This window comes from Pseudonaja textilis, chromosome 1 (genome assembly GCF_049901715.1).
Source record: "Pseudonaja textilis isolate UNSWEBS1 chromosome 1, rPseTex1.2, whole genome shotgun sequence".
NCBI classification, from domain to species: Eukaryota; Metazoa; Chordata; class Lepidosauria; order Squamata; family Elapidae; genus Pseudonaja; species Pseudonaja textilis.
In genome coordinates this window covers 133,287,791-133,548,469 of record NC_141990.1, presented here as the reverse complement: position 1 = coordinate 133,548,469, position 260,679 = coordinate 133,287,791, and the positions used below count along the sequence as shown (strand labels likewise).

The following is a 260,679-nucleotide window of genomic DNA, read 5'->3' as shown; positions in this document are numbered from 1 at the left end:
ATTTCTTTCAGTTCAGCTGTAGCAGTTCTAGTAACTCATTTAGGAGAATTATTTTTTGTATTCATTACACATGTTTAGATCCAAATGCTTCCCCCCACCCAAAAGAAAAAGAAAAAAAAAGAAATAGCAGACTAAAAACTACATCATGCAAACCTATCACTTCAAGAAGTGACAGCCATCTTCCTGGAGCTGTTAAATGAGTTCAATGAAATTAAAGTGAATTTCTGGAAAAACTGCTTCGATGAGGAGGCGTTTGTCTATGTCGTTGTTTTTCAGTATCTATGGGCGTTAATCCACTTGGTTTTGACTTCGGATAAGATCTTGTATCTCTGGGCTAGTTCTGTCATGCAGCCGAGTGAGTTGATGGCACAGGGCAGAGGACGGGGGAAGTTAGAAAAAGACAAGAAGTGGCAACAGTGGAGCATTTTAAGTTTTGGTCCTCGCTATGAATGCTGCAAAACTTCAAGAAGTCCTACTTTGCCTTCAGTTTTGTTCCTTGCTATGAATGGTACAGAGAGCTAGTTTGGTGTAGTGGTTAAGGTTAAACCAGAAGACTAAGTTAAACACTGAGGTACACAGCCTGCTGAGTGACTTTAGGCCAGTCACTTTCAGCCCTAGGAAGTGGACTACGGCAAACCATTTCTGAAAAATGTCACCAAGAAAAAATTGGAATCACTTAACCAGGCAATTATCCAGGAGTGAAGAGGGAGAGGCAAAGGGAGGGAAGGAGGAGGAAGAGAAAGGAAGGAAGGAAGGAAAGGAAGGGAAGGAAGGAAGGAAGGAAGGAAGGAAGGAAGGAAGAAAGAAAGAAAGAAAGAAAGAAAGAAAGAAAGAAAGAAAGAAAGAAAGAAAGAAAGAAGAGAGATATTTTGGTGGTGATGTTTAGATTCTACTTCTAGGAGCAAAATGCCCAATCAGACAATAAGTCAAATGAAAAGAGACTTCTCAAATAGTCTTAGTGGGCACTGGCTCCAACTAGGTTAGATTATTCTACTATGAGCACAGCCAATTCCAAAATATGCTAATCAGCTGTTAGCTGTCTTGAGACTACTTTCCAAAGGAAGAAGTCATGGAAGGAGTAAGAGGCATGGCAGAAGTCAGGAAGCCAAATGGGAGGGAAAAAATAAAATTAATGACTGATGACATGATTATTTATGATTCTTTGAAGGGCGTTTTTTTCTCAACCTGACCATTTAAGAAAAAGCAGCATTGCTGGAGAAGATCAGGAGGTAAGAAAGCTGAAATAATGAGACTGACTGAAGATGTACATTTGGGGTCTCACCTTGTTTCTGTATTGCAACTCCTTTATTAGGGCTTCCCTTAAGTTGTAGAAGGGTTAGGGTTACGGTTTGAGACAACAAACTGGAGATGTTATCTCCTATAACATTGCCAGGGTAGCATATGTAGAAGGAAGTTTTTGTTCTTTAAAAGTACAACTTGATGCACCATCAAATACCAATCCTACAGCTTTGGCTCCTTCATAATCCTAATTGAAGATAGACTTCTCTGGGCACCAGTGGCAAATACACATGCAAATGCTCTCAGTGACTTGTGAGGACAGGAGTTGCCCAGTATTTCTACAATGATGGCTTCAGGTACAGATAACTATGAAGAGAAAACAACAGCTACATTTTTTGCCAATTGGACCCCAGAGCAGAGGAAGCCTTTTTGAGTCCCCGGCCCTATCATTTGTAATCAGCTGCTTTGCTGCACAATGAGCAGGACCTGGTTGCCCCGTGATAACAGCCCTGCACTACATCTAGTGTACATAACTTGGAAACTGACAGCCTTGACACAATCTCCGGTTTGAACCCTGGTAGGGATTTGACTGTGGTCTCCCTCCTATTGGCAGGCTCAGACTCAGCCAACTATATGAGATGATGAGGGCGATAATGTTGTGTCCTATTTTCTCCCCCTCACTCTCTCTCTCCCTCCCTCCCTCCCTCCCTTTCTCTCTCTCACACACACATCTATCATCCATCCATCCACCCATACATCTCCATCTATATCTATCTATCTATCTATCTATCTATCTATCTATCTATCTATCTATCTATCTATCTATCTATCATCTATCATCTATCTATCTATCTAGATTAGGAGGGAAACAGTGACTGACTCAAAGTCACCCAGTGGCTTTCATGCTAAGACAAGACCTAGAATTCATTGTCTCCTGGTTTCTGGGTCAGCAGTTTCCCACTACAGTATATTAAACTGGCCTCAGGCATGGGTTTCATGCTTTCAGCCCAGAATCCCGTCAATAAACTTATTCCATATAGAGTGAAATCAACGTGGTTATCTGGTGATGGGCTACTTCAAGGGTAACTGTCCTAAATGTTGGGTGCTTTGCTTTCAAGTTGTGAAACTAATCCCCCCTGCCTTATCTCCAAGACTTTAAACTTGATGAATATTTTTGTTTCCATGAATATAGCTTTTCTTCTTGTCTGCTCTGCGAGGTAATTGTTTTATTGAAGTTGTGATGCTTATCAGTTTAGGCCAACATATAATTCCACACAAACTACCATGAAATCTTTTTCTTTTTAAAGATGAGCAATGTGACCATCAACAATAATTGCTAATGAGTGGCATTAATAAAGCTATTTTAGGTTCCAATATTTAGTTCTTCTGAGTGACCCTCGTATAACATTTTAACGGAGTGATCGTGAATCACAACATTACTTTTTTAATCCAAGATATCCTGAAAATTGTTCTGACATCAGTGCTGTTAGTCACCTAGCCCAACCTCATTCCTCAAACCAGCTTTTTGAATGTTTAGAATGGCAAATATTTTTAATTATAAATGAATCTGTAAAGAATGCTATAAATCATGAAAGATCAGAGCAATCAAAAGGGAATAAAATGATGTCCCACCTATTTCATACGATACGGCACTGAGCGCTAGCCAACCACCAAAAGTGCTGAGTATCTTTACATGCACTAAGGGAGGTGCATGTACTCTGTTGGTCATTAGGTGTTTCCCTTCCTGAACATGTCAGCAATGATACAGTCCAACCGCAGATGAGAATTAGATCAATAACAGAGAAAATACGGAAAACATTGCCTATGGTGGTATAATCATGTTCTATGAGTAGCCCCTTACAACCTCACCTGCACTTTCTATCACTTTAACCTTGATGACAAATACCCATATGGAAGACTAAAGACAAGGTGGCAGGGCACAATTAACAGACGTAAAAATCACCGGAAAACTGATCCAGAAGACAGATCCTGTACCTGTAGGAGAACAGGGAATAGGTGATGAAAAAGAACAAAAGGTCACTTGTGGAGTACTTGAGCAGTCAGAACTAATATGACAATCTCATAATCTTTGGTTTCCCTCATTAGAGTGAAGGTCTGACCACACGAATTGTAAAGGCACAATATACCCTCCTCCAAACAACTTTCTGAAGACCCCTGGTCAAAAATTGTGGTTGAAGCTTACCAGCCTGGAAAAATGTTACAAAGCCATTTCTAAAACTTTGGCATTTTATTGTCAGACGCACAGCCTTGAGACAGAGATTTGGAAGAGTCCCTTCCTTCCTTCCTTCCTTCCTTCCTTCCTTCCTTCCTTCCTTCCTTCCTTCCTTCCTTCCTTCTCCTTTCTTCTTCTTTCCCCTATTTCCGTCTTTTTCCTTCCTTGCTCTCTTCCCATATTTCTTTCTTTTTCTTTGTCTTTCCTCTTTCCCTTCCTCCTTGCCTGTTCCTTCTTGCACACTCAAATGCAAAAAAGGAAACATTTCTCCCTTTGTTTTGTTTTTAGTTTGTTTTGATCGCCCTCTGCCAGAGAAAATTGAGCCTGGGGGGCCCAGGAACAGCCCTCCATGCCTTGTTTTCACTGGCAGGGGGCTACAGGAGGCCATTGTGGCCCAAAATGGGGCACGGGGGCCATGTGCACCCCTCTCCAAGCTCCATTTTCACTGGCAGAGGCATCAGGAGCCGGACCTTTGCTGTTTATAGGCCGGCCCCCATGGGCTGGATCAAAGCACCCCATGGGCTAGATCTGGCCCCTGGGCCTTGAGTTTGACATCCCTACTCGACCTGACATCTTTTAACTTTAATTCTGGCTCTGGGCGAATGGTGACCCTGAGCTTTTGAACAAGAATGGACTGTATAGTAGGCCTTGTATTAATTCCCATATAGTGAACAAGGAGTTTTTCCAGTGCTTCATTCAAATCAATCACATGGATGTCTGTGCATGTGGTGGAAACTATAGAATATTTCCTTTTCCATTCAAGCATATGTTTATAATAAAAATAAATCGCGTGAACCTATTTTTATTCATTTGCCTTTATGAATGGGTATATCCACTGAATAATCCCAAAGATCTGGCAACTGAGATGGGTTTTTCTTTGAAGCCACTATGTTTCCAAAACATTCGTTTTCTCTCTACTCCTATCACACAGGAGTCCTGATGTAATGTTATGGTTTGTCGTTTTGTGTGCATTGATGGATAGTTAGTGCTTTGTGAAGATACGTCTTCCCCATAACCCCCAGGTCATGTGTTTCAGATCTTGATTCAAGGAGACACACAATTTTGCTTTCCCTGTAATTTGCAAACTTGCTTCAAGCTTTTTTCCCTTCTCCAATTATTTCAGTGGCATGGATTCGCACCCATTACATGCTTTAATCTGAGTTCTGACAAATTGGTCACAGAGAGTCTGCAACCCAGAGGAAGATCTTGGGGCTGCGAGCATGTGATGCTTCAAGGACCATGTGAGACAGCTATCAATAGGCACACTGACCATTAGTTTACCTTTCAGCCAAGATCTTCTCCAATCCAGTATGATTCTAGGCAACGAAAGGTGACTGTAATCAAAGCCTGGGTATCAGCAGGGCCCTATTTGTTTCCTATGGGTATCAGCTCCATGACCAGATGAATCAGGAACACTGTCAAAATGTCATTTGGAGAGGATCCACACTGTTGTGCTTTCTTGCTTTCCACCAAATGTGGAATTTGGGTTTATAGCCTTCTAGAGGTGCCTTTGTCAGGGCAACACTATCCATCCACATTTTGGATTATTTTGGGTCAGGAAATATCTCTTCTTAGACCTCATCTAATTTGCCATGAACCTCAGGATCTCCAGAACTTTTTGAAGTGAGAGGGGAAAAAAAGAGAGATTTCCTAATCGGATGTTTCAAAAATAGATGTTACACTGTATGAAAGCAAAAACCCTGTAGGGTTTTATGCAGGGGTGGGCTTCAAAAAATTTAACAACCAGTTCTCTGCCTGGTTGCTGGGTGGGTGTGGCCTAATCAGCCTCCTGCACCATTGAGGGGGAGGCATTTTCCACCCTCCCCGGGTTTCGGAGACTTTCCTCAAGCCTCTAGGAGGGTAAAAATACTCTCTTCATACTCTCTTCATACTCTCCATAAATGACCTCTGTGATCATATCAAGAGCAACTGCGTTCTCTTTGCTGATGATGTAAAGCTATTCAACACCACAGACAATACTGCTACCCTTCAAAAAGACCTTGACTATGTATCAGAATGGTCAATCAAATGGCAACTTCAAATCTCAACCAATAAATGCTCTGTCCTACATATTGGCAAAAAAAGTCAGAAAATAAAATACAGGCTGAATAGTCAAGACCTTGTTGAGGATCCAAGTACTCACCTCTAATGAGCTAAGTGCTAGAGCCCACTGTAACTACATAGCCAAAAAGGCATTAAGAGTTGTTAACCTAATCCTATGTAGCTTTTTCTCTGGTAATATTACACTACTAACTAGAGCATACAAAACATTTGCTAGACCAATACTCGAATACAGCTCATCAGTCTGGGACCCATATAACGTATCTGATATTAACACAGTTGAGAAAGTCCAGAAATATTTCACAAGAAGAGTTCTCCACTCCTCTACTCATTGCAGAATACCTTATGCCACCAGACTCGAAATTCTAGACGTAGAAAACCTAGAACTACGCCTATACTTAGATCGGTCTGATCTAAGTAGAGTATATAAAATCATGCATTGCAATGTCCTACCTGTCAATGAATACTTCAGCTTCAACCATAACAATACAAGAGCAAACAATAGATACAAACTCAAGGTTAACCACACCAAATTTGACTGCAGGAAATACGACTTCAGCAACAAGATGTCTCAATGTCTGGAATACTCTACCTGACTCTGTGGTTTCTTCACCAAACCGCAAAAACTTTAACCTTAGACTGTCTACTATTGACCTCACCACTTTCCTAAGAGGTCTGTAGGGGGCGTGCATAAGCGCACCAACGTGCCTACCGTCCCTGTCCTATTGTTTCTTTTTATTTTCCTTATATGTACCCATTTCATGTATTCATAACTATGTTTATACTTATACCTATTATCTTGTAAGTGATTGACAAATCAAATAAATAAATAAATAAACAAACAAACAAACAAACAAACAAACAAAAACCCAGCCTCCCCGGGCTCCGGAGGCTCATTTGCAGCCTTCCGGAACTTCTGGGAGGCCTGTTTTTTGCCCTTCCTGGGCTCCGGAGGCTTTTCCCGAACCTTTGGGAGGGCAAAAACTGCCTCCCCAGGCTCCGGAGGCTCTTCCAAAACTTCAGGAGGCCCATTTTTTGCCCTCCCCAAGCCGCTGCACAGATCCTGCACTTATTCTTTTGCCTCACTTTCCTCAACCCTAATAGACATTGCAAATGCAGAAGCAATTGTAAAATACAATATCCTGTAAGGGTCCCTGTGGGGCTGTATATTTTACAATCAAGATAAAAGCAATTGCAATAGATCATGGTCGCTGGTGTTTTCAATGGTGCCAGTGTCAACTATAAACCGTCTATACAAATGTTTTATGAGTTGACATTAGTGCAATATCCCAATTTGCTTTCTTGGAGCATCAGTATAAAGTAATTGTGAAAATACAGGACTTTTGCACCATAATAAGGTTCAGAGTTTATGGGCATTCTACTTGTTATTACCTATTATGTTTTCATCTAGTTCAGTGTTTTTCAAATTTAGTGACTTTCAGAGGTGTGCAAAAGGTGCTTTTTTGAGAAGCAACTGGATTTTGTTTTTCCTTGAAGACATTTCTCTTCTTATCCAGGAAGCTTCTTCAGTTGTGAACTGAAGAAGCTTCTTGGATGAGAAGCAAAACGTCTTCAAGGAAAACCAAAGTCCAGTTGTCTTTTGAAAAGGCACCTTTGGGACAACTATGATCTGGATGACTGAGAATCTCCATAGACATTCAAGAGGTGTGTACTTCAACTCCCAGAATTCCCTGGCTGGGGAATTCTGGGATATGAAGTTAACACCTCTTAAAGGTGCCTGGTTTGAAAAACAATATTATAATTTGTGCTCATGGACCAGATGCATGACATGCTGGCCACCCCCACCCCCCCAGTTTAGCAAAGGGGGAAAAGTTGTGATGACGTGTCATTGCAATTTCGACACCCCTATTCTAATTCCTCCCTGGCAGCTGTGTGATTAATGTAGTTCTAGCTCAATGAAGCTAGCCATGGTTACAAAACGCCTCTGACAAACCGATGGAAATCAAAAGATGGCAGGCAAGCTAGTTATCTTCCTGGGGCCCTTCCAAACATCTTGAAACAGGGCAGGAAGTGCAGTCTCTGCCGAACTGATAAGTAGCTCTTCATTCAAAATAAATGCACTTGCACACCCTCTATAGCCATCCTTTCCGAGAAGTGTGCCAAATGTTAAGTGTCTTCCCTGATTCATACTTCCTGCAGATGTGTCTCCTTGAGTTTCCCTTCCACGTTGGGCCTTATTTTAAAGAAAATAGATGGTCCAAAGAGAAGACTCTTTCTACGTCAATGAAAATGGACAGAGATATAGCATTCATTAGAGAAGCTGTGAGCCTGTGGGCAGAAATTAGACATCCCAACTCCTATGAGGAACTTGCCTATGATCAAATGCACTGCTGAACCTTCTAAAGTACTGCACAAGCAAAAACTACGCTAGGACTGGTGTTGTGTTTGTTTTTCAATTCTAAAGTAACTCCAGGACTCTTTGTTGGAAGGCATGCAAGTACCCTCCGGATCACCTTAGGCATACCTATTGTAATGTCACCATGCAAACTCTACACCTGTATTTATGATGGAGCCATTTGCAGGTAAGTTAACACAGGACAAAGCTTGCCCTATGGCATCCCAACCCATGCTTTTATCCCTTTGATAAATACATGGCTTGCTACAGATGTCCCTGAAACAAAGTCTTGGCCAAATGATAGATAGATAGATAGATAGATAGATAGATAGATAGATAGATAGATAGATAGATAGATAGATGTGTGTGTGTATGTGAGAGAGAGAGAGAGAGAGGGAGGGAGAATAGGACATGTTATCACCCAATTATAGATAAATGATAGACAGATAGATAGAAGAAAGAAAAGGTATTTTATTTTATTATAGGACTGATAAACAGGGCTATGCAATGCCTTGGAAGCAATGTCAAAAAGCTCTTTGAACCACGCAGGAGTAAAAACATGACACCTGTGGGCAGCTCATTAACACAGCCGCATTTTTTTTCAGCTCACACAACTGATCTGAAATGAGATATGATAATTGAAAAAAATGGTGACTGAATGCTACATATGTGCTCTTCGTCAGTGAATTAGAATGACTAAATATTTTTAAGTTTGTTGAAGATACGGAAGGTAAGGGTCAGCAAGGAAAACTTTTTGTGTTGTTCTTTTGTTCAAAGATTCACTGGGTTCCACATAGCAAGGTTATTTTATTTTGTTATCAAAAACACACATAGAATTTTATAGGTAAAGCTAAACCCATAATCAGACATTGGAGAATAAAGTTGTGCTGTACAGGGACTCCTCAACTTATGACAGTAATGGGGCCTGCCCATCACAGTTATAAGTTGTTATAATTACAAAGCCACATGATCAACCTGATTTTTACCACTTTTTTTGTGGCAGTGATTAAGCAGATACTGCAGCTGTCAACCAAACCAATGTTTCCCTCTGGACAGATTTTATCCAAAACTAAAGGTAAATTTTAGTTTTAGCTTTCTGTAAAAAATATCCTAAAATGCAGCCATGTGACTGTGGGATGCTTGAAATGGCTATAAATGAGAGCCAGTTGCCAAGCACCCAAAATGCAGTCACGTACCAGGGAAGAAAGCAGTATCTGACAGAACTTCAGAATTGAGTAGTAAGTATCCCTAGGGAGGTTTTCTGTGATTTTGAAATCTTGCTAAACTCAGCATGCTTTATTTTTAAAATAAGCATTGCCTTGCAATGCTAATTTACTAAATTAAAGATATGATTTTTTTTTTTAGGATTGAAACTAAATTAATACAATTGTAAAAAAAAAAAAAAAACCTTCCAAGGGCACGCCAATCAACATGCAATGATAATAATCTGTTCTTTTAATACAACAGTTGAACATTTCAGGAAGTTTCCTGAGCTTTGTTTCTAAGTCTGTCTTGAATTTAGGAATCACTGAATCTTAAGAGTTGGTAGTGTTGCAGGAAATTACGAGACTCAGACCTTGGAATCCAAAAATAAGTTGGTCTTATTTGCGCAAACAGGTTCAGAGTATTTTAGTGAGAGTCACTTCTGAAGAAATTTCTTATAGAACAGCACATGCCTATATACTTCTTCAGAAGGGGCAAAACACAGAAATATAACTTTCAGTCATTCATTGGTTACTTGAAACACAGCTTTTCCCCCTCGCCTGTTGCTAGGCTAGGATGGCTGGATGTCACAAACCCATCTTACTAAACTCCCCAGCTTGTGGTTTTGTTACAAGCAAGACTAGGTTTGTTGGCAAATGTGACCGATAGATGATCCTTGTGGTTTGACTTTTCACACTTCCTGGTTCTTTCTTGCTAATACCACATATTTCACTATTTATAAAACTTGTATCATTATTTCTCTAAAATTAGTATATTTTTATGTCCTTCCTTAGTAGGGCTTGTTTAGGCCACTTAGCCCCATCCCTGCCTCAATGCAAGAATCCAAATGAAAGCGCTCTGGAGGGATGGCTATTTAGTTTCTGTTACTAAAAATCCAGTGAAAAGAAAGGCCCGGCCTCTTTGATCAGCCAACCTGAAATAAAAGCATGCGCCAACAGAAGATAATACAAGTAAGCCCCATGAAAAGTAAACTTACCATTTCTTTAGTCGGTGAAGCTTAAAGAAAATAAAGAGGAACTAAAAGGGAGCAGTTTTATCACATTATTTTCAAAACTGAGACATCAATATAGTCAGAACACCATTGTCACTAAACAAGACAAGAAAACACACGGGCACAAATATACAACTGATTGATGGATTATTTACTCTTTATTTAATGCTTATTTAAATGTTAAAGCTTTTCGGTCTCTCAATTGTATGGTTCTCCAAACAGCTGAGACTGAGAGACCAATGAAAATGACAAACTTGTCCTTATACCTTTGCCCTGAGGCCTCTCCCAAGATTGCTGAACTACAATTCCCAGTACCCTATGCCTTTCATTTCTGATTGGGAGGCTGCTGGGAACTGTATCTAAGGGGTTGCCCTTTCCTTCTTCCATCTAAAAAGATGCCAAGATGCCAACAAAAGCCCAGGTTGTGAGTGAAGGAAAGCAAGAATATTAAAGGCCCTTTTACAGTATTATGTTGTCCTTAACTATGATGAGCAGGGACAGCTGTATTTTCTATATACATATTTCATTTCATTCATTCCAGCTTTTATTTCTAAAATCTGTCAGGAATTCCTTCCCCCAATGAAACATCAGGTTAGGCAAAGGAAGCATCTATACAACATGCCAAAAACAAGAAGATTCTGGCATCCAAGACAATGGAAGATTGTGTGTGTGTGTGTGTGTAAGAGAGAGGGAGAGAGTTCAGGCATTGGATTACAGGCAAAAAAAAAACAAGATGAAAACAAAAAGCAAAATATGTATCTACTTTGAAAAAATGCAAATACATGCACAATGAAAGTTCAGGGAAAAGTAAAAAAAGAAAGTATTTGTCAGTACCATCATGTAGATCACGGGTGTCAAACTAGTGACATCGTGTTGCCATCATGTGACATTTCATGACATTTTCCCCCTTCATGGAGCTGGGATGGGCGTGATCTGTGCATGACGCACATCCAGCCCACAGGCCGCCAGCTTGACATCCCTGATGTTGACCAAACCAAGAAACCAACTCTACAAGGAAGCGCAAACTATTTTTATTATAGTAACAAAATCTTGCAAATCTTTACTTCCCTCCCTAGAAACCCTTATACTGGTCTGAGGGAGGTTTCTGCCTGAATCACTAGCATATACCACCCCTTCTTATTTTAGACTTAATAATCTATGTTTCTCCCTTTATGCTTTGGCAATAGATCTGGTCCAGAGGCAGAGGAAACTATGACCCCTTTATGACTCAGGGACTTTAACTCCCAGAATTCCTGAATGGCTGGCTCAGGAATTCTGGGAGTGGAAGTCCACAGGTCATAAAAGAGCCATAGTTTCTCACCCCTGATCTGGCCTATTTCTGGCCAATGTCTTTTTTAAAGCATTTATGTGTTGCAAAAGTGTTACATTCAGTGGTGGGCTGCAACCAGTTTAACAATTGGCTCTGTGAGTGCACGCAGTATTCAAAATACAGCAATTTAAAGCTCAGCTGCTTATCTTCTAGGGCAGACCTGGTAAGTAGAACAGTTGAGGCACGGAAATCAGCTGTGCCCTGTGACACACACAGAAGAAGGAAATATAGGACAGGATAGGGTGGGGGCAGGTGGGCGGGGCCAGCTGATGGTCAGAACTACTGGTTGGCTAGAACCAGTCGGAACTGGCAGCAGCTCCACCACTGGTTCCATTCCCCAGTTTCCAGAAACCATTTTATTCTGAATGTGGCCTTTTTGAGGTTGGGGTATAAACAGTAGAGATGTGCTTACTAGGCTCTTTAACTTTTATAAAATATGTTATTGTTTTTTGAGAAAATTTATATTATTTAAAAAATAATATTTTTAAATAAGTAATAAGTAACAGGCTCTTTGTTTTTCTATTTTGGGAAATGTGTCCAAAAACAGAGTGAGATACAGAAATCTCACTAGTGTGTGTTGGCTTAAGTGGGATTCTGGGATGGGTAACCAATGTTTCTCAGCCTGACCCACTGTGATGACCCAGGGTGGGAAACAAAATAAACCCAGTCACAAAAAACAGGTGAAGCCCCTTTTAGTCCTTCACTTTGCTTCCAAGGTCCAAATATCCTTGACTGGAGACAAAAAACTCCCACACAAGCAGTCACAAGAAGGAGGAAATGCCATTTAAATTATAAAGAGTAAAAAACAACACAAACCAGGCAAGATAAGGGTTGAAGACACCCACTGATATCAGAACACACACTGGGAAGGACGCCAAACTCAGAGAGAAACAATAAACTAGAGATATTTCCATGCTTTGTTTCCAGCACTCGCCCGTATTCATGTCTGTCCTCTTATCCAGTTGTCACAGCTACAGCCCATGAAGAGGATCAAGGCGCTCTCCTCCCCAGTAGACCATGTCTCTCCCTTATCCTCTCCTCCCTGCATGCCCTAGGATAGAGAGGGGATGGGCCTGGATCCTCCTCTGACTACCCAGCTGGACTTCCCCAGCCTCCTCCCCAGCCTCCGGAGCCACACTTCCACTCCCTGTCAGCTGTTCCTCCTCTCCCTCAGAGTCAGTTTCCACCAGAGGCACGACACCCACTTTAAGATGAATAAACTGCAGAAATTCCCACCCAGCATGCTGGCTGAGGAATTCTGGGAGTTGAAGTCCACATACCGTAAAATTCCTCAGGTTAAGAAACACCAAATTAGACCCACATGCCTACAATATAGCCCACAAACCATATAGCTTATCCCTTATAGGGGTGGGATCCTACCAGCATAACAATTGGATTGGTGAGCTGTGCGCGTGTGTGCAGTACTTGCAAAACAACTTCTCCTGCAAGCAATCACCATCTCCTGCTGATGTGCAGCATTCAGCTGTGACGTGCAAAGCAACTAAGGTAAGAATAAAGGACAGCCTAGAGCCCATGCGGGTGGGTGGGCCCAACCAAAGAAAAGAAGATCTTTGGAGAGAACCGATTTGGTGTCAGCTGCTCTTCAGAACTACCGGTTCTATAGAACCAGGCCGAACCGGTAGAATCCCACCCCTGGCTTACATTCAGTGTTTCTGATACTAGAGGGGGCACTGAAATGGAAGAACTGCCCTAACAGAAATACAGCAATTTTGCATCTGACATGCTTTGTAGACATGTCTCAAACAACTATACATTTGTACAGATTTTTTAAAACCCAGTTGTTACTTTGCACAAGAATCTAAAGAGCCAATCAAACTTGTGAGGTACTAGGTGTCTCCTGCAAGGGATTGGATCAGCTGCTTCATATCATTTCAGTTATCCTTTTATATTTAACATGGTTTATGCTTTAGGACAAAGATACAATGGCGCCTTCTGTCTGGCTGCCTTCATGCTACTAAAAACAAGAATCACATTGGGTCCACCTAAAATTCAGTCTCGGTAAAAAGTCCCTTGAAAAATATAGAGTAGTTGCTGTCCACTTCTGATTAATGTTTGATTTACGCTAGTGTGACTAAGCCCCATGAAAAGAACTTTCTTTGTCACAGCATTTCTAGATACATAAACAATCCCCGATTCACTTGTTCAAAGGTTCCTTGTGCTTGGGACCCAAAGTGTTTTTTTTTTAACTCTTTGATCTCATGCTTGGAAAAATATTTTCCTTGAAATGAGCAATCATGATAGTTGTATTAAAGTGCAGCAAAGCCAGCACAGAATGTAGTGGAGCCAAATCTTAGGATCTCTTAGGGGGTTTAATTTATCGTTTTCTCTTCAAACAGAGGTTTGGCTTTCCTTTGAAGCTCATGAAAGCAAGAAGTTAGGACTTCAGAAGCAGGTAGTCATCTTGACCTGAAGAGTTTGTGAATGTCTCCTAAGTATAGACCAATTCTCCTTTGTGAATTATGGCTCAATCACCCAGTTACTGGAGCTCGAGGAAATAATCTTGGAACAAACTGTACTGTAGCCATATCTCTTCTAAACGGTACTGTAAATCTACTACGTGGTATTTTTTCATGGCTGAAATTTGAATGTCATTAACTAAGAAAAAACTCAGCACCAATCATCATACAGAATATGTGCCAATGTGATGCTTGTAGGTCCAGGTGCTCTTCTGTCAATATTTTTGTGTATTCAGTCCAAAAAAAATCTTGTTCCATCTCCTGTAGCCCCTTGTCCAATATGTTCATTCAGGCCCACTCTGAACACCTGTTTTTCTCACTTCCACTTGCAAATCCTAATATAACAGCAAATGGGAATACTGTGTATAAGGCCATTTGAGGCCATTTAGTTGACCCTCAAACTTTTAAACAATTTTTTGGGCTCTATTTTGCCACCTAAAATTCTTGACTTAGGCACAAGTAAAACCGATATAGTTCCATTTGCACTCAGCCACTGATGGAGATAAGAATTTTGCATATCTTCACAAGGTTTTAAAGGAGCTTCCACAACGGCTTCTGAAGAATATTTTAAAGGTGGTCTCTGCAGGAATGGTGATATTTTGAGAAACAAACACTGCTTAATAAGGGAAGGCCTGCTCTGCTTTTTACTTTGTTGAGTGTGCTTCTCTGCCAAAGATCACTTCCCACTCATTGAAGGTTTGACACAAATGTATAGGGCAGGGGTGTCCAACCTTGGCAACTTTAAGACTTGTGGACTTCAACTCCCAGAATTCCTCAGCCAGCAAAGCTGGACACCCCTGGTATAGGGCATGATATGGATGAAGAAAATGTGTATGTGAATAGTCTCTCTTTCTATAAATATCTCTGTAATGGGGGCTGTATGTTGGCAAGGGGATGTCTCTAATCACTGTGGCCATACCCATTGCTGGCATGCAGTCAACAACCTGCTTGTCCAGAGCCCATTCGTTTGTTAAGCTAATAACAAAGTTCCTCACCCTTCCATTTCGGACACCTGACTCTGTATACCTGTGCTTTGGTCATCTCCTCATCATTTCTGTGTTTGGGGGAAAAGATAATCACAGTTCTTTGAAGTTAAGGAATTCATTTTTGCTTTGACCATGAGCTGAAGAGCACAGGATGAATATCATATCACCACCACCATCACCCAGAAGAAAGAAAGAGAAGACCAGCCATCTGTTTATCTGGAAGAAATAAAAGATTGGGAGAAACCTTGTTTATCTCCTGCCTTGTCTTTCAAAAATGCGATCCTCTGCAAACCTATTTCTTTATTAACTGAACTGCAGTTTTGGAATACTTTCCTGTAATACTTGCCATGAAAATAAATGGTCTTTTAACTGAACTAAAACATCCTCTCCACGCTGCAATTTTCACAAAAAAATACATGAGTGATAGCATCAGATGCATCTTGAATGTTACTGGCAAAATAAATCAGAACAAGAAGGCAAATACGTTTTTTTTTTAATGTGGAGAAAGCTTTCGAGAAGTTGGAATGGCCTTTTTGGTTATGATTCTGAAGAAATTGAATTGTGGCTCTAATTTTTTTAAAGGGTAAATCACAAGAAAATGGTTGTCTCTTTTATCTTAGCATATTCTTAATAGGCTTAGAGCTCTTGGCAGAGAAGATATATAAAAAAAACCCCAAACTCAGGAATTAAATTAGCAACTCAAGAGTATAAAATGAAATTAATGGTATATGTTGAGGATACAGCATTTACAGTTAGTTAAAATCTGAAATACTTTTTAGAGTTGTTAATAATATAAACAGTTTCCGGATATTAGATTAATATGGATAAAATTCAATTGTTGACATGAAACTTAACTGAAGAAGCAACATTTATATCAAATTACTGTTAAAAAGTTAAATACTCGCAGACTTATTTGACAAGAATCAATAAAGACTATTTAAATATAATTTTTCATAGGTTGAGAAAAATATGAGGTATTTTTTAAATGGTGAAAGTTAAAAATGTCTTGGTAAGAAAGAATCGCAGGCATTAAAATGAACATTCTATCAAGGCTTACTTTTCTGTTCCAAATAATTGTAATAAAAATTTAAAAGGTGTGAAATGGCTGGTAAAGACAAGTAATATATTTTATATCATCTAATAAAAAAAAGTTTATGAGTAAAATGTTACAGGATTTGAAAGAACAAGGAATCAGTGAACCCCAAACTTTAAACTATTGTATAGCTATTTTATGGATTACTGATTAGATCCTAGCATCTTATAGGTAGGTTCTCTCCATTGAAGAAACACACCTTCTACATGGACTTCATAAATATGTATCTGATGCAAACCAAAATAGTGAGTTATAGGATTATCCAACAATTAACATTACCCAGACAGTAATTCTCTTAGTGACCAAAATCGGGATGAGGAACTCTAAGCACTATGGTCTCTAAGGAAAAAAAACAGGTGATCTCACTTTCATGTTTGGTTGGAAAGCAAATCATTGTTAAGCTAAACTTCCCCTGACCACAACTTATGACTTTGTTACTGTGTTCTTCATTAAATCCACTTGTCACAAACCAGTTGCGAATCATACAAATGGTGATCAGAGATGCTGCAATGGTAATAAATGTGCACCAGTTGCAAAGCACACAAATAGTGATTGTGTGACTGCAGATGGTTATTAAGGCAAGGATAGGATGGCAAAACTATTTTTTTTTACCCTGTCCTAATTTCAGTCAATAACTAAATGAGGTAAACAGTAAGAGAAGTCTACCTTGATGACTTGGATTTTAGCAATGATGTGCAGTTTTTAAAATGATATTGTTATTAAAACCTAAACTAAAAACCAATATTTAGTTCCCCTTGTTCCAGTTCTTCTTCTGGCACTGATATGGCAGGGATAGGGTTATCAGATAGCTGAAAAGGAAAAGGAGGATATGAATTATTGGAATGTAGGACAAATGGGGAGGAAAAAAGAGGACATACTGTTCAAGTTGTTGGCATTTGCAACAAAAATATAGTGAAAAACTTCAAAAATATCTGTTTAGGCCTACATATATATGAAATTACTTCTTCGGGAGATCTTCCAAAACTAGCATCCTGACTGGCTAGAAGGTTTTTTTTTTTTTTCCTGTCAGCTGATTTCACTGTCAAAACGGAACTTGCTTTTCTTGGAAGAATTATCCTTCTGGGTTCAGTTCCAAGTGGGGAAAAAAGACACTGGAAACCTGGAAGCTGTTTGGAAAGATGGCGAACAGGACCACATGGCTTGGAGCTCCAAAGAAGGAAGGGCTGAGATGCTGAAAGTGCCTGGGTTTTATACCCTCTGTTGGGATTTGAATTGGAGCTTGTATTCTGATTGGTTGTCCGACTCCCATGGGGCCATGCAGGGGCAACTCTGTAGGCTGTCCTGAATCCCAGGCTTGGTTGAGCCTTGCTGGGTGATGATGTAACAACGGCCCGTTAGCAAAGGTGGAGGGGGGGTGAGTTTCCGCTTTTGAGATGAGTTTCTGCTTCTAAGTTTCTACTCTTTTTAGGGAAAATATTCTGCCTTTTTAATATTTCCTAGGATGATTCAATTTTCTAGGAGAGGAGTGGGTTGTAACTTCCAACACTTCCTAGATTGGAATGGGAGCACCTAGGAACGACTGCAGATGACTCTCAGATGACAGTATTATTTACCTGTGAAGAGGAACCTGAATGGTTGCAATTCATGGTAAGAGAGTTGGGTCTCCATCTTTTCCTATCAGCTGCTTAGCTTTTTGAAGGAGTCTTTGTCTTATCATCACTTTGGGAATTTGTTTTTGACTTACATGCCAAATGTTAAACATCTGATTGAATGCTGAACTAACCTTTAGCCCCCTGCTGGATTACAATGTAATGCAAAAAACATAACAATATGATGGTTCTTTTTTAAAAAAATTCTTAATGTTTTTTTTTTCTGAATTACTTCTCTTTTCACCGCACTGAAGATGATGGCATGAAGGTTTCTTCTTTGGCAGTAAGAGTGCTTTGATTTATGTGGGACTATTACAGTAAGGAATCTGCATTTCACTTGTTTTTAGAAGAACTTGCTCTTTTACTATATTTTATTTCTGAATAGTTCTCTCTCTTTTCCCCCCCTTAAAGAGACAAGAACTTTTCCCTTTGTCTCATCTATTCATTTTCTACTGTGGGAAAAATTATCTCAATCTCTCCTGCGGTCAGGTTGTTGTGGAACAGGCTGCCCTTGAGAGGAATTCCCTACGGTTTTTGGACTACATTAAAAATGAAAATATTAAGATATTAAAAGCTTTCTTGGAAGCCCTTGAAAAAAAAAGCTTTTTAACCTATTAGCTTTCTTTGAACATTTGGAAAAAGGGTTTAATGAAGCAATAACAATTATATATCAACGTAAAGAGGCCATTTTCCTGGCAATCGCAGAATCAGATTTCCATTTGGATTTGTTGATGACAGAGTTGGAGGAGAAGGAATTTTGCAGGAAAGTTACCTGGAGAAAGCTGAAAGACCTGTGAATCAAAAAGAAGAAGATACAATGGAGTGATGAATTGGACTTGCTTAATAAAATGTATGGACTTTTTAAAAAAATAGCAATAGCACTTAGACTTTATACTGCTTCACAGTGCTTTACAGCCCTCTCTAAGCAGTTTACAATGTCAGCCTATTGCCCCCAACAATCAGGGTTCTCATGGGTTCTCGGAAGGATGGAAGGCTGAGTCAACCTGGAGTTGGTGAGAATTAAGGGAATCAAATTCTTGGCAATGTCAGCAAATGCAATACTGTATTCTAACTACTATGCCATGACCGTTAGAAGGATAGGAGGTAGCAAATGCTGTGGAGATATTTACAACCGAGATCTATGACTTTGGGGAATAGAGACCTTAATTATAATTTTAAGGGAAAGTCTTACTATTAAGAATCATTCAAGGATATTTGATCCTGGATGGACCAGAGACAATGACTGTAATGGTTAAGGTTGAAAGCCACTGCAAACTTTCTGTGAGTAAAACACAATTATGGATTGTTCACAGAATGACCTTTGCAATCCCCTTATAAGCAACTGTGTCCTCTTTGCAGATGACGTAAAACTATTCAACACCACTGACAATGCTTCTATCCTTCAAAGCAACCTTGATTTTGTGTCTGAATGGTCAAACATCTGGCAACTCCAAATCTCGACCAACAAATGCTCTGTCCTACACATTGATAAAAAAAATCAGTACACCAAATACAAACTCGGCGGATATGACCTCGTTGATGATCCTCACTCTGTCAAGGACCTTGGAGTTCTCATATCAAATGACCTAAGTGCCAGAGCTCACTGTAACAGCATTGCCAAAAAGGCATTAAGAGTTGTAAATCTAATCTTACGAAGCTTCTCCTCCGGAAATATCAAATTGCTAACTAAAGCATACAAAACTTTTGCCAGACCAATACTCGAATACAGCTCATCAGTCTGGAATTCTCACTGCATATCAGACATTAATACAATCGAGCGAGTCCAGAAGTATTTCACGAGAAGAGTACTACACTCCTCTGCTCGCAACAGAATACCTTATATCACCAGGCTTGAGATTTTGGGCTTGAACAACTTTGAACTACGCCACCTATGGTTGGACTTAAGCATAGCACACAAAATTATCTGCTACAATGTCCTACCAGTCAATGACTACTTCAGCCTCAACCACAACAACACAAGAGCACGCAACATATACAAACTCAATGTAATCCACTCCAAACTTGATTGCAGAAAGTACGACTTCAGCAACAGAGTGGTCAATGCCTGGAATGCACTATCTGACTCTGTTGTTACATCCTCTAACCCACGCTCCTTTAACCTCAAACTAACCACTATTGACCTCATCTCATTCCTAAGAGGCCTGTAAGGGGCGGGCATAAGTGCACCATCGTGCTTCCCGTCCCTGTCCTTTTGTCCCCATTTATTCGTACCTATTTCCTGTATTCTTACTCATGTTTATACTTATATCTATTATCTTGTAAGCGATTGACAAATCAAATCAAATCAATAAATAAAGTTTCTGTTGTTGGACTGTACCTGTTAATTGTTGTTGTTTTTTACAGTAGATCACTGATAGTTCAAATTGTGTGGCTAATTATAGTTGTAGAGGCTTATATAGTTAGACCATTTTTGTAAAGGGAACTTTGCAATCAATCAGAATAGAGCTGGAAGGGACCTTGGAGATCTGCTCTAACCCCCTGCTCAAGCCAGGAGACCCTATACCATTTCTGTCTGGTCTTTTCTTTAAAAAACCCCAGTGATGAAGTCCTTACAACTTATGAAGACAAAGCTGTTCCACTGGTTGATTGTCCTCACTGTTAGGCAGTTCCTCCTTAATTCCAGGTTGCTTGCCACCCATTGTTTCTTGTCTTGCCTTCTGGTGCTTTGGAAAATAAGTTGACTCCCCTCTTCTTGTGGCAGCCTCTCAAATACTGGAATACTGTTATTGTGTCACCCCTAGTCCTTTTTTTCTCTAGACTGAACATACCCAGTTTCTGCAACCGTTCTTCATATGTTTTTGCCTCCAGGCCTTTAATCATCTTAGTTGCTCTTCTTTGCACTTTTCCCAAAGTCTCAACATCCCTTTTGTAATATGCTGACCAAAATTGGATGGAGTATTCCAGGTGTGGCTTTATTAAGGCTATATAAAGTGGTACTAATACTTCATGTGATTTGGATTCTGTGCCTCTGTTTATAGGACCATGGATTGTATTAGCTTTTTTGGCTATTTCCACACACTGCTGGCTCCTGTTTAAGTTTGAACTCACATTTGAGTTCAATACTCAACTAGTGCGGGGTGGGGGGGGAGACAATATATGTGTATTTTTAATGCATTTATTTTATTTTGTTCTTGTTTTGACCTGTTTAGTTTTGTTCTTTCTCGGTTGCTCTTTAGTGACTTTGTATTTTAACTCTTGAATAAAAAATAAAACATTTTGAGGGGAAAAGTCTTCATCGGAGACTGATTTTTCAATAGCAGTATTTTTGCAATAAATCTTTATTTTCCAGAACATACATTAGCAATAATGTAAAATTGATGATACGTGTTTTCCAAATTTCAAACAGAAATACATTGTTTTCTGAAATTCTTATGTTGCTAGCTAATCCACAATTTGCAGAATGAATACTAAAGAACATTAAAGGAGATGCCAGGAATGAATCAACAATATCATGTAATTTGCCCCATTAATTACTCACAGCATCAAGGGCCACTCCATCTCCAGAATTTGACTCACAAAGGGATTTGCTTTCATTATTCATGCTTTATAGCCGTGCAACCTCTTTTTCCCTCTCCACCTCCAGTCTTGCTTAATCTAAGCATCCGCAAAGGAAGATCCAATATTATTGAGGATTACACACCTAACAGACATTGGGAACCTGCTAGAACAAAAGAGGGAACTAATTACCTGATGGGGTTAGAGCTGGAAGTTTGTTATTTCACAGCTTGCAAGAATAAATAGGAAGAGCTACTTTGTCTAAGCAGCCTCTCATCCAAGTCTTCACTGAAAAATGCAGGTTGTTCAAAGGGTAGACATGAGGATTCCTGTGAACTACAGAAATCTTAGCTATGGCGGTGCTTGATTTGAAGCCAGTTGCTGGAATCAAGAAATATATTAATGTAAATCTAGGCTAGGGGTTCTGAAACTGTGGTCTGGGGATGCTTGGGGGTTCCTGAGACCTTTTCAAGGGGGGGCACAAGTTAAATAAATAAATATTTTAAAATTTCCCAGATTTGATTTCTAAATATCTATAACCCATATAAACCAAAGCTCTTTGGAATCCTCAGTCATTTTGAAGAATGTTAAAGGCATCCTGGGACCTAAATTTTTGAGAATCACTGATCAAAGCCATCAAATCTGTTGACGGATGAAGGAAAGAAAGAATCAAACCATTTACAAGATCACCGTGTACAAAAGGTTTGAATGATTACTGTTATAAAAATAGTTCAATTTTTTAAAAAAAACCAAGATACTTAAAAAGCTGGATAATATTTGATTTTAAAAAGCTATGCCTGGAGGATGGACATAAGGAAAAATGGACAATGTCCTCCTCCTTTCATCCTATGTCTGATAAGCCTAAGAGGGGTGAAGTCTTACAGTTCAGTGCGCTAGGCCTGGTATTTGGCTTCACAATTTTCCAGACCAATTGCTAATTTTTAATCTCAACATGATATGGAAGTGCAAATATTCTAAGAATGGAACATTCCGTGCTCAAAACAACTGTTTTGACCTTAGAACAACAACAACAACAAAACCCTTTTGAGATTAGCAACAATTGTCTAGCATAATGATCTAAGTGCTTAGACTGACTTTGACATTGTGGCTGGCTTGGTTCCAAAAACAAATGTTGAAAGTAAGGCAGTAAAACAACAGCCACTAATCCATCTGAACCAGGGCTAAAATGTGGAGGAAAGGATAGAAGGTAGCAACAATTGTACAATATGCATAAGCTAAGAGGAAATTTGTCTATTTACTAAAACTCTCATTGAAAACTCCCACGAAGACCTTCAGTTCCTCATCAATAGAGTCACAGAAATATCTGAAAAATACGGCTTCAAACTTAACACCTCAAAAACCAAGATCATGGTCGTCAGCAAACAACCCATTAATTTACCACCGATAAATTTGGAAGAAATACCACTAGAAAAAGTCAAAAGGATCATGTACCTCAGTTCTAATTTACATGAAAGCTGGAACATGACCACTAAAGTAAAAACAAGGCTAGAAAAATCTCAAACAGCATTCTTCAAAATGAAAACAGTCTTCTGCAGTCACAACATAAGCCTAAGATTGAAAATCAGGCTTGTCAGATGCTACATCTTTTCTGTCCTGCTCTACAGAGTGGAGAGTTGGTCTCTGACAGAAAGCCACTTGAAGAGACTAGAAGCATTTGAAATGTGGATTTACATGTGGCTGTTACGTATAACTTGGGTTGACAAAATCAGAAATGAGGAGTGTTATGTCCTAAGAACTCTAGGAGTTGTCACTCAGGTCCATTCACTTGTGTGGGCGTTCTTCCCCCTTTTCCTCATTGGTTGGTTCTCCCCAGCAGCCAGCTATAAAAGCAGGCTGCGGGGTCCAACCAGTTGCTGATTGCTGCGAGCCAGTTCCAGGCGTGGCAAGCACGGTCAGCCCTTTATTGTTATAATAAAGTATTGTTGCACTCATGCTCTGGTTCAGCCTCTCATTGCTCAAACTTAACACTGGCGACGAGGGTGGGATGGCTACCAGAAGCACCATGCAACCGCTGAGTCACTAGCCGCCGATCCGCAGCCCAGAGAGAGCGATCGGCGGCGATAAGAGAAACGCTGATCCGCAGCCAGAGAGAGCGGTCAGCAAACAAAAAGAGCAAACAAAAAGAGCAAACGCTGATCCGCTGACAGAGAAAGCGGCCAGCAAGCGATAAGAAGCAAACGCTGATCCGCAGCCAGAGAGAGCGGTCAGAATCGAAAGTTAGAAGCGTCTGTAGCCGCTTGTTAGCCCAGCTACAGGGAAAGTGAAGCGCTGCGAGCCGCAGCCGCTCAGTATCAGGCGCGAAATTCAAACGGTTGTCATTTGAATTTCAAACCTAAAAGGTACAGCACAGCGCTGTAGCAGTCACTGACGCCCACACAGGCGCGAATCCAAACGCCATCAACGGCTAACAGCCAAACGTGGTTAACCCAGAGAGAAAGAGAGGATTGCAAACAGCCTCTCCTGAGCTGAAATCACTTGCCCACCACGGGCACTAAAACATTGTCTGCTGCCCCAGAGAGATTTTTTCCACAGGTTGTTCAACCGGTCCCAGCACCATGAGTTCCAATCCAGTCTTCCCGGCGTTCAAACCAGACGAGGAGAAGTGGGAATCGATAAGAACCGCTTTAATCATTATATCGATGCAGTTGGCCTGGCGGATGCGGAGAGCATCGGAAAAATCGTATTTCCTAATCTACTGTGGAGCCACCGTCTACGATACTGCCACAGCACTCGTGGCTCCTCGTGAGTTGAAAAACGTTACGTGGTCTGAGTTACTTGAAATTCTCACTAACCACTATTCCCCCAGGCCCTCACAGATTGCCAGGAGATTCACCTTCCGTATGAGGAAGCAATCGAGCAAGGAGACCATCAATCAATATATGGCCGCCCTCAGAACAGCAGCACTGCATTGTGGGTTTGGAACCTACCTGGAGGACATGCTCCTCGATCAATTAGTCTGCGGGGTCAAGGACCTCCACCTGCAAAGGCACCTTCTCGCCAAAAAAGACCTCAACCTCGCACAAGCAGTCGAGGAGGCCTTGGCAGCTGAGCTGGCAACAAACTCAGCCACCGAAATCCAGGGTCCAAGTGCCAAGCTGACATCACTTCCAGTCCACTCCGAGGAGGTGGTAGCAGAGGAAACCACCAGTGATGAAAACGAAGTCCACCGCCTCTCCAACGACAGACGGCCGCAGGTAGGAGCCAGACAAGAAAACATCGGTCCACCCAGGCACATCACCCTGTGCCTAGCCTGTGGGGGATCTCATCAGAGGGCCACCTGCAAGTTTAAAGGAGCCACCTGCAATAACTGCCATAAAAGGGGACACATTGCGAGAGTCTGCCAAGCCCCCCAAAGCGCAGCACAAAGACACCCCCCCTCGCACTCGGGGCCACAGAGGCAAGTATTGAACTGTCGCACGCACCACCTTGCCAAGCACACTTGCCACACTGTTAGTAAAATTTCTCTCTCCGTCTCCCTAGAAGGTAAACCGTGCCGCATGGAGGTTGACACAGGGTCAGCGCTCTCAATTATCTCGTGGAACACCCTCAAGAGGCTCCAACCAAGCCTATCCACTAGCCGGCTCCAGAGATGCCAGTTTGGCCTGAAGGACTACCAGGGGAAGACCATTCCTGTAATCGGCAGAGGCAAGTTTCTTGTCAGTTTTAAAGCTTTTAAAGGTCACCTACCTCTAGTGGTAGTTAACGGCAATCTACCCACCTTATTGGGGCTCGATTGGTTTCCCCATCTCGGCCTAGGGCTAACAGGAGTCCATGCTGTCTCAACCTCAGACACTGACTCCTTATTCGCTGATTACTCAGATGTATTCAGCGAAGAGCTGGGGTGTTATAACGGTACCCCATCTCATTCTCAGTTGACCCCCAAGCAGTCCCAATCAGGCTAAAACCGCGTAGGGTCCCATTTGCTATTCGGCCAAAACTAGATGCGGAATTGGATAAACTCTTAAAACAAGGGGTCATTGAACCAACAGATTTCGCCAAGTGGGAGACGCCCATTGTCACACCCCTCAAAAAAGACGGTAGCCTGAGAATTTGCTCGGACTACAAGACGACAATCAATAAATTTCTACAAGTTAGCGCTTATCCTGTGCCCGTCATTCAGCACTTATTACACACATTCGAACCAGGCAGCATTTTTGCTAAATTGGACATGTCTCAAGCATATCAGCAGTTCCCTGTAGATAACCAAACAGCGGAACTCCAGACAATTGTCACTCACAGGGGTGCCTTCCGATGCAAGCGTCTCCAATTTGGCGTAAGTGTTGCCCCTGGTATTTTTCAATCCCTCATGGAGCGGATTTTGCAGGGCCTCCCTGGTGTAGTACCCTACTTCGATGACATCTTAGTCTTGGCCAGGGACAGACCCCAACTCTTCCAGAGAGTTCGAGCTGTGTTAGAGAGGTTCAGACAGCATGGCCTCAAGTTGAAAAAAGAAAAATGTGCCATTGCCACTAGACAGGTGGACTTTCTGGGTTATAAAATTGACGCCTCTGGCATTCACCCCCTGGAGTCCAAGGTTAAGGCAATCCACGAGGCACCCACTCCAACCTCCAAAACTGAACTACAGGCGTTCTTGGGCCTATTGAACTTTTACGCATCCTTTTTGCCCCATAAAGCATCAGTAGCTGAACCCCTACACAGATTACTGGATAAAAAGTCACCGTGGCACTGGGGGCACAAAGAAGACCATGCTTTTCACGCCGTCAAATCACTACTCACGTCAGAGGCGGTACTTATTCAATTCGACCCTAACCTCCCTTTAGTGCTGGCAGCAGACGCCTCCCCTTTTGGAATTGGGGCGGTACTAAGTCACAGGCTTCCCAATGGTGCCGAGGCTCCCATCGCCTTTTTCTCAAGGACGCTCTCTGCAACGGAGCGCAATTACAGCCAGATCGATAAGGAAGCCCTAGCAGCTGTTGCAGCCGTGAAAAAATTTCACGAATTCCTCTTTGGCCATTTTTTCGAGCTGGTCACGGACCACAAACCCCTCCTGGGCCTACTAGCCGGGACAAGCAGACCCCTCAAGTCCTCTCCCCTAGGATGACAAGGTGGACTCTCTTCCTGGCAGCCTACTCCTACAGACTTATACACCGCCTGGGTAAAACACTGTCCCACGCTGACGCACTCAGTCGCTGCCCCTTGCCGGCCCCGGCTGAAGACCCTGCTCCTGTCCACGCTATTTTCGAGATCACCCAGTTGGACCTACCCATCACTGCCCTGGACATTGCTGCTAAAACCAAGGCAGACCAAACGCCGCCCAGGTGCTCGACTGGGTGAGGAGGGGTGGCCGGGTGGCAATGTTGATAACAAATTCACACCTTTTAAGACTCGCATGCAGGAGTTGTCCAGTTTGCAGGGCTGTCTACTATGGGGCACTCGAGTGGTCATCCCAGCCTCACTGCGTACCCGAGTTCTGGAAGCGTTGCACGAGGGACATCCTGGCATCGTGAGAATGAAGGCATTAGCACGCAGCTACATGTGGTGGCCAGGTCTCGACGAGGACATTGTCAATTGGGTAAGTTCCTGCAGCATTTGCCAGGAATCCCGTCCTGCTCCCCCCATTGCCACCCCTACTAGATGGGATAGCGCCAGCGCTCCTTGGTCCAGAATTCACATCGACCTGGCCGGCCCTCTGCATGGGAAGATGTTCCTAGTGGTCGTGGATGCCTATTCCAAATGGATTGACGTAGCACAGCTATCCACAACCACCACGCTAGCAATCACCAACGTGTTAACACGCCTGTTCGTAACGCACGGGCTACCCGACTCCATTGTCTCCGACAATGGCCCACAGTTCGCATCGACTGAGTTCAGCCGTTTCGCTGCCAACCTGGGTATCCGCCACATTTTCACAGCCCCATTTCATCCTGCCAGTAACGGATTGGCTGAAAGGGCCGTCAGGACCACTAAAGAAGCCCTGGCAAGGTTCAACAAGGATGACTGGCACCACAAACTCTCGCGATTCCTGATGAGCCAGCACTCAACTCCTTGTTCAGTCACCAATAAGTCCCCAGCTGAGCTCCTGATGGGCAGGCGTCTGAGGACTGTATTGGACAGACTACACCCACAATACTGCCCTGACTCTCCCTCGCTTCCACATCGGGGGTTAGACATTTTATCTTACAGGAGCCAGTTTTCGCGAGGAACTTCTCTGGAGACCCCCTGCGGATCCCGGGCGAGATCGTAGCTATCACCGGACCGCGGTCGTATCGGGTCAGACTGGAGGATGGCCGCGTCTGGAGAAGGCACATAGACCAACTGTGTAGATGCCTCAGCACCATCGCCAGCAGGGACCCAGAGGCACAAGACGAGGGGAGGCTTCATCCTCAGCCTCACATCCACATCACGCCCGGCGATCAGTTCACACCTACAGTCGTTCCTGAAAGCCCGAACACAGACAGCGGCGCCCAGACAGTTGACCAGCCCGATCCAGTCCACGGGAGCACATCCCCAGTGATCAACCCTACGAGCCCCGGGCAGGCCCGAACCGAGGGGCACACTGGTGACACTTTGCCGACCCTGCCTTCCCAGGCAGACCCTGGACGGTCAGACGACGTTCCAGAGCTACGCCGTTCCGGGCGCCAGCATAAACCTCCTGCCTACCTCAAAGACTATGCATGTTCGCATCTGGGGGGAAGGGGTGTTATGTCCTAAGAACTCTAGGAGTTCTCACTCAGGTCCATTCACTTGTGTGGGCGTTCTTCCCCCTTTTCCTCATTGGTTGGTTCTCCCCAGCAGCCAGCTATAAAAGCAGGCTGCGGGGTCCAACCAGTTGCTGATTGCTGCGAGCCAGTTCTAGGTGTGGCAAGCACGGTCAGCCCTTTATTGTTATAATAAAGTATTGTTGCACTCATGCTCTGGTTCAGCCTCTCTTTTCCCAAACTTAACAAGGAGGTAATAAGCCACCTGGGAAAGCCAAGGAAATTATCAAAACCATAAAAAAGCGAAAGTTAGAATATTTTGTACATGTGATGCGACACTCCTAAAAATATGGCGTACTTCACTTAATCCTCCAAGGAAAGATTGAAGGTCCAGGCAGAAGAAGAACATAATGGCCTCCAAATCTAAGGGACTGGTTTGAAGAAGGAGAAGGAGAAGGAGAAGGAGAAGGAGAAGGAGAAGGAGAAGGAGAAGGAGAAGAGGAGGACGAGGATGAGGACGAGGATGAGGAGGAGGAAGAAAACTCTCATTCCCACAAACTTTAACTGGACAAAATAGTGCATCATTGGGCAAAATTGTCAACCAAGGTACCTCAAATGGGCTAACTTACAGAATGTGTCCTTTCTAGGGCCCATGATTCCCATGGATTGAAATTTGGTAAATTTTATAAGCACTCATGTATTTTAGGAAAAAGACTCACAAAATTATAGTAAAGAAAAGTGTTTATTATTGATCATCGGTGAATCTCTTCTTGCATGGCTTCATGCTGCAGCTAATGATCCAAAAAGCATAGAGTGGAACCTTGGGTCTCAAACACTTCTGTTTGCGACCATATCGGGTTCTGACCCAAAAAATCCACCTGATGCTTTCTCATTTCATGAATATACCTTTAAATTTAGCATTGTTCTGAGTTTGGTTTAAATCCCTAGTGTACAAGGACATCAAGAAAATTAATTAGATATTTTAATAAATAATCATAACTTTGTTTCTCCTATAAACAAATCAGCTGCATCGTAACATTACAAGCGTGAAGATTAATTTATCATATGCACAGGCTGCACACGTAAGGCAAATTTTTATTATAATTAATAAATGGATAACTCAGATCACTTTCCAAACTGGACTTGTTCTCTAGTTAGGCAAGGAATTAAAATATACAATCCATGCAATAATCCATGCATACTGCAATAAGCTTTCAATTATATATTTTGAGGAGATTGTGCAACATTATAAACATAACCTAATGCAACTCTTGCTAACATGGTACTCTCTATGAACTTCAGTTCCTGTTAACGTGTATGGAATTTAGTTATTTCACCTGAGACAGAGGATCAGAAGGAGTTGAAATCACCTGAGACAGATGATCAGAAGGAGTTGAATACATATATTTCCCCCTGGACAGGTGGTTCTCATTGATTTAAAGTATTGAATCACAGATTGCTAACTAGATCATACTATGTTGGCTATATCCAAAGGAATCTGTATGAAATTTCCTCTATTTAAATGTGTAATTGGACTTAAATCTCATTCAGTTAATGTTTTAACTTTCTCTGCTTGAAACCCATGCTTTCCAGAGGTAGTAAACGAGCCACTATGGCTTATGTGTTAATGTTTTGGCCTAGGACTGAGCCTCTAGCAGGAATTAAATTAAAATTTAAAAAAACAGAACAGAATATATGTTTCCTTCCTTCTTTCGGTTGCATTTCAAGGCAGAAAAAAACCTGAATCTTGAATATAATAAATAGAACTCTGATGCTGCTAGTCTTCATTTTCAGTTTTCGGTTTGCCATAATACTATGGTAGTAGCTTTTGGTGCCTATTTTCTAATATAAATTGCAGCACATCAAAGAGGTGCCTAGAATACACACAAAAAAGCAACTTTTATGATCCAAACTATAGAGATGTCAGCGGATAGGTTGGCAAGGAAGCCCGCAGTGTCAGCCTTTTTATTCTGTTAAATTCTGTTGTTATAGTAATCTCTCTGTTCATGTTCCAACTTTATTTTAGAAGCCCCCACTACTGCCTTTTAACTTGTTCTGTATGACTTGCAGAACTTAACTTTTCTAGGAATTAAAGACTGAATTAAGTCCAGGTTAAAGCAAGAAGTCCATTTAAATGTTCTGAAAACCAGGGATTTCACATGCTAGCCTTCCAAAGGAGCCTCATCTTCAACAACAATGTTCAAAGCACATGCTTGCCGGATAACAAAACCCCCATGTGGATATAATTTTAGTTTCATTGGCACTCCTGTGAATCAGACTTTTCCTTTATCATCAATGCATATTCAGCTGTATGCAGAAAGACATATTTTTTAAAACAAAAGGCCTGGTGAAGAACCAGAAATTTAAGAGACGTAAGTGCAAAGATTTTCACAAAAATCAAAAGCAATTATAAGATAGCAGCAGTGACATATCCAGAAGGGCAAAATGACAAAAGCAGTATCACAGTGCAAGCCCCATCCTTCTGTATCTATGTCATATCATCTCACATGTGCATGAAAGGTATGGAGGCTGTGGTGCCACTGGTTTTTTCCATTCTGACTTGACGGCAACTTACAGATGGTTATGGATGGAATACATCTGACTTGGTAATGGTGCTTGCGAAGAAGATCTTCAAGAAGTCCTTGACTGAAACCTGAACATGAGCTGACTGTGTGATACAGCTGTTTAAAAGGTAACTACAGTTTAGACTGGATCAACAGAAGTATCATTTCTAAATCACAGGAAGAAATTATTTGATTGTATTTTGCTTCGGTCAGACCCCATCTCAAGTATCGTAACATTCTGGGCTTCACATGTTAAGAAAGATTCAAAGAAACAGAAACATGTTCAGAAAAGGGTAAAAGGAAGATCAGATGACTCAAAACTAAAGCTTATGAGGATAGATTAAAAGCGTTAGATATGTTTTACCTTGAGGAAAGTTGGCCAATGGGAGATATGACAGCTCTCTTCCAATATTTGAAAGAGTTACACATACAGCAGTGGAAAGACAAAATCTGTTATTTCTCATTCCAGAGTGTAGAACATTTATTAGAAAACCAGCATCAAAGAAAAATCTCATTTTATCTGTAATTGAAAGAGTTATTTTAGTTGTGGAATATCCCATAATGTTGCTAAATATTCTCATGTAGCCAGAATACACTCCTGGTGATTACCCAGGTCGACTATACAACAGAGTGAGTCACAATAAAAATGATGGAAATGTTTTCAGTCTAAAACTAGGTCACAACCATGATTTATCACTCCTCCCTGAGGAAAAAGAAAGATGCTGCTTCAGTCAGGTGCTGACATTGTCTTAGTATTTTACAGTTTTGGTCAAACCACATTTAATTCCTTTCACAAGAAGCTTATGTCCTGTACTATAATTAACTAAAGATTTGTGTTCTTGTTCTTCCAGTACTGGATGATTCTCCATTCGTTCCTTTATTTATTTCACAGAGTTCTATTCTGCAGGAAACTGCAGGGTTCACAGGTCTTAAGCCAAGGCAAACTGTGGCAAAAAAATTTTTTTTAAAAAATGGCACATTTAAAGAGCTTTAAATGGCATCTTTAAATGATACTGATCAGCAGCATTAAAATACCCATCAGAGTGTGGTCAACATTCATTCAGCAAATTCTTCATAACTGAGGGCTTTTCTCAATAAAGAATGAAGGATGGGGATAGTTAGTCCCAATGGCAGCTCCCTAGAGGGACATGGAAAAAGTGGTTTGAACCCTCGGGTTTTTAAAAGTCCTTTATATGAAAGCACCACCTCTCCATTCCAAAGCTTCCAGTAATGGGTGTAAAATGGTACAGCACTTTTAGCAATGTTGGCCATTGGAATGGCGTGGGAAAAAATAGATAAGATCTAGTTCAAATCCTCAGGATAAACCAAGAAAATTTGGTACTTATCTCCTCATATTGATTTTACTGAATAAAGGTTGACTCATCCTTCCATCCTTCCAAGGTGGGTAAAATGAGGACTCAAATTGTTGGGGGCAATATGCTGACTCTGTAAAACCACTTAGAGAGGGCTGGAAAGCACTATAAAGCAGTATATAAGTCTTGGTGTTATTGCTATTGTTATTACTCTAAAAAGGACCAATTCATGCGATTTCACGGAAATGTAAGAGTGTCAATCGAATCAAAGTTGTATTAAACCAGCATTCTGCAGCCAACCAGATGCTGATGTGGACACCAGTACAATAGCACCCTCCTGTGCATGTTCCCCAGCAATTGTTATGGAGAGACATCCTGGATACATGTACAGCAACCATTGTGACTAATTGCCATGACTTTATATCTAATTGCCCTTGAAAACTAGCCAGGGCTATTGCTGCATCTGATGGTAATAAATTCCACAGTTTAAAATATGATGGGAGAAGTTTGGAATTTCTCATCATTATGAGGCCTCAGGGTGGGCAGAGTGGAGACTTCCCTTCTTATGCCAATTTATAAGTCCGATGTCTCCTGGAAGAAGGAGTAGAAAATATCACAGTGTCATTTTCTAAAACCTTCTTCCAGCTCTATCATAGCATTTTCAGGTGTAGTGGAGCAATTCTCACAACTATAGTATAACATAAAACCATTTTGACAGGGGCAATTGTTTCTGTCCTGTGGCTATAATTTTGGCCAAACTGTCCAGTTATTTACACTTGCTCTGCATTGAGCAATCAGGAAAATCTATCTCTGCAAACTTTACAAGGACTGTTGGACTTGGTCACAGTACTAGATTATTGCTTCAGTCTTTAATTAGGAGATTAAACTCTTCATATTTGGTTTTAGATATCTGGAAGTATCTGGCTGACCAAGGTAAGACACATGGTGGTGGATAAGAAAGACCATTAGTCACATAAAAGGGCTCTCTTTCAGTTATGTGAGTGCATGTAATACTTATGTAAGAGTGAAAAAAGCACAATTAGAAAGAGAAGCAATGTAGTTCTCTGTGTTTAAGATGATATTTTTGCCTATCTCATTTTTATTCATGAGTTCATTTGAATAGAATACCTTTATTGTCATTGCATTCTACAAATACAATGAAATTTGAAAGCTACTCCAGCACAGTGTCCCAAACACCACATCACAATCACAGAGTATTTAAAAATTAAAATAATAATTAAAAACCTAGTCTAAAACCTATCTAAAACATACAGTTAAGTTAGATAGTTTAAAAAAATGCCACTATATACATAGGGCTAAATCACATATGCATTGTTTGATTCAAGACAATTATTGGAAAAGAAACTGTTTCTTAGTCTATTAGTCCTCATTTTAAGACACCTATAACGCCTCCCTGATGGTAACAGTTCAAAATATGAATGTCCAGGATGAGAATGGTTTGTGGAGATTTTTAGTGCTCTTGAGAGGAGTCTGGTCTTCGCAATCTGTTCCAAAGAAGAAAGAGAGCAACCGGTGATTTTTTGTGCTGTGTTTATAATTCTCTGGAGCATCTTCTTATCCACTACAAAGCATCCAGCATACCACACCATTACACAGTATGCCAAAATGCTCTCGATGGTAGAATGGTAAAAAGTAACCAGCAAGCACTCTTTTTCAGCAGCCTCAGAAAGTGCAGGCACTGTTGGGCCTTCTTTGCAGTGGCCATAGTGTGGACTGACCAAGTAAGGTTGTCAGAAATATGAGTTCCTAGAAATTTAAAACTATGAACTCTTTTCACACAGTCTCCATTGATATATAGTGGCAGAGGTTCTGCTTTGCATCTTCTGAAGTCTATAATCAATTCTTTGGTCTTTTTGATGTTCAGGGTGAAGTTATGACTCTTGCACCACAAGACCAGTCTGAGAAACTCTGATCTATAGGCCATCTCATCTTCTCCTGATATGAGTCCCACCAACGTGGTGTCATCTGCCAATTTTATTATAGAGTTGGTGGGACAAGAGGGAGTGCAGTCGTAGGTGTAGAGTGAATACAAAAGGGGCTCAGCACACAACCCTGTGGAGAGCCAGTGCTGAGAGCAAGAGTGGAGGAAAAATAGCTGCCAATCCTAACAGTTTGGGGTTTGTTAGTAAGAAAGTCCTTCATCCAACAGCAGATGTGAGAGGAGAGGCCCATTTCTAGCAACTTCTTAATCAGTATATCTGGAATGATGGTATTAAAAGCTGAGCTGTAATCAATGAAAAGCATCCTTACATAGCTCCCACTATGCTCCAGATGTTTCAGTGCAACGTGAGAGCCATGGCAATAGCATCCTCTGTGGATCTATTATTCCGATAGGCAAACTGGTATGGGTCAAGGTTTGATAGGAGGCAATCCTGTATATATTTTAAGATCAGTCTTTCAAAACACTTCATAATTATGGGTGAGAGAGCTATAGTCTATATGAGTCTATGTGAGGTCTATAGTCATTTAAAGTATCAGGAGAGGGCTTTTGGGGAACTGGAATAATAATGGAAGTTTCGAGACAAGATGTAACAATGGCTTGTGTACGAGAAAGGTTAAAAATATTTGTAAACACACCTGCGAGCTGGTCAGCACATGCTCTGAGTACCTTCCCAGGTATCCCATCAGGGCCAGCAGCCTTTTTCACATTCACTGCTTGAAGCACCTGCTTCACATCATACTCTTGTCCTGTGAACAGTTGAGTACCAGTGGTTTGTGGAGGCAGTGTGTTTGAAGACCTATTCAGTTCAAATCGGGCAAAGAAGCAGTTCAATTCTTTTGCCAGTGATGCATCCTTATTGATCGCTATGGGGTTGCTGCCCCTGTAATTAGTGATGTGTTTAATTCCCTGCCAAGCCTGTCGTGGATCATTATTTGTGAAGTATCCTCAATCTTCCTTTTATAGTCCTTTTTTGCCTCCTTGATGCCCCGCCTCAGTTCTGCTCTTGCCTTGTTATAGTTCCGCTCTTGCCTTGTTATACCAAAACCTGTCCTCAGACCTGGATGCCATATCACGTGTCTTGAGAAGTAATTGCACGTCCTTGTTCATCCAGGGCTTCTGGTTTGGAAAAATCCAGATGCGCTTATTCACAGTAACCGTTTCCACACAGGTCAAGATACAAAACAGTACAGTTTTTGTATATTCTTCCAAATCCTCTTGTTCAAATAAATTCCAATTAGTATTTGAGAAACAATCCTGCAGCTGATCAAGTGCTCCCTCCGGCCAGATCTTGATGAGTTTGATTTCAGGCTTAGTTTTCTTCTGAGCGGGGTGTATGCTGGTATAAGGAACAGTGATAAATGATCTGAAAGTCCCAGATGTGGAAGGGACACTGCTTTATATGCATGCTTTACATTAGAATACACATGATCAAGTGTAACATTTCCCCTGGTGGCACATGTCACATACTGAGTAAATTCGGGAAATACAGTCTTTAAGCATGCCTTATTAAAATCACCAGTTATTATATGAGCCCCATCAGGATAATCCTTAAGTTGTTTATTTATTGTAATATGCAAATATGCAAGTGAAGTACTAATATTTGCATCAGGAGGTATGTAAACAGCTGTAAAAATAACCACTGTCAGTTCTCTAGGTAGATAGAAGGGTCTGCACATCACCTCTAAATCAGGAGAGCAGTATCTGTTTATAACACGGCTGTTGGTGCACCAGTTATTATGAACGTATAAACAAAGTCCACCTCCTTTAGTTTTACCAGAGTCCTTATTACGGTCTTGTCAGTGGATTGTACGACATGCCAGTTGTAGTGAGGCATCGGGAATAGCTGAATGAAGCCAGCTCTCTGTAATAACTATCAAACAGCAATCTTTTATCATGTGATTACTTGCTGCCATCAGATTAATCTCATCCATTTTATTGAGGAGTGACCGAGCATTTGAGAGAAAGGTACTTGGCAATGATGGTTTGTGTGGCTGTCTTTTTAAGCGAGTTAGAACTCCTGCTCTGCATCCCCTCCTCCACCTTCTCTCTCTGCGCCACCTGCACCATTTAAATGACCCCATTACAATCCATGGAGATCCTGGTGTTCTTGCTATCTCCTCTGGAATACTGTGAGTCCTCTGAAAATCCGACACAATAGCTCTAGCACAGGGGTCGCCAACCTTTTGGACCTCAGAGACCACCAAACTCATAATTTTAGATCCCAGGGACCACTAACGGGTTCTGTGGGTGTGGCCTAATTTGTGGGTGTGGCTTGGTGGTCATGTGACTGGCTGGGCATGGATTGTATGTAAATATTATAAATATTTATATAAATATTGAATTTTTATAAAAAAGAGCAACTTTTATCCAAAATCAGGCAAAGCAGGCAGGCAGATTGAGTTGCTCACAGAATCACAGATTCATTCAGAAATCTATCTGCCATTGACTAGCTCAGTCTGTCACATAAAATTTGCTTGCAAGCAAACTCACAAAATTAACTCACAACACACTATGCATGTAAATATTGAACTTTTTATTTTTAAAAAAGAGCAACTTTTATCCAAAATCAGGCAAAGCAGGCAGATTGAGTTACTCACAGAATCATTCAGTGATCTATCTATCTGCCATCGGCTAGCTCAGTCTCTCAAATTTGCTTGCCGTGAGTCTGCACTGAATTTGCTTGCAAGCAAACCTTCAGTCCTAAGGGAGGTTCAGCTGTGCTTAGCTAGAAAGCAAGAAATCCAACCATTTCCTGCTTCCTACCTAATCTAAATCTCCCGGCAGAGCAGAACAGATGACGGTCGGAAAAAGGAAAAATAGCAACTTAGCAGGCAAGTTTGCTGGGTAAGGAGTGAGTGGGCGGGGAGGGTTCCCGCGGGCCATGTGGGCGGTGCAGCCTTGTGTTTCTGCACAACCTGGATTAATTGCTTTAGGGGGGTGCTCTGGGGGTGAGATTTCTCTGTGGCCTACCCAAATTTTCTCACGGCCCACCAGTGGGCCGCGGGCCACCAACTGGCGACCGCTGCTCTAGCAGACTGTAGTCCATAGCATATTAGTTCTTGTCGGCTGTAAACCTCCCCCATGTAACAAGACTCAGACACATATATCACCAAACACACACACCGAACCAGAGAGTGAAAAGCTGCAGCAACTGAGTGCGCCACCATTTGCATTTCATAACAGTCTGCTACACTGATATTCTCTTTCATTTAATATTAATTTGTTTGGATGAATTAGTTGTCTGTTAACATCTTACCTTTTAAAGCAATTGTTCAACCTATTTCACAAGTTAATAACTCAAATGTGATACTCTGAAGAATGCATCATGATTCATGCAAGCCAGTTTTATGTACACTTTGGGTGTGTTACAATTCAGATGAGTGCATGCTGGCAGGATACCTTTCCAGATTAGGCTTGCTTTGGTTTATTTAACTGGGGAGGGGAACCTAAAATTATTTTCAGGCCACCAGTCCCTGGAACTGAGGCTAGTTTAATCAGATGGCTATAATAACCATTTAGCGATCTCTTTTCTTTTCTTGTTTCCTTTCTCCCTAGCAAAGGAAAATTCTGATTCTGGGCCAGAAGCTTGCCTTACATTTGACCATCCTCAAAGTATGTAATGATAGCAACCTTTTTCCAATTTCCAAATTATAATGTCAGTGAGAGTTGTTTCTCAATAGTCAAATGTCTTCTGAACACCAAGCAAAGCATTCATGTATGACTAAAGCTTTGCTTCCCTATCCATTATGTGTGGACCAGACTCTATAAGACATTTTTTTCTACTTGGAGACTTTATATTTAGGGCATAATCACTCTCTAGGACAGGGGTCTCAAACTCAATTTACCTGGGGGCCGCTGGAGGCAGAGTCTGGGTGAGGCTGGGCCGCATAAGGGATTCCACAAAAAACGTTAAAAAATATCCTCAAATGTCATCAACAGTTAATGATTTCTCCAATACATGAACTGTTCTGAACACATGAATGGAACATTGAATGAAGATCATGAACAGTTCCTCAGAACATGGCTTCTCCAGCTTACTCCTTTGCTGCCAGAGACTTGACAATGCTTCTTCTCACATATCTGAGCCACATTTGGCTTGAGAGAGGAGGGACTTGAGACCCTCGGTATGGCTTGAAGATAATCATCAGTAAGTCTGGACCTGTACTTGGACTTGTTAAAGTTCAGGGTGGAGAAGAAGCCACGACGAGGAACAGCGGGCGGGACTTCCTTCAGAGGTCCATTCCACCTGCAGGCCGCACTAATATTATACTTTCATATCACGGTGGGGACCACAGGATATCGTCCTGCGGGCCGCAATTGGCCCACGGGCCGAGAGTTTGAGGCCCCTGCTCTAGGATATAATCATAGAACTCCGCTGAGGTTTCACTGCCAGCTCTTTGTGCTGCAGGGTCCCCAGTGAAAAAGGTTTTTGTAAACCAATGTTTTTCAGATTCAGCAACTTTAATATGTGTGGACTTCAAATCCTAGAATTCCCCAGCCCAACAGAGGAACTCTAGGCTGCTAGCTGAAGTTCATTAAACCTGAAAATATGTAGGACTTAAACAGGGGTGGGATTCAAATTTTTAACAACCGGTTCTGTGGGCGTGGTTTAGGTAGTGGCCGTGGCTTGGTGGTCATGTGGCTGGGTGAACATGGCTTGGTGGACATGTTATTGGCTGGATGTGGCCAACTCAATATCACTCACATCGAGGCACGCATCTCCTCGCCTGGCCTCTCATGACTGTGGGGATGCTGCAACAGTCATAAATGTGAAAAATTGTCATAAGTCACTTTTTTCAATGGTCACTCCACACAAGCAAAGTACCAGCAAAGGAGTGGGAAAAAAACTCCAGAGAAGTTCTTGAGGCAGGAAGTCTAGTCCTGCCAAGAATGTAATAAGGGTTAATGGAGAGGCAGTTTCCGTAAGCAACACCAGAATGTTTCCTTCCTGCCTTCCTTACAGGATAAGGCCAGTAATTTCTTCTAACAACCGTTTCTCCGAACTGCTTAGAATGTTAACAACCAGTTCTAGTGAACAGGTGTGAACTGGTAGAATCCCACCCCTGGATTTAAACATACATAGGCAGCTGATTTTAAAATATATTTGCATGACAACTGCCAACAAAGGTTTCTTTAATTATGTAGAACGAAATTGTAATGAAATTGTAATAAAAACTATTTATTAGTTCAAGCCACCATGATAGTAGGCATATGTGATCCGACATTCATTGCAACATAGTTAAACTAGGATTTGTCCAATACTAACAGCCATGGTCAATGGCCCTGATCCAAAGTCCACTCCAACGTGTGCACATGAGTGACATTTTGTCATTCTCTTCATCTAGTTTTAAAAATGGTATGAATGGATAGAGGGACATTTTGGGGAATATTTAAGAGTAACTAAAAAGAGGAAATTAAAAATTGGTGAAAAAACTTACTCGCCTTTTCAGACTGGGTTCAGCAGGAAAAAAAACTGAAATCCTTTGTAGTTTAGTCTAACTCTTCAGCTTGAGTTGCCCAAAAATATTCAGATGTGGTTTGGCTGGGTTAGAGGATTTATTGCAGATGACAATGAAGCCACCCTATAGAATTAATTGCCAACAATAGTGCAACAATGTAAAAGGTGTTTACACTGTCAAGGTGTCTCCCTCCCAGAGAAAATAGATAGATGCCTGTAAATCAGGTGTAGCTACTACATGTGCCCACAGATCCCACATTCCTAACTCTCAACAGGGAATCTTGCATGGTATGATTTCTTCCTCATTTTCTGGCAGGCAGCAAACACACCAAGAACGAAAAACTAGTCTACTGAGAAAAAACTGGTACTTTAAGTCAAAATCCCATCTCCACCACCCTCTTAAGTGATGTTTTGAGGGCACTGTCCTCACCTTCCTTTGCCTCCTATTCCCTTTCTTTAAAATGCAGCCTCCACCTTAAAAAGTTGCCCATCCATGATATACTGTATAAAGCCATTACTGTGGTAGTTTAATAAGATCATTGTTTCAAAGTAAGTACACAAGACTATTACATGGAAAATATGGAAACTTGGGCTGGGATGGAATATATTAGAAATGTTAACATCACAGGGAAATGTACTTTGTGAAGCAGAAATTTATTAAAGTACAGAGGTTTTGGAGGAAGATGATTAAAACAATGAAAGAAGTGTTTCAAAGGCTTTTGTTAATTACCAAGCAGATTGGCCTTGCAGCCTGAAATGGAGAGCAAGATGAACTGTATCTCTTTTGTGATTCTGATTGGACTTCCTATTGAATTTTATTTCAACCCTAGCCACAGGAGAACAATTTGCGGAGCACAATGCCCTATGGGAAGGATGCCATCTTCTAAATGTTGCTTTAAATGGCAGCTTTACTCTACCAAATGACAGAGCCAATTATATTGTCATGTATCGGTTTTTAGTTTTATACGTGTATATTGCTATTTTATATCAAAAAGATGGAAAATGTGAATCAGTCTATTCATATTGTATATTTAACTCATTTTTACATCCATTATGGCCATATTCTTGGGTTATATTGCTTTATTTTGTCTATTAAACATTTTTTCCCCAGTGAGATCGGTCTATCAGGGCAACCTGGTCTACCCAAATATGGGGTGGAGCATACTGCTTCCACTTTTGCCTTTCAGCCCCAATCCAGGAGCCTTCCCAGGCAGTCGCTTTTGTGATAAACTATTTTGTCTGGTAAATATGGTAAATATAAATTCAACATATCCATTAAAGAGATATTTCCTGGAAATGAAAGCAGATGTATGTTTTCTTACTTGTAATTCACACCTTAGGTCATTAAATTAATATTTTGTTCTATGTGGAAAAGTATAATTATATCTACACCAACCTACCCCTCCTTTAAAATGGAAGGCATGATTTTTCTTGCTGAGAGCTACAATGGAACTAAATTTCCTCCTTATCCCTGATTAGGATAAAATGGTTTATGCTTGTCTTCTTTATAAATCCAGTTTTTTGCTCTAAGTTAATCATACAGTCTATGTGTGACTATCGGAATGTAATTAACATTCTTGTTAAGTTTGAGCAATGAGAGGCTGAACCAGAGCATGAGTGCAACAGTACTTTATTTACAAATAAAGGGCTGACCGTGCTTGCCAAGCCTGGAACTGGCTCGCAGCAATCAGCAGCCAGTTGGACCCCGCAGCCTGCTTTTATAGCTGGCTGCTGGGGAGAACTGACCAATGGGAATGGGGGAAATAACGCCCACACAAGTGAGTGGACCTGAGTGAGAACTCCTTGAGTCCTCAGGACATAACACCCTTCCCCCAGATGCGAACACGCATAGTCCTTGAGGTAGATGGGGGTTTGTGTTGGCGCCCGGAGCGGCGCAACTCGGGAACATTGTCTGACTGTTCGGTATCAGTCTGTGACGGTTGAGCTGGCATAGTGTCGCCAACACTCTCTCTGGACTGGCATCCTCGGAAACCACCGGGTTGGTTTCTGGAGTCAAACTCTCGTGGGTTGGATCCGGTTGATCAACTCTCTGGGCGCTGTTGTCCGGTTTGGGCTGACGAACGACGCTGGCGCAGACTGGTCACTGGGTGCGGTGTGGCTGGGTGGCGGATGGGACGGTTCCCTTCGACTGGAGACTCTGGATTCTTGTTTGCGAGGTTGCTGAGGCGCCTTCTGAGTTGGTCTATGTGTCTCCTCCAGACGCGACCATCCTCCAGCCTGACTCTATATGATCTCGGCCCGGTGACGGCGATGACTTCGCCGGAATCCAAAGTGGGTCCCCAGCGAAATTCCTTGCGAATATCGGCTCCTGTAACATAAAATGTCTAACCCCGAAGTGGAAGCGAGGGGAGAGTCAGGGCAGTATTGTGGGTGCAGTCTATCTAATACAGTCCTCAGGCGCCGGCCCATCAGGAGTTCCGCTGGGGACTTATTGGTGACTGCACAGGGGTTGAGTGCTGGCTCATCAGGAACCGTGAGAGTTTGTGGTGCCAGTCATCTCTGCCAAACCTAGCGAGGGCCTCTTTAGTGGTCCTGACGGCCCTTTCAGCCAACCCATTACTCGCAGGGTGGAATGGGGCTGTTAAAATGTGGCGAATGCCTAGGTTGGCTGCAAAACGGCTGAATTCTACTGATGCGAACTGTGGGCCATTATCGGAGACCAAGGAGTCGGGTAGTCCATGGGTAACGAACAGGCGCGTTAACACGCTGGTGATTGCCAGTGTGGTGGTCGTGGATAGCTGCGCCCACGCCTATCCACTTGGAATAAGCGCCCACGACCACTAGGAACATCTTTCCATGCACGGGCCGGCCAGATCGATATGGATTCTAGACCAAGGGGCGCTGGCGCTCTCCCATCTGGTAGGGGTGGCGATGGGGGAGCAGGACGGGATTCCTGGCAAATGCTGCAGGAACTTACCCAATTGACAATGTCCTCGCTCTAGACCCGGCCACCACACGTAGCTGCGTGCCAACGCCTTCATTCTCACAATGCCGGGTGTCCTCGTGCAACGCTCCAGGACTCGGGCACGCAGCGAGGTCGGAATGATCACTCGAGTGCCCCACAGTAGACAACCCTGCAAACTGGACAGCTCCTGCATGCGAGTCTTAAAGGGTGCGAATTTGTTATCAACATCGCCGCCACCCCCTCCTCACCCAGTCGAGCACCTGGGCGAGCGTTTGGTCTGCCTTGGTTTTGGCGGCGATGTCAAGGGCGGTGATGGGCAGGTCCAACTGGGTGATTTCAAAAATGGCATTGACAGGAGCTGGGTCTTCAGCCGGAGCGGGTAAGGGGCAGCGACTGAGTGCGTCAGCGTGGGATAGAGTTTTGCCCGGGCGGTGGATAAGTTTATATGAGTAGGCCGCTAGAAAAAGTGTCCACCGTGTCATCCGAGGGGAGAGGACTTGAGGTGTCTGTTTGTCGCCGGCCAGTAGGCCCAGGAGGGGCTTATGGTCGGTGACCAGTTCAAGAAGTGGCCAAAAGGAATTCGTGAAACTTTTTCACGGCTGCAACAGCTGCTAGGGCTTCCTTGTCTATTTGGCTGTAATTTCGCTCCGTGGCCGAGAGCGTCCTGGAGAAAAAGGCGATGGGGGCCTCGGCACCATTGGCGAGTCGGTGACTAAGGACCGCCCCAATTCCAAAAGGGGATGCGTCTGCTGCCAGTACTAAAGGAAGGTTGGGGTCAATTGGATGAGCACTGCCTCTGACGTAAGTAGTGATTTGATGGCGTTAAACGCCTGGTCTTCTTTGTGCCCCCAGTGCCACGGTGACTTTTTGTCTAGTAATCTGTGTAGGGTTCGGCTACTGAGGCTTTATGGGGCAAAAAGGATGCATAAAAGTTTAGGAGTCCCAAGAAAGCTTGTAGCTCCGTTTTGGAGGTCGGTGTGGGAGCTTCGTGGATTGCCCTGACCTTGACTCCAGGGGGTGAATGCCAGAGGCGTCAATTTTATAACCCAGAAAGTCCACCTGTCTAGTGGCAATGGCGCATTTTTCTTTTTTAACTTGAGGCCATGCTGTCTGAACCTCTCTAACACTGCTCGCACTCTCTGGAAGAGTTGGGGTCTGTCCCTGGCCGAGACCAAGATGTCGTCAAGTAGGGTACTACACCAGGGAGGCCCTGTAAAATCCGCTCCATGAGGGATTGAAAAATACCCGGGCAACACTTACGCCAAATTGGAGACGCTTGCATCGGAAGGCACCCTGTGAGTGACGATGGTCTGAAGTTCCGCTGTTTGGTTATCAACAGGGAACTGTTGATATGCTTGAGACATGTCCAATTTAGCAAAAATACTGCCCGGTTCGAATGTATGCAATAAGTGCTGAATGACGGGCACGGGATAGGCGCTAACTTGTAAATATTTATTGATTGTTGTCTTGTAGTCCGAGCAAATTCTCAGGCTACCATCTTTTTGAGGGTGTGACAATGGGCGCCTCCCACTTGGCGAAATCTGTTGGCTCAATGACCCCTTGTTTTAGTAGTTTATCCAATTCAGCGTCTAGTTTTGGTCGAATAGCAAATGGAACTCTACGTGGTTTTAATCTGATTGGGACTGCCTGGGGTCAACGGTGAACGAGATGGGGGTTCCATTATAACACCCCAGCTCCTCGCTGAACACATCTGCGTAGTCAGCGAATAAGGAGTCAGTGTCTGAGGTTGAGACAGCATGGACTCCTGTTAACCCTAGGCCGAGGTGGGGAAACCAATCGAGCCCCAATAAGGTGGGTAGATTGCCGTTAACTACCACTAGAGGTAGGTGGCCTTTAAAAGCTCTAAAACTGACAAAGAACTTGCCTCTGCCGATCACGGGAATGGCCTTCCCTGGTAGTCCTTCAGACCGAACTGGCATCTCTGAAGCCGGGTAGTAGATAGGCTGGGGTGGAGTCTCTTGAGGGTGTTCCACGAGATTATTGAGAGCGCTGACCCTGTGTCAACCTCCATGTGGCACGGTTTACCTTCTAGGGAAACGGAGAGAGAAATTTTACTAACAGAGTGGCAAGTACGCCTGGCAAGGCGGTGCGTGCGACAGTTTAATACTTGCCTCTGTGGTCCCGAGTGCGAGGACGGGGTCTTTGTGCAGCGCTTTGGGGGCTTGGCAGACTCTCGCAATGTGCCCCTCTTATGGCAGTTGTTGCAAATGGCTCCTTTAAACTTGCAGGTGGCCCTTTGATGTGATCCCCCACAGGCTAGGCACAGGGTGATGTGCTTGGGTGGACCGGTGTATTCTTGTTTGGCCCCTACCTGCGACCGTCTGTCATTGGTGAGGCGATGGACATCGTTCTCATAGTTGTGGTCTTCCTCCGCTTCCACCTCTTCGGAATGGACTGGGAACGCTGCTAGCTTGGCGCTTGGGCCCTGAATTTCGGTGGCTGAGTTCGTAGCTAGCTCGGCTGCTAGGGCCTCCTCTACCGCTTCGCGAGGTTGAGGTCTTTTTAGCTAGCAGTCGCCTCTGTAGGTTGAGATCCTTGACCCCACAAACCAATTGATCGAGGAGCATGTCCTCCAGGTATGTTCCAAACCCGCAGTGCAGGGCTGCTGTTCTGAGGGCGGCCATATATTGGTTGATGGTCTCCTTACTTGATTGCTTCCTCATTCGGAACGTGAACCTCCTGGCGATTTGTGAAGGTCTGGGAGCATAGTGGTTTGTGAGGATCTCAAGCAACTCGGACCATGGAACGTTTTTAATTCTCTCGGCGCCACGAGTGCTGCAGCGGTATAAACGGTGGCTCCGCAGTAGATTAGGAAATAGGATTTTTTCCAATGCTCTCCCGCATCCGACAGGCCGACCGCATCGATGTAATGATTGAAACGGTTCTTATACGATTCCCACTTCTCTTCGTCTGGTTTAAACGCCGGGAATACTGGATTGGAACTCATGGTGCTGGAACGGCTGGGCTACCTGCGGGAGAAATCTCTCTGGGACTACAAACGCCGTGAGTTACAAGTGATATCAGCTCTGGAGAGGTTTTTTTGCTACCCTCTCTTTCTCTCTCTCTGGGTTACCACGTTGGCTGCTAGCCGTTGGAGGTGTCTTGATTCGCGCCAAAAAGGTGGGCGTTAGTGACTCTCACAGCGCTGTGCTGTGATTTCCTACTGGCCCGAAATTCAAATGACACCCGCTTGAATTTCGCGCCAATGCAGAGTGGCTGCGGCTCGCAGCGCTTCACTTTCCCGTAGCGAGGCTAACAAGCGGCTACAGACGCTTTCTAACTATTTGACTCAGACCGCTTTCTCTGGCTGCGGATCTGCGTTTGCTCTTTTTGATCGCTGTTTCGCTAGCTGACCGCTCTCTGGCTGCGGATCAGCGTTTCCCTTGTTGCCAGCCGATCGCTCTCTCTGGGCTGTAGATCGGTGGCTAGTGACTCAGCGGTTGCAAGGTGCTTCTGGTAGCCATCCCATCCTCGTCGCCAGTGTTAAGTTTGAGCAATGAGAGGCTGAACCAGAGCATGAGTGCAACAGTACTTTATTTACAAATAAAGGGCTGACCGTGCTTGCCAAGCCTGGAACTGGCTCGCAGCAATCAGCAGCCAGTTGGACCCCGCAGCCTGCTTTTATAGCTGGCTGCTGGGGAGAACTGACCAATGGGAATGGGGGGAAATAACGCCCACACAAGTGAGTGGACCTGAGTGAGAACTCCTTGAGTCCTCAGGACATAACAATTCTGCTTTTTATAATTACTGTATAGCAGTGATTCTCATCCTGTAGTCTACGAAGCCCTGTGGGGGGTGGGCTGCAATGTTATCACAGGAGGTCTGCAAAGTCTTGAAGAAATGTTATGATTGAAGTCTTTGGTTAAGATTTGGAGGTCCGTGCAGAGGCGGCATTCAGCAGGTTCTGACCAGTTCTGGAGAAATGGTAGCGGAAATTTTGAGTAGTTTGGAGAACCGGCAAATACCACCTCTGGCTGGAAATTTTACAGTATCCTTCCCCTGCCATGCCCACTGGGTTTGTGGCCATGCTCCATGGCCACAAAAGGTATTTAAAAGAAGTCAGTGGTTGAGAAAGCACGGCTGTAATGTATACCATATACATTTTATTTTATGTGTTCAGTATTTTTGATCTGGAATCGTTTCCTTTTTTTTTTTTTTGTCTTATGACATTTAGAAGCTCTGAGCTAAATTCATATTGGCCTCATATCTTAACACTATTTTAAAACACCTTTGGACAATTGCTTCTCAGCCGACCATCCACTCCTTTGCTCTTGAGGGCAACTATATTTTTTCACATCTTAATCTAGACATTTAATCCATTTCTGGAGTATTGTATAACATGATTAATACAGCACCCTCAGGACCTTTATTGGAAGACAATATTATAAGACAAACCAGCCTTCTAGACTGGTTTTAGCCTTGTTAACTCAAGAAGGGATATGGTTCATTTTAAGAGTGCTTTCCACTGAACTAGGCCAAGAGCCCTCTCACTTCTAGTGCTTCACTTCTTGTGAAGTAAGAAGATAATTAAATGGTCTTACAATAATTAAAGAGTTGGTTTTTAATCTTACAGGAGATCAATTCAATAAAAAGATGGTCCTTTTCTTCCATTGGGACACTACATGTGAATGCATTCAAAGCGAGCAGAGATGATAAGTTGGGCGGCAACATGTCAAAGTTCCTCAGAGTATATTCACCCTTGTACCCAAGTAAGTCTACACCACAAAAATCAGAAAGAAGATAATTGAATATACAACACTTTTAGACAAATGGTGCCCTTGTTCACTAGTACAGATAGCTCTCGACTTACAACCATTTGTTTGAACTTACAATGGCAGTAAAAAAAAGTAACTGTTTTTCACACCTATGACTGTTGCAGCATGTCTATGGTTACGTGATTATAATTTGGATGCTTGGCAATTGGCAATGTATTTTATGATAGTTGCAATGTCCCAGGTTTTGGCAATCATGTAACAAGCCAAACCAATGGGGAAGCAAGATTCATTTAACAATCATGTTACTAACTTAACAACTTCAGGAATTCACCGAACAAACTCTGACAAGAAATGTTGTAAAATGGGTCAAAACTCAATAACTGTTTTGCTTAGCACTGGAAATTTTGGGCTCAATTGTGGTCATATGTCAATGATTACTTATATATCCACGAATAACTTGGGACACAAATCATATTAAATATACAATGTACTTGTATCTTTTATAAACTCCTTCTAAATAACTACTTTAACCACTCCCTAATGTTTCATATCAAGACAGGGAGGTTTTGCAAAAATCCGAAACCACTTTGTTGTATGAAAAGCTAATTTATGTATATAAAGATCTAATTGCCTAAAACTGCTGACATAAGTAGGACAAAATTACCTCAATGGCTTTAATATTATATATACATAAGAAGCTACCGCATCACAACGAGAAAGTCATGCTCCAGTAATAATGTGATGATACAAATTTAGTCAGAATTAGCAAACCCTTAAATGACCCATTTTAACAAAACTAACTTTCATGTGATAATCTGAAGAGAGACTGGCCTGTTTCCCACTGCCTGATAACTCCACCCAACACTCAGATTTTTGGTTAGACTATATAAAGTGCATTTTTGGTCATGTGATCCAGCCCAAGCAGGTTGTGCTGGAGTGAACATTTGCACTAACATACATGTCCATATTCCAGAGAAACTTGCTGTGGGAACAAAAGAACTTCATGTGCTAACTTACTACTTTCCCTTTAATTGTTACCTCAGGTGCTCCACTGCTGAACCACTGACCTACTTTTTAAAGTAAAAGCAATCTGGCCTGTCAGCACTGGGTGGATGTTCGTGCAGGGAAATTAAATTGTACACCTTGGATGTACTATCGAGATTTGAGACATATGCAGACAAGGGCTTTGTAACCTATTTACATTTGTGCTCACTTCCTAGGGTCATAAAAACTAACCAGCACATTTTATTTACTTTCATTTTGTAGCCAGAAAAAGAGCTGTGTAATTAATTAAATTATTAAATTTAAATTAAAAAAATAATTTAAAAATAAACGGGGCCAAAATATGTTCATATTAAATTGTTTAAGAAATCAGACTTTAAAAAAAAAAGATTTGGCTCATCTAAATAATACAATATATGTTTGCATTTGTAGTTAATCCCTCTTTGGAAAGCAATTTAAGCTTTCTAATTTAGGGGTAAAACTTTACTAAATGCATTGTGAAAAAAAAGTTATGACAAAAAAGTTCATCTTCTCCTGGGTGGAAAGAAAATTCTGTTTAGTATGTAGTGATAAAATGAAAGCTGGTGGGAAAATTCTACATGAACATGTATTTAATCAATAAAAGAAATGCATGTATAAGAGAGAGAGCTAAGCACTGCATTTTTTGTACATGTATCCAAAAGAGAAGGGGAGCAGGGCCATTTATTGGGAGACAAATCCGAGTTATGTTGGGACATGCACCAAGGATGTGATCACCTAGCCATGGTGTTCAGGGTCATGTCCTTTGGGAAGCAGATGCTGCTCTTCCTGCATAGCATAAAGCAAATTGCTTCTGGACAATGGAAAGTGTCCCTTCCCAAAGATCACCATGAAGGTTTGCCTTGGCATGAGGTTAAGGATCATTGGTACTCTATATATAACTTGGCCACGGGCTGTCTGGGTTGTTTTCTGCCCTGATTCTTTTCTGGTGTCAGGAGGCTGTGAGAATCTGGATGGTTAAGAACAGGCTCTGTTCCAACCAAGCAAGGCTAAGGGGCTATGATTTTAAAGAGCTCCACAGATCCTGGGGTCTTACATTCCTAACTTTGGATAGGATACCACTCCCCCAGACTGAGTTGGTAAAAAAAAAAAATCAGGGGTGATCCTAGACTATTGGAGGAACAGGCGGCATAAATCCATCTGTGAGCCAGTTGCACTTGTTCCTGGGTTGAGAGACTGTGTTCTTAATTACGCATGCCTTAGTCACTTCCCTGTTTGACTATTTCAAGGTGCTTTAGTTGCATGGGGCTGTCCTTGAAAAGGATTTGGAAGCTGCAGCTGGTATGCTATCTCAGCTACACTATAGATTCCAGAAGATTTCTAGGTCCAATTCAAGGTCCTGGTTATAATCTGCAAAGTCCTTCATGGCATGGGCCCAGAATATTTAAAGAGGCTGCCTTTTTTCAGGGATTTCTGCTTTTCTCATAATAGTGTGGACATGAGGCAAATTCATTCTGTAAAATAATGTCATCTTGTGGGACCTAGGAGATACCTCTTCTCTGCCACCTGACCTGTGGAAAAGTCTCCCCCCTGAAGTCCATGTGACCCCACTTTGTTGGCTTTCTGGAAGGCCTTATAGCAATCTAGCTCTTCCCTCAGACTCGAAGGGCAGAAGCTAGTATTATTTTCTGTGTTGATGGATTTAGTGAGAAGTTATTTTTACTTGGCATCTTTTACTGGCTCCTTTTTACTGTTTAAATGTACATTTCTATTTTTTGAAATCTATTATTTCAGGTTTTCACAGTATTCAGTAGAAGCAGAGATCGTAAGTTGAATAATGGGCTACCACAAGAATCAGTGCTGCTAACCTCTGCTCTTTTTAACTTGTATACCCATGACCTGCCTGAAACTTCCTCGGAACTTTCTTTATGCCAATGATATCAATCTCACAGTCCAAAGGACTAACTTCAGTGATGCAGAAAGGATGTTCTCTCAAGAACTCCAGAAGATGGATGACTACTTCAAAAACTGGCGCCTTCAACCAAGCCTAACAAAAACAGAAGTAGTCACATTCCACCTCAGCAATAGGTATGCAAATTACCAGCCTTCAGTGAAGTTCCGCAACTATATTACTATGTAATAACTCTATAAAGTACCTGGGAATGACACCGGACAGATCACTAACTTTCCGGCAACTCCTGAAAAATGGAAAAACTGCAACAATTTACTGAACAGACTGACTGGAACATCTTGACGGGGCGCTGATGCTAACATCCTAACAACAGCCTTGATTTTAGTTTATTCCACAGCTGAATATTGTGCCAGTGTGTGGCTGGCAATGTCAACACCAAAATGGTCAATGTCCAACTCTCTGCGTATAATCTCTGGCACATTGCATTCCATTCCTGTGCCTTCTCCTTCCCTCATGCCGGCCGCTCCATTACCATTTTCTCCACTGTAGTATAGCGCAGCATCCAGGATCCACTTTGAAAGTGGGGTGGGTGGCTAATTTAAGGTGCAAACTGGCTGAATCCCACCATTGGACCTAATACATATGTAAAATAAATACAATTAGCTGGGTATTTGGACTCAAGGGAGCAGAGAAAGCAGCCTGGTCCTTCTAACTGCAGGAAGATCTCTGGTGTATTTCAATCATACTGTAATGGGCTATGAGAAGAACCTTGAGAGACAGGAGGATGAACTGCAACCAGGGCAATAGTCAGATAAGAGATATCTCAGCCCACAGAAGGAACAGGAATAGAGAAAGCATCACAGAAGAGACCCTCCCTAGTTCTCTGGAGCATAAAGGCAGAGGGAGGGAGGGAGGAAATGCTTTCAGACTTGCAAGATGCTGTTACCATAAAGGTTGTATTAGTGCTCAAGGTTTGGGTTTCCTGTCTCAGCTACAGTATCTTAAAGGACTGACACAATGGGAGATGGCAGGGAATGTTCAGATCAAAAGAAAAAAATCCAAGGGATAGATAGTGAGAAGGATGCCCTGTTTGAGATCCAGTTTTGCAGAGCAATAGTTGTAAGTGGGATTCTTTATATCCATGACCTAGTCCAGATCTTTTCTTATGCTGCCTTGAAAGAAATAGAAGCACTTCATGACATTGGGGAGAGATCTATGGTGCCTCTAGCCTACTTGACTTTAAACCATTTCCAGGTATCCGCTGGGTTTTTTGGAACTCTTATACACCACCATGGCCAAACAGCAGTACTAGGTTGAGGCACTCATGTAGAGGAAAGGATGGCCAGAGAGAATAAAGCAAATGTTCACAGATCATAGCTCTCTCAGTAGTGGTATATTGCCTTTGCATTGCTTGCTTTACATCACATTTCTTACCTCTTCTCTAAGCCTAGCCTCCATCCTGCACTACCAAGGGCTATTGGTGGAGGTTATTCCATTAGCTGATAATATTTTGGTGGGAGTGGAAATAAAGCCAAAGAAATCAACCAGTTGCTTCCCTTAGCTTGTCCTTCTGTGAATCTGTAATAGCAGCAGCTATTTGTTTGGCCTTGTGTATGAGGCCGTAAAAGGATTAGCAATCAGGGTAGCACAATCTATGCCAGTAGTTTTCTGCTCCCCTGCAGAAGACACTTGAACTTGTGAAGAAGAATCTTAAGATGCAAAGGATAGGCAGTGAATGGTATCATTTAAATCAGGGGTGTCCAACCTTGGCCACTAAGACTTGAATTCAAACTCCCAGAATTGCTGGTTTGGGAATTCTAGGGATTGAAGTCAACAGATTTTAATGTTACAGTACTAAGTTTGAACACCCATAATTTAATGAGAGGTTGGAAGTTACACTGTAATTCCTCTTTAAGGTTCAAATAGGTAGATGATTCTCACCTCTTCTGATTTAGGATATACTCTTCTGCCATCTTTAAGAGAATAAAGATAAATGTTTCCCATGTGACATAGAAAACTTTTGATTTGATCCCAGTTTATCAAGAGAAAAACTACTAATACACAAGAAAATAGATAAAATCATAGTCATGTGATTTTGGTTTGCTTGGATTCTATAATCAGAAAGCCAGGAGATGTGCATCAGATGGCTTTCCTGCAAAGATTAGGTGGATCTGTACCTCCATCCTGGAGTTTTTTCATAACTGACAATGACAAGAACTATTTACTTTGGTGACTACTTTACTATTTAAGAAATTCTATCGCAATAATTTCCTGAAAGCTGATTGGCCTAAAGAAAGTCATAGCAGGCAAAACAGTGTCTAAACCAGATTCTGGTCCATTTTGTTAATATTTTAAGATCATTAAAATCAGATTAGAGAGCTGTTTCCAGATTCCACATTTGAAAGGCATGATCAAAGTTTAGATGTCCATAGAATATTTTCTTCCAATCAAAATTATGATTGTTATTCCTGTATTACATACTGTAATGTACTTAGACACCATACAAATCCTGGTAAGTAAATAAATAAAATATCAATCCAACAATACAAGGGGACTGTGTACTTAAAGGTGACTTCTTATGTGCTTCAGAGTCTTTTTCTTTAAGAATGCTTAGTCCAAAGTAATGATTCAAGCAGGCTAGTACCTATCAAAAGAGAATTCAACAAGCATCAATCAAACCTTGATTTCCTCGAAGACCAGCATAGAGTACAAGATTGCTGAAGGTCCATCAGTTTTGGCATCTGCTCTAGCCTGTGGCCCGATTTTAAATTCAGAACTACCCTGCTTGTCTGACCTTGGGACGTTTGAGTATTAATTTACACGTTTACTTCCTCCTGCCTTTTTAAATGTTGAGGTTCAATAGGTAAAATCACTGACTTAAGAAATGCGTGGCTGAAAGATTCAACTGGAGGGGAAAGAGGAAATTGATCCCAAGAGATCCAGCCTTGAGGATTTTTGGCTCAGACTTCCGATTCTCGACTGTAAGTGACAGAAACATCCACGTGGAGGCAAAGGCAGGGAAATATGAATTGGGGACGGACGGAGGGAGATGGGTTTAAATCCTGTTTTCTCTATTTTCTCTCCAAAGATAGCCGCCTATAAGCTTTATATTTGAAAGAGTGAAATGTCGTCTGTGCCTTCATCAGAATTCATTTAAACGCCGGCCACTACTCTCCGTCCAGGCGGACTTGTTGCGTAATTTAGGCTGAACAAAAGTAGGTTTGACCAAATGTGTCAAACCGGCCGGCATTTTAGCGTGTTGCATCCGTCGAATGGCTGTTTTGAGGGGTTGGGGTTGGCATGGTTTATGCTTTAATTGGAAGCAGCCCAGAATCGCGAATGTATAAATCGGAATAAATAATAATTAGCTGAGGAAAAGACGGATACTATTGTGTGTCAATAAAAAAGAAACAACCCAGAAGCTCTAACTGCCTTTCTCGGGGTTTGTAAGCTTTACGTGGTGTATAACCTTTCCTGTCACTAACGCCGCACGTGTGGACGTTTTAATCTGGGCCGGAAGCAAAATTCTCCCTTCTTTACGTTGTCTCGGGAGAAGAAGAAAAAAGTGTGCGTGTGTGTGTGTGAGAGAGAGAGAGGGGGGGAGAATCTCCTTTCGGCCACACGACACATTCGCCACCTCTGCCCCGACGTCATAATAGCAGTTGGCGAACGCGGCGGCCCGGTCGCAGCCGATCGGGGCTGGTTTGAGCTGGTGTGTTGTCATAGTAACCAGGCCGGGCCTATAAATAGAGGCTCTGCGGCGCTTGCCGGGCTTTGTCAGGCGGAGACGTTGGGAGGTTCTCAGCGGCAATAGCCGCTCACCTGCGCGGCAGCACCAACAGCGGCGCCGGGCTCGTTCTCGCCGGTTTTATTCAGGGCCCAGCCCGCGAGGCGTTGAGGGGGGCGCTGTAAGGTTCGCCCGTTTGGCCTCTCAGCAGCTGCCGCGCAGGGTGAAATAGGCTGCCGCCGCCGCCGCCATCGAAAAGGGACCGCTGTTGCCTGAGGTGAGGGGAAGAGGCCGGGCAGAGAAGGCGGCCACGTGGATGGGGTGGCGGAAGGGAAAAGCAGAGGCCGGGCTGGTGGAGGGACGGGGGTAACGAGACGGCACGGAAAGGAGCCACAGGGGAAATAATTTACACGTTTTTTGGGGGGGGGGGGTTCTGCCGCAATGGTGTCCTTGAATTCTCCATTCCCGTCCCCTACATTCATTTCAGGGTCCAATGGTAAAATAATAATAATCAGGACCAAAGCCTGCCTCTCTATCTCTCTCTTTTTTTTTTTTTGGCTAGCTTTTTACTTAGACCCATTTTTTAAAAAACATGCAGCCTTTCCCCAGCGGGTCAGGCCCTTTACCCCATTGCGGTGGTTTGGCTGTACGGCCGACAGGGGTGGGGTGGGGTGGGGTGGGGAACGGGACAAGGTTTCGGACGGTGGGGGAGAGATGTGCCTGACTCTCTCGTAGGGGCGTGCTGGCTCAGCCTCGTTTCCCCGCTAGGTTCGGAGGGGCGGGAAAAGAGGAAAAGGGAATGAAGGAGAGGGGGAAAAAAAAGACTGCGGCGGCGGCTCCTTTGCGGTTTCGCTGCAGCGATTCATTATATATGTATGTATGTGTATATGTGTGTGTGTGTGTGTGTGTGTATATATATATATATGTATATGTATATGTATGTATATGTATATGTATATATTACACACACACACACACACACACACATATATATAATATATAATAGCATAATATAAAGCTCTGGAAAGTATTGAAATGGTGGGGAGAAAATGTTGAGAAACGTCACTAGAACACCTAGTTTGTCTGCGTAAGCTGTTGGTAAAGGGGCATCGTCTTGGAAAAGGCAACGGAAAACGATGTTATTGATTTCTGCTTCCCAAACACAGAATGGCTTCAGAAGCCGCTTAGAACCGGATGTTGTTGGCTGCCAGACTTGTCTGTTTGTTTGTTTACTGTCGTCCTAAAAAAATGCATATTGCAGCTGTGGCACCGTTTTTCTTGACCTCCTGCTCCATCCTCCGCTTCGGAGTTGTCCCTTGCCACGTAAGGAGAAGCTGGGGTGGAGTTGGGATTGCTTGGTCATCCTAAGGTTCTTTAAACTACCATATGGTTGGTGAGAGGCAGACATGGCCCTAAGGCAGGAGAGGACTAGCCTAGTTTTTGCAGCCTTATGAGGATAGTTATTCCTGGAAAATGATGACATACCTGAATGTTAGTTTAGGAAACTAACTAACAGCTGCTTTTATTTAGAGCGTTTGAGCAAACAAGTTATCAAGGAAAGACAGTTTGATCTAGTAGTGGTTAAGGTTGCTGGGCTTAGAAACCAGGAGAATCAGCTGGGTGATTTTGGGGACCATGAGACTTCTACTTCCACCTTAGGAATGAAAGCCAGCTGGTAACTTTGAGCGAGTTTCAACCCACTACATGAGCTTGGGCAACAAGTTGGTCAGTTCCTGTTGCAACCATGGACCAACGCTCAGTTGAAAAAAGTCGACCCTGCAGTTGCAGGACAGTGTCACAAAAAAAATAATAATAATCACATAAATATAAGATACTATTTGGCATTCTAAAGAAATTCTGGGACATAAATGTATTTTATGATTACAAGAAGAATTTGCTTACAATAAAGATAGTGCTACTATGAAGAATTAGAGTAGCATATTTTCTTAAACATTCATGTTAATGTACTGTGGTAAAAGCTCAGCTGAATTTGCTTGCTATTTATGAGGTTCTGTAATGAACAATAATACACTCAGTGTATTCTAGGTCTTGTGAAAATTTTACGGTTACAGTATGGATTTTGAAACCATAATGGTGCACTTGCTCCCAGGATTATTAAGGATTGCAGCCTTGTAGAATTTAAGGGAGAGGCATTATTACTTATGAAGAAATAATAAAACATTAAATACAGTCTCTGTCTGTGTGTGTGTGTGTGTGTGTGTGTGTGTGTGTGTGTAAAAATACACACACACACACAGTTTCAAGATGTAGGTGAAGGGTTGGAAAATTACAATGCATTTTTAAAAAATAGCTGCTTTAGTTCAGTGCAAAGAAGACAGCAAAAATACATTTTGAAAATTTTCTAACATACTTTCTCAGTAAGTTTTTGGGATTTCAAGAATTCTGCATTTGACAAGTAGTTTTATAAGACTGAGTTTTGTTCAGAACATATCTATATTCTGAATAGTTCACACTCATTTAGTTTCAAGTATGGAGATAATTTATCACATTCCACCTGGTTTTCACTGATATAAAAACATCCACATTCTCCCAGTTACCTTAATTTTTTAAAATTATCTATAGAAAATTTCTGCAATCCTGTTAAGGGGCCAGGAGATGGCAAAACTAGGCATTTGTAACAGTTTCAGAATTTTCATGATGCAACTATTTCACAGGTCACTTCAATTCCATGTTATGATTTTGTTTTTGGCTATTGTGTATTGTTAGTAATTTGGCATGTTACTAAAACTAATTGTACCAAGACTTTCCCCTTAATGCTTATCAGACTATATACATGGTGTTTCAGAGTAATGAGCACAAATAAATAGACTGTGATTAGCATTCTATTTTTACATCTACTTGTTCTGATGTTGAGTCAAAGTGCATCATAGTTGAACTATAAAAAAATGTATCACCAAGTTCATGTAGTTCTTATTTCACTTGGCTGACTCAGATAATGAATTTAAAAAAAATATTTTTTTGTTTACAGTTTGTTCCATTGAAAATCAATTTGGTGGTGTAATTGAATATTGAACAAGATGAACAGCTTTAGTGCTGAAGAATTCAATTTTAGTTTTCTTGATGAAGGCTTTACTGCAAAGGATATTGTAGACCAAAAAATAAATGAAGTTTCTTCTTCAGTGAGTATATTAGTTAATTAACATTTTTTTAAAAAATGCCTGGAGCTATTCATAATGTCAACAGTTGGCAATTGTATGTTCGATTATGAATCTTGTCTTTGTCCTTAGGATGATAAAGATGCTTTTTATATTGCTGACCTGGGAGATGTGCTGAAAAAACACTTACGGTGGTACAAAGCCCTTCCTAGAATTTTTCCATTCTATGCTGTCAAATGCAATGACAGCATTGCTATAGTGAAGACTCTGGCTAGTCTTGGGGCAGGATTTGATTGTGCCAGTAAGGTAAGTGGCTAATTTTAAATGATTAATCTTTGGTTTATTGAATCTGAGGTTTTATGTATGAGCATGTAAAATTATTTATTCTCTTCTAGACTGAAATACAACTGGTCCAAAGTGCTGGAGTGCCCCCGGAACGTATAATATATGCAAATCCATGCAAGCAAGTCTCTCAAATTAAGCATGCTGCAAATAACGGTGTACAAATGATGACTTTTGATAGTGAAGTTGAACTTATGAAAATTGCAAGAGCCCACCCCAAAGCAAAGTAAGATAACTTGCAAGCAAATAGTTTTCTGTTTGTTGGTCTATATAGGTAATTAAAGAGCTGAGATAAAATTACTAGTTTGTGAATTGGACTGTTTTATGCAACATTTTAGGGAAAAGAAAAATATATGGTATAACTTGTTTCGCAAAAAGGCTTTGCTATTTTCCTTAAAATGCTTGAGAGATTTTTTTTTTCTTTAAAAAGTTTTCTTAAACGTACAAATGCCTATGCTTACTTTTTCAGAGTTCTTTTTCTTTGTGAATTTTAAACTTATTTAGGCTGGTCCTGCGAATTGCAACAGATGACTCAAAAGCAGTTTGTCGCCTGAGTGTTAAATTTGGAGCCACACTAAAAAACAGCAGGTTGTTGCTTGAGCGAGCAAAAGAACTTGACTTGCATATTATTGGAGTCAGGTGAGTGAATAACATTGGAAAAATATTTCTCTCCATTATCTTCATTTTAAAAATTGGCTAAACTCTACCAATTCTTTCTCTCTCTCCTCCCCACCCCCCAAGTTTCCATGTTGGAAGTGGCTGTACAGATCCTGAGACTTTTGTGCAAGCTATTTCTGATGCACGATGTGTTTTTGATATGGGGGTAAGTAGAATCTAATTTATTTGAGCATTAACAAAATTCTTAGAAAGTTTCTATCTCAATTGTTGAATGCAAAATATTAAAATGTAATTAGCATTCTTTATGAATTGGTTAGATTAATAACTTGAATCAGCTAAATTTCTTGTTTAAAGCAACTCTTGCTTAGTTAACAACTTCTGGTATTTATAGAACCATTAGTATACAAGGGTAGTAAAATTGACTGGTATTGTAGGAATCTTATTAAATCAATACTTCTGTATTTTAGGCTGAACTTGGTTTCAACATGTATTTGCTTGATATTGGCGGTGGCTTTCCTGGCTCTGAAGATGTAAAGCTTAAGTTTGAAGAGGTATGACTATTTTAAACCACACAGCATGTACACATAGTTATTACTTTTGATTCATAAGAAACTTTCATAATTCTGTTCCATAGCCATCTTGATTCTGCTTCTCTTTTCAAGCATATCTAGTGTTAATAGCATAGCTTTAAAACTAAAACCAAGTTGATGTATGATAAAATCAAATACTAGGCTTTTATTGTATAATCTTGAATTCCTGTATTTTAAAGCAGTGGTATAGCCAGTTATGAAAAAATGTGTTCTCAGGAATGGTCTACATGTATTACAGTAACATTTTTGTTATTAAATATCAAACTGGAAGCCTTGAATTGGTTAGATTAAGACAGATATTTTAATGTGGAAATCTGAGTTTTAATGTATCTGAGGAAAAGGATGATAAAACCATTTTTGCCATTTAAGTTTATCTGAGCAATCAAACATGAAAGAACATGTATAGCTGAAACAGATGCATAAAAACATATTACAAACGTAACGATCTGGAAATTTACTGAATATGAGAAAGCTTTAAAACAAAGTCATGAACAAATGGATATGTGACCTATTATTGTTTCAACCTCTGTTCTAAACACATAAGTATTTTCCTAGTCTACATTTTCCCTAAAAAAGAACATAAAACTTCTTTCAACGTATACAAGTTTTCCATATATCCTATCATTTGGTCCTTATTTTCCAATCTTTTGGAATAAAAGTTCAATGGAAAAGGCTAGCTAAAATGTAAAGATACAGAAAAAATATATTTTAATGTAAGAACTGATTATAATTTATTTTTCTCTCTGATTCACTTTTAAGATAACCAATGTAATTAATCCAGCTTTGGACAAGTATTTTCCTCCTGATTCTGGGGTGAAAATTATTGCTGAACCTGGCAGATACTATGTTGCATCAGCTTTTACACTAGCTGTTAACATAATAGCAAAGAAGATTGTAATAAAGGAACAGACTGGATCTGATGGTATGTAATGATCTAGAATTTTTTATAGCTGGAAGAATAAATTCCAGTTAAAACTTCAAATTCTGTGATTAGAAATTTTATAGTTAAGGCAGAAAGAAATAAAAACTTCTCTGAAACCTGGGAGCCAGGAGGAGAGAAAAATAATCAGTTATATTAAAGACCTGGTATTAGTATTCTCTCAATTCATTCTTTGCTGCATTGGAATTAGGAGGGCCCAGTGTCATTTAAAGCCTAGCTGGTGCATTCCAGCACAATGTATGTTTCCTGATTTTTGGTTTAATATGAAAGAGGTTGAATTATGTTTGCTGTGGAATTCACATTAACAAGAATATATTAACTTTCACCACTTTAAGAAACTTTTCTTTTTGCTATTATTTAGGATTATTTTTCCCAGAAGTATACAAAAACATAACTCTGTAAAAATGTTGGTATTGCTATCCCTCTTTCCCTATAAAGACCTCTTGTTCACCCTGCAGAGTGAATCAAGAAATGAGCTATCAAGATACCTTTTTCCTATCTACCCTTTACCTGTTTTCAGACCCACCCACCCCATTTTAATGATTGTGGTATTTTGCAATTGCTCTTAATGCAGGCCTACCATCTTTTTTTTCCTGTGTGATTGATAAAACTTTGCATATGTGAAAAAGTACAGGTTGTCACAGTTCATGCAGTTGCTATTCAAAGTTACAGTGGCACTGAAAAAAGTAACTTATGCCCATTTTTCACATTTATAATCCTTGCAACACCCCCATGGTTTTGTGATCAAAATTTGGGTGCTTGGCAAGTAGTTCATATTTATTGATGGACATAGTGTCCCAGAATCATAGTGTCCCAGAATCATTTGGACCTTCTGACAAGCAAAGTCAACGGGGAAGCCAGATTCACTTTTAAGTTAGTATAGCTGAAACTAACTTAAACAACTGTGGCAAGAAAGGTTGTAAAATGGGTCAAAATTCATTTAACTGTCTTGCTTGGCAACATAAATTGTTAGCTCAATTGTGGCCGTAATTCAAGGACTACCTGTATGCAAAGGCTTAACAATATTGATTTAGTACTATCCTTGATTTTTTTTTAAATAAATGAAAATATGGCAGAATGTTCAGAATTGGAATTTCTATCTGTAATAAAAATGTTCACTTTTTCTCCAAATAGATGAAGACGAACTGAATGAAAAAACTCTTATGTATTATGTTAACGATGGAGTATATGGATCATTTAATTGCATCTTGTATGATCATGCTCATGTTAAGCCAGTTTTGCAAAAGGTACATAATACATATTTATATAACATGTCTATTGGAATATAGCTTTAGGCAACAGGTGTTGAACAGACAGCTTAGTAACTCCAGATTCTGTTCAGTAATGTATCTCCTTTCCAGGAAAAGAAAATGAGAAATCACTCAGGAAAACTGTAATTACTGTATACATTTCTTATTTTAGCATGATGCAGTGGACGAAAGCAAAGTTCAAAATCTATACTAAGCTGATTTTTTTATGTTTTGTCTTAGAAGGGGGAAAATAATAGATGACTTACTTTTTTCCCCTCGGGGTTTTTATCCCTGGGATAATTACCAGGGATAATTACTGGATCTCAACAATGCTGTAGAACAATTTGAAAAGTATATTGAATCAAAACCTAAATTAGTTGTTACATTAACAAAGTCCAAGACAACTAATTAGAGATACACATTGGTAATCAACATGACATTCCAACTAAAGCTAGCAAAGAGGTTTATATCAAAATTAATAATTATACAGTTAGCCAAAGTTGTGTTGTAGTTCCTTGATTCCTAAAATATTTCCTAGTATAGAAAAGACAGGTAGTGAAATAGGCAAAAGGTGACAAATTATTCAGCTGTAGGATGGAGAAGCTTCTACAATATACTCAGTTATGAACACCACATAGTCTACACACTTCCCCTAATTAGCTTATAACCTAACAAAAAATGGGTTCTGACCAGCTGGTTTTCCTTAATCTTACTTTGAAATCATCTTACCATTTAGAAGACAGCTTGAGGAGAAAGCCTGGCTGTTGTTGGGCATGTCTTGATTATTAAAATTAATATCCATCTTGTTATCTGCCATGAGGGCTATAAAATGTTTTCTGAGTAAGTCTGCAAAGATACTACATTCCATTTGCATATAAATGGTTTGATTATTTCTTGATTTCTGTTCCTCTGTATATCAAAGTAGTCTTTCAATATTTTATCCTGTATTGATCTTTATACAACTTGATTTTGTGTTTAATTTCTTTCAGAGATCTAAGTTGGATGAGAGAATCTATTCTTCTAGTATATGGGGACCAACTTGTGATGGCCTTGATCGTATTGTTGAGCGTTGTGGTCTACCAGAACTTCAGGTTGGAGATTGGATGTTGTTTGAAAACATGGGAGCCTATACTGTGGCAGCCGCTTCTACCTTCAATGGATTTCAGAGGCCAACAATACACTATGTAATGTCAAGGACAGCATGGTTAGTACTCTTGCTATTTATGCTTTTCATTCTCTAGAAAGTGCAATGGAGTCTCTTTAATTTTATTTGAATGAGCTGTGAATAAACCTGCTTTGAAAAATGCTGGAGGACAGATAGTTTGGGTTTTTTATAAGGTATAGTGCCTTTGTTTAGAACTGATTTCTCACAAGCCTTCCTCCCTCTGTGTAGCAAAATTGTATAAGACACACACACTCACAAAAACTTTAGAAAACCAAGATTTTGCAAAATAAAGCTCCTTGTGACTGCAGAGAATCTGATGTCTTGGAAGAATTGAATGACATGGGCAAAGCAGTACTTAACTCAAGATTCACTATTTTGTGGAGCAACTGAAATGATGTTACCAAAATAGGCATCTGTGCCATCTTTTCATTCTTTAAATAGCTACTGAGGGTTAATTTGTGTATTTAGAAAATTATTGTAGCTTATTTGATGTTGATTTTTAGATTTGTACTGATCTCTTGTTTTTCTCCCTCCCGTCCCCCACATGTTAGGCAGTTGATGGAGCGGATAAAGAAGCAAGGATTTCAAGCAGAAGTAGAGGACCAGGATGTCCCTTTGCCACTCTCTTGTGCCTGGGAAAGTGGAATTGAACACCATCCAGCAGCTTGTACTTCAACAAGCATTAACGTATAGATACTGTTAGCTAATGTGCAAGTTTAGGGATGAATTTTTATAGGACACTGGGGACCATTAACTTAATTCTTCCTAGAATTTTTAAATGTTTGAAAAGCTTAGGGTATGTGTAAATGTAACAAGATAGGTAAGTAGAAGGGGAGGTCACATTTATCTGTGTGTTCCTATGGAAACTGAATATTGTTTTATATGGATTTCTATTCATTTCTCAAGTATGCTACTAAAACTGAACTTTGACTGTCAAGCAAGCATTTGTAGCTTGTATATTTGGCAGAATGGTCTGCATATATTATTGTGACCTAATTGTTTTTCAATAAAGTCTATTATTAGAAAAGTAATTCCTTTTTGGTTGTGAACTGGACTGAGTAGATGTCAAGATCCTCCGTTGTCATGCCTTTGTTGGATTTATATAGAAAGTACTGCATACTGACTTTAAACTTGCATTAAGCTGAAAACTACAATATACATAAATCAGCATCTTTTCAGGATGTGAATCAGAAGGCCTCTGGGAAAGGAACTTGTTTCCACTCTTCAACTTCCACCCTGCCCAACACAGCCTGGTTGCACACATTGGACCATGCAGCTTTAGCACCTTAGATGATCAGTGTTAAGTGATATTACTCTTAGATTACTTTCCAAAACCGTTTTTAAAGGCCCCTATTTAAAAACAGAATGTTAATATTTTGAATGGTGTGTTTGAGTTTTGCTACTGTTATTTTAAATTTGAAAACTGAAATAAGTAGGACTCTCCTAGACCAGTTCCAATTGTCTTGCCCATTTCTATAATTACTAGAGGATTACTAGAAATAGGAGAGGCCTTGCGGGGTCTCCTCTTAGCCAGACATGGTAATTAGCTCAAGATCTGAAACTAATGCAAACTCATTAATCCATGGGCGGTCCTTGGTGCTCTCTGAGCTTGGTTGGTTTCTTGCTGACAGTTCATTACCCGAACTAGGTAATATCAGTGCTAACCCATTAGTCATTAGTCCATAGGATAAAAATGCTTCTAATTCAGTGAAAGCTCTTGTTTTAATATTGGGATTTATTTAAAAGGGAGAAGAACAAAACAACAAGACAAAGTGACTTGCACTGCATTCTCAACTGAAATGTGATTGACTAACTTGTGACATAACACGTTGGGTAGTTAGCTTATACAGTTGTGCTCATAAGTTTACATACCCTGGCAGAATTTATGATTTCTTGGTCATTTTTCAGAGAATATGAATGATAACACAAAAACTTTTCTTTCACTCATGGTTAGTGGTTGGTTGAAGCCATTTATTATGAATCAACTGTGTTTACTCTTTTTAAATCATAATGACAACAGAAACTACCCAAATGACCCTGATCAAAAGTTTACATACCCCAGTTCTTAATATGGTGTAACCATAACCCCTAACTCCTTTAACATCAACGCCAGCTTGAAGCCTTTTGTGGTATGTGTGGATGAGGCTCTATCTTCTCAGATGGTAAAGCTGCCCATTCTTCCTGGCAAAAAGCTTCCACTTCCTGTAAATTCTCGGGTTGTCTTGCATGAACTGCATGTTTGAGATCTCCCCAGAGTGGCTCGATATTGAGGTCAGGAGACTGAAATGGCCACTCCAGAACCTTCACATTATTCTGCTGTAGCGGAATAAGGTCGGCTTGGCCTTGTATTTAGGATCATTGTCATGTTGGAATGTCCAAGTATGTCCCAGGCGCAACTTCCGGGCTGATGAATGCAAACTTTCCTCTTTTGGTATGTTATCTTTTGATAACATACTGCATCTTGCCATCAATTCTAACCAAATTTCTTGTGCCTTTGTAGCTCACACATACCCAAAACAGCGATCTACCTCCGTGTTTCACAGTAGGGATTGTGTACTTTTTATTATAGGCCTTGTTGACTCCTCCAAATGTAGTGTTAATGGTTGTGGCCCAAAAGCTCAATTTTGGTCTCATCACTTCAAATGACTGTGCCAGAAGGTTTGCGGCTTGTCCCTGTGCTGTTTGGTGTATTGTAAGCAGGATACTTTGTGGCATTTGTGTAGTAATGGTTTTCTTCTGGTGACTCGACCATGCAGCCCATCTTTCTTCCAGTGCCTCCTTATTGTGCATCTTGAAACAGCCACACCACATGTTTTCAGAGAGTCCTTTATTTCACCTGGAGTTATTTGTGGGCTTTTCTTTGCATCCTGAACAATTTTCCTGGCAGTTGTGGCTGAAATTTTAGTTGGCCTACCTGACCGTGGTTTGGTTTCAACAGAATCCCTCATTTTCCACTTCTTGATTAGTGTTTGAACACTGCTGATTGGCATTCCTAATTCCTTGGATATCTTTTTATATCCCTTTCCTGTTTTATACAGTTCAACTACCTTTTCCTGCAGATCCTTTGACAATTCTTTTGCTTTCCCCATGACTCAAGCCAGAAACATCAGTGCAGCACTGGATGAAAGATGCAAGGATCTGTCAGGAGTCCAGGAACTCAGTGACCTTTTATACACAAACACTAATTACAAACAAACAGATCACGGGTGAGGATGGTTACCTTTAATAGCTATTCAAAACCCTTTGTGTCAACCTGTGTGCATGTTATCAGGCCAAAATCACCAGGGTATGTAAATTTGATCTGGGTCATTTGGGTAGTTTCTGTTGTCATTATGATATAAAACAAGTAAACACAGTTGACTGATAATAAATGGCTTCAGCCAACCATCAACCATGAGTGAAAGAAAAGTTTTGTGTTATCATTCATATTCTCTGAAAAATGGCCAACCATAAATTCTGCCAGGGTATGTAAACTTATGAGCACAGCTGTAGTTCAGCACATTTTCCTGTTCCAGTTGATTGGGTTAATTAACCTGGGTTAAGCTTGCTGTGTGAATAGTGCTCATATATGCAAAATTCAGGATAATAAGTAATACACATTGAATAATTAATATTAATCACTATTGGATTTGAAGTGCAAAAAACTAAATGACCAGTATGTGGCAGTAGAAAACTACTTTTTGTGTCTGGTGGTTATCCGGAGTTTAGCAGCCCAGATCCATGGACATTCCATCCACTTCAACAGTTTCTTTTTTTAAAAAAGGGGGGGTGGAGTTCAAATCCAATAATTATGCACAGGTGACTAATCGACATCTCAATTATTTCACAGTGCTCCTGACAAGGTCACTAATAACCCTATATTTCTTAAGCACAATTTGCTTTGACAGGCCTTAAATCCTAACTTATGGGTGTTCCAATTTAGAAGGTGTGTCTGTAAATTGCTGCTGTTAAAAAATGCTGCTGCCAATTCTTTAGTTGGTGTGTATTTTAAAAGCCACAGTGTGCATCAATTGCATTGAATTCCACATTTTTTTTCTGGGCCTAATCTAAAGTGCTAATGTGAGAAATCTGTAATGCTGGAAATAGTAGAAGGAAGGAGACAAGGACAACCAGCTGTAAGGAGGATGGACTTACTTGCAGTGTTGATAGGTGCACCGTTGGAAGCTCTTGAAGGACCAGGCTGGGGAAAGATCCTCTTGGAGAATATATATGTGGTTGCTAAGAGTCCACAACAACTTCATGACACAATATGTCAATCAAATCAAAGCCCTTAAGATTTAGAGCTGGCCTAGCCTCAGGCAACCCAAGAGGAATCAAGAAAATTAAAGATGAAAGCCAAGCCCAGGTAATGAGATCTGATATATAAGTAGAGATCAGGAGAAAAGAGGATTCAAAAGAGATAACATGAAGCAAAAGAAAAGAAAAATCATAAAGTTTCTTCACAAAATAGCTGTATGCATGGCCAATTATAATCATTAGTTTCACATCAGGGCAAACTAGCCAATGCTTCTAAAGAATTTATATCTTTGACACAGCAATTTTCTGATTCATCCTATGTCCTTTTTTCAGCAAAATGCCCTGGCCATGCCAAGGCCCAGGTATAACTTGGCCATTGAGACAGAGATAGATTCTGAAACCCGATATATACTGCTCAAAAAAATAAAGTGAACACTTAAACAACACAATGTAACTCCAAGTCAATCATACTTCTGTGAAATCAAACTGTCCACTTAGGTAGCAACACTGATTGACAATCAATTTCACATGCTGTTGTGCAAATGGAATAGACAACAGGTGGAAAGCATAGGCAGTTAACAAGACATCCCCCCAAAAGGAGTGGTTCTGCAGGTGGTGACCACAGACCACTTCTCAGTTCCTATGCTTTCTGGCTGATGGTTTGGTCACCTTTGAATGCTGGCAGTGCTTTCACTCTAGTGGTAGCATGAGATGGAGTCTACAACCCACACAAGTGGCTCAGGTAGTGCAGCTCATCCAGGATGGCACATCAATGCTAGCTGTGGCAAGAAGGTTTGCTGTGTCTGTCAGCGTAGTGTCCAGAGCATGGAGGTGCTACCAGGAGACAGGCCGGTATATCAGGAGACGTGGAGGAGGCCATAGGAGGGCAACAATCCAGCATCAGGACCGCTACCTCCACCTTTGTGCAAGGAGGGACAGGAGGAGCACTGCCAGAGCCCTGCAAAATGACCTCCAGCTGGCCACAAATGTGTATGTGGCTGCTCAAATGGTCAGAAACAGACTCCATGAGGGTGGTATGAGGGCCCAATGTCCACAGGTGTGGGTTTGCTTACAGCCCAACACCGTGCAGGATGTTTGGCATTTGCCAGAGAACACCAAGATTGGCAAATTCGCCACTTGCACCCTGTGCTCTTCACAGATGAAAGCAGGTTCACACTGAGCACATGTGACAGACATGACAGGGTCTGGAGACACCGTGGAGAACGTTCTGCTGCCTGCAACATCCTCCAGCATGACCAGTTTGGCAGTAGGTCAGTAATGGTGTGGAGTGGCATTTCTTTAGGGGGCCGCACAGCCCTCCATGTGCTCACCAAAGGTAGCCTGACTGCCATTAGGTACTGAGATGAGATCCTCAGATCCCTTGTGAGACCGTATGCTGGTGCGGTTGGCCCTGGGTTCCTTCTAATGCACGACAATGCTAGACCTCATGTGGCTGGAGTGTGTCAGCAGTTCCTGCAAGACGAAGGCATTGATGCTATGGACCGGCCCACCCATTCCCCAGACCTGAATCCAATTGAGCACATCTGGGACATCATGTCTCGCTCCATCCACCAATGCCACGTTGCACCATAGACTGTCCAGGAGTTGGGGGATGCTTTAGTCCAAGTGTGGGAGGAGATCCCTCAGGAGACCATCCGCCACCTCATCAGGACCATGCCCATGCGTTGTAGGGAGGGCATACAGGTACATGGAGGCCACACACACTACTGAACCTCATTTTGACTTGTTTTAAGGACATTACATCAAAGTTGGATCAACCTGTAGTGTTTCTTTTCACTTTAATTTTGAATGTAACTCCAAATCCAGACCTCCATGGGTTGCTAAATTTGATTTCTGTTGATCATTTTTGTGTGATTTTGTTGTCAGCACATTCAACTATGTAATGAACAAAGTATTTAATAAGAATATTTCATTCATTCAGATTATTCATTACCACCTTACAAAATTATATCTAACTGAAAATGCCATTAAAAAACCAAGAACCACACTGCTGGCAATTATTTTGTCTTCCCTTGTACCATTCCCTTCTCTCTCTCTCTGAGTCACTTATAATGTCCTTAGTCTGACCTAATGTTGTTTGTACTACTCCTGTTAGATCCAGTTTCCCCAATCTTCACCTTTCTGTTATTTTTCCTGACTTTCTCCTGGTTCCTTTCACTTTACAAGCAATTTTCTCACTCAAATATCTCGTTAAATGCCTACATAAACTAGACATACCTTACATAATGTACAAGCACAGCCCATTTACTCAGATCATTGTGTAGGTTTATCATGTGACACCCACTGGATTAACTAAGCCATGTTTTAAATAGGTGATTCACTATTCTGATTCCACCTTGGGACAAACTTTTCCTGGGGGAATTGGAAATAAGCAATATGCATCTGAAAGGAGAAACAGCTATTTGGGATGAATGTCTCAGTAACCTTAAACAACTCTAGGAGGGTGTCACTTCATCTTACCTTAAAAAAACCATTTGAAAACAATAACAATAAACTGCAGTAGTCCAATTGGGGTTGTGAGCCTGCTTCATCCCACAATATACCAACAGCAATGTGTTTGAGAAATGAAAGAAAGGAGACGCTCTGTTTTTAGAAAGCCAGTCTAGGAATTCATCTTTGTATGACTGTAGGAGGAGATAATTACAGCACTAGCACTGATGATGTTCCATAGTGTGGGTAATGAAACATCTGAAAGAAAACAATCAAGCTTAGAGAGCACCAAGGACCCCTCATTTTAACCCTGAGCTACAAATATTTTCCTTTATTGGAGATAGTTCTGGATGATGTTCTAATGAAAGCGAACATATGTGTCCTAGGATACTGTTGCAGGATCCAATCTGGGTCAGTCACGGGGACCAGAGGTTTAATTTTCCAAACTTTCATACTCATGTTGGACCTCACCTCAGAGAACTTCTCTCTAGCAAGGTGTAACAATCTTACTCCCCATGATTGACTAGGGAAGTTATATTTAGCCCAAGTAAACCATTTAAGTATGTTGTAGAAATCAACAACCACTGAATTATCCCCATATCTTCCCCCAGGCTACCCATAAGTCTTCTCTGGATCATCTCTACTCCCTCCTCCCACCCTTCCATTTCCCCATTGCAAGAAATTTTCTCCCATTGGACATTGGTAGCAGACTATCTTTTATTCTCCATTTTGAGGGTGTCCAAGAAGATTATATAGAGGAGAGCTGACTTCCAGCTGCCCGCCTTTCTTATTTCCAAAGAAGTTCTCCAGATCCAGGTGGCAGGAAGCACTTTCATATTTGAAAAACAAATCACAGGACAATGACTAACTCAATAGAACATTTCAAGTGTTGTGATTGGAAGGATCGGTCCTGTTAAGAGTTTTGAATCTGATGACTGTTAGATCGTGGATTGACGTCAGAACCAGGAAACGTTAATCTGAAGGGCAAGCCAGTTAATTAGCACGTTGCCTTAATGGGTATAAAAGGACACAGCTGAGCTGGTGCCTTTTGCCAGAAACAAAATGACTAATTTGAATGAGGACGTTACTGCAAAGAGATCTCTGTTTGTTTGAATTTTGAAGGGGAGTTCTAACCGTTTCTGGCAGCCGTTATCTTGTTATTTTCCTTCAGTTTGATTTGATTGTGAAACGGCTGCTTTGTGTTTGTTCGTTTGAATTTCCAAGAGGAGACATAACATCATGGGGATGGAGAGAAAGATCTTCAAACTAAGGAAGCCTCTAAAAGGAGAAGATGAGAGAAGGAAAAGCAGGACAAATTATCTGGCCATAGCAAAGTCTGAGTGACTGTTTACTCTAGGCTTTGTTTCAAGAATTCTGAATACTGAATTATTTAAAAGCTCAATAGGCCGGAAATAGCTTTGTTCTACAACTGTTATGTCTGAGTAATGACAGAAGGGACCCAGTTAGCTCGGAAACAGTTGCGTTTCCAATGGCGTTTAAATACCCCATTCACTTAAAACCTGCCTCTATGACACAAGAAGTTTACAAAGAAGGGATGCAACAAAATGTGTGTGTGTGTGCATGCACACGTGGATATCTATATGTGTGTGTATGCATATATCAAGAGAGTAAAAGAATTGAAATGGAAAAGGGCTTGGTCGCATAGCAAGAATTGATGGCAGTCATGGAACGAATCCACTTAATAAAAAGCACCCACAAAAGAGACCTAAAATAAGACAATGTCAGCAAGTATTGTGGGTCCAATTGGCAAAAGAAAGCTCAGGACCGTTGTAGGAAGTTAGCACCCACCCCTCTCCTATAAAATTGAAATAGCCTAGCAAATATTAAAAAGGCAGAATATTTCCTCTAAAAAGAGTAGAAACCCAGAAGCAGAATCTCACCCCCACCTTTGTTAATGAGTGGGTCATTAAGGCCTGGGCCAGAATACTTTACATAAGAAAGATCTCCAGGTAAAGCTTTAACAATTGCCAAAAGCCCTTTTAAGGGCATAAATCATCCAGCAAGGCTAGACCAAGCCTGGAATTTAGGTCAGCCTACAGAGTTGCCCATGGGAGTCTGACAACCAATCAGAATACAAACTCAAATTCAAATCCCAACAGAGGGTATAAAACCAAGGGACTCTCAGCACCTCAGTTCCCCCCGCTTTTTAATTGATCTCTTCCCTTTCATTCTGGAGCTCCAGGCCATGTGGTCCTGTCCACCATTAAACCTTCCAAGCAGCCTCCATGTTTCCAGTGTCTTTTTCCCCACTTGGAACTGAACCCAGAAGGACATTTCTTTCAACACTGTATTGGTTGGAATTTTGATACATGCTGGAGAGGCCTTCATCTTGAATGGATAGATAATGGTTGGAATAGTAATAATATACACAGTACACACATATAGAGAGGTGGTATTCAGCAGGTTCTGACCAGTTCTGGAGAACCCTTAGCAGAAATTTTGAGTAGTTTGGAGAACCGGCAAATACCACCTCTGACTGGAGATTTTACAGTATCCTTCCCCTGCCACGCCCACCAAGCCACGCCCACAGAATCCATAGTAAAAAAAATTTAATCCCACCACTGACATATAGATATGCATAGACACAGATTAAAAATATATTGTATATGTATATGCACGACATTTAGAATTATAATTTCATTCAGCACTGAAAACAAGGGAATAATTACTGTAAAACTGCAAAGTCATACCACAGCAGCCAGTTAAAATGGCTGCTGTGCTATGACTTTGCAGTTTTACAGTATTCATTCTAGAGGGAAAAAAATATTTTCTAAGATCTCAAAAGGTGTAACAGGAAAACCAAAACTGTTTCTTGAAGAAGGGAAGGGATAGTGAAATGGGAGTGCTATTCCAGGGAAGACATGTTTTCCATGACTATCGAGATCACAGATTTCAGTTCATCTTAAGATCCCCTCAGAACTGAGCATCTTAAAATACATGGACTAATTTTTATAGAGCAGCCGTTCCTGAGAGAGCTTAGGCTTGAAACTATGTAAGGTTGGAAAAAGAAACATAGCCCAGTCCCTCAGACTGTCTTTGGAAACACAAGGGAAACCAATACTGCTAAAATGTATCCCTCTCTCTTTCCCTTCCTATATAAAACTTTCCTCAGAATTTCAACTTGGGAAGTATTAGAAGGTAAGGTTCTATTTTTCAGAAAATAGTAACAGTATTAGGTTCAGGTTAGTCCTTAATTTTATCACAGGATCAACTTTAACCACTCCTTAAATGCTACACTTCTCAGGGTCTGTGAAGAAAACTTGTTAAGTCAACTTAATACAATTTTAGGACAGAAAAAAATATATGTAAAAGAAAAAAATCCAGTAAGGTAGCTATCCTGTGTTTAGTTTATCTGTCACTAGGTGGTAGTATTTCCTTTTGATATTATTTTGTGACTGTTAGAAATAAATACTGTAAGAGTTTTGGTACTGAAGTGTAGTATGGTTGTTTTCGGTTTCTTGTAATTTAATGGTAAATTAAAGCAATCTTCCCCAAACAGATGCTTTCCACATTAAATAGTTATTTTTATAATTCTTACCAGCATGGCTAAAGGTAGGGAAATAATTGAATTCGTCAAATATTTAATAAAGGATTGGAAGATCAAAGTTTCCCAGGATATGCTCAAACAAAGCAGAAATAATATTAAAGGAAAGAACAAATGTAAATACTGGTAAATCCCTAAGTTATTACTGTAATTGAACCTAGCAGGTTCAGCACCACCCTAAAAAGGGTGAAATTCAAAAATTTTCCCTACCAGGTCTGTGGGTGTCGCTGTGGGTGTGGCTTGGTATACTTGGTATAATAGTAATAGCAACCAGGGGGGATTTTTTACCAATTCAAATCATCCCTACCACCTCTCCCGAGGTGGGCCGAGGTGGTTGAATTTCACCCCTGGTTGTAAAGCAGGTCACCCACATCATTAAGCAAACACAGTCTTTGTTAAGCATATACCAGTTGTTAAGCAAATACTTTGTTAAGCAAATACAACAGGGAGTTTTTAGTTAGAAACTAGAAGTAAACAGTGGTTTCTGTCAAAACATTTGTAAATCATGGTCACATGACCACAGGGCACCGCAAACAGCCATAAATGCAGGCTGGTTCCCAAGTACCCCAAATGTGGTCATGTGACCATGTGTGTGTGTGTGTGTGTGTGTGTGTGTGTCAACATCAGGACTTCAAAACAGGATTGTAGATAGTTTTTTGTTGGTCCATTGTAACTTTGAATGGTCGCCAAGCAACCAGTCATAAATTGAGGACTACCTGTGCACAAAGCAATTACAAAGATTAGCAATCCTGGATCTTTCTTACAACAGAGCACATCTCTAGCTAAACTAGCTTACTATTATGTGATTCAGTCAAGCCTCCTAGAGACTTGACCCCATAGGGGTACAAACGTACCACTTGTCCGTAGTTCCTTGTTGGCAACCACATCTGTTCTTCCATCTCTTTCCCAATTAACAGGGAAGCTTAATCTATACAGGTGCAATTCATGCACTGTGCTAATTTGGGAAGCTGACTGACTGCAGGTGGATGGGTTCCTGCCTTAACCCCTCACATCGGACCCTTTAACCTCGTCTGGAGCCTTGTTTGATGCTGAATTGTAGAGCTTCGTGGAGCAGCCGCCATGGCTCGTTTCCAGCAACCCCACACTGAGAAACCAGGTATTAGCAACTGAAGGAGTATTAGGATTACTGTAATCTTTACTGCACTCCTGACAAGGATGCCCTTAAGGGCTGTTGGTGGAGTCCTTAGTGCTCTCTGAGTTTGGTTATTTGCTTGACAATGTTTTATTACCCTGTTAGGCAAAATCATAATCACTTGCTTCAACAGGGATGCAGATTTTTGAGGTGAAAGTAGGACTTTTCGGCAGGAAGAGAGGAAGCCTGGTCTCTGTGGATGATGATGATCACCACATTAACACCAAGATCAACAACATATCCTGCACAAGCAGAACCTTCTTCTGCTTCAGTAAACAGATTATTTAGAAGATCTCTGATCCCCCAAAGCAGATGCTGCCTTATAGGGCTATTGAAGCAGCAGAAGGTAGGCGCAGAAGCTCACTTGAAAACGAAAGATTGCAGGGAGCAAAGAGAAGGTAAATCATATGGTCTCACTGACCACCCTGTGACAATCATGCCAGATTATTTGGATCCTGAAACAATATTTATTTTATTTATTATATTCTTTTTTATCCTGCCGTTCTTTTTACTTTAGAAGTAACTCGAGATGGCAAACATACATGATACTCCTTCCTATTTGCCCCACAACAGCAACAACTCACCCTGTGAGGCGAGTTGGGCTGAGAGAGAGGGATTGGCCCAAAGCCACACAGCCTGCTTTCATGCCTAAGGTGGGACTCTTAAACTCACAATCTCCTGGTTTCTGGGGCAGCACCTTAACCACTACACTAACACTCTCTCTCTCTCTCTCTCTCTCTCTGTGAGAAAGAGAGAGAGAATGTATGTATAAGGAATAGGGCATTCCAGGGGTGGGATTCAATTTTTTTAACAACCGGTTATGTGGGCGTGGCTTGGGTGGTGGGTGTGGCTTGGTGGTAATGTGACTGGCTGGGTGTGGCCAACTCAGTATCACTCACATCGAGGCACACATCTCCTCGCCTGGCCTCTCATGACTGTGGGGATGCTGCAACAGTCGTAAGTGTGAAAAATGGTCATAAGTCACTTTTTTCAGTGCCATTGTAACTTTGAATGGTCACTCCACACAAGAAAGTACGAGCAAAGGAGGGGAAAAAAACTCCAGAGAAGTTCCAGAGACAGGAAGTCTAGTCCTGCCAAGAATGTAATAAGGGTTAATGGAGAGGCAGTTTCTGTAAGCAACACCAGAATGTTTCCTTCCTGCCTTCCTTACAGGATTAGGCCAGTAATTTCTTCTAACAACCGATTCTCCGAACTGCTTAGAAACTTTGCTAGAACTTCTAGCAAATAGGTGCGAACCTGTAGAATCCCACCCCTGGGACATTCATAGATTCCCTATTAGTATATGTGAATTCTGATGTTAAACAGCATTCCTTTTCTTTCACAGCAAGCAATGTAGCTCCTCCTGAAACTCATAGGGACCTAATGATTGAAACTCAATGTTCATTGCATGTGATGTGGTAAATAATAACACAACACCTGTACATGAAAGACAAATGTGAGTTTCTAGATTTCAGTCTAGACTCAGGTCTAGCCCATAATGAGGGCCCTAGAAATATTTTAAAAGCACTGAGAAACAGATTACAACTCTAAAACATTTCATTTTAATGATAATGCTGTTTGCCTACTGCCCACTTAAGATTGGTTTTAATCATCTATAAAACTTTAATTCCATGGATTTTTTTTTAATAGTGTGATTTTTTTAAAAAAAAAATCTTGTCTGATTCTCGGAGACTGCTGGGACAAGTCACTGCAGTTTCCATGTCAAGGTTTTTCAGGAATGGTTTGCTATTGCTTCCTTCCTAGGGCTGAAAAAAGAAGCATTGGCCCAAGGATACAAAGTCAGCTTTGGAGCCAAGGCGGGACTAGAACTCATGGTCTCCAAGTTTATAGCCTGTTGCCTTAACTACCACACCATACTGGCTGTTGGTGAAGAAATTACATTCTTGCAAAGATACAGTTGATATAATACAGTTATGCAGAAATCTAGTCAATAAGCAACATACCATCCTATGTTTGGTAACAGGTAAACGCTGTTTGCTGTGAGTTCTTAATGTTAAAAATGTAAATGAAACCAACAATGAAAATAAATAAATAAATAAAAATAACACACACACCCTGTCAACTGCATTTTTCTGCCAGAAATGCCCGTAGCCTCACGAGACAGCTTTGTTAAGCCCAGGAGAACATTGAGAAGACCATATTTTGTTTTGTCTGCGTCACATCCAATGGATAATTCTCAGAGATTTATATTTAGCTTGTTATTATTGCAGCTTTTAAAGATGTACATCAATCACTCTGCAAGATGGATAAAGCAGCCAAAGTTACCAACTTGTTCCTATTTTTATTTGGAGAATGGAAGGCAAGTGGTTCAAATATGACCAAAACATTTGAGGAAGTGGGCCCGAAATAGATAAAGAGGAAGATGGGCTACCAGGTTATGGCTGAAAAATCCAGATGGCAGCAAAGAGATATGGATTTTTTTTTAGATTATTTGTCCGCCTTTATTATTTTTATAAATAACTCAAGATGATAAACATATCTAATCCTCCTTCCTTCCTGCTATTTTCCTCACCACAACAACCCTGTGTGGTGAGTTGGCCTGAGAGATAGTGACTGACCTAAGGTGACTCAACCAGCTTTCATGTCTATGGGGGGACTAGAATTTACACTCTCCTGATTTCTACCCAAGTGCCTTAAGCTCTTCTAACACATTATTCACATCTACTTCATTGACTTGCTTTCTGCAGCTCAGAGCTAGATAACATAGCATCATACAGACAGACAGGGGTAGGATTTCTTTCCCCCTTACCCAGTATTTTATCTGAGGGGAATGCACTTGCTTCTTTCTAACTATGTAAATCTGGTGTAGTACTTAAATTACCGTTCCACTCAATATGCTGTTGATTTTCAGTCATCCTGGTTGCAAGTCAACTGCCAGCATCTCGACTATGTATCAGAATGGTCAAACAAATGGCAACTTGAAATCTCAACAAATAAATGCTCTGTCTTACATATTGGCAAAAAATAATCAAAAAAATAAAATACAAGCTGAATAGTCAAGACCTTGTTGAGGATCCAAATTCTGTCAAGGACCTTGGAGTACTCATCTCTAATGATCTAAGTGCTAGAGCCCACTGTAACTACATCGCCAAAAAGGCATTAAGAGTTGTTAACCTAATCCTATGTAGCTTTTTCTCTGGTAATATCACACTATTAACTAGAGCATACAAAACATTTGCTAGACCAATCCTTGAATACAGCTCATCAGTCTGGAACCCGCATTACATATCTGATATTAGCACAGTTGAGAAAGTCCAGAAATATTTCACAAGAAGAGTTCTCCACTCCTCTACTCATTGCAGAATACTTTATGCCACCAGACTTGAAATTCTAGACCTAGAAAACCTAGAACTATGCCGCCTTCAGTATGATTTAAGTATAGTACATAAAATTATGTATTGCAATGTTCTGTCAATGAATACTTCAGCTTCAGCCATAACAATACAAGAGCACACAATAGATACAAACTCAAGGTAAACCACACCAAACTTGATTGCAGGAAATACAACTTCAGCAACAGAGTGGTCAATGTCTGGAATACTCTACCAGACTCTGTGGTTTCTTCCCCAAACCCCAAAAACTTTAACCTTAGACTGTCTACTATTGACCTCACCCCTTTCCTAAGAGGTCTGTAGGGGGTGTGCATAAGCACACCAACGTGCCTACCATCTCCGTCCTATTGTTTCTTTTTTCTTTTTATATGTATCCATTTCATGTATTTATACCTGTGTTATACCTGTTATCTTATAATCGTTTCACAAAATAAATAAATGATAAATAAATAAATAATAAAAATAAATAATAAATAAATAAACAAATAAACAAAATTTCTTCCCTTCCACGCCAGGAAAGTATGACTCACTTGTTTGGGTCTCTTTCTGCATTTTGGGAAGTGCTAAAGAGCAAAAAGAATATGCCTTGCAGCGTTTACCACACACACAGAGCCCGGTATGGTCTTCAGGCTGATGGGAGTTATGTACCCTCTGAGGAGGAATGGAGAACCATGGCCCTTGCTGGCTTAGGAATTCTGGGAGTTGAAGTCCACACGTCATAAAAGGGCCATGGTTTCCCATTCCTGTTCTAAGGCATCATTTTTGAGCATCAGCAATTTTAAGATCTGTGGATTTTAACTCCCAGAATTCCCCAGCCAGCCTTCTGGGACTTGATCCACATAGCTTAAAGGTGCTAAGGATGAGTAATGCTGCTCTAATTAAATCTCTTCTTATTTTATTTGTGTCTCCTGTCAGCGCTCTTTTGAAACATGGTCTCTGCAACTTCAGTGATATTGGCAAGAACTGATTAAGGCTAAAATGAATGAGACTTGCTCAAGTACAAAGCTGGTGTTGCTGGTTCAGAATGAGCACTACGGGCATATGTAAGCCCATATGCAACTGTGGGCATATGCAAGCATAGGCTGGATATTGGGAAACTCAAAATATGTTATTGATGATACGATATCACTGCATAAGACACCTAGAAAATAAACTTCTCTCTCTCTTAGATAGCTGATAGATAGCAATAGCACATAGACTTATATACCACTTCAGAGTGCTTTCCAGCCCTCTCTAAGCTGTTTACAGAGTCAGCATATTGCCCCCAATGATCTGGGTCCTCATTTTACTGACCTCGGAAGGATGGAAGGCTGAGTTAACCTTGAGTTGGTATGATTGAACTGCTGGCAGTGGGCAGAGTCAGCCTGCAATACTGCATTCTGACCACTGTGCCACCGCAGCTTTAGATGATGTGTGATCTGCATGATTTATCTATTACTTATCTCAGTCTATCTCATCCATCCATCCATCTCTATCTCATGTTCTGCCTATATTGTATATTTATCTAACAGTAGTTATGCTTGCATAGCACTATTACCCATGATTAGCATAAGCATAATATTCTGAATTTCCTGGTATTTTATGACATGGTATTTCCAGACTGCAAATCTCTGGTAGTAGGTGCAGAAAAGTCTATTACTATTTATTAATATTGGGGTGTTTACATTCCTGATTATGATATGTGTAGCAGATGACCAGGCTGAGCCTAAGGGAGGGGTCAAACACCTCATTAGTCATGAGTCCCTTCATGACCACAAAGGATCTAAGTCTAGCCTACCATGAATTCCTTATTTACCACCAAACTGCTTTAATATTTAGTAGTTCAGATTCTTGTAGAGAGCTTAAGCATGCAATAGATCTTTATACTCATTTGAACTGCCTGAATCTCCTGATTTCCCTGATGCTTGACGTTGCATACACAACTCAAATTGTCTGTATAAATTAGCCACACAATCTGAGTTTACAAAAGGCAATGCACTAACTTGTGATTGACTAACTGTGGGTCAGTGTGTCCTGCCAACATTGCAACTGGCTTAGAAAACATACTGTATCGTTTTAACTGTGGTCTGCTTCACCATTACTGAAACAAAGGCTGGGTCCTCTACTTGCCTTTGTTATAATCTGAGCAAATTTATTTCAACATCTGCATTTCTAATGAAGGCAGCAGCATGTTTTCTCTCTCATTAGATTCAGCCTCATAAATATTAACTTAGAAGAGCTGCTGTAGCATTATAAGCCAAAACAGTTACTGAATAAGCTTCTGACTGGAAGAACACTGAAAAAATATATATAAATGATATACTAGGTGCTTCGTATTTTAAAGAGAGGTAATAAAATTTACAATCCATGTTCTCCAGTCATAAAAGAGATGGAACAAAAGGGGCAGGGTGGTGGTAATAGGAAATTATCATTGACTTACTCATTTTGCCAAACCCAAATATCTCTAAAGATTCCTCTGTGTGGATGGAGCAAGAGAGTTCAGAGCTCTTTTCATACCATTACATTATTACTACATCATCTAACAGATTAATGGAGTTGGAAGGAACCTTGGAGGTCTTCTAGTCCAATCTCCTGTTTAAGCAGGAGATCCTATACCAGAGGTCCCCAACACTCCATCTGGAGACAAGTCGTTCCACTGATAAATTATTCTGTCGGGAAATTTCTCCTTAGTTCTAAGTTGCTTCTCTCCTTGATTAGTTTCTACCCATGGCTTCTTGTCCTGCTTTCTTGTGCTTTGAAGAATAGGTTGACCCCTGCACCTTCATATAATAAAATATGTCTATTTAGTAGCTTTAGGAGGATGGCATTTTATTTTATTTTATTGCTTTGTTTGAATGGGAGCTGGCTGCTGCAATGTGTCAGCTTCTAGTGTTGCTATTATTTCCAAGAATGTCTCTGGCCTCCACTCTGGCCTCTAAGCAGAACAAGGACTGGATATGATTGATCCTAGATATGAGACCTTTGTGCTTAGACTTTGGCAATAAGATTGGTGAATCAGATGCATTTCTCTTGTCTGGCAACTACTTAGAATCACAGTGCTGGGTAGAAGCATTAAAGTCACTGGCTGCTGTGACACTTTCATTAGATCCTTCAAAGACAAAATTTATTATCTTTCTCCTGAGTTTTATTTTGTCAAATTTGCACTTGCCACAATTGTCAGGTTCTAGCCATCTACTGAAGGTGGTGATCAGAAGGACCATATTATGGGTACTCTGCTTGGTGATGGAATCTGCAGGTAGTGTGTGTGCGTGTATGGTGGGTGGAGATAAGCAACTGGCTTGTTTGAAATCCCGGCAACAACCGAGGAAATAACCAAGACCACAGACCAGTCCCAAAGTCCCTGGTGCCCTTTCTCTGGTTGCTCCTGAGAGAATGCAGTCAGTCTGATGAGATTCTTGTAAATAGGCAAGTAGCAACAAAGAAAGCTCACTCTGTTGTTCTGGTTCCTTGCACCTGGATAGCTCCTACCTTGTTGGGCAATTCCAGTTCATGGGGATGCATGAAACAGTGGAGTTGGTATGTATTCTTAACATGTGATGTCTTGAGGCTTGGTTCTGTCAATGCTACTTTTTAATATCAATATGAATTCACTGTCAGGGTTCCAAGTAACATACCCATAGCAAACAAACTCTGAGGCAGGCAGTTTCCTCACGGAATAAGTTTATTGGTTATGTCATATTGGCACAGGCTGGTGAAAACCAACTCTGAATATTCCTGTGGTTTTTACCTAATTAAAAGTGAAAGTTTATCACTTTCTCAAAACGATCAGTCACATGGTCCAACCAGGATACTGTCCAGTTGCTAGGTGTTTCCAATCCCATCCTTCCGAGCACCTGCAGGAATGTCCTTGATTCCCAAGGGAAAATATTTTGTTTTGACTACAACACCCCAACTACCTCTATTTCCTCCTCCCTAGCCCTCTTCTCCAGTGTGTCAGCCCTGAAGTCTCAAAATGGCCTCAGTTAGGCCAGTTTCAGGGTTGACACTCACCACAAGAAGGGTTCAGGTGTTCATTTGACATGAGCTATCATTAGTAAGCTGACAGTACTCAATTGTACATCATCCAGGCCTAGCTGGAGATGCCCTAGCCCCATGATGGCAAACCTAGGGCATGCATGCCAGAGGTGGCGTGCAGAGCCATTTGTGCTGGCGCGCGAGCTGCAGGCAAACTTACCTCACTGTGCATGTGCACGCCTCACAGCTAATTTTTGGCTGGTTTGAGGCCTTTTTCGGCCTCCCAAAGGCTTGAGGAAGGCTTCTGCAGGCTTCTACAAGCTTTGTAGGCCAAGATCTAGCCCCGTTTCATCACTTCTGGTATTTTTGGTAAAACAGGAAGTGATGAAACTGGGCTAGATTTCAGCCTACAAAGCTTGTAGAAGCCTGCAGAAGCCTTCCTCAAGCCTTTGGGAGACTGAAAAAGGCCTCAAACTGGCTGAAAATCAGCTGTAAGGCACAGTGTGGGGTGGGGATGGGGATTGCGCGTGCATGCGTAGGGGATGTGGGGGACGCACATTGTCTTCTGGGTGCTGGAGCGCGAGCATGCAAGCATGCATACAATTTTTGGCACAGGAGCCCAAAAAGATTAGCCACCACTGCCCTAACCCAATGTCTGGAGTTACTGAGGTTCTGAGTGGATAGGGACCCTCTGTTTCCATGACAGTTCCATTGTGCCAAACTTTGCAGGTAAACCAGGTGAAAAACACCACGGGGATGCTAGTTTATTGTATAGGATATATTAACAGAATCTTGAAAGTTCCCTTTTAAAAGGCAATAAAGGAAAGGTAGAGTTTTTTCTTTCTCAGGCTTACACATTTCCCAGGGGTGAGTCACAATTTTACTTTCCCCACTGCCTTCTCAAGGTCTGAGCTAAATTTCTCTGCATGTTGTGGGTTCTGGATGGGTTCTTCTTTCCAAAGAATTTGGTGGCTCTCCTGGATTTATAACTTTTCTAGACAAGGAAGCCTTGGCATCAGGACCTCATGCCCTTATCACCACATGCCAGCATTATAGTAATTCTCTTTAAAGGGAAATTGAAAATGATTCAGAATTTCCAGTGGGTATAGAATGGGTATTTTGTGAAATTATTTATGACATGTTCTCCCAATCTGAAAGGCGTCTGTTAGCTTAAAGACAGTGGCTTCCTCTGTCTTAAAGAGAGTTTCCCAGGCAGTAAAAATCCCTAGTTCCAAGAAACATACATTCTAAAATAATGGGAAACTCTTCAAAAATGAAAGGAGGAAGGAAAGGAGAGAAGACTATGACCAAGTGTAACTAAAGCTGAAAAGCTCAGCTACAATTATTATGAGTTGAAAGGAATAAACCCAAACTACCAAAATACTAATATTAGAAGGTGGTAATTGAAAGAGACAAAACCATGTGCATAGAGTATTCAGAGAGGTGGTTTCAAATGCAGTGTTTCACATTACTCTCTTGTAAGGTTGAGAGTTGTGGGTTTTTTGGTTTAAATCGATCTGGATTTAAGTTATGCAGTCAGTAATTTTAGACTCCAAGCAGTGGTTTTATTCACTACCTATCTAACTCTCCCTTTGGATGGCCATCAGGTTCCCACTTAAAGTCAGCCAGCCAAAATGTTCTAGAGTTAGTCACAGAAACAACATCTTATTATGGCCAACAAACTGCCCTGAATGAATTGATGTTGGTGTGAACACATTAAGTAAGGGGGAACAAGTTTGTGGCCTTAAGTTACCCCACGGAAACACTATTTTGAAAGATGTTTGGTCAATTTTAACAATACTGCCATTTTTATTGGAAACAATTATTGAATCACATCATTTGCTGCGTATGTATTGATGGTTTTAGTATTTTAAATAACCTCATCATTTCATCAGAATATTACTGCTGGATGATTTAGAAATACAATGTATTCAAATTGTACATTTATAAGAAGCCCTCCCTTTGTACAAATAATTCAAATTACATTGGAAAGTTGTTTTTTGAAAAACCTGCTGGGCCTCCTGGACTAGTCTGCGTCAGGATGATCTATATAGCTATGACTGTAGGTTGTCTCACCCTTGATGATTTGCAACTGAATGTGTGACTTCCCAAGAGAAAATATCAATTTCAAGGCAGTTTTTTTTTCTGGTGTGTTTTTTTAGGATGACTCATTCCTCATATCATAATCACTGATTATGAGTATGCAAGAGTGCATTAGTCTGTAGTGGTTTGCTTGGCTGTAGTGTATGCACTGATGTCTTCCATTACTGAAGTATTTTGCAAACATAGTGCCTACATAGTTTGATAGCTGGGAAAAATGAAAGGCATTAAGAAAAAGATTCCAATCCACTGACTTTCTGTCTTCATTTTTCTCTCTCCACGAAATACATTCTTAACAGGAAAGAATTTAATAATCCACAATGTCCAGGGAATTAAATCGAAAAGAGATGGATGGTGGAAAAGGTGGTTATAAAATCTTAAAGGTCTATTGGGACACTAGTGGTAGTGGCTTTGGTGTGAGATCTTAAAGCTGAACAGATTAATTTTCCATTAAAATATATTAGGATGTTTCTTGGCTAAGCCATCACTATCAGTACATAGCATGGGAGAATTATTTTACCAGTTAAACTTTGAGCTTAGTTCCAGTCTCAGAACAGTTAACAGGCAATATTTATTGTTTTCATTAAAGGTTTTATTAAACACCCAGGGTGGTATCATACCATGTTGTGATTGGAAGGATCGGTCCTGTTAGGAATTTTGAATCTGATGACTGTTAGATCGTGGATTGACGTCAGAACCAGGAAACGTTAATCTGAAGGGCAAGCCAGTTAATTAGCACGTTGCCTTAATGGGTATAAAAGGACACAGCTGAGCTGGTGCCTTTTGCCAGAAACAAAATGACTATTTTGAATGAGGACGTTACTGCAAAGAGATCTCTGTTTGTTTGAATTTTGAAGGGGAGTCCTAACAGTTTCTGGCAGCCGTTATCTTGTTATTTTCCTACAGTTTGATTTGTTTGTGAAACGGCTGCTTGTGTTTGTTCGTTTGAATTTCCAAGAGGAGACATAACAATACCATGTACCATCTGGCTCAATACCTAATAACTGCAAAGAAAAGGCACACAGTTTTGACCTGTGATAACAGAGGATATGATAGCATACTATTTCAAATACATGAACTGAAGAAATACAGGTCTGAAGAAGTTTGCATCCAAACTCTCCAGAGAGTTGGGGAAATCTTTACATCAGATTCAGAAATGTCTCCATCTAAACTTCTTGCTTATCACTCATCTAAACTTCTAGCTTCTCACTCATGACCCATAATCTCTGAATTACATTGCCACCATGAGGGTTGTGTGGTATCATTTTCAGATGGTGCTCGCTGAACCTGAAGGCTGCTAGTTCTCTGAAAATGTTATTGGGAGGCTGTTGCTTCAATTTGTGATTTTCATATTATGTGGTATTTTGTATATGAGAGAGCGAGAGAGCAAGAGGGAGGCAGAGAGAGAGAGAGATATCTATAAATGACTTTTCCTGTATCCCATAGAAAAGCATTGTGTTCTGGGTTAGCATCGTCTGTATTAAACTACTTCAATGTGCTTTAATTGAAGATGCCTTTGAAATATGAATCGAAGGTTGGTTCCCGTAGTATCACCAGTACATTTACTACTATTGATTTTAAAGGGCATAAAATACAATTTTTTCCATTTTAACTGGCTTTCATTTTCTGGATCCAGTTCAAAATGATAGCGGTATCAGTACATTATTAAAGCTTTAGCTGATTTTTCTTGTTCATTCAATCTTACTAATGGCTAATTGATGCCAAGAGATTCAGATACCTTTTGAACTTTTTGTTAGCTATTTGCTTGATCTGTGAATTGAAAAAAGAACACTTTGCTATAACGGAGATATTTGTCTGCTTTACACTTAAAATAATAATCATCATCTTCTCATTAATTCTCTATTCTCCAGACTAGCATCACCAGTCTGAATGGCAAGGAATCCAGATAGGCAGCTCTAGTTCCATTTATCTAGAAGACATACCAGGGTTGAGTCTTAGTGTCTGTGAAACAGTAATGAAGAAACTGTGTGTGCTTTGCAAACGCAGGTCCTTTAATTCTTCCACATATAATTTTTATGTGTTGCAAAGCACCTTTCTTATGCCTTGTAGATCCTTGCATCTTTTACAGTTTGAAACATTATATATACTTGGGTGGTGTTTTTTTTTCTGTCTCAGGGACTAGAATTGGGCAGGGCTCTTATTGCTTAGAGCCCTGGGGAGGGTTTTCCACAATTCAGATCTACTAGAATGAGAATCCATTGTTCACAGAACAAGATGAGGTTGCCCTTTGCCACGTGCATAGTTAACTATCATTACGCACCTCATCATATTCCTTTACTTAATTAACTGGATTTCAGGCAATGTTCTGCACTTATAAAAATGCCATAAGTTTTTCTAGGAATCCAACATATTTGCTATTGGTGATTGCCTTCCAAGCGTGATTTTGCCCTAAAGGTCTGAACAGCAACAGAAGGCCCATGCGAAATAAGGATGTGCCAGAAACAGACATTGCAAATGTTCCAGGAATGATATGTCATTGTTGTCGGGTATAATAACAGAAACTTGAAAGCCTGCCACAACTTCCTTCTGCTCCATTCCCCCCTTATACCAGACAAGATCAAGGGGCATTATTTTGAGTCTCATTTCTCCTTCTTTTTCCCAGGACTGATTTCTCTTTTAATTTCCCATATCTTTTCCTGCATACTTTTCAGGGTTATCTTTGCTCTACAATGGGCTCCACATTATAGGATATGTTACCCTAGAGCTGCTTCTAGTCTTTGAATATTCCCTGTATTCTGATAGTCCCTTAAAACAATTTTATTACAGTGAGTATTCAGCTTCTACGGTCATTGTGGACTGGCACCTGATTTAATATCGTTTAGTACAGATTATTTCCGGATGAGATTCTGTTACTATTTTTTTCTTTATTGTGCATTGTCCATCCCTGTTTTAGTGAACATGAATGACGGAATGAGTGATATTATGTCCATTATTTGCACTGCATCTTGTCCAATACTGAATATACATCTTCTCCAGGATAGAATACAATGGGATAGATAATTTCCTGTTATATTAGGTGGCCATTTTTTCTATGACAGTTACTGTCTCTCTCCGTCTGTACCGCACTCTAACCACTGCGCCACTGCAGCTCATGCTAATCACATGCTAATATATATTCTTGTCTCCAATTTTGTCTTGATTAAATAGGAGGAAATACAATTATTTACTTCATTCAAAAGCCAAAAGTTCCCAGTTCTAAGGAAGCCTATTCAAAGAACTTACTGTATTAAGTTTTAAACAAGTATACAGAATATTGCATACTACAAAATAAATTATCAGTTTTATATAAGCTGTGCAGGTACTCTTTCCTTTTTTTCTTACATACTCTCATATTAAACAGTTTTGTTATTTTGATGGCTCTGGATCTCCTAACAGAAGTTCCTTCTGTTAAACTGTGGGCGCTAAATGTCAACTATTGACCAGTAGTGGGCACTATGCTAGTTTCATCTTTATTGGAATTTTCTGCCTGTAGGTTTCTGCCACATAAATGCTCCATATTCAACTCTTTAACAAGATTTGAATCTGGAGGCCCAGCCAGCATGTAATATGTACGACAGTGTCTCCTACAGGTCAGTGGCCAGTATAACATCTAAATGACATGTTTCATAAACTCACAGCTGACCTCAAGAGAATGCTTTCAAGTCTGGTTGCAAAACACAAGGATTTACATAAGTGCGCCTGTACACGGGCGGACACACACACACACTTCTGTGATTCTAAGTGCTAATTCTTCAGAAAATACTGCTTTTGGCAGGCAGCAGAAAGCTGTCTCTTTATGAGAAGGGGGAGCACCAGTTTTCTTCCCTTTCCAGCCTCCTCCTCCTCCTCTCAGGCTTTCCAGAACAGATTTGGGAACTATAGAATTGAATGCATGACTGAAGGAATGAAGGGTTCAACACGTGAAAAAGTTCACTCAGTCTAAATCTTCTGCAGATGAATAAGGCCTCTCTCATCCATGCAAGCTTGGGCTGATTCCCATTCAACTGCTATAGATTAGCATGACGGAATTTCATGTTGCATGTTGTATACTCTACACCAGGGATATCAAACTCACATTGTCATAACAATATCATGTGACATATTGGGACTTCCACCCTTCATTAAACTGGGTGTGGGCATGGCCAGCGTGTCATCCGGGAGTTTGACAGCCCTGCTCTACACAAAACTCAAAGTTTGAATTTGCTGAAAGACAGGGTACCTCAAAGCAGCATGGAAATGACATCAACAGCCAATAACCCGTTTCAGATAATACAGGCACAAGTTTAAACAGGTTTACCTGGAAGAAAGCTCATGTATTTTTACATCACTCTTGGCTGACCTTGATCTCATGGCACAGCCATTTTGTTTTCTTGGCAATGCTATGGAAACAGTTCTTGTTCTTCTATCAGTGTTTTAGGCTGCATGGAAAATGCATTTGATTTTTTTTTTTTAAATCACCTTTATAATTTTTAAAAATAACTCAATGCGATGAGTATGCCTAACTCTCCTCCCTCCTCCTATCTTCCCCACAACAACTCTGTGAAGTGGGTTGAGCTGAGAGAGGAGGACTGGCCCAAAGTCACCCAGCTGGTTTTTATGTCACATAAAAAATGAAGCTGGAAAAAGGCAATGGCAAATCACTTCCATATTATACTGCCAAAATAAAAATATATCACTGTGTCCATTTTAATCCCCAGCAGTTGAACTCTACCCAATGAAACCTTTATATTTATTTTTAAGTGAGGTACTACAACCTTTGGACCACAGCCATAACATTTTTCAGGCTGAATGAAAGAAGGGCATTTTTAGGGATGAGATCTGGATTATTAGAAGGTGGCTTTACTATCTTCGTGCTGTTCATTCTCACTTGATAGGTTTTACTGTCCAGCCAGAGTCCAGAGCTCCACTGCCGGTACTATCTTTCACCTTATTACAATTGTTATAACATATCTATGTCAGGATATGTGATGTTGTTTTATATATATTAAAAAATCTGTTTCAAAACAAGAAAAAGAACAGAACTTCTAGCTATATTTCTGAATAAAAATAATATTGCTGAGCTAGGCTGATATTCATTTAAAATCCTTTATGATCACAAAACCAAGATACTCCTATGGTTTATATATGCATGGCAGTTGTGGCCAGTCAGTGAACAATGTTTTTGTTGGAAAAATCTGTGGAAGAATGGAGTGATATCCACTCACATGCAACTTGTGTGAACACTTCTTTTTAAACTGATTCTTGAAATATCCTTTCATTGTTTTCTAGAAAGAAATCATGCTGCGTGCAAAATTCCAAGCATCCAATAATTAAAATATAACATCGATCAACAAGAAAATTCACCTTTATTTCAATCAGCATTTCTTGGCATTAGGCAGATATTAAATAACACTGGAATGCACAAGACTATTAACAGAGATGGACAGCCATAAATTGGTAGGAGGATCATAGTAAATGCTTGTCAAATTATCTCACCTCACTCAAAAGCCTGTTAAAATGTTGTAGCCATTGTGAGTGGCGCTTCACTGTGAAACACGGAAGCAGAATGATTCCTCTTTAGTCTTCATTAAACACAGTAAATGCTGGAACAATGCACAGTAAAAATGGACAAAGTGTTGTAACCAGTAATTAAAACAGTGATATACCCACAAACAGCTAATCATGCAGTGCCTTAATGGCAACTTGACTATGTATAAATATCATAATCCTTTTCTTAAAAAAATAATAACAATGGACAACTAGAAGAAATGAAGGATGAAGTCTACTTCATATATTAAATATGACCTAAATAAATGTAAAATGTGTGCGTATACACACACACACACAAACATACACAGACATAACTATGTATGTGTATGTTTTATATGTGCGTATCTGTTTCTTTAAAACTGCATGACTCCAGTTTTCTTCCCAATGAGAATTGCTTGCACTACTATGCAAGCGCAAGCAATTTTCCTCACTGAGAAGAAAACTGGAGACATGCCATTTTTTAAAAAAAAACAAAACCTGCTTAATTTATTCCACATTTCATAGTGATTTTCTGGGATATAAACTGCCTGTCATTCGCTGATGTCACAGCAGACCAAAATTACATAGAGTATCTTTTCGGAGTTACTAAAGTCATCCATTTCGATTAACCGAGAGGAATATCATTTCCCCCTCTTCTAACTTGCATGTAAACACACCCTTTGGTTACACTCAATGTGTACAGGGAGTCCTAACAATAATGTGCAGTGAAAAACAGAACTGGGATATTGGAAAGAAAAGACGTATCACAGCTGATGAGAAGAGTGAGGCTCTTTTTTTTTTTTTCACTTGGATACAGAGACAATCCAGCCACGGAGTTTCATCCACTAACCAATGAGGAATGGTTGAAGGCATCCATTACGAGCAAAGCTTGAACAAGCCAGTAATTTTCTTTGCAAACTGTCCAGAGTTTCATTAAAACTGACTTGCACTACTTGGATCACACTGTAACAACCGCACAATCGAGGGATCACTCTTGGCACCTTTTATAAACTCTTCAAGAGATAGTTTACCTTGAAAGGAAGAGAGAGAGAGAGAGAGAGACAAAAATTATACATCTGATCTGCCACATAAAGCAATATAAAGAGCAGCCTGTTCATTTCCAGCTGGTGTAAAAAGAACTGCGGATGAGATTTGATAGACTGCCAAAAAGATATCCACCCTTGCACCAAAGAACCAAAAATGCTGTTTGTGGGAGAGGGGGAGGTTAGCTGAGGAAACTCTGATATAATGTAGACTTCCGAAATACAATCAGAATAAGAACCAGATGAAATTGTCATATCCTGTTAAAATTCCAAAGCTCTCAAGAAAAATGTAAAACCCTGAATGAAAATGACATGAAAACAAGCATAACCTCAGTGTTGATCTGTTGCTTCCTTTAGCTGACATCTTGCTGAAGGGCAGACTTGAAAAATGGCAGGTGGCTGAATCTCAGGCAGACAGATTTTTGAACCCAATACAATTTCCTCCCTGAGCTAGATAAGAACATTACAAACCTATGATGCCAAATATTTGAAATTAAGTGAACATTACAATCTAAGTTAAGTAAGCTGGTTTGTGGACTTGTCTATTTCAGCATACAGTATTGTTCCTCATAAAATACTAGCTGTGTGTGGGACAAATGGCTTCCATTGCTATTAAATCAGGGCAGAATTCTATATTATGAAAAATACGAGAATGCCATTAGAAGAAAAATATTTTTCAATTTTCACTCATTCTCAGGCAACATGTAGAATGCATTTTCTTTTGACATGTTATGTTATGAGTTTATTGATCAAGATTCTGAATTACTGGTTCAAAGTCCTTGGCTCCCATTGGAAAGGCAGACAACAGTGAATGGTAACAAGCCCCTACCTTCTCTGTGAAATATTCTGCCCTAAGCAGGGGTGGGATTCTACCAGTTCACACCTATTCACTAGAACTGGTTGATAACTTTCTAAGCAGTTCGGAGAACCGGTTGTTAGAAGAAATTACTGGCCTAATCCTGTGAGGAAGGCAGGAAGGAAACATTCTGGTGTTGCTTACAGAAACTGCCTCTCCGTTAACCCTTATTACATTCTTGGCAGGACTAGACTTCCTGCCTCGGGAACTTTTCTGGAATTTTTTCCCCCTCCTTTGCTGGTACTTTGCTTGTGTGGAGTGACCATTGAAAAAAGTGACTTATGACCATTTTTCACACTTACGACTGTTGCAGCATCCCCACAGTCATGACAGGCCAGGTGAGGAGATGCATGCCTCGATGTGAGTGATATTGAGTTGGCCACATCCAGCCAATAACATGACCACCAAGCCATGCCCACAGAATCTGTTAAAACATTTGAATCCCACCCCTGGCCCTAAGGTATTATTCTTTCTCATTTGCTCATTTCTTAGATGAGCAGAGAGAAAGGAACAGAAGAATGTGATATATTTCTAAGATAATTTGGACAAGCACAATAAGCTTTTATAAATACAGGTTTTTTTGAGGAGACCATCTCTGCTTGAACAAATTCAAGCTTTTATAAATACAGTTTTTTTTGAGGAGACCATCTCTGCTTGAACAAATTGTCTAGGCCGGAAAGAGTAACAGTGGAAGGATGTAAGGTAGCTCTCACGTTACAACCCATTTTTACAAACTTTCTTGTGGTGATCATTAAATGAATCACGGAGATAGGTAAGTAAGCAGTATGGTTATTAACCATTGGTTTGCAATAGGCACAGTTTTGCCAAAAACCAAAAGCAAAACTATCGTAAATCACGGTTACCTGACCACGGAACTCTGCAAATGCAGCCTTGTTGCCAAGTGTCCAAAGCAGAGTCCCATGATTGGAGAGGGAGGGGGGGGTGACCATCGGAACTTCAGATATGGATCCTAACTACTCCCTAGGTGGGCCCATCAGAATTTCAAATGGTAGCTAAGCAACTGCTTGTAAGGACTACCTGTACAATGTTCTGGGCTTCTATATTTTTCTGTCATATTACTAAAAAACAATAATTTTCACGTTGACTTTAATAGATTGTGCATATTTATCCTTTAAGTTCTCTCACAACTGAGTTAATTAGTAATAGGCAAACTATTTGATGCTTATCTCGAATGTATTTGTGCAGCATATTTGTCTCAAAAGAGATTGTAGTTGTAAAATATGCATGCTCACAAAACCACCCAAAGAACACAAATATCAATCATCTACTAGTTGACACTTCTGCTTCCAGGGCAATCATCTCTCACCTTTAGGAGGGAGCAACAACTTGCTTAAGTTTTTAATGAAAACCGGTTCCTCAGTAAATGACATTTGTATCATTGTTTCTTGACAGGGAATCAAAAGCCATCCTATATCGTTGCAGCGGTACAGATGGATCACTTCAATCAGAACTAAGATCCCCCACTAGTGCTAAGGTATTCTTCTCCCCAAGATGACTATGTCTAGTCTTGGAAGAAAGGTAAGAAACGTATGGTGACGGGATGTCTTTGAATAAGCTGCATTTTCCTTGATTCAGCTCAGATTAATTTGAGGAAAACTTAACGATGGCTGATCACGTTAACACCCTATGCTCTAAATCAGGGGTCTCCAAACTTGACAACTTTAGGACTTGTGGACTTCAACTTCCAGAATCCTTCAGCGAGCAAAGCTGGCTGAGGAATTCTGGGAGTTGAAGTCCACAAGTCCTAAAGTTGCCAAGTTTGGAGACCCCTGCTCTAAATAGTACTATGAATATATATTAAATCCTTCAGGAATTAGGGTACTCTGATAAACCTCTCTTGTGAAGAATACCAATGCTCACATGTTTAGATCTTTTGACATATTTTGACCTCCACCCATCTTGCAGGTATCTAATACTTATTTAACTGTAGCAGTGATGTGCTCATGTCAAGAGTCACAGGGAAGATAAGCTGACTGTATACAAAGGCAGGGAATCTTCAGCCTTGCCAACAACTTCCAGTCTCTTTCATCATTTGTTAGATGGACTAAGATTAGTTGGATTAAGTATTGAAGTTGAGACTTTTGAAAGTGACATAACCTAACCTTTGTTACAGAAGGTATTGGACAACAATGGCAATAGGTTGCTTCAAAGAACTCATTTATGGTTATATTTTGAGATATTAGTATCTTTTGAATCATCATTGGCTGAGGAACTAGTGCCCCCAAACCCCCACCATACCAGTTCATAGTAGGGTACTTCTTTTTAACATATTTCGATGCAAATAGACCAATGTCCTGCTACCAGGCAATACCGAGAAAACATTTCTACTTTGACGCACTACTAAAAAAACTACAGGAACCTATTTCAACACTAATGACCCCATTAAGTAGCCACTGCACTACAAAGAACCTTAACTTTCCTTTTTCTTCTCTCCTAACCTTGATGGATTAAAGGTTCTGAAGCAAGATACTGCTTCCAAAAGCAACCTCTACAGTATTTTCCTGTTGCAAAATACAGTAGATAAAAGGAAAAATGCTTTCTTTGTTTTTAGTGATCTAGCTGGAGGAACAGAGATAACAGTGGCCAATCTGAAGTAACATGGTAAACTACAATTGCTCTTTGAAATTCTAATGGACTTCATTCAAAATTCATACAAATCAACTTATCTTTCCTATTTGTGGAGTTAAAAAATCTGCAGCTAGAATGAGCTGTACAAATTATAATAAATGTCATACTTTTCAATAATTTATTTCTGTTGCAAAACACTTCTCTGCAAAGTTTTATATGGCTTGACAGAGACTGTCAGTGGAAGAGAAAAACAGAATGCAAGAGAAAAAAAGGTTAATCTCAGGAAAATAAGTGTGCACAGAGACGTGTTTATAAACAAGTGGTCTGGTTTTAGGACCAGAGACTTTAGAATTTTTTTAAAAAATGGACAGGTAAGACTGTTGGACCTTTTTAAAAATGCAACAATTTCTCCCTTTTTTGATTCTAGATTAAACAGTTTTAAACAGATGTCCACTACCATTACCCCTATCTTTGCTAAGCACATCACAAAAGTTTATTGCAGAAACCTACCATCATTATTGGTATCCATCTGTCTGAAGATTTTATCTGTTCGCTTCTCTGGAGTTGATTCATCCTCTGGCATTTTCATGACTGAAGACACCATTTTATAGATTGCCTTCATAGGGATAGCAATATATATAGGAAAACAGGTTAAAATACTTTTTTGGAATTCCAAACTTAAAACAAAAAAATAAAACCAAACTGAGAGGCCATTCATTACAGTGAAATATATTAAAACATACAAAAGAAGTACTAAAGGAACCCTCAAAAAGTTCTGCATTTAAAAAAGTTCCTATGCTATGATTTGTATCTAATATATTCCCATATTCTGCATGTATTGATTTATATATGAAGTATTTACTTATTAAATAGAACAGATGCACACACTTCATTGGTATTCTGTAAACAAATTTATTTCTGTTTTTCAAGCAGCTTTCATGTCCTTTTTTTCCATAGCTGAGTTGCCATTCCATTCTGTTGGGAGATTAAACTAATTACCAATGTTTCCTTTCCCTACAGTTATTCTTCCTGCACTGTAGTGTTTTTCACATCCTTTCACATCCTGTTTTTCCCGAGATCCATTCTTGATACCAATAACAATCTATCCCATCTTCAGATTCCTCATAACCCTTAATTCTAATGTAAACTGGAGGTGGAGCTGGAAAGCAGGATTAAACATGTCATAAGTTTGGAGTTCCCACAAGAGACCAAAGTCCAGCCCCCTCATAGGTTTCATTGACACTTATCTAAGTGCCAATTTGCTGCGACTGTTAGTAGATCAGATTCTTGTATAAAGGTAGCATTAAAATAAACTTGAAGATTTTGAAGTTAATTCCTGTTCCTGACTACTTGCACCTGATATAAACTATCACCAAAGGCAGTCAAATCATTTGCACTTTTCTGTTTTCCTCCTTTGCTACAACTATCCCCGAAGAGGCTTATGCTTCAACCATGTATTTAAACAAGATTCCGCCATCCTCATTCATTCTTGGGTTGCTAAATGTCTCTTATCACTTTTTCTGTCTTCATGCCATCTAAAATAATCTTTGCCCCTCTGGACTGCATTCATTCAAAACATTATACTATTTTCTCCAAAGTTCATCCTTTCTTTTTCTATTAACATTCACTGATGTATAACATGACATGTCACTAAACTATGAATTCTTCTTTTCTACATACCTATAATAGCCTAGAAGACACCAATTCATATTTCAACCCTGTCATTCACAACTAAATCTACAACTTCACTCTAGGTTTTCATCAACGTCATTCTATACGATCAGTTCTATTACATTCTTCTCTTTCCCTTCCTTTCAGACACACAATATATCTGTTTTTCCTTTACTTTATTTGTAAATTCATGCTCTTTATCATTTCTTACATCCAAGTCACAACATTCCATATGCCATGAATTTGACTAGATGGACGCACTGGGATTAAGCTCTGCCAGAAATCATGGCTTTGTTCAATCAACATTTTCATTTAAAATTTGCAATATATAAATGTAGGACTAAGTTATCAGCCTTCATTGTACATATGTTACATGCAGTATTTCCAGATAATGGTAAGAACAGAACCAATAAGTGTTGGTGCATAAATACCAGGATACTGTTCATCTAAAGTCAGTGTTAACCCAAGTACACTCATACCTCTGTGTGTAAAATAGGATCTTTAATCTGATGACTACATTACAAGTCAACATATTGTTGCTTGCATCTCATTTACTTGGAGGTACGGAGAGTCCTTGACTTACAACCACTCATTTAATAACCAAAGTTACAACGGGATTGAAAAAAGTGATGCAGGACCATTTTTCACACTTAAAATTATTGCAGTATCCCCATGGTCACATGATCAAAATTCAGATGCTTGGCAACTGGCATGTATTTAGAACGGTTGCAGTGTCCCAGGGTCATGTGATCACTTTTTGTGATCTTCTTACAAGCAAAGTCAGTGGGGAAGCCAGATTGTCATTTGCTTAACACCTGCAATGATTCATTTAATAATTGTGGCAGGAAAGGACATAAAACAGGGTCAAAATTCACTTCACGACTGTCTTGTTTAGCAACAGAAATGTTGGGCTCAATTGTGGCCATAAGTTGAGGACTATCTGTATAAGCATATACTGATACACATCGAATGAATGCTAAGAACTTCAGCTGAAATATCCCCCAAGGTCAAGATTATGGATAGCAGTCTTCCCAAAATTGGTGCTTTCTAGGTCTACTGGAGATCATTTACAGCCAGCATGGCCCATATATCTCAAGTGCACCAGGCTGAAAATGCTGCAGCACTTGCATTTCAAGTTAAATAGCTGAAAGAATTGGATTGCACTAGATCAGCAATCATCAACCGGTGGGCCATGGCCCACTGGTGGACCATGAGAAAATTTTGGTGGGCTGCAGAGAAATCTCACTCCCGGAGCACCCCCCCAAAGCAAGTATCCAGGCTGCGCAGAAACACAAGGTTGCGCTGCCCACATGGCCTGCGGGAACCCTCCCCGCCCACTCACTCCTTACCCAGAAAACTTGCCTGCTAAATTGCTATTTTTCCTTTTTCCAACCATCAGGTGTTCTGCTGTGCCAGGAGATTTAGATTAACTAAGAAGCAGGAAATGGTTGGATTTCTTGTTTTCTAGCTAAGCACAACCGAACCTCCCTTAGGACTGAAGGTTCTATTATTCAGTGCAGACTCACGGCAAGCAAATTTGAGAGACTGAGCTAGCCGATGGCAGATAGATAGATCACCGAATGATTCTGTGAGCAACTCAATCTGCCTGCTTTGCCTGATTTTGGATAAAAGTTGTTCTTTTTTTAATAAAAATATTCAATGTTTATATAAATATTTATAATATTTACACACAAGCCATGCCCAGCCATGACCACCAAGCCACACCCACAAATTAGGCCATACCCACAGAACCGGTTAGTGGTCCCTGGGATTTATAATTATGAATTTGGTGGTCCCTGAGGTCCAAAAGGATCATCTTAACATTTAATTTAATGCTTTAACATTATTTTTTAAAAACTTACCTGCACTATTTCAAGCATTTCAGCACGGCTAATGTAACCATTGCCATCAAGATCATACATGCTAAATGCCCATTTCAGCTTCTGTTCAAGCTTTCCTCGAGATGTAACACTTAGAGCAATTATAAATTCCCGGAAGTCTATTGTCCCATCACCATTGGTATCAAAAGTGCGGAACACATGTTCTGCAAATTTTGAGGCATCTCCGTATGGGAAGAAATTCGCATATATCTTTTTGAATTCATCAACAGTCAAATGGCCAGTCGGGCAATCTTTTAGGAAGCCTTTGTACCACTCTTGAAGCTCATGGTCTGTGAATTCAGTGTTCTCTCGGAGGTCCTGGAGCACCTCAGGTCTCAATTTACTGTTCTGTTTCCCCATTTCTGTTCTTGGTTCTTATCTAAGAGCTGAGAACGAGACAAAAAATTAGTTCATTCTTCTCACAGTTGAAACTCAAAATGTAGCTCTATTAAGCATGTACACACAGCAGGAGGGATGAAATAGGCAGGTTCCTTATAATATTCTGCATTTCCAACCCTGATGCTTCTTTTAAATAAATTGAACAGATAAATTATTTCCTCAGAAGGAATACTGTACATTTCTTTCCCCATTTTCCTTGAAATGCATTGTTGTAGAGAAGGTTATTACAGCATACGAGGGGGGAAAAGAAGGTGATACGGACTACCATGTAAGTACATTCTTGCTTTTTTAGTATACAGCTTGTTTGTTTTCATTATTTTGGAAAAGTGGCCTTCCACCAAATAATAGCACCCTTCCACCGCAAAGGGATTCTTGACCTAGTACGAGTTTTCAGCAATGAAGAGAAGAGGCAATTTTTACAAATGCCCTGCAGCCTCTTTGGCATTGCCCAATCATTAAGAGAAATCTCCCTTCGTAAAGCAACAATATCAGAAAACCTTCTGCAAACACAAATTGCAAAATCCATTCCCACCTCTTAGTGAAACAACTAGAAAGGCCATTCTGTTGCCTCTCCCTTGCCAAACCCTCTGCACACATTATCCTCATGATTACAACCCTTTTGAACAGTAATTCTTCATTTCTCTTCCTAAATGCAGCCTTTCTCTGTGCCAAAAAAAAAAGTGAAAAAGAGGCCAAGTGGAATTTGTACATGCTTATTTTAATTAATTCTCATATTTCTCTCTACATAATATATTTAGAAAAAATTATTGCAGCTCTGCGGCCAAATATTTTCCTCATTTATCACTGTTTTATATAAGCATAATATTCTGGAAGCTTTATTTCATTAGAATGTTTTTCTTGGACACAAGGCCTGAGACTGACAATATACTGTGTTCCCCAGCTATTTCCAGAACCAAAATGCATACAGTGGCTATCTTCTTCTCCATTTTATGCAACAAATTCTTCCTTAGTGTTTCAGTTCATTATATTAAAATATTTATCAAATATTTTCCATTGTTCTCTATTTCACTTTAGATAATATATCCACTTTTTTAGCCAAATACTTTAGAAATGCTTAGAAAGTTGTTTCAAGAATTCCAAAACAAGTACCCAAGCTGCAAGAAAAACAGGAAATAAAAGGAAATCTGAAAAAGCCACCAAAAGGCCACCCCTCATTTTTTTATTTATTTTATTTGTTTATTTGTCAAGCAAGTATTAGATAACAGGTATAAGTATAAACATGGTTATGAATATATGAAATGGATACGAATAAAAAAGAAACAATAGGACAGGGATAGGTAGGCACGTTGGTGCGCTTATGCACCAACTCCCGGTGCTCACGATTTCAAGCAGTTTTTCTTGGAAGATGCATTCATCAACCTAAAAAGCGATTTGAGTAACTAAATATAGGTTTCAAAACATCATAATATTCCCGCTATTAGGAAAATATAATAAAACCGCTTGAAGAGTGAGCAGATGAGCCTAGACTGCTAGAACTTATTAAAGATTCCTGCAGTATTTGTGTGCATGCACGCACACACACACACACACACACACACACACACACAGAGTAATGGAACCTATCCATCAGAGTCATAACTTGTGATAACTGCAAACTGGGTCATCCACGTGACCAATCTGATTATAACTATTTTTGTGAGGCTGTTAAGCAAACCAACAGCTCACCATGGTTCAGTTTGCCAAGATCCAGAAGTAAATGCCAGTTTTTGGCAAAGCTATCATAAGTCACAGCCACATGACTGTGGGATAGCGCAAACATTTATATACGTGGCCTGGTTGACAAGTGCCCAAAGTCCACCCGTGCGACCATGTGGAGGGGGGAGGGGGCACCATTGGAACTTTGAACCCAGATGATAAGTAACTGCAGGGAAGTCCTTCATAACTTCAAGTGCTCCCTAAGCATCTAGTCATAAGTCGAGGACTACCTGTACTTTCGTTTTTGCCATGTGGCAATTCCCTCAAAGTCTGACCAAGCCATCTACTATAGGTTCTGTTGCTGGAGCAAGATATTCTGACATGATATGTTTGAGGATGGGAGGAAAATGGGCCAATTGGAAAACAACGGCCTTCCCAGAGCTCCTCTTGCCACATTTCTGAAATAAGGCCAGCAAAGGGACGGTGGCTTTCTTTTGCTGCTGCTGAGGGAGTAAGGAACAAAGAAGGGGAAGGAAGATTCTTCTGGGCTGCTTGCCTCTCTGCCCCGTCCTGGCCAAGCACAGGGAAAACGGAAACAACAGGAAAGGTGGAATTCCTGCGCTTGGCCAGCCTTGCGGGAGGGAAGCAGGTAGGTAGGAAGAAGAATGAGGCAGTAAGACAAGCAAGGCGAACAGTGGTAAATTCATCCGGATGAAAAGAAGATCAGGCTGTGCAGGGTAACCTTGCGGAAGGTGTTTCCTAAAGTCAACATTCCCAATCCTGCAAACATTTTTTTTTTTTTGACTCACTAGAGAAGTTCTGGTTTGACAGCCGAAGAAGAATAGGCCACTGAAAGTTCATGGCAATTAGGTCTAGGAAAATTCCCCACAGCCAACTTGTCAAGGGACAATTCACAGCAGCCAACTCATCACAGCACAATTTACTATGGGACAAAACTTAACTTAATATTGAAGAAATGGTGGAATAGAATCATTAAAGAAAAGGAGGGACAAAATGAAATGAGAATGGCCGAAAGTAAAATAATTTTTTAAAAATTAAATAAAATTGTTTAATTGTCTCACAGCGAGTTGGTTATGGCAAGTTGGCTGCAGATAGCTGTGCCATGGCGAGCTGGCCGTGGCGAATTGGCAGTGGTAACTTGGCCACAGAAAGTTGGCCATGGCGAGTTGTCCCATTCTGTGTAGAGGAAAGGGACAAGTAGAGCCCTGCAGGTCCCCAACTTCCTTCAGATCCCTTCTCTGTGTGACATAGAGCCTATTCCTTGTTCTAATGGAAAATATCACTTTTCCAGTGGGATCGCTTTGATTCAGTTTGGGCATGTGTATATGGAAATAGCCTTGGGAGAGGAGGAAGAGCCCCAGACTAGTCAATGTTTAGCTGAGAGGCAATTAAGTCTGCAGCAGCAGCGTGGGCAAGGCAGTCTCAGAAGGGACCTTCCCTAGTTTCTTGGATTGTAAAGGCAAGGGGGGAAAAGATATACTTTTAGACTTGCAAGATTCTGTTAATGTAACCTTACAACAAACTCAGAGCTAGTACTCTGGTGCTTCTTATCTGGACTATCTGACACTGTTGACATCATGTCTCCGTGGCAGATTGGCACCAAGATGGAGGCTCTGTTGTGAGGATACGTCCACAACAAACAATAAGCAGGTCACGTCAACATCACAGCAAGGTGGCAGATGCCCTCACACAGAAATATTATGCTCATATCAACCCAGATATCCTGTAGCAATAGTGATGGTGACAAAAATCATAGCACTGACATGTGCGTACATGCTATTCCATTCTGGATGTCAACCAAGGGATTACTTACTAATCGCCTCCTCTTGCAACAAGTTTTGCAGATGCATAGTATGGGCGTGCAAGCCACAATTATGACACAACTGGATCTTCCCAGTGATTCAGTGATGCAAAGGGAGGGATAGCCTTTGCAGAAGGATAATCAGCCATGGCATGCCACTGTTCTGGCCCCTGAATCCAGTAATCAGAAGTAGCAAAATTACACCATTCCTTAAATACAAATCAGTCTTCATTTTTCTAAGTCTTGCTGAGAAGATACTAAATTTTGCCAGTGTGCTATCCAGTCTGACGCTGAAATCAGTGGAGAAGCGGCCTTGGGGAGGTGGCGGCGGGGAGTGGGGGGTTGCTAGTCCTTCTACAATGTCAGAGAACCCAGCAACTAGAGGTAGTAGCAACACATTCTATCCTGTTTGTAAGGATTTGGTTATTTTTCAATAGCATGCCAAATCTGGTATCCTAGAAAAAGTAAAAGGAGTAAGAGCAGAGGTGGCATTCAGCAGGTTCTGACCAGTTCTGGAGAACTGGTAGCAGAAGTTTTGAATAGTTCGGAGAACCGGCAAATACCACCTCTGACTGGAGATTTTGCAGTATCCTTCCCCTGCCACGCCCATCAAGCCACGCCCACAGAACCGGTAGTAAAATTTTTTGAATCCCATCACTGAGTAAGAGCGTACTTCTTCAGCAAGTTTTCATTTATTTTTATTTTTTAAGTTGGAGCAGATACCTGCTGGGTAGGTTTAGCAAATTAAAACATTTTGCTGGGCAGTTTGGCGGTCCCAGGGCTGTCTTTTCTAATCTCTGCTGTATCTGGTTTAAAAGAAATAAGATGGACTATTTTGATTGTCGTGAACCCTTGAAAGCATCCAGCTGAAACTTGTCAGAGTTAATGTCCCCTAAAGGTTCAGTCCCCCTGCTGTTTTTGTCCACTTATATGTGTAGCTGTGACCTCTGTTTTTATGCTTTCTCATTACAACTTATCAGGGAACCTTTTTTTTTTTTTCAAATTGACTCTCAAGCTTGTATTAATTCAGGTTGACATTTCTGAATCTCAAATCCTTAATTCAAATTGAATTGGAGCGGATTCCATTCAATACTGTTCTAAAAAGTATCTGGAGGGGAAAAAACCCTAAGAGTTTCCGATTCCAAATGCAGAGGACAATCTCAGAACCATCCAATCATGCAACAGGCAAGAAAGCAAATGTATGTCTGTTATTTAATTGGGGTAATTTCATTCCTTTCATCCTTATTTTCATCCCTTTCAAGATTCTGAACAAGATTTTGTTTCCTTGTTTGTTTGTGATTATAGGTGGATCCAACACGATGATGATGATGTTATCCATTCAATTGTGTCAGACTCTTGGCAACTCTATGGGCCACATCTTCTGAGCTTGCTTTACTTGAGTTTTCTATGCTCTGGCTGGTGTCCGCTTTGATGGTATCCAGCCACTATGTTCTTTGATGACCTGGTTTCTTTTTTACCACTAACTCTTCCAAACATAATCGCTTTCTCCAGTGAATTCCCCCGCATGACATGGCCAAAGAAAGTGAGATGCAGTAGACACGCATAAATGAGATATACTGTACAACATTATACATCGGATAAGGTCAAAAATCAAGGCAAAGTAGTGAACAGAGCACTGCAATGCAAGACCTGTCCTTCTGGATGTGTATATGCAAAGCCAAAGGGGTGGGAATTTCAACTATGATACTCCGACCATCACCTTCCCCATTTTCACTGCTTCCTCCCAACATCGCTGGTTGGATCTTGTGCCCCTACTTCTTGGTTCTATCGCCAAACTCAATCCAAAAGATTAAAAGCCACTTCAGATGCTGCACTGTGAATCTCCTTTGGAAAGAAAAACCCAAAGATTGTTCAACCCATCCAGTATGATGAAATTCCCCAGTAGTTATAGTTTAATCGTATCAGTATCTATAGACTATCCAGTGTAAACTAAGCTTACATAATGATTACCAGCCAATGTAATATGCAGAGAAGCAAAGAGAGATGAAAGAAGCTTATAGCCCTCTAAACAGTAAGAAGGGGGAGAAGCGCTAATACAAGATAATGACATAACTGGAGAGGACTATCAGAAATTGCACCCTCTGTACACAATCTGTTCTCCACTTAACCACTTCTTCTCAGAGACTGAAAGAGAAAAAGCAACCAGCTGCTCATTAATAAAACACATCAGGTTTAAACAGAAACCTGTGTTTATCTCATTAGCTACTCTGTGTTGGAGGGAAGCATAAATACTACAGTCTTCTTGCTTCATTTCTGTTCATTGTTTGCTCCAGTAGAATTTTTCTTGCTTCCCAAAGGTTGAAAGGTTTAAACTAGGCTCGCAGCTGGTAGAGCTGTAAGCCATGTAAAGAGCACCGAGGAGCTTTTCGGCTAATTGAACATATTGACAGCTAGGCAAATACTTGCTCCCTATCTTTATTTTACAGTACTGCACTATGTATGTTGTTTTTGCAGTGGAGCAATGTAGGAAAGAAACCAACCTATTCAATTCTCATAGCTTTGGAAGGGTAGCTAGATGAATGAGAAAAATAATAAGGTAAATGAATGGAAACAGTGCACAAATGGTTTTGAAATAGACCAGTTTTTTAAGAGAGGGAAATGACTGGCATTTACTGTTTCTTGGAGAACTACTTTGGTGAAGTGGGTAAAGTCTAAAGGAGACTCTAATTCTTCGGGCTTAGGCACTAAGCCAGTTGGGGGACTGTGGGCCAGTCACCGTCTCTCAACCCTGGGAAGAAGGCAAAGGCAGAGCACCTCTGGAAAAAAAAACCTTTGAACCTTCTATATGTGTCCAGCTGGAAACCCCATGATCCCAGCAGAGAGGATGCAACTACATTTAGAACTTAGTTTTAAATGAATTGGGGAACTGTGTTATATTTTCATTCATGTTAGTAAAAATCAGCCAGAGGGAAAAATGGGAGGGGGAAAATATTTACATATTTTAGTGAACTACAATAGAAGTCAAGATTGACAGTTACCCTAAGGAAAGAATGTGCTTCTTTCTAATGCAAATGCCCTCTATTTTGTTCTAATTTTGGTTCACCACAAAAGACACATTGATAGCTTCTCTTTTTTTAAACGCTGCTCTAAACCCATTGATATACATTAAATCATCAGCCGTGACTTTTATGTCTTATATATTTATTAAACTGCTCTCAGAACTGGGGAGGGGGAAGGAAGAAAATGACCAGGGTATAAACAGTTTAAATCCATCCATTCATCCACTGAAGTATGTACCAGGTCTCAGTCATCTGCCATCATGGGCTGGTTTATACTGTCTGGCAGATATACACAAGTACACCAGGAAAAAGCTCTTGATTGGCTGAGAAGCTGTTCTGTACTTCTAATGTAATTTTGGGGTTAATGGGAACTATATTTTTGTGGGAAAGGTACAGAAAAGAAAGCGCTGTCCAGTTGAGAATTATCTTCTATTATTCAAATTTATTGTGCATGGCGATTTGTTCCTCAAGTTGACTGAAGCTCAGTTAATTCACTTTATTTATCTAGTTGTAGGATTTAGGAGCTTCCTCACTCCAGAGGCTCTTGATAAGATATTCTTATTGCATCTGCAGTTAAATTCCTCCTTGCCAATGCGGGCGCAAAGAAAATTTAACCTTTTCTATTTTTTTTCAACATATACTGGTTTTTCACATTCCTATGGTAATTACTATCATTCAATTATTGTTCCAGTTTGCTAAAGTAGTTTTAATATGGCTAATACATTGTGTTCCTAGGCAGGTCCAAACCACACCTACATTGTGTGCACTCTGAGTGTGCAGCTTATTCTCCACTTAGTTATTTGAATCACAGTATTTTAATGGAAGGAAGCACAACTCTTAAGGGGACAGACCCAGTGTCAGCGTTCCAGCAAACCTCCATTCCAATCAGTAACTCCGAGACAAGCGTAATCTCAAAAGCACCTTTATTAGAATAGCACCTGGCACATCTGTGGAATGTCGCAGACTTCCCACAATGTCCCAAACTACAACCCATCCCCTTTTCTCCCATCATCACATCACATGGACCAATCACGATCTGTCCCAGTGTAAGATCCCTTTTTCTCTGCTGCGCCACACTTAATAACCTTGAACTAAGAAAAGAATTTTATTCTGTCTACTTAGAACTACTCAATTGAACTTTCTAAGTTCCATTTTCAATTCATCCAGAAGTAGAGCCATTGTATAAATTTTTAAACAACCACCCGATTAATTTTAGTCATTCAAATGTAATAACCAAGAATCCAAAGATCACCAAATAATCCAAATACATGCAAGCTGTTTCTTTTTGCTCTTTTTTTTTCACTTTCTCTTCCTGGGGTTACTGTTTAGTTACAAAGTTTCAGTTAAAATGTATCTTTTAGAAGTCTTGTTGAAGTTTTACTGTAGATTCTTTTTAATTCCAGGCAGTCTCCTCCCTCTTCCAGATCCTGCCCTTATTCTTTTTCTATCCCTTCCTGCTTATGAAAAAAAAAATTAGTGTCCAGAAATCTTTATTATCCCTTTGACATTTTGTTTTATTTTCAGCTTAATTGCCTGTTGATGTCAAAGCGGATTTTTCTGATTTCTTATTTAAGTCTCTTAGTTGTCAATATAGGGAAGGAGAGAGAAGAGAAAAAAAAGCCAAACCTTTCCCTTTTCACTTTCCTTCGCTGCTTCCGACTCTTCTTTGGGAGCGATGTTATTTTTTTGTAGGTTTAAATTCCAGGGTACCTTAGTTGTTGCTTTTACAATTTAACCCAGTCAGCCAAAACTTTCACTTCTTTTCTTCCTCCTGCACATTATTTTCTGGTCGAGTTCTTCTTTGTGGTGGCCATTTCTGACCACTGCTGCAACCGCCTTCGGGAAAGGGAGTAATGGCCAGCTGAGGAGGAGAGATGCGGCTCTCCTCAACCCTGGCAGTCTCCCCCCTCTTCACCACCTCTACAGGGTGGCTTAGCCCCGAAACCAGTTGGCTCGGGGCGCTCCAGCAGCGAGCCCAGACTGAAACCGCGCATGGTTGCGGATTTCTGTCTGTCGCCGAAGAGACTTCAAACCAGAACCCCAATAGGGAAGGGAAGGGTTCTTTTGGCTTCATTTTTCAATTCTTAGAAATTGAGATTTGGAACTATGAGAAACAACAAGAAACGTCTGCAAAACAAGAAGACTGGGACAAAGAAGAAGCCATCTTTAATGAACAAATAATTTTATGTGGGGAAGAAAAAGGAAAGTGGGGAAAGAGAATGGAGAATTTAAGACTTAAAAAAGCAACCAAAGAAAAGAAAAATAATTCAAAAAATAAGTATAATACTGGAAAGCAACAGAAAAGGGGAATACAGAAGAGAGAAATGGAGGTAGAGAGACAAGGGGGTAAAAAGGGGAGAGAGAAGAAGAGAGGGAAGAAGGAAAGGAAAAGAAGTTACAAAGGACCAGAACAAGATATAGAGAAACAGGACCTATTTAGAGATAGTGGGTGAAAATCTAACTGAAAAGGGGATTCTGTAAAGGTACATAAGATTGTATTGTTATATTAGTAATAGAAATAACGTGGGAAAATTGGAAACAATGTATGATTAAAGTGAGGGATAAAATAGTTAGTGTAATTTAGTGAAATGTTTGTTAATAAAATAACTGAAATAAAATAAATGAGAAAATTGAATTAGGAAGGAACTGGAACATTTTAATTAGTTAATGTTTTATAAAATATAAATGAAGAGGGGGGGAATCAATTATGGAAAGCTTATAATTGTTCCCATAAAAGTATGATATTTAATTGAAAAGTAATGTTAAAGAAGTTAAGATCTTAATGAATATTAATATTAATGATAGAATTGAATTGGAATGGAATGTGTTGTTTTAATTACATACATTTATAATTTTTTCTTTTTTTAAGAATATAGTGTGTATTTTAAGGATGTACCAAGCAGAATCCAAATGGAAGTTATGTATTATATTGAATGTTATAACTTTAGGGTATAAATTGAAGCCTAAATAAGAGTTAAATGGATAAATTTAAAAGATATAAAGGCATCATACTCCAATCAGTAACTACAGGAGAAATTTTGTTTAATGAGAAAAGATAATAGATAATTGAAACAGGACAGACAAAAAATATAAATATAATGGTTTGAATTGAGATGAGATAATTAAAATAAAATTGAGAAAATTAAAAGAGGGGAGAAGCTATGCAGAAAATGTAAAACAATAATAAGATATGGAATAGAACATAAAAATGAGCATGAAGTTGAATTTGTGTCTGTACGAAGAAATGTAACCCGGGATTACGCTACTTTCAAAAAAGATGTTTTATTTGTATTTTTTTCCTTTGTGAAAACTCAAATAAAATTTACAAAAAAAAAAAAAACCTACTCAATTGAAATCACCCCCCTCCCACTTTCCCAGGCTATGTGGCAGCATGGAATATGGCTTCCAAAGCTGACATTCAGGTTTTTTGCTAACTATGGTGAAAAATGACATCATTTATACTGGGAGATATGTTTGTGAAATATTATTTTAATACAAGCACCAGATTAAATAGAGGCTATAGCTTAAACTACAATTCTGTCAGCTGTGGTTCTGGGCTGGAATCTTTTTTGACTGACCCAGAGTTATTCATTGACTTCCTATGATAGAAGCCAGATTCTCAAAATATTTGGAGTTGTTTTGATACTGTTTTTGTGTTCGGCTTATCATTGTAAGGGGGCCAAGAGACTGTTGTTATTGCTTCCCTTTACATACAGGATCTGTCACAGTTTAGCCTTTCTAGAAAGCAGAACTTTCTGATCTGGGAAAAAATGGGGTTGGGTGGGTGGATTGAATTCCCTCATGATTTTTCCCACAGGACTAAAGTGGAAACGGAAGCATGGGAAGGCAGCATGTTTGCAAACTACAAAAGTGACACATGTAGAATTGAAGACAGGATGCTCATACATATCTTTCAGCCACCTTGATACCTTCTTTGATACTCATGAGAATTTTGTAAATATTATTTTCATTTAAAATGAATTTCAAAACCGAATTATTTCATATAACTTGAAGAATGATTTACAAACCTGAAAAGACAGTCTGGGCGTTTAATTATAAATTAATTTCTGTAATGAGAGCATTATTATTATTATTATTTTACAAAAACTATAAAATTATGTTTTGCATTTTTAGGCAAAGTCTAAGCAATCTAAGGCCCTTTTTAGATAGTAATTTTAAACTCTTTAAATACTGGTGGTAAATATTTCATTTCTCTCTTTCAAGGAAGTGGATTTCTTTCTGCATTAAGACAGCATAAATCTTCTGTTGTCTAATTAGTGTATTAGGCAAAATTAAAGAAAGTGACATCCATTAATTTATTAAGGCACATTTAATGTGATAGCCTATAGACATGGCTTCAGACAGTTCCTACAAAATTAAATGGCCAAATGTCTCATTAATCATGAGAAAGAGAAAACCTGGCTGCTGGCATCGAAGGAACATTTCGGTCAATGGCTCTAAATGGCATTCATCAAATCCATTCCCCCAGGCTCATACTCTGATTTTTCCATGGCAACTCCTGGAAGCACTTGCTCACCTATCTGTGGCCCAAAACATGATTTGCACAGAATATGTGCAGGCCAATATTGGCATACTGCATTTACTTAACAAAAATTATTTTCTGCCTTTCAAAAATTACAGAATGTCAAAATATCTTATTACAATCATAGATCAGAAAAATAGAATTTGAAATATAAATTATGGAACAAAATTAAAATTCATTGAGGGTGTCTGCTGATGTCATATCTTCAACGATGTCCAGTAATAGGCAGCAACTTTCCTTGTGATATCTTGTGATTATTGCCTGATAACAAGAGTTTAGAGTTAAACTCGTCCCTTTTGCCTGGAAAACTGCTGCTATCTGATACTTCAGGAATTGCAATAAAGGAGGAGACACTCAACTGTTTCTATTTCTCCAGAATCAAATAAACATAATCCTTCATGTAAAGTGTTTTATTATATTTGCCATAAAAACCGACAGAGGGTAACTTTTTGCCTCTATTTTTGAGCTATGTTGAAAAGACATTATTGGGGAATAAACATGGTAGGATGGGGTGAATTGAATTTGGTCTCAATTTCAGACTCTCAAATTATTGGCATCATCTCTGCAAGTAATAGCATGTTTATGTTGTCCAATGTATATAAATTCCTGGGCAGATAAATTCCAAAGAGACACTTGTAGTGAAGACAAAGACATATAGTTACATCACATCTAAAAGTTAGACTTATTCTATTTTCAAAATCCTCAATCCAAAAAGCAAAACATATCCATCTAATTTTTTTATCTCCCATTTCTGAAAATTTACTTTTGATTTCAAGGGGGATTTGAAAAGCACAGGTTCTTCACTACTGCTATAAAATATCTAAAATAAAATTTCTAATTGTGGCTTTTGAGGAGGGCAGCAGATGGAAATCCTGGCTAAAAGTTAATTGTACACAAAACTGATCCTCCTCTAAAAGTCAACTTTAAAGGCTTCAAATTGTGTCAGCTAAACTGAGGATTTGATTTTCTTTTTTCCAGAACAAAGCATGGCTTTTTTTCCCATTGCAGAGCTGTTTGTCATATAGTAATGATACTTAGATATGAAATCAGACTGCAGATACATGCTGCTTTTACATCATGGTTTACCTTAATAGAGAAACATAAACAAATTCACCTGCATATATATACTTAAGCCCTTATAATAAGGTACATAGTATGCTGAATGTGATTTTACTTTGGTAGCTATCAGAACTACTTTTCTGGATGATGCCTTTAGTGATCTGCCAATGAGAATATCTTTAATTTAACAAGAAGATTACTTTTAATTTGTCAATTTAAGACTAATTTAGTTGTATTCTAACCCACAGAAATTAGAAGGGCATGTCAATCATGATCTAAATTCCGTTTAGATACTAGGGGCTTATCCCCTAGTATATAACAGTGTTGAGGTAATTCCCCGTTAGGAGAATGAGCGCATACAGGGAGACGTATTTGAGAGGAGTGTTTGAATAATACACATACAGCACACAGATACACTGTACAGTAAATGTAGGTTTTTATTTCCAGAAACGTTAAGCAAAGTCCAAAATAGGCAGTCCAAAGTCATTCACAGGTAAAACCAGTCAGTTTTCATCCAGGGATAATCCAAATATCAAATTCCAGTGTCAAAAACAGTTCAGTATCAGACTTACATTAAATCCAGTAATATCAGTCAATTAGAAGAAATGGAGCAACGGCAATACTTTCCAACAGAAGGAAACAGAGAGACACTCACACTCTCTTCTGAGACTCAGACTAAACAACCCAGGTTTCTGGCTCCATCTTATGGCCGTTTGAGAAACCACACCCAATTGCATGCTCTTGCATTCCCTTAAAGAGACAGTATTAAAATGTTTATCCTGGTTTATATATTTCTAACCCAAATAGCTGTTAGGTGACTCATATTCCTAACAAACAGGGCTATCAAACTCCTGGCCCATGGGCCAGATGCATCAGGGCCTGGCCACACCCACATCTAGTTTAGCAAAGGGAAAAAAGATACGTCTTGTAGTGATCTAAAACTTAAAGATACTCTTGAGCTGGATTTTGATTCCTAGGAGATTAATGGGCATATCATGCAGCTTTCTTGATAGCAATACACTTGTGTAATCACTGCCTTCTTCATGGATTTTTTATTTCCTAGTCTAGCCTGCAGTCCTAGTATTCCATGCATTAACCAGGTACAAAATCCTATTTAGCTTCTAATCTCATATAAATTAAGTTGCCTCTACAATTTCGATCCAGCACAAAAAAAAAGGGGATGGAGAAAATTAACAAAGAGCAAATTCCTATGCATTCTACCACGGGGAGCTGTGCAGCCAAAAAAGGAAGATTTACCTGAGTGGATGAAATACTAAGCTTCACTTTTCTTAGCAAAAAGCTTGGGAACATTTTATTATACTGCAAGTACTCTTTATGCTGATTGGGGATTACTGAAATTGTAGTCTAATATATCTGAAAGGCCCCACTTAGAAGAAGGCAGCTTTGGAAAGGATTTGCTTTGAAAAGATGAGAAGAAAAGGTAACATAACAGCAAGCACTTTTACTGCTGAATCACAAAGAGCAAAAAGCTTGTCTAAAAATCACTAAGTTCACAAAGAGTAAAAAAACCTGTCTAAAAAAAAATCACTAAGTTTTTCAAAATGGAACAATACGATTTTGAGATACTGGATATTGAAGGAAAATGGGTAATGGGTCTTTATCTCAGACACCAGTAATGAAGAAAAAGCTTTTTCCTTTCCTGTTGTAGCACTTGACTTTTTTCCGCTAATGTCTTCTTTTTTTTTTTAAAGGGGGAGTAAAATGGATTATTATGGGACTATGGAAGAACTTGATTTATATCTTCAAAGAATGTTCATGCGGAACAATAATCAACACACAACCTTTTTGCTTCTCAGGTGGAAGATATTTTTTGTCTTCACGACCAGGAAAATTCACATTTGGATTGAGTCAGACTTCTATTGGTCTAATTCTACTCTGAACAGTATCATTTTCATCCGATAACAAGAAAGTCTAAAGACTCATTTACCACACAAGTTATATAAGTAATTTCCATGGCGTGCAACTAGCGTTACCCCCAGGTAAATGATACAGAATTGCCTTCTTAGTGCCATGTAGAAATGCAATTATGACTCATCTACAGGCTGCTTAATTTGCCACTCAAGTGCACTGAAACATGTAAACCTAAAGTCAATGTTTGACCATCTTCATAGGTGCATTTTAAAAAAAATTCCCTGATGCGGAATATCAATAAGAGACCAAAACCACAAACTTGGTAGAAGTGTATTACATGCCAGAATCACCGAGACCAGTGTTTCTGCAGTGATAAAAATGGTTGTTATCGACAGTAATAACTTTATTTTTCCATAAACAGCTTTTCTGCTGTTTATCTGCAAACTGTCAGTTCCTATCTACAACAAAGAAACCACATAATTTATTAACTGTAAAGTAGGCACCAGCCACCACAGAAATAGCAACATTAAACTGTTCTCACGACTACTGCATGTGCATTGACTGAAAGTCTGAGAATCTGAGAGGTTAGGTTAGTCCTGACCCTGCTGGCTTGGAAGGCTCTGAAGTCATGGTTTGGTCATTGTGCCTGGACTCCAGTGATGGGCAGGGAGATTGCTGGTTGGCTGCTTTGTAAGTAATTTATTGTGCTCTCCTACAAATTAGTTGTATTGTTTTAATTAACAGATTACATGGCTTTCATTTTGCTTCTATTTTTACTTGTTGTTTTAATGAAGTAAGCTGCCCAGAATCATTCAGGTGATATAAATTGAATAAATGACTAACTATCCCAATAGAAATGCTCCAATCATGGGAGTAGAGACAGCATATACTCCTACGAAGTGCTTGGATCTAAAAAAGGCTTCTGACAGTATATACCCGTAATGGTGAACCTATGCCCTGCGTGCCAGAAGTGGCACCCAGAGCCATGTCTCCGGGCACACCAGCCATCGCCCATTGGTCTTCTGGGTTCTGCCACATATATGCACAATGGCTAGCTAGTCTTTGCACCTGCGGGAGTGCCAGAAACCGAAAGAACAGCTCCCCAGAATGTATGCATGCGCCGGCCAGCTGGTTTTCATGCGCGGGGGAAGGCCGGAATCCAGAAGAACAGCTCCTCAGAGCGTGCCAACTGGTCTTTGTGCACACACAAGCATTAAAAACCAGAAGACCAGGTGGCTGGCGTGCATGCCGGGAAGCTAAGCTTCCGGTTTCCAGCACTCCTGTGCATGCGCGTCAGGGAGCAGCTCTTCTGGTTTCCAGCACATGCATGCACACTCCCACTTGGTGCCGAAAAGGTTAGCCACCAATGGAATATACCCTCAGCTGCACAGTTTGGGTTTAGTAGTGAAGGCACCAGCTTAGAAAGCAGAAGATTGTGAGTTCAAGTCCTGCCTTAGGCATGAAAGCCAGCTGGGTGACTTTGGGCCAGTTATCTTCTCTCAGTCCAACTCACTTCACAGGGTTGTTGTTGTTGTGGAGAAAATAGGAAGTTATTTGTAAAAATAATAAAAGTGGGATACTAATAAAAATAAATTAAAAATAGACTAAGGATCTGGTCCCTCCAATTAATGCTTTTTATCTAAAGAGTTTTCATTGTGAGAACATCACTCAAGAATAGCAAAAACATTGTAAGAAAAATATCAACAAAATGACAAATCATAAACAAGGCAACAACCAAACCTACTAGTTTCTGTTAACATTAAAACAAAGGCATGAAAGGGAACAGCACTATAGTGCAGCTGTTGCCAACCGGTGGGCCACGGCCCACTGGTGGTCCATGAGAAAATTTTGGTAGTCCGCAGAGAAATGTCACCCCCAGAGTATCCCCCAAGCAATTAATCCAGGCTGTGCAGAAACACAAGACCACGCCACCCACATGGCCCTCCCTCCCCGCCCACTCAATCCTTACCCGGCAAACTTGTCTGCTAAGTTGCTGTTTTTCCTTTTTCCAACCATCATCTGTTCTGCTGTGCCAGGAGATTTAGATTAGCTAGATAGCAGGAAATCGTTGGATTTCTTGCTTTCTAGCTAATCTTTAGATCTTTGGCTCTGTTTAAGCACAGCTGAACCTTCCTTAGGACTGAAGGTTCTATTATTCAGTTGCAGACTCAGATAGCCGATGGCAGAAACACAGATCTCTAAGTGAACCTGTGATTCTGTGAGCAACTCAATCTGCCTGCCTGCTTTGCCTGATTTTGGGTAAAAGTTGCTCTTTTTTCCCCAAAAAATTCAGTATTTATATACATGGTATGTTGAGAGTTAATTTTGCGAGTTTGCTTGCAAGCAAATTTTATGTGACAGACTGAGCTAGCTGATGGCAAAAAGATAGATCTGAATGAATCTGTGATTCTGTGAGCAACTCAATTTGCCTGCCTGCTTTGCCTGATTTTGGATAAAAGTTGCTCCTTTTTAATAAAAAATTCAATATTTATACAAATATTTGTAACATTTACAAACAAACCATGCCCAGCCAGTCACATGACCACCAAGCCATACCCACAAATTAGGACACACGCACAGAACAGGGTGTTAAGAAATTTGAATCCCACCCCTGCTTCTGTGTTTGTGTCTGTGTGTGAGAGAGGGGGGGAGGGAGAGAGAGGGGTTAGATCAGATCTCTCTCCCTCCCTCCCTCCCTCCCCCACACCACCGTCAGCAAGCCACCGTCAGTCAAAATTCATATTAGTGGTCCCCAGAATTTAAAATTATGAGTTTGGTGGTCCCTGAGGTCCAAAAGTTTGGCCATCCCTGCTATAGTGAAAACAATACAAAATACAATACAAAAAAACTGAGTCCAAATCCAGGTATTTTTTGTTTGCCTTTCGAGGAAATTCAGAAAGAGTTATTATATAATTCATGACATTGTTCATATCCTTCCCATGCCAGATGTCCCTGAACTGTCTGCATCAAAGCCTCTTTACAGCTTAGCATTCTTGACTACCGGGTCACTGAAAACTATTGTTTATACCGTATCTAGGAGTTGTCAGCAAAACACATCCCAAAACATGGTGCATTAGTCAGAGATTTTCTGCACTGGGCTATGTTACTGAGCAGTAAACAGCATGAAGACAAATAAAAGTTGTCACTTCCCCCTCTGCAAATTTCCACAATAAACTGTTATTGGCACATTATTCACCCCTCCCTCTTCCCATTCCACTTCTTACTTCCATGCAATCTTATTGCCAGTCTTCAGAAATAAACTTTGTCCCCCCCACCCCAGCTTTTAAAATTCTTTCCCTCTTAGAGAACTTCCCAGCTAGGGAGGTAGAATGACATTGTTTTCTTTTGAGAATTACTGAGGAATATTTGAGGATTGCTTACACAATTTGCCTCCTTGCGTCAAGGAAAGTCAGAAGCAAGTTCAAGTGGACCAGATCACAATGTCCATGATGTTTGTAAAATGCCAAGGATAATGCTGTAAGTAATCACCATGAAACTGCATGAATTATGGTAATGTATGATTAATAATATTGGGTTGAGGGCCTTTCATGTAGTCACCCCTGCCCTCTGGAGCTGCCATGCCCCAAATCCAAATCTATTATGTTTTTGTAATGCGTTTTTGAAAATCTCCCGAGTTTTTTCAGCAGGCCCACCCTAAAGACTGGTCTTGTAACTAGTGGTATTTTTCTCTCTAGCATGGGTGCTTGGTAATTCTACTGTCATTTCTTATTACTTTCTTTTCCTTCTTGAATAGTGTTTTAAACCTAGTTATTATACTCATTGAGCCATCTAAAGTTGCAACCGAGATTGAAGTAGATTAGAAGTTTGATGAGATAAACAAGTTATATATGGTCAGTATTCCAGCCCCAAATAGCAAGTCCTAGAAATATATTCTGAAGTCTCTAGGTTGCCCAAGGAGCACCACAGGTAACAAAATATTCCATCTTTTAGAGACAGAGAGAGGAAAAATATAAGGTAGTGACCACGTGCTTCTCCGCTGAATTATAGCTTCTCCACCACTCAATGTCACATTGGCTGGCTACAATGGGAATACAATTCAGCTATCTGAAAGGAATTTGCTTTGGCAAGACTCCTGCAGCTATTTCAAGCAAGAAATCTGCAACATTTTCAGTCCATTTTCGTCTTTAGAAGGCAGTGTAGAAGTACTCAGACTGTACAATTTAGGGTTTTAAAAATTAATATTGTCGTGCTAAATTGAGCATGGAAATAAAATGGAATTACTGGAACTCGATTGCGTATGTAGGCATTATTTTTTTTTCTAAACCAGTATGGATTTTCCATCTTCAGCATTCCACAGTTTTGAACTGCTGAAAGGATTCAACTTTTTTAGACCTAAATGTTATGCTTCTGAGTGTTGTGAAGAAGTAGAGGAATTCAACCACATTTTGTTCTAACCTCAGTCAAATGTTTGAAAAAAATATTTAAGCTGTCCTGGAAATTTTTTCTCAAGTTCATTTTTTAAAATGACGCCCTTCCTTGTTTTATATGCTACGGAAATATTAACATAGCATGTTTGCTTGTTATTTTTAATTAAACTGAAGCCTCTTTATAAAAAGAGAAAATCAGATGAGTCAAGTTAGAAGTTAGAAACTGTGGTGCATTCACACACCCAATGTCCTCCAGAATATTCTAGAAAGAGTAAAAAATGGTCCATGATATTACATTTATATCCTGAATAAAAACATTAATTATCATTACATATTATTTTAAAATAGTCATTGATATGATGGTGATGTGATAAAAGTGCCATAAACAATCATTCTTTCAAAGCTATGCGTTACCTTTTAGAAATGCATACAAAGTAATCCTGTAGAGGCTTCATAATTTGGAAGAGAGAAGAGAAATGATGAGGAAAATTTGACTTCTGTTTAAAATAGTTCAGCTCATATCTCTAAGCTGCTAGGACTGTAGAAAATAGCTATTTTAACCGAGTTTGGGACAAGAAGGATAATAAAAAAGTATAATCCTGAACAAAAAAAATCTGCTGGAAGGAAATGGCCCTTGCTACTTGAATGGGAATTTTTAATAAATTTCTATGCCATGGCTGATGAAAGGTATACTGTTCTAACTGAACAGAGTTATAACGCCATTGTTGTTATGTTATGTAATCTACAATTTATTTTGCATTCAGAAAAAAAGCTCTGTAGTGCCTCTGCTTTATAGAACAGAGAACAGACATGCTTCATTTATAATCAAGGTGTTTAGCTTTTCTCTTCCCTGTTATCAAACTAGAGCATGCTTTTATCACCAATTTAAATCCCAGAGATTTTTAAACTGAGAATGTCATGAATATCCAATAGGAAAAGAAAGAAATGCTTAATTAGAACATACTTTAAACAACACCTATTTATTTTGTTTCATGTTTATATCTACAGTTCAACTTTCTTTACTTGCTAGACATACATGAAATAATGAAACATTTGTTGCGTTCATATTTCAAAATCTTGCATACTAGTGGTAGATGAAAAAGAATACGACTGACAGATTCAATTAAAATTCATTCAAATCTTATATTTCTGACCCAAGAAGATGCATGTTGTTTTTTTGTAAATGGAAAACAATTTGACAGAGGCATGGAGAAGTAATAGAAACTTCCAACACTTTGCAGCTCTGGGCAGGAATCCTAACCTGAAAAAACAGTAGCTTTTAAGCATGTTATACTACATAAAATACCCTGAATGTTTTGGGGGAAAAGTAGATGTGTTTTGCATTGTTATTTGCTTATCTTTTCTATTAAGTTCAGTTTTTGTTCAAGTCTGAAAGATGTACTAAGACAACATGAAATATAGCATGAAAATACAATTTATTTAGGCCATGAATTTTAACAAAGTAGTAGAGTTTTTTCCATGTCAACTCTGTTTATAAACAAAATAGATAAGATACAAAACTTTATTGCAGGAGATCCAATCATACTCTTTTGTTTTTAATTATATTAGTGTCAGATAGAAAAGTAGGATATGACTTTATTAAACAAATACATACACATCTAATTTAGTTTATCTTTATATTATTTTTCTTCATGCTTCCATGAATAGTTTTATTGTGAGGCCATGATGCATAGAGTGGATTTATAACCTCGAGATAAGCCTGACATATTTATTTGTACTTGAAACCAGATAAGCTCAGCTCTGTATGTGGCCCAGGCGTATCTTCCTTTATTAAACCAAATAAGAAAATTGAAGACAGAAGCCTTTTGTATCTTAAAACAAAACCTCTACCGTTTAACTGTTGTTGCTCCTGTAGAGTTGTAATTGCAGGAATGTTCCAATCTCGGATAGCAAACCTCAGATAAAGAATGTTTCCAAGCAAATACAACTCAGGTAAACAAAAGTCACTAATCTAAAGGAGGATTAGAGAGAGGAAGTAAACATATATTAGACTTTAACTAGAGATAATTAATTGTATGGATTACTGTGCTAAACAGTAACGAAAGTTAAGCAGTAACCAAAGTTAACTAGTGATAGAGGATAACTAAAAATGTGTATAAATGCAAGACTAGACTCCAATAAAGATCATCATGATTCAGTTGCTCATGATCAAACATCTCAACTGTCTCATCATTACAACATGCTCCAATCTGGAAAATGATTTCAAATTATTTCTTTCTTTCTAGTGCCTCTGCTTTATAGAAGGTTTTCTATAAAGCAGAGGCACTTATCTTTCTTTCTTTGATGTCAGGATAAAATTTTAAAGCCATACTGAATATGACATCATATAAATTCTAGTTTCCACTCATCAAATTCACTCTTTAGCATGTTATTTTAAGAAAAGTTGTGTGTTTACAGAATAAGTAGCAGTGAACCACAAGAGCTAAATTCTCTGAAAGAAAAACCAGATAACAATGCTGTCCTGCTCTTTCCAGATACAGTACGTCCTTGCTAAAGGAGGACAAAGATACAAGATGCTGAGCCTTCTAGACCGTCTCTCACATGAGGAAATCAGGCTCAACAGAAAGATTAGAATCACTCTCTCTGTTATCAGTTGATAATTGATAATTCTTTCCAAAAAGAACATCTATGGCAGGAATGTCAAACTCACGTTGTCACGGTGTCATCATGTGGTGTGTTGCAATTTCCCCCCTCCCCTTGCTAAACGGGGTGTGGCCACGCGTGACGCATCTGGCCAGTGGGCAGCGAGTTTGACAGCCCTGGTCTATGGGGAGGTTCCCTAATTTTTGTCTAACAACAAGCCAGCACAGTTGGGTCAAAAATGACTGGTCTGGTGGGTACATGGCCAAGAAGGGAACCTGGTTGGCTCAAATCTCTATGATTCAGAATCTTGAATCCTGAACATTCATACAACACTCAAATCCATGCTGAATACACAACTCTTATGCTTGTTTGGAGTGAGTGTCTCCCAAAGAGTTAACCCACTCCCAAAGATCCACTGAGAGCTCCACCCAAGTTTAGTTGGTTTTTCATTAACTAAAAGCTTCTGCTCAAGAAAACACAGGTTCATTGTCAGACTTTGCACTCAAGAATGCTGATCTTGTGTTGCCCACCTCCTTCTGAATCTTTTCTTGAATCTTCTCACAGTTGATTCCCAATTCCTGCTACTGTACAAACTATGTCATGGCCCAGACTTGCTGTTGCTATTTGCCTTGCTTGTAAGTGAAATATGTGTATCCCATCTTGACTCTGTAGTAATTTTAGAGAGCTGATAGTCTGATTCATAAACTGTGCTTTAGTCTTACCTGGATAAGTTCAGTCCATTTGTATTGCATTTTTCCCTTTATCTTTTGTTCTAAGACATTATTTCCTGTGTCATTCCTTCTTTTATGAGGAATTCATCTGTATGCAGTACAACATTCAAAAATTATTATCTTGTAGATAAGATTAGTATCGGTATATAGTTTTATGATATTGGTCATGTTTATTTTTCAATTCTGCTCTGGTAAAGCAAGTCCTTCATTTCTATCCTATTTACATTGCACTTTTGTTATTCTTTAAAAAACATGTTAGTTGTTGTTCACTCATGAATACTCCCAAGTATTGATAGAAATTATGTCGGGGAACTTTCAGCTTTTTGCCAGGTATTTCCTTATATTGAATGATCCCAAAAGATTCACCTAATACCGAATTCTCAAAAGAGTTATAAGAAGCCATCTCAAATTACTTGAGTGTCTTTCTCCCAGTACCTTTTTAAGATAACAGATAATCAGAGTTGGAAGGGACCTTGGAGGTCATCTAATCCAACCCCCCACCCAAGCGGGAGACCCTACACCATTTCTGACAAATGGCAGTCCAATCTCTTCTTGAAAGTCTCAAGTGATGGTGCTCCCACAACTTCCGAGGGCAAGCTGTTCCATTGGTTGATTGTTCTCACTGTCAGAAAGTTTCTCCTTATTTCCAGGTTAAATCTCCCCTTGTTCAGTTTCCATCCATAATTCCTTGTCTGGCCTACAGGCGCTTTAGAAAATAGCTTGACTCCTTCCTCTCTGTGGCAGCCCCTGAAATATTGGAAGACTGCTATCATGTCTCCCCTGGTCCTTCTCTTCACTAGACTAGCCACGCCCGGTTCCTGCAACCATTCGTTGTATGTTTTAGCCTCCAGTCCCCTAATCATCCTGGTTGCTCTTCTCTGTACTTTTTTGAGAGTCTTAACATCTTTTTTTACAATGTGGTGAACAAAACTGGATGCAGTACTCTAGGTGTGGTCTTACTAAGGCTTTATGGAGTGGTATTAGTACTTCCCTTGATCTTGATCTGTTAATACAATTCAGGATTGATTTTATTAGCTTTTTTGGCTGCTGCTGCATACTGCTGGCTCATATTTAGCTGGTTGTCCACTAAGACTCCAAGATCCCTCTCACAGTTACTGCTATTGAGCCTGGTTTCACCCAGCCTATATGTGTACCTCTGGTTTTTCTTGCCTAAGTGTAGGACAATACACTGTATTCATGTTTAGATATAAATAAAAAAAACTTGGACTCAATAAAAAAGAAAAGAAAATATAGAATTACAAGCTGAATCTAAATCTTTTTCTTCTCCCTTTCTCCTCCCTCCCTCCTCTCTCGTGCACACACATAACACACACATTATTTTTTGTAGGCAAAGTCCTGCTTTCAATGCACTTCTATAAAATATCTTGAATGTTTTTCTTGCAATTGATATATCCTTATTTACTAGTAAGCTCTACTTATGCCTATACATAGAAAATAGTGGGCTGGTTTACATGTAGAGTATTCATTAGCATTCAATATAGGTAGAGCCTATGTACAAATTGGAATAATAACTTTCTTTGAGATTTTGCCCATTTTAATGGATATTGTTTCTACATTGGAAAAAGAGTCTTGTTAATTGTCTGTCTTATACAATTATGTATGCTTACTTGAAATAAGAATATAATTCTATATATCCCTCACTCATCACAGGATACATTACAATTTTTTCCCTTACTATTTTCAGAGGCAAAGTATCTAGCTTTTAAATATGTATGTTATTGAACTTTTTAAGTATTATATGTGATAAATAGTACAAATTATAAAAATTCAAAACAAGACTGATAAATCTCATTTTATTTAAACTATTGTTGAGAAAGCTATATACTTAATTAAATACCCTTCCAAGAATACAAAATCATCCTTCTTGAAAGAATCTAGCTTTTATATATCCAAAGCTCTTCATAAGACACAAATTCCAATGTAGGAACCTCAACACCCAGAATTCTTAGCTCTAACTGAGCCAGCTAGGAAGTTGGTGAGTTACTTTACCCACCCAGATGTCTGAGGAAGATTACTCCAGATTTGATGAACTACAGCACTTATCAGCTCTAGCCACTACAGACTGCCGTTGATGAAAGTTATAGAGTGAAAGTTCAAACCAGATCGAGGGATTACTTTTTCTCTCAAATCAAATTATATAAATAGAATTACTCCAGAGAATTAGGAAGTTGTATGTACAGCACATTACCCACCTAATAAACTCAAAAATACTGTCATTTTATATAAGTCAGTCCCAAGATTTGAATTTGGGGTTTCTCCTGCCCTTCCAGATCAATGACTATATTGTAGTTTCCCAGCTAGCCTTGAAGATTTCTGCCATCTGTTCTTGTTTGTAAAATGGCTTTCTCTGGTGTGAGAATTATTGATTCCACCTCACTAGCTTCAGTTTTTTTAAATGTTATCTCAAACTTATTTACACAAGACATATTTATTTCTGGGTGACATGTTGACATAACACAGATGCACACACACACAGTTATACAAAGTGCCTTTGCTTTCCATATGCAAAATCACCAATAGAAATTAAAGTAACAGTAATTTTACTATTTAACACAATTGTGTATTAAATGTACTTCTTTACAAGGTATGTTGCATTTTCTAATCACACAGAATCCCATCTTTGTAAGGTTTCAATACTGAAAACAAGAAAGTATATAATTAATTTATTATCATAAACTCTAATCCCAATTCAAAGACAGGCTTTATATTGACTACTAAGGAAGAGATCTTTAAATGTATTTTATATATATTTCATTCTTTGAAATATCTGAGTATTAAAATCTCATGCAAAATTATTATTTTTTCTTGGTGGCATAGTTCAAGCAAGGAAACTGCATTGATTAAAGATCACAAAAAATGAGCAAGTTCCCAGATCTCCACATTTCTGCATCTAAGAAAGAGATTTGGGGATAAAGATTTGCATATTTTTTGAAAATTTCAAATTGGCCTAATGAAAGTATTGCTCCCATATTTGAGGGATGAGAATTGTTCAAGGATTTTGTTGTTACATTTAGCTATAATAATTACTTTTTTATCACTTCGTTATAACCAATAAATATAGCAGTAAGGTATAATAAAAGATGGCTAGATTTCCACAATCAAGTAGAGAAAAATTGCTTCTCCTAGTTCTGCAGCCATATGTAACTGAGGCTGCTGCATATTAACTTTATTTATATATAAACTCATTATGAATTTCTGCAATGTACTTTTTGTAAAGGTCACTGTCTGTTTTAAAAAATAAAAACACAAATTAAAAATATCCAGGAAGTTCTTCGGGAACAAAATCTGACAGAAAAATAAAATAGCTAACTTCTAACAATCAAATGAATCCACATTTTTAAGCAGACTGCCTGAAATGATGTTTCATAATCATTACTGGGATTAAAAAAAAATAGCATTATATTTCTCAGATCCTTTTGTACGGAAAATTATGGGAATTCTCCAACACAACAAGAAGGCATCAGGTTGATGGAAGCATTGCCTATTACAATTACAACTTGCATTCTCCAGCAATGTAACCTTTGCATCTTTTGAAATAGAACTGACTCAACTCTAACTAATACTAGAAGTGTCACAAACTTTTAAATTATTACCACATGATAAGCAATCACAAAAATCCCACTATGTTAGAAGCATATGTAAACTATAGATCATGGCATACTGCTGGGGAGAATGGTTCATTCTCATCCTTGTTTATACAGAATATTTATTTGAAATACAGCAGTGCAGTTTAAGACTGGATTAAAATACAGAAAACAAAAAATGCAGAGAGAAAAAGAGGGAGGAAAAAAGGAATAATAATATGTAAAAGAAAAAAAGGGAAACTATAAAGAAATGACATTTCCTTTTATCAAGTCAAGTTCAAACAATTTCAATAACTTATCACCTTCTGACATTTCAATCTAAAATCTTTTCATCCCATAGCTCATATTTTATCTATTAGCAAATAATAAAGCCTAATCATTCAATCTTAATCAGCAAAAGTCCATTAAAAGCTACCAGTTATAATCAACTTCATATTCTTTTCATTTACTTTATCTAGTAATTTATCATTTTTTTCTAAAAATGCAGAAACCCCCTCAATAAGTTAATAGGATTTTTGTAATATTATTCCCTCCTCTTTCAATAAATCAATTAAAAAAATACCTCTGGAACTAGCTTGCTTTCTGTAGCAGAGAAGCCAAAAACCTTATCTGTAGCGTAGTTCCATGTTCCTAGTCCCATCCAAGGAAATAAGAGTTAATTTTTAGGAGCATTTAAGAATCAGCCATATTAGAAGATGGTCACTCAACTTTGAATCAGTAATGCCTGGAAATTAACTATATCTGGGTTTCATGCAGCATTTAAATGAAACCCATTGAAAGGTTGGGCTCACTTTTATAGCTGCCAAACCACTCAAATGTACAGACTGGTTTGCTAAAGAAAATGGAAATATATTTGTCCAAATATTCTGGAGGAAAATAGCAAATAAATATGCAGGGATCCCAGCTCTTGGGTTAGTAAGAGGGTTTACCACAATGCTTCACTCCTACACTAACTCTGAGTCTTTATCAAATCTGTAATTTATTTCTCTACCAGCTTTAACAAATATATAAAGTTATATATCATGTTTAAAACTTCCATGTATCTGAAGTGGTATTCAGCCATACCCAATAAACTAAACTATTAATCCCCAATGCACAAGAACACACTCACTTTTTCTCTGTGTCTCTCTCTTTCTCAACATGTTATTAATCTAAGAAATACTAATGGGCTGTGAGAATAACCTTGAGGGAACAGGAAGAATAGCTGCAGCCAAGGCAATGGTCAGATAAGAGAAATCTGAGTCCAGAGCAAGAATTATGGTCTCTACGTCAGCTACTGTTCATTCTTTTGCTCTTTGAGAAAGCTTTGTTATTATTGTATGTCATAATACTGACTTTTAACTACTGAGCAGATTTATAGTACGTTAACTTTTATTATCTTGTCATATTTTATTTTTTTATGGAATATAAAAAGCAGAGTAGACACAAAAATTTAATGACTAAGTAATATACTCTTATGCTAACAGAGAGATAAGGACAGTTTATTATACTCTATCCATTAAGATGCCAACAATTTAGATAACTGGAATCTGATGTGGAAACAAAATGATAGGAGCAGAAAACAAAAAGAGTACAGTACAACATCAATACAAAGTGTGCAATCTGTCAGATTCCCCCCTCCTAAATTTCTTGAAGCTCGATAGTGTGAAGGCTGCTGATATACACAAGCCTAAACACTTCTTATGTAGTTGAACTTCAATGTTGTAGATATTAAACTTTCAATTAAAATTTATGGTAAAAAAGGGGAAAGATACTGGCTAAGTACTAGAAAACTAGAACCTCTGATGGAAAGTCTTTATTTCTCACCAAACTAATTATCTTCACAATCTGTTCCACGGTAGGTTGCCAACTTGATTACAATTCTTTCTGAGTATGTGGCCCTGCAGATATGACTGATATTCCTAATCAGTGTCCTGCACATCTGGAAGGTATCATGGGAAGGCTAAACCTAAAGATAGCCTTTTCATTTCTCTGCTTTGCAATCCTTTACAATTAGTTAATGAAGTTAGTGAAAGGGACACAGTGGCTCAGTAGATAAGACGCTGAGCTTGTCGATCAGAAAGGTCGGCAGTTTGGCGGTTTGAATCCCTAGTGCTGCATAATGGAGTGAGCTCCCATTACTTGTCCCAGCTTCTGCCAACCTATCAGTTCGAAGGCATGTAAAATGCAAGTAGAAAAATAGGGATCACTTTGTTGGGAAGGTAACAGCATTCCGTGGGCCTTCAGCGATTAGTCATGCCGGCCTCATGACCATGGAAACGTCTTCAGACAATGCTGGTTCTTCAGCTTTGTAACAGAGATGAACACCACCCCCTAGAGCTGGAAACGACTAGCACATATGTGCAAGGGGAACTTTTACCTAGTGAAGTTTAAATAGGTCACATGAAATATGTCCATTCAAATTTGGGTTCTACCAAGATTTTGAAATAAAATCCTTCTTAAAGAAAACAAGAGCAGAACATCAGCTCTCTTTTACTCACAATTTAGCTTGTTACTGAGAGCTAGCTTTGTTGTTTGTTAAATTTATATAACTGCCCATCTTACCCAAGTCAACTTTGGCAGGCCAACAATAATCAGATAAAGGCAATAAATAAAAATGAAGATATACAATATAAACACCTTTAACATAAAAGCAAAAGATACCATAGGAGAGGGAAAATAAAAATGGCCACCTCAACAAGAAGCTATTACAGCAAATCCCCAGTTGTCTGTGAGCCGCAGGCCTAGCGGTTAAAGTACTGGATGTTCAGAGAACATTACCACCATCTTGAACTCCAACCAAAAACACCAACAACAAATTCACCTGTCACCTGTCACTAAAAAATGATCTCAATTCTCAACTGCTCTGAGGTGTAGATCGCATCTAATTACAGTCTTGCTTCTACATAAGAGTTGCAATAAATTAGTAAGAGAAGGAATTTGCTCTAGAAATTTCCCATGTTTTGGGTACACGAAGGTATGATCATGTATGACATACAGACTGTTGATTGTTCTTTATTAGTCAGTCTTGATTTTTATTTGAACAATGACTCCTACGGGGCATGGAAGGCATTATTCTTTACTTGGATGAAGACAGCCAAAAGTTAAGGAACCTCAAAAAGTAGGAATAAAATTCATTGCAGACTTTACTGCGCTAACTTCATTTTCCTTCCATAGATGGTCTGTACAGCCTGATTGCAATCTGCTTTGTCTCCAGTCAGCAGATGATAAAGAGTTAATTGAGACTCCAACTCCTTTCTTGGATTAGTACCTTTTCTGTACATCTTTTACAGATGAAGTTATTTAGTTGGGTTTTGTCTGCTTCAGTCCCAAGACTCTAAGTGGCTGACATGCCAATTATACGACTAGGTTAATAATACAGCATATATCATACAGGAAACTGCTATTTCTGCCAAAGGAAGTGTTAGAAAATACTTACTGAAAGGATGCCCAAATGTCTGCACCTACCATTTTCATTATTTCTTTATTCTATATGAGTAATTGCACATAAATAGTTAAGCATGCATTCACATTTTCAGGAAGATGTTTAATGTCTAGTCAAAGAACATAATAAAAGAATATCATATTATTGAACATTGTAGCCATAGAGGTTATTGCAACTTCTGTTCACTTAGGAAGTCACTGAAATGTACAATTTAATCAGATGTACTAAACTTTTGCATATGACTCTATATCCCTGCTTGCACTAGATGATTATAGAAAAATCCTTCATGTCTCTAACGCTGTTCACTTCATGCCAAATACGGTTTTTTAGTTACCAGATGTCTATATATACTGAAGACTATTTTCAAGAAATAATAAAAAGTAGCTTAGTCATAACTATTAACTATAAGCTACAATTTTTAAACACTTAGGAGCCCAATCACCCAAAAGGAAAATCTTGTTAAAAGAAGACTGTTTGGAGTTAGCAATGAACAGACCGATCCCAATAAAAGCAAGAATAATTAAGTTTCTTGTCCAGTGCCACATGACTCATCATCATCTGGGATTGTTGTTGTTGTTTTTGGGTGGGGAGAGAGCGGGCAACAATACTATGTAAAACAATTTTAAACAGGCCACTTCCGGCTTGTGGTGCTTCGGTGCAGGCAGGAATCCGCGACTGTGTGCGTTCACTGCCTGTGTTCACTGCTTGAGTGCCCCGAGCCATTTGGCTTCAGGGCTAAGCCATCTTTGTAGAAGGTGGTGAAGACTGGGGGGTTCTGGCAGGGACGAGAGACATCACGCCTTTCTTCCCTAGCCGGCTAAATCTCCCTCTCCGAAGGCAGCTGAGCGGCAGTCTGTAATGGTCGCCACATAGAATAGCTCAGCCGGAAAAAGAAAGTGCTGGAGGAGCTTGTGAAGAAGTGAAAGTGATTTTGCTGACCGGGACAAAGGAACAGTGAAAGTATCCTGGTATTTAACACCTACTAAAGACACATTGTTCCCAGACTGAGTAAGCAGCGAATGGATATTAAAGGGAAAACTTTTTTTCTTTTCACTCTCCTTCCAAACGGAACAGCTTTGAGAGAAATCGGAAAACCCGCATTGAAGGTATGCTAAATGCTAAGGACTATGCTAATGCCAAAGGGATATGGATTTCTAAATATTTAAAGAAAATTTTTTCTTTTGCTGTGAGTGGGAAGGGAGAGGAAAAAAATTGAAGTAGAAGTTGAAAATAAGGAGCAGACTGCCTAGAATTTTAAAGAGCCATTTGAACATTAATAAGACTTCAAAAAGACATATTTTAATTGGAGTTTTGTGATTTAATAGCAACCCCAGAAAAAGAAATGGAAGAAGGGAAGAAGTGCTAAAAGAAATAGTCTATCTGGATTGTTTGGTGACTTTGGATCTTTTGGGAATTATTTTTTCTTTGTTTAAAAACACTCGGGTGGTTGTTTTGGGAAAAATTTTTCCTCTTTATAATGGCATCATCCTTGGATGAATCTAAAACTGAATATCCAAAATATAAAAAGGAAGAACAAGACTGGAAAGATACTTTGGACATTCTTTTTCAATCTCTAGAAATGGCGGTGCATTCCTATGGAGAATTGATTGCACAGCAGGATAATTGGGACAAAGAAGAAACCATCTTTGATGAACATGTGATCCTATTTGGGGAGAAGAAGAAAGAGGAAAAGGAAAAAGGGATTTTAAAACCTAAAAAAATAACCAAAAAAGATAAAAATGAGTTGAAAGGTGGATATAAGGTTAGAAAACAACAGGAAGGGGGAAAGCAGAAGAAGAAAAGGGAGGTGGAGAGACAAAGGGGTAAAAAGGGTAAGGAAAAGAATAAACAAGGGAAAAAGGAAGGGGTGAGAAGTCTCAACGATGGGAAGCAAGATTTAAAGAAACAAAATTTATTTAGAGACAATGGGTAAATCTAATTGAAAAAGGGATTCTGTAAGGTACATAAGATTGTGTTATTATAGGCATTTTTAGAATAAAATGTTTAAGATATAAATGAGTATTAATATGTATGATTAAAATGGTTTTGACAGGGGTATATTATATATTTATAAATTTGTTTCTTTGTTATTGTTGTTCTTTCTTTCTTTTTTCTTTTTCTCTCTATATAATATATTGTGTGACTTTAGGAGGTGCTAAACAGAATCCCAATACAAGTTATGTGTGATATTAAGTATTATTAGGTTAGGGCAGGGGTGGGCAAACTTTTTGGCTCGGGGGCCTCATTGACTTTTAAAATTTGACAGACGGGCCGCCACCTGGTGTCAAAATGCCTGTCATTACAAGTCAAAATCAAATGAATGCAATCATTCAATCATTCATATCAAACCTTAATTCTGTACCAATCTTCGGCGGGCCGGATTAAAAAGACCAACGGGCCGGATGTGGCCCACGGGCCGTAGTTTGCCCACCCCTGGGTTAGGGGAAAGAGTTAAAGGCGTCATACTCCAATTAGTGTACAGGAGAGGTTTTGTTTAAAGAGAAAAAATGAATGGATAGTTGAGAACAGACAAAGAATGATAAGTATTATGACTTGAACTGAGATAAGTAGAATAAAACTAAGAGAGTTAAAAAAAGGAAGAAGCTATATAGAAAATGGAAAACGGTAATAAGATATAGAATGATATATAAAAGGAACATGATTTTTTTTTTTCATATAAATTTTATTGAATTTACAATTAAAAAAATAACATAACAACATTACATAAGAAACAGAGAGAGAAAAAGAAGAAAGAAAGAAGAGAAAGAGAGAAAAAAAAAACGCCGGTCTTGCGACCAAAAAAGGAGAAAAAGAAGTATAAAAGAGAGAAAAAAACAAAAACAAAGAGACGGAAGAAAAAAGATTTTTGAAGTGGTGTCTGTACGATGAGTTTTAACCCGGGATCAAGCAACTTTCAGAAAAGATGTTTTATGTTTTTATGTTTTATGTCTTGTTTGTTTTTGTATTGGAAGAGAATAATGAAAATGTATAAGACAGATGGATATAAAAAATGTATACAATCTAAAGTTAAAGAGATATAATTTGAATAAATAGAAGGAAAGGAAGTAATAAAGAGAAGTTCGGGATAAGATATGAAGATGAATAGATAAGGTAAATATATATATTAAATTGTGTTTGTTTGGAAATGTGATAACTTGGAATAATTCTGTCTTTAAATAAGATGTTGTATTGGTTTTTTTAGAAAATATTTCTTATGTCATTATATTTTATGTTTTGTTTGTTTGTGTATTGTTTTGTAAAATCAATAAAATTTGTTTAAAAAAAATAAAATAATTTTAAACAGAGTAATTTAATTTGGAAGTGGGAATCAGTGAATTTCTAGATATTATGGAACTACAATTCTCAGGCAATGGAAATCAATGATGTCAGCCTCTAGAAGTCTTATCTTGGCAACCTCTGAAGGATCAACACGTTCTAATTGTTCAGGTTTCATAAACATATTACTATGATAGTCTACATTCTAAATCAGGTTTATATAGAATTATATTATAAATCTAGGGCCATCTGTAGCCTTTAGAAGTCTTTTAAATGTTATCAGAGAGCATCTGTCATGATTTGTACAAAACTTGATTGGCTCTATTTGGAGTTATTTGCAGAGGAAGAAGTAGGGGGATTTAAGAGATTCCTAGAAAGCTGAACATATTGCCCCCACTCACTTTAGTAATGTTCTGTCAGCAGCCCCATCCTTTGTTGGATAAGAAGCTAAAAGAATAGGTAAAATATATAAGAAATTAAGGAAACGTCTTTGGCTGCAATCAAGGTACCCAGATCTGCACTAAAGAGATAGAGATTTTTAAGTCAGTATGTGCAAAGTTATAGTTCCTACAGGTACTAGACTTGTGAAAATCTATAGTGACTTAATTAATAACCTCACAAGAGCACCAAGAATATTTACTAGACTTTAATTACGAAACAAGTTTGAAAAAAAAGAGTAGTGCAATCCAGATCAAGCTTTCTTCCTTTCAGTCTGTGTTTCTCTTTAAAAATCTTGGAGATAAGTAAAAGTCACCATTATTTTATAAAAATTTATTTTATGTTTGTTTCAAAAGTGACCAATGAAAGCTATCCAAATTCTTATCAGCAGGTATGAGCAAAGGAAAACAAAAACTTGCACAAGGAATCATAGCAAACCAATGGCTAACCAATTTATAGTGTTTCTCAGGATTTTTACAGGCTAGCAAAGAATATATGAACTATGATAAAGTATCCCGAGCTTATTTCAACAACGAGCACATAGTCAATTGCTTAGAAATTCATTCCCGAAAAGCTGAAATACTAGAGGAAGAAAAGTTGTCTTTATTCTTCCTGATTCTTATATCCCCACTGCTTAAGAAAGTGGCTAGTTTATTAATTCACTAGAGGTAAAACAAAGGTAAAGATTTCCCTGTCTCGTCGTGTCCAACACTAGGGTATGGTGTTCATCTCCATATCTTGGCTGAGGGAGCCAGCGTTGTCCGAAGACAATTTCTGTGGTCATGTAGCCAGCATGGCTATACACCAAAGGCACATGGAATGCTGTTACCTTCCCACTGAAGTAGTATCTATTTATCTAGTCACATTTGTATGCTTTGGAACTACTAGATGAGCAGGAACTGGGGCAAGTAATAGGAGGTCACCCCATTGCACAGAGTTTGGGTCTCAAACCTGGCTTGACAAATTCAGGGTCTTTAACCACTGAACTATCACACCCCTAACTAATCCATTAAAAGTCAAGTATTATTTTTGTAAAGGGATCTTTGGTTCTGAATTATGACTTGACATACCTAGCCAAAAACCTAGGAGTCCATACAGAAAGAAGAAAACTGGATTATTCAATAGATTTTTGAAAAATAGTAATGAAATGGTGATGATGGTGATGATTCTGTTCTCCTATTGGAACAAAGAAGCATGATTGGAATGGAAACAATATCCCAGTTGTTTTAGAACTATCACAACAATAATTACACTTGTATCCTAAATATAAAAGCAAATGATTATTTATAGAATGATTCACAAGCCTAAACTTGTGAATAAGTAAGGCCCTTATTTATTCACATAATAGACATAATAATTTACAAGAAGTCTTTTTTCTCAACCATATTTGCTATGCTACTGTCCTAACAGTTAAATTTTAAGGAAGAACATAATTGCTGCAATAGATGGTAATATATTGTTAACTTAAAAAAAGACATGACTTTCAAAATTCAGACTGAAAAGCAGGAAGTGCACTTGTTATCTACACACTACAGATTCTAAGGAATCAGGAAGTTTATTCATATCCTTCGCCTGTTGCATCTTGGGGAAAATTTTTCCCCCAAATATTGCCAGAATATTATCTTTTTAGCTTGCAATCTTTTGGGATACAGCAATGTACTGTATTTAAATTATAACCACAACCGTTATCATATGTGAAGTGGATAAGCCACCAATGACTTCATTTTGATATTTTGATCTGTTGTATTTGCAATATCAGCCAAAAAGCGGGGGATATGAAATATTGTTTAGATTGACATTCAGTTTTACCTGGGAGCCACTTGCTCCGTCTTTGTGAAATACACCAGACATTTAAAAACTTCCAATTTATTGCACTTTGGACACATCCAGCAACAAAGAAGAACTGCTACAGGGAAACAAGAGGCAAAGGATTAATCCAAGAATGTGGCATACAAAAAGCAGCTCTCATGAAAGCTGAGGACAGGAATAAGTAGCTTAGTAGTACATATACAGTAAATATAGGGTATTACCTAGTTGTTTTTATCCAGTTCTTGTGCTTCAGCTATTACATTTTTTTTCAATTCCTCTGAGAAGCAACAGAGGCTCACCTGAAATGGAGAGCTCACTATTTCCAGCAGTAGGCCCAGTCTGTTCACATTCATGCCATTGCTGCCTACACACCTATGACTGCCTGACTGCTTTACAGCCATGGTCTCTGTAGAACAAGGGTGAAGAACCATGGCCTTTTTATGACCTGTGGACTTCAATTCCCAGAATTCCTGAGCCAGCCATGCTGTGGGGCATGTATGCACAATGTTGCATCTTGGGAATGAGCCCAATCCATTCCTGCTTTTGGTAGGATCCAGCAATGGGTGGTCAATCTGGAGATTAAGAGGCTGAGCCACAATTTTTATTGCCAGAACCTGTCATTAATTGCTTTAGGATGCCATAATATATCAACAGGGACTTGGACCAATCTTGAGTTTGAATAACTACCAACGTGTAGATCTATAGCAGTGGTGGCTAAGCTTTTTGGGCTCCTGTGCCAAAAATTGTGCGTGCGCTTGTGTGCACGTGCCCATGTGCCAACACCCAGAAGACAATGTGCGTTTCCCCCCATGCCCCCTGCGCATGCGTGCACAATCCCCCCATGCCACCCCCTTGCCTGCACTGCACCTCCCAGCTGATTTTGGGCCCATTTGAGGCCTTTTTCAGCCTCCCAGAGGCTTGAGGAAAGATTCTGCAGCCTTTGCAGGATGAAAAATGGGCCCATTTCATCACTTCTGGTATTTCTGGAAATACAGGAAGTGATGAAACAAGCCTATTTTTCGGCCTGCAAAGGCTTTCCTCAAGTCTCTGGGAGGCCGAAAATCAGCTGTGAGGCGCGCGCATGCACAGTTAGGTAAGTTTGCCTGAAGCTAACCTGCCAGCAAAAATGGCTCTGTGTGCCACCTGTGGCACACGTGCCATAGGCTTGCCATCCCAGATCTATAGGGACACAATTTAGCTGGCTGTAGTTGCTTGTGAAGAAAGCTGCCTTCCCCGACTCATATCACATAGAAAGGCACAGTATTATATACAATGGCACCGGTATCCAAACAGAATGAATAAAACTGGCAAAATTGATATGATGTTAGACTACTAGGGAGACTCTGTTCAGCTCCTCTAAACAATACATGCCATCTAGGTGAGTTTGGGCCACCCACTGTATCAGCCCCTAAGCTCAAAGGACTATTATTGTAAAAAAAAAGAAGAAGAAGATTGTGCCTGGTATACCATCTTGAATTCTAGGAGTAATGTAAATCTGACAAATAACAAAAACTGGTTTCCTTCTACACGTCCCTCAGTTTTCAGAGTAGGACTATAACAAAAGGCATCTCCTATGTAACTTGTTTTTCTTTTGTAAGTAATTTTAGAAAACGATTCCTAGAATTAGGGTTGTATATTTTAGTAAATTTTATAGCCTCTTTTATTGTGCAAGTTTTCTACTGGGAGGAAAGAAGGCTTAACATTATTACTTTAAAAGGAATTTGCTTGCTCTGATGCACACGGAAGTGAACAGTGTTGGAAAATTAATCTTAATTGAAACTTCAAATGTTAAAGTGCATCTGGGGAAAGCAATATTTTATCCTATTTGCACTCTCTCCTTGCCTTTAAATTATGCAATAATTCCTATTCTTTTAATACAGGTAAAAGGGTTTTTTATATTTTATATTCTCTGTTCAGTATTCAGGCAACACAGTTAGCAAATTCAAAGTAAGTACGATTTCTTTCCCTTTGATCGTCTAGCAACATTTTAGACCTCATTACTGCTAAAAAAAAATCCAAACATTTCAAATATGAGACTCAGGATATCTCATAAGAATTCTGGCCTCTTAGAAAGGCTATGTCTTTCCTTGTAAAATGAGTATTATGGGAATTTATTCTCTAGAAAACAAATGGTATAGTAAAAACCAATTTAAAAGAACTAAACCAAGGATATCATTTATCTCATGTAGCTATTTAGTGTATTTCTATCCCCAGCAAGTCAGGGTTATCAAGAGTTCTTTTGTTGTTCATTGTTGTGTTATCCTCAACCATTATTTTAGTTAGCCTAAAAACTAAGTAAGACGGAAGTAGCATTTCCATAGTGCAGTTAGCTGAGATTGCTTAAGGACCTTTAAAAAGATTGTGGCAGAAGCAAAATCTGAATTTGCAAATCCACGGTTCCTTTTAGGTGTTTTTTGTAACAATATTTTGATATAACATTTTCTTCGCAATAACAGAAGGATGCTAGCTAAGGTCTTTTTTCCTGATATCAGCTATTGCCAGAGATTCTATTGAAAAGTGAGAGTTAAAACACTTCCAGATCTACATGGCAGCCGATAAACATCTTTGCATTTCCATCTACAACCAGTCCAAAATCATCTGCAAATTCTTTTTGTAAGAAATAATCACTTCCAAAATCTGAGATTAGCGGTGGGCCAGGAACCAATCAGCAATTGGAATAATGATAGACTTGATGAACAGTTTGTGTGATGATATTGCTCCCCCCAAAAAAACCCCACCTCTGGTTTTATTTGATTGCATCTTGTACATTTTTAGAACTTCAGTTGGTAGGCAAGGTTTAAACTCATTCAGAAAACAAAGCAAAAATGCTAAGATAAAATCAAGCTGGCTAACAAATCGGTGTTTTTTTAAAAAAAATCTTTAATACCTTGCACATTAATTTAAATAATGGTCAGTACTTCATGAGCCAATTAAATTGTCATAATATCTCTGTTGTTTCTAGGCTGGAATTCTATTGCATGGAGAGTTTCCATTCTAGTCCAGTCAACTAAGAGTAACATGAGTGTTTTATATCACGGTTCTGAGATAATACATGAAAACTTGCCATTCTAGCTGCAAGAGCTACAGGAAAAGAGATATGATCCAGAATAGGAGACCAGTATTACCTTTCATATGGTAAACTACTTTACACTGGAGTTACATTACCTTCCAAGCATGCATGATTATAGCTATTTATTTATCCTCTTGTATAATTTTTATAAATAATTCAAGGGAGCAAACAATTTACGAAACAAGGGGCAATATGCCGACTCTGTATACCACTTAGAGAAGGCTGTAAACCACTATGGAGTGATATGTAAGTCTAAGTGCCTTCGCTATTGCTATAACTGCAGTTTCATGACTCTATTGCAAGACTTGGTTCAATCAGGTATACATACATACATACATACATACATACATACATACATATACATATACATACACACACACACATCTATCTATCTATCTATCTATCTATCTATCTATCTATCTTTGGTTATTTGGGTTTTCTCCCGCGTAAGATTGGCAGTATCTAGGCAACGTTTCGATGAAGTCTCATTCATCATCTTCAGGCTTGTGTCTTCGGCTCTGTGCTTCTCAGAGTGATGTAAGCTTGCAGCTGCTTCTTCCTTTTAACTGCTGGTGGGGGTGTTCTGATGGGTGGGGGTGTGTTCTCATTGGTAGGGGGTTTGGCTGTGTTCTGATCGGTTGGGGGGTTGGTCGTGTTCTGATTGGCTGGAGGCGTGTTCTGTTCAGGTGGGTGCTTGGTTGTGCTCAGGTTAGTCTTAGTTGCTGGGGGATTTGAGCTGGTGAGCTGTGATCCTGCTGTTTGGCTTCGAGTTCGTGGTCGTGCTGCATCTTCACAGTGGGTATATATGTATGCAGCACGACCACGAACTCGAAGCCAAACAGCAGGATCACAGCTCACCAGCTCAAATCCCCCAGCAACTAAGACTAACCTGAGCACAACCAAGCACCCACCTGAACAGAACACGCTTCCAGCCAATCAGAACACGACCAACCCCCCAACCGATCAGAACACAGCTAAACCCCCTACCAATGAGAACACAGCCAAGCCCCCACCCAATCAAGTCACACCCCCACTAGCAGTTAAAAGGAAGAAGCAGCTGCAAGCTCACATCACTCTGAGAAGCACAGAGCCGAACACAAGCCTGAAGATGATGAATGAGACTTCATCGAAACGTTGCCTAGATACTGCCAATCTTACGTGGGAGAAAACCCAAATAACCAAAGATCCACATACAAATACCCGCGAGAACCTCAGAAAACATATATGTATGTATGTATGTATGTAGGTCTAGGTGTGTTTGGGTCTTTTCCCATGTAAGATTAAGAGTATCTTGGCGACGTTTTGGCGAGCTCCCACTCGCCATCCTTAGGCTGGTGCTTTCTGCTTTGTGCCAGTGCAAGCAGTGTGTGATCGGACTGCCATCTCTCTATAAATACTGGTGGTGGTGGGGCTGGTGTGCTGAGCTGGTTGGCTGCGCTGCTGCCAAATCTACGAAAACATACACACACACACACATACACACATATATACATAGATAATAGATAGATAGACAGACAGACAGACAGATAGATAGATCAGTGTGTATTTGGCAGCTTTAGGTTCACTGCTAGTTCAAAAGGAAATGTATGAGCAAGTAAACAAAATGTAATTAAACATAATTATAGTAAGTTTATTATGCAGAGAATTGGAGTCCATCTGTCCATTTTGCAGGACTTGAACACAATTTCTGTCCTCAATCCATAATTAATGAAGAAAATTAAAGACTAAAGTCTTTAACCAATGTCCAATGTGCACTCACTCTCTTTCTGTTTCAGTGAAATCTTGTTTCTTGATGGGCCATTTCTGAGGTTTTAGAAAAAAGCCAAAATTTACTAATGCCACCAACAGTCACATTAATCCTATGAAATCCCCAAGGCAGCTCTAAAGTGATCCTTATAAACACTGAATTTGTGGCTGTTAATATGATCCCTTTTGACAGGGTAAAAGGATTTACCTATCTGTTGCTTCCACTGAATGATGCAGCATCATCTTAATTCTATTTAAATTAGAACCATTATTCAAAGGATGTGATTTATAAGAATGGGGAGACTTCATAATTACCTATAGCCTCTGCTTAGTAGATAAAGATGGAAATTCAAAGTATAGGAAGCTGCAATTTGGGAAGGCCTGGAAAGAAGCCAGCCATAGTGACGCTGAAAGGACTTTTCTTCTAGAAATTCATTAAGAGTATAGAACATTATAATCAGATTACAATCTCAGATATTAATGCCACTCCATATGAAACAAGTTTAAACAATATGTGCATGGCTCCTAAACATTTAGCTGACAGGAGAATCTGGCCTTCAAACTCTGCCAGCAGTTTTGCTCATTTGACTATAAGTAGTCCTCAATTTATGACTGGTTATATAGCAACCATTAAAAGTTACAACTGACCCCTCAGAAGGTACTCACGACTCAAATTCAAAGTTTGGATGGCTGCCCCTCTCATTGTCACTTCATCACATTTTGGACACTCAGCAACTTGCTTGTATTTACAGCCATTTTCCGCATTTCATAGTCATGTGACCACAATTGATGACCTTTTTAAATGGAAACTGATGTTTCGTTGAGGTTTCCAGCAAAAAATGCCCACTGCAAACAATGCATTCACTCAACAAAACGTGGCACTCATTTTATAAACCTTGCAGTTTCTTAACCACTATAAAAACTGTCGTACAAATCAGGTCAGTCACGTGGGTGCCTCAACTTAAAATCTTCATGACACGCGATGAAAATTAATTATGAAGATATTCATAATCTATATTCATAAAGAATATTCTCGCCACTGTGACATTCAAGCTGCAATTACTGTCCTACATAAAATACCCACTGCAAATGTTTATTCCTGTATTAGTCCCAATTTATCAAGAAATATTGTTAAGCATCAATATTTATCTTTGTTTCAAGATTTTTCCAGAAACACAATCCTAGAATATTTCTTTTTTCAGGAGACTATTTTCTCATGTTCTCCATTCTAAATGTATCATGTGTTGTCTAGATTTCTCTGTCTAATTTTAATTTCATTTTATAACTCAACAGTGTAAATTTTCCATACCTCTTAATTAGGTGTAATTTAGTTGGTCAACATTTTAATTAAAAAAAACTGTGTTGTGAACAACTTCACAATGAGGATTTAACAATAAGCATATTCTCATTAACCGATCTGAAGCAGAGTATGCCTCTCTGTGTGAATTATATGCTTCTTTCTTTTAATGAAAAGTAGTCCAGGTGTACATGCATCTCTACAATCTAGTTTCTAATGAACATTTCATCAGCCAACGTCCACTGCATTTCATATGAATTTTAATTTAAGTCTTTTAGATTGGCAGGAAAAAGAAAAATAGGTTTACCCCCTCTGAATTCAATTGTAATGCTTCAGTGTGTCAGATGATATGCTGCAATAAAATATCTAACCCTCCCTACAATGACCATAGTATATTCGGTGATGTTACCGCCCTCTCCTTCCCAGTCCTTTGCATTTGATTATGCAACAAGTTTACTGCTTTCAGAGTATTAGGATACTTGTTATAACTTGCTGCCATAAATGCAAGGTATAAGGAGAACCCAATACAGAGATGCAAAAAGAACAATTCAAGAGTCGTGTATAGTTTGCCAGGATCACTTCTGAATCTGCAGAGCGGACACTCAGGCATCTATTTCCCCCTTATGATCCCCTCAAACCTCTAAAAAGGAGTCTTGCCATTTTTAAGAGTATTCCTTGGCTTCAAAAACAACCATATAAGCATCCTTACGACCTGTTATGTAAAGAGCCACTTTGGCTTTAGGGGTTACGGCACCTGTCTAAAAAGCAGGAGAGTTTGAGTTCTAGTCCCGCTTTAGACAACCTTGAACTACGCCACCTATGGTTGGACTTAAACATAGCACACAAAATTATCTGCTACAATGTCCTACCAGTCAATGACTACTTCAGCTTCAACCACAATACAAGAGCACACAACAAATACAAACTCAATGTAAACCACTCCAAACTTGATTGCAGAAAGTACGACTTCAGCAACAGAGTGGTCAATGCCTGGGATGCACTACCTGACTCTGTTGTTACATCCTCTAACCCGCCACTCCTTTAACCTCAAACTAACCACTATTGACCTCACCCCATACTGTAAAGGGCGTGCATAAGTGCACCATCGTGCCTCCCGTCCCTGTCCTATTGGCCCCATTTATTCATACCTATTTCCTGTATTCTTACTCATGTTTATACTGATACCTATTATCTTGACAAATCAAATAAAAATAAATAAATGAAAGCCAGATGGGTGACTTTGGGCCAGTCATTCTCTCTCGATTGGTCAATTCTTGCCAATGCATCGACACTTGGTTGATCTGAAAAAAAAAGGGCACTGTACTTGTGAGAAAATGCTAAAAAGAAAAAGGAAAAGGAAAGAAAAGAAAATCCTTGTCTGTTATGTAATGCTTAGTATAAACCTTGAGCCAGCAGTAACTGCATTTCTAATCTACCGTAAATCTCCTATTGCCAGGGTAGAGATCTTTCTCCATTAACTAAGCATCTCCAGGCTTGGTGAAAATAGCATCCCTGAGTAGCATGCAGACTTCCTTTGCAAGGAATACTTTAGCACCCAGCAATTCCTGGAGTCTTCCTGGGAATATCCAGCTAGTTTTCTTGACCCCACTGTAGAAACCATTTACCTTTGCCTTTTCCCAGAATGTTTTTTTTTCCATTTCCCAAGACTCTTTTTTTAAAATGTAAGTATTTTAGACAAATAAAATAATTTTCCATTTTGATTCAATGTGTGTAATTATCCTCAAAAGTATACATTTAGAAACTGGGGGTGTAGAGGTTTTTTTTAAAATGCAACTTCTGTTAATTTCCCAGGTGCAGACTGGAGATTTAATAATCTACAGTCAATTATTGTTGATAAAGTGATGGCTGAGTAAGTTGGCAAACTTAACCTAATGAAGGCAGCTACCGAATGGTTATGTATTAACTTTTGATTTTTGGCTGAGGAACAAAATAAATAGCTTAGTGTTTTTTGCTGCATTAAATTGCATATTAAGAACAAGTATGACCTATTCAGAATTTACTTTTAATGCATTAAGAGCATTTAAGAATACAATTAAAGCATTGGAACTGTATTGTTGTGGCTGAAAACTCCGCTCAATATGTAAGCTAACTAGAGAAGCTCCAGGGGGAACTAAAAACTTTTTTATTTATTGTGTTTATTTGATTTGTCAATCACTTACAAGATAATAGGTATAAGTATAAACATAGTTATGAATACATGAAATGGATACATATGAGAAAAAAAGAAATAGCACAGGAATGGTAGGCATGATGGTGCGCTTATGCATGCCCCTACAGACCTCTTAGGAAAGGGGTGAGGTCAATAGTAGACAGTCTAAGGTTAAAGTTTTTGGGGTTTGGGGAAAAAAACCACAGAGTTAGGTAGAGTATTCCAGACATTGACCACTCTGTTGCTGAAGTCATATTTTCTGCAGTCAAGTTTGGTGTGATTAACCTTGAGTTTGCATCTATTGTTTGCTCTTGTATTGTTATGGTTGAAGCTGAAGTATTCATTGACAGGTAGGACATTGCAATGTGTGATTTTATATACTCTACTTAGATCGGACTGAAGGTGGCATAACTCAAGGTTTTCTAGGTCTAGAATTTCAAGTCTGGTAGCATAAGGTATTCTTCAATGAGTAGAGGAGTGGAGAACTCTTCTTGTGAACTGATGATGATGAACTTCTTGTGAACTGATGAGTCCATTCCACATATGGATTTGATGTTACAATACTCATGTAGTAGCAAATGACTAATACATAAAGGAAATGCACGTACTCTTTGGGAGACATGTATTGATCTATGCCAACCTTCACCAACCTGACATGCCACACAACTGTTAGGACTGCAACTCCCATAAGCACATGCTAGCTTGCAAAGGTGGGAGAGTAGCCCTCACTAGCCCTCAGTTAACAGATGCCACACAATAATAATTATAAAAGGTATTAAGAGCTAAACTATTTAGACAACAGTGGACATAGATTTGCTTCTACAAACACTCTTATAGAAAGTAAAGTCTGCTTCTGTAATCCTTACCTCCTTTCATTCCTACCTTCTCTCCCTCCCTCCCTCTCTCCCTCAAAAAATAGGTAAATTTTAATGCTGCAAGGAAGAATGAATCTGCTACTTTCCTGAATGTTCTCTTATTTGCAAACAGGCTGGCAGATAGATCGATCTGATTTGTGTAGCAAGGGAATGACCATGCAATTCATAGGAAAATGGAAATTGCTGTGAGGAAAAGTATTTTCACTTTTAAATGAGCCAGTAATCTAAGTTATTTGGGCAAAGTACTGGTAATTTTTTTAAAAAGCAGTAAACAGTGATTAAAACATGTATATTAACACCATGTAAATGCCTGCAGCAAAGAATAAAAACTAAAATAAAAACAGCAGCAAAATCTAAGTATGAAAAGATATAAATTATCTTTTATTGTTAACAGTTTCCAATATCCTGAGGAAAACAGAAAGACATTCTCTATTGCTGGAAGCATCATAAACAGAGTTGCCAGTTGAGCCTCTTGAAAAGATGATTTTACTGATAGCAATAACACTTAGACTTATATACCACTCCACAGTGCTTTACAGCCCTCTCTAAGCCATTTAGAGAGTCATCATATTGCCTCCCCCCCGCCCCCCGCAGCTCAGAAGGATGGAAGGCTGAGTTAACCTTGAGCCAGTCAGGATCGAACTGCTGAACTGCAGCCAGCAGAAGTAGCTTGCAGTACTGTATTCTAACCACTGCCCCACCATGCATAACATCAACCAAAAGTCTGGTCTTTAATTTCATGGAAGCCTCTGCCCAAATTTCTTGGACAATGGTTTGGAAGCCAAGTAAATCACTACAGGAAAGAGAGGTCATTCTAGTAACTTAGTGGAAGAAGGTTTGAACATTGAAGAAAGACTAAAAGCACAATTTTGATCTCGGGCTCAGAAATAACTTGGGGGGGGGGGATTTACATCCTAATAAATGGGGCCTGAAATTTTACAGCGATAAAAAATCAAATTTGTCTAAAAACATCTGGAATTGATCAATTTACAAAGCATTTTGAACATAAAAGGGATGTTGGCAGCATTCTTCTAGTTACTGTATTTTCATCTTTTTGATCTAGATTAGGTCATCAATCAAGCTTGTCAGTGCTAGTTTGTCTCCTTTCTCAGTGAGGAATTTAGAACCACTTGGCTTCAGCCAGACATTTACTTCTTATTAAATCCAATCAGTCTGAAAAGTCAAGCATAGAAATAATGAACTGTGTATATAATCCAAATACTTTGTTTGCATCCTCAGGCCATTCCTGGAACTATTCACAATAGGCATGTGTTTAGGATAGTGACAGCAACATGAGGCAATTCTCTGTGTACAACTGTTATTCCCATAAGTATAGATTGTATTTTGATGTGATTTACATAGTGAGGTTTTAGATCTCTCAGGAGGCAGAAACATTTGGAAAACTTTAGGCTTGGAAGCTAAGCGGAACTGGGCCTCGTTAGTACTCGGATGAGAGACCTCCAAGGAATACCAGATCTGAAAGTTGAAAATACTTCCAGAAGAAGGCAAAAGATCACTTTTATATTGTTGCAAAAAAACAAACAAACCCACCCTAGGTTGATGTCACCAAGTATCACCAAACGAGACTTGCTTGTACTTAAAACAGGCTTTTGCTCCATGTTGCATATTAAAATATATTCTACAACTATAGCAGCAGAATTCTAATTGTATAGTCCTAGATTTTAATATTATTGTATATCTATATTGTCGGAATGCTGAATAAAATACAAGACATTTTTATTAACAGGTGTTTGAGAAAGGCAGTATGGATACTTTTAGTATTTTTCAGGGCAGAACTAGAAGATAACAAGTCACTTAAAATTAAGATCCCGAAATAGCAGACTAGAAGACATTGAAGTGTAACCTTTTTTTCAGACCAGGCCATAACCATTCTCCAAGATTTTAAAATTAAATGTAAGTTCCACATCTTAAGATGAACCATCTGTTGAAATATTCCTGCCAGTTAGCTTTTTTTGGTTGTGCAATAAACAAATAGCAATTCTTCAGCTGTGTGGAGGATCCAAGCAACCTTAGATAAAATATATTCTTTCTATCCTGAGAAAGCCACAATTTTTTCAGAAGTCCAGTCATAGTATTTGGTGAATAAGAAAATTACTTTCATTACAAGTGCTATTTATAAGACTGGAAAGGCCCATATGTATATTCTACAGTTTGCCTAAGGTATAATTGGTTACATTGGCTTCCAACTTTTTCTGCTTTGCTTGTGAAGGGTGGAGAGGACAAATTTATTTAGCAGTTGAACATTCAATAATCATACCCATTCAATAATAATTCTCTATTAATGGTGATTACAAAGCTTCTGGCACTCTGTGCAGATCCTCATCCAAAGTAATGCTAGATACTCCAGTTCTAGAGTCCTATATTTTCTCTAAGAAGGGGCATGCAGGCCAACTCACTTTGCAGAAAGGACCCGATGGCATTTTACTCCCACCCTGTAAGCATATACATGAAGAGGCAAAGGCAGCATGATAATTTGGATCACCTAATTTCTTTCCATTAAAAATAATCATGTCAAAGGCTGTGCTAGTTCTGAACTTTATGCTGCAAAAAACAACAACACCAAAATAAATCAGGGACTTAATCTATCTTGATTTTTACTGTTGCAAAATCAGGCTTAAGAATATATGGGACCAGATTAGAGACAGCAGAAAAGAAAGTCAAATCTGTTCTGTATTCTAACTAAAAGCATAATTTATACTGAATAGGTAAATATACTAAAATTCATTAGATTATCTAAGTTGTGGACTATCGCTATAGAAATAATTTTATACATGAATCAATTTTTCTTGTCACAGAAGAATAATTCTAATATATTCTAACATATTCCCCCCAGCACAAAGTATTCTTTTAAAAATACTTTGTGATATAAAATTACTTACCCGAACCTTTTCAAAAGGGAAGAGGTACTTTTGGGACTGATAGGCAACTAAAATTGAAATCAAGGAACTTATTTCTTTTTATTCTTTTTCACTGCATTTTTGTTTTTGTTTTTCCTTTTCTCTTTCTTCTTTTTTGTTCTTCCTATTTCATTTGTGTTAGTTTTTATGTTATCTTTAAAAATTTTAATATATATTTTTTTAAAGGGAAATTAATTTTGAACATGTTCTTCAGTGAACCCAGAGAAATAGTGAATTCTGAAAGTAAAATATATACTACCACCTTGTTGTGTAACCTCTTAACTTTTCAGGAGGTTCACGGAATAACAAAAGTTATTAATTATTAAAGTTTTGTGAATGTGCTAGCTTCAAAAGCCTTGAACCACATACTTAAGGTCTCAGACCACACAACTTCAAACACTTCAAAGCAAATTCCCAAAAGATTGGCTTGTAACTCCAACTTTAGTAAAGATTCCAAAACCATATTTAAATATTTCAAAGGCACTTTTTATCAGCAGGTTGCAAATATTATCCCAGAAGGTTTGCATAAGCAACATTACCCATACTGATATCAAATTATGAAACCTCTATTAGTAACAAGGACAACCAGATAAGATAAGCCAGATCAAGAAACAGACATGGCAGGGATTTTAGGAAAGCTACTTTTATACCTTCAAGATCAGCTCTAAATTCCTTTACAAATAAATTGAAAGAAAGCGACTGGCCCAATCTTGCCCGGTGAGTCACCACAATTGTCAATAGACTTGAACCTGGATTTCCCCAATGCTGGTCCAATACTTTAAGCACTACAGCTCACCCTCAACTTACAACCATTTGTTTTGTGACTATTCAAAGTTACAACAGCTCTGAAAAAAGTGACTAATGATCATTTATTTTACACTTATGACCATTGCAGCATTCCCATGGTCAAGTGATCAAATTTTGGATGCTTGGCAACTGATTCATATTTATGACAGTTGCAGTGTCCCAGGGACATGTGATCAATATTGCAGTCTTCTGACAAACAAAGTCAATGGGGAAGCCAGTTAACAACTGTGTTACTAACTTAATATCTGCAGTGATTCACTTAACAAGAAAGTTGTAAAATGGAGCAAAACTCACTTAACCATTGCCTTAGCAACATAATTTTTGGGCCCAATTGTGGATGTAAGTCAAAGCCTACCTATACACCACAGGGACTTTCATTAGCATATTGCATTAAATTATACATCAGTATTACCTTCTCAAGAAATACTGCTTGTAACCATACCCTTCAATATCAAAATAACTATTTTGTGCCAGGATTAACTCCTCTGGAGTCATAGTCATGTGTGGACTTGAAAAAAAAAAAACTTAGGTCATCGTTTACTTTGATGAAATACAAAACACTACTTTCAGTGAAACAAAGCAGTGGTCAAATTATCTAACATTGTCTTTTTGAACAGATAATTGCTCTTTGCTGTCCCAAACAGCTTTTCCCAGGCCAAGATTCTTTTAACCAGAAATGTGAGGAAATGAAAGGGGGCCTTTTTGTTTGCAACATATACCCTTCTTCCATCACTATTATGGCACATTCTTTAATCTTATTTCTATTGTCTGTGTAGCAAAATGAATCCTGAAATGCAGTAACACCACCATTTATTTATTACAGGAGTTTTTATGCTTCTATTAAAAAGAATCTCAGTTGCTTACAAAAGCTAAATTCTCAATGTATCAAATTAACTACAAAAACCTGAAAAAAAATCAATTAATCAATCAACCTATCTACACACAACCCCCCACCCCCAAATAAACAATACTCAAATCCCACTAGGTACATCTTTAAAACTTTAAATGCCTCCTTAAAACAACCAGGTTTTTACAAGTTTTGTAGATCTTTATGAGGGAAGCACCACTACGAAAAGCTGAGTCCCTTCCAGTTATGCCTTGCTGGGAGAAGGACTCACAGAACACAATCTCCACTGGTGCGCCTTGGCTGAGCAGATTCTGTTTGGAGCATGGTTAATCACACACACACACACACACACACACACACACACACAGAGAGAGAGAGAGAGAGAGAGAGAGAGAGAGAGAAACTCAGAGCAATTTATTTACTGCTACATAAATTAAGCCTCTTATCCTGGGGCATCCTCGAGAAAAATGCAAGCAAGAACTCGTTTTGAATTCCTGTACATTTCTAACTAAGAGCCAGTTTGGCATGGTGAGTAAGGTATCAGGCTAGAAACTGGGAGACTCTTGAGTTCTAGTCCTGCCTCAGGCATAAAGCGAACTGGGTAACCTTGGAACAGTCATTCTCATCCTCAAGAAGGCGGCAATGTCAAACCATTTCTGAAATATTACCAAGAAAACTGCAGGGAGTTTTCCAAGCAGTTGCTAGGAGTCAAACATCCCCAAACATCTATATATTTCCTCTATTAAAACTCCACTAATGGAACCTGAGCACACAGAAAGTCACTATATAAAAGTGCCCTAATTATTCCACTTCTTAATACTATATTCATCAACAGTATCATCATTCTTGCTACCTGCCACCAAACTTGAGATAAACCATGCTGGATAACAGACTAACAGAGTTGGAAGAGACCTTGGAGGTCATATAGTCCAACCCACTGCCCAAGCAGGAGACCCTACACCATTTCTGACAAATGGCAGTCCAATCTCTTTTTGAAAGCCTCCAGTGATGAAGCTCCCACAAACTTCCAAAGGCAAGCTGTTCCATTGTTTGTGTGTTCTCACTGTCAGAAAATTTCTCCTTATTTCCAGGTTGAATCTCTCCTTGATCAGTTTCCATTCATTATTCTTTGTCTTGCCTTGGGTGTAATAGCTGTTTTGCAAAGAAATTAAACAAGGATTTTTCAGGAACAAATATGTTAGAAAATACACAATTTAGTTTTTTGTCTCAGAACTAAAATTAAATCATTCAGTCAAATGCACATAAAATCTTTTAGCTTTAACTGGTATGTCATGCCTATTGTTATTTTAAGTTAAAATTGAGTTAAGGGCAGAACTAGACCATTTTATATTAGGGTATACAGCAACAATCATGCTTGTATATTTGAAATCGCATTACCCTCCGAAAATCCACTTCTCTGCAAACGTTTTAAGCAACCACAATAATTTTAAAAAATCATTTGTTCCTTAATGAGTACTGTTTCTCATTTTCCAAACATCATATATTATAACTGCCATCATGCAGATCTGAAATCAAAACCATATTGCTGCAACATATTTTCAGTCAGAGGTCAACAGCTTTAGTTTTATTTTTCACTACAAGTTGAAGAACTCTTATAGATATTAAGTGATTGTTTTATTATTTTCCGGGTGAGGCAGCAAATATAAACATTTCCCTTTGGGTGATCTTGTATGAGAGATACAGAACCAAAGCAGTGCCACAAATTGGCTATTTCTTACAATCTAAAGCATGTCACACTGGTTGCTGAAAAGGTCTAATCGTTCTAGCATCAAATCACATAGGCTTGCATCAGGGAATACCAATCTTCTTGTACAAAATGCAGCAAAATCCCTGTCATAGAATTGAATGAAATGAGAGCCCAGTGGCTTAAGTATTGTAAATTTGCCGATCTTCATCAGACTAGCTTTGTATCTAAAGCTGAGCTCTTTGAACAGGGGAGAATTTTGCTCTACTCATTAGAAATTCCTAACTAAACTATTAGAAGTAACTTAGATTTGATGTTGGGATCTTCTCTCTTCAGGGAATTCAACTTCCATGCTGAAGTGTTCTCTTATTGGTGCAGAATTAAGACTTTATATTGATTATGACAGTTCTAAAATTGTGCTATTCTGAAACTATGGCTGCTATACATCATGCACATGATAGAATAACTGAATTCATTTCTTACACTGCCTAAGGAGACCACTGTACTCATGAACATCAGGATTTCTGCAGTGTCGGTTCTCTGTATGAAGTAACATTGCACGCATCGGAGATGACAAGCTGAACTGAAGATAATCTTATTTCCTGATATCACAATCCTGTAAATTGCGGGCCCGATGCCTCTATAAGAACTGCAGTAATGAAGGAAAGAGGAAGGATGGTGATTACTAGAATGAATTGCAGGCTCCAATTCATACAGATTGTAGGTGTGATGAAAAGTAAAACTGTCCCTGTTGTACCAATTGCCTTTCTATAACATCTTTTGCTGCCTCAGACAATTCAAAGATGTTGAGTCTTAGTGTTGAGTCTGTAGTGTTTGAAAATACCAGGATAAAATTGCTCTGAAAACTATGTTCAGCTCAGAAGCAGAAGTGCCCACGATTTCATCTTACTGCAGTTGCTTGAGCTTTAAGTTGCTGCAGCTCAATATGTCCAAGCTTCTCTATTCTAAAATCTGTGTTTTACGTTCTGCCATATAATTTTCATTCTTAGAGGCCATGCAAGGTTTGGGTTAATGCTTCAGAGACAATGATAGAAGCTAATATGAAACCTATTTTGATCATCTTTGGATCTGCATATTTAAGAAGGTATACGCCAATCTCAAACATTTTATTTTTAACCAAGAGAAAAATCACCAGATCCTTTGGAAGGAATGTATAATTTTCTATATTAAAATAATGTTCATGATAAATGTTACTTTAACATCAAAGTTCCTTATACACTTAAGTTTGTGCTCACACTATGCATTTTTTAAAAGTATGCTTAAGTAACACTGCTCAAAAGATCATTTAAAGTCACCATCTTACAAGGACATAAAGAAATCAGTCTCTTCATAATACAAATAAACTAGAAAATTGCTACCAGTATTGCAACTTTACTGTGTAAAGATTATGTGCTTATACAGGCCCTTCATATTTAACATTTGTGCTCATCCAACATCAGGGTCAGAGTGCTATGTTCCCATGATGTCATTCCTCTTTGGTAGTTGAGACAATTTTCTTCTTATCTGGTTGTGATTCAGATTAAATTGCAAAATTTCCATTTTGCAATGTGTGACACTGGAGTTCTGTGAAACTAAGAGTTGAATTATTTCTCCATTCATGGAAACTTGGAGTTGGATTATTTTTTCATTCTGTCTGCCTGAATTATGAGTAATTTTCAGAAGCAACCTTAACAGAAAACCTGATTTTTATTCTTCTAGTGCATGGGTGTCAAACTCGATCGTGTCACAAGAGGTATCATGATGTTTTTTGCCTTTGCGGAGCTGGAGTGGCTGTGGCCTGCATGTGATGCATCCAGCCCATGGGCTGCCAGTTTGACACCCCTTTTCCAGTCAGTTTCACAATCACTGTAGATATATTGTAGGAAAAATGGCGTTTTGATGGCCAAATAGCATAATCAGCTCAGATTTGTGAGAAAAATCAGAATATGTACACAATATATAGTGAAAATACTGAAGAGTGCTAACTTTTTCTTTTCTGTGTTCTGTTTGTTGTTGTTGTTGTTACTTGAGGAATAGCTGTAGTTCAGGGACAGAACACAGTTGGTTAGCAAGAAAGTGCACGGACTGTCACACACTGTTCCCAATGTACTAACATCAGTGAAGATGAACATATTAAAAAACTTAGAGGGGAAATTTATGAGTAAAAATAGTATTCTAAAGATATCAGGAAATATCCACTTTATCACCAGTTGAATGTTTTAATTTAAATACTTGATTGATTAAAGTTAGTGATATTTCTAAAGATATCCTTTTCTTTCAAATTTTTCTTCTGACACCAAGGAAATAATAGTCCCCCTCAGGCTCACCAAGAGAGATTCAAATGTGGCTGATGCTTCATTATGTTTTTAAAATTTCCAATATCAGCACTTTTTCCTAAATCCAGTGTCATCTAGAAGTTAGAATATGCAGGTTTTTTTTAACTTTTAATTCTTAATTTGATTCAAGCAGTTTCTTACATTTTAAAAATGTCAGTACTTTTTCCTGAACGCAGTGTCAAATAAAAGTTAAGAAAATGTAGGTCCTATTCAATGACCATAGTTAATTAGCTATTAAATGTCAATCTATCTGCAAATCATCCTTCCCTTTAGTCTGGTAAGAGTCTTTTTAAAAAAAGTAACAACAAAGAAATCCACAGTACAGTATAAATAACAGCACTAAACTGGCCACGTAGAAAAACAGGATAGTGCAAAATGGCAACACTGTGCTTGGGAAGGTCCTTCATTTCTGGAATCTTCTCCAGCACGCCCAGTAGACTGAAAAGGAATGTGGAAGATTCTCTTTACTTCTTCAAAGTACTTCACTTTACTTCACTCAAAGCAATCCACAGCAAAGCATCCCTTGGGTATTTTGGACAGCTCTATAGATAGTCCTCGACCTATGACAACAATTGGGACCAGAATTTCCTTTGTCAGGTTGGTACAGTACAACCCCTGTTTTACAATCATTTTTACTGTGGTCATGAAGTGAATCCAGCTTTCCCTGCTGACTTTTTTTGTCAGAAGCCAGTTGGGAAAAATCACATCTTGTGATCGTGTGACCGCAAGACTGCAACTGGTCATAAATGTGAGCCGTTTGTCAAGTGCCCAAACTGTGACCACTGACTTGTAGAGGTGGTACAGCATTGATTAAATGGGAAGACAGGTCATAAATCACTTTTTCTGTTAAACAGTCATAAGTTGAGGACTATATCACCAAAACAAAAACAAAAACCAAAAACTCCATTCCACAGTGTGAACTCTAAAAATTGCATGCTCTTCTCTCAGAACTCTTTTTTTTTGTTGCTATTACTTATTTTGAAATAAGTTGAAATTCCAATGAATGGTAGAAATTCAAGAGGCCGGCTATGTGGAAATAAGCAGACAGAGGGCATTTAAGAACAATAGGCTGTTTAATCTAGTCACATCTACTCTGCTTTGACCAAACCTATTTGTTTCTGAATCTACCACCCGAAGACCCAGAAGCCCACAGGGAATACACAGGAAGTCCTTGATCAAACAAAGGTTATATACTCTTGATATGAAATCAGAGAAGTCCCACAAAACCAAGCAAGTATTGGATTCAGTTTCTTTAAAAAACAGTACTCTGTTCAAAGCAAAAAATGTTCTAAAAAGATTGGTGGGCTACACTCAAGAATTAACCTAAACATTTTAAATTATACAAACAATATAAAATAAACATACACATGTACAGGTAGTCCTCGACTTACAATAGTTCATTTAGAAACAGTTCAAAGTTACAACGGCACTGACCATTTTTCATACTTATGACCATTGCACACACACACACGGGTCATATGATCAAAATTTGGACAATTGGCAATAGACCAAATTTATGACCATTGCTGGGTCCCAAGGTCACGTGATTACTTTTTGCGAGCTTTTGACAAGGAAATTCAATGGGAAAGCCAGATTCACTTAACAACCATGTCACTAAGTTAACAACTGCAGTGATTCACTTAACAACTGTGGCAGGAAAGGTCATAACATTGGGCAAAATTAACTGAAATGTCTTACTTGGCAACAAAAATATGGGGCTCTATTATGCTCATAAATTGAGGACTATATCTATACAAAGTTGCATACTTATCGATACTCATCATAATAACTGTCTAAAAGATTTTCCATTGTTCATCAAATAATTCAGATTTGTAGTTGGTCTTTGTGTATATGTACTATACACAAGTTTTAGAAGATGCACTGTGGAGTAATATGGTGTCCTTTCCCACGTGTGTGTGTGTGTATATACATACTTACATATATATGAACAAAAGTTTTAGAATTTTGTAATAATTTAGAGTTCACTGAACTAATTATTTAACTTTTCAGATTAGAACTTAAATTTTCCCATGATTATCTAGAATACCCATATCAGCCCTCAGATTTTCCTTTGCTAATAACGTTTATCTTCCCTGGAAGTTTTCCCATGTCTCTTTTTTCAAATTTGTATACAATGATATCCAGTAGGTTTGGCACAGCATGTTTAATAGACTACTGCATTCTAATGCTATTTTATCTATGTTTAACTGTAAACAAAACACCCACAAAAGCTCAGTTGTTACTGAGGAGAACAAATGGAAAAACTGGAGTTCATGAGTAATCTTTTCAGTTCTTCCTAGTGATGGGATTTATTTAGCCAAGCTGATTTCATTTTTTTATACACACAGGCACAGAGCAAATCGCATTATCATGACACTGCAAGACCAAAGATGCACAATGATAGCTTAATACAGATTAGATAAAAATAGTGCATCTAAATCAATCAGAGGACGATAATGTTGTGTAATCCCATGTTATTAAAGGATGAACCACAGAATACTAGTGAAACAACGGCAGAGGTTTATAAAAGGACAGATTTCTTTTTTTATTAAGTGTTATACCTGATTCTTGATGGATGTATTTTTTTTCTTTTTTCTTTTTATGAACACTGAAAGCTTCTGCACCAAAATAAATTCCTTGAGTGTCCAATCACACTTGGCCAATAAAGAATTCTATCTATTCTATTCTATTCTATTTTCTTCCTTCTCATATACTCAGTTTCAAAATCTAATTTATAAAGAAATAAAATATATAGCACAGGTATTCACTGTGTACCAAAACAAGATATAATATATTTGTTTAATTCAGATAATTTATAATATAAATCAACAGTTATTCTTTGGGTACTCTTTCTTTCTAAAAGTTGTATCAAGATTTTAAAAAAAAGTTTCTATATAAATAAACTAATATGTATATACAAGCCTGTGATTTCTAATAATTATACACAAGTGTAACTAATAACTATCTCTGATGTGACAATCAGCTGCAGATACAAAAAATGTTAGAACATATTCAATCTCTTTCAAAAATATTTTTCCCCCTTTTAAAAGAAAATAGCAGAGATGGAGGAACCTGAACAAAATATATACAAACACATGTAAACATTCATACAATAATGGTTTTATTATGCTTATAAACAATGAAGCAAAATACAGCTTATTTTATTTGATGCACAATGTGAGCCCCTTTGATCTTACCTAAGGCCTGCCATTATATCAAAACAGTATTCTTTCAGGGAAAAAGTCAAATATTGCAGAATTTGCTGGTACCAAAGGTATTTTACATATGCAACATTTGAAGTTCTCCTCCAGTAATCAGGCCCCAAGAGCATAACTTTAGAAAAACAATCGTTATTCCTTTTAATTATTTATGTAAGAAATGTGTGGGATTTTGAACTGACTATTAAAATATTTTAATACAATGTTATTAACCTTGTAAATACATTTTAAAAGATAATTGTTTCTATTTCCCTCAAGACTGCATTTTTGCAACTGCCAAAGAAAGGGTGCTTCACTTTGCATTTACTGTCCATTAAGCTCACAATTAAAAACATCCAGAGCCACTTTTCTTAAAAATTTCAGATATAAAAGTTTTCATATTCCTATTTCAAAATCAGCAATCTAGAAAAAAGGACGAGAAACATAAAAGAATGTTAGCAAAATTATGTTGCTCAATTAAAAAAAGAAGGCAGAAAAGTCAACCCATGCAGCAAGCTGGATAAGTACAAAATTGGCTCTTTAAAGATGCAACTATTTTAAAAAAACCCATGTTATTTTGTATTATTTTTGAACAAATAAAAATAATCAGTATCTCTTTAGAAGGAAGTTTGACAATGGATTAGACATCTTCTGCAAATAGCATGCCCTCCAGCACGGAACAAATTTGAATTTTGTTAGTAAACACAAAGGATGGAACAAAATTTGATATTCCAGGAAGCAGTGGATTGAATTCCAGAATTCACAAACAATATGGTCAACAGCAATCTGGACAAGGCCAACTTTTAAAGAAGTTATTAAGAACATGTTGACAAATAAAGTGCACGTTCTGATTATATTCAAATCCTGCAACACAAAATAAATCAACATTTGAGACATCTCCCATTCTAGCAGGCTGCCAAAAGGATGGTTCCAAACCACATTTCTGTACTCCTTTCCTTTGCCATCTTAAATGTCATCCCTTCTTTAAGCAAGTTACATATGGTAATTTTTGCAAATGGGATATTACTGTTTCCCTGAAAATACAACCTACCCTTGAAAGCAGGTTTCTGAAAGAAAGTAAAGTTGGATAAGATCAAAATTTAGATTTTTCAGTGAAAGGACATAGTAACACTTCTAGTCCTGAAAACAACTGGGATTAACGTATGTTCTCCCCCCCTGCCCCAAATCTCCACGCCTGCAAAAAAATCACTGGTATTTTCGAGGGACTAGCATAAAGCAGGAAAATTCAGTACAGGTAGTCCTCGACTTACAACAGTTCATTTAGTGACCATTCAAAGTTACAACGGCATGAAAAAAGCGACTTATGACAACTGGTTCATACTTATAATGGTTGCAGCGTTCCAAGGGTCAGGTGACCATTTGCGACATTCAGACAAGCAAAGTCAATGGGGAAGCCAGATTTACTTAACAACCAAGTTACTAACTTATCAACTGCAGCTATTCACTTAACAGCTGTGGCAAGGAAAGTCATAAAATGGGGTAAAACTCACTTAATAAATGTCTCACTTAATAGAAATTTTGGGCTTAATTGTGGTCGTAAATTGAGGACTACCTGTAGCTATGTACTAGAGGACGGAGCACCTTTCTTCTTTCCAAATCTTTTTGCTCAGTTCGTTTTGCCTTTTGTATTTCAAATTAATTCATTTATACTGTCTTTGTGATAGCCAACCTATTCGCAAATTAAACTGGTTTACAACTCCAGTTTGACATTAAGTTTTAATCAGAAAGACAACTGAAAATATGTAACACATTACTAGGTTTCATTATCACTGTGTGTTGGGAATAGGAAGAGTTTAAGTTCCCTAAATCTACTTCGTTTTTTAAAAAATACAGTCCTGTGATCTGCTAAAAGGAGGCAATTACAACAAAATGACTCAGAAAGGCAGATACAATTAACATTCAGAAACATATATCTTGCTCATCTCCATGTCAACGATTTGTTCTCAATATAAGGCTGAACTCATAGTCCTTCCATACAAACTCCATTTCTGGTTCTCCCACTGGTATCTCCATTTTTTTTGCAAGCTGGTTTAAGAGCACAAGTAGTCTTCGATTTACAGTGAAAGTCGGTTACTCATTTAGTAACCGTTCAAAATTACAAGATCACTGGAAAAAGTGACTTATGTCCATTTTTACACTTATGACCACTGCAGCACCCCCGTGCTCATGTGATCAAAATTCAGTTAGTTAGTTGACAATTGACTCACATTTACGATGATTGCAGTGTCCTGGGTTCATGTGACCACCTTTGTGAACCAGATTCATTTAACAAATGCAATGATTCACTTAACAACTGTGGCAAGAAAGGTTGTAAAATGGGGCAAAACTCACTTAACATATGTCTTGCTTAGCAACATAAATTTTGGGCTCAATTGTGGTCGAAAACTACCTGTAGTTCTTTTTGTTATTACTACTAATAAAACCCTTGCAATCAGAAAATCTTAGGTATCTATCACAAGTCATTCAGAGGTCTACCAAAATATTCCAAATTACTTTCTTCTCATCTGTGCCTTGTATTTGCTCATCATAATTCTGTTGACCCCTTTGCCACAATCCATTCACATTTCACATTATTTGCTTGTTGCTATGACTGCATATTATTATGCGCTGTGGGCTATAAAAGAGGAACTACAAAGTGCATCACTGAAAGGAATTATAAAAGCCCAAAGAGCATACTCCCATCATGCTTCTCGTTTACAGCTACCTACACAGAAGCACATTCCCAAGAAAAACCTGAATCAAAAAGAAGATGTGGGGAAGAAAACTTTAAAATAGAAACATGCTAATGAAAGTCTTCATTAATGGACCATTGAAGAGATACAGTTACACAAAATATTACACAATTACAGAATTAAGGATGCAGGCAGAACTTCACAAATCATCCATACTGCAGTTTATTAAATAGGAAGCCTTGATAAGAAGCGTTTATGAAGTTCATACAAATGATTGATGGCTTTTATATCTTCATGAAGAATGTAATTTTGCTAAAATTGCATGAAGCTGTATCCTGTCATCTAGACGAAGTAAAATGGATGTCAGATTACAGCTGTATAGCTGTCAGTTGCATTAATCACAGCATTCCCTTCCCCCATCCACAAATGACACTCATAAAAGGATGCTTAATTAACACATTGTGTTGCCTGGGGCTTAAATAAATACTGATGTGTTTTTTTTTTAACCAAACTACATAAATATGAATTAACTGACTACAATCCCAAAAGGATTCAATTCAATTTGTCACTTATATACAGGTAGATCTCAATTTACAATCACTTATTTAAAAACTAAAGCTAGAATGTTGCTGAAAAAAGTGATTTACAAGGGGTCTTTGCACTTATGACCATTATAACATCCCCATAGTTACATGATTTGGGCCCTTGCAACTGTCACATATTTACAAGGGTTTCTGATGGGTCATGTTTGCGACCATCCCAGTCTTCTGGCAAGGAAAGTCAAAGGGTAAGTTGTCAGGAAAGGTAGCAAGTCATGGTCATGTCTCCCTTAACAACTGGACTACTTAAATGACAAATTTTCCAGTCCCTATTGTAATTATAAATCGAGGACTACCTGTATTCGTTTTCAGGAGTTGATAAACAAACACGCAGAGTCAAGAAATGCTTTCTAGACTCAACAAGAGCAAAAAGCTAGATATCACGGAAGCAAGTCCTATAGACAAGCAAAATTTCCTTAAAAAGAATGCATAGCTACAATTCCTCAGTTAGCCCCCCTCCAATCAAAACAAAGCCCAAACCCAATACAAAAATAGCTCCAAACTATTTTACAATTGCTTTAATAAGGTTTATATGGCCACCCATCTTATCTACAATAATCCTCCCAGCAACAGCAACAAAACATGCAGAAAAACAATACAAAGAAATGAACCATATAAAAAACAAATGCTGGCTCCCTAATAACATTCCCTAATAAATAGGCCACAATATTCACTAGGTTCAACTTTTCTGTGTCCCAGCATTTAAGGAAAGAGCCAGCTTTTTAAGACCTTTCAGAAGGCTAGAAGGCTAGTGGGTGCCCCACGGGGCTAGGGGCTGCTATGAGAAGGCACACCTCTTAAATCTTTCTAGATGACAACAATTAAAGAGCAAGAACTTAAGAGGTCATCCACCCTTCCCATCTGGTGGAATGGAAATACCCTCAGGAAGAGGTGGTTCTGCAAATAAACTGGGCCCGTGCCATGCAGGTCTTTTGTAATCGGCTGTGAGAATAACCTTAAGGAACAGGAAAATCAGCAGCAGCTGAAGCAATGATCAGATAAGAGGCATTCATGTCAGCCCTTCCAGGCAGACCAAGTTTGAAAACCAGGTCATGAATCCTAAAAATATTTATATTTTAAGGTTATAGTAACAGAATCTTGAAAGTCTGATCGTGCCTCTCGCCTCCTTGCCTTCATCCTAAAGAAAACTACGCTTCAGAATTAAAGCTGAGATGCTTTCTCAAACCACATTCATGTTCCGAACTCAAATCTCTCTTACCTGACCATTGCCTTAGTTGTGGCTATTCCTTTTGTTCCTCAAGGTTATAGCCCATTATATCTTTAAATGTGATCAACATCATAACTGTGCCCAATAGTTTTATGTAAAGAGGAGTGACCAGACTTGTGAAGGAGTCTGTACTTCAAGCAACTGAAGTTAGACTTCTCCTCAAAATATCAATTGACCGGGTCAAAGAAGCAGGAGGTGAACCAATGCAAAGCAATGCCTCCATCCAAACCTCTGAAGCTGGTCCAGAAGGCTACCATGGTGAAAGACATCAAAAGCCACAAGAGATCCAGGAGGGCACGAAAGGTTGCACCATCACCATCTTTCTATTTAGGGGAACATTATCATGGTACTTTAAAAAAAATGGGAGGGAGAAATTATCAAAAGATAGAATAGATGTAATACAGACTTATGTCTTTTACAGAAACTCAGTTGACTACAGTGGCATTCCTATTGACTGGTTAAAGATATGTTGTCTTTAATCAAACTTGTTGGATTCCGCTTCATTTGGGTTCATTAGATAGCCATTAGATATCAGCTGAATTAACTTTTAACGTGACTGTAGAGAGTACTTTGCCTCCACTTTTGAAGAATGGCCTATATTTCATGAATTTATCATTGCTAATTATATCAAATTTCTAATATTATTTTAAAACCTGTGATTTATGTTCTAAAGGAAGCTTAAAATACAACATCATATGGTTCTTCCCCCACTCAATCTTTACTAACAAATGAATTGGGGTGGAGTGGTAGACGCTGTCAATCACAATTTTTGCTTACCCAGAAAGCCCAAACAAAAATTATCGAGTTGTAATACTGCTCCTTGAAACAATGTCCATTTTTGTCTATTAATCTACTATACAATTGGCTGTGATTAAAATAAAGAAATAAATCATTTATGTGTGTCTTTATTTCTTGTCTGACAACGCATTAAAAATAAATAAAACCATCTAGCATAAAAGCAAATGTACCATCAAAAAGGCAGAAACAGTTGTAACAGTTAACAGCAAAGAAAAATAAATTTAAAAACACATTGATTTTAACCTGTCTATTTTAACAAGACAGATGGGGGCTTTGTGGAAACTTATTAAAGGAGGAACATTCGAAATGAGGGTGTCATTATTTGCTTCATGAAGTTAATGACCTTATTTAAGAGAGGTAAAATAAATCAAGCAGAAGCCATTAGATGAACCTACCATTTAACAGATAGGAAAAAAGAGTTCTCATTATCGTAAAAAATGTTCCTGATACCATTAAACAAGTATCGTTTATAACGTAACATTGTGGAACACATACGATCAAAACTTCTTTGGCTGGACAAAGCCAACTATTATTTATCTAGATGCTAGAGGAATAACTGTCTGTAGTCCATTTCATGTAGCAGTATTAGTAAAGTTAGTGGGGATGCCTCATAAATTCATATTCCAGTAAGTAGCCAACTCAACCATCTGTGATGAGAGGCGAAAAAACAAGAGTCTGGCTCTACATATTTGTGAATTGTTTGTTTTGTAACAAATCATAATGTGCCTTTTATTCTGAAAAAGCAATCTATGCCTCCTCTTTCTTATTAATAAGCTGCTTTTATAAAAATATAAAGTATCTGAGGTGCTGATGGGGCAGAAATCTTAATAAGCCGACTGCAGCCTGCAAACATTATTATCACTTGTACTTGAATCAAGTGGAAAGGCAAACACTATCCACACAAACCTTTTGTAAAGGCACAGAAGTGTTGAAATTTCTAAATTGCATCAGCTGCACAAACATGCTTCCCAGTTTATCCCTTTAACTCATTCTCAAAACTTTTTCCTTCACTGGGTGACCTGAATAAATTAACAATCATAGCACAAAAAAACATAGGGTTATAATCGGTGATTCCTCTCATGCACAATGGGTCCTTGGATTATGATCATTCATTCAGTGACCATTGTATAGGGACTCCTGCTTGAGCAGGGGGTTGGAGTAGAAGACCTCCAAGTCCCTTCCAGCTCTATTCTGATTGACTACTGAAAGTTACAGTGGCAATGAACAAATGGTACATATAGGAGGTCCTCATAGTTCTGACCATCAGAGTTTCCTCATGATTGTGTGATTACGATCCAGGTGCTTGGCGGCCAGCTTGTGATGATGACATTGCAGCAAGCCACAGTCACGTGATGGTATGTTCCCTGCTGGTTTCCAAAAGGAAAGTCAATGATGAAGCCAGCAGGCAACTGGAACTCACGATAACATGAAGTCCTTGTTTAACGACCCATGTGGTCCTCATTTAATGACAGCAAGCACGAGACTGCCAAAATTGCCATCATAAGTGACATGGTCATATAATGTTGCACTTCATGACCACGTAGTTTAGCAATGGCACTATCAATCCCAATTGCTATTGCAACCCAAGGACTACCTGAACTTGGCCAGTTTGGATTATACATTTGTGGCAAACAATTCCAGTTTGAAACCACTAGTCCATTTCAGCAGCTGTGGCCATGATTGGTAGACACATTATGACTCTTTGGGAACAAGCCAAAAGAATAAGTCGAGACCAAACTGGTCCATTTCTATCTCTGCTTGTTCCAAGGAAAACAAATCACAATTGATAATTTAGTCTGACTGATACCACAAACTAAACGATATACATGAATTTAAGATGTAATCCTGTGAATTCAACCAGTAGGCATAATCAAAGCAACATGCCCAGTACACTGATTTGCTGACTTGTGAATGAGTTTTGCTTTCAATGGTGCCTTACCCGTTTCTGGGCGTTTGAAACAGGCATTGTAAAAATCTCAACTTTCACTTTCAAAGTTGCCAGAAACAATTGACACAGATTGTGTGTATGTACATACTCATGGGGGATGGGGGCGGGGATAAAAATAAATTAAAAACAGCTCAATAATCCATTGCAACATGCATTGTAGGATAGCATAGTCTTCATTTCAAAAAAAGTTTTACCTGTTTTTTACAGCTTCTCAAAGATGTAACCAAGGGGAATACTCTGGATATCCGTCCACGGGGAAGCTGTGAGAGAAAAGGAGTCATCACTGAGAATGCTCAACTATGCAGCTGACCTTCCACAGCTGAGGGGACCTAAGCCTTCTCTCTCCCTGACCAGACGTGCAGAGTCACCTCAGGGCAGGTCATAGAGATATCCCATTCCTGAGCAAATTAAGAGCTTTTAAACACCTAGAATTGTGCCTGGAAGCCAACTGACAACTAATATGGAATTACGCCAGTGAATCTAGGGAAATTTTTATTTATTTATTTATTTGTTTATTTGTTTATTTATTTAAGAAACTTTATATTGCTGCGTACTTACACATGGCGATTCAAGGCAGTTTACACAGATATAAAAATCATATAAAAGAAATAAAATAGTAAAAAGAAGAATCAATAATAAATTAGCAAAATAATAACCTCACCCCCACCACAGTGACACCACATATTCATACAAACTATACAATGGGCTCCTTCCTGCTCTGGGTTCCCCAGGTCTGCTGACAGAACCACATCTTCAGCCCCTTCTGAAAGAGTGTTAAAGTGGGGGCGAGTCTAATGTCTGGGGGTATGATGTTCCAGAGAGAGGGAGCCACCATGGAGAAGGCCCTTCTTCTGGGTCCAGCCAGATGTATCTCCCTAGGGGATGGGAGCCACAACATTCCTTCCCTCTCTGCTCTAGTGGGTCGGATAGACGTGATTGGCAAGAGACGGTTCCTCAGATAATCTAGTCCCAAGCCACGAAAGACTCTCTAGGAATGCCTATAGCTAACTAGGTTGCTGCATACTGAAGCTGATTCTTCCAGATGGTCCCCAAAGGTAGCCCTGTGTGGAGCTCACTGCAACAGTTCAGATGCACAATGACAAAGGTAAAGTTTCCTGTTCCAGAAATAGCCACAGTTGGTACATGTAACTGTGTATAGATCTTTCTGGACATAGTCATTACCAGCTGTTCCAGCTAGAACCATGAGTCTGGAAGGATTCTCCCAGATTATGAAACAGCTCTGGTAGTAAGCAACATAGCCATAACTAAAGATGGATTACTTAGTTTTGAATCTGCAGCCACTGCTCCTTGATGGGATTTAGTCTGAGCCTATTTCTCTTCATCCTGTCAGGCGTGAAAGACCAAGTCCACACATGAAGGTCCAATTAAATTGATTTATTACTACTTATGCCTATGCACAGGAATATACTCAACTAACAGTTAGCACTTGCTTGAAGTTAGATAAGGGTCAACGGAATTTGGAGGAGGGGGTTGGGCTTAGTTTACTTGTGGCTACATAGGGATTCCAGGCTGACTCTCTTTTAACTCTGCCCCCAGGTCCTGCCACTCCTTCTACACATCCAGACCTGAACTATCTCCAGACACTCGGTCACATCTCCCTTCATACCTCCTGTCCAGCCATTATAAATATCTACGTATTTATAACATCTCATCTCATGCCCGAAGATGGAATTTCCTAGTTGCTTCATGGAGATGTTAAAGAGAAGGAACAAAAAGCCTCTCCCCACCCATCACAGACTGGAACTAACTTTTCAGGAAAGAGGAGAACTATTGCCAAAACAATGCTGCCTCCTCGTAACCTTCACAATGTTCTGCAATTGACCTGCAATTTTTAATTAAGTCCCGGAAGAGAGACTGTTTAGATAATCTAGTTCTTCATATTACTTGCAAGTTCTGAGATAACAAACTTTCTGCTCTAATCCCATTAGATCATTATCTCCCTCTTTGGTTGTGGGAGGGACCCTATACCTGCTAGGTGCTTAGCCCTCTTTAATATGTGATCTTTTCTTGCTGTTGCCTAAAACTAAGGAACTCAGTGGGTGGAGAGAGAGAGAGAGAGAGAGAGGGGGGGGGAGGGAGGGAGGGAGGGAGGGAGAGGAGAGAGAGAGAGAGAGAGAGAGAGAGAGAGAGAGAGAGAGAGAGAGAGAGAGAGAGAGACTGCACAACTACAAAATTCAAACGACTATAAAACTCTCTCCCTAAGGGAGATGGGTGGTCCTGGAAAAAAAATCAATCAATCAATAAACAAACAAACAAACAATAAATAAATAAATAAATGCCCAATAAAACAGCTTAAATTTGTATTCCAGAGACGGTTTCTGTCCCTTAAAAGCTCACCAAGGAGCAACCCCTGATACTGTAAGCAATTAATGGGAAAAGTTTTAATAAACGCAGTCCAGTTTATTCCATAGTGCCTCCTTTAATGTCCTCTGGCTTCAGGTCCTCCTTTAATGTCCTCTGGCTACAAATTCTAAATTAGCAGGCAACACAAGAATTTCAGGAAAAAAGCCAACCAGCCCAGAAAAATATCATGGCTGATGATACTGAAGGCAGCCAAAATATCAAGTAGGAAAAGAAGAATTATACTCCCTCTATTCAGCCCCCACCCCCAAAAAGGAACGCAGTGGCTAAGACGGTGAGCTTGTCAATCAGAAGGTCAGCAGTTCAGCAGCCTGAATATACCTAGGTTATTACCTGAATGCTATTTTTCTCAAAGAACAGCTGTGTAATAAAACAATCAATCAAGTTTAAGTCATACAGATACCTCTATCTACTATGGTACCACTATTTCAATTTGCTAAGGGAATACCAATGGGGCCAATGTATACATTTGGAGTTTGTAAACTTACTGTAGGAATGATCCCGATCCGCAATGCCACCTTGGCAAACCCATTCACACACACAAAAAAAATCTTGTTTCCCAGAAGGAACACTGGTAAGGCAAGTCTCCACCAGCTTTCTGCCACCCATGACACCACCCCACACTTGCCACTCCTTCCCATTCCATGTTATTACTGAGCGGGTGGGGCACTGGAGTGCATCATCTTCCTCCCCCCCCTTTTTTTCTTATGAATTCTGTGTAAGTCTGACTGCTTGAAAGCATCAAGGCGACATAGCAAATTGTTTCTGATTCATATCATAACAAGTAGCTGAAAGTTTCCTATTTGTTCTCTTTTGAGTTTTTCTCTTTTTTTCTCTTTGTTCTCTCTCTCTCTTTTTGTTGTTGAAAAAATGGAATGTTTAATCAAATATTTTACTAACATAAAGAGTTAAAACATTTCCCTATCTGGGAATAAAACTTCTTAAAGGGAATTGTTTAGTGAAACATCATTCCTCCAAGAGAACTGAATGGGAGGATCTTACAGGTAAAGAAAAATAAACACTATGTACAAGTTAAAAAGCAAAGCTTTTCATTTCAAGATCTAAAACCACAACTTCCCATTCACAATGACTTCTGGTTTGATGCTCTGGCCCAATTGGTTAAAAACTATGTGCGTTACACCGTCATTTCATGCACTTAGTTAAATGTTGTAACTTGGCATATAGAATATTTCAGCATCACAGTGGAGACATAAAAATGGGAAGGAGTAGAATAGTATAATCCATAAACTGAATTATATTTCATCCTCCAGTAACTATAGGATATGAATTGTCCAGTCACCCATGCCCAGTAGGTAAATGAGCAGAAGAAGTGGCCAGCTGATATTCATAGTAATTATGTTTGCAAGTTGATTTGCACTATCTGAGGTTTTACTACAGCCTGAAAAGAGACACATGGAAAAGAGAACCTATGCAATTTTGAATAGCCACCCTCCCTTTTTTACAAGCATCAATTAACATTTACACTGTTACATTTAATAAAAGTTGTGATCGCATCGTATGCAATATCAAGTCTTAATTGTTACAGTAAGGGGGAGGTTGTAAAAAAATGCCATGAAAGAACTCTCTGATTTTAAAGGCTCTGAAGTATATATATGAGGACCCAGATTGTTGGGAGCAATATGCTGACTCTGTAAACCACTTAGAGGGCTATAAAGCACTATAAAGCGCTATATAAGTCTAAGTGCTACTGCTATATTACATTAAAAGCAGAGAAAGACTCAGAAAGTTATCAGCATACTGAACTTATTGAAATAAGGACAGAAATGCTTCTTTAGGTAATGCAACATTAAAAATGGCTGTTGTTTATATATCTATAATATTTGTTTCAACCCAATTCATTATCATGAGCAGAGATCTGCAGCGCTCTAAATATGAGGCAACTGGAAGAATATCAATCAATAAAAAATATTATATTTCTTCCATTATCAGGATCATTATAAGATAAAAATGTATTACGTAGGACAGGAGTTCCAAACCCCTGGGCCATGGACCAATCTGCAGGCCCCCAGGAACCAGGCCGTGCAAGTGAGAGAAGCCCTATCCGCAAATGTGTGAGATCCAGGCAGCACATGAAACCACACCCCCTTTGGTCTGCAGGGAAAAATGCCCTCCATGGAACCAATTCCCTGTGCCTGAAAAATTTGTTTTGCAAAAGTAGGAAGTCATAGAAAAGGTTTGATAGCTTTAAAAATCTGGAAATCAGAGGATTAAAGGCAACCTGAAAAATGTCAATTTTGTGAAAAATTCTAACCAAAAGTATCTTTTAGGAAAATCCTTATTATATATCATTTGTTTACTGCCATACAAATATAGAATACATTCTGGCAAGCACATATATATTTACTAGAACAGCGTGCACTCCAAATGTTATGCAGAGGTGCTTCAGATCTTGTACAAACACAGCACATTTCTGTCCCTTTCCCACTCTCAGCTTCCATAAAAACTTGGAGAAAAGAGGGAATTGCTTCAGTGAAGAACACAGGGGTATCCAAAGCACAACTTACAAATTATTTTCAAATAATATACAACTCTTTATATTTATCTAACATCTTTATAATGACAGAGTTCAATGAGTCCCAGAAAGAGCAAAATAAGAATCTTTATATTTTTAGTTAGGAATAAATATGCAAATCTCCAATTATAAGAGGTAATCGAGAATGGGCGTTGGTTCTTACCTGATACGCCATTTCTCTTCGAGCTGCGAGAATCATCCAGAGAGTGGGAGGTGCTTCAGTCTGCGTCGTTGTAGGCTGAGCTTAATTACTGAGGAACGCTCCGCCCTCCACCACGTGGCTCCGTTGCCGGCGTTCCCCAGTTTTTGCGAAAGCGAGAGAAAAGAGAAATTCATACTCTCATCTTACTAGACTTAAGGTTCATTGGCAAACAAGACCCCACCAGACGGGAAAGAACAGGGTGGGGCTGGATGATCCTCGCAGCTCGAAGAGAAATGGCGATCAGGTAAGAACCAACGCCCATTCTCCTTAGAGCTGCTCGGATCATCCAGAGAGTGGGACATACCAAAGCTTGGCTGTCCTACGGGAGGGACCCCGTCTGGTTCATGAGCCTCTCCGTGTCCTGAGGACCTGCTATGGGACTCGTCTGCCCAACTAGGCCCCGCCGAGGCAATGTGCCAAACCTGTAAGGTCTCCTTAAGGAGACGAGTAGGCCCGGGTGATGACCTGGCAAATGCCAATGACTGGGCCCTTGGAGGCCCAAACCGCCAAGAAGCCTCACCTTGGTAAGATGAGCTGTAACTCCGATGTTCCTGGTGGAGCCTGTGACAAGAAGATCTAGCGACGGAGAATGAAAGAGGCTGACTTGGGACTTATGCCCCACGTGCGGAAGGAATTCCGAGTGGTATAGTAGGTTCAGGTAGTTAATGACCGACTGGAAGTGAAGATGGCATCACTAACCTGGTCAGAGAGATTCTTGCTTCCCAGGCAACTCCATTCAACCTGCCGACGGCTAGGGGAGCCGCAGGGAATCTGGATGTAGAGGGCCCCTTGAGGAGGGGAGGTCCCATTCGGAGGGATTTTTCCAAGAGGAGTCACCAATAGGTTGCAGAGGACTGCAATCATGGGCACCTGGCCAGAAGAGGGCCACCCAAGCAGTTTGCTTTTTTTGTGGAGTAAACCTAGAATGACTGCGGACTAGGTTTAGTGGAGGGAATGCGTAGAGAGGCCCTGGGGCCAGGGGTAACAGAGGCATTGTAGTTTTCAGCTCCTGGGAGGGGAGCCTGGAGAATCTTGGGAGACGGCATTGAGAAGGGATGCCAAAGGACCCCTATCGGTAGGCTGGAGGTCGTGGGGACCCTCTTGGAGGGAAAAGAGCTCTACTGTGAGACAGAGAAGATGCACACCACCCGGTAGCAGGGGCGCTAGGCTTCTCCCATCAACTATATGGACTGTGTGGTCTGTTAACATGAGCCTGGTGATAATGCTGCCCGAGAGGGTAAGGACAGGATGCCCACGCACCCGTAAGAGGGAGCTATGGAGGGCCAGAACGGTGGTGTGAGTTTCAACTAGTCTGACCTACATGCCCGGTCTTTCTCCGACCGTTTGCCCTGAACTGGAGCGAGGGGGAGAGGGCGCCCCCTCTGGCCAGGCTGTAATCTGAGGGGAGTGTGAGCTGTTGGGGCTCCTAAGGGCAGACCCTCGTTGATGATGAGGTTGGTCCGCTCGAGGAGAGACGAGAGGACCCTGGTAGGACCTGGAACAGGAATTTCGAATGGCTTCTGTCGGCCTAGAAATGGGAGCAGTAGCCCTGTAGGGGTCTGATGCATAAGCGGGCCCAGGGAACAAGGGGAATGCCCGAGACCACCTCGGCCAATAGTTTAGGCCCTTCTAATAGAGTTACTCCTTTTGGGGCACCGGAAACGCTTGACCGAAGTCCGGATGTAAAGGGGACTTCTGAGGGAAAGGGGGAGACCTCTCCCTTTAACTGGAACGATTACGGACCCTAAGGTTTATGCAATTAGATGGCGACCGATGGCCCTTGTCAGTTTGCGAGGAGGTGGTCATAGAGGGTGGCGGAGTAGCTCTGGTGTCCCTTTGTTTTGTCTGGGGCGGGACAGGATGAGGCGTCATCCAGGTGGCAGTGGAAACGCCCGGGGGCGTTCTGAGGAGAGCTGCTAGGGCCGCGAGGACCTTGGAAGGGTCCTTGGGCAGATAACAACCCAAGGGGGCACCTTTTGGAGCGGGGGATTGTAACGGGAGTGGGATGTCTGGTATGTAGGAGAGAGTCAGTTCCCTCGCCTGGAGCCCAGTAGAGGGACTGTAAGGATAGCATCTGAAGACTGCGGTGCCAGAGGGGCGGGGGGAGCGGGACCTGTATTGGGTGTCGGAGGGGCCTTCCACCTGATCCCCTGAGGGGAGTCCCATAGGAGCCACCCCTGGTTCCTGCTGCCCGGTCGGCGGATTCTGGAGAAGGAATGGCTGAAGAGGAGGTACCTGGGCGGGAGAGAGACTGGAAGAAGGTCAAGGGGCACTTTCCGAAATGGCTGAGGGGTTGTGGCTCTGATCTCAGAGGGGAGGACTTTTCTCTGCTTCAGCTCTCAGCTGGCAGAGATTCCGAGGCTGTGCCGGAGAGTATGTCCCCTCGGTGGGAGCCGGGACCAATCTAACTCTGTAACCAGGAGGTTAGGGTCCTAGAGGAACACTTAACCTAATGCCGTGGTCGTGAGTACAGCGATGTCCTGATGAGCCCTTGGAATAGAGGCGGGGCATGCCGATTTAATTGGCGAAGCCACCGGGTTGGAGGCCTGGAGGAAAGGAGACGGCCAAGCCGATCTGGTGGCCCAAGAGAGGCTTTGGGGAGCCCGGCCTAAGGTTAGTTCGGCTCTCTTGTCCCTGGGTTTCTGAGCCTCCGGAGAATCATTAGCGGAGGAGGAGGATGCGGAGCCAACAGAGGGCTCATCAACTTTGAGGGATTAAATCGGTGAAAAGTCTGAGTCGAGGTTGAGGTGAAAGACCTGATGCCCGGGCGAGGTGGGAGGGCCCCTGTGGAGATCAGCTGCCTTGATCCCGGATCAGATGAAATGAGCGGGCCAGAATAACATTAGCTTCCGCCCTGGGCTGCCTGGAAACGGCATCCCTGGGCTCCCGCCAAGGAGGGGAGGACAGAGGGAGAGTAAGAGCCCAGGCCAGAGATGGCTTGGCCTTAAGGCAAAGCAGGATAAAGTATGCGGCTTGAGCAAGCCCCCAAAGGAGGGATGGTAAGGACCTTTCCCTTTAACTGGGGGTGTCTTATCCTGAGCATCACCCCTCCATGGGCTCCGTCCCTGATAGGGGTTCGCTGAAATGAGTTGACCCCAAACGGATTTCTCCTGCTCCCTGTTCCCTTTGGGAGAGGGCTGTCCCTCTGAGAAGGTACCTGACCATGGTAGGAGCCGACCTAGGCCGGGGCCTGATTGATAGATACTCATGATCGGGAGACCTCAGGAAGAATCCGGTCTGGACACCTGTTTGAGACCTCTCGCAGTCCTCTGGCAGGAAGTCAGCTCCATCCATGACCTGGTTTGTTCTGAAATCCCGACTGGCAGCCTCCTCCTGCTGTCCGTCTGGTCATTGACCCGTGGTCCTGACGCCCTGGGGTGAACTGCGCCTGGAGAAGGAAAGAATCTGGAGAGGGGGTGAGCAGGGATAGGAGGAGTGGAGGGTGGCAGGGCTGGGGTCACCTGGAGGGACCCGCTGGATAGCCCGTCAAGTTCCTTCTCCAGTGACTATGACACCTCAAGGCGTCTCTGTTACGGCACCCAATACTCCCAGATGGACTCCCATCCCAGATCAACCAGGTCTAGGCCCGTTTGGCTTCCGATATCAGGAGAGATCGGGTGAGTTCAGGCATAATAAACTGGAAGGGACCTTGTAGGTCATCTAGTCCAACCCCAGCTCCAACAGGAGGTCTATTCCAATGTTAGCCTTTACCTGGGATTGAGCAGCAACCTCTGATTGGGAGGGCGGTGCTCCATCTCTGGGCCACCTGAGAAAGGGCCTAGTGGGAAACAGGTTGGGAGGGACCTGGGAGGTCATCTGGTCCAACTCCCTGGTGGCAGGGGAGACTATACCATTATTATTGAGTTTCCTTAGCCTGGCTGCGCAATGGTAAGACTTAGATTTGGCCTTCAGAGAAGGGCCATTAGAAGAATTATCATCTGCCGCTACGAAGAATAATCATATGAGAGAATACCAGAGGCGGTTGGCTCGCCTAGGGTTGAGCCCACAGGAGGCTGGGAACCCTTATCAGCTGGCCCGCGCCCTTTTGAATTTAATGTACCGCATGAAGGCGGTGAATACAAATATCCATCATCATCATCATCATCATCATCATCATCATCATTAATATCTATATTAAATATCTTTATTCACTTATGGATATATACGTATGAATAAGTCTTGTATACGTGATTATTGTCTCTCCTTCTATTTATTCCTTTATTTTTAATTTCAACTCTTTGAAACTGCTTGATGCTTAATCTGGATCCTGGACCAATAAGGCCTCTCCCTTTAACTGGAAAATCAACCCAAGTGTCTTTTATCCAATCAGTCAAATGAACACCTGAGGCCGAACACACTGGGTTGGAAAGATAAGGCCTCCAGCAGCTGAACTCCCAGACAACAACCGGGAGGGGAAGAAGGTGCTGCATTGCTTCGCCCTGAGCGCGGCTGGATTGCCAACATAAGTTTAGGAGCGAGACTCTGTACAGGCTGATAAGGCCTGTGTGGAGAGCTGGAGAATACTCGCAGCAGAGAGAATTGCGATGGCGCCCGACTGCGAGGCGGCGCCCAGGAGGCGGCCGCCTACTTGCTGGATGTCGAGGCTGCTCAGGGCGGAATTGGGCCCCTCCGGCGAGTTAGATGCCGAGAGGGACCACGAGGAAGGGCACGCCCCTTCCTGAGATGATCGGCGTCGGGTGGGGGAAACCAGCAGCGCTTTGGGAGCGCTTAAATTCAAGCCGCTAACGAAGGCGGCGTGGAGATCGGCAGGCAGGAGATTCAAAGGAGATGGGGGGTTAGCGCCGGAGCGCTTTTGAACCACCCGCTATCTGTCTCCCTGGGGGCGATGAACGTGCTCCCTGAGTCTGAGAAGCAAACCTAATTGCGCAGAGGCTAGGAAAAGGAAAGAGCGATCTTCCCACGATCTTGAAGGGTGAAGGAGCTGCACGAAAAACAACAGCCTAGCCTTGACAAGGCTGGGCGGGATTCCAACGGAGGCAGCGAGCTAGCCTTCAGCACACATTGCAATTAACACACCTGCAATTAAAGCGGTTAGGGCCAGCAGGCTCTGTAGCTTGAAGGGCGCGCTGTAGCGATCGGAAGATAAGGAAAAAGGCGCCCTACCATGGGGCGGCGCTAAATGGCGACTGCCTGCGATGAGGACTTACAGGGCTCCTGAACAGCGGCCAAAATTCTCCCCAGGGGCAATCCGAGGCCCCAGGGGAGGGCAAGGAGGATAGCTATTAAGCTCTCATCAGCTAGCCATACCCTTGGGATTTGAACCCAGGCTATTTACATATTAGGCAGATGTATTAACCTCTAAGCCATGGGCTCTCCTTAGGCAATAAGGAGGAGGGGGTGGCTAGAAGGTTAGCTAGCCTTCCCCAGGCGCCCTGAGACTAGGAGACTTCCCAGGAGAATGGGAGTCTAAAAATTAAGTTAAATTTAAGTATTACCTATAGCTCTATTTCAAGCTATAGGTCTGATCAGTTAGCCCTGCCCATCTGGGATATGAACCCAGGTTACATGCTTATTAGGTGGATGCTTAACCTCTAAGCCATAGAATATCCTCCTGCACAGGGCTAAGAAAAGAATAAAACAATACAACCTGATAAGAAGAAAGTTTTCTTGAGACGGCCAAGAGAAAACTGAAAACACTGCCTACTCTGCACGAGGCTGAGCAAAAAACTGGGGAACGCCGGCAACGGAGCCACGTGGTGGAGGGCGGAGCGTTCCTCAGTAATTAAGCTCAGCCTACAACGACGCAGACTGAAGCACCTCCCACTCTCTGGATGATCCGAGCAGCTCTAAGGAGAATTGTCTGTCTCTGGAGTAGCATGAAAACTGCATTCATCACAATTTAAATGTCTTGGATATTATTTTGGCAAGGATGACTTTGCCAGAAAGAAAAGCAGATTGGATCAGTTAGGAAAAATCCATTATTTCCTCTAGCTAAATCTTATACTCCTCCACTTGGCAAGCCTGCTGTATATCAATACCTTCTAACTCCACTAACTGAATACAGGCTGGAGATTTCCTACATATGTTACGTTTGCTCCCAATCAATTCATATGATTTGGGGTTTTCTTCTTGGCTACGGCTCCTGTAGGTATCTTCATGGGGCAGTCCAACTGGCAATAGCAAAAGCTCAGCCTCATTGAAGTGTCCCTTCAGCGCTCTACTCATTCCCTTTCCCAAAAGGCAAAAAAACAAGGCATCTGCCATGTGCTTGCAGCTCCCTTTCATCATTCTGAGCCAAGCGTCTGACAGAGAAAGAAAAAGAGAAAGAGGCTGAACCACTGAACTGCAGCAAAATGGAATGGTGTGGGGACATTTATGGAAAAAGATCAAGGAAAGTAGGTATCTGGCTTAGAAAGGAACAGCGGGACAGGGCCAGCATTTAATGCTACCAATCTTTCCTTTGGGTTCATTCAAAAGGGAAGTGGGTGAAAATAGCTTACATACTTCAGTGGACTGACCCATGTCTAGCACTGACCCTGTGTGTGAACTATAGGTCATTATGTGTCATGCCCCTGTCAGAGTCTAAATCCGAGGAGGAAGACAAACAGCTGAACAGGGAGGGGGACTGTGGCTCCGTTGGCTGTGGAGGAGTCTGTGGAAGGGCAAAGTCCAGCTGGGCAGAGCAGGGAGAGATAAAACAGGGGAGAAGGAGTTCATAGGAAAACCCAGGCCCACCCCCTCTTCATCCTAGGGCATGCAGGGAGGAATGGAGAAGACAGCAACATGGGTTGCGTGGCTTACAGGGGAGGAAAGGGCCCTGATTCCCTTCATTAGTCACACCTGGGAATGAAAGTGTGTAAGAACTGAATGCTGACTGCAGCAGCTGCTGGGAGCAAATGTGACTTTATCCTGTGTTGTTGCTTATCTGTGTTCCTGGCATCTTTCCAACAGTGTGAGTTTTGCTGTGCCTTCACGTCTGGAATTCTTGCTCCTGCCCTGCCAAACTAATTACCTCAGTTTGGCTTGATTTGGACTTAAAGTTACATTTTTTTGTTGACCATGTTTTGGACTTGATTCTCTGAAGTTAAAGGCTGCTCCTGGGAGAGTTCTTCTCCAGCCAGAAGGTAACCTGGACATTGGGGGCAAAGTTGGAGCTATTAAAGGGACTCATTGATTATCTGACTGTGTTGCCCTTGTGCCACTCCATGGGTCATCACATTATGGTTTCTCCCAGGCGAGATTTTTTGGGAGATATGGGAGAGAAATCTAGCAAGATTCTATCTAGCTTAATACAAGATTGAACATCCTATTCAAGATACCTTCTTACCTACTTGAATCTGTCAACCACAAGAATATTGTCCAACGTATTCTCCATTATACAAGTGAAATCTGCCCAGATGGAATATTTCTAGAAGAAAAGCAAGTGAACCTCCTTTTGCTTCATATTCTTGATATGCAAACCCTCATTAATTGTAGTTTTCAAGAAGAAAAGGATGCTGTTTGAGATAACATTTGCATGCTTCCCTTGCTCTGATATGGGGAAGAATAAATTGAGCACAGTGCTTGTAAAGTAAAACAATCACCTCAGCTGCTTTTACATATTGTGGAGAGTCAACTACCCTGTTTTCCCGAAAATGCAATCTACCCTGAAAGTAAGTCCTAGCTTGATTTTTATATGTGCACCCAATAAAAGCCCAACTCCCCCAAAATAAGCCCTAATTAAGAACCCACCCACTCCAGAGTGCACCAGTAAAAGATAGGGGGGAACAGGGGTGGTGTAGCTGCCCTACTACTTACCTTTGGACAGTTGTAGCCAGGCCTCGCAAACCCTGACACCTGCCTTGATGGCCCATTTCTTCTGTAGCTGGCAAGGCTGGCAAGGCTTTCCTGAAGCTCTGTTATCTGCCACAGAGGCCTTCAGGAAAGCCTTGCTGGCCACAGAAAAGAAAGTTCCTGAAGGCCTCTGACAGCGAAAAGGAGGCCGGGAGCGACACACGCAAATAAGACCTGGTGCCTTTTTTTGTGGCAAAAAAATATAAGACAGCGTCTTATTTTGGGGGAAACATGGTACTATGGGTAGTCCTCGAGTTATGAACACACAAAATTTGTGTTGCTAAATGAAACCTTTGTTAAGTAAACTTGTCCCATTTTACGACTTTTCTTGCCACAGTTGTTAAGTGAATTATTGCATTTGTTAAGTTAGTAACCTGGCTGTTAAGTCAATCTGGCTTCCCCATTGACTTTGCTTGTCAGAAGGTCACAAAAGGGGATCACATGACCCAGGGACACAGCAACGGTCCTAAATATGAACCACTTGCGAAGCATAGGAATTTTGATCATGTGACCATGGGGATGCTGCAAACAGTTGTAAGTGTGAGAAATGGTCATGACTCACTTTTTTCAGGGCCATTGTAACTTTGAACAGTCACTAAATGAACTGTTGTAAGTTGATGACTACCAGTAGTATATTAAGTAATGTAATATTAAGTGGGAATGACTTTGTGAAACAGAAGAGCTGCAGCCTAGATATGGTTTGATAAGTGAAATCTGAGCCTGAAGGAAGGTGAGGATGAAACAGAAGGAATCTTCTCTAGTTTTCAGGAGAGTGAAAGGGGCAGGGGGAGAGAGAGAGATTTTAAGATTTGCAAGATTTTGTTCCTGTAACCTTACAATAAATGTCACGTTAAAACTCATAGTTGTTTCTTCTTGTCAACAGCTTATGAAATATTCTGATTCAGGTGCCACCATGACACAGCATGTTTTAGGTACAAGGTAATTTACTTTGGAGTTAAAGTGACCTCTCCGCCCCCTTTTCTCAATATAAACTATCACAGGGCAACCCAGTGGACTAACAAAAAATAAAATAAAACAGTTGGTTTATAGAGTGTAGAAACTAGAGAGTGTTGGTTTATAGAGAGTAGAAACTAGGCAGAATTGGTAAAAGAAGAGAGGATCAAATGCCTGATATGCCTGTCCAAGCCAATCATTAGTGCTATGTCTGTCCAAAGCTTAACTAGTCACACTAATTAAGAGGGCATCTCCCAAAAGTGAACCCTCTATCTCCTACATGAAGCTGAATCCAAATAAGGCAGCAAAAAGGATGAAAATAAGGTTCCGTGGCTTCAAACTTCTTTGTAGTATTTTTATCCAACATTCCTATCTCATGTTGTAACGCCCTTTTGGTTTAGCTTGAAAAGCCATAATCTTCTCTACTATGTGCTCTAGGCCATCTTATTTGGCTGACCAGTGCTGTGAGGGCTTCATGAAAGACAGCCATATCCAAATAATCAGCAGTTTGTTGAGACAGGTCACCAGGCACAACCTTTTAGGCACAGTCTCAAAATCTCTCTCTCTCTTCTGGATCATTCAAGGGTAATGAAGGGTCATTCATATGTAATTTTTTTTTTTAAATGCTGTCTTTTTAAATGAGCAGTTGTACAAATTAAGGTTATTTTAACTACCTTATAAGGTGCTTCCAACAGATAATATGATCAACCTTCAAAAGTATCCATAGCTACTATAAAGCAATGCTAGAATAACATGTCTTTAAAAGTAGAATTGTTAACATGTCATCCAATAAAATAGAGTTAAAATGGCTTAAAGCTATTTGTATATTAAAACCTACCAGCTGAAAAATTAAAACAGACTATGAAGCATCACAGTTATACAAATTAACATGGTGAATAAAATATAGAGTAATATATGTAACTGCAAATAATATATGTAACTGCAAATATCACAACCAATTAAACAGTACTTCTTACATTTATAATATGCTGAAATAATGTTCAATAAGGAATATGCCTGGATTGTTACATGTCTCTCTATACAGTAATTGTATCATTATATTTCAATCACAAAAAGTGCTTGAAGTTATTAAACTTCAAACACACTTCCAGATTTAAATACCATACCAATCTACTCAGCACGTAAATTATGTGAAAAGACTAGCAAAAGTAGACAAATGTCTCATCATGTACTATGAGATAGAAGCCTATCCTTAAAATCAGAAACTCCCAAGCTGAGTGTGAGCACAACCCAAATTCCCAGGACTTTTTGAGCAAAGCATTCTTTTGCTTGATTCTAACACTAGTCCTGCTCATCTGCTATAACATTATTTTTTGAGTTTAAGGCTTGAAGGTTATTTAGAATTTGAACTTTGAAAAGCAATTCTGCAAGCATAATAAACTGTAAAATTACAAATATGAGAAAAATTGTCTAAGAAACAAAAGAATGGCGCAAATATGGTACATGTAAAATCTCAAGGAAAAAAAAAATAACCATCCAACTGAAGCAAAGAAGAATTCGAAACTACCTTCCTACACAAAAGCTTCTATCACTGGAACGCTACCAGAGAGAACACCCTGCCCCAAATTCGTAACAATCCAGCGTATCTTGGTGAAGAAAAGCAGGACAAATGTATCAGGAATCATACAAAAACAGATTTTTGGATTATGCTGGTACTAAACAAGTTACTGTTTTTTTAGTAAAGATCAGTAACAGGTCTTTTGCCCCCCAAAAAATAACAAGGCAAAGCAGTAGATACATTTGTACAGTATTTTATAATATGGCCAAGAAGTGCATCTGAAAGCAATTCAGTGCTGCATACTGGCCAGTTGAAGTTTCCAAGCACTCCTAGAAGACATATCTAGATTGAATTGCTGGTACCTCAATGGAAGGTAAATAAAAAACAATGATCACTTTCAATTTATCTAGTGATAGACCCCACTTTTCATTTCCATAGTTCTCTCAAAAATGACAAAACCCCTCAAATTAATCCTGAGTGTAACCGGCAAAGACAACTTGCTGCCTAACCTATTATCTTTAAGAGCCATGCTAAGTAGGGCTTATGGGAAGCACAGAACAAAACACTAGAAAGGTTCCAGATTCCATATCTGCTTTAGTGGCCTATCGCAACAAAATCAGAGATGTCATAATTTCTGGGAAATGTCTGAAGAGCTCTTATACTTCCCTAGCCACATGGGAATTTTGCCCTAGCAAAAATCGAGTCCAGTTTATGACTATATCACTACAAGCATTAAACAAGGACTGAAGTGATGGACCATCTTCAAAAGCTCAAGGAATGCACTAACATGCTCCAATTTGTTACCTCAATGAGAATGATAAGGCCTGATACTCTGTATGAGTTCTGAAATGCTGGCTGCTTTAATTAAAATCTGTTTTGTTCAAATACAGCATGGTGCAGGAAATCTATAACTAGAGGAGGAAATAACTTCCACATGAAGGGAGAATGAGAATATCTATTTAGGAAAAGTCAAGTGAACTGTAAACACATGCAGAAGTATTTTAATGAAAATCCACTAGCTAGTCACAGTATCAATGAGGATCCACAATTTTGAACATTTACATGATAGCATTCAATAAGCCCTCATTACAGAATATACACTGCTCAAAAAAATAAAGGGAACACAAAAATAAGACATCCTAGATCTGAATGAATGAAATATTCTTATTAAATAGTTTGTTCATTACATAGTTGAATGTGCTGACAACAAAATCACACAAAAATGATCAATGGAAATCAAATTTAGCAACCCATGGAGGTCTGGATTTGGAGTTACACTCAAAATTAGAGTGGAAAAAAACACTAGAGGCTTATCCAACTTTGATGTAATGTCCTTAAAACAAGTCAAAATGAGGCTCAGTAGTGTGTGTGGCCTCCATGTACCTGTATGGCCTTCCTACAGCGCCTGGGCATGCTCCTGATGAGGTGGCAGATGGTCTCCTGAGGGATCTCCTCCAACACCTAGACTAAAGCATCCCCCAACTCCTGGACAGTCTGTGGTGCAACGTGGCATTGGTGGATGGAGCAAGACATGATGTCCCAGATGTGCTCAATTGGATTCAGGTCTGGGGAATGGGCAGGCCAGTCCATAGCACCAATGCCTTCATCTTGCAGGAACTGCTGACACACTTCAGCCACATGAGGTCTAGCATTGTCATGCATTAGGAGGAACCCAGGGCCAATCGCACCAGCATATGGTCTCACGAGGGGTCTGAAGATCTTATCTCGGTAACTAATGGCAGTCAGGCTACCTTTGGCGAGCACATGGAGGGCTGTGAGGTCCCCTAAAGAAATGCCACCACACACCATTACTGACCCATTGCCAAACCGGTCATGCTGGAGGATGTTGCAGGCAGCAAAACGTTCTCCACGGCGTCTCCAGACCCTGTCATGTCTGTCACATGTGCTCAGTGTGAACTTGCTTTCATCTGTGAAGAGCACAGGGCACCAGTGGTGAATTTGCCAATCTTGGTGTTCTCTGGCAAATGCCAAATGTCCTGCACAGTGTTGGGCTGTGAGCACAACCCCCACCTGTGGACGTCGGGCCCTCATACCACCCTCATAGAGTCTGTTTCTGACTGTTTGAGCAACCACGTGCACATTTGTGGCCCACTGGAGGTCATTTTGCAGGGCTCTGGCAGTGTTTCTTCTGTCCCTCCTTGCACAAAGGCGGAGGTAGCGGTCCTGATGCTGGGTTGTTGCCCTCCTATGGCCTCCTCCACGTCTCCTGATGTAGCACCTCCTGTGGCCTGTCTCCTGGTAGCACTGCCATGCTCTGTATACTACGCTGACAGACACAGCAAACCTTCTTGCCACAGCTCGCATTGATGTGCCATCCTGGATGAGCTGCACTACCTGAGCCACTTGTGTGGGTTGTAGACTCCGTCTCATGCTACCACTAGAGTGATAGCACCGCCAGCATTCAAAAGTGACCAAACCATCAGCCAGAAAGCATAGGAACTGAGAAGTGGTCTGTGGTCACCACCTGCAGAACCACTCCTTTATTGGGGATGTCTTGCTACCTGCCTATGCTTTCCCCCTGTTGTCTATTCCATTTGCACAACAGCATGTGAAATTGATTGTCAATCAGTGTTGCTACCTAAGTGGACAGTTTGATTTCACAGAAGTGTGACTGACTTGGAGTTACATTGTGTTGTTTAAGCGTTTCCTTTATTTTTTTGAGCAGTGTATTTTTCTTTCAGATATGAAGAATATAGAAAACACAATGGCTGACATATGAACTCAAGAAGCACAAAGTTTAGGACAGTCACATGAAAAGTACATATAGGCCCTGCTGGCTTTCACAAGGACCTGAAAACATATCCCCCACCCTGGACCAGAGAGCTGCACGAACTGATCTAGAAATGACCAAACTTGCTACAGTTGGGTCAATTTTGTGTGTTTGCTTGTGTGTGTGTTTTTAATTACTTTGTATTTATGTTTCCAACTAATCCTAGACTATCTGGATTTGCTAGCGAAAGTTGGATGCCATAAGCATCATATAAATAAATAAATTTTACAAAAAAGAAAGATGGAATATTTTGTATTCTGAAATGTGCCATCTATAAATATTTATAATCAATGAAATGAGTAAGCAAGCTGGCACCAGGTTTACTACAATGTGTTTTGACTACTCTTGAAGAAAAACTATTTTTGCTCCAAGCTTTACCTTCCATTACCTTCAACTACCATTTTTCTTATTCTAATAGCAATCAAAATATCAAATGCCAACTTCTGGCTTAATTTACTTCATATTTTAAGATACTTACAATTTTCAAAACACTGAAAGAAAAATAATAAAATAATTGCGGTTTTGCCATTAATGGAAAAATATATTTTGTCCTTTGGGTTCTGCCTTTTCAGATGTACTTTGCTACCAATGTTTCTCTTTTGTAGTATCTGGGCTAAAAGCTGTAATCCCAAACATGCATTCTTAGTTTAAACAAATTCCATTAGATGAGGATTTTTCTGAAGGTCCTATAGATCAGACAGCAAGTCTCTGCTAGCTTTAAAAAGTTTTCCAAAACAGCCATGAACTGGGTCAAATAGTCTTCCATCTTTTCCCATACTGGAATATTTATGCATGTCATTTAACTCTCTGAGTTAAGTTGTAAAATGTTCCAGGCCACTGGGACAGTTGCTGCTTAAGGATGCTAAATAGTATGACAAGTTATTCTGATTTTAAACGTTGTAATTAACCTTTAAAAGGCCATTATGTTTTAAAATGTATATAATAAATATTATATTGTATTTTCAAAATTAGCCAATAATAACCTGGTATTACAATATTATATTTTCTGCTATCTCCCAATATTCCATTGGCTATGGAAGTAGTCACTTTCAAGAATTAGATCTACAAATGTTTTTAATGTTTATCTGAGATTTTTGAATCTTCCCACAAATAAGGAAAAATGTTTAAAACGACACTTCAAAGAACAACTTTGGAGATGGCAAATTTAATACACATTGAGAAGAAAGGGGCTACATTTTCACTATACACAATCCAACAACAACTTGGACTTTGAAAGTTGTTTCAGACCATGAGCTCCCAATGCTGCTGAGGGGATGAAATGTCATGTGTTTCCATTGGTCCATCCACCTCAATGACATCAGGTATGGCCAGGACCACCCAGGAGGAAAGGGCGAATATGGGCAGCCCACAGCCAGTCTACTTCTCCCTAGCTCCATTATGCAGCCAATGTTCATGTTTGAAACTTGAAGATTAAAGAAAACAAATTTGTCATCCTGTGATTTTTCACCTTGCTTTGCTTCTCAGAGGTGTAAAATTTATGAAACTTAATACAACAATCTGCTCCTCGCATTCAAGGGGAAAAAAAGGAAATTTTTTTTCATTATGACAGCATTTTGTTCAGCCCTTGAGGGATAAAAATCAATGTAAAGATCATGAACAGAAGAACAGACACCTACCCCATGCTTTTAACCATGGTTTGTTGGATAATCCATTATTTGCTATTGTACACCATGTATACTATACTCGGGGTTATGTATCACGACAATTTAACATGAAACTTATCACACATTTGCTTGATGTGGTATGTAAAACTTGCCTTATGTTTCAGACAACTTTCTCCAGGCTTACTGCAGATGCTATGCCCTGAATTTGGGCTGTCCTCGTTTACAAATGTATATTACCACTGCCCTTCCCAAAGAGATAATATCATGCATGCATAGTAGACATCACATTCACATGCAGAAGATACATTTCAATAGATTCTCCTTACACACCTGCATGCAAATGTCTCTTTCAAATGTTAAAGTAAAACTGATGGTTATGCAATGGGATCTAGAGATAATTCCTTTTTTACAGTGCATGCAGACATTTAGAGAAAAGATCAATAATTTAGGGATGGAGAGAGATGAAACAAGCTAAGGAATCTACTATCCATGCAAGACAGGCAAGATGACATTGAGAAAGCATGAGGGGGAGGATATTTGTGCTTTTCCTTTAAAAACAAAACAGGACAATTTGCTGTTTAAAAAAAAGGACATGCAAAACAAGTGGGTAGGGCTGGCCTGAATTCCTACTGACCTGATCTTCCCACTCACCCTGGCAGACTGTGATAATAGAGAAATCATAAAATATTATTGCCAAAAATAACTGTATGTACTCTAAACAGCAAACAAACTTAGTGCTCTTATGATACACAATTGGAAGGCAGCCAATCAAGTGAAGACTGGACCATGTTCTGCTGTTCCAACCATCTGGTTTAGAGATGAATAAGATTTTGCACGCTTATCCATTTGGGAGACCGGCTAAAGAAAGCTCATGGTTGTTTGACTCAGTGGAGGGAAAGGGTAAAGGTTACCCTGTGAAAATGTACTATATGAAGCTTTTGATTCATTTTATTTTCAGTAAAATGTTGTGATCTTCCCACTATTCAATATTTTTCTTTCCCCAGAGAGATGGGAAAGAGTCAGAGAAAATACTATTGTGTTAAAAGCATCTAAGCATCTGTATTTCCCAAATAAGTACATAGAAGTTTTGGGGTTTTTTATTTCTCCTTTTTAAAACACATACCAAAACTAATTTAACTTGCAACAAATAGGAAAAAACAAAACAAAACTAAACATATTTTGAATTAGCTGACAAGTATTACTACATTGTCTTTCTGTTTTGTCATCCTTTAGATCAGTGTTTTTCAAACTTGGCATCCGCTAGCTAGTAAGTAGCAATAGCAATAGCACTCAGACTTATATACCACTTCACAGTGCTTCACAGTCCTCTCTAAGCAGTTTACAGAGTCAGCCTATTGCCCCCAACAATCTGGGTCCTCATTTTACCCACCTGGGAAAGATGGAAGGCTGAGTCAACCTTGAGCCAGTGAGACTCGAACTGCCAAACTGATGGCAGTACTGCATTCTAACCACTGCACCACCACAGCTCAAATGGCACTGGTGATTCAGCACATGTAACACCACTAGTCCCTGAGCCACATGGGTTGTCAGTGTACTTCTGAGTACAATTCAAGGTGCTTATATTGACACTATATCAATGTTCACAATTCAAATCATTCTGTATCTGACATTACATTTTGTATATCCTAGGAAAGCATGGAAAATGTTGGGATTTGTCTTAGTAGGCTTGGTTCATACTGGTCAAATCTGGCTGTAAATAAAAGAATGGGGAAAAGAAGCCACAGTCCAGTTAAATATCTATGGAGATTCTCAGTCATCCAGGTCATGGATGTCCCAAAGGTGCTTTTTCAAGAGGCAAATGGACTTTTTGGTTTTTCTTTGAAGACGTTTCGCTTCTCATCCAAGAAGCTTCTGCAGCTCTGGCTGGATGGTGGGGAATGGAAGGATTTAAATACTCCTAGCAGACAGCTGGACATTTGCACTCTCCAGTCACCTGGAGGTTTATCTGTGTCATCAGGGTCATCCGAGTGGTGCAAATTGGTGTGCAAACATCTTCAAAGAAAAACCAGAAAGTCCAGATGCATCTTGAAAAAAGCACCTTTGGGACACAGTCCAGTTACTTAGCGGCAGAATAAGCTACTCTGGATGTGACATGATTTAATTTCCCACCCACCTCCAATCCCCATTCACAAATGACCTGATGGACTGATGACTTGATGGTCCTTCACAAGTTCTCCATATGTAAAGCAAGGATTATTAATAAATCAGTTCTACGTAACAGTGTTTATCATTGAATTTTTAAAGAAAGAAACTGAATTATGAACAACTGAGCAGAATTAAGACTGACTGCAGAGATTAAGGAGCTAGAAAGCACAGGAGGATTGTGTTCTCTCATACTAAAAGGGCCTCCAGCATGGGAAACTCCTATGTAGCCCACTTTTACAAAATTGAAAAAGTATTTATATCACAAATGCACTGTAAATAGAGTACCATTATTCAGCATCCAAGCAAGCTAAAAAAAAAAATACCAGCTGACTTTACACTGACGTATATACCTGATTTTGGCTCATATAAACATCCTCCTCTTCCCTCCCTATCTCACTGCTAACAGTTCTAAAATCAAGTTTACACAACACATATACCAAAAATCTAAGGCAAGGGTCTTCAAACTTGGCAAGTTTAAGACTTGTGGACTTCAACTCCCAGAATTCCTGAGCTAACAATCTAAGGCAGGGGTGTCCAACCTTGGCAACTTTAAGACTTGTGGACTTCAACTCCCAGAATTCCTCAGCCAGCTTTGCTTAAAGTTGCCAAGGTTGGACACCCCTGATCTAAGGCATAGGCAAAATGTCCTTCTTTATCCCAACTACTTCATCAATCTTTCTTTAGAAAAGAAAAGCAATATTTGTCTTTAGACAGAACTCTAACAATCTATATGAGAACTTAAATGAGCCAAGATCACTTACCACAAAGGAAGGTGGTAAGGTAGCAAGGTTAAAGGTAGCAAGTATTGCTTATCTGCACAGAGACTCTAGCAGGATGTACAAATGTGATGCAATTCACACACAATGATGTCTATGGAACAGCTGGTAGAATCTTAAGACAGTTTTGATTATAGTTCTGATGGAAGAATACTACAATGTACTATCTCCTTTCCATCCATTTCCCATAGTTAAAATGTTCATAATGCAAGAAACTCTTGTAGTTATGTGCCTTGCCTTGTGTGGGTTTGAGGAACAAGAGTTGCTCAGTTAAGATGCTGAACCATTTACTAATAAGATAAAAACTAAACACTGATTAGTACTTTTGATATGTTTGTTCTTTAATTTTATATTCATTCTCTCTTGCCACAAACAAGTTACCTGCAGCTGCTTTATAAATAATTATTTCAATTTAATTTCATCTTATATAAGTTTCATTAATACAAAATACACATAAATGATACAAAAGCAAACGATACAGTTCAAAGTTATGACAGACCTTCCCAGAGCTAATTACAATCCAGTTTCAAAGATCCAATGGCTGTCCCCCACCGACTCATGTGACTGAATTTGGGGGGGTTGGCAACTAGTACACGTTTACAACCCCTTTTAGTGTCCTGCAGTCACTCGACTGCATGTTATAACTTTTTTCTCCCTCCAGGAACTGGTGTTTACTTCCCACTGGCTAAAATACGTTCACTTCATGACTGAAGCATTCAATTAATGACCATTACAACAAGTTTATAAAATTGGGCATGGTCATCTCATGGTCTGCATTAAGACTGGCATGACCATAATTCAATTACAGTCATACATTGAGGACTATCTGTATTGACCGCAATGCAATTTTGAAAGCAAATTATCAGATATTTTTATATCTTTCATACATTCCACAACATGAATGGACTCAACAGGACTCTCATCTAAGTCTTTCTCTTTCCCATCTAGTCTCTTTTCCCATCTTTGTACCTGCAGAATGATGCACAGGTTATTGTTAATATATCTTACAATTCATATATACATCCAGGATATTTCGTAAGAAAAATAATAATAATTTCCATGCCATTTTTTTCCTCTCTGAGGGGGGCCTCAGTTTTGTCTAATGAGCTGGTTTAATAAAAATATGACAGGAATACCATCCATATATCAACCTGTATCTCTGATATCACTGGTAGACTAAGGATCATGTGAACAGACAATATTAGTCTTGAACTGCTCCTCAGTTACTTAGGGATTTCTTAATTTCATATTTTATCATTTGCACTAACAAAATATTAGGGTGACTGACTGATAGCATGCAATTTCTTTCCTTTGCCACATTAGCCCTCTTCAGACGTCCATCCATAGTTTGGCGCTTGAATTGTTCTCGTAGCAGACACAGGAAGCAAAATAAGGGATGCCTGGAGATCATTTCTCTCTGATTTTATAGACACCTTCTTTATTAAAGAGAATGACAATAAATCTAGCACAAGCATATGTAGCAGGGAATTCTTAAGATTGCACTCTGATTCTCATATGGTTTGATTTCCCTTTATTTAACTGGACACTGTTACCAAGGAAGGCTGTCATTCTGTTTTGATCATTTGACACAAAAACGCCTCAATTTCAATTATTTTAACAATACCATTGTATAAGTTTCCAGATGGATTGAGTGTAGTTAAAACATTGCTATTTGCCCATCAACCAATCTCAATACATAAAAATTCCTCTGATAGAAACCTACTTCACTGAAGTGTTCTCTCTAGGATTCATAGCCCTTTGGGAAGACTGATAATTTCCACTGACATCATCATGAAGAACTAGCAATTGATCCCAAATCCTAAACAGTTGATTTCATCTTAAAACATAAACCCATTATTTAAATCTACTGTTCTCTCTTTTTAAAAAAGATTACCACACCCCTCTACTGCATCATACAGGATTCCCTAGAGCCGTCATTTCTCCCTTTCAAGATCATATCCCAAGCCATATACAAACCGTGTTGGGCCCAAATGGCTATTCTCACAAACATGTGACGGAGGAACCGAAGAACAATTTTGCTGAATTTCTCAAGGGCAGGACTTGTGTTTATAAAAATGTCTCTACTTTTACATCTGTTCCATCTAAGTCCATCAAAATCATATTCCGTGTCCCGCATAGCTCCTCCATCTTGACATTTTAAAGTTCTTAGAAAGCTATAAACCAACAGGTTTTTGACCAAAAACATTGAAAGTGGAGCCAGGGGGAGGAAATTATTTTTGCTGCCAGGTATTAGTTACATCTCCCATTCAATTACAGGGGTTTTAAAACTGTGGGCTGTGAGCACCAGGATTTTTGGTGGGGGGAAATACAGGGGTGAAGATGAAGAAATTTGAAGGAAATTACAAAATTGGTAAGGAATGTAAACATGCATAGCAGAATAGAACAAGCACTTACAAAGCCTGGATAAGTGCATCACTGGATAGTCTAACAGGGTTCTGGTGGGGATCCAAGCTTAAGTATCTGTCATGTATATGCCAGGGCTTAATTACTGTCCAACTGGAAACACAGGGTTCAAAACCTGTGGTGCAAGGCTCTTGCCCTCAATGTGTGGTGTGTTATCTAGGGCTAGATAGCTGTTGGGAGTTCACTCCTGCTCTGGCTGGTTAAACCAAAAGGAGGGTTGAGATTTTCTGCAGCCGCTTCTATGGAGAATGCATGCCAATCAAGATAAAATGGGGAGGCAGAGTGGGCAGTGGGGAGGCAGAAAGAGTGGCTTTCTCAAAAGTAGGGTGCACATTTCAGGGACTATAGGCGCCTGAGCAAGGTCATCTTTCCCACTGAAGAAAATGGCTTTGAAATTAGATGTTTGTTGTATGTACGTATGTATGTACATACACTGTTTCTCCAACAATACGGCCTCCCCCAATAGGAAGTCCCAGCATGTTTTATAGGCATGAAATGAAATTAAGCCCCTGCCCCCAAATTAAGGCCTATATTAAAACATGCGAAATGGGGGGAATGGTGGGGGGGCTTGCCGTTAGGAAGTACTTTTGTTGCACACCCGGATATGGTGCTGCCTGCGTTGACCCTGATACGAAGTGCCCCACCAACACCGAGGTCAACATCCAAGCCGTCACTGTCCGCCCAAAGATGCAAGGGGGGGGGAAGTAAGTCACCCCCAAAAAGACAACCTAGCCATTTTTTCGGGGCTCAAAAAAAAATAAGGCCCGGCCTTATTATATGAAAAACATGGTATGTATGTATGTATGTATGTAATTTGTGAATAGAATCCAGGTTCCACTCCTCCTGTATTGTTTTGTATGCTCCATAGTTTGAAATGTGATGACTGAGGTTAGATGGTATCTTGATTCTTGCCCAACCTTAGTCCCAATCAAACCATTGGTTTAAGGTCAGGGGAGGGAACCTCCAAGTTTGTCCTTTGGAGGAATTGCTGTGCTACAAACTTCCCAGAGTCTTGTATAACTATATAAGCTCAAAACAACTAATCAGCTTAGCTTGCTTGCCTGTGAGAAGGGACGCGATCATTAATGCAACTTCTGTCTTTAATTTGTCATCCCTAACAACAGTTGTGGTTTTGCCTTCCTGTCAAGTCAACACTCCTGGGTTCCTTCACCACTTTCCACTGTTCGCAATCCTAGTCTAATTTGTGCACTCTATCCTCTTAATTCATTAATTAATTCATACCTAGTTCTATATCTTCAATGTGTGCACTTTCCTTCTTCATCCTACAGAATTGTACTGCTTCCTGCTTTATTCGATGTGAACTCATCAGCTCTCCACAGAGTTACCACCTACTCTAACCTCCTGAGAAAAAAGCTATGAGATCAACTCTTCCTTTTTTTAAAAAAATCCCAGGAACAAGGGTTTTGTCAAAACAAAGTAAGGGTATCTTTACTTCATATGAAAGTAACTGGGATTTAAGAAGCCCAGAGTTTTTCTATAGAATAAAAATGGCAGGCTGCTCCTAAAAACCATTTCCGTCATTTTTGAATAAAAATAAAACAAAACATTGGTGTTTTATAGGCACTGAAGAGATGCCCATAAGCCTGCCTGCCCTACGCCACTTACACATTACTGCAAGACACATACATAAGAGGGGCTATTACATGTACTTTCTACTGTAGCAACTAATCATTCTTTCAAGTGGCTTTTAATTATATTCAGCTATGTCTCCTTATTTTCCTCAATACACACCTGCTTATGTAAGCTTACATAAGCCATGATTTGCCTAGCATAAAAGGCACTAACTCAAATTTATAACTCCTCTGGTTATTTTTTCTAGAACAAATCAATGGACCCCAGATGTTTCTATTTGCATCTATCATCACCTTTCTAATTGTAAGGTTTACAGAGTATTTTTAAGAGAAACTACATGCCTTTGATAGAGTACTCTTGGGAATAAATTTATTTCTCAAATTAAAAAACTCCTTATTTCCAAATACAAGTTTATAGTACCAAATAATTCTGAAATCATGAACAATGTTCAGCCAAATTAGGGATTTCTGAATCTACAGTTCTTATATATGGGGTATAAATATAGTGCTTCAAATGATGTAATTTCCCAAATAATGATTTTTAGCATTACATAACTTTTTTTTCAGCCAATGGAGGAGAAGAGCATCCCTTTCCCTTTGTTGTATAGAACAGTTCAACAGCAAGGTATATAAAGGTATATATAAAAATTGGAAAGTTAATTACTAAAAATTAACTTTCCAATTAACTTGTGAAAAAGAAAAATGTGCACTAAGCTAGTGAACCAAATTGTTATCTTACACATGTGCTACTTTAAAAAACTAAAACTGAATTCTCCAAACTTCATATAAAACCTATAATGGACATTATTATTTGGTGGGTTTCTGGTTGCAGTATTTTTTTTTATAATTGAAAAACAGGTAGTTCAAACACCAGAAATGGTCAACATTACCTAATCAATACAGTCAACCTGAGCAAGCAGCAAGTGACTACTTACTACTCTACTATGTATAATATACCAGCCTTTTTCACTATATATCATAGCATATATATTTCTGATATGTTTTATATGATGCAATAGATCATTGATTAAATAATTTATTTTGTACTAGAAACTATAGAAATAATAATCAGTGTTTCGGACTCATTCCCAATGCAGTTATGACACACAGACCAGTACATAATACGGAAAAGAACCATATGTAAGAACATTTTTAAAGGTACATCAATTCTGAAAACTGGATTTTAAGTGGTATTTTGTGTTCACTTAATTCACTAAAGCTTATAGACTTCGGCAGGAAGAAGTGCAGAGTTGGATGCAGAATTAAACTTGTATAACCTTTACAAAAGCAACGGTATATATAAGACTATAAAATCATTTCAAGAATAAAATCTTACATCACTTAAAGGTTTTGTTGAATTCAATGGTGATAATAAATTTCATCACATGAATAAGCCTACAGCACCCAAATGATAATTTCTGCTTCAATCTAGTGAAAAAATATAGTTTAAGCTTTTCTTTTCTAGAATACTCCATGAATCAACTAAATAATTTATCTCTGACTGGAAAAGATCTAACATGTGCGTAAATCACAGCAAATAAACACCTCTACAAAAAAACATAAAATCAATCCATTAAAAAATGAGTCTAAAACCAGAAATATTTTTCCTTCAGGCTTTATAAGAATCAATTAAACAACACAGCAACAAAGTTCCTTCCTGAATATGGCATTCCATCTTGACTGGGACTATTTGTACAGAATTTATGAGGAAAAAAGTAGGGATTAACATACTGGATAATAACTGACCAATAATCAAGTTTCAGTTCAAGATGCATACATTTATGCTGCAAAAGAATGGAGGAATTTCCTTACTTGTCATCTGAAAAAATTCTGAATGGCATATGTCCAAGCCATCTAAAATATTCAGAAAAAAATGTGAGGACAATATGCACAGAATAGAGAAAGGAGATGAGGAAGCAGAGTGCTTCAAAGTCAAAGCAGATATAACTATTATCACAGGTTTTTCTTTTCTGTGGCAATGGAAACCACTGGGAAGAGATAGGGAATATTTTCCCTAAAAGGATGCTTTAAAATCTCCATGATTAAATAGATGCCTTCTTTTTAAAGAATACCAATCTAGTTCATCAGATTTCCTCTCAGAAAAGGAAATTAGGACTGACAAAGAAACCAGATTTTGACAGACTAATCAGGAAAAAGTGAAACACTTTCAATTAAAGTTGGCAACAGTTTAATATTTATGCACTTGTTCATACAGCAAGTCAAATATTAACTGCTCTTAACACAAAACCTGTGGGCTACCAATAACTTTAAAATTCTTTTACTGCATAGAACATGTTTACCCATCAAGAAGCTACCTGGCTGAAGAAAGAGCTTGCTATTTTTGACAGTGTAAGTAAAGTAAAAAAGCTGTTTAACGTGTATTTAACATGGGGGTGGGGGAAGGGAGGGAGAGGGGAATATTTTGAGAAGGCTTAATTAGAATAGGCATCTGTCTCCAGCAGGGTAAGTTCTCTGGCAGGAAAGGAAGTTGTACCTGGCTTAAACAAACGAATCACAACCCAGCATTCCCCACCGCAACCCAAACCACAGTCCACAATACTTCTGCGAAATGAATTAAATACGGTCCATCGCGACGATTTAAGGTGGTGGGCTGGAACCCGCCGCACCAAAACAAAAAACAAAAACCCAATTCGTAGGCTCGCCCAACTCGCCCCCTTTCTATAAGGCAAGGCCAGTGTGCAAGCTCACCACAACATCTCTCACCACACGTTGGCCAGCTCCGACGCCTAACTCACGTTGGGAAATGTCCGGTGTTTGTTAAAGAGGGGAAAGAATGAAAAGAAGAAAAGGGCATCCGCAAATATCAGGGCTTGAGAATCCTGGCTTGTTGTCCAGAACCCCCCAACCCTGGCTTGTTCCTGTTAGGCAGCTGTTTACCCAATACTCCAATTCAAGGAGTCCGTCTGAAGAGACGTACCAGCCTGATCAAGAGGTGCCAAGAGGGAGGAAGAAAAGAAGAAAAGAACTGATCTAAGAGAGTGAGAAAGTGGCGTGCCGGGAATGTCGGAATGTCCCCCCCGTGGCCACCCGCACCAGCTGCGCCTTCCAGGTCCCTCTTACCAGGCTCCTCGGGCTGCGCGCTCCTCCTTTCCCTCGCTCGCACCACCGGACTCCCTGCGTGGGATCGCCAGCGACCGACGACTCTGCTCAGGGGTTGCTGCTCTCTCTCGCAGGAGCGACCGCTCCGCTTCGGCACCGGCGAGGCAGCAAAAACGAAGGGACAGCGGGAAGGGCGAGAAGCAGCAGCCCGAGAGGAAGCAAAGCTGCGGAGTCACACAGCAGGAGGAGGAGGAGGAGAGGAGGAGGAGTGGGGGGAGGAAAAGAGGGAGAGAGAGAAAGAGAGAAGTTTTCAAGGCAGCAGCGAAAGCGCCTCCGGTGCCTCTGAAGGGCCGCGCTCAGTGCCCCATCGGCCCGCGCTCACCGCCCCGGGGGCCCCTCGGGAAGCGCTCCTAAAGCGGCCACAACCTTCCACGCAGGTTTACGGTCGCCGCAGAAAGAAGCTGAGCTCAAACCCGCTGCCAGGGCAAAGTGGCTTAGAGGCGGGAACCAAGGCCGCCCGGGAAGGGGGTGGCCGCTCTAGAGACAGGACTCCAAACTTCTGGCCGGCGCACGCTTCCCCGCTTCTCACCTGGCCGCTGGTCTCTTCTGCCAGGGCGGGCTTCTCGCCGCCTGCAGGAAAAGGAAACCTTCCCCTCTCAAAGCAACCGGGCTCGGCCTGGAAGGGCTTAGCGCCTCCCGCAGCAGCGCCGCATTTGGTATATCCCGCTATACAACCCACCCCTCCCCAACACACACACACATATACACACTCCAACACAAACACTCTCTCTCTCTCTCTCTCTCTCTCTTAGACAAGCCGCACGCTGCTTTACCTAAAAGCAGCCAGGAAGTTACCAGGAAGTCCCGAACTTAACCAAATGCGCTCTGGTCGCTTTAGCTGGCTGAGGGAGCAGAGTTTGCCTCTCTCGTCTGTGGAAAAATCAAATCGCGGGTGCGGGTGGGGGTGGAGAAGAAGCGGCCGAGAGCCGGGAGGATCGCCCCACCACACGCCTTTGAATATCATGCACTCCTGGCACTTTTCCTTGCTGGTCGCGCAAACGGAAACGCTGCCCAGAGCTCAATGATGGCGATTCTGAGGAGAATCGTCTGTCTATATTCCACCTACTCGCGTTGGTCTCAGGTCTTTTCTTTCGGGCGCCTTTCGGGGCTTCGTGTTTTGTTTCCCGAGAACTGCTGGGTGTTTCCCACCCCATCCCACCCTTCGCTGTTTACACCGTCGCCGGAGAGCCTTCACAAAGCAAAAATGCGCCCCCCCCCCTCGTTCCCCAGGGCGCTGGGAGTTTGTCTCTAGTTCAGAAGGGAAGCAATCTTATTAACGCGGGTCTTTCGCTTTCCCGAAAAGAGTCGAGGGTTCACAAGACAGGGCTAAGCTTTTGGGAATGTGACCTGACTCTGAGGTTTAGCCATCCTAAGTCGCTGATGAGACTGACCTGAAAATACTGGCCATTCAAGGCAGGACAAGTCCCTCTGGATACTGGTGGAGATAGAAACTCAGACCAGAGGTTTTTTTTAAATCTATCTATCTATCTATCTATCTATCTATCTATCTATCTATCTATCTATCTATCTATCTATCTATCTATCTATCTAGTCAAGCGATTATAAGATTACAGGTATAAGTATAGACATAGTTATGAATACATGAAATGGATACATATAAGAAAAATAAAAAGAATAGGACAGGGACAGTAGACACGTTGGTGCATTTATGCACGCCACCTACAGACCTCTTAGGAAAGGGGTGAGGTCAATAGTAGACAGTCTAAGGTTAAATTAAATTATAAGGTTAAATTATAGTAGACAGTCTAAGGTTAGGGGGCATGCATAAGGACACCAACGTGCCTACCATCCCTGTCCTATTGTTTCTTTTATTTTTCTTATATGTACCCATTTCATGTATTCATAACTATGTATATACTTATACCTATTATATTATGTAAGCGATTGACAAATCAAAAGAAAGAAAGAAAGAAAGAAAGAAAGAAAGAAAGAAAGAAAGAAAGAAAGAAAGAAAGAAAGAAAGAAAGAAAAAAAAAGAAAGAAGAAAGAAAGAAAGAAAAAGAAAAAAAGTTTGGGCAAGAAACCACAGAGTCAGGTAGAGTATTCCAGACATTGACCACTCTGTTGCTGAAGTCGCATAATTTTATATACTATATTTAGATCAGATCGGAGGCGGCATAGTTCTAGGTTTTCTAGGTCTAGAATTTCAAGTCTGGTGGCATAAGGTATTCTGCAACGAGTAGAGGAGTGGAGAACTCTTCTTGTGAAATATTTCTGGACTTTCTCAACTTTCCCCCCCCCCCAAAAGTGGGATCTGGGAGAATTGGGTGAGGGGGTTCCATAAGAATTGGGGGTGGGAGGAGTTGTGCAAATGCAACCGATTTTCTGTCACTAAGGCTTTGCCTTTTGGTCAGGTTGTCTGGGGATTTTTTTTAATTAATAGATTCTATAGCATGAACATTTTGAATCCTCTATCCAGCCACCCAATTTGTCACTGCATTTTTAAAACCAACACTGCCATTACAGGTAGTCCTCGATTTACAACAATCCATGTAGTGACTGTTCGAAGTTACGACATCACTGAAAAAAGTGACTTATGACTGTTTTTCACACTTACAACCATTACAGCATCCCCCTGATCATGTGATCAAAATTCAGATGCTTGGCAACTGTCTCCTATTTATGACTTGCAGTGTCGTGGGGTTATGGGATCATCTTTTGCAACCTGACAAGCAAAGTCAGCGGGGAAGCCAGATTCACTTCACAACCACGTTACTAATATCACAAGTGCAGTGATTCACTTAACAACTGTGGCAAGAAGGGTCATAAAATGGGACAAAACTCACTTAACAAATATCTCACTTAGCAACAGAAATGTTGGGCTCAATTGTGATCATAAGTTGAGGGCTTCTGTATTTGGTGAGGTGTTAAACCACACATATAAGGAAAGGCCTGTGTCATGCTCCTGGTGGAGACTGATTCTGAGGGAGAGGAGGAACAGCCGACAGGGAGTGGAAGTGTGGCTCCTGAGCTTGTGGAGGAGGCTGGGGAAGGGCAGAGGCCGGCTGAGCAGTCAGAGGAGGACCCAGGCCCATCCCCTATCCATCCTAGGTCACACAGGGAGGAGAGGATAAGGGAGAGACATGGTCTACTCAGGAGGAGAGAGCCTTGATCCTCTTCATGGGATGCAGCTGTGACAACTGAATAAGAGGACGGACATGCGTACCGGCAAATGCTGGAAACAAAGTGTGGAAATATCTCTAGTTTATGATTCCTCTCTGAGTTTGGCATCCTCCCCAGTGTGTGTTATCTGTGGACGTCCTCCAGTCCTTATCTTGCCTGGTTTGTGTTGCTTTTTCCCTTCTTCTTGTAACTGTTTGTGTGGGAGTTTTTTGGCTTCTGTCAAGAATATTCAGAGCTTGGAAGGAAAGTGAAGGAATAAAAGAGGCTTCACCTGTTTTCTGTGTTCGTTTTGTATCCCACCCTGTTATCTAAAGGAGCAACCTTTAATTCATTTTATTGACCTATCATATTCGAGCTGCAAAACTCCAGACAACTTCAGCATGGCAGAGATAGTTTTTTTTAGCACACTTCTATGCTTGTCCATTCGGAGGTTATCACTAAATTCAATGCTTCTAGGAAGATGCATATGGCAGTTTTCCTCAACCCTGACATCCTCCAATATAACTACTGGACCAGATGTGCTATTGATGATCATGATGCTATCCATTCACTCATGTCCAATTCTCGGCAATTTTATGGGCCAGCTTTCTTCACATTTTCTGTTCTTGTATGGTATCTTTCAGTTGTTTTATGCTTTGGCTTTGATGCAACAAAGAAATACAAAAAACACAACTGCTTCCAACTAGTGATTGTGCAGATCATTGTATACCACTCTCTTGAGGTAGAAAAAGTATCATTTTTTAAAATCTCTGCTCATGGGTTTATTAGTTGGCAGAAATTGTTTCTCAGTAGAGTTAACATGAAAGGGGTTTTGCTAAAAAGTATTTGCTAGATGGAAGAAAAGTGAGATGAAAACACGAACTGTGAAAAAACTCAGAACAAAAATAATCCTCACAAGAAATCTTACATTCTTTTGGTTAATCTAGTCAATCTGCAAAATGCTTGGGGAAGTTCTGTAGGGCTTGGTTTTGCAGTCAGCTTGTAAAATAGAATGCTATCAAAGCAATAATACATTTGTCTAATCTGAAGTCAACTGCACTGGATTCTATGAGACTTAAATCCATGTATGAAATACTAACTTTGCTCACCTGTAATGGCCAATGGCTCCACTTTCGAATAGTGAGGTTTAACAGTAGGTTTGCACTGTTGGGCACCAGCCATCCCCAAGTTGGCCACTCTCTAGATTAAGAGTCTTCAAACTTGGCAAGTGTAAGACTTGTGGACTTCAACTCCCAGAATTCCTGAGCTAACATGACTGGAAAAGGAATTCTGGGAGTTTGAAGTCCACAAGTCTTAAAGCTGTCAAGTTTGAAGACCCCTGCTCTAGATATTTCAATTCAATTCCCAGAATTCTCATTATTGATCCTCAGAGAAGGCTACTGTTTCTCAGGTGCAAAAATAGAGACAATTACCCAGTGGCAAAGCAGAGATTAATATGTTCCTTTATGCCATCTAGTAATCATCCAGTTTTTGCAGTCCTTTTGGAAAATGGCTAACTTGGGAAAGGCTACCATAGCCACATCCAAGGAGAAAGTCCCACTGAACTTTTTCTAAGTCACTCCTGAATAGATATGCATAGAATTGTGCTATAATTCTCACATACTACAAATTAAAATACAGGGAGTCCTTTGCAGAAAGATATCTTTAACCTTGGCTTAACAGCTCCCAAGATGAAGCACTTCTACTTCCTCTGATACTGTCTGTAGTCTGATGCCATTAATATTTACTCACAAGGACATAGTCACACACCTCTCAAGTTTAATAGGACTTTATCCCAGGTAACTGTGCATACAACAACAATGTATGTTTCAAATGCATCTCTTAGGCCCTTTTCTAATAAGTCTCTCAAAGCACTGAGCACTCTTTTCTATAATAGCTTAGAGAACAAACCCTTCAAGATTGACATAACTAATGTCCTAATCAGTGTTTGGACTACTGGGCAGGAGCTGAGTGGGAGAGAAATATTCTTTGGGGCTTCATTTAACAGAAGGATTACCGTTTCCATGCAATCCAGGTAAAAGAAGGGAATGCCTGCAAATCAGTGGGTTTTTTGGGGGGAGTGGTAGCAGAAAAACTTAGAACAACAGATAAATCAGCATCATCACAATTTATTAAAATTATGCCCCCCAATTCCCAGTGAATCCCAAAATGTCAATCAGATTTTAAGGGGCAGCACCTTGGGGATGGCATTGAGATTAACAAATTGGAGAATAACAAGCAGTCTGCTGGCTCTTAAGTAAATGCAGTACCACTGCTTACATTTATTGTTGCCAATAGATTTTGATATGGATCTTATTTCTTGTCAAACGTTCTTTTTTCAACTAGCACAGTATTATCTCTATCTTGCAGAACTCTCTTCTGATACTAATAAAAGCAATAAACAATTGCAAACTGTCAGATGTTTGATTGTGGCATATACACTTTATGGATGATGTTAGTGTGACTCTTCGCTTTTGGAAAAAAAATTAAGTCTTTGAGAAAGCAAGAAATAGAACCACGTAAGGCATGTATTTGTGAAAAAGACCAGAAAGAAGAACGAGCTTCCAAGGAAATGTAACCTTAGTAGGATGCTATTTGTACATATCTGTAGGAGTATATATCTGTATATCCATCTTCCCAGGAAAAGACAAAGAGAAGATGAGAAGTAGAAGGCATATCACAGTTTTCCTTCGGATGAATTGGTGTTTTGGGATTGATTAAGCATAACCACTGTCAGTTTTTGAACTGGTAGCTCCTCCTCAGTACAACCATTCGGTGGAAGAGCTTTCAGCTGGGTGGGTTCATCCTCATGTTCTTTTAACAGGCAGAAATATGCTCCGCAAACTCTTTTTAACGGCCATGTCTTTATGAGGTTGCCTTTGTCTTGTCCCCAGCCTATAGCAGAAGGAGCTTAAACTCGTTTTTCTCTGTTCCACGTTCAATGTCATGCTTTCTCTTTCTTCCCAACACAGCTTTGCTATGGACATGGCCCTCGGTGCTTTCTTGATGATACCTGCCAATATTGGTAATTCCTGGTAGTTGTGGCCAACCTTGTCTCCTCCAATCACTGTGCCTTGTTTTCTTGAGTCATTATGCTTTAGACAGTGGGACAGTCTGGTTCTTTTGTTGCACTTGCAGCTGATTCGAGAGGTGGCAGAGATTAGCTAGTAAAATAGGACACTGGCTGTCCTGTTTTACTGGGAAACTCTTCCCTCCCTCCCCCAGCAGATTAGACCTGGGCTTGCAGAAAGCCAAAGAATGTTATGCAACCTGTGTACTGCTTAAGGGAATCCCAGAGGCCTTTGAGTGCATTCTGGATTGGATTTGGCCTGAGCCAGCATGGGCCATTTGCCTGAATCTTAAGGGCATGACTGTATCAAGAGAATTACTAAGACGCTGGGGAGTGTGTGTGTGTGTGTGTGTGTGTGTGTGTTCGTGCTATGTTCATACACTTAACTTTTATTTTCATCTCTTAGCTTATTGTCTAAGTGACTTGTTCTAGCTAATCAAACCCTTTGTTTTTCTTCTATGCCCCTCCTTCTTTTCCCAAGAAACTGAAAAAGTCACAGAAGTCAAGATGAAATAATGGGTGGTAGTCAGGGGTGGGATTCTACTGGTTCGGCCCAGTTCGTTCAAACTGGTAGATCCGAAGATCATCTGGGAGCAAACCTGTTCGCTCCGATGATCAGCTGCTGGGCTCACCCGCCCACCCCGGCTCCATACTGATCTTTATTTCCTGCTTTTGACACTCCGCTGCATCACGTGGCACAATGGATTGCCACACGTCAGCTGTTGAAGAGACAGGGAGAGTGCAGGAGTGCAGGAGAAGGTCAGTAGGAAAGCCTCTGCACATGCGCGCAAAGCACGGCCACCAAGCCACACCCACCGAACCAGTGGTAAACCAATTTGAATCCCAGGTAGTTAATTTGGGGTGAAAAATCTCTGCCGTTAATGTGGCTCCCTTTCTTCACTGGCCACAGACCCCCTGCTCCAAGGCTTTCTTGCCTTTCTTAGTAGAGTTTCCTAATTATTGGGAAACTGCTGCAGAGCCTCAATAATTGTGGCTCAGGCCCCGTGAGCAGCTTGTTTTTGCATTTAGAAAAATGTGTCTCATGATGGAGAGATGGCAGAGCAGATGACCCGGTAAAACAAGAGAGGCTCTCCTGCTTCGTCGATCCATAGGCTGGCAAAGTGGAGAGCTGACCCGCCAATGCCTGCCAAACATCCTCCAAATCAGCAGACAAACAGTGGGGGAGTGTGGGGTGGAGTGAGAGAGGTTTTACTTCATTACGTACCTGTCCGGTGTTTGGGGGGGGCTATTTTCAAACCGTAGACTTAGTGTTCTTTTGAAAGAGTGCTGGCTTTACCTGCACAACCAGCCTTATTGACAAGTCGCGGGCACAAAGAAAGGGCAAAGATGGAAGTGGGAGGATGCTCTTGCAATGCATCAGCAAATATCTCCTCTGCTTCAACCAACCTCTCTGTGTTTGTAACAAAGGGAGCAAAGGCTGAGCAAACCTGTCTGATAGCTAGGGCTTGAGCCCAATGAGGATCAGCAAGGGACACTGGGAGCTTTTTCTCCTCCTTCACCCTGCAGGGGTGGAGAAGATACAGGGGTTAAATCAGGAAGGAGCATCCCCGATGCTTACTCTTTGCCTATGGCCTATGAGTTGAGCAACTTGAAAGGTGGCTAAAAGCTCCAAGTCAGGTACTCATCTGCCAGGGGTCAACCATCTTATTTACTCCCCATTCATTCAGGAGAGTGATTGGTGGCTGCTTGGAGGTAATAAACCAATTAGCTTCCTTAACTTAACTGTTCCACAATCATATTGTAAGGATTGTATCACTGCCACATATTCCAAGCGCAGAATAGGGCTGACAGTCCAGGCAGCAAAAATTATCTGGCAGGTCATTCTGCCAGCTCAAGGAAGGGGGCATAGGACACTAAAGTGATCATGAGGAAGAGCCCTACTAGATTTATTTCATTCCTTTCTGTTGTTATTCTAGCCCACTCTTGAGAAGTAATGGATTAGAATAGGGGTCCCCAAACTTGGCAACTTTAAGACTTGTGGACTTCAACTCCCAGAATTCCTGAGCCAACATGACTGGAGGAAGAATTCTGGGAGTTGAAATCCACAAGTTTTAAAGCTGTCAAGTTTGAAGGCCCCTAGATTAGAATGTTGGTACTTAATGCGCAAAACGTAGTCACCGAACCAGTATTAACACCAGTTGAATCCCACCCCTGTCCATAAATCATAAAAGGTTGATTGTTCCCCATTCCTGCTCTGCTATATAAAGTTGTAATCTTCTTCTAATACAATGGTGTGGAAATATAGATTTCAGTTTTGAACAGCCTGCTAGAATTTCATCTTTGGGTAAATATTTTTTTTTCCTGTCCAGGCCTGGTATTGGGCCTTCCATCCAATGATTTGAGAGAAGTGGAATTTCGTGGCAGTGAAAGTACTGTATAGCCAGAAGCATCAGAAACATTTTATTTTAAGTGCTGCATTATTCAGATGTGTCGCTTTACTCTTGCTTACATGTTGTGTTCTTTGCTTCTTGTTTGTTTCTCTGCTTTGCACAATGAACTAATGATGGCCTTCGTACAATGACATCTGAAAGCTACCTCAGACATCCTAGAGCTAAAGTAGAGAGATTGGAAGGGTGGAGATCCCAGGAAGATACCTAGCAGGTTAGGTTATTTTTTATGAAATAAATCTTATTAGGAATAGCTCTTATTGGATAGAGAAGTATATAGAAAGAATAAGATTGCACCAACCTATAAGCCAGAATAAGAAAGTGAGTGCATAAACTAAAGTTAAATTCAAAATTTTGTTTAATGTAAATCACATTTGCTCTGAAACTACCAAAATAATTGCTACAGGCCTAGATATGGCAATAATAATGTTCCCAATGTTACTTAATGTTACTTTTCTGGAAAGGAGCAGCCATATTTACCTGACAGAGAAAAATATGACATGAGAAAATTTCATCAGTTGAATTTCTGCTCACCGTGCAGTTGCTACAAAGCTCATAAGCCTCAGCATAAGGAAAAGTTGGTAGCAGTAAGGGTAATTTGGGGCTAATCTTGGATTGGCAAAGATTCAGCTTGGCTAGAGGCCATTAAGTCTGGTTTTTTGAAATTTTTTTGGAAAATGATGTTTTTCAGATCAAAGACATGGAGGAGAAAAAAAAAACCATGCTTCTAGGCCTTTAACAACACCACTAACTCAGCTAATGTGCATAGACAATAACTCTTGTCATGGAAATCTTCCCTGGCTGATATTTGCAGATAAAGATGCTATTAACTAAAAAGGAGCAGGCCAGCCATTCTCCTTCCTAGTCTGTTGACCTTCATCTGAATTGGATGATAATTTGGCATTATCTCGGACCATATTTCCTGCCAGGCAGCCTGGTTTACATGGACTGTTTCTAAAGAAGGAGTTTCCTGTGCTTCTGGCTTCTGCTTTAGCCCATGCTAGGAAACACTTTAAAACAGATACGGGGCCGTGTGGCTTTTTTGTACATCTTGCAAGTTGTCCCTTACTGCTTAAAAATACAACAGAAAAGCCGACATTTGCCTAAGCTCCGTAACCTTATGGCGTTCAGGACTTTGGGGGATAGGAAAATATTTCCGCATGAAAGCACCTGCCGTAAAGCATACCTTGTTCTACTTTTGTGGAAGCTTGCGTAACAAAAATATTTATCAAACACTCCTGTTTCGACAACAGCTGTGCCCCTTATTTGCACAGTTTGTGGCAAAGAATGATCTTTTGCTAATTTGACATTCTTAGGGAATGTATTGCAAGAAAAGATTATGTTACAAGAGTATGCTGAATGTAATTGAGGTGAGGGTAATAATGCAGGAGGCATAATTACATGTGTGCAACCTTGGACTGTACAAAATAAGGGCAGAATATAACTCTGCTGAATAAATGAACAATCAAATGAATAAATAAATTGGAGGGAATATCTTCAATAGCCAATATATACGCACCAGCTCTCATTTTCTGAAAACAGACAGAACCCACAAAACTGAGTTGAGGCTGGTCCTTACAAACAATACTAATTAAAATACTTCAGTATTAAAACTGATTCTTTAGAGCAAACAATTACAATTCAAGTCTTACTGAAGGAAGTATAGGGCCCACCACTGAAAAAAACAGACAGGGAGCAGCTATGGAACATTGCCTGATTTGTTTCAAATATTTTGAATTGTGTATTTGGCTGAAGGAGAGACAGCAGGAAAGCAGAGATGAAGCCTGATTCAATGCCAACTTACTTGGAGCAAACAAGATTAAATGTAGGGGCTTCTGCAGTTGATGTTCATTTATTCATATTAGGGGTTTCCAATTAGAAGTGGCCTTCAGTGGGATGGCTGATTTTAAGTCAATTAATATATCCCTGCAAATGCATTTAAGAAGTTAATTCCTGGGTTTCAAAATAGAAAGTTCTACAATAGTTGCTTAAACTAATCAATAAAATATACTCATTCTACGGGTAATCTTTGATTTACAAGCACAATTGAGCCCAACATTTCTGTTGCAAAGTGAGAGAGTTGTTAAGTGAATTTTGCTCCATTTTACTTTCTTGCCACAGTTATGTGAATGACTGCCATTGTTAAGTTAGTAACATGCTTGTTAAGTGAATCTGGCTTCCCCACTGAGTCTGCATGTCAGAAGGTCACAAAAGATGATCACATGTCCATAGGATACTGCAACTGTCATAAATGTGAGTCGGTTGCCAAGCGTCTGAACTTTGATCATATGACCATAGAGAAGCTGCGACAGTCTTAGGTGCGAAAAACAGTCATAAGTCACTTTTTTCAGTGTTGTTGTAACTTTGAACAGTCATTAAGCAAGCTATTGTACTTGATATACTGTATTCTTACAGTATATCATTATGTTCGTCAAGTTTCTGGGTGTGCAGCTAATGAGTAGCCTATCTTGGTTGGTCAACAACACTGATGAAGCGGGCACAGCAACGCCTGCATTTTCTGTGTTGAGTGAGAAAAGTACATCTTCCTTCCCCTGTCCTTACCACTTTCTACAGAGGGAGGACTGAGAGCATCCTGTCATATTGCATTACAGTCTGGTTTGGAAGGGTCACTGCTTCAGACAGGAAGGCGGTACAGAAAGTCGTGAGGATGGCAGAGAAGATTACTGGCAGTTCACTCCCCTTTATTTAGGACAGGGGTGTCAAACTTGATTTAATTGAGGGCTGCATCAGAGTTGTATTTGACTTCAGAGGGCCGGAGTAGGCATGGCCAGCTCAACATCACTCGTGTCGGGGACACCTGTGGTGGTCAGAGCGCTCTGCCAGAGAAAACAGGCTCCCGAGCTCCATTTTTGGCTGCGACGGCCTCCTGCTACCCTCTGCCTGTGAAAACAGAGCTCAAGAGAACTGCGTGCAGCCCTCCTGAGCTCCGTTTTTGTTGGAAAAGGCACCGCAGACCAGTCCTTTGCTGTTTCCAGGGTGGTCCCGCAGGCCAGATCTAAGCACTCCGTGGGCCAGATCTGGCCCTTGGGCCTTGAGTTTGACACCCCTGATCTAAGACATAGCATATAAGTGATGCTTGAGCAGGGTCTGCATCCTCTTCAAGACCCGTTTTCCTTGTTACCTTCTGGGAAGAAGCTTTGTGGTATCCAAAGCAGAACTTCCAGATTCAGTCACACTTTTGTTCCATGTAGCAGTAACCTTGTGAACTCTTGTTTCCTCTTTCCACTGTGTACTCAAAATGGATAGTGGTTAATATTTATATTATACATATGTACAGGTGTAGATTATGCATGTGTATCTATAGCATGTGCATATCTGTGTATATGTATGTATGGTTAGATATATACTTTCTTTTGAGAGCAGGCAACAGAATTTCATTTTCAATGTGGACCAGTGTGCTCACAGTAAAAAACAACAATAAAGGTGATCTTATCTGATCTAATCTTTTGAATTATGTGAATACTGTGAAGTACTGCAGGACTTCTTCTCATTTACTTCCCTGCACATATTCTCAATTTAGTGGAAGGTTCTAGAAGTGAATCACAGAGGGAGGATTGAGAGCTCATTGGAAGAGATGGAATCCATTTTTCCCATAGACAAGCATCATTGGTTATAGCCTGGTGTTTCTGTAATGGTTTGTATCAGGGGTGGGCTTCAAACATATTAGCAATGGATTCTCTGCCCGGTTGCTGGGTGGGCGTGGCCTAGTCAGCCTCCTACACCACAGTGGGAGAGCGTTTTTGCCCTCCCCGGGTTCCGGAGGCTTTCCTCTAGCCTCTGGGAGGGTGAAAATCGCTTCCCCAGGCTCCAAAGGCTCTCTGGAAGCCGGAAATGGGCCTGTTTCCAGCCTTTCTGAATTTCCAGAAGGCCTGTTTTTTGCCCTCTCTGAGCCTCCACACGCACCCTGCACTTACCTGCATCCAAAACTGGCTCCATGAGGACTCCTGGGAAAGGTGGGCGGGGCCAGCCAGGAGTGGGATTTGGGAGTTCTCCAAACTGCAGAATCTTAGGTAAAGGATCTCCTAAATCCCCACAAACTCCCAGCAGCCCACCCCTGGTTTGTATCAAGATAAGGAGGTTATATGAATATCCATTAATGCTCCTGTACTAACCAAGACAGATCCGATAGGACACTTATTCTTCAGGATGAAATTATTAATACACACAGTTTCTCTAGAGAGTGTAAAAATAAATTACAGCCTTAAAGTACAATGGCTTAAAAAGTCTACAGCTTTGTAAGAAAGCACTGGCTCTGTGTGCAAATAGTTTGGGGTCCAATTTCTGGAAAATCTCATTGCAAGGAAAAGAAAAAGCTTTCCCCAAAAGCCTCAAGAACAAGTGCTAGCTTGCAGAGACATAATTCGGGTGAGTAAATAAAATAATAATCTGACCCTATGGTCAAGTTAATACATTCATTCATTTGCATCCTACTTATAAACCATTTTTTTTCCTAATGTGCTCAAGGTAGCATCTATAACCCTACTCTTTCCTATTTTTTCCTCCACAGCAACAAAGTGACTGGTACCAACTTACCCTAGGAATTTCCACGAAAGGGGATAGACTAGAATAGTGTTTTTCATGGCTGGCTAGGGAATCCTGGCAATTGAAATCAACACATCTGCTAACTCTCAAAGTTGAGAAACACTGAACTAGAATATAAATCTCCATACTCTTAAATAATTTAACTATAATGTGGCTTGCTTGGTTCTGATACTTGAGCCCAGCCTCTGAGATTAGGATATCCTTGTTTATGGTGGAGCTGGAAACCTGAAATATTGCCGAATCATAACTCCCAAGATCCTTTACTATTGGCTATGCCAGCTGGGATTATTTTAAGGAAACTGTTGTTCAGCACCATCTAGAGGAGCCTTAGCATTATGTGGGATTCCTGCCAATAATGGCTCATTCAATCATTAAGCAAACATGATTAAATCTGTGATTAAATGCACCATCAAGAAGAATTATCTGTATATTGGTATATTAGCGAAATATAATATAGTGAGACAGAAATCGTTCCTTACTCTGAAAATATTCTAAGAAAATCATTGGAATGTGCATCTCCATTGAAATAGAGTGCAAATTAGATTAATGCAAACCACTCTTTATATCCATTATGATTGATAAATTATAAATATCTCTATTATGGTCTCTGGTTAATTGACTGCTATAGCAACTGCATGTAAGATTCTTGGAACATTCACATGAGATAGGATTTATTTGACTGGACTTCTCACTTGATAATTCCAATTTTAAGTTCGTGTGCTCTATTGGGTTTTTCCTTCAACATGTAGGATTTAAGTGTTGTTTATGCTAGATGGGAAAATTTGCCTAAGCATGCATAACACAGTTCACTGATTTATAAGCCACAGTTGGATACCCCAAAACAAATAATCTGTTTAATATGATAGGTGACCTAACCATTTTTGTGCTTTTAGGTATATTATAAGCTTTGAGGAGATGGAAAAACAGGGTGAATGTTGAAACTGCTAGCAATCAAGGACCTGATCGGAAACATTAACTAGCAGAGATCCTTCTATGAATAGCTGCTTGCTTTGATACTTCCCAAAGCCAATAGTTTGTCCTTGTACGAACAAAAGAATTAGTGTTTCACGTCCCAAGTCTCTCACCATTAATAAAAAAGCTCTCGGATTGGTTGACAGTTCTCACAGTAATTGGAAATCTAAAAAACACTTAATGTGACTTGATTCATTGTCCACACCCATTTCTGGAAATACTATTTTTACGGCAGCAAAGGATAACCAGAGATCTCAATTCTACCACAACTGTGTCACTTCCAAGTGACAATCCACAGTCCTAAAAGTGGGATTGCTCAAAAATTTCAGGTATTTCATATATATATATTGTTCGACTTCATGTGAATGAAACCATTAATTTTAACACAACTAAGCAAAAAAAATATCATTTAGAAATTTATAACAATCTCTCTCAAAAAAAGAACAGCTTTCTTAAGACATTGTCTTTCAGAAATGCATAAATAAATAGAATAGTCATTGTAAATGAATATCCAAAGGAATGGCATTTGTTCTCACAGATGGAGTGATTTGAAACTTTGCCCATCTCAGTACAGTCATTGTGTATTTTTTTAATCGCTCAGAATTGCAAATGTGGAAAGAGAGGGTATAAATTGTTTTTCAAGATGCCAGGATAGTTAATGTAGTTTTTGATGAAATGCTATTAGCTTAGCTTTATACTTAACTAAAGATACACTACATCAAACTGTAGATAATTTAGATATGTTTTGCCTTGTATTTGATATGAAAGGGTAAGAAACAGCTAGAGGCCTTCAGTTCTCTTTATCTCAGGTATGGAGAACCTGTACTCACCCACAAATGATGAGAAACTACATTTTCAACCATTCAATATTGCCTGGAAAATATTAAGAAGATACCAGACAGAGGTCAAGTGATCACTAGGTTTCTACCTACTATAAAAACAAGATCAGTCCATAATCGTTTAATACCCTTTTACTCTTGATTTTATCCCCTCTTGTTTTACCACATTCACTTTTATATATTCCATTCTTGCTGCATTCAACTTCATTTTGTTTCTCCTGATATAAAACATTCAATTCCATGTAAAATGTGGACAGAAACATGCTCTTATAAACAAACAGCCATTTTGCTTTCTTTTGACAAAGTTTTATTCCTCACTACAGATCACATACCATACCATCTTTTTATCTGTATTTGCCTATCTATAACTTTCTCCCATCAATTTCCCAATTTTAGTAAACATTCTACTAAAATAAACATTTGTCTACTTGCTTTTTTGCCACTTCCATGCAATAATTTACTCCATTTTCCCTGTCAAACACAACTGATTTCTTTCTTTGATACTAATTTTTTAGATTCATACTCTTTGCTGCATTTTATAATGTATCTAATTCTTGCAGCAATTCTTTGGATTCTTAGCCAGCAACATAGAAACTTCTTTATACAAAAGCTCATGTATATTTACATCCTCAATGGAGGCAGTTCTAATAGAATTACAAGCATTCCTTACACATTTATCTATAAATGCATCAAACAATCCACAGGGCTTCTCATATTATTGTTCAGTGTTGAACTATTTGCTAAGCATTTCACATATTCTCACAATTGCTTTATTTCAAATTATATTCTCCCCCCCCGCCCTTCAATTCAACCTACAACTCCAGTTCAGGAAGATTGTTCAAGAACTTAGCCTAGTCACTTTATTTTATGCTTTCTTTAAATTAAAAAGTAACTGGCTTTCTCCCCTTTCATACATTTGCCACTGACTTCTTGAAGAGGAAAACTCTGGTCTACACATCCCCCACTTGATTTGATTTACTCAAGTTATTCCTGGCACTTGACTCAGTTTAGGTATTCCATTCTGTGGGTGTTATTACTGCAGTGTAACTGAGGGGAACCAGCTGAAGATCATTTGCTTTTATGAGAATCTGAAAGAAGCTTATGCGTTTGACATCAAATATTTATGCACATTTCAATAATGCTCGGATGATATATTTGTGAATTACTAGGTCACCTTAAATAATGTAGAATTATATATTTGTATATCTTAATATTTCATACGATTTTAATAAGAACTGGGAAAAACAATCTTGTGGGTGAAGATGCAGTTCAGAAATGTGAACATTAATATATACGATCTTGCCAGTTTTTTTTTATTATTGTCACATATTTATAGTCAAATTTTTTATTATTGTCACATTATTTTTATAGTCACATTTTGTTTTATTATCGTCACATTTTGAAGTGTAGTCTCAAAATTGTAAACGCTGCTTAGGACTGTCCATTCCCATTTAAGATTGTCCATGTCCTCGCTCAGCAGCAGTAACTTTGAGAGGGATCCAGGAGTCCTGGTGGACAACTACTTAAATATGAGCCAGCAGTGTGCTGCAGCTGCTAAAAAAAAGCCAACGTATCCTAAGCTGCATCATCAGAAAGATAGTATCAAGGTTGTGTGAAGTGTTGCTTTATATTGCTTTGGTATTTGGAATACTGCATCCAGTTTTGGTCATGACTATATAAAAAAGATGTTAAGACTCTAGAAAGTATGCAGAGAAGAACAACAAAGGTGATTATGAAGTTGGAGGCTAAATTATGATGAACAGTTGCAGGTACTGGGTATGTCTAGTCTAACAAAGAAAATGAGTAACACGATAATCTTCTAATATTTAAGGACTGCCTCAGAGAAGATGGGGTCAATCTATTCTGCAAAGCACCTGAGGGTAGGACAAGAAATAATGGATGGAAACTTATCAAGAAGTGACCCAACCTAGAACTAAGAAGAAGTTTCCTGACAGAGAACAATTAACCACTGGAATGACTTGCCTCCAGAAGTTGTGATGGCTCCATCACTGGAGGTTTTTAAAAAGAAATTGGACAATCATTTGTCTGGAACGGTATAGGGTCTCCTGCTCAGCAAAGGGTTGAATTAGAAGATCTCCAAGGTCCAACTTTATTTTTCTTTATTCTATTCCAAAGATTTAAAATTCTACTTAGCTATATCCTCATCAAGAGTTTAAAAACTATAGGTGTTTTTTTAATGTAGAAGATGGGTAACAAATTATGTATAAAATTGAGAGGACAAATTTACATTGACTTACAGCAATAATCACTGTAATCAGTGAACATTAGAATTTTTTCCAGTAAAGAAAAAAGGAGAAATATCTCTGTTTCGTTTTTTTAACCTTGTTTTGTTTGTAAGATAAAACACCAGGACTTGCTTGCCTTTTTCTTTTTTTTCTAAAATAATTTTATATATTATTTTGATAACTCTATGTGTTTGTTTGTTTATACATTCTATCCTGCAACAACCAAAGACTCTTTATATTCTTACAGAGAATATAAAAACCAGTTAAGATAACTATGGTATAAACTTCCAAAAAAAATCATAGAAACAACTGCAGCCAAATGTAAGAATATAAACAATAAAAACAAAAGTTAAAGATGGCATGATATACTGTATGTATTTAAGTTTTAAAAAATAGAACTGAGATATTTCTCCTTTTTTTCTTTATTGGGAAAAATTCTAATGCTTACTGATTACGGATATTAATAATCCATTGCTGTAAATCAATGTAAATTTGTCACCCTCAATTTTATACATAATTTGTTGCAGCCAAATGTAAGAATATAAACAATAAAAACAAAAGCTAAAGATGGCATGATATACTGTATGTATTTTTTTTCTTTCTTTTACCTTTTTACCAATTAAAAAGGCAGTATAAATATATTTCTAGGAAGAAACTCTGGCCTCAATCAGTAAGTGAGGATGGATGATGCACAAGAGATCCTCCTACTTCTCTTCCCTTTCAAAGAACTGCCAACAAATTTTCTTTCCACTCTCTATATAATCTGCTCACACTAGCTTTTTCTTTGAGACAGACTAAGGAAAAAGTACTTCAGAGAAAGGAAGGCAGTGGCCTTCAAAAATATTGCTATTTATAGTTCCTGGCAGTGAGAGATGCTAGAAACTACAGTGGAGCATTATCACTGAAGGACCTTATTTCAAGATGGTCAAAGTTTATTATGGAACTACTCATTCATGAGGAGATAGCTCTTATGCTAGGTCAGTGATGGGGAACCAATGCCACATGTATCAAAAGTGACATGTCATGATGGTTTGGGTGATAACACCAGCATTCACCAACACCCAATAACAACCACTGGTATTCCTTAAAGCACAACCCATTCATGCATGATTTTGGAGGCTGGGGAAGCTGCGCAAGAATGTGGGTGAGAATGACTCTCTGGGAGTTGCATAACTGGGCATGGTTAGTATGCAGCCTCTGGAGATTGAAAATTGTGCAAGAATGGAGTGTGGCTTTGCCTCCTTTTGGGAGGCTACAGAAGCTGCGATAGAGAATTCTCTGAAGCCCCTTCAAAAATGAAGGCTTTGTGAGATGCGGAGCAGCCTCAGGTAGACCTCAGGGGCCTGTCAGTAGAAAGAGAACACTGCCTGAAGGTAAGCAGTGGACAGCAGGCCCTGGAGAGGGGACAATCGTGCCATTTCCCAAGGCTTATGTACCTTGAGAAATAGCATGAGGCAATCTTTTTGAGTGGCAATGGTGGCGCTAGTGCTGAAGTGAACGCCTCTCTACTTCAGGCCCTGCCTCAGCAAGTGCTGCTGTTGAGAGTGGCCTAGATGAGGGGAGAGAGGAAGAATAGAGAATTGTTTTTCTTTTTATTTGTGGGCGGGGTGAGTAACATGCCAGCAGATTCAAGTCAAGCGTTTTCTGAATTTTTTGACATGCCAAGCCCAAATCATTCACCCTCACTGTGCTAGGTGGTTGACTGTGGCTCCAGGATACTAGCAACTTGCAGAAATTAAGATGGTGGAAGCTAGGATGGGAAGCTGACTGGCAGGTTCATACATCATCCCTTGAATTCCATGATACGGGCAGAGGGGGGAGAACTAAAAGAGAAAGGGAAGTAAAAATGTAGTTAATGTAATGGATAATAAAATTGTGTGGCAATAAATGCCATCGCGATCACTGTTTGAGAAATAAAATATCTGCCCAAAGAAACAGAATGTGGATGTTCCAGCTTCATATTTTAATTGGTATATTTTTCTCTCTTCAATGCCTACAAATGCAATGTTTTGTCCATTAAATTGTCTTTCCCACAACGTTCACGGGCCTTTCTTGATTAGTGATTGATAGTTTTCTTCCAGCATCGTTCAGTTATCACTGCTTGGTATCACTCTAATGAGAACAGGCATTATGCTATCACATCAAGGGATAGGTGATACTAGAAGATGTTATAATGAGGAAAAGGGATCAATCAGACAGTTATTTTGTTTTGGGTCAGACACTGTTTCCACTTTCTAATCCCTCTGATGAAATCTGAAACGCATCTGAGAATCTCTTTCAACCTCAGAACACTAAACATGTGCTAAGAACACAAGGAGTCAATCAATTCTGTCTGTAGTTGACCAATAGAAGCCTGCAAAAAAAAAGTCACTTAATCAGTGCCTCAACCTAGCTTGTTTTGATGCTGTCCCTTCTCCTCCCCTTCATACAAAACCAAAATTGAACAATTTGCTAACCCTTCTCTCCACATTTCCAGTACATATTGTATATAATTGTCTGGTTGTTGGCAAAACAAAAAACAAATCTGATCTTCTGTAAGCAGGAAAATCTGCCAATGTACCAAGCCTTAAATTCCTCCTGTATTAAAGATCCCATGGAGAGATGGGAGGATGGCTTAATAGCTTGTCATTGCTATTGCAATCAAGTGTCTTTCTAGTACTTCCAACAATCATGGTTGCATGCTGCAGCCATTATTAAAATAGGAGGGAGGGAGGGAAAATTTAAAGTGCTTATGTTTTCAAATGCTACAAGGAACTGGAGCTCATTATAAAGGTTCTTCCACATTACCCCAATCTACAATTGAAAAAAATAATCAAAGTATCATCACTCACACATTCCCCTCTCCACAAAAATAGGAAAGAAAGTAAATGAAACCTTGCACATTTTCTGGTTCCTAACTGAAGAGAAGCAAGAAGCAGACAGAACTCACATCAATTTCATCCTGATTAAGTCAAGCCAACATTCCCCTTAAAGGAACTGCAGAGAGGGTTGGTGCCTAGGAATTTGGAATTGGGATAAGGGCTGCAATGTTGAACAGACTGTACAAATTTCGCAAAGCTGCGTTGTTTGAATAACAATGTTGCCTTTTTGCAATTTCAACTATGCAGTTTAGCTGATGAACTTAGCAAATATTTTGTACCATCGTGGAGGTCTGGGTCTTTTTCGGAACTGGCATGGAATTCCCACTGACTTGCCTTCAGTCTGCTTTGTAAATTAGGTGCCATCACCAATGGAATGAATAACAAAGCACGTGTGGACTTTGGTGTACACCGTGCTTTGTATGTTAATGAAGGGATTTTAGGAGGTATTACCCAGGGGTGGAATTCAACCAGTGTAATAATCAGGTTGGTGAGCACATGCGCAGTGTTTGCAACTCACTTTCCGCTGCAACCCTTGTGTGTAAAACAGCTGACATGCGGCAATCCACTGTGCCACGTGAATCAGCTGAGCTGGAAAACCTGTAAATAAGGTCCAGACTAGAGCCAGGGCAGACGGGTGGGCCCAACAGCTGATCTTCGGATCTACCTGCTCGCCCAAACCAAGCCGAACCAGTAGAATCCCACCCCTGGTATTACCTCAATACTTTCATCCAAAAAGCTCCAAAATGTGCTTTGTTTAGTTTTGTCTTATAAGATAAATACCCAGGTTGCAAACAATGATTTATAGCTTAGTATTATGTGTAAACCAGGTCACCATTATTTAACAAGCAAAGGTTAAAATAAATATGGTTTAGCATGAAATATGACCTTGCTCTATTATGTAATTTTTTTAAAAAAAAAATCTGCTTTTTTTTAAAAAAAAATCTAGGCTTTCTGAGATTTTTGCGGGGAAACTAACAAAGTTCAATTTGGATGTAACACAAAGCTAATACATGAAGGAGTGGCTTTACATATCTTGCTGAGTAGGATTTTTAATAAGGCTTTGCTTAATAAGCCATGTTAATGCTGTAGAGAAAGGGGAACATGTACAGGAAATGGAAGAATAGGAATATGACTAAAAAAAGAATGCAAGACAATCCCCAAAACTGTAGGAACTTTGTCAGAAATATTAAAACTCAGTATGAGGCTTATGAGAGATGCCAAAAATAACCAAAAAAAAGTTGTTTGGATATGTCAAAAATAAAAGAAAAGTTAAAGGGGATCTTTTAAAGGAAAACAAACAAAAGCTGTAATAGGCGATAGTCTTAAATCCTATTTTTATCTGTCTTCTCTCAAAAGGGAAATGAAGTCCTAACTAGTCATTATAATGCCACTAGGGAAATGAGGGAACTGTAGTTTATGATCGACAAGGAGAGAGTAAGAGAGCATCATTAATTTAAAGAAATCCAAGTTCCCCGGGACCAACTGGGTTATCTTCCAGGGTGCTGAGGAAATCAATGGTGGTGATTGAAGAACCATTCTTAGTAAGCTTTGGAAACTCCTGAAGGAATGGTGAAGTTGAGAAAGACTGAAAGACTGAAATTTCATCTTTATCTTCAAACAGGTGAAAAAGAAAAAAAAGGGGGGGGGGAGTGGCAGATCTGTTAGGAAACTATGCATCCGTTAGCTTAAGGTGAATACTGGCCAAGGTCCTCTAGCTCAGTGGTCCCCAACCACCGGGCCCTGGACCGGTACCGGTCCATGGATCATTTTGTACTGGGCTGCCAGTTTGCTTGGGCGCCGCCATCTTGTTTCGACGGCACTTGAGAAAGTGCTTCTGGGTGAGCTTGTTGGACGTCAGTTGTTGGAAAGAGGCATTTGGGTGCTGAAGGAATCCTCGCACCTAAGTTTCGTCGAAGGGGGGGCGGCTTCGAACGAAGAGCTGTCCTGATGACGGTGGAGTCTCACGTTACTCAGGAGGAGATTAAGAAAGAGCCCAAAAAGCACAAAAAAAGGTACAAAGGAGGAGTTGAAGGTGGCAGGGAGAAGCGGGGGATGGCTGGCTGGCCGGTCGCTCGGCTCGCCTTGCCTTGGTCGTGCGTGCTGATGCCGGTACCGGTCCGTGGATCATTTTGTGATGCCGGTACCAGGCCGTGGTACAAAAAAGGTTGGGGGCCACTGCTCTAGCTAACTATCAGACAGCATACTTGCAAGCCTTTGGATAGGCATGCTACAATTAACTAGAACAAGTACTGCGCTTCCCTGAAAATAAGGCCCTATCTTGTATTTGTGTTGACTGCTCATGAAAGGCTGATATTCCCTTTCAAATTCAGTGAGTTATATAGGGTGATGGCACTAGACCAGAGTACCCTAGCTTCCCTGGCTTTGTAGACTGATTGGGAGGAGGGATGGTTCTGAAAACATGGGGGTTCTCACTCCCCACTTCCACAGCCCGATTTGAAATGGCTCAAAACTCAGTAGTGGGCCATAGCCTAGGGGTTGGGGACTCCTGCAACTAGACAAATTTCATATTGTGGCTTCAAACCGAATACATAATTGATATTAAACTTACAAATAACGGACAACCTTATTATACTTGTTTCAATTTACACTTAAGTCTTTGGTCCCTCTCTCCCTCCCTCTTTCTCTCTATAGATAGGAAAAATAACTGCTGATATTGTGCATCACATGATGGAAAATATTTGGGACCTGTTTCAATTAGAGCCATTTTAAATTTGGCTTTATGGACTCCAGATTATTATTTTTTCTCTTTAAATAGCACTTTTTAGCATGTTCTTTCTGAGGTCTTGAGACTGTATTAGAAGAACCTATTTTCTCCTGTTTTATATTAGTCTGCACTAAATGCTGTTTTTTTTAAAAAAAAATGTTAAAAAAATTGATCCATATGCCATATTACTTTGTGAAAAGCTCACACCTCAGCACAAGGGCAAAGAGAAGTAGACAGGTCTTTTAGGCAAGAAAATCTCACAGTTCCCAATTAGAATCATTGGTGTCAGTACCAAAAAACACCTTTTATCCAATCAATTCAAATTCCTATAGGGCAGACATTTCCTGCCTTTAGTTTTGGAATATTGTTGCAAAGGTCAATTCAATTAAGGATCAATTCATTAAAAAAAAATTTGCTTGCAAACTCTGTAAATATCTTTTAAGAAAGTGGTCCATTTGAACAACAGAAACCAATTAGAAAATAAAGATTTTAAAAACTTTTTTTTCCAAATGCAGAATTATGTTGAATGATCTCTTTTTTTAAAGAGCACTCAGACTATGTATCATAGCAGGCTTGGTGTAAAGCTGCTCAATAAACTTGCCAGGGTTGGGGGCTATGAAAGATCTGGGTTCGGTTCAGCAGCTTTGAACTAGTGCCCATTTTTAATACTAATTTGGAAATTTTTCAAAATGCACCTCATGTTTTTCATTGGAAATGCAAAAAAAGGAGGGGGGAAGGAAGATGTAGTGGAATTGAGTGCCCAGAGAAGGAAGGGAATAGGATAATGTGCCACACTAGCTATACTAGTGCTACACTACCCAGTGAATCCACAACTAAGTGTGAATTTGATCCTTGTCTCCTCATCCAAATTCAGATACTTACTGCTATGCTACACTGAAAGATAGGAATGAAACAAGTATATGTTTCTATAATATTTTGTTTTCATGTCTGAAAGTTTAATATATGGGGGAGGGAATGAACCCCTGAATCTAACCGAATAGTCATCCTTCAACCTGGGGAAGAGAGCAGTGGTGATATTCTATCGGTTAAGGCTGGTTCAGCCGAACCGGTAGTAAAAAAAAAAAAAAAAACAGCTACCAGTTCAGCCGAACCAGTATTTTTGTTCCTCCCAACGATCAGCTGTCCCAACAATTAGCTGTGCCAGGATTCCCCTCACTGTCTTACTGCTTCACCCAGGAGGCTTCCCTGAGGCCCAGGAGGCAAAAAAACAAGCAACCCTCCCCCCAGTGTGCTGAGGGGGGTGGTCAGTGCTGCAAAAAAAGAGAAGAAAACTCCACATCCACCTAGCCAAATCCACAGAAACTGTAGTAAAAATATTTGAAACCCATCCCTGGAAGAGAGGCATTCCTTTTAAATTTAGCTTAAAAGAATAGCTGTGATGATTTTAAGAGTGGATATACTAGTTCAAAACAAAAAGGGAGGAAGTATTGTTATCTCTTTATTTTGATACAATGTACTATATTAGGGTTCATAGTCTGGTTGATGGAGGAGAGAGATAATTATGAAAATGCTGAACAGGTGCAGGAGAACTAAAGGTAGCTTGCTCCTGTCTGCCATCTGGAAAATTCTAGTGTGCACACACTTCAGTTCACATCAGTTGAAAGCATTAAGGTCTCTAAGAGCGAACGGAAAAAAGAGCTGCAGAGAGCCTCCACAGTGTGAATAATTTATTCCCAGATCTATAAAAAAAACTATTAGAGAATAGAGTTAGGAATGAATATATATATATATATATATATATATATATATATATATATATATATATATATATATATATATATATATTGATAATTATAGCACAAGGCAACAGAACATTGACATCCAAAAGAAGACATTAACACTATAAAGAAAGTTTCATACGTGAGATTTACTTCCAGGTGACATAAGGAAGTATGCTTGTATATCTAACCCACAGATCCTAAAACACTTCAATTCCTTGATCCCTTGATAACAATTCAGATACTTAATTTACCCTTAAATGTTTATTATAGGAAAACATTTATTAAATACAACTTTAACTAATAGTACTCTCTCTCTCTCTCTCTCTCTCTCTGTGTGTGTGTGTGTGTGTGTATCTTCAAGTCAATGTGGACTCTTGGTAAATTGCCTGGACCAGTCCTTGCAGTTTCCTTGGAAAGGTTTTTCAGAATTGATTTACCTTTGCCTCTCTCTTAGAGGTCTCCCAAAGTCACAGATGGCATCATGTCCAAAGCAGGACTAGAACTCATCTCCCAATTTCTAACCTGATGCCTTAACCACTACAATAAACTGACTCTTCAACTCATAATACCACAAACAATAACAGTCCCTTGAATAGCCACATCAACTCTTGAGGGTCAATACTGACCACTTTGAAGAATCCTGATCTAAACCATCATGTCTGTTTAATGGCAAATAGCTATGAAAGGTGTTGATTTTAGTAACAAAGGGAAGGGAACATTATTGAAATTCTACCTTATCTTGGTCTGCTGAGAATCTTACCACAAATGCTGTACATTTCAAGAAACTCTTGGTGGAAAGACATACAAGACATGATTTTTTTGATCACGACAACCTAATTATTACCTTCTTGTCTACTATGTTTTAAATATGTGATTACTATCTACTTTCTGATTTGAATGTTACTTTAGCTCAGTGGTGGGATTTGAATAACCTAACAACTGGTTTCTGGCTGGGTAGACATGGCTGGTTGGTCATGTGACTGGGTAGGTGACATCACTCATCACATCCAGCCCCGCCTTCCAGCCGCTCACCTCAAAGGTAGAGGTAGGATTCAGCCGGTTGGGGCTAATCCCACCACTGGCTGGCCCTGCCTCTGCTCATGTTTTGGGGCCGTTTTCAGGCCATTTTTCTGGCTGTTTGGCTCCAAAACTGGCCTGAAAACGCCCCCCAAAACAGTCCCAAAACGGTCCCCAAAACATCCTGGAAAACAGCTGGGAAAATGGTCTGGAAAATGGGTGGGGGCTGGGCCAGCTAATGGTCGGATTTGCTGGTTCGCCAAACTGTGCAGAATCTTAACTACCGACGCAAACCGGAAGTAGTGCAAACCGGCAGCAGCCCACCTCTGCCTTAGCTTGTTCTAAATATAATTTGTTTTCGAGTTTATTTTAAAGCGATTGATTACTGCATTATCTTTTTAGAGGACCAGTAGAGTCCTGATAAGCAGGAAAACAGCTCATTAATAGTTTTAATAAATAAGAAACTCTTCCCTTCTACAGCCCTCTAGGACAGGACTCTGCATCTGGACAGTGAGTTAAATGACATTTGTGTGTGTGTGTATGTATATGTGCATGTGTGTGTGTGTGTGTGTGTATGTGTGTGGTATACACTGCTATGTGTGAAAACTGCTATGTAAATGGCATCAATTCTTAGTTATATTTAGAACTGCTTTGTTCTGTATGATCCCAGAAATCCTTGCAAAATATTGATCGGGAAAACTCTGGTGGCATCTGTTCTTTGTCATACCATGACCCTGAAAAAACAGATTGGTATGGAGAATGGGGAATGCAATTGCAGTAGCATATAACTAACTATAAGTTAAGATGTTATATAGACCTCATCTGTACTTTAAATGCAACCAGGTAGTTCACCTGACAAAATAGCAGTGGGCTGGGACTTTTTAATAGCAGCAGGTAATCATGCAGCAATAATTGACTTTTATAAATTTAAAAGATGATGAATTTGATGCTGCTTTTACAGTATGTATGTATGTATGTATGTATGTATGTATGTATGTGTCAGCCTTCAAACTGGATCTGGTATATGACATCACTTTATACTATACTATTACTATACAATGCTACACTGGACTATTATTTGTAAGGCTTATATGTCACCCCAGTTTACACAATGTGGTATATTTGAAGTGCCATGTTTCAGTAGTGAAGAATGCAAGATGAATCAGAAAGAAAACACTGCACCATGAAATGCTTGTCTTCAAATGTTTCGGCTAGCCGATCTGATCTGCTGCACCTTTTCGGGACAAAACAAATTCTCACCGGCAAAGACTAATGGGCGAGAAGAGTTTCTCTTAAAGCAGAACACCTTTTAAGTCTGAAGGGGATTTTAGTCATGAGTATTTTACTTCTTTTACAAGTGTGTAAATAGCAAACGGGATTTTATCCATACACAAACCATATTGTACAGTAGCTGTAAAGATCTTGTCCATTGAATTGCAATCCTTATCACCCATCCCCTCCCACTTGTGACTGTATGACTGTAACTTTGTTGCTTGTATCCTTACAATTTACATTGACCGTTTCCTGATATGATTTGATTGCTTTGTACACTATGACTATCATTAAGTGTTATACCTATGGTTCTTGACGAATGTATCTTTTCTTTTCTGTACACAGAGAGTATTTGCACCAAGACAAATTCATGTGTCCAATCACACTTGGCCAATAAAGAATTCTATTCTATTCTATATTCTAATTTTTAGTACCATGAGTTGTTAGTACCATGAGATGTTTCACATCCATATAACAATGAGTACTGATAGCCTTCCCCAGTTCTGTGTTGGAATGGAAATATTGATATCACCCTCTGTGATAGACAAGAGATACCATCCATTACCATCCATTGGTCAGATACCATCCGTTGCTCCAACTATTTTGCTTCTCTACAGCACTGGTTAAGATGCCAATTACTCAGGGATGGGATTCTACCGGTTCTGACTGGTTCTATAGAACCCCTTTCTAAACTTTCTAAGCAGTTCAGAGAACCAGTAGTTAGAAGAAATCTCCTTTTGTTTTTTTCCACCCTTATTACATTCTTGGCAGACAGCCTAGACTTACTGTCTCTGAAGGAGTTTTTTTTTCTTAAAGGGGAAGGGTTGTTTTAAGCTTTTTACACTGCTGTTGGAAGGAAATACTCCCCTGCAAATACTTCTTCTTGGCTAGCTAGAAAGATTGACATTCAAATGTGAGTTTAAATACCCTTTCTGAGTTTTGGTCTAAAACTGGTTTTTGGTGAAATTTAATTCTGTGCTTGGTGACATTTAATCCTGTGTTTATTGATGGGATAATTTTCCCTATTCAGCTTTGTTTGGAAGGAAAAAGATTAATCTCTGTTCCTGAAAAGAAACTGGTTTGAGAAATCTGCTAGTTCCGAAAGATAATAAGACACCAGGGCCGGATGGTCTTCCAGCAGAACTGTATAAATGTATTTATGAATGTCTTGAACCAGTGATGTTAGATGTGTACAATGAGGTATTAGACTTTGCCAAATAACCTGATTCATGGAGAGAAGTGAATATCTCACTAATTCCTAAAGAAAATTTAGATCACAAACAGATTAAAAATTATATACCAATCTCACTCCTGAACATAGACTATAAAATATTCGCAACAATAATGTCAGAAAGACTAAAAATTATATTAAATGAACTTATTCATATTGACCAGAACAGTTTTCTACCTTCTAGACAGATAAGGAACAATATAAGGATAGTATTAAATGTATTAGAATACTATGAGGCCCACCCAGGAAAGCAGGCAGCGTTGATTTTCTTGGATGCTCAGAAGGCCTTCGACAATCTCAGCTGGCAGTTCTTGATCCAAATATGGGGTTTGGATCTAAATTCAAGAAAATGATTGGCATAATTTATTCAAACCAAAAGCTAGGGTAATTATAAATGGGGAGATTACTGAAAACTTTAAGATTATGAAAGGTGTTGGGCAGGGATGTCCAATGTCGCCTCTGCTTTTTATCTTGACCATCAAAAGTGCTTTTAAATCAGATTAGACAAAGAAAGGAGATAATTGGACTGAAGAGCAAAAAATAAAAATATAAAATATAGGTGTTTGAGGACGACTTAGTGTTTTTTGTGGAAGATCCAATGGAGTCAGGGACCTATCTAATTCAAGAATTAGAAGAATATGGGGCGGTAGCAGGACTAAAAATTAATAAAGATAAAACAAAAGTAATAACCAAAAACTTGATAGACAGTTAAAAAAAAACAATTGGAAAGGAAATTGAGATTACAAAGTGTCAAAAAAACTTAAATATCTAGGAATTTGGTTAACAGGAAGATGCTCTTCCATAAAAGAGGATAATTATATGAAATTACTTTCACAGATAAAGAAAGATCTGGCCAATTGGGAAAAATTATAACTATCACTATTAGGCCGAATAGCGGCCATAAAAATGAACATACTACCAAAACTATTATACTATTTTCAAATAATACCTATAAAATTGGATAAGAATTTTTTTCAGGAATTAGATAGGACGGTAATGAAATTTAAATGGATGGGGAAAAAACATGAATAAAATTGAAAACATTACAAGGTAGTAGAACCAGAGGCAACCTTGGACTCCCAAAATGGGAAGCATATTATCAAGCAGCAATTTTATTATGGGTTAAGGAGTGGATAAACTTAAAAAATAAAAGAATTTTAGCAATAGAAGGTCATGACCTCCAAATTGGGTGGCATGCCTTTCTATGGGATAAAAAGAATAAGATGTACTCCTATTTTCATAGACATTTGATAAGGGACTCACTTTTACAAACATGGGAGAAAATAAAAAAAAGCATTATTTGAAAAGACCAAACTGGATCTCACCTATGGAAGCTATATTATATCCAAATACAAGGGACACTAAAAATGATTAGATATAAAGAATTGGTAGATGAACAGGGGGAATTAAAAACACTGGATAGACTAAAAGATCAAGGGATAATATTAGACTGGTGGGTATATTTGCAAATTCAAACTAAATTTAAGAAAGATGTAAGGAGCTAGGGATAGAGAAATATTTACAAAAAATGGACCAAATCTTGACAGTCAAGGATATAAAATTTATAACGCGAACATATAATTATTTACTGGAGGTAGAACTAGAGGAGGAAATTGTTAAGGGACCATTGATTGCCTGGATGAGAAATGTGGGTCATAATATAAATTTGGATGAGTGGGAAAAGTCTTGGACCAAGAACTGGAAGCTGACTTTGTCGATGGCATTCAAAGAAAATCAATATAAAATGTTTTGTAGATGGCACTTAGCGCCAGCACAACTGGCAAAAATGTATCCAAACTTGAAACCAGAATGCTGGAAGTGCAAACAAAAGAAAGGAACGTTTTTCCATATGTGGTGGCAATGTATAGAGGTCAAAAAATACTGGAAGAAAGTACAGAGATGGCTTTTTGAGATTACAAAATATAAATTGAATTTGAAACTCAAAACATTTTTATTAGGTATGATCAAAGGGAATTTGAGTAAAGATAAAAGTTACCTTATTGTACACATCTTAACTGCAGCAAGAATCACGTTAGCACAAAATTGGAATAGTGATAAAATACCACCAGATGAAGTTTTGATTCAAAAAATAATGGACTGTGCAGAACTAGATAAATTCATTATGGAACTAAAAGGCAAAGAGGATCGAGAATACTATGTGACATGGGAGAGGTGGTATGAATGAGTGAAGGATAAGGATAAAAAGAATGTATAGTCACAAAATAAGAAACATGTATGTACAATGACACAATAACTGTTAATGAAAATGAGATTTTTGTATTTTTTGTTTTTAAACAATAAAAATTAATTAAAAAAGAGAAATCTGCTAGTTCCTGTGTCTATTTGTTCTGGTAATTGGTTTAACAAGCAACAGCTACTGTTGTGATTTAATTATTTATATTGTATTTGAATATTTTCCTGCCTCATGTTTTTTTTTCTATCTGGGAGTGGGTCTTCCTTCACTGCTTTAGTCATATCTGGCACTGTCCTTTTGGGGTTTACTTCCAAGAGGCAGGATGCAAGCTTGGCACTGATTTTTTACTGCCTTTCGGGGGGGGGGGGGCATGTGACCTTTCCTTAAATCTGGATTATTTCCTTAGGATATCTTGTGAAATGTGTGAGACCAGCTGGTATCTTTAAGTGGTGCAAATGGATCTAAGGATTGCTTCTCCTGGTTATGGTCTTTCTGGAGAGCTTAAATGACCTCTCTGCTAAAGGGTTTCATTTTATGAGCAAGAGTTGGCTGCTGATAGTTATCATTGCATTTTAACTATTTTAATTCCTCAAGGTGCTATGGCACCCTGCCTGATTTGTAACTCTGGCTTGCAGGAATTTTTAATCTAATAATTGGTATTTAGAGCAGCTTTTTGCAAATTCATTTAGTGACTATTCAAAGTTACAGTGGCACTGAAAAAAGTGACTTATGACCATTTTTCACACTTAGGACCATTGCAGCATCCCCACTGTCATGAGAGGCCAGTCAAGGAGGAGCGCCCCATTGACATGAGTGATGTTGAGTTGGCCATGCCCACCCAGTCACATGACCACCAAGCCACACCTACCAACTAAACCACACCTACAGAACTGGTTGTTAAAAAATTTGAATCCCATCCCTGCAGTTACTCTGTTCATTCTAATCCCATTCTACTCTGCTGCTCTTTCTTTTTGCTGCTCTGGGTTATAATTGTTTGCTTTTTAATGCAGAAGCTTTAAAAGACAGATCAAGACAAGGGGGAAAAAAAACTCTGAAAAATTGCCCCAGTACAAAAGATTCAGCATTACAGGCATGGCAAATCTAGAAATGACATAGCAAATATTTCAACCTGAGCGAATGGCATGAAGTGAACAATACACAGCCTTGTACCTGCAAAGAAGATTAATCATCTGGAAATATGCACAGAGCGGTTCAGGCTCCTTTCTTTGAGTCTTCTAAAGTCTAGGGCAGATCAATATGCATGATCCCATGCTAACTTCTCTCCTGTTCCACACGAAATAAATCTTGTTACAGGACTAAGATTGCAATGTATTTGTTATACATATTCATAACTCGTATTTCTCCGAGTTACTGGTAGTGCTTAAAATTCTTCCATATTGATAAGTGGCATCAACATTTCAAATTGTTTTTACCGTCTGTCGTTCATCTTGTATCACATTATATTTTTAATTATATTTTCTTTCTCACAGAAGAATGACGACAGACAAATATGGCTGCATCTTGGGGAATATTAGATCTCTCCATATATAATAGGAACAATTAAGAGGCAAGAAATTTTCTCCCCACAGAACTCTGAAAGGTACTTATAACAAACCAGATTTTAACATTCAACTCTAACTTATTCAAGTCTATTTTGTGCATAACTGCATAATTTGCAGAGACATGTTTATGAACACTATCATGAATATGTCTTTTTCAATAGGCGTCTCTGAAAAGAGTAAATATACTGTGTCATAAAACAATTTCAGTCTCACCAATAAAGGCTCCTTAATGCTGTTTCTTTTTATTTGTTAGATCTCTTGCCAAACTTTTGCTTTCATATTAAGTCTAATTCTAGTAGTTTTAACTCTAAGTAAATAGTAACTTTACAGGAAAGTTTGGTAAAATTAACTTTGGTTAATTTAGCACAAAATAGTGAATGGATCAAGTCATTCACTATGTATATGGTTGAATACAGTTTAGATATATAAACATGATTTAAAGATATATAAATTATATAATCAGTATATGATTAAATTTGGTCTAGTGGTAAAGGCATCAGGATAGAAGCGAGGAGACCATGAGTTCAAGTTCTGTCTTAGGCATGAAAGGTGGCTGGGTGATTTTGGACCAGTCATGTTCTCTCTCATCCCAAGACACCTCACAGGATTGTTGTGGAAAAAATAGGAGGAGGAAGAAGTATGAGATATTTTTCACTGCCTTGAGTTATTTATAAAAATAATAAAGCTGGAAACCAAATAAATAACCTAAAACATAAGTATCAAGTTTCATGAAATTGGGCCACACGTGTACTATATTGTTCTCAAATTTGATTTTTCTATTGTTGGAAGAATAACCCTTCTGGGTTCAGTTCCAAGTGGGGAAAAAGACACTGGAAACATGGAGGCTGCTTGGAAGGTTTAATGGTGGACAGGACCACATGGCCTGGAGCTCCAGAGTGAAAAGGAAGGATGATCACATGCCTCGAGGTGAAGGAAGAGATCAAGAAAAGGGCTGAGGTGCTGAGAGTGCCTGGGTTTTATAACCTTTGTTGGGATTTGAATTGAAGCTTGTTTCTAATTGATTGTCAGCCTCTCATGAGGCCATGCAGTGGCAACTCTGTAGGCTGTCCTGAGTTCCAGGTTAGGTTGAGCCTTGCTGGATGATGCACTGAAAACAGCTTTTGGCAATGGCTATAGCTTTACCTGAAGATCTTTGTTATGTAAAATATTCTGGCCCAGGCCTTAATGGCCCACCCATTAACAAAGCTCACCTTTGTTAAGCTTTGTTAACTCATGGTGAGTTTCTGCTTCTGAGTTTCTACTCTTTTTAGGGGAAATATTCTGCCTTTTTAATATTTCCTAGGATATTTCAATTTTCTAGGAGAGGGATGGGTGCTAACTTCCTATACTATATTGATTCATTTGGGAACCAGTAGTTCCAGATCCGACTTCTGGAAGCCTGCTTGATATAGGACAAAGATGGAAAACTTGCAGATAGATTTCTGGGTCCCTATTTGCATTTCCCAGTGTGCACACTTTTACATACACATAACTGCCAAACTGGATTGCAAAACACTCATTTTTTCTTCTTTTTATTATGTTTTTGTATATACATTGTATTGTTTCAATATAATTATGTTCATGCAATAGAAATGGAAGATTATTTTGATAACTCTTAGACTATAGGAAGCAGTCTATTTTCACATTTTTCTTTTTAAAACAAAGGGCTAAAATAGGGGCAATATCCTCTGCTAGGCTTAACATACATATCCTGCCTTGAAACCAGAGGTGGGTATTCAGCAGGTTCTGACCAGTTCTGGAGAACCGGTAGCAGAAATTTTGAGTAGTTCGGAGAACTGGCAAATACTCCCTCTGACTGGCCCCGCCCCCATCTATTCTCTGCCTCCCGAGTCCCAGCTGATCGGCTGGGTCTTCTTTTGTTGTCCTGCATAGGAGAATGGAGCTGGAAAGCAGGTTAGTGGGGTAGGGAGGAAATGGGGATTTTACAGCATCCTTCCCCTGCCATGCCCACCAAGCCACAGCCACCAAACCACACCCACAGAACCGGTTATAATAAATTTTGAATCCCACCACTGCTTGAAACATCCAACATATAAAGTACAAAAGCAACCGAATCATGCGAAGAAACACAACCCCACCCGCTCCAATCATGTCAACATAACCTCCTGCTGCCCTGGGTCCTAGAAGCTGTTTCAAAGTCTCTTTGACCTTGCAAAGGTGGGCCAGATCTTTGCTAGAGCAGTGTGCAATACCATCCTATCCATAACAGAAATGTTTGCCTGAGCAAAGAAAACTAAAATCAGATATTCATAGATAATTACATCATACGTTTTTAATTGTCTAGACAATAGGCCCATGCAAATCATTTGATGAAACACTTCACTCAGGCAATTCACCCCTCTGGATCTACTTCTGAAAGACATGAAATGGCACCAGCTGCTCAAAACCACAGCACTGCTATTTTGAGGCCTTTGTTCCCAGAAGATACTTCCACCTCCAGCTCTAGTGTCCGTTGATTGTATCCAAGTATCACTGCTGTGGATTAATGCGGTTCCTCACGTACATCTTTAGAGTCTTTCGAGAACTATAGTAACAACTCTCAGAACCACAGCTGAGATACCAGAAGGTGCAGAGGCACGATAGTAAACAAAAACATAATGTAAAGCTTAGTTTTAAAAAAAATCAGTAGAATTGTGATTTTGAATGGAGTACATATAATTTCAATATTCTCCATTTTTAAAGTACTGTACTTTTGGAGAATTCTGGAATAAGTAGGAATACACATTTCTTTGGCTTGCAATGATTACTGCGTTGTTTAGGATTGGTGATTTTTAGAAAGAAGCATACATAACTGTTCAGAGGTTTGTTCAAACATTTTACCTTACAACAGAAGAAAAATAATGTACTACTCAATCTTTCAGCAGAACTATATTGGGGAAATAATTTGGCCACCCAGAAATAATAGCTGTGGACTCTGTGACCGTTGTGTCCTGAATACTGCTGAAGCCAAGAGTGGAGAATTTTAAAATTAAAAACAGCAGTGACACAGCTTCCATCTGAACAGGAGAACGTGAACAAACGGAAGCTTGTTAGTAGACTATAACAGGAGAAAAAGAGAAGAGTCATCAAGAGCGTTGTGTGTTCTCTGCTAGTTTCTGCTTAGCTGGGAGGATTAAAAAGTCACCTCCTTAATAACTGCTGATTGCAAGAGCCACGTTGCCAAAGCTGCCAGTTATCCACTGTGGGTAGCTGAATGACTGGACCTGGATGAGCGCAGGCATAGACAGTAAAAGGCCCCAGTTGTGTTAAGGGCCCCATTTCCTAGATGTTTTAACATCCACAGTAACAGTCTTGCTTGACACTACCTATATTTATTTTGTAATCTTTTCATTGTTTTTATGTTTTATGATATACACCATCCAAGAGTCACTTATTGAGGTGGGCAGGTATAGAAATCAAAGTACTAAATAAATAAGACAGGTTGATTCCAGGGAACAAGCTCACACTCCATGTTTCCTCATTAGGGTCTACTACGGCCCTCCAACTATCCCTGGCCCAATTAACAAAAAAGGAAGACGGGCTTCAGTGATGGCCAGATGTTGCTATGAGATTGCTATAAGTCAGCTCTGGGGAGTTATCTGAATGAGTGGAGATCACAAATAAAAATTTGGCAAAAGACTTTCCTAGCAAGTGTTTCCTCTAAGCCAACAGTGTATTCTTGTGGCAGAAGAAATTTCCTGAGTTTGTTTCCCAGCTGGGAAGCAGTTACTGATGCTGAGAAGAAATAGATAAAGAAGCCAGCTGACAGAAAAGGGATCCTTTAATTCAGGAAGGCAAGAACAGTGGTGACACAGCTTGAGAGTTCCTGGCTTGCAAGTAGATTGGAGTGTGTGTGTCTCTGAGCCTTTTATGCTTAATTTCCCTTTGAAGCTCCTGCAGCTTGATGGGTTTATTTGTGTGCCTCTAGTGTTTGCCCTGAATCCTGTCTTCCTGCCTTAATGGGTTAATCCTATCCCAGGACCTTTATCTTTCCTATCCTGGGGGTTAATCTTGTCAGGGGCAGGAAAAGGGGAGTTCCGGTTTTGCCTTGGTGAGCTATTTTTAGCCTGATTCTCCTTATCTTAATGGTTCTACTGAAGTGTTTCTAATGTCAGCTCTGTTAGCAGGGCTGCTCTGAGTTTTTATTTCAGCTGGTGATTCTTGGTTTTCTTAAAGGGGGAAGGGCTGGCTTGAGTTTCTTGTCACTGTTTTCTGAGGTTTCTGGCACTGTCCTTTTGAGGTGTACTTCCCACACTTGATTAACCTAGAAAGAGAAAAAGTAAAAAAAAATGAAGATGAGAAGAAAGACCATGCAAACATACTTGATCATGTGTACTCAAATATTAAGCATGCTTATAGAGCAAAACCACATCCCCACTTAGGACAATCCGACCATTTCACCCTGCTTTTACTACCAGCTTATACTCCCCTTAGGAAGAGAACAAAACCTAGCAGTCAAACTATTAGATGCTTGTCTGAAAATGCCCTCTCTCAGCTTCAGGATTGTTTTGCCCGCACAGATTGGAGCATCTTCAAACAACAGGACTTCGAGTTATACACAGAGACTGTGCTTTCCTACATGAAGACCTGTGCAGAAAATGTCACTGTGGATAAATGCATATGGACCTTCCCAAACAGGAAACCCTGGATGACCAGCGAAGTCCAGACTCTGATCAAGGCCCGTGACCCGGCTTTTAGAGCAGGTAACACCTCACAGTACAGCACTGCCAGAGCTGAGCTGAGAAGGGGCATCAAACATGCAAAGGACATGTATAGGAGGAAGGTCAAGGGCCACTTTACTGACAGTGACCCACAGCAGATGTGGAGGGGGATACAGGCCCTGACTATAAAGGCCAGGGCCCAACAAACAGCGAGAGCAGTAGCACTCTGGCAGAGGAGCTAAACAGCTTTTTCACATGCTTTGAGACCACCAAGAACCTGGACATACTGCCTCATGCGGACCACGACGCTGCACCTCTCTCTCTTCAGGTGCATGAGGTGAGAAAAATACTGAGAGCAGTAAATCCCAGGAAAGTTGAAGGGCCTGATGACATTCCTGGTGCAGTAGTTAAAGTGTGTGCTGACCAGTTGGCAGAAATACTTACAGAGCTGTTCAATCTATCTTTAACACATGCCATCATCCCACAATGCCTGAAGGCTGCAACCATCATCCCCGTTCCTCAAAAAAACAAATATAAACACTCTCAATGACTATAGGCCCATAGCGTTAACAAGCTCCATTATGAAGGTTTTTGAGCGACTAGTTTCACAGCACATCAGAGACTGCCTCCCGCCCTCGTTTGATCAACATCAGTTTGCTTAAGAGAGCAAACTGATCTACAGAGGATGCTGTGGCCATCTCACTTCACAGAGCACTGAGTCATCTGGAGAACAAACAGAGCTATGTGAGGATGCTCTTTGTGGACTACAGCTCTGCGCTTAATACTATCATCCCAGATATACCCCAGGTAACCAAACTGTATAATCTGCAGGTCCCCACCCCCACGTGCTCCTGGATTAAGAACTTTTTTGACAAACAGACCACAGTCTGTTAGACTTGGCCCCCACCTTTCTTCCACTATTACACTCAGTACTGGTTCCCCCCAGGGTTGTGTCTTGAGCCCCCTGCTATATGCCTTGTACACCTTTGACTGCTCACCAAGCCATGCAACAAACACCATCATAAAGTTTGTGGTTGACACGACCATGATTGCTCTCATCTCCGGAGAGGATGAGATGGCATATAGGGCAGAAGTAGAGAACCTGTCTGTCTGGTGTTCACAGAACAATCTGTCACTGAATATCCATAAAACCAAAGAACTGATTATGGACTTCAGGAAACATGGGCAGGACCACACCTCACTCATCATCAATGAGAACGAGTGGAAACTGTCCCTACAATCAGATTCCTTGGCATCCATATTTCAGCTGATATCTCCTGGTCCCCTAACACCAAGGCCATAGTGAAGAAGGCTCAGCAGCATCTGCACTTCCTGCGGGTTCTCAGGAAAAACAATCTGGATAAGAAGCTGCTGCTGGCTTTCTATAAAGCCTCTGTGGAGAGCACTCTGACATATAGTCTGGGTGTGTGGTATGCAGGCTCCTCAGCTCCTCAGCTGAGGACAGGAAAACTGTCCAGAGGGTGATAAACATAGCTCAAAAGATCATTGGTTGCCCTCTGCTCTCCCTGGAAGACTTAGCCAGGTCCCACTGCCAAATCAGAATCAAGGCCATCATAGAAGACCTCTCACACCCTGGCAATTATCTTTTTGACCTGCTGCTGTCTGGGCGGCATTTTAGGTCAATAAAATCCCACACCACTAGACTAAGAAATAGTTTATTTCCCTGGGCCATCCGAACCACAAATAAACACGAAGTCACTACCTCATTAAGATGTGAAAAGATGTGAAATCGCAATACCTTATTCAGATGTATAATAACATATTACAGTACAATCCATCTCTTGTGTATTACATGCGGCAAAGCGTCACAGTCAGTGTTGGATATATATTTTGTGTATATTCGTAGATATTGTACTCTCTAATTGCAAATGGAGACGGGGGTACTCTATTTTTTTAATCTTCATCTTTAAGTTCTCTGGTTTTATTGTATTGCGTACAGTTGCTGGGGTTCATCCACAGTTTCGTTGTACTTGTACAATGACAATAAAGTTCTTCTTCTTCTATATGCAATGCTTGTAGCATGCTTGTATTCATGACTGAAAGCAACCTGACTTGGAATAACCTGACATTTATGAAGCGGTGCTTGAAGAATAAATGGCCACACTTCAGCCAACAAAATAGGAAGAAGACTTTTCACAATAAAGAAATAAGTGTTTCAACACTAATTCTCCACAAGGAATACAATCAAACCTAAAAGGAAGCCTAACAGATGAGAGGAACTATCAGTACCAAGAGATGTAAAAAAAATATCCTGTATTATAAGAACTCATGTCTTACAAGAGAATCTAAATCTTTAGGAGGGTAGTTACTGAAGAATCAGAAGCAGATAATAGTTCAATAGAGGGCAACAGGGATATCAATGTGCCTTGAAAAAAAACAACAAATAATATTACTAATTGATGGTTATCTGTGAAATGTAGACCAATAGAGTCCAATAGCTCATGGTGTCTTCCAGAAGCAAAGACCAAGAACATGACAGAACAACTCTGAATCTGAGTGCTTCTGTACCAGAGACAAATTCCTTGTATGTCTAACCACACTAGGCCAAATAAATGAAGTATAAGAAAACATACCAAGTCCACTGTCAATTAATCTGTGGCATTTAGCCAGTGTGATTTGTGAGTCACTGAGAACTCTCAGAGGTTCTGCCCTGAAAATAATCAATGTGACACCCTCCGATTAATGTTGGGCATCCAAAGAAAAACATCTGCAGGAAGTACTTGTAATTATTTAAAAGAGAATTGGTCAAAAATCAAGTCTATCCAGTTGAAAAAAAAAAGGCCTTGCTACTTCCTTGTTTCCTCTGCAGGGAAGTTGAAAGAAAAAAAGAGGAAGAGAAGGAGCAGTTGCAAAGTGGATGGATTAAATTACAGTTGTGATAGGTGCAGTGTTCAGAGACTTGAAGAACAAGACTGGGACCAGACCACCCTGAAGAAAATCTATCTACAGTAATATATACCAGCGGTCGCCAACTGGTGGGCTGCAGCAAAATTTTGGTGCTCTGCAGAGAAATGTTCCCCCGGAAGCAATTAATCTAGGCTGTGTGGGAAAACAAGGCTGTTCTGCCCACATGGCCAGCCCACCCGCTAGCCCCACCCTTCAGCTTGAGACTGAGTAGAGAGTCACGTGAGCTGGAACTGGAAGTGAGGCAGGGGAGGGAAATCCGCTCTGGGGTGGCTTGCTGATGTGATGGGAAAGTTGGTCCCATATTCCAGAGCTTCAGTAGTCACAGGACTGGCCCTTTGGTCACACTGGAGCAGCTCCTCCATCGGGATGATTACTGCTCTGAAATATGGGATGGCCGGTGGTGGCTGGAATGAGGTAATGGTGTTGTTGTGGGGGGAGAGGAATGCAGTGCAAGTGGGCTGAAGCGGCGATGGCTGGAAGAAGCAGAACTCACATTTGCATCTCCCTTCATCGCGGTAAATTTGCGGCAGCTGGTGGTGCCAAGGCAGCCCCTCGTCTCCTGCCGCATCTGTAGTGCAGCAGAGAGACGCAGCCGGAGTCAACCCTAGCTCTGCCTCTGCTAAATCGGCCCCCTACAGCTGAAGTGGTATGGGAAACTTCGGTCGGGCTCTCAAGAAATGAGAGTGACTCCGGCTGCTTCTCTCATCTCTTTCAAGGAGCACTCGACAGCTTGGCTGGAGGGGGAACCTCTCTCACCCCTCACGGACTCTGGAAGGTGGACAGTGGGGAAGCGGCATTTGGGAGGAGCAGATTGGCCACTGCCAGGCTCCGGGGTGGATTTCTCTCCTGCTGAGGCTGCAGCCATTGGGCAGGGAGGAAATCACCTGGCTCCCCTCCAGCAGAAGCAGCGGATGGAGGGCTGATGGAGAAAAGCAACTTTCCTCTTGGTGGGGTGAAGGTGTCAATGTCTCCCCCTTTCCTTGCTTGCCTCCAGGTGAGGCTGGAAGAGCCCTGGCATCAAAACTAGGCACGCATGCCTCTAATTACCTCAATTCCAACTACAACTGACCTTAAATGCAAGCTACTCAATGCAAGAAGCCTTGTGAATAAAATACCTGAATTTCTCCTCTTACTAAATATGGCTAAATTCGACATCATATTTGTCTGTGAAACATGGCTCATTTCATCTCCCCTGACTCCATTATCACAGTAAGAGACTATCATGTTTACCAATCAGATCGTGAAATCCATAGAGGAGGTGGTGTTGCTATCTTCTATAAAAAGTCCTTACATCTAAAAAGCATCCAAGTTAGACCATCGTCTGTGAACTGTCCTTAAATATCACATTTCTATTCTTACTATGTTACAGAGCCCCTGATTATGACATCGAACATGTAAACAAGCTAAATTCACTACTAACATGGGCAACATCCCGCCCACACACTTTTATCTTTCTTGGTGACTTCAATCTACCTCACATTAACTGAACCCTAAACTAATGTAAAACTGAACCCATACATGCAACCTTCTACAATGCTGTAACAAACCTGGGACTGGAACAACTAGTACCCAACAATACTAGACTTAACAACTGCCTCGATCTCATCTTCTGCAATAGTTTGAATTCAATTTATGGAATACAAATTAAAGAACCCTTTTCCAACAGTGACCACAGCATGATTGACTTTTATCTCAACATACATCCACACAAAAATCAACACAAAGATGTCATCCCCAATTATAACTTCAAAAAAGGCAACTATGATCTTATAGACAACAATCTCTCATCCCTTGATTGGCAATTTCTATTCACTGGATGCAATACTGTTGAAGACCATTACAACATATTTTTACTTGAAGTCAAAAGAGCCATCAAATTATATGTACCAATAACAACTCCCAAAACCAGGAAAAACAGATTACTCATAACAATAAGGAAGCTTCAATCCAAAAAGAGATCACTTTGGCGGAAAAACAAATCTGGTCACATTGCCAACTTCAAAAGCCGATACAAAATTATGCCACCAGATAAGAACTGAATGCACCAATTATCACATTAAACAAGAAGAAAACCTTCTACACACCAATTCCACCTGCACTTTCTACAATTTTGGAAACAATAAACTAAAAGACTCAAGGTCCATCCCACCCCTGAAAGGACCTAATGGTAAAGACTGCAACGACGACACAATTAAAGCCAACCTCTTTAACACATTCTTTGGCTCAGTATTTGTAAACAGCAATGCCCAGTATTTCCTAGCCGAACCACAGACAACTACAACGATCTAATACATATCAATTTTACAGAAGACAATGTTGAAAAAGCACTACGCAATCTAAAACCATCTCTATCCATTGGACCGGACGGAATATGTGCCTACTTTTTATAAAAGCTATCCACTGCCATAGCCGAACCTCTAAGCATAATCTTCGAAAAATCTTTCAGGACCAGCTCCTTGCCAAAACTATGGTCACAAGCCATGGTCATCCCCATCTTCAAAAAGGGAGACCCCAGCCTAGTTGAAAATTACAGACCAACCTCTTTATGCTGCATCACCTGTAAAGTCATGGAATCAATTATTAACCAATCCATTATCCTCCAGTTAGAAACAAACAACCTACTCTCTAATAATTTGGTTTCAGAAAAAAACTATCCTGCAGTCTGCAACTCTTACACTACAAAAACATATGGACTACACAACTCGATCAGGGCAAAGCAACAGATGCAATCTACATAGACTTCTGTAAAGCCTTTGATTCAGTGGTACACGACAAACTACTCCTGAAACTAAAATCTTACGGTATCTCTGGACACCTGCATAATTGGATAGAAGCATTCCTGTCAAACAGACAACAAATGATCAAAATTGGGAGCGTCCTATCAAATTCTGTACCTGTCAACAGTGGTGTCCCCCAAGGCAGTATTCTAGGACCAACTCTCTTCATACTCTACATAAAGGACCTCTGTGATCATATTAAGAGCAACTGCATTCTCTTCGCTGATGATGTAAAGCTATTCAACACTACAGACAATACTGCTACCCTTCAAAAAGACCTTGACTATATACCAGAATGGTCAAACAAATGGCACCTTCAAATCTCAACAAATAAATGCTCTGTCTTACATATTGGCACAAAAAATCAGAAAATAAAATACAGGCTGAATAGTCAAGATCTTGTCGATGATCCAAACTCTGTCAAGGATTTTGGAGTACTCATCTCTAATGAGCTAAGTGCTAGAGCCCACTGTAACTACATAGCCAAGAAGGCATTAAGAGCTGTTAACTTAATCTTACATAGCTTTTTCTCTGGTAATATTACACTACTAACTAGAGCATACAAAACATTTGCTAGACCAATACTCGAATACAGCTCATCAGTCTGGAACCCACATTTCGTGTCTGATATTAACACAGTTGAGAAAGTCCAGAAATATTTCACAAGAAGAGTTCTCCACTCCTCTACTCATTGCAGAATACCTTATGCCACCAGACTTGCAATTCTAGACATAGAAAACCTAGAACTACGTCGCTTTCAGTCCAATCTAAGTATAATATATAAAATCATACATTGTAATGTCCTACCTGTCAATGAATACTTCAGCTTCAACCATAACAACACAAGTGCAAACAATAGATACAAACTCAAGGTTAATCGCACCAAACTTGATTGCAGGAAATATGACTTCAGCAACAGAGTAGTCAATGTCTGGGATACTCTACCTGACTCTGTGGTTTCTTCCCCAAACCCCAAAAACTTTAACCTTAGACTGTCTACTATTGACCTCACCTCTTTCCTAAGAGGTCTGTAGGGGGTGTGCATAAGCGCACCAATGTGCCTACCATCCCTGTCCTATTGTTTCTTTTATTTTTCTTATATGTATCCATGTATTCATAACTATGTTTTTACTTATACCTATTATCTTGTAAACAATTGACAAACCAAATAAAATGAAATAAATAAATAAAAGTTATAATTAAATAAGCATATGTGTATGTGTGTATGTATGTATGTATGTATGTATATACACACACACATATATATACACTCCACACAAACATATTTTTTATATTAAATTTATATTTAATATAAATTTTTTTTAAAAAAATTATATTAAATATATACTTAATATAAAAAATTAAAAATGTTATATTAAATGTATTATCCTTTTTTAAAAATTCATATTAGTGATCCCTGGGATTTAAAAGTATGAATTTGGTGGTCTCGGAAGTCCAAAAGGTTGGCGATCCCTGCTATATACAGTCGTCTCCAAGAGTTGACACTAATGTGATGGCACAGAATCATTCAATCACTTCTTTACTTCTTGTCCCGTGGGGAAAATGTCCTGAAAACACTTTAATCTAAGATGTTTAACTCAGCAATTACAATTATTTACATTTCACCCTCCTTCTCCCAACCATTTAATTTGTAACATTTTATAGTGTTCACAAGAAGCCATATGGTGAATTATTTAGTACTTAGGATGTGATAAGGTGTGAATATGTGACTAGTACTAGCCAATAATGATTTTTAGGACTCACCAAATTCGACAACAAATGTAAAAAACTATGTGTTATTATTGTTTCTGTATTTTTGAAATTGTATGTTTTTAAATTTGTAAATAAAATTGTTTTTAAAACTTAAAAAAAAAAGCCAGATGTGTTAGGAGGGAAAGCGGGTGGGTTGGTCCCTGTAATCAGGTATTAGCATTTTAATTGAATCTTTGTTTGAAAGGAGTATCCTGTTTAGTTTTTCAAAGGACAAGTGAAAAAGCTAATTTCACCGCTCTTAGGAAGGAAAAGATCATTATCTACTTGAATAATTAATATCTTTTGCTCTTGGATATATTCAGAGGAGAGGCAGAGAGTAAAAATCTGTGGTTTACAAGTTGTTTAATGGCAGAATCTTCTACTTGATACAATCATGTGCCAATTTACCCAAGCCAAAAATACTGGACCAGTATCATTCTAGAAGATGCCATTTTAAAAATAACAATAATAATAAAGTACAAAAAAAGTTGGAACAGAAAGTTGAAAAAATAAAAGTTGTGACAAAAAGCATACAAAGGTGGTACAAAAGTTGGATAAGTTATTTTGTGTGTTACTTATTTATTTTTCAACCTGCATTCTTCCTTTCTTCCAAGAACTCAAGGTGACATATGTAGGTGATATATTTTCTACGCAATAGTTTTCTGGTGAGGTAGGTTGGACTTGGCCCAAGTTTACCTCGTGAACTCATGCAACTAAAGTTGGATTAAAATCTGGGTTTCCCTGCTTCAAGTCCATTGCCTGAAAAACTGTCTTCTCTTTCACCTTACCTTCTTTTGACATCCATTTTATGAGGGAGGTACAGGTAGGTGCAATAGAATTAGGTAGAAAATGTTTAATACTAAAGTTATGTTGGCAGGGATGTCTAGGAGGATTGTGTGAGTGTCAAAAAAAGTCAAGATGATGGAGACAACTGTGTGATTGAGGTCATGCTGATTTTTATGTGTAAGAGACATAAAAAGAGCTGGAAGTTTGAAATCAAGCCCATGGTTTATATCTTGGCTTTCTATATAACACACACACTTTTCATATTGATACTTTTGCATCTTAGGTTCCCTCTTGCTATACTGTACACATATACAGTATAAACCAGAGACCTACAGTATTTCAAATGTTAGGTTTCTATTAGGGAGATAGATAGACAGAATTTAGAATGGTTATTTGACTTAATGCAAACTCACCTCTGAAGGAAGAAATAAAAATGAAGCAATGCATTTAATAATTCTGTTGAATTCACCAGGTCCAATAACAACTTGAAGTTACTGACTGGATCCATATATTGAACTCATCAATGGGTTGCTCAACTATGATTTTTAAAAGAATTGATTGGATTCACACCACATTAGGCTGTAAATCATAACTTAGACAGCAGAGCAGCTGGTGTTATGCACCATACTAAATGAAAACAAACACATCATATTAGTACAATATGTTACTCAAACAATAAGGCAATTTCTTGAATTAAAGCATCATACAATGCTTGTCCTAGTTCTTGTAATATTTTCTAGATAACTGCAAACATTACAAGGAGCCAATGGGACCCCAGCAGTGTGCTGGTGTCTCACTTCCATGCTCCTTCGTTATGGGATGAAAGATCACGATTCTTTTACTGTTCTATCTTTTATAATTACTGGCTGAATGTATAAAGTCAGACAGGCAAACTCTACAAAGTCTTCCATACAAAGTTTCATTATTGGTCACAAGGCAACCTCAAATATAACTCACGGTTATGACCAATTCATGGTAATGTCCAATTCTTTCCATAGCTGACTTCATAGTGTAAAAGAACAGTGATCTTTCATCCCATAATGAAGGAGCAAGGGGGTCCAGGCAAGGGTGAAGGAACCTCCCCCAACCCAACCAAGGGTCAATTCAGTCACCAATCAGGATTACAGATGTAACCACGTGACATGAACTACATTTCCCAAGATGCATTAACTACATTTACCATGAGGCATTCCCTTAAGGGGGCAGCTCCCAATTCTAACTTAACTATCTCAATTACCATTACCTATATCAGGGGTAGGGAAACTTGGCTCTTCTGTCATTTATGGACTTCAACTCCCACAATTCCTGCATGAGCCATAAAAGATTCCCCATCCCTGACCTACTAGTTTTTTTCAGTTGTGGGGGAAATCAATTTTTGACTTGAATGGGACTGTTTGATATACTAAACAGTCCCATTCAAGTCAAAAATGTCCTACATTTGTATACTAAACAGTTCCATTCAAGTCAAAAATTGATTTCCCCACAACTGAAAAACCAGTAGGCCAGGGATAGAACCTTTATGGCTCACTTAGGAATTCTGGGAGTTGAAGTCCATAAGTGACAGAAGTGCCAAGTTTCCCTACCCCTGACCTATATATTGTCTGGACAGCACAGCTGCTAATTTAAATGAAGCTCGACTTGTATTTTATTTCTGTTATCCACAGGCTCCAGGGTTGAGGGCTCCAATTTACAAAATATTTAGTGGCCTGCAAGCAATCCACAGTTTACTACATCGGCATGTCCTATGAGACCATCGGATGAGGCATGAATGTTGAACCCATAATGTTAACCACTGTGCTTTAATTACATAAAGTAATTATGCACGTGCACAAATTATCTCTTTGAATACATCACGTCTCAATCAACTGATGTTGTATATGTACCTTTGGAAAAGATTTAGTCCTGTATTCTTGCAGAACTGTAAAGACTGAGTCACCTACTAACCTACTAATAGTCTTCCAAAAGTTAGCTATTCATTTTTTGTACTGACAGTAGTTCCTAACATCTGTTAGTTCCAGGACAGCATTAGGCTTGGTGCAGGAGATCAAGGGCCACATTCTAAACCTGGATGGGCCAGGATCCAAGTTGAAGGAGATGTGGGTTGATGGGTCAGAGCAGTGGTGGGATTCAAGATTTTTTTTACTACCAGTTCTGTGGACGTGGCTTGGTGAGCCTGGCTTGGTGGGTGTGGCAAGAGAAGGATATTGCAAAATCCCCATTCCCTCCCCACCCCACTAACCTGCTTTCCAGCTCCGTTCTCCATGCAGGGCAACCAAAGAAGACCCAGCCGATCAGCTGGGACTCAGGATGCAGAGAATAGATGGGGGTGGGCCCAGTCAGAGGTAGTATTGGCCGTTTCTCCAAACTATTCAAAATTTTCACTACCAGTTCTCCAGAACTAGTCAGAACCTGTTAAATACCACCTCTGGCTCAGAGGCATAATTAAGTTCCAAAGGTCTCCATTCAAAAATAAAACTTTTTTTTTTTTTAAATGAAATGCTGGCCGAACCTACACTTCAGAGGCATTTGGTACTACAAAAAGGATATTGGCAGTCTTGGGGTAAACTTTGCCTGCAGAAAGAAAGACAACTAAAAGTGAGCACATACATACAAACTGACAATCACAAGCCCTATTAGCTGCTAACCTGCATGAGTCACTGAGACATGTAATGCAGCATGACAGAATGATGATAATTATTACTCACAAAAGGAAATATTTGCAGTAGAACAGCTGCCAGTCATCAACAGATGTACAGGAATAGGTAGGTCAGCCAGATGGGTAATTCTGATCACCGATTAACATGTCTGAATTCTACCAGATTTTACGTAATGTGACCATCACAATTACAACACATTGAAGTTGCTCTGAAATGTCCTTTGTGGATCAGTAATAATTGAAATTCTGTCAATAACTTAGTCATTACATAGGTGGTACCCCACCCATATAGTACCCTACTTATCAAGAAACTGCAGAGTTTGTTATGCAACTGTTTTTTCAATAATGTTTTCAAAGAGCATCAAAAATCTAAAGTCAGTGGCAATTCACAAAAGCTGATATCCACTTTAAAAAATGGTTAGTCAGAAAAAGTGCTACTTCTTCAGAGTTCTATCAAACTGAATATCTCTCTAGTGTGTTAAAATAGGCTTCATCTACTGCAACGTAACTGCAAATGAAACTTGCTCATCATAAAGCAGGCAAAAAAAGGAACTACAACCAGTTATTAAGTAGATGTAGCTGAGGCCATAATAATCTGTCTACTGTATGTAGATGTGTGTGTGTTCAGCTGTATGCGTGTGTGTGTGTGTGTGTGTGTGTGTACACATAAAGAGATTTTAATTGAAGGTAGATGAGGAAGGTTAAACTGAGACAACTTAGCAGAACCAGTAACAACAATAACATCATCAAATCAGCATTCCTTGTTTTTAAAATAGCAAAGTGTCTATATTTAAATAAAGCATCAAGATGTTTGTGGGCAAAAATTCTGATAAGGTGCATATCGAAGGTTGCATTCAACCCAGTGGATATAATTTACATAATACAATCAGAGCATGTGTTACAAAAAGATAAATAACATTAGCTTACTGCACTTACTTCAAAGTCTCTTCAATTATAATAAACAAAAGTAAAGTACCTTTTTGTGTTGGAAATCACAATATAGCTCTCATCAGCAAGCTAACAGCATATCTGCATCCTGTCCTGTGCTCAGGCCAGCTTCATTCTAAATCTCCACAAGAAAATGTTGTGTGGACTGAGATCCCTCACAACAAATTTATATCTATATGGTTAAGGCATAAAATGCATGGTTGCAGGTCTAACATTCCCAACCCTTTTTAAAGGCTTTTGGACACATACACATAAAATACGGTACTTATTTTCACTATAATAATAACACAGTAAGTTTAATTTTTTCTTTGTAACCCTGACATTGCTAGTTCAAATCCCACTATGAATGGCTTTTCTAAAATGCTTTTTTTTTTCATTCCAAACTCTTATTTTCTCTCTTTGTTGCATTGTTGCATTTTATTTGTTTCTTTCTTTGTTTGTTTCAGTGGGTTAGCAGTCATATGGCCTGTTTAGAAGATGGAAGTGAAAGTCTTTTATTTTTGCAGAGGTTAGTTTACAGAGGATAGAAACAGTCAAGGCAACAGAGGGAAGAAACTAATAGAAGAGAATGTTTGTAGCTCAGGATTGAAATGAGGGATGCTTGGTGCTCTCTGAGCTTGTTTTCTTGCAGATGTTTCATTACCAAACTAGGTAACATCATCGGCTCCTTGATTACTATTGGCTTATCTGTCTGAGGTAGTGGTTCCTTGACTGTTTGCTTCTTAATTTTTGCTCTAGTGTCAAACTCTCCTCAAAGGGAGGAAAAATATGCTCTAAAACCAAGCAAAGAGAGACCCACAATGGTTGTTTTCAGACTGAGGGGAGGATTAAAACAAAGTGATTGTCTGTTTTTGCCCTCCAGAAACAGCCAAAACAGCTGTTAAGTCCAGATTCCCTTTCAGTCTGGTCTACCGTATCTCTTCAACCAGGGGTGGGCTGCTGGGAATTCACAGGTGTTCAGGAGAGCCCCTAGTTAAGATTCTGTGCAGTTCAAAAAACACCCCCAAACCCCACTCCTGGCTGGCCCTGCCCACCTCACCCCATCCCATCCCGCCCCTCCCAGGAGTTGCCACATGGCCAGTTTTGGATGCAAGTAAGTGAAGGGCGTGTGTGGAGGCTCAGGGAGGCTAGAAAACAGGCCTCCCAGAAGATTTGGAAGGCTGGAAATGGGCCGGTTTCCGGTGTCCAGAGAGCCCCCAGAGCAGTGGTGGGATTCAAAATTTTCTACTACTGGTTCTGTGGGTGTGACTTGGTGGGTGTTGTGGATTGAGCAATGAGAGGCTAGACCAGGGCATAGATGCAACAAGACTTTATTTGGGAAATAAAGGACTGAACGTGTTAGCTCTGCCTGGAGCAGGCTCCCAACGAACAGCGGCTGACCGAACCCTGCAGCTGGCTTTTATAGCCGGCTGTCGAGGGCAGCCAGCCAATGAGGGCAGCAAACGCCCCGCAGCATGAACGGACCTGGGTGGGAACTTTTGCAAGTTCCAGGGACATAACACCCTTCCCCCAGATGCGAACACGTATAGTCATTTAAATAAGCGGGTGGTCTGTGCTGGCGCCCGGCGCGTCGTAACTCAGGCGAGTTACCAAGTGTCTCAGAGTTCGAAGAAGCAGGTCGGGTTGGTGATGGAGTGCGGACTTGCTCGGAGGTCTGAGCTGGTACCGGTGAAGTGCTTCTGGCCGGCGATGCCGTGGCTCCATCAGATGGTTCAGGCGGGGGACCCATCGGGCAGTCTTGGTCTACTGCCTGCTCCCTTGGCTCGGGCGATGGTGGCGAAGGGCCTCTGGAATGGTCTCCGATGAGAGTTTGGTGTGGCACCTGGGGCTGACCTGTGCCCACGACCCAGCACTGGCGAGGGTACCCTGGCGCTTCCTTAGCTGGTCCAGGTGCCTTCTCCAGATGCGGCCATCTTCCAGCTGGACTCGGTACGACCTGGGACCAGTGATGGCTACAATCTCCCTGGAATCCACAGTGGGTCTCCGGCGTAGTTCCTTGCAAAGACATGTTCCTGCAAGACAAAATCTCTGACCCCCATCATTGAACCAAGAGGGGTGTCAGGGCAATAGTGAGGGTGGAGCCTATCCAACACAGTTCTTAGGCGTCTACCCATCAGGAGTTCAGCTGGGGATTTGTTGGTGACCATGCATGGGGTTGAGTGTTGGCTTAGTAAGAAACGGGAGAGTCTGTGATGCCAGTCTTCTTTGCTGAATCTGGCTAATGCGTCTTTTGTGGACCTAACGGCTCTCTCTGCCAATCCGTTGCTGGCAGGATGAAAGGGGGCCGTGAAGATGTGTCGGATGCCAAGATTGGTGGCAAAGCGGCTGAATTCTGTTGAGGCAAACTGGGGGCCATTATCCGAAACTATAGTATCTGGTAGACCGTGTGTCACGAATAGACGGGTCAAGGCCTTGGTAACTGCTTGCGTGGTGGTCGTGGATAGCTGGGCCACATCGATCCATTTAGAGTATGAATCCCGACCACCAAGAAGGTTTTGCCGTGTATTGGACCGGCTAAGTCAATGTGAAGTCTTGACCAAGGCGCGTTGGCGCTCTCCCACTTTGTGGGGTGGTGACTGGAGGATGGTCTGGATTCCTGACAGGGTTGGCAAGAGCTTACCCACTTGACGATGTCGTCGTCCAAGCCAGGCCACCAGACGTAACTCACGAGCTAACGCCTTCATCCGGACAATGCCCGGGTGGCCCTCGTTCAGTGCCTCTAAGACTGGCATGCGAAGTGAGGCCGGGATGACGACTCTGGTGCCCCACAGCAGGCAGCCCTGCAAGCTAGATAGTTCCTGTTGACGGGTCTTAAAAGGTGTGAACTCGGTTACAAGGTTAGTGCCCGGCCACCCCCTCCTCACCCAGTCCAGTACCTGGGCGATTGTTTTGTCAGCCTTAGATTTGGTGGCGATGTCAAGGGCGGTGACAGGAAGGTCGAGCTTGGTGACATCGAAGATGGCATGGACAGGGGCCGGATCCTTAGCTGGAGCTGGCAGGGGGCAGCGGCTGAGGGCATCTGCGTGGCTTAACGTCTTCCCTGGGCGGTGGATGAGCTTATGCGAGTATGCCGCCAGGAACAAGGTCCATCTCGTCATCCTGGGAGACAACACTTGGGGGTCTGCTTGTCTCCGGATAGAAGACCCAGGAGAGGTTTGTGGTCAGTGATCAGTTTGAAGTTGTGGCCAAAAGGAATTCATGAAATTTCTTTACCGCTGCGACTGCGGCTAAAGCCTCCTTATCAATTTGGCTGTAATTACGCTCTGTTGCTGAGAGCGTTCTGGAAAAGCGATTGGTGCCTCGGAGCCGTTGGGTAGTTTGTGGCTTAAGACAGCTCCAATCCCAAAAGGGGATGCATCAGCTGCTAGTACTAATGGAAGCGTGGGTCAAATTGTATAAGGACTCTGCGTCTGATGTGAGCAGTGATTTGACTGCGCGAAGGCGGTGTCTTCCTTGTGTCCCCAGTGCCAAGGTGATTTTTATCTAAGAGTCTGTGTAGAGGCTCTGCTACTGACGCTTTGTGAGGTAGGAATGACGTATAGAAGTTTAATAATCCCAAAAGGCTTGTAGCTCGGCTTTAGTGGTTGGGCGTGGGTGCCTCATGGATTGCCTTGACTTTGGATTCTAGGGGGTGGATGCCTGATGCGTCAATTCTATAGCCCAGAAAGTCCACCTGTCTAGTGGCAATGGCACATTTTTCCCTTTTAATTTGAGGCCATGCTGTCTGAACCTGTCTAACACTGCTCTGACTCTCTGGAAGAGTTGGGGTCTGTCCTGGCGGAGACCAATATGTGTCAAGTAGGGTGCTACACCAGGGAGGCCCTGTAGTATTCGTTCCATTAGGGATTGAAAGATGCCAGGGGCAACACTTACGCCAAATTGGAGGCACTTGCACCGGAAAGCACCCCTGTGAGTCACAATAGTTTGTAATTCGGCTGTTTGGTTGTCAACAGGGAACTGTTGATACGCTTGTGACATGTCCAATTTGGCAAAAATGGTGCCAGGCTCAAAAGTGTGCAGTAAATGTTGAATGACCGGGACTGGGTAAGCGCTAACTTGTAGAAAGCGGTTAATTGTTGTTTTGTAATCAGAACAAATTCTCAGACTGCCGTCCTTTTTAAGGGGTGTGACAATTGGCGTCTCCCATTTGGCGAAGTCTGTGGGTTCAATGACCCCTTGCTTTAATAATTTGTCCAGTTCGCGTCCAGTTTAGGCCGAATGGCAAATGGTACCCTACGTGGTTTCAGCCGGACGGGAACTGCTTGGGGGTCAACTGCAAATGAGATGGGGGTACCGTTATAACACCCCAACTCATCGCTGAATACGTCAGAGTAGTCAGTGAATAAGGAGTCAGTGTCAGAAGCTGAGACAGCATGGACTCCTGTTACCCCTAGGCCGAGGTAGGGGAACCAATCAAGCCCCAGGAGACTAGGAGGTTGCGTTAACTACCACTAGAGGCAGGTGGCCTTTGAAAGCCTTAAAATTAACAAGGAACTTGCCTTTGCCGAGTACTGGAATGTCCTTCCCTTGATAGTCCCTCAAGGTGAGCTGGCACTTCTGGAGTTGGTTTCTGGATAGTCTGGGCTGGATCTTCTTGAGTGTGCTCCAAGAGATGATTGAGAGCGCTGACCCCGTGTCAACCTCCATACGACAAGGTTTACCTTCTAATAAAATGGAGAGTGTGATTTTACTAATGGAATGACAGGTGTGGTTAGCATGGTAGCAAGTGTGACAATTTAGTACTTGCCTTTGGGATCCAGAATAGGAAAAGGAAGGAACCTTTGTGCTGAGTTGTGTGCAGCCTGGCAGACTCTGGCGATGTGGCCTTTCTTGTGGCAATTGTTGCAGGTGGCACCCTTGAATCTGCACGAAGCTCTCGAGTGAGGTCCGCCACAGGATAGGCACAGGATGATGTGTTTGGGTGCACTGTTGCTTTCTTGCCTGGTTCCTACCTGAGGTTGCTTGGCATGGGCGAGACGGTGGACGTCTGTTTGATCGTTGGGATCATCTTCGTTGATCACCTCTTCCGAGTGGATGGTGGCACAGCTTTGTTTGGGAACGGAACCTTGAATCTCGGTGGCTGACTGGGTTGCCAGTTCTGCAGCCAAGGCTTCCTCGACGGCCTGGGAGAGGTTGAGATCCTTCCTGGCAAGCAGTCGCCTTTGGAGGTGAAGGTCCTTGACCCCGCAGACGCGAGTTGGTCGAGAAGCATGTCATCTAAGTAGTTCTTGAACTCACAGTGGAGAGCTGCAGTCCTCAAGGCGGCCATGTACTGGTTGATGGTTTCCCCTCCAGCTTGCTTCCTCATCCGGAAGGCGAAACGTCTCGCGATCTGTGAAGGCTTGGGGAAGTAATGATTGGTGAGGATCTCCAGCAATTCTGCCCAGGGAACATTCTTTAACTCACGTGGGAGACGAGTGCTGTGGCGGTATCAAAACGATGGCTCCACAATAACTGAGGAAGAATGACTTCTTCCTGTGCTCCCCTGCATCAGCCAGACCAATGGCATCGATGTAGTGGTTAAAACGATTTTTGTATGATTCCCACTTCTCTTCATCAGGCTTGAACGGTGGGAAGGCTGGGTTGGAGTTCATGTTGTGAACTTCAGCTGGTTACACGGCTGTGAATTCTCTCTGGGACGGAAAAATGACCCTGTGTGCTCTAGGTGATCGTGGTGGCTGCTGTTGCAGCGTTTTGCCAGACTAGTGACTTCAGCTCTTGAGAGGCTCCACTGAACCTCTCTGCTCTCTCTGGGCTAACGCTTGTGGCTCAGGCTGCAACGGCTGTTGGCAGCGTTTTTGAATTTCGCGCTCCTGGAGAGCGTAGGCGGTAATGGCTGGCCGCCTCTGACAGTGATTCGAATCTCGCGCCCTGCGTTGGCGTCAGAGACTCATGGAATGACAGCACCGCGCTGTATTCCGACTCGAATTCAAACGACAGCCATTTGAATTTCGCGCCCTTTTGAGCTGAGCGGCTGCGGCTCGCAGCGTTTCACTTTCCCCTGTAGCTTGCTAACTGAGCGGCTACAGACGCTCTTCCTTTCGCTTTTGCTGACCGAGCTCTCCGGCGGCGCGGCTGCGGCTCAGCAATAGAGTGATTTCAGTTGCTGCAGATAGCCTCTGGTAGCCATCCCACCTTCGTCGCCAGTGTTGTGGATTGAGCAATGAGAGGCTAGACCAGGGCATAGATGCAACAAGACTTTATTTGGGAAATAAAGGACTGAACGTGTTAGCTCTGCCTGGAGCAGGCTCCCAACGAACAGCGGCTGACCGAACCCTGCAGCTGGCTTTTATAGCCGGCTGTCGAGGGCAGCCAGCCAATGAGGGGCAGCAAACGCCCCGCAGCATGAACGGACCTGGGTGGGAACTTTGGCAAGTTCCAGGGACATAACAGTGGGCCTGGCAGGGGAAGGATAATGTAAAATCTTCAGTCAGAGGTGGTATTTGCCGGTTCTCCGAACAACTCAAAATTTCCACTACTGGTTCTCCAGAACTGGTCAGAACCTGCTGAATACCACCTCTGCTCTGGAGTCCGGGAGGCCATTTTTGCCCTCCCCGAGGCTCAAGGAAAGACTCTACAGCCCGGGGAGGGAAAAAACACCCCCCCGCGCGCTGTGGTGCAGGAGGCCAACTAGGCCACTCCCACCCAGCAACCAGGCAGAGAACCCATTGCTACATTTTTTGAAGCCCACCCCTGTCTTCAACTGTAGATCTGTGGAGCCTCCTATCTCTTTACAGAAGCGTCATTTTCCTTTTGCCATGCCTATCAGGAAAACCTGAACCATTTGGTAAATAGAAATAGACAACTTATTAGCCAAATGTGTGAGACTTTTATTATTCTTCCTAAAGATCCCAGAGAGGTATGTGGATAAATAAATAAATACAATTTTCAATGACAACCTGTCATAAAATAATAAAACAGCAAGACTGTAGCCATTAAAGCAAAGTTCACCTAACAAGGCAGTTGTCATTAGAAACAGGACTGCACAGGGTCAGGATCTCTAGGGAGAGGATGCCATGTACACAGCACTTTAGAATAGTCTAAAGAAAATGCTTATAAATTATTCCCGCAACGCTTTATGGTGGTTCAGGGTTATTACCTCTACACTTTAATTGGGATCTTGTGGGTATGAAACAAAGGAACTCAGATGCCTTATTAAACCAGTTTCTAGGAAAAGAGATGTTCCTAAGCTCATCTGAATCTTCTTCTGGAATTTCTTTGAACTTATTAGAATTTAAAACTATTGTAGAAAGAGACTATGTACAACAGCCTTGCCCCAGTGTCTTAACTCTGCATAACTACTATGGATTCAGGACTTTACATGGCCTCTCCAAGCCCCTGAGTTTCATACTCACAAGATTTACTTGAAGGCAAATGCAGTTTTTCACATTTTGAGGCTCCATTTGATTGGGGTGCTTGATTGTGCAGAGATTTATATTTGTGTTGTATCTGACTGGGGAATTCTGGCAGTTGAAGCCCACACATCTCACAGTGGCCAAGTTTGAAAAGCACTGATGGAGAGGGCATGATCAGCATGAGCAATTTCTTCCTCAGCCCAGTGTCATGTTTTCAGGCAACCTGATTAGGACTAAAGATACAAATGGCCATAAATTGCATTCATGATCAATATTTATCCATAGTTTGGATTCTAGGCATCGTGAGAGGAAACAGCCAGTCCATTTATAGAACTGATGGATCGCAAACATGTCAATTTGAACAGAAGAGCCATAGCAACACTATTAGGAAAAGTCTGTTGTCTATGGGGGGGGGAGGGGGGGCTTTATTATTGTTGGTAATCACTTCTTCTCGCTTGCTTTCTTGGAGAATTAAAGCTAGAGAAGGATCTGCAGAGAAAATGTGCATTCCTCTTTGTATTAAATTTACATAATTGTTTGTATTGTTTTTTCAATATATTCAAATTATTCTGACTGAGAAATTACCACAACAAAGAGCTTTGAAAAACCCTACAGTCATGAAGCATTCGTTTATTCTACCCACCATTTATTTTAACAATATTTTTCTTAATCTGTACAAGTGTAGTTCTCAACAGAAACATTGAGCACGGATGTTTAGGATGTTTGCATTGTGCTAAAGGGAAATAAACAGGAACACATTTGTATGAAAGCATGTATAATCCCAACTTTGGATCCTTTATCCTTTCTTTTTTTTTTTAGTTTTGTCCCTGTTTCACTTTTCTTTTTCTGCTGGATTTTTGTTGTTATTGGCTTGGTTTTATTTTTCAGTATAAAAAGGGAAAAAAATCCACCATTAGAGAGGGTCTTTGTATTTTATTTTCTTCAGCTTTATGAATTTAACTTTTACACAGAAAAATCTATACAGCTGAACCTTTAGAAATGAAAACTAGAAAAAGAGGAACAGAGAACACAGTGAATACGCAGTTCTATATTTGAGTGTTGGCATCTGAGGAGTAATTGAATTTGATGGAACCATAAATGCACTGCCACTAGTGCCACTGCCATCAGTAGAATTGACAAAGTATGTTGGCTGAGCATTTAGCTACTGCAAAGGCTGTAGCTGACAAAGGTGCCAGCTCAGATGCAGAATGCATATTCTGTCATCTCAGACACAATCCACATCTCTACAAAGCAGAATGGCACTTTGTCACATGCCCAGTGGTGCGATTCAACTGGTGTAACAACCGTTTTGGCGAGCGTGTGCTTTGCGCGGGCGTGGCCTACATTTTAAAAAGCCCATTTTCAACTCAATTACTTACCTTCTACTGCAGCTCCTGGGACTAAAACAGCTGAGGCACAGCAAACCGCTCTGCCACGTGAATCAGCTGTGCTAAAAAAAACAGGAAATAAAACACAGGAAAGAGCAGGGGTGTGTGGGCGGGACCAAATGCTCACTGGAACTACTGGTTCGCCCGAACCAGTCTGAACTTGTACAATCCCACCCCTGCACATGCCCAATAAATCAGATATCCTACTCCTCCTACCCCCTCATTATAGACATTTTTGGTCCTTTTGAAACTGAGGCAATGCTCATAGAGGACTTATGAATCTAATCTGGGGAAAGTGCCAGAGCTGGACTAACAGAATTTCTCATCAATCTCATATCAAAATTCAGAATCTCTAGGGAAAAGAAAAATTTACTGTTAAGAAAGGTCATGGGCAGTTTTGTTAACTATGTGTTTCTGTATTTGTGCTGAAGTCTCATGGTGTAATGTCCTTTATTTCTCCTCACAAATCACAAAAATCTCGGCCTTTTATTCACATTTCAGACTGTGCTTTTCTTTAGGCATCTGTATATCAATCTGGTATCTTATCAACATTGCTTCCAAGAATCTGCAAACTAAATTCCTATTTGTAGCAGATCTGTGTGCAGTTTGCGTGGACAATTATTATTATTTTGCATTTTCTTTGTAACCAAGGGCTATATATCTCCTTCAACACAGAATATTTTTGTTTTAACTGTTTAAAGTTTTTTTTTACAGTATCTTCTCATTTTTTTAAAAAAAATAAAGTTTTATTTTGTTTATCTTCTTTAAGATTAGTCTACCTCCCAAGGAGAAAAGAGAAAAAAGGGACATAAATATCTAGACATGTGCTTTTAAAATTACACAACTGCATCTATCTTTTTATTTTTTTGCATTTTTATCATTTCATTGCCAGATAAGAAATATAGGCTGTTAGAGTTAAATATCTCTCACACCAGAGTTAGGAGGAAAAAAACACATGGTGAGGCACCCTGTAGGAGAGGTGTGATGGCAATGGGAGGTACCAAGCTGCTACCTGAGCTAAGGTAAAGGTCAGGGGCTTCTGGGAGAAAAGGCTTTTGGCTTCTAGGCTTTCGTCAATGGACTCAGCCATTCTGCCACTGTTGGTCTAGTGAAGCCATAGCAGCAGCATGGCTCGGTAAGGTTAACTCAGGAGAACTAAATCAATAGCTCAACAATAAAGCACATTTACACTATTTTCTCTATTTGTGGAGCTCAGAGCCACTTGCCCTGAGCATGGGGCAAGAATTTCTCCCCTTGATTACAGGAGCGAAAGCATAAAGATCTTGTGTACGTTCATCTCTGCAGGATAAATTTAATCATGTTTGCTTCATTACCCTTTTAGCTGGTTGCTGTCTGATGGTTAGAATAGAACAGAACAGAACAGAACAGAATAGAATAGAATACTTTATTGGCCAAGTGTGATTGAACACACAAGGAATTTGTGTTGGTGTAAATACTCTCAGAATACATAAAGAAAAGGTACATTCGTTAAGAATCAAGAATCATAACATACAACACTTAATGATAGTCATAGGGTACAATCAACAATCAAATCATACAAGGAAACATTCAAGTGGGAGGGGATGGGTGATAAGGAGTGGTGAGAAGATTAACAGTAATAGTAGTATATATTTTGTAAATAGTTGAACAGTGTTGAGGGAATTATTTGTTTAGCAGAGTGATGGCTTTCGGGGAAAAAACTGTTCTTGTGTCTAGTTGTTCTGGTGTGCAGTGCTCTATAGTGTTGTTTTGAGGGAAGGAGTGTACAGTTTATGTCTGGGATGTGAGGGGTCTATAAATATTTTCACAGCCCTCTTTTTGACTCGTGCAGTATACAGGTCCTCGATTGAAGGCAGGTGGGTAGTAATTGTTTTTTCTGCAGTCCTAATTATCCTCTGAAGTCTGTGTCTGTCCTGTTGGGTTGCAGAACCAAACCAGACAGTTATAGAGGAGCAGATGACAGACTCAATAATTCCTCTGTGGAACTGGATTAGCAGCTCCTTGGGCAGTTTGAGCTTTCTGAGTTGGTGCAGAAACAACATTCTTTGTTGTGCTTTTTTGATGATGTTTTTGATGTTAGGTGTCCATTTTAAGGTCATGTGATATAGTAGAACCTAGAAATTTGAAGGTCTCTACTATTGATACTGTGTTGTCTAGTATTGTAAGAGGTGGTAGTATGGGAGGGTTTCTTCTAAAGTCCAGCACCATTTCTATGGTTTTGAGTGTGTTCAGTTCCAAATTCTTCCGGTTATACCACGAGGCAAGTTGTATAACCTTCTATCTGTATGCAGATTCATCGTTGTCTCGAATGAGACCAATCACTGTTTGAAAGAAAGTCGGGGCGGTGGGGGGGAGGAATTGCCAGTCATTTTGAGAAAACTAAAAGGGGAAAATAATAGTCTGACTCGGCTTTGTCATTCAAGCATATCCATAATTATCAGCTTGAAGTGAGATGCAGAAAATGTTCTGATGAACTGCTAAACTTGACGGAAGTGATTAAAAAATACCCCATGTCTTTCTCTCTCTCTCTCTCTTTCTCTCTCTACATCATTTAGGCTCCTACTGCATTTGCTATTCTTCTGCTTCCTGTGCAATTACCAAGCAGGATCTTTCAGACCATTCATCAGTTGTAATTGGCTCATATATACTGCAGGAGCTCTTTGTAAAAACCTAACCCATCATTTTACATCATCCACTCCTGTATTACCCCTCTTTTGTCCTTCAGAGTGTGGAGCAGGAAAAGGGCTCCCTTTTCTGTCCATTTTCCATATGTAAATATGGAAATCCATCCATGCCCACCCACTGAAACACATATAGTACACAACTATTAATTTTAAAAGATCTTCTCATCTTGATTAATTATCTATATTGTGTTTAGATTTATCTTTGGTAAATATGACAGTGCCATATAATGTCATTAAAGTCATATGTGTCTTCCCCCGCCGCCCCCACAAAAAAGCAAATTTTTGATTCCATCAAAATCATGACTATCAGAGGTGGGTATTCAGCAGGTTCTGACCAGTTCTGGAGAACCGGTTGCGGAAATTTTGAGTAGTTGGGAGAACCGGCAAATACCACCTCTGACTGGCCCCGTCCCCATCTATTCTCTGCCTCCCAAGTCCCAGCTGACGGGCTGGGTCTTCTTTTGTTGCCCTGCACAGGAGAACGGAGCTGGAACGCAGGTTAGTCGGGTGGGAAGGGAATGGAGATTTTGCAGTATCCTTCCCCTGCCACGGGAAGGACACTGCAAAGCTACACTCACCAAGCCACGCCCATAGAACTGGTAGTAAAAAATTTTTACTCCCACCACTGATGACCATTTTCTTTAGTGCCTCAGCAGTCAGGAAACAGAGCAGCTCTATTTATCTGTTTGCTATAATCTGTTGATATCTCAGGTTATGTTCACAAAAAAGGGAGAAGAAAGACAAAATTTACTTTTTGCTCCCCAAACTTCACGCAACAATGTGTATCTCTCAGGCTGATCCATCTTTTATGTTGGACTGGATCTTACAACTCTTCAAGTTGTACGTGAGCCAAGTACGTAAACCAGATTAGAAAATCAAAGTTATGAATGTTAATAGAATGTTTATTTTAGGGTTATGGTAACAGAATCTTGTAAATCTGAATGCACCTCACCCCTCTCTGCCTTTATCTTTAAGGAAACTAGGGAGGGTCAAGTCAGGTTTGTCGTCTTAGTTGCGGTTCTTCCTCCTGTTCCTTGAGATTATGTTTACATTCCTTTACATTGTGTGTGCATAAGTGGCTGAGAGATTGAGATCATATTTACATATCACACTAAGCTACAACTTATACAACCATAACTTCTTGAATAAATCACACCTGGCTATTTTACACAATGCATTGTTTAAACTTAATAAATCTTCTTATGGCTTAGCATGATCTGTAAATAGTGTTTGCAATGCACTTTGAGACAAATCTACAGATTGTCCTTGGCTTGCCCTTATTTGTTCAGTAACTAATCAAAGCTATGGCAGTGCTGAAAAAAATGGATTTGACCGCTCCTTGAAGTTGTCACCATTGCAGTATATCCCCGTGATCACATGATCATGGATAGGAAGTTCATGTGCCTTGCTCACAATTACAATGTCATAGGGAGTCATGGTCACACGATCATCATTTGCAACCTTCTTTGCTGGCTTCTCACAAGCCAAGTCAATGGGGAACCCGTTAGGGAAGGTTGCAAGTTGCTCTGCTAAGTTGCTTCTGCTTTTTCTTTTGCCCATAATAGCACCCTTGCCCTGCCCATGTGACAGTCCTGTGACGGTCCTTCCAGGCTCTTTCTGACCTGCCATGTCTCACATGCAGGCTGCATTGGCCCTCCCATGGCTCCTATTTGCACTTCCTTATTTCAAAGGAGGTAATTTGCAGGGACTACACAGCTACAATGCATGGAAAGATGCAGCATTCTTAAATAGGTGTGCCCCTCCAAACTGAAGCACTGCAGATCCCTAAGCTACCTGTTCATGGCTTGACAAGCTTTGCTTCTAGTCTCTAGACACAAGTCTTCCAGTCAGGCCCATAAGCTACAGTGCAAGTATCCTAACCCCAACTACTGTGTACTATGGCCTACTAAGCACAATATAGAGTTCCTGTCATTGTGTCATGAAAACCTGAATGCATGCTGCGCATTGCCCTGAGTATACAGGTTTTGCTCGCTGTATCTGTCTCACTTCTGGCATTGCTAGCCACATGTTAATGTTTTAAATCTCTAGACTTCAGTGCAAGATTCTAGGATAAAAATGATGGAAAATAAAGCAGTGCGCAACCTTTTTAAACAAATCCAATAATTTTAAGGCCAACTTGTTTAATATCTGTTTTTAGTAACCACAGTTTGTTGGATAGGTTTTAATTGGTTGGATTCACTGTGCTAAATAGGAGCCTCCAAAAGTGGTACTAGGGCTGTCTATGTCTATCCACACTTCTGTAGGTTTCTGCATGTGCCTAGGCTCACTATTGGTACAAGGGTTAATGGTACAAATATCTTTTCACTCTCCATTCTTAAATTGCATTGTTTTTGATGTGTACACCAGCTAGAAAGGAAATTGGCTTTAAAAACACTTTCCTAAATTTCACCCATTTCCTCTGCTTTGGCCACAATAATGGCCTGACACCATGTCCAAATCATGTTTATTAAGTTTTTTATTAGTAGAATCCCCTGATTCTTTACCCATGTAGATGGGAGAGAAGGAGGGAGGGAGGGAGGGAGGGAGGGAAGGAAGGAAGGAAGGAAGGAAGGAAGGAAGGCAGGCCAAGGTTCCACTCTTTCATCAGTGAATCTATTTTTAAAAATCAGCTTATCGTTATCCAGTGATGAATTTGTTAAAGAATTGCCACTTAGAGCAGCAATTAGGGATCAAATGGGAAGAAGTGTTCATGCTGCAATGCACAATAGCCAGTCAGAATAGGGGCATTGCCTATAAAGGAACAAAATGCTGTAGTTTAGGGGAACCAGACAGCACTAATTGCATAGGTTGATCTAAGACCATAGTAAAGATAGCAATAGCAATAGCACATAGACTTATATACCGCTTTATAGTACTTTACAGCCTTCTCTAAGCGGTTTAGAAAATCAGCATATTATCCCCAACAATTTGGGTCCTCATTTTACCCACCTCGGAAGGATGGAAGGCTGAGTCAACCTTGAGCCTGGTGAGATTTGATCTGCCAAATTGCAGGCAGCTGGCTGCAGCAGAAGTAGCCTGCAGTACTGCACTCTAACCACTGCACCACTGAGGCTCAAGATATTTGATTTGTGCTTCCACAAGTCAGAATATGCTACTGCTGACTTACAGCACAGCAGGAAACAATTATCAGAAGCTGCCTTCTTGGCAAGTAGAGAAAGGCAAGTAGACTGAAGGCAAGTAGAGAAAGGACCACAGGGGCAAATTGGTCATATAGGTTGGCCTTAGATTAACCTCAAAGTCCTATTTTCAGTCCAAATTCCACATATGCTTAATGAGCATATCTTAAATTTTTAAAAATTATATATATTTGCAGCTCAGTGGTTTGTTTGGAAATGTACTCAGCTACCCACAAATAAGACAAAGGTAAGTAGGTATAATTAACAGTATATTGCAAGAAAGGTTTACCAGTAGCATCATAATAAACTCACAATTTATAACTGGCTACATTCCTCTATAGCAGCCATATTGTAAACAGCCTTTCATGCAACCATTTCATGAAATTATCCACAGCATATTCCAGAATGTTAATGGGCCTATCACTTCAGCCATAACATATGTTGCAATAAGCCATAAACAAAAGTTTAAGAACCAGAAGGGTTCGAATGTTGTATTAAAACATGTTTTATTTGTGGTTAATGTTGGAGCTAATAGATCTGGCCTATGAAAAATTAGATGCTTCCTGGAGTTAGAGCTTTCTGCATCTCTAGTGATCACTCAAGATTTTTTTTTTTCATGTGCGGCGCGTGAACTTGATTATTGCTCACCTGAGCTTTCAAAAAAATGTTGACAAACTCCTTTGGTAAACATTCCTGAGCTAAATTAGAAGATATCATTTAAGAGGAAAGGTTCTCGTATGGATTGGTATCTCATTAAGCAAGGAGCAGGAATATGTGGGCTGGTCTTGAAACAGAGATATGATAATAGTATTCCCCCAAAGTTTTAGACTGTAAGAACAAATCAATACTAGATGAAATAAAACCAGACTGCTGGCATCACCAATGATGAAGTTATTTGGGACACATAATGCAAAGGCAAAAGTCTTTGAAAAAGACTGATGCTTGGGAAAATTAAAGAGGTCAACAGAAGACAAAATAGCAAGATACTATCACTGAGGATACTGTGATTATACATGGGCGTATAACAGAGGTGGGCTTCAGCCAGTTCGGACATGTTCTACTGAACTGGTACATCTGGTTTGCCGAACCGGTAATTGAACCAACTGGCTGGCCCCGCCCACCCCTCCCCTCCCCTCCCCTCCCCTGAGTCCCATTTTGAATGCAGGTAAGTGCAGGGTCCACGTGAAGGCTCTGGGAGGGTGAAAAATGGGCCTTCCGGAAGTCTGGAAATGGGCCTGTTTCCGGCTTCTGGAGGGCCTCCGGACCCTGGGGGAGACCATTTTTGCCTTCCCAGAGGCCCAAGGGAAGTCTCCAGGCCCTGGGGAAGGTGAAAAATGGCCCTCCCAGAAGTTCCAGTAGGCCACGCCCACCCAGCCACACCCACCCAGCAACCAGGCAGTAAAGCAGTTGCTGGGATTTTTGAATCCTATCCCTGGCGTATAATCACAACCACGCTAGTGCCAATAGACATAACCAGGGGTGGGATTCTACCGGTTCTGTCCACCTCTGTAGAACCGGTAGTTCTGAAGAGCAGCAGACAGAGAGCATACATAGAACCAGTTCTATGTCTGCTGCTGTTTTGGCCCACATGCCTGCCTGGGCTCTTACCTGACGTTTATTTCCTGCTTTTTCAACCGCAGCTGCTTTGCGCGACACAACTACAGTTGAAAAAGCAGGAAAAAAGGGCTTTTCCAACCGCTGCGCACCTGCATGCAGTGCTGCTCAGCTGTCCGGGCAGCTCAGCAGGTTGTAAATTGAACTCAGGTGACTCGCTCATGCGCATGCAACGCACAGCAACAGAACCGGTAGTTATACCGGTCGGATCCCATCCCTGGACATAACTGCTCTGTAGCGAATTATGGTTAACCAGGTTGACATGTGAAAAACAAATAAAACTTCTCAAAAAGGATAGTGCTTTTTGAGAAGTACTGTAATAACTTCATTAGATATATGATTTCTGCATCTTAGAAGAATGGTGCTCTGCCTCTATCCACAACTTTCATTTAAACTGTCCCTTCGGCATACTAAACTAATTGCTGATATTGCCAACTATTTTGTTGTAGCAGGCTCCTTCTTTTCATTTTCCTTCTGTAAAGGTTATTTAGCTGGCTTTTTAGTTGCTATGGATTTCTGATTGCTCTCTAAATATTCTGCTCATGGACACGATATTATGTGAATCTTGATAAAGGTTAGAGAAAGCATGGGTAAGAAATAATAAACAGAGTTGCACAAGTATGTTATGGAGAGTGCTCCTGAGCCGATGCCAATCTGAAATTCTTTTCAAGCAATAACATTCTGCCTTTCCTTGGGTAGGTTTTCAATTTTAATTTGTTGCAGAGGCAAAGGATCAGGATGGGATAGATTAAATTACAATCAAATGTAATGAAACATAAATCTCACTACTCCACCACCCCGCCCCCCCCCAAATAATATGCATGATTTTTAGATTTTTAAAGGTAGGAAACCACACCAACTCTACCAATAGTCACCTCAGAAGAATTCTATTACTGAGACTTGGACAAGACGCTAAACGAATGTACAACTGAACCCACACATGCAACCTTCTACAATGCAGTAGCAAATCTGGGTCTGGAACAACTAGTAACCAACAACACTAGGCTTAACAACTGCCTCGATCTCATCTTCTGCAATAGCTTGAATTTAATTTACAGAATACAAATTAAAGAACCCTTTTCCAACAGTGACTACGTGATTGACTTTTGTCTCAACATACATCTACACAAAAATCAACACAAAGATGTGATGCCCAATTATAACTTCAAAAAAGGCAACTATGATCTTATAGACAACAATCTCTCATCCCTTCATTGGCAATTTCTATTCACTGGATGTATTACTGTTGAAGACCACTACAACATATTTTTACTTGAAGTCAAAAGAGTCATCAAATTATATGTACCAATAACAACTCCAAAAACCAGGAAAAACAGATTACCCATAACAATAAGGAAGCTAATAAAAAGCACTATGCAATCTAAAACCATCTCTATGCATTGGTCTGGACGGAATATGTGCCTACTTCTTTAAAAAGCTACCCACTGCCATAGCCGAACCTCTAAGCATAATCTTCGAAAAATTTTCAGGACCAGCTCCTTGCCAAAACTATGGTCACAAGCCATGGTCATCCCCATCTTCAAAAAGGGAGATCCCAGCCTAGTTGAAAATTACAGACCAATCTCTTTATGCTGCATCACCTGTAAAGTCATGGAATCAATTATTAACCAATCCATTATCCTCCAGTTAGAAACAAACAACCTACTCTCTAATAAACAATTTGGTTTCAGAAAAAAACTATCCTGCAACAAACAACCTACTCCTGAAACAACCTAATCCTGAAACAAACAACCTACTCTCTAATAAACAATTTGGTTTCAGAAAAAAACTATCCTGCAATCTGCAACTCTTACACTACAAAACATATGGACTACACAACTCGATCAGGGCAAAGCAACAGACGCAATCTACATAGACTTCTGTAAAGCCTTTGATTCAGTACAAGACAAACTACTCTTGAAACTAAAATCTTACGATATCTCTGAACACCTGCATAATTGGATAGAAGCATTCCTGTCAAACAGACAACAAATGGTCAAAATTGGGAGTGTCCTATCAAATTCTGTACCTGTCAACAGTCGTGCCCCCAGGGCAGTATTCTAGGACCAACTCTCTTCATACTTTACATAAATGACCTCTGTGATCATATTAAGAGCAACTGAGTTCTCTTCGCTGATGATGTAAAGCTATTCAACACTACAGACAATACTGCTACTCTTCAAAAAGACCTTGACTATGTATCAGAATGGTCAAACAAATGGCAATTATAAATCTCAACAAATAAGTGCTCTGTCCTACATATTGGCACAAAAAATCAGAAAATAAAATACAGGCTGAATAGTCAAGACCTTGTTGATGATCCAAACTTTGTCAATGATCTTGGAGTACTCATCTCTAATGAGCTAAGTGTTAGAGCCCACTGTAACTACATAGCCAAAGAGGTATTAAGAGTTGGTAACCTAATCTTACATAGCTTTTTCTCTGGTAATATTACACTACTAACTAGAGCATACAAAACATTTGCTAGACCAATTCTTGAGTACAGCTCATCAGTCTGGAACCCACATTACGTATCTGACATTAACACAATTGAAAAAGTCCAGAAATATTTCACAAGAAGAGTTCTCCACTCCTCTACTCGTTGCAGAATACCTTATGCCACCAGACTTTAAATTCTAGACAGAAAACCTAGAACTACGCCTCCTTTGGTCCGATCTAAGTATAGTATATAAAATCATACATTGTAATGTCCTACCTGTCAATGAATACTTCAGCTTCAACCATAACAAGACAAGAACAAAGAATAGATACAAACTCAAAGTTAATCTCACCAAACTTGATTGCAGGAAATATGACTTCAGCAACAGGGTGGTCAATGTCTGGAATACTCTACCCGACTCTGTGGTTTCTTCCCCAAACTCCAAAAACTTTAACCTTAGACTGTCTACTATTGACCTCACCTCTTTCCTAAGAGGTCTGTAGGGGGTGTGCATAAGCACCCCAACGTGCCTACCACCTTGTCCTATTGTTTTTTTTATTTTTCTTATATGTATCCATGTATTCATAGCTATGTTTTTACTCATTCCTATTATCTTGTAAGCAACTGACAAAAATAAAAAAATAAATAAAGCTGTTGCCTACTAAAAATTCATAAGATCAGAAAAGAAATCATTTTCTCTTACTTTTCATTCCAAGCCGCTGCCACTCAATACCCAGATGCTCTGCATATGGAGGCAGGTTAGGGTAAGGAATAAAAACCTCTGTTGGTCAGAGAAAGGGGAAGAATCAAACAATCATTTTGTCAAACTCTTTATTGCTAGACCTTACTTTTAAACTTTCAGGAATAAATATTTATGAATGTATATACCAGATATTCTTCTTGGGAACATTTAAGAAACTGGCTTCACAATTCATTTGGGCTCCTTTTCAGAAACACCGCTTGAATTCACCAATGAGGTAAGGAGGGAAGAAACCAAGAAAGGAAAAGAACAATTAGGTAGTAAATCAGTAACTATCCTTGGATTGCTGAGTCTCTATGTACAGGAAGAAGGTTAAATTGGGCAAATCAAAAATAGATGAAAGAAAGAAAGAAAAGAAAGAAAGAAAGAAAGAAAGAAAGAAAGAAAGAAAGAAAGAAAGAAAGAAAGAAAGAAAGAAAGAAAGAAAGAAAGAAAGAAAGAGCAGTAACAAGAAACTAAGAAAACCTTACCACAGAGGCAACAGGCATTCAACTCCTTCATTCAATAGCATTTAGACTTATATACCACTTCACAGTGCTTTACAGCCCTCCTAAGCGATTTACAGAGTCAGTCTATTGCCCCCAACAATCTGGGTCCTCATTTTACCCACCTCAGAAGAATGGAAGGCTGAGTCAACCTTGAGCTGATCAGAATCGAACTGCTGGCAGTTGGCAGAGTTAGCCAGCAATACTGTATTCTAACCACTGCTCCACCATTACCCTTTGCCCAGAAACATGAATTTTGGGGAGTAATGTAATTTGTTTATAATTAAATGCCACTTAATGGTAAAAAAAAAATAGACTAAGATATTGTGTTGCCTAAAGCAAAACTGCAGTGCTCCTCCCATTAGTGGTACTAGGTAGCATCTGAAGCAGAAAATCCTAACTGTAACCCACTTACATAATAAACATATGATAACATTACCTGAAATAATTAACACCCTTCCTTGGTTGTCTGAGGCAGTCACTTCACTGCATCTCATGACAGGATGACCTTATTAGCAGGGATCTGATCATGACCAAGGAGAAAGAGAAAAGAAGCATGGTTAGTCCTCAGCTTATAACTGAGACTGGAATTTCTGTTGCTAAGCGATGTGGTTGTTTAATGACTCATGCCATATTTTACAATCATTTTGGTCACCTCTTTCTTCTTTTTTCCCTCTTGGGTTCATCCCAAATCATTTTATTATTTTTATTTTTAACTAGTCAACCGGTGCCCCATTAGGTCATTGTTTCAGAGATATTTCATTACTTAAGCAGAGAAACAGAATGACCAAGGGCAAAAAAGCAGAGGGAGCAGGAGTGACCACCGACTTGACCAGCTTGGCCACAGTTGATCACCCTCCAGCAGCCGATAGTGGGACCAGCCTACTTGACCTCTGGAGGTCTCGGGTGGGACCAGAACCTCCAGGCTGTGACAGGCAGTAGGGCAGTGATCACACATTTGCCAAATTACAATCCCATAAAAAACACGAGTTCCAGATTATGGACACAACTTAGCTCATTTGAGGTACCTTGGTACAAAAATGGTTGCCCTACGATGCACCACCGTTTCACCCAATTAAATGTTAATAGATACAAGAGTTTTGGTAGTATGGATGGCATTCATTTTGCTGGAGGCTTCTTCTTGTCCACTTTCAAAATTTTATTTCTATCTATATTTTTCTCTGCCTACTTTAATCTACACAGTTCCTTGTTCTTTTAACTACATTCTTAGCACCCTTTTTTCTCTATATACACATTATACAACATTTGTCTCATCCCTGTTTTTTTTAAAACTGTCATTGTGTTATATGCATTTTTGTTCTCAGCCACAACTGGTTTCACTACATTATTCCACCAAACATCCTTTCTTGTGGTTTTCATTAGTATAACATTTGGAGTAAACAGTTTTGTGTGGAACAAGCAAACCCTTTTTCTAAGCAAATACCCTACCAATCCCCATTCTCATTTATTCTTAAGTCTCTGAATAGTCAAAATGCTTTTTATGTAGTGTCTAGTCCAGGGCTGTCGAATTCCCAGCCCATGGACTGGATGCATCACATGCTGGCTATGCCCATGCCAGGTTTAGTGAAGTGGGGGAAAGTCCTGATATGTCACATTATGCTGCTGTGACAACATGAGTTTGATACCCCTGGTCTAGTGTCATTCGCACACTTGCACATTTTTCCAGTGTTTTCTGCAAGATACAGAGCAAACATCAGCTAATCATCTCTTTATACAAAAGATTTGAAACAGTAAGATTTATGGTTGACCACAGATAATCTCGTGATATGCAAAAATGGAATGATTGACAATAAACTTTACTTGCAAAGATTTGATTTTTTCTGGTTTCTCTTTATTACTCAGTTTGGGTCCAGAAGTTAATTTCTAAACATACTTAAAATGCCATATCCACTAAATCCAAATATTAGTTCTAAAATGCCACTTAAATAGTTAGCTAAATTATGATAATCAATTTTAGCACTGCCAGACGCTCAAGGTGGCCACCTGGAACGTGGATTCGCTGACTGGACGCTCGACCGAGATCGTCAGGGCCATGCGGGACAGGAAGCTGGACATCTGCTGCCTCCAGGAAACTCGCTGGAAGGGCAACAAGGCTACGACTGCTACCTTCAAAAATTGCTATAGACGGCTATAAGATCATATACACCAGCTGTAAGGAAAATAGCCAAAGAGGTATTAAGAGTTGGCATAGCTTTTCTCTGGGTAGTAGCCGTGGTTGTCAGTCAAGCTCACGTTAGAAGAGTTCTCCACTCCTCTACTCGTTGCAGAATACCTTATGCCACCAGACTTTAAATTCTAGAGACAGAAAACCTAGAACTACGCCTCCTTTGGTCCGATCTAAGTATAGTATATAAAATCATACATTGTAATGTCCTACCTGTCAATGAATACTTCAGCTTCAACCATAACAACACAAGAACAAAGAATAGATACAAACTCAAAGTTAATCTCACCAAACTTGATTGCAGGAAATATGACTTCAGCAACAGGGTGGTCAATGTTTGGAATACTCTACCTGACTCTGTGGTTTCTTCCCAAACTCCAAAAACTTTAACCTTAGACTGTCTACTATTGACCTCACCTCTTTCCTAAGAGGTCTGTAGGGGGCGTGCATAAGCACACCAATGTGCCTACCATCCTTGTCCTATTGTTTTTTTTATTTTTCTTATATGTATCCATGTATTCATAGCTATGTTTTTACTCATTCCTAATATCTTGTAAGCAATCGACAAAAATAAAAAAATAAATAAAGCTGTTGCCTACTGAAAATTCATAAGATCAGAAAAGAAATCATTTTCTCTTACTTTTCATTCCAAGCCGCTGCCACTCAATACCCAGATGCTCTGCATATGGAGGCAGGTTAGGGTAAGGAATAAAAACCTCTGTTGGTCAGAGAAAGGGGAAGAATCAAACAATCATTTTGTCAAACTCTTTATTGCTAGACCTTACTTTTAAACTTTCAGGAATAAATATTTATGAATGTATATACCAGATATTCTTCTTGGGAACATTTAAGAAACTGGCTTCACAATTCATTTGGGCTCCTTTTCAGAAACACCGCTTGAATTCACCAATGAGGTAAGGAGGGAAGAAACCAAGAAAGGAAAAGAACAATTAGGTAGTAAATCAGTAACTATCCTTGGATTGCTGAGTCTCTATGTACAGGAAGAAGGTTAAATTGGGCAAATCAAAAATAGATGAAAGAAAGAAAGAAAGAAAGAAAGAAAGAAAGAAAGAAAGAAAGAAAGAAAGAAAGAAAGAAAGAAAGAAAGAAAGAAAGAAAGAAAGAAAGAAAGAAAGAAAGAGCAGTAACAAGAAACTAAGAAAACCTTACCACAGAGGCAACAGGCATTCAACTCCTTCATTCAATAGCATTTAGACTTATATACCACTTCACAGTGCTTTACAGCCCTCTCTAAGCGGTTTACAGAGTCAGCCTATTGCCCCCAACAATCTGGGTCCTCATTTTACTGACCTTAGAAGGATGGAAGGCTGAGTCAACCTTGAGCTGATCAGGATCGAACTGCTGGCAGTTGGCAGAGTTAGCCAGCAATACTGTATTCTAACCACTGCTCCACCATTACCCTTTGCCCAGAAACATGAATTTTGGGGAGTAATGTAATTTGTTTATAATTAAATGCCACTTAATGGTAAAAAAAAAATAGACTAAGATATTGTGTTGCCTAAAGCAAAACTGCAGTGCTCCTCCCATTTGTGGTACTAGGTAGCATCTGAAGCAGAAAATCCTAACTGTAACCCACTTACATAATAAACATATGATAACATTACCTGAAATAATTAACACCCTTCCTTGGTTGTCTGAGGCAGTCACTTCACTGCATCTCATGACAGGATGACCTTATTAGCAGGGATCTGAGTCATGACCAAGAAGAAAGAGAAAAGAAGCATGGTTAGTCCTCAGCTTATAACTGAGACTGGAATTTCTGT

General features: G+C 40.0%; 2 protein-coding genes and 1 long non-coding RNA gene across 14 annotated transcripts; 2 read left to right on the top strand and 1 right to left on the bottom strand.

Annotated features, from left to right (window-relative positions):
• The first annotated feature begins 32,503 nt into the window (after positions 1-32,503).
• On the top strand, positions 32,504-52,288 carry LOC148127818 (uncharacterized). The gene is made up of 5 exons (XR_015741130.1): positions 32,504-32,606; positions 37,192-37,248; positions 40,206-40,248; positions 46,615-46,750; positions 49,532-52,288. It is a non-coding gene; the product is annotated as an uncharacterized LOC148127818 (long non-coding RNA).
• Positions 52,289-53,418: 1,130 nt separating this feature from the next.
• Positions 53,419-62,428, top strand: ODC1 (ornithine decarboxylase 1). The gene is made up of 11 exons (XM_026695287.2): positions 53,419-53,653; positions 56,366-56,516; positions 56,625-56,798; positions 56,888-57,060; positions 57,339-57,473; positions 57,576-57,657; positions 57,920-58,003; positions 58,802-58,964; positions 60,117-60,229; positions 61,222-61,436; positions 61,949-62,428. The coding sequence occupies exons 2-11, from the start codon at positions 56,415-56,417 to the stop codon at positions 62,088-62,090; spliced, it is 1,383 nt and encodes a 460-aa protein (XP_026551072.1). The 5' UTR covers positions 53,419-53,653; positions 56,366-56,414; the 3' UTR covers positions 62,091-62,428.
• Positions 62,429-87,537: 25,109 nt separating this feature from the next.
• Positions 87,538-189,640, bottom strand: HPCAL1 (hippocalcin like 1). 12 transcript variants are annotated; one of them, XM_087917111.1, is made up of 5 exons: positions 189,288-189,640; positions 188,476-188,678; positions 95,739-96,142; positions 92,716-92,821; positions 87,538-88,748 (listed from the first exon to the last, which is right to left on the bottom strand). In XM_087917111.1, exons 3-5 carry the CDS (start codon positions 96,114-96,116, stop codon positions 88,651-88,653), a joined length of 582 nt encoding a protein of 193 aa, XP_087773237.1. In that variant the 5' UTR covers positions 96,117-96,142; positions 188,476-188,678; positions 189,288-189,640; the 3' UTR covers positions 87,538-88,650. The 12 variants fall into 12 exon arrangements, with proteins under 12 accessions (XP_087773237.1, XP_087773223.1, XP_087773259.1 ...); XM_087917097.1 differs by having other exon boundaries at positions 95,739-96,130; positions 189,288-189,498; XM_087917133.1 differs by lacking the exon at positions 188,476-188,678 and adding an exon at positions 158,831-158,896 and having other exon boundaries at positions 189,288-189,404.
• Between the last annotated feature and the right edge of the window lie 71,039 nt (positions 189,641-260,679).

Excerpts from the sequence above, each read along its gene's own strand:
- HPCAL1 (XM_087917097.1), bottom strand. The coding sequence starts at position 189,478 with ATGATATTCAAAGGCGTGTGGTGGGGCGATCCTCCCGGCTCTCGGCCG. Across the intron at positions 96,131-188,475 it reads CGCGCAGCCCGAGGAGCCTG|AACCAAGAACAGAAATGGGG; the intron begins GTAAGAGGGACC and ends CTCTTAGATAAG. Across the intron at positions 88,749-92,715 it reads GATGGATACCAATAATGATG|GTAAACTATCTCTTGAAGAG; the intron begins GTAGGTTTCTGC and ends CTTCCTTTCAAG.
- ODC1 (XM_026695287.2), top strand. The coding sequence starts at position 56,415 with ATGAACAGCTTTAGTGCTGAAGAATTCAATTTTAGTTTTCTTGATGAA. Across the intron at positions 57,474-57,575 it reads TTGCATATTATTGGAGTCAG|TTTCCATGTTGGAAGTGGCT; the intron begins GTGAGTGAATAA and ends CCACCCCCCAAG. Across the intron at positions 58,965-60,116 it reads GGAACAGACTGGATCTGATG|ATGAAGACGAACTGAATGAA; the intron begins GTATGTAATGAT and ends TTCTCCAAATAG.